The 288,358-nt window shown below is 34.3% G+C and overlaps 7 protein-coding genes across 10 annotated transcripts; 5 read left to right on the forward strand and 2 right to left on the reverse strand.

Annotated features, from left to right (window-relative positions):
- The first annotated feature begins 3,347 nt into the window (after positions 1 to 3,347).
- Positions 3,348 to 7,481, forward strand: LOC123694429 (low-density lipoprotein receptor-related protein 2-like). Its single transcript, XM_045639865.1, has 4 exons — positions 3,348 to 3,741; positions 4,256 to 4,443; positions 4,965 to 5,219; positions 5,573 to 7,481. The coding sequence occupies exons 1-4, from the start codon at positions 3,630 to 3,632 to the stop codon at positions 7,076 to 7,078; spliced, it is 2,061 nt and encodes a 686-aa protein (XP_045495821.1). The 5' UTR covers positions 3,348 to 3,629; the 3' UTR covers positions 7,079 to 7,481.
- Positions 7,482 to 7,619: 138 nt separating this feature from the next.
- LOC123694199 (protein virilizer) lies at positions 7,620 to 21,383 on the reverse strand. Its single transcript, XM_045639557.1, has 9 exons — positions 21,214 to 21,383; positions 20,787 to 21,078; positions 15,173 to 19,896; positions 14,702 to 14,956; positions 12,112 to 12,265; positions 10,422 to 10,581; positions 8,565 to 8,633; positions 7,999 to 8,072; positions 7,620 to 7,684 (listed from the first exon to the last, which is right to left on the reverse strand). The coding sequence occupies exons 1-9, from the start codon at positions 21,271 to 21,273 to the stop codon at positions 7,620 to 7,622; spliced, it is 5,853 nt and encodes a 1,950-aa protein (XP_045495513.1). The 5' UTR covers positions 21,274 to 21,383.
- Positions 21,384 to 24,230: 2,847 nt separating this feature from the next.
- Positions 24,231 to 164,239, forward strand: LOC123694342 (low-density lipoprotein receptor-related protein 2). 2 transcript variants are annotated; one of them, XM_045639751.1, is made up of 27 exons: positions 24,231 to 24,428; positions 124,648 to 124,767; positions 135,340 to 135,471; positions 139,370 to 139,481; positions 139,955 to 140,121; positions 140,542 to 140,796; positions 141,180 to 141,356; positions 142,021 to 142,244; positions 142,621 to 142,884; positions 143,326 to 144,931; positions 145,152 to 145,411; positions 148,303 to 148,455; positions 148,825 to 148,975; positions 149,417 to 149,603; positions 149,916 to 150,019; positions 150,143 to 151,324; positions 151,413 to 151,517; positions 151,605 to 151,950; positions 152,034 to 157,973; positions 158,061 to 158,219; positions 158,365 to 158,591; positions 158,834 to 159,056; positions 159,283 to 160,124; positions 160,427 to 160,591; positions 161,363 to 161,606; positions 162,002 to 162,231; positions 162,667 to 164,239. In XM_045639751.1, the coding sequence occupies exons 1-27, from the start codon at positions 24,353 to 24,355 to the stop codon at positions 162,837 to 162,839; spliced, it is 13,824 nt and encodes a 4,607-aa protein (XP_045495707.1). In that variant the 5' UTR covers positions 24,231 to 24,352; the 3' UTR covers positions 162,840 to 164,239. The 2 variants fall into 2 exon arrangements, with proteins under 2 accessions (XP_045495707.1, XP_045495708.1); XM_045639752.1 differs by lacking the exon at positions 24,231 to 24,428 and adding an exon at positions 114,300 to 114,371.
- Positions 164,240 to 166,856: 2,617 nt separating this feature from the next.
- Positions 166,857 to 185,070, forward strand: LOC123694412 (alanine aminotransferase 1). 2 transcript variants are annotated; one of them, XM_045639839.1, is made up of 12 exons: positions 166,857 to 167,134; positions 167,472 to 167,712; positions 173,463 to 173,552; positions 173,941 to 174,035; positions 175,343 to 175,533; positions 177,128 to 177,330; positions 180,173 to 180,301; positions 180,945 to 181,010; positions 181,444 to 181,584; positions 182,488 to 182,631; positions 183,124 to 183,238; positions 183,848 to 185,070. In XM_045639839.1, the coding sequence occupies exons 2-12, from the start codon at positions 167,473 to 167,475 to the stop codon at positions 183,994 to 183,996; spliced, it is 1,563 nt and encodes a 520-aa protein (XP_045495795.1). In that variant the 5' UTR covers positions 166,857 to 167,134; position 167,472; the 3' UTR covers positions 183,997 to 185,070. The 2 variants fall into 2 exon arrangements, with proteins under 2 accessions (XP_045495795.1, XP_045495797.1); XM_045639841.1 differs by lacking the exon at positions 166,857 to 167,134 and adding an exon at positions 167,152 to 167,303.
- Positions 185,071 to 186,896: 1,826 nt separating this feature from the next.
- Positions 186,897 to 191,620, forward strand: LOC123694515. 2 transcript variants are annotated; one of them, XM_045639971.1, is made up of 2 exons: positions 186,897 to 188,578; positions 191,468 to 191,620. In XM_045639971.1, the coding sequence occupies exons 1-2, from the start codon at positions 186,977 to 186,979 to the stop codon at positions 191,480 to 191,482; spliced, it is 1,617 nt and encodes a 538-aa protein (XP_045495927.1). In that variant the 5' UTR covers positions 186,897 to 186,976; the 3' UTR covers positions 191,483 to 191,620. The 2 variants fall into 2 exon arrangements, 1 of the variants encoding a protein (XP_045495927.1); XR_006751819.1 differs by lacking the exon at positions 186,897 to 188,578 and adding an exon at positions 189,659 to 189,815.
- A 3,900-nt stretch (positions 191,621 to 195,520) lies between these two features.
- LOC123694448 (alanine aminotransferase 1-like) lies at positions 195,521 to 217,981 on the forward strand. Its single transcript, XM_045639889.1, has 10 exons — positions 195,521 to 195,710; positions 207,176 to 207,265; positions 207,480 to 207,574; positions 211,336 to 211,526; positions 212,056 to 212,258; positions 215,597 to 215,719; positions 215,986 to 216,192; positions 216,652 to 216,795; positions 217,233 to 217,347; positions 217,649 to 217,981. Exons 1-10 carry the CDS (start codon positions 195,591 to 195,593, stop codon positions 217,795 to 217,797), a joined length of 1,437 nt encoding a protein of 478 aa, XP_045495845.1. The 5' UTR covers positions 195,521 to 195,590; the 3' UTR covers positions 217,798 to 217,981.
- Positions 217,982 to 218,683: 702 nt separating this feature from the next.
- LOC123694592 lies at positions 218,684 to 220,166 on the reverse strand. Its single transcript, XM_045640062.1, has 3 exons — positions 219,863 to 220,166; positions 219,313 to 219,440; positions 218,684 to 218,975 (listed from the first exon to the last, which is right to left on the reverse strand). The coding sequence occupies exons 1-3, from the start codon at positions 220,151 to 220,153 to the stop codon at positions 218,684 to 218,686; spliced, it is 711 nt and encodes a 236-aa protein (XP_045496018.1). The 5' UTR covers positions 220,154 to 220,166.
- Between the last annotated feature and the right edge of the window lie 68,192 nt (positions 220,167 to 288,358).

A 288,358-nucleotide genomic window follows, 5' to 3' on the forward strand; every position in this document is an offset into this window, starting at 1 on the left:
GGAAAATAATGTTTGACATTCATGCGTTCAAAAATGTATTATGTGTAAAATAATTAAAAAGTAAAAAGGGTGAATTAATATTGTTTGTATTTATTTTAAAATCAATTATTAAATTTTAAAAAGTGCAATAAAAGCAGATACATAAAAATTCCTCAAATGTTTGTGTTTACGCGTGTTTTCAGAAATTTATAAGGTATTTTTGGTGGGGAAACTAACCAAGAAGGTTGGTTCGATTAATTATTGAAAAAATTCTATAAAAATGTAAAAATTCTGACAATTATATTTTGATGCGATTTCGTCGACTGCGTCAACAATATAAACAAGCTAAATTGCGTTTTGAAGATTGCAACCATTTATGCGATGCAATTAGCACAGAAGAAGATGCAGAAAATGTTGGTCTATTGATTATTTTACCGGCGACATACACAGGCAGCCCAAGTGAATATGCGCAAGATGCAATGACATCATAATATGTTCGTCATTATGGTCGGCCAGATTTATTCATTACATTTAGGTATATGTAATCCGAAATGGATGGAAATTGTTCAACTGCTGCTTCCCGGACAAATATCAAGTGATCGGCACGACATCACCACACGTGTTTTCAAGCAAAAAATCCGATCACTGATGAGTTACATTAATGAAACACATCTTTGGGATTATTCAATGCTGGATGTATTCAATCGAATGACAACAATCTGGCTTGCAGCATGCACATAATTTGATTAGTCGAAAGGATTCGGGCAGATAAAATATATGAGTGTGCGGGGATTGATAATCCTGAAACCGATCCAGACCGACATGACGTTGTTATCATGGACCGTGTGAAACAATCAACCACCAAACACCATGCATGGTTGACAGCGAGTGTACCTAAAGGTATCCACGAAAATTGATGGCAGAGACCATCACAGCCAACGATGGTTACCCACTGTATCAGGGTCGATCGCCCAATGATAATGGTAGAATTATGACAACTAAAGTGAAACGAAACGATGGTGTGGTCGACAACAGTTAAAGAATGAAAAGAGTTAATCCATGCTGCACAACTTATTAAAATTAAATCATTTTTCTCTGAGACGTGTTTGAAGTAATAAAATAAAATACTATTACCTATCAACCCATATAAATATTTATTTTGTATCATTGTATTACGTTCATCAAAGCCTTAATTAGTTCAGCTAAAAGGTAACACAACATTCATTGACAGGGCGATACAAAGTTCGCCGGGACAGCTAGTATCAAATAAAAAGGAGTCACAGTCAGGGATCGATAATCGATTTATTTGGTGACAGATCTACCATTCTGAGCACAGAGCTATTATTTAAGTAACAAAACTGTTATTATAAGAACGAAGTTTATATTCATGTAATGCAATATAATTTTATTGGTTATCGATCTCTTATTTTACACATATATTAACATTAATTTGATAATTCATACCTGGGAACAATTTTTGTTTATCTGAGAACGAAAATATTTCGTGGTGATAGATCTATTTATTAGGTGATACAACTTGATGACAAATATAAATTTTGGTGATAGAAAATATAGTTCCCCTTCATAAACCCCTACAATATATCTGGAAACACACCTACGAAAATTGCTGTAGAATATTGTTTATAGTTCTTATCTTATGTTCATGAAACGATTTATTGTATTCTGAATATAAAAGCCAGATACCTAAATATTAACTGCTGAAACTATTTTAACAAAACTAACTTCTACAATATTATGAACTAAATGTATTGAACAAATAAGAGGTACGTAATTTCTGTTTCAAAAATAAAGGAGCCAGCTTTCCAGTTCCTTCAGTGCCGATAAAAATAGTAAGTAACAGAAATTAACGAAAGGATTTCAATTTTAAAACATATTTCAGAGATGTATTTACTAATAATTTATAATGAAAAAAAATGCAATTAAGACTTAAAATATGAAATCGCATTTTAAAAACATCGTATGAATTGGATAGATTATTAGCACGAATACGTAGATGGAATTTTCATTAAACATATTTTTTCTAATAACAGGAGATCGAACCCTAGACTTATTGGTATAAATGCTCTTAAAAACTGTACCGAAAGCTTACTTAAACTCAAACTCAATCATTTATTTATTCAATTAGACTACTTTTAGTTTAGTAGCACTTTCGAATCATCATTACATAAGTATTTTTAACATTTACCACCGATTCAGAAAGCAGTATCTATGGAGAAGAACCTTCTTTAATTAAACCTTATTGCACGCCTCATAAGCGAAGCGTTGAGGTGGGTACTACTGTCCCGTCCGATTAGGGCCCTTCTGGCCTCCTCCACTCAAGCGACAGCTCAAGCCGAGGTTCGTGGTCCCCGTCAAGGGGGGACGCCCTTGTGCATGTCGCTACCAGGGTGAACCTTCAGTTCACCCCCGCGTCCGCGTTAAAATGTAGAAGCCCTTCTGGCTAACATTGAGAAACACCACACAAAAAAAAAAAAAAAAAAAAAAAAAAAGGGTACTACTGTCACTTCGCGCAAAACATCTGATTTTTCCGATTTTTCAAACTTAAAATGTCTTTATGTATCATACATTGCACTTGTAAGATAATACATACACACACATATTAAGAAAAAACACTATTTTTAACATTCATGATATTTTTGATGTCATTTTTGTTATTTAAACTAGTTAAAAAACAGTTTAAAAAAGTTCTGTCTTGGACGTCCGTGTGTCTGTATGTGCGGAGGATTTTCTTGTTAACACGATAGCGACCGAAGTACTTTACTAATCGAGTCTTTTTTTTTCTCTTACGCTTGAGTATGCTCAGGAATAGAACCCTTTCATTTTTCAGGGTCTGATTCGATGTGGTTTAATTGTTATTAAATAAACAAAAAAAAATATCTACTGTTCTCCATAATTTTAGTATATCTATATATATTCTTTATTTTATTTTTTTTTTATATTTATAGTGTACTCAAAATTCACCATTATAAACTCGATTCTTTATACTATAAGCCAAGGTTTAAAAAAATAAGTTGGTAGTCAGTCCCTTAAACGGTACCGCTTTCTTTACTTTTCCAACTGTTTTATTTTATTTCTTTTTTATATTTATAGTGTACTCTTTATAAATAATCAATTTTATTGTAAAGGATGAGATTATGAGGCGTGCACTTTTGGATTTTCCAAACTATTTAACTAGTTAAGTCGATAAGGAAAAAACATAATATTATTATGTGTAATTAATAATAAAGCATCACTCTCCTTTATAGGTACTTATAGTAGGAACAGGTTTCATCTCAGAGCTTTAAAGTCACATTTTTCCTCAAACAAAAACATCTTATTTTCGCTTAGTATCACTTGATAGAAACGACTCTACTTACCTATTTACAGAAGGATTAAAACAAAAAATACATTTGATACAGAATTTCTGCTTTTAAATTCAGTGAAAATATGTGAATTTAACAAATACTTTATTCATTTTTCTCAGTCTATATACATTTGTATGTAAACTAAATAACCTTTGTTTAAGGAAAATCATGTGAAATATGATTCTGAACTAGTAATTTATACAAAGCTCGATTGTGCTACACAAGTACAGCTACAGTCGTGTAAAGTATAAGTGATATAAAAAAGATAAGTACATAATATCTTAAATGAGAAATAGTGTGAAAATGATTAAAATGATGTTGTTTTATTGGTTAACAAGCTGTGTGTTGATTATAGTCGGAGCAGATGACACAAGTAATGTCACGACAGAGAGTGGAGGTAAAACCTAAACTACATAATGTAACATACATTTATTTAATTAATATTACAATTGTGAAAGTAACTCTGTCTCTACCTTCACGCCTCTACCATTGAACCGATTTGGATGAATCCATCCATGAAAATGAATGGACATAGGATAGGTTTTCTCCCGGTAATACCAAGGGAACTATACCGGTTTTTCTTTGACTTGAAAAGCATTACATTACATTATTACATATATACATTCGATAAATAATGCTGAACAAAAAATATTACATAAATAGATTTAAGTACTAGCGCTGTAAATTTTAATTGATTATGAGACAATCAAATCACATACCTGGGTGTCATAGAATTTAGTACATAATTTCTACATTTATTCTTATGAATTTATTAACAGACAGGTTTTGTACAAATTATTAATTTGCCATAAGTTTTCCTGAACGATTATGAATTGGCTAAATTGTATAATATATAAAAATAACAAAAAGTTATATGAAAAGAAACCACTTTAAAAAATTAACGTTCGTAGCTTCTACGGATCTCAACAACAGTCAGTTAAAAGACGCCCCGCTGCTTCTCCTTGCTCAGAGGAATGGTGTAGTTCTTGTGGATGGAGACACTTTTCAGAACATAACCTTCGCCACCACCGCCGCTGGGGTCGACTACCATTATCGAAAGAATCTGTTGTTCTGGTCCGATGATTATTATACTTATAAGGTACGAGAACATTGAAATAACATAGAAATAACTTTTCGAAGTGAAACCTCTTTAGTAGTGTAGGCTGTATTTGCAAGGTCGCGTCATAGCAATACCGTTTCGTCATGGAGTAAGTCAGCGATCTTGCCAAAAAAGTTTCACTTCTGACACGTGTGCTAGTCGGCACACTCTTTTTTAATACATGATTACATTTTACTCTTACTATACAATACTAATAATTTGTTTGTTTGTTTGAACGCGCTTATTCAGGAAATACTGAACCGTTTACAAAAAATATTTTACCGTTGGATACGCAGGTACATGATCCCCATGACTTGCTCATGGGGATCATGTACCTGCGATCTGCGATCTTCATACCATTTTATTTAATAATAAATGCATTAATATATCAAATAAATAATAATTTTTACATCGACAATTTAAATTATAAATAATAATTTTTAAATAATTTAAGTACATATGCATAAAGTCACTCGCAAATGAAAAAGTGCAAAAACCAAAAAAAAATCTTTTATTTAAAGGTATACGTTCAGCTATTAAACGAGTCGACAATCATCAGAAACCTTACAGTTTCTGGCGGGTGGGGGCCAGTCGCCCTAGCGGTGGACTGGGTTGGAGACAAACTATATGTTGTTGACCAGCTCGGAAATAAGGTTCATGTCTTTGAGTTAGATGGAAGCTGGCAGAACGTTATCTTGGACACTAACTTGACGAATCCTACCGATATCGCCTTGGATCCACTACGAGGGCTTATGTTTGTGGCGGATGATAAAAAGGTAAACTAATTCAATAAATAAAATAACAAAACGTAGGGAATAGATTTTATAATTTATTTATTTACATCGGTGGGGCGTTTGTTTCTTTTGGATCTTAGAATACATATAGATATAGTTATAACAGAGGTAGGAGGTTTCTCTCTTTTCAGCTAATGGTTCTATCATTTTCTAACGCGAACAGCTTTAACTGCTAGTTTGTTTGCGTATACCGTATCTACGTCAGTTTATAAGTTTCGGATTGGTAAGACAATCTTATTCCTATTTTCATACTACGACCTGAAGTAATTTTTAGAAGTAAAACAAATATTCACTAAAAAAATTCATTTGTTCATGTGTTCATTCATGTATTTCAGATAATTCGAGCAAATATGGATGGCACAGATGTGAAAACAATAGTTTCAGAATTTAGTGCAGGCTACCATTTGTTTGGTGTCGCCGTAGACACGCAGAAGAAAAGGCTATATTACTGTATTGCAGCACTGGATTTTATTGAAAGCGTCGATTATAATGGCGAGAATAAACTTCCAATTGTTAAAGTCGAATCAAATTTGTATTATCCAGTTAGATTAGCCACTTATAAAAATAAAGTATTCTGGTCTGATAGTCTCAATCAAACGGTTTTTTCAGTAGATGAATACGAAGGATCTGCCAGTATACGAGATGTTTATAAAACAGATGCCAATAAAGAATACCTACAACCTAAAAGTTTAGCAATTTTGCATCCCCTTAAACAAACCTCAGTCGACAATCCATGTGGAAATGATAATGGTGGGTGCTCACAAATGTGCATCGTAACAAATTTGCCCAGCGAGGAAATAGGTTTTAGCTGCGTATGTCACGCGGGCTATATCTTGAATTATGACTTAAAATCGTGTATGCCAGCGAAAGAATTTCTCGTATACACTCGTAAGACAATTGTTCAGGGTAAAGTTATCGATCCATCAATCAAGGACACACATGACACTCTATATGTAGATGTTTCCGATAACACCAGATTTGTTGGACTGGACTTTGATTCGCGGAATGGTCAGATTTATTATTCAGATATTATCGATGACGTTATGTACAGTATAAATAAAAATGGGACGGACAAGGAAAAGGTATCAGACCTACAAAATGTGGGAGAAGGGTTGGCTTTCGACTGGATGTCGCAGAACTTATACTACACAACTGCATATAATGGGTCTGTGAATGTTTTGTGTACGCTAAACGGAGCACATAAGAGCAATCTTATTAGTGGTCTAGCCAAACCTAGGGCGATAGTAGTTTACCCAAGAAAAGGTTTAATTTTCATATCTGATTGGGGCCCGGATAGGGCAAAAGTTATTAGAGCAAATTCAGATGGCAATGGCATGTTTATATTCAAAAATATAAAATTTGTGTGGCCGAACGGTCTATCTATAGATTTCGAAGAGGATAGGTTATACTGGGCCGATGGAGAATTAAAACACATCCAACACTCCACATTAGACGGAAAAGATGTGAAAACTATAAATTCTGATTACATAAAGCATCCTTTCTCAATTGTAGTACACAAGCAATACCTTTATTTTACCGATTGGAAACAGAATGCTATTATCCGATTGCATAAACTCAATGGTAAAGAAGAGGAAGTAATAAGTAAAGTTCCAAGCAATGATAGATCTTATGGCATTAAATATTACAGCGAAGATGATCAGCGAATGGTTTCAAACCATCCGTGTTATGGGAACTATAACAAATGTCAAAAATTATGTTTTGCGATCGAAAATAATAATACTCAAGAGTTGTTTGCGAGATGTGCGTGTCCGGACAAAGAAGTACTTGATATAGATGGCTACAGATGTGTGTTGAAAGATTTAGTACAAACAAATAAGTGAGGCCTGTGTGAATAAAATATGACATTTTCAATAATTTGTTTTTTATAAGAGATAGCTAATAGAGATAGGATGATATTTCACGTGCGTCTTGTTTCAAAGCATACATAACTACTTATTTATATTGACACAAAGTTAATTTAAGATACACAATTTATTCGTTACACAAAAAACTATTTCCCGCTTGTATGGTTAGTGCTGAAGGAAATTATCTGCAATGTCTGTCTTAATAAATTATTATTGTTTGGGAAATGAGAATGAACTGAAATAGCGATGTTGACATAAGAATGTACTTACTATTTTTCATTTCAAAAGTAGTTAAGAATTGTAATGTTTATTTGACTACTTGTAAATTATAACTGTTACTATTTTGGTGATGGCTTAAGATTAAATTATGTATGGAATTCATAATTTGTTTTATTTTAACACCTTACAATTCATTCAACAATAATGTACAGTTTGGAATTTATTTAATTTGTGCAGTTATTTGAAGGAAATCAATAAATAAAACACATAAATTCATGAAATGCAATATATTTGATATCTATCGCATAAAGGATCGATGTCTGGGCCCACGCTGCATCCTTGCGCCACCCCAACCCATCCCACCTGAAAAAAATGTAAATATTATTTTCAATATACATTTAAGTAGTTAGTGTTTGTAGAAACAGTTCATAATCAGGGGATGGATTTTGTCTGATAAAATTAAAATTGCTACAAATTATAAATAGTTACTATTGAAGTGAATCTTCTTTAGGTGCATTGAGAGTAAAATTTTAAGTTCGCGTCATGGCAATATCGTCACGTCATAAAGTAAGGCGACGATTTTGGTATCTTTGAATGTTGCCAAAGAAGTTTTACTTCTGACACGTGTGCTCGACACACGCTCTTTTTTATGATATTTGCATAAATACAATACGAACCCATCATGTAAGGCGAAGTGGGAGGAAAGTGCCCCACGTGTTGTGCTCCCATCTCCCACGCACCACGACCGCGACTGGAAACAAATACCTATATTATATCTATGATAAAAATACTATTATTATAATATGTCACCATAAGATTATAAATACTGTATTTTAGTGTAAGCAATAATTTGTGTTGTGCGTACTGCAATAAGTTACGAAAAAGGAGAATAGTTGATGCGACCAATCAGGGACGGACAGAATGTGTGTTTTTGTATGTGTGCGTGCTTATATGTGTATGCTAGTGTGTGTGTTCCTTGCATAAACGTGTGTGCGTACTCTTGCGTAAGTATATCTTCTATGCGTGTTGCGTGCGGGTGCGTGTGTGCATGTTTTTGTGCGAATTGCTTGCAGTTGCGTGTGTGTGTGTGTTGTGTGTGTGCGTTTGTGTGAATTGCGTGCGGGTGCGTGTGTGTGTTTGTGCGTGTTGCGTGCATGTGTGTGTGTGTGTGTGTGTGTGTGATATTGTGTTATAAGTTATTGTATTTGTTTACAAATGAGTTAGGTTAGGTTAGTTTACTTACAGCTGTCGATAGTGCGGATGCGGGCCGGCGAAGCGACCACGCTCTGAAGCCGCGCCACGACGACCACCTCTGGAATAACAAAATAATACAATCGTTTCAAATTTATACTCATTAAACTAATCATTAAATTGGCTTAGAGAAGCAAAAAATAAGGTTTTTCTTATTTCGAAGTAGGGGGGAGTGGGGGGAGCAATGGGCACACTTACCGGCCGCCCTTGGGCGCGTACACGTGGTGCAGCGCGGTGAAGTCGTCCACGTGCAGCGAGGGCGGGCGCGAGGTGTTGGGGGGCCGCGAGCGGAACGCGTCCGGCTGAGGGGAAGTAGGGGGGAGTGGGGGGAGCAATGGGCACACTTACCGGCCGCCCTTGGGCGCGTACACGTGGTGCAGCGCGGTGAAGTCGTCCACGTGCAGCGAGGGCGGGCGCGAGGTGTTGGGGGGCCGCGAGCGGAACGCGTCCGGCTGAGGGGAAGTAGGGGGGAGTGGGGGGAGCAATGGGCACACTTACCGGCCGCCCTTGGGCGCGTACACGTGGTGCAGCGCGGTGAAGTCGTCCACGTGCAGCGAGGGCGGGCGCGAGGTGTTGGGGGGCCGCGAGCGGAACGCGTCCGGCTGAGGGGAAGTAGGGGGGGGGGGGGGGAGCAATGGGCACACTTACCGGCCGCCCTTGGGCGCGTACACGTGGTGCAGCGCGGTGAAGTCGTCCACGTGCAGCGAGGGCGGGCGCGAGGTGTTGGGGGGCCGCGAGCGGAACGCGTCCGGCTGAGGGGAAGTAGGGGGGAGTGGGGGGAGCAATGGGCACACTTACCGGCCGCCCTTGGGCGCGTACACGTGGTGCAGCGCGGTGAAGTCGTCCACGTGCAGCGAGGGCGGGCGCGAGGTGTTGGGGGGCCGCGAGCGGAACGCGTCCGGCTGAGGGGAAGTAGGGGGGAGTGGGGGGAGCAATGGGCACACTTACCGGCCGCCCTTGGGCGCGTACACGTGGTGCAGCGCGGTGAAGTCGTCCACGTGCAGCGAGGGCGGGCGCGAGGTGTTGGGGGGCCGCGAGCGGAACGCGTCCGGCTGAGGGGAAGTAGGGGGGAGTGGGGGGAGCAATGGGCACACTTACCGGCCGCCCTTGGGCGCGTACACGTGGTGCAGCGCGGTGAAGTCGTCCACGTGCAGCGAGGGCGGGCGCGAGGTGTTGGGGGGCCGCGAGCGGAACGCGTCCGGCTGAGGGGAAGTAGGGGGGAGTGGGGGGGAGCAATGGGCACACTTACCGGCCGCCCTTGGGCGCGTACACGTGGTGCAGCGCGGTGAAGTCGTCCACGTGCAGCGAGGGCGGGCGCGAGGTGTTGGGGGGCCGCGAGCGGAACGCGTCCGGCTGAGGGGAAGTAGGGGGGAGTGGGGGGAGCAATGGGCACACTTACCGGCCGCCCTTGGGCGCGTACACGTGGTGCAGCGCGGTGAAGTCGTCCACGTGCAGCGAGGGCGGGCGCGAGGTGTTGGGGGGCCGCGAGCGGAACGCGTCCGGCTGAGGGGAAGTAGGGGGGAGTGGGGGGAGCAATGGGCACACTTACCGGCCGCCCTTGGGCGCGTACACGTGGTGCAGCGCGGTGAAGTCGTCCACGTGCAGCGAGGGCGGGCGCGAGGTGTTGGGGGGCCGCGAGCGGAACGCGTCCGGCTGAGGGGAAGTAGGGGGGAGTGGGGGGAGCAATGGGCACACTTACCGGCCGCCCTTGGGCGCGTACACGTGGTGCAGCGCGGTGAAGTCGTCCACGTGCAGCGAGGGCGGGCGCGAGGTGTTGGGGGGCCGCGAGCGGAACGCGTCCGGCTGAGGGGAAGTAGGGGGGAGTGGGGGGAGCAATGGGCACACTTACCGGCCGCCCTTGGGCGCGTACACGTGGTGCAGCGCGGTGAAGTCGTCCACGTGCAGCGAGGGCGGGCGCGAGGTGTTGGGGGGCCGCGAGCGGAACGCGTCCGCGCCCGCGCCCGCCGCGCCCGCAGCGCCCGCCTCGCCGCGCACGCGGGACAGCGCCACTGGCAATGACAACATTACATGTAGTTAATGCAATAAAAAAAAGCATGTGTGTACTTATGTACACGCGTTAGAAGTTATACTTCTTTGGCGTATGGAAAAAAATACTAGAATATACAACTTGAACATAGTTATCAATTTTCATACCGCCTAGAACTAACTTCATGCTGTTAAATTTAGGTGTCGGTGTGCGCGCGCATCGTAAAAATTCACTCTCATCATTTATCCATCGCATCGCGCCAAAAGAAGTATAACTTCAATAATTACAAAAAAACGTTTAAACTCATGAAATTAATTTAATAAACATATACAGAGTGTCCCACTTTCAGTATACTCGAAGGAGATAGCTTTGCATACGCTGAGTACGTAAAAAATACTTATAAAATTCCAGACGTATTTTTTTTCTGATAAATGAATTATTAAAACTCTATGTGTACACCCCTAACAAGCAACACGCCCAAATTTGCCACCCGCACGTGAGATATCGTTTAAGATTATATTTTTATAGACAAAATGCTCACGAGAAGCGGTAAATGCCGGTTGCGCGATGCTAGAATAGAAAACAAGGATTTTAAGGAAAAATTTAGCAAAATAATTTTGACGTTATTTTGTTGTTTAAGTATTTTTTACGTGATCAGTGTATGCAAAACTACAAAGCCCTTCGCGCTTAGTATACCGATAGTGGGACATCCTGTAGATAGCATGTAAAAAAATTACGATGATGTTATACATACTTAAGTGCACAAAGTTTCAATTAGATCTGTCCGTGGAAATTTGGTTCAACAACTGTTCGGTACAAATCAACTCTAAGGGAGTCAGTTACACACTAAACAAGCATAAAAATATACAGATGAAGGTAATCAGTGTGTTAAAATAGGCAAGACAAAGTTGAAGTTCTTTAAATTGTCTACATTTTTCCTTTTACTTCTGCAAGACTTGTAGTTTTGCATATTGTGTGATATTATGTAGCGTGTGATATGTAGCGTCAAGCGTGTGATATACTATCATGTGTGCAGTGTGATGTATTATGTTATGCGTCTTGTGACGAGTGATGTATTATGTTACGCGGTATGTGACGTGTGATGTATTATGTTACGCGTCATGTGACGAGTGATGTATTGTGTTATGCGTCATGTGACGTGTGATGTATTATGTTATGCGTCATGTGACGTGAGATGTATTATGTGATGTGATGTATTGTGTTATGCGTCATGTGACGTGTGATGTATTATGTTACGCGTCATGTGACGTGTGATGTATTATGTTACGCGTCATGTGACGTGTGATGTATTATGTTATGCGTCATGTGACGTGTGATGTATTGTGTTATGTGTCATGTGTCATGTGACGTGTGATGTATTATGTTACGCGTCATGTGACGTGTGATGTATTATGTTACGCGTCATGGGACGTGTGATGTATGCGTGTGATGCTGTTAAATACTTTTTTTTTACTGACACACATGATGTATGATGTAGTATGCGTGATACGTGATCTGCTGTCTGTGTATTTCAATTATCTTGCCAACTCACCAGCAGGCCGCTTATCGTCGCACGGCAGGGCTTCAGGGCGCGTATCAAGGCACCCCGCAAGGCGGCGCACGGCAGCGAGTAGGGCTTCGCCCCCACACGCTCCGCCGGAAACAGACAGGTGCACGTTCGCTATCTCCATTATGTCGCAGGATACCTGGATGAGCGAATTAATTTAATTTAGCTAAAAATATAAAAATGACATTGACGCATGTACGCACTTATGGATATTGTGTATAAACAAACATTTTAAAACTACATTGAACAAAATGTTACATAACTTGGAAATAAATTATTCAAAACCTGCTTACTCAGTGCCGGATTAGCCACGTAGCAAGAGTAGCAAATGCTACGGGCCCCGCGACTCGGGGGGCCCCGCGGTCTAATACCTGTCTGACCGTAAAAAAATATCAATTTATAATACACGTACCGTAAAAAAAAAATACACGTACCTACCACGAGAAAAGTTGGTATAAAAAAACTACAACAATAATTTAAAATTTTACCACGTTTCTACAATTGAGCGCTGGCTACACCAAAAGTTGTGTTGTACTGCTCGCACTGCGCTACACGCAAGTTAAAACGCACGGCAAAACTAACAGGGGAGCCCAATGGATGAAGCAAGCGTCAAAGCGCTACTTCGACAAGGCTAAAAACCACCCTAACCCATTGGTGACAAAGGCCATCGCATACGTCGCGAAACCCGATCCCACTCATCGTCGTAGGCGGCCGAGACACGTCTTGGACGACTCCGACGATGATATTACCAAAGCTAACGCACGGCTAGACTCGGCGATTGAAGCCCAACGTCGAACAAACCGCGACACCGCACACACCACAGCAGAAAGCGTACACCGTCTTCGCCGGCGAAGACGAGGTCCCTTGTTCCGCGTTCCCGCGCCCACCCGGGTGAGCGCCCGTCCGATTAGGGCCCTTCTGGCCTCCTCCACTCAAGCGACAGCTCAAGCCGAGGTTCGTGGTCCCCGTCAAGGGGGGACGCCCTTGTGCATGTCGCTACCAGGGTGAACCTTCAGTTCACCCCCGCGTCCGCGTTAAAATGTAGAAGCCCTTCTGGCTAACATTGAGAAACACCACAAAAAAAAAAAAAAAAAAAAAAAAAAAAAAACTAACAGGGGAATCTCCTGATATTGTCATCGAACGAGCTAGTCGTAACAACCCGATCAAATAAAATGGGATTCTATCGACTATCAAACCTTAGATTACAAAATAAAAGGCAGATGGAGCATGACAATCATCCATCGCCCTTGTCAAAGAAAATACGAAATCAAAAACGAATACGAACCTCCGCCAGTGCTATAGCGATTATAGTGTCATGCAATACGTCAAAAGGGGTTTGCTATTTTAGTAAAAAAATGCTGTCTTGTGATATTAAAAAGCTGTAAAATTTGTTCCCGAAAACAAACAAAAAGATAAAACATCGTTTTACAGGTTCTCTGTAGATTATTTGGCTTATTTAATTTTGTATACAAATAATAATTTTACATATTATACGAATAACGAAGGAATACAAAACTTCAACGTATGCTGCCAGTATTTTGAAAATGAATTTGCCATTTTTATGGGTAAAACGGTAAAATGGTTAAAAGATCTTCGAGGTAGTGCTGTTGGATTTTTCGATCGTGAATGTGATTATTTGTATAGTGCAATAAAGGTTCATGATCATTATAAGATAATTTTAATAAGCATAATACTTTTTTTTGTTACTTTTATATAGCTTAATAACGTCAGAGTCGTTTTCGTCCGCGATTTAATTCATTTGAACTCCGTGATGGATATGACAAAATTATTATTATTCAGGAATTATATTTATTTATTATTCAGTAATGCAGCTGACAATGTGGATGTCGTAAGGTGTCACTGAAAATCAGTGTTAAGGTATTATGCCTCAGGTATCCTTTTTTAGTCAGGCTTCCTTTTTTAGCGCAAGCAACCATACATAAATTTATGTTTTCTATTACCTATTATTCATAATTATTATAATTATATTCATAATTATAATAATTTATATAATTATTATATTAATTATTCATAATTTACAATGCTATTGTTGAGTGTTTGTGTGTATTGGAATAAATGGTTTCTTCCTTCTTTCTTTCTAAAAATAAAATGTCCCGTGTTCTAGTCTAAAAACTACCGCTATCCGCATTCATATATTTTGAAAATAAAAAATAATATAGGTAATCATTGTAATTTTGAAATGTTTTATTTATGTAATTTATTTAATTAAAAATTTATCGTTTATGTAACAAAAGAATTTTTACAATATTATAAAAAATTATCATATACAAATATTTATATTAAAATTAAAATTAAACCCTGACAGCCAATTTATGTAGAACGTCACTAACACCACTACCATAATAATTCAGATGATTGCAATGTCACCTCATAAATCAAAATCAGTTCAGCGGTTTATACCTACTGCAGGGCGGTCTTGAGAAACTATAGCAAACGAAGGGCCTCTTGACAGAATTTGCTACAGGCCCCGCGCTGGCTTAATCCGGCACTGTGCTTACTGATTTGCCATTTGCCATAAATATTACCCTTTTTTACAAAAAAATTATAGACTCACCAGCTCAGCATCATTAACATCATCGTCTCCGCTCGCAGCGGGCACATTCAGCCAGTAGCTACTCGTCAATCTTTCATCGTTCGAGTCTCCAATAGTGTACACCTGCCGGGAAGCGAACTGTGTCACCAGCGGTTCGGGCGCCGGCAGCACTGAGTCAATGCTCTCAGCTTGTATGGGCTCCTCAGATTTTAGTTTCTGCAGATTCGTGAAGAGAAAACTTGCGTTGGATACGGTTTCCTCGTCTGCGTTTCTCTCCTGGAACGTGTAAATAGGTTATGTTATGCATAAATTAAATAAAAATTTGCATTATAAATGGTTGTTTTATTTGAAAATATCACTTTCTCATTCATCATGATAGAATCATCACATCATTTTATTTAATCTCGCATTGCTACAATTATGGGAGCATAAAAATAATCTTTATATTTCAAGAAAATAGCGGAGTTAAATGTAAAACTATAAGACTCTAACCTTAAGCACTTTCTCCAATGAGATAACAGGATGATCTTCACAATCCGCAGTATAAGCGACCATATCGGCCATTTCATTCAATGTCAGCACTCCCTTCCTCCCGAGAGGCCCCACGCCCTCCTCACTCCTCAGTACTTTAATCAGATCGATATATAGATTTAAGCATTCCACTTTATCATCCCCTGTGCCTTCGACAACCCATTTAAAGAACTTTCCCAAAGACTCCCGTCGTTTCGTCACAAACTTCCTGAACTGCTGGAACCCATAGTCATGTTCTGTCATCACGTAATAAGCGCGTAGTACTGACGATGCTACCGCACAAGTTCTAGTAGCAGAGCCTAGACAATCTGCAGTCGCTTCTAATAAAGCCATCAATGCTTCTTTATTTGGCAATGAATTCGCTAAAATGACGTCTGTAGCTGCATTCAGAGGTGTTAATGTAACTTCCGCGTCGCAAAGAGCGGCGAGTGCGTGTGCAGCGAATTCCTGCGCAGCTGCGTGTTCGTTTGAAGCATTTGACAAACTGAAAATTCCACATAATGCTGTTTGAACTTCATTCGCTTTAGGACCGTTGCTCATAGCGTGTATAACTGCACATTTTACAGGTGCGTGCGAAACTAAGCAAGCTAGGAAACTAAGCACTCTAGCCATGCTCGATGTAGCTGGTTCGCCATCTTTTATTTCACGTGTGACAGCTCCTACTGCTGCTTTGGCTACAGTAGCAGCCGTATTAGGCGCTAAATCCGCGATTTGTATGCAAACTCTTCGCAACATATGCACCACTGGTCGATACGTTGACATACAAATGACTTGAATCATATCTGTTAAGTCATTCGACAGTGCGTGCAGATGTGCGGACCAAAGTCGCCTCTCGTTTGATGCATCAGCCAACTCGCGGTCAGATGGAGCAGTTTTTGTTTGAAGTGGCAGTGGTAACGGAAGTAATTCCGAGAAAATAAGTAAACCGGGAACGAATGTGTATGGTGCCGTCATAGTATACGATATAACTTCTGAGCATAATGACGTCCAAGGACCACGACGTATAGAATCACCGTCGTTGGCATCATCTGCTATAGGCTGGGCATATGCAAGCAAAGCTCTTACTGACGCTTCAGCCGCTTTTGCCGCCGTTCTGTATCCGATACATCCAACCGGGAATGCTTTAGCGAGTCCATATGTTTTCAACAAAATAGGTGCGGCTGTCAAATCTCTGAATCGAGGTCCTCTACACCGCACGACTCTAGCTAACATCTCATCCAGCAATCGCAAGCAGGGAACCAATATCTGAGCTAATTGCAAGCCCTTAACGGATGTGAAGAAAGATGTATGCATGCTCGGCTGGTCGAAATGTGTCGCCAATCTATCAAGGATTCCGGCCAAATGCGCAACACCATCCAATGAGAATAATTGTAGCACATTATATTTATACTTCAACTCAATATACTCTTCAGTTGGAGTTTCACAAATTATATTCCCTTTCGAGTCGTAATCAGAGATACAGAAATGGCGAAGTATCCTCAAACACGTCATAAGCTCACCGGGCAAATCGGCCGAATGTTCTAGGCTGCTCTTTAATATTTCGACGCATTCCGCCAAGTCCTCACCAGCAATGACTGTTGGTTTTTCAACTGGTTTCAAATAGGGTATCACTTCTTGTAAAACACTGGACACACTAGGCTCAAATCTGTCATGTTCTTTAGATACATTTATGAGTCTCTGGCCGTACTTCTTTAAAAACGGCACATTTGCTGAGTACCTTACAGCGGAAACTATAAGTTCTATAGCGTATCCCTTGGCCGGTGATTTATGTTTTGACGGCGACTCATTTTTAGCTTTGCCCTTCAAACTATGTTCAAAAATAGTCATGAGGCAATCTGCATTATCCCCCATGATTATAACGTCTGGGACAGCGGTTTTTCCGACGTTACCAAAACTAAGGCAATACAAATTCTGTAGTCGATCGATTAACTCATTTTCATCTCCCTTTCCAGCTTGCACGTCAGATATCGATTCGAGATAATACATAGCTTTCAGTCGATAAGCCAGTTCGAGACCTAAAATTTGCAGTTCACTGTAATTACTCAAATTACTATCATGGGGGTAGTGTGTTTCTTCTGTATTGGGCTGGCCATCTGGCTGAGCTAACATCTTGAAGAAAATCTCACTTGACGCCATGTTTTTATATAAATACATTAGTCCATTGTGTGAATGGACCAATTCATACAGAACGTCGTGTATACGACTAGTAATAACTAGGTTATTACACGTCGAAGGACACGTTAGTAAGAAAAGACAAGTTTCCAAAAAGCGATGAGTATTAAAAAATTCTAGGAGTGTTTCGTTAGAGCATTCTTTATTGATTTCAAACTGAGCAGACACAGGTAAGAATCTTTTGGGCTGTGAAAGATGGAAACATTGGGATCTATACATGTATAGAATTTCTTCAAAGGAGTGCACTATGAAATCAATATCATTTTCAGATAAATCATTTTCATCGCTTTCTCCTTTACCGCCAGATTTTGAGTTAAGTTTTAATATCAGTTCGTGCAATTTTCCCAACACTTCATATACATTTAATTTTTTTATCAAAGCACTCAGCGAAAATTTAGCTCTTGCGAGCGGATTGCACTCCATTATAGATATAAGAGCTTGATAACCATTCATTGGTTTTCTATTATGATCGCTCGCATTTTTGTCGAATTTAGGATAGACTGCTTCTTGCATGAAATGATCCACGGATACTTTTGACGACAAACACGCATTCAGCGCTTTCAAAATCATGAGACGTATACTGAGAGCCATGTATTCTTTTGAGTACATGTCCAACAGTAGCATTGGTATGTCAATACCTGTGTTTAAAAGTAATCTCATGACTTGGCCGTTATGTCTATGAGACATCAAAGCTTCCGCGAGTCGAATCCCGCATTTCATATGCCTTATCTTGTATGTAGGCTGCTGCTGTGATAATGCTAGTTCAAAATTCAAACCAATTTTGCAAAATGTCACTAGTAAATTGTAAATATCAATGAATTCGTCTGATGGTTCAGATCTGCTGTAAGATCGAAAAACACGTAAAATGATATCTGTATTCTTGCACAAATTCGTGAGCGAAACAAAAAGTTGTTCACATAGATGTACCCAGTCTTCCCTAGACGAGTTATCAATATCTTGGAATGTGCTCGAAAAGAATTTTTGTTCCCTTTTCTTTGTTGATCTCGTAATCTCCAATATTTTAAACAAATCGGCGCTAACATCACATAGTTCTTCGAAACTAGCCGACATTACGTCTTTCAATTCCGGCTTTTTCACATCAGCTAGCATATAAATTCTATTCACATGCTCATATTTATTCCATTCGTCTTTGAAAGGATTATAATACTTAATAATGTCATCTACTCCTTCATATTCATTTACATCATAATCTACTTCCATATAAGAAGGTCCTTCTAAATCATCGCAAATATCTTCATCTGATAGGATTGGCTCAAATTGCTCAGCATCCATTGATTTATCTTCTTGAGTAGGAACCGGTGAATCAACAACTTTACTTGTAGTTGCAGTGTCCACAATTGGTACAGTAACAAGACTCGAATGTTGTGGCTCGACAAATGTATTATCGCCTTCCTGAGAGGGGCTTCTGATAGAACTCTTATGCCTATAGCTCTGATGATAAAAGTCGACACGCGGAATTTGCTTTCCACTTCTATCAAAATCACCATCTTCTGATCTTAATGAATTGATAGGACTTGTAGCGTCACCTTCTCGAGGTGATAGCGGTCTTCTTTCTCCAGGTGGAGTTCTAGGCCGTTTTCTCGGATCATCGCGACTTGGAGATCGACTCCCATAGCTTGAACCACGCATGCGCGTGTAAGGCGAATGTCTTTTTCTATCGTAGGGGGATGGCGCTCTACGTTCATAAGAAGAGCTCCTTTTATCATATGGAGACATTCTCTTTTCATACGGTCCGGCTTTGTCATATGGTACTTTTCGTTCATATGATGTAGCTCGCTTATCGTAAGGCGAACGTTCGTAGGAACCACCGCGCGATCTATCATATGACGGACCACGACGCCTGTAGTCCTCTTTTTTATATGAGCCTCTGTCCCAATCGCGATCAATACTACGAGATCTCGACCGACTCATACGATATTCGCCTTTGGCAACGTAGTCCCTGTCGCGACTTCTCGATCGAGATGGGAGTCTCTCCATTCTATCGATCTCACGACTATGATCTCTATGTCTAGAGGATTCGCGACTCCTGCCCCTATCTAAGGAACGTCTCCTACTACGACCATCCCGCCGCTCTCGATCCATTTCCATAGAGCGAGGGCTGTGTCTTAACCGATCTGGGTCTCTTTCGCAGCTCAGATCGCGCCGCTCTTTTTCCCACTCATTTTCTTCCAAATGGTGATAAGTTCTAGGATCTTTTCTTGCCTCATTATCGTAATATTCATTTCTGTATATTGGATTGTCATAATTTTCTGGATATGTCGGTTGTTCGTATGGCTCTGGGTTGGCTGTAGCAACATTGCCGGTGTATGATGGGATCGGATTGGATGCATCTTGATTCCAGTCAGATGATTGTGGAACATTTGGTGGAAGTGCTGCTACTTCTCGAGTAATTGGCCGCTGTATGGTTGGTGGAGCGTTTACAGTAGCTGGAGTTTCTGGCAAGATTTGTGTTAAGCTGCCGTACACTGCTAACGTTATGGTGGTGTAGCAACCTGAAAATTATATTTTAAATTTAATTTAAATGTAAAACTAGCTATCACTGCAATTACAACTACTCATCCTTATCTGTTTTTGAATTAATTCATATCAAATAAATATAAAATCAAATCCTTCCAATTTATAATTAATTTACACAGATAGAATATTGCTGTATAATAATAACATTAAGCTTTATATTAGTGAGATTTTTTCACCATTTTAAACATAGTAATTTAAATCTGATTTGATTAGTTTATACATCATCATAAACTTAAAATCTCCCAGGATTGTATTCCATGAGCTACTTATCACAATTTTTCAATTGCTTGCAATCTAGCAAATCCTACTAATATTATAAATGCAAAAGTTTGTGACAATGGATGGAAGGATGTTTCTTACTCTTCCACACAAAAACTACTGAACTTTGATTACAATGAAATTTGATATGTAGGTAGCTGAATACCCAGAATAAGTTACAGACTGATTTTTATCCCAGAAATCCCACAGGAATAAGAACCATGTAGGTTTTTCTTTGAAAATGTGGGTGAAGCCACGGCTGGAAATCTAGTTAGATATAATCTAACAATGTTGACAATCAGTTCATTTAGTTTTGGAATTCTACAAAATATAATTTTAATTCCAACTGCTTAGAAACTTCCATTTGACTTCATAATATCTGAATGATAATAATAGACAGCTCTCTTTTGTGTTAATCAACATACACAATGAAGCATGAATTCTACCGCTATCATAGCTATAAAATCTTATTTAAGCAATGGGTCCGTAATTTGTAGAACTACAAGGTTCTCATTCATAAATTGCTTCACAACATACTATCACAAATTCAGTCCATATATTATTCTTAATTAAATATCCTATATGATGATAAAAATATACAACTTACCTCTCAAAACCAATCCATCTGTGGGTATTCTAGGTTGCTCTGCATCCGAACTGCACTCCATATGTATCTGTCCATTCTGGCAGTAATCTAAACTTCCAAGAGCTTCGAATGTACATGCTCCCGGCTTACTTAAGTCATTAACAAAGAAGTCAATATGAAACTTGGTTGGGTTTGTAGCACCAAGGCGAACACCACCAGGGAAATCACCTTCTACACGAGCTCCGAGCGGTATTATCCTTATTTCTGTCACAAACACCGATTTGGGAAACTGGACAAGGTCTAAGTTCAAATCCTGGAATCAATTTCACTAAAACTGTTATCTAGCAAGTACTTAACGATGAAAAGTAAGGTTATTTAACAAATATGTAACAAAGAAGTAAGTTGTGTTAGTAAAGAGTATTTATTACAAATAGAAAACAGTATTTACCTCACTAGCATCATGAGAAAATGTATCGAAGAATAAAAGATCGGCCTTCTCGGTGGCCATATTGGTTTTGTTGTAAGACGCCGATCGCCAAATAACACAATTTTAACTTGCTAAATACATCTTTTTAATATTTAACTATCACTACTATTTTGTTTTTATTAACAACTGAGTTAAAACTTAAAATTCGTATAATAGGTAGGTAATTACAAAGTGATAAACGCATAAATTAATGACAATTTCTCACTGACATTAATTGTGATTTGACTTTTGGGTGCTCAAGACAATGTCAATGTCAATTTTTATTTTTTCTGAAACAAAAATTACGCTTCGTTTCAAACTGAGTAAAGAATTTTACAAATTAAAATCTTATGAATAGTTAGGTGTAAAACACGAATATTTTTCTTAATAATATTATTAAATTATTAATACCTATTTACAAAAAGAATAAAACATTTTGTTTGCTTTACTGAGTTCCGCATTCTCAAAGGAAAAGCCTTAGGAAAAGCATCGAAATCGATCAAGTACAAGAGTACCTATATAGATTTTAGTTATTTTACGTGATGATGATATTGAAAGAAATATAAAGCCCTCTTCTATGATTATATTTTACTCTATAAAATAATAGGACAACCAATATCAGTTTGAAAACAATTAACCGTAGGTATTTTATATAGGTTTTTAGACTTTAGTAATGCTAAAATATCAGATTTTATATAACTAATTTTTTAAAGTAAAACTTCAAGGTCTAATTATGGTAATACCGTCACGTCATGGAATTAGGCGACGATTTTGATATCTTTGAATCTTGCCATTAAGAAGTTTCACTTTTGAAACACACGCTCTTCTTTGTTCTTTATTAATTTGTTGAAGCATTTTTGTCCCAAAAAACCTCAGCAAAAAACGATGTCAAACGTAATACTTAGATTCTAGTTGATAGTTTGCTAAACTCAGGTAGGTATACGGTATACCCATGTTATCATATTATAATGTTTCCATATTGCACACTGTTTTGAAAATATTTGTACCTAACAATCAATTTTTTGTTTGTTAGTTATTATATACTTAGGTAACATTAGGCAATAGGGTTTTTCCTACATCTCGTGCTCGGCTGTACCACACGCCATTTATAGTAGGAAAAAACACACGTCTTGTTTTTATCCATTTGTTTATGCAGAATCATAAAAAGCTGGCATTCCTTTGAGGTAAATTAAAATTAAACACTGCCAATAAAAATTCATAACAAAATTGTTTTTAAATTTTATGATTTTATTGCATTTTATCCATAAAAATCTAAGTGATTGCGATTGATTTATTACCTACCAGCAGATGGAGACAATATAAAATAAATATTTTGGGCACGAGTTGCGTCCTGCGGTTTTACTGTCCATAAGTTTTAATATAAGTTCCTGAGTGTGTGTGCTGTTCTGCGGAAAATAAATAGGTATTAGGTACCTATTACGTTTTCAGAACTTTGAATTTTGATATGTACTTAGCTTCTCTTAAGTTCGGCTATAAAACTACTTACTTACTATACATGTTACTACTTACTAGTAGGTATCCCTGTATCCCATTTCAAAAATAGGTGAAATATTCAAATATAATTCATTAGTAGAAGTTGCCAACATATTTAGTTAAATATTTGTTATTTAGTAGCCTAGGTAATTCGTTTCATAAAATTAAATACTGAAATACTTACCATATTTAGACAATAATTAATAGATAAGTAATAAATTAATAAGTACCTAATTAAGTCTATTATACATGTAGGTATATAAAATGTAGCACTAATTTATTTTAAGCGTCTAGGTAAGTACATAAGATTTTTTATTCAAATATCGAACATAGGCACGAAAAGATAATAAAACAAAAAAAATGAAGAAAGCAAGAATCATAGATAATATACCTAGCTACCTATACGTTACAGAATAATTAATTTATTAAATTATTAAACTATGGATGGCATATTTTACAACAAAAATAACATTTTCGGAACATTGTTTCGGAATAGGTATTTTATCATTATTCAAATTGGACTTTAGCTCTGAAACAAGAGAAAACGCTTCGTCATTTATAAAACAAAAGAGATAAATTATTATCGTACTTCTAAACGTTTCATTTAAATACATATTTCCTTTGTGAAGGACTAAATTTTCCCGTGACGTTTTTATGTTCTAAAGTTGGACAAAAAGTTTTCGTAAAAAAATGGTTTGCGAGTCGCGAACGCAAACAGTTGGAGGGGGAGGGGGGAAATATTTACTTGTCTCTTGCTAACGCTAGAATACCTGACTGTTGTGCCGACCACCTGTGTGAGTCGGTGATGCCAGTTGCGGAATAATTGCCCATAAGTGGGGAAATATTTCACTACGATATTCATTGAATTCGCGTATTTTGCTAGACATCTACTGTAAAGTCAATAGTACATTACATACATATAGAATATACTTTATTTTAATCCTTTATTGTTATTTATGTTCTTAAACCCAAAATACTTTGTATAATATGTTTACCTATTTTGTACATTTTCAATGTGTTAGTATTGCCTTATTTTTGCTCACCCACATCATATTGTTAAATTTCCTCTGATTTTTGGGTTACCTGGTAGAGATCGCTGCCTAGCGATAAGGCCGCCCTTTGCTGTTTCTTGTCTTTGTTATATTATGTATTTAATATTTATGTATTTTCAATGCAATAAAGAATAATAAATAAATAAATAAATACTTATTAATCGTTATTTCAAGTCGTTATTATACTCGTATAAATTTATTGTAAAAAGTTACCTAGATAATTGAACTTCCTCTAAAAATAACTAAGCAAATGTGTCATGTTCGATTGTTCCTGTAATTTATTTTATGAATTATATTTACACGTAGATTTATCTTCAAACATTGTTTAAATTACATGTAGAAAACCATAATATTCAAAATAAAACAAAAAACTGTAAATGCAAAATAAATTTTCTCAACACGCCACCCTTTTGCCGGCCGGCGAAGCGCGTTCCGCACCAGTCAGTTCCTGACGCCCGAGCGAGATAGACGTGTAGCAAGCGGGCGATCGTGTCACACGTCATCACTTTCCAAACTTGAAAACTTGCCGCAAGTGTGTTGTGTGTGCTGTGTTGATGTGATTAGTGTGTGTGAGCATGAGGGGCGCCTGGGTGGCGTGCTGGCTGCTGGCAGCGCTGGCGGCCGTAGAGGCAGACATGAGACATTTAGCAGGTAAGCGCCTACATGTGCGGCAGAGGCTTCGACGCGTAACTCAAGTTTAACTCCTTTCCATACTACGTTGAAGTTCTCATTTCAAATTTCAACTTTTTAAACTTTTGTTTAAGACGTCTGTAATTTTATCATTGTCTATAATCTTACCAGATTAGTTGGAAAGTTGTTTTGAGTCGTGTATGATGCGACAATAGTGTTTTATCTCGAAAACACGAAATGAAAGATGCCATTGATGTCCATAAATGTATGGTTATTGGTTACTCGCAGTTTGAACTGCGTTCGTGACTGGCGGTAGAAAGTTGACCTCACATTATTTAATGTTCCTGGTATATCACGAAAATTGCGTCCATTATTTTATATTTAAGTATTAAAATAGTGTCAAACAACAATAAGACTAGCTATAAGTCAGTGAAAGTAGGGTAGCACAAGTGAAATGCCGGTGTAAAAATGACTTTCCAAAATAAGTTGCCGGTTGTTGGTCTTAAGATCGCTTTTTCTGTATCTTTAATTGATGATATTCGCGGAATAGCCGTTATCAAGGTTATTTTAAAATTTTATTTGATTCGGTAAAAGAACATTCTTTATTCCGTACTTTATTAATGGTTCGTAACAGATTTAGGTACCTATTTCTAACAGATTTAGGTATTTATATTAAGTTTGTTCTGGTGGGAAATATTGACATTTAATAACACTTTTTTCGTTGTAGATGTAAAAAAATGAGAAATAAACCTACCTAGGTATGTATTTATTATAAGAGTTTTGCTTACGCTATTAATACTGGATAAAAAGTAATTAATATTCCTAACTGTTGATTACAGATACTTTTTATATGCACGTTTTTTGTGCGTAGTTTTTATTTGTAACAAGTTACGATGTATGAAACAGTATCTACATGTTTAATTGGATGAGAAATAACGTCTGACATTTCACAGCAACATGATTTACAAAAACCTCTTACTACCTATATAACATGCTATAATATATAAGTATAATATATAACGTATGAAGGGCTTCTATAAATGATTTATTAACTTATTCGTGAATAATTGTTTACAGCTAAAATCGCGCGGTTACGTTTCTTTGAAAAGATTTCAACGCGCGCATTTACTGTTAATCCTACCTTCTACTAATATTAGAAATGCGAAAGTTTTGATGGGTTGATGTTTGGTACTTAATTATGGCCATATGCTGAAGAAATTAATTTATGTAATTAATGAAATTTGGCATAGAGATAAATGATACTTTATATAGAAAATAAAGAATTAATAAATATAAGAAAGCCCATTGTACCGAGATGAAACTGAAAAGGTACGAAAAAAAGTTAATTTGGCACGTAAATAACAATAGGTACCTACGCGTTATACCTATATTGTTGAAAGGTAAGAGTCTTTTCTTCAGCTAGGTACCTATATTAAATAGATGTTCTTTCCGAATCGACCCAGTTGCAACAGGAATAAAATGAATATATCTAAATTAGAAGTAGTAACGTAGAAATAACAATTATACAGCAAAAAAAAATCATACCTAATCGGTTCTCAAGTTTTCAAACAAAAAAAAAATCTTTTTTCTCTGCAATATTAATATAGACTGTAGATAAACAATTCGTTGCATTATCATAATACCAACCTGAATAAAAAAATGTAAAAAAAATGATTGCCAAAAAATAATCAACCCCAACTTTTATAAGAGCTACCAGTAGATCACCCCAAAGTCACAGATTGAACATTGGCATGTGACAGTGTCCCTAATGCTGAAGTACCGTAAGGGTCGATGACCTGTGACGTCACGCGCCTAGCCTTCCGCTGTTACGAGCTTTTGAGGCATAATAAATAATAATATGAATTTAGCTAAATTGATTCTGATATTTTTTACGAAATTTGTGTAGTAAACTTTTTTAATCAATCTTGAAAATTTTATAAGACGTCAATAGTCAATACTTAAATATCCAAGTAAACCGCAAAATATTTAATTATTCAAATTTCAATACATTTCTTCAAGTTTGTTCCGTCCAAGGTGTTCAACCGTGCATAATTGACTTCTATCGCGTATGCTTAGATACTTAGCAACATAGCGGCTATACATAGCCTAGTTATGTGCTTAACGGGGTCATTGGCACCGAGCGTATTATTTACTTGACGTCAGAACAGTATAACTTGCTTACAAATGGGTCGTGGGTTCGATCTCCGGAAAGTTAAATTCTAAGTTAATTTGGAAAAAAAATGTTACGAAAGTAAAGCGATTTTAGTTCAGAAAGTAGTGTCGCATTTAGTTTCTAAAGTACAAAGTTAGATCTTGTATAGGTTACAGAACTAGGTCAGATTTTACAGTGCACGGCGGCGTTTCAAACTAATTGTAATACTGAATTGTATTCTTTCTTGCAAATAAAACTGTATCTTTGATCTTAATGACCTAACAATTATCGCGGAATTGGTCATAATTATACACTTTTTAGCATATTCTGCCAATTAACCAAAGTAGGCAGTAGGCACTATTAGAAATTTCTGAAAAAAAATTTGAACCTTATTGGTCAATTATTATTAGTAGGTACTTTGTCAAACCCTATTTCCGATAGCAAACAAAATTCACTGACATTGTAATAGTGTGACAAATTAGAGATTTGTGTTAAGGTTGGCACTTTGAACATCGATTTTAGACCCTAAAAACTGTGCATAGAGTTTAAATTGCTTTGCCTTAAGCAGATTGGGACAGGAAACCGTTCATTGGTTACGTCGAGACGTTCCAGCTTCCGCCGGTCAATGTCGAAGATGAGACTAAAATCTGTTACACTGTACCCATCCATCTATATCCATAATAGTGTAAATTACTGTCTGTCTTTAACGAAACAGCTGTACTGATATTGATGAAACTTCTGTGATAAGTAGATTTGTTTGCGCGTCGTGATATTAGCCACACATTGGTTAATTTGTGACGCCTATGACGATTACATATTTAATTTCAATTTTCAACACAATAGATATACTATGTACAGTTTACCTGTTTAAAAGAAAGTAAAAGCAGATGAATTTGCGAAATGAATAATATAACAAACATAACCTTTAAACTACTCATAACTCTAGAGATGTAATGTGCCGACGACAGATAATTTCGCGGGAACAATAGGTATCAAAGAATTTAATGAGCAGGAGGGAAATAAAAGTTTAAACTCTAGAGAAAGTTTCTAATTACCTACTTTATTCACGTTTGGAAAATCCCGTTTATAACAAAAACGATCTATCCATTCAAAATATGTCATACATACGTAGGTACATAGTTTAGTAATATGTTTCTGGGTTTGATTTCACACAGCAAGTAATTGTATGACAAAATCTATACGCTATACATGCAGTTAATAACCTCAAAGCTCTTGTTTTTACTCGTGAAATCAGGTCTTAGATGTCTACACTACCAGTTTCATTACATTTTTTGCAAAACATACCACGATCGGTGATGCGAATGTAGTCCCGCTATCTCTAAAACATTTAAACAAACAAAAAAATTTGTATCACTTCACAATTAGCACTAAAATATGTGAAAAAGAAAACGAAAATTTCCAGAAACCTCGCAGTGGTTTGACGATTATCTGTCCCTGTCTGTTACATACGGTGTGAGAGAGATGGGTGTTACTATACCGGCGCGCGCGCGCGGTCGCAGAGTTGTTGTAGGCTTTTGCGATGATATATTTTTATATTATAAATCCTAAGTATGAAGAACAACCTCAATTATAAACCTTCATTTATGCTTATCTCAGATTTCGTTATAAAATGATAATTTTATAATAGTTTGAATGAATGAGGAAGAAGAATACAAAACTATAATTGCGCCTATTTAAAAAGACTTGCATCATTTCACTATACTTACCGACATAAAATAATATAATAAGATCATTAACGTATATTTATTACTAGCTGCTCCGCGCGGTTTTACCCCCGTGGCTCCATCCCTGTTTGTCGTAGCGTGATGATATATAGCCTATAACCTTCCTCGATAAATGGGCTATCTAACACCGAAAGAATTTTTCAAATCGGACCAGTAGTTCCCGAATTAGCGCGTTCAAACAAACAAACTCTTCAGGTTTATAATATTAGTATAGATATTATGTATCCGGATGCACTCTGTAATATATATATTTTATATTATTACATATAAAATATTCTTATATTTCTTGTAAAAATACTAAATTTCTGACCCTGACCGATCTTCGCCGCAAGATAATACTTAAGTAGCTGAATTCTTTTTCCTTGTATAAAGACTATTCATCAATGTTGCCTCATAAAAGTGGCTTAGTACGAAGGTACATAGTGGTAAATGGTAATAGTATTTCATGGAATAATCATTGAGATATACATAATATGTAGACGACACCGCCTACATCACTTATGTTCCGCTCAACATACGCCATATGGCGTAAATGCACGCTCATTTTTTATTTGTTTTAAAGTGAAACGCATCAAATATGCCTTCGTGTGTGTTACGATATTGCACAAATAATACAAATAATACGGAAAAGTGCAAAGGAATAACTTTCATCGATTTTTAAAACTTAGAGCAAAAAAATGGCGCACAGATTTTGTTCGTGGTGTCTCCTCCATACGTAGTACTATTATCTCAATGTGAATAATTGTATTATTTGTTTTAATAAATATTATTAAGATATAATTGGATTTGGAACTATACTACTTAGTTACATTGTTATTTGAATGCTGCTATAAAAAAAAATCTTTGTTGATTAAAAAATTCCCAGTAACCTAGCTAGGGAAACATTGTCTTGTATAAATTGTTTTAGTAGCCTTTTTATTTATATACTTTTACATGAATATTAATTGTATATTGTAATTGTAATTGTATGTATGTATGATTAATAATAAATAAATTTGAAATTTGAATTTGAAATTTGATTATACTTTTAATTAGGTATGTCTAGCTTGAGGAAGTTTCGGTACAAATACATTATTTACATCTAGCTTAAAACAGGCAGATTAAAAAATATTGCGCAATTCAGGTACAAGGATGTAAACAAGATAATATTTTATGCTCCATATATGTATAGATAATCAATTATTGTATTCTTATATCTTATAGCATACATTTATTCTACAACCTTATAATCTCTATTTTATAGCTTTGAAATTTAACAATTCTAAAGATTATTTTATGCTTCGAAGGAGTTTCTAGAAGAACCTATATTTTGTGCATAGGTACCTACATAATATTTCACAACAAAAACACTATGTAAATTGCGCATCGTTGTAACTTCCCGGTTTCACTGCATCGCGTGAGAATCGAACTGGCAACGCTTTTTAATCGATTACATTAGACATCACTTCCCGGTTGCGTAATGTAACAATGGACGGACATAATCGTCTATTATTAAAACTATAACATGCTTAAATAAGTGACGATCAAATTGTTTTAACTTCCCAAAAAGTTTACATTCAAACGACGGGTTCAAAATCAGTTAATTCTTCTTTATTCTGGACTAGCTGCACTCCGCGGTTTCACCCGCGTGGCTCTACTCCTGTCCTGTTGGTCTTAGCGTGATGATATATAAGCCTTTCTCGATGAATGGCCTATCTAACACCGAAAGAAAGATTTTTTCAAATCGGACCAGTTATTCCTGAGATTAGCGCGTTCAAACAAACAAACAAACTCTTCAGCTTTATAATATTAGTACCTATAGAGTATAGATATCACGCGATGGAAGCAGTGGCTCAAACCTAATATTTTTAGGCAGTCACAACCATCATATAAACTATTTTGCCAAATTAGAGAAGCGGTGAAAATCAATTATTTTCATTATATTTTTTAATCAAACTCATAACAAGCTCATAACAAACTTTATGAGAATTTCTGAGCGCTTTTTTTGTTAATATTCGGTATAAGATCTAAAAATTACCGTTAAAATGTTGAAAATTATCGAGAATCGAATCGGGTCGGCCGACCGGTTAGCCGTGTTACAATTTGAGCTGGTTTTGTGTTTTATATTCTTTAGATATGAATGATAATGCCAATTTAAATTCTTTCGGGAATGAGGTTAATTCGTACAACATACGATATGCCTTATTATTACAATAACCTAATGGTAATTGTCGTAAACCACGCTTGTACTTGATGCAGTCGCGTGACAAACGATCCCTATTTAAGTCTACATCCTCTGGTTTTTGTGTTATTTGTGGTTATTCGTATCCTATTCCCTTTTATAAGGTTAAAATAAATAAAAACTGTATAAAGTGGTTCTGAGTTTTATGGCTCCAGCGAGAAACTAAATGAGATAGACTAACTTTTACGTTGTTATTAGTGTAGGTGCATAGCTAATCTCAAATGGGAAAAGTGATTAAGATGGGTGTAAAGGTTAATCAAGGATATGATTTTATGGCTCGCTAAACATACCTTGTAATTTTGTTGTATCAATAATTGCTGTAATGTGATTTGCAAATATGTATTTCGAACTTGCTGCGGTTGCACCCGCGTGTGATAATATATAGCCTTTCACGATAAATGGGCTATCTAACACCGACGACCGAATTTTACAAATCGGACCAGTAGTTCCTGCGTTCCAGTAATTAGCGCGTTCAAACAAACTCTTCAGCTTTATAATATTAAGTACCTACATATAGAAATCAAGTTTTATCAGATAAACAAAAATTTTAGCTGTTATTTAACTTAAAGCCAATTTAATTAAAGTATTATTGAGATTGAGTTATTGTCGAATACGCGATACGATAGACAGCTCATTTAACTTCTATAGAACTATAAGATAAATGGGATTTTACAAACTTATACCATCTTGATTTTATTACTTACCGAGTAATTAATTACCATCGGTATCAACAGCTTTTGTAATATTAAATCCTGTGGTTTTATTTATAGTTTATAGTAGAAAATACACATTACCTAAATGGTTCTAATCCAGATTATAATATATCTCTGTACCAAATCTCATTCAGACGCGATCAGTAGATATTACGTAGAAAAGTAACTTTTTTCACAAACTTTCGTGTTTATAGAAGTACCTCGTAGAATGAACTTTATTACCTCTGTTTCTAGCGTTTTGGCGAGATTTTGCGCTTGAATTTACAGGCTTGGGATATATATTGTATACAGTTTTTATGAAATAGTGTATGTATCTTAACGTTCAATAAACTCGGAATGAAATAAAACTATGATTCAAACATTAATTGCTACTTGTAAAATGTTTATTTATATGTACTTATAAGTATTTATTTCAAGTATTTTTGATCCATTAAATAGCTAGCAAATTAATGAATTTAATACCTACACATTTCCAATAATGTACAGTCCATTATACTAAATACTAATACATACTAATATTGTGAAATTTAATACAAAAACTAGTTTATTTTGCGTCGTTTGAAACTCAAACGTGTCTCGCTTCCACGTGTTTGTCTCACTGTACTGTATTGTTTTGTTTTTGAGACAAAAAGTTTCCTGTCTTCTTCAAGGTCTTATCTGTAGGAAAGAATTCATCGTTATCGGTTCAATACTTTGTGTTAATATGTATTAGCAAAACATATTTGGCTACAAAATTCAAGTAAATTTTCTTCTGAAGTTCTGAACCGCCCTAAGAAATATTGTCCATACTTCAATGAAAATTAGTATTGCTATTTGCTTTAGTTTTCATAGGGCATTGACGCGATGCAGTTTCGGTCATATTTTTTCATATTATAATCAAGTGTATTTTTGGGAACAAGCAGGTAGGTACCTCTACCTAGTTCATATTATAACCATCTGATTTTTATTTGTCCTATTCCGATTTATATTTTCCACTGTATCAAGGTCAATAAGAAAAAAAATATTTTTCTTAGAATACCGGTAAAACGACATATTTCTTTTATCTGATGAGAGATTTTTATAAGCAGTTCTTAGTTCCATAGCACGATTGTTAATTCAAGTTGTGTGCCATACAACTACTAGCTACGCTTGTGTGTGTAGGCTCGCGCGTGTGTGCGTGCGCCGTACCAAGCCGTGCCATGCGCGCGCTGTGTAAGCTGGACCGATGTTTTTAACGTTTATAAATGGAAAATAGAAACCGTCTTGAGTTTTTGTGGACGTAGGTCAGGTAAGTGGTTGTGTGTAATGACAATGCTGTTGAATTTAGGTGTAATAAGTCAGATGACGATTGCATGGCGTGTTAGATTCTAGATAATTACCTATGTTCTGAATTAATGCTAAGCCTTATAAGCGCAAGTGAATTGTGTTTTTTTTTTATCCAACCGAAACCAAAGAATTGAGTTTGCTCACGACGTATCTATTTAATACGAAGATTATATTGTGTTTGCGTGAAACTATTGATAGGGTTATTACGCTGGATCGCGGCCCTGCGTCGTTTCGCGGCCTTTTAGAGCACCAACCACATTAATATTGAAAAAATAATAATTCTGTCTCTCTCTTCATAACGTGTTTGAGCTCTTTAGAAAGTAGGATAGTTGCAAAACGTTATGACTATTAAAATTGGTCGGTTATCTTTATCCACGTGCTAGAAATAATTTGTCCATTTTGTCGCCCGCGCTGTCAGCGCAAACACGTACGCAAAACTGTGCAAAAAATTAGCGCATATGTCCGGCTTCAAAAGTAAGTATTTCAAGTTTGGGTTAACATTTTAATATTGAGATTGTTTAGAAAGTGGCTAGATTGTTCAATTTACTTTATTTTGCATTTATTTGAAGAGTTTATAACATAAATGCCAATTTTATTTGCCGGCCGCGAACTAACACATTTATTTTTTAGTTGAGCTGGTTTACGGCCAGGTGGCCGCGGCACTAACTCATTATATGAAATAATTTTGCTGTCTTTCTTAATATAAATATAAATTAAGTTTCATATTGTGCTACATTTTTTATTATTGGTGTTGGTTCTAATGCTATGGTTAGTTTGCGGCCGCCAAAATATAAATATTTGACGTTTTATATCTATAACATGGCCGCAAACTAATGCATGCTAACAAAGACATTCTGGTTTGCGGCCGTCTCTAAATTATATGGAAAAAAAGACGGCCGCACTCTGATTTTTGACACAAGAGGTTTTAGTTTACGGCCACTTTTTTGACACGAGACTATCTATTTCGTTAGTGTCAAGATATTTCTGTTATTTACAGATGTCTACCAATAAACCCGCCAAAAAAACTGTCAAGTATGCTCGAGAATCCCTTCAGCAGGCCTTAAAAGAAATACGAGATGGGCAAATTTCAATCCGGGAAGCAGCTCGGAAATTCACTATTCCGAGATGTACGATCCAAGATAGATTAAGTGGTAGGAGGACAGACGAATTAAAAAAACAGGGCCCTGAGCCAGTGCTGGGGAAACAAGGGGAAGAAAAAGTCGTAAAGTGGCTAATAAATATAGCGAAGTGTGGGTTCCCAGTCAAAAAGCAGGAACTACTGGATACTGTGCAAAAAATATTAAAAGATTTGAAAATGCCGAACCCTTTTAAAGATGATCGTCCTGGTCAGACATGGTATTTGAACTTTCTAAAACGACACCCAGAAATTTCTGTTCGATCAGCAGAAGGCATCAACAAAGCTCGGGCAAGGGTAACCGAAGAATCAATACGACTGTGGTTCCGCGAACTTGAGATATTTCTTGAGCAGGAGGGACACTCGGACATACTTGAAGATCCCAACAGAATGTTTAATGGAGACGAAAGTGGATTTTCACTTTGTCCAAAATCAGGGAAAGTTCTTGGGCCGAAAGGTTATCGGAATCTGTACCAAATTAAAGCAGGAAACGAAAAAGATAATCTGACAGTGCTAGTGACATTTAACGCTAGTGGTGAGATATGCCCTCCGTTGATAGTTTTTCCATACATTAGACCACCAAAAAGTGTAACAGACAGCATGCCAAAAGACTGGACCCTCGGCAGAAGTGAATCTGGTTGGATGAATGGAGATGTATTCTTCGAATATATAGTTAATGATTTTAACAAATGGATCACCGAAAAGAACATTAAGAAACCCGTTTTACTGCTAGTCGATGGACATAAGTCGCATATGTCGTTAGCGTTAAGCTCTGTCTGTGAAGAACTTGGAATTATTTTATATGCACTTCCCCGAACACCACGCATATGCTGCAACCCGCCGATGTCAGCGTGTTTGCTCCATTAAAAGCTCAGTGGAAAAGTCATGTCAAAAAATTTCTTGCTAAGCCTGAAAATTTAAACAACGCTGTGACAAAAACAAATTTCTGTCTGCTTTTTAAAGACATAATCGAAAATCCGCAAATGAAAACCAATGTCATCAATGGATTTCGACGATGTGGTCTTCACCCATACGATCCGAACGCGGTCGACTATACAAAATGTGTCCAGAACACATTGGAACAATTTAGTAGACCGGCTGATTTGCGTGAGAACTCGGGAATAACCAATGAAGACCTCATCGCTACCCGCAAAGTGATTCGACATTTGAGACCGGTCCTAAAACAAAAAAAGATTGACACAAAATTTATCCTAAAAGCAATCAAAAAGTTAAGAAGCAGAGAACCCAGAGAACCTCAATATATTACCGGATCTGAGGACAACACAAACTCGACACTCGACGCTTCGAGCGTTCCCGGCCTTTTATCAAATGATTCGGCTCATACATCTGCAACTGCGAATGCTTCCAATGTTCCCCCGCCGCATTTTTTGAATTCTCACTCTCCGCATGTTTCCGATGTTACCTCAGCAAATTTTGCCGGCCACGCCTCATCCCATACTCATGATCCTGCCTTGTTAACTCTTTTAATTCCTGCAGAAGATCCCGATCGTACTTCTGATAGTGTTCCGGACCATGGCTTGTTGAATTCGGATACGCCGCAGGTTTCCCAAGTTATCTCAGCAAATGTTGCTGGTCTTGCTTCATCGCATATTCACGATCCTGTCCAACTATCTCTTATAACTCCTGCTGAAGTTCCGGATCGCACTTTTGACAGTGTTCCGGATCATGGCTTGTCAAATTTAGTTTCATCTAATTTTAGTGGTCTAGAGCTGGGAACAGTGGTTTCACTGGACGATATTACGATCATACCGTTTCAAACTAGTACCCCCAAGAACCGAGACCAAAGCCCGAAATCTCTGATTCCTGAAGAAAAGAAGAAGTGCACGGATTTTATTGGACTGACTTACGAAGATGTTAAAAATAAGCCATTCAAATGTAACACGTGCATTATTGATAATGTATAGATTTTAACCATAATCGTTGTTTAAGTTGATTATTTTGAACTAGTACCAATTAGGTACTAACATAAAAAGAATATTTGCGATAAGTCCATTATTCATTTTTGTAGTTAGACATAATATATTACTAAGATAGTAAGAAACATACTTATTATTCGTTACGGAAATTGTATAAGACTGATTTCTAATAGTCACTGTTAATAAGCTAATATTATGTATAGTTTTGTAAAGAAAATGTAGACTTTTTAAAACACTAGTCTCATATGCTCAAAAGAAGTATTACTAAAGTTATAATAAGAAAAATAATAAGGCTTACTAAAGTTACTTTCTTGAAATATAATTTGATTACCGAATATTGTATACTTTTATTTCATTTCATTTTTTAAAGCGATTGTAGGTGATGGCCGCGAACTGACGATAGAGCGACCGCGAACCGAAAAAAGTGGCCGCCAACTGGCATTTTCACCAAGATTCATGTGATTATTTATTTAAAAAAAAACTGTTGCAATATTAATTTAATACTTATTTTGAAAAATAAGTTGATTATATCTGCTACGCCTACACAAATAATTTAAACATGAATTATGGATGTATCATATCAATTTCAAGGAGCAAAGTTGACAAGGCAACTAAAAGGCCGCCAACCGGCTCAATGACCCTACTTAGGAATAACATTAACAATAAGCAGAGTTTATCACTATTTTATTATGTATACGTATACGTATATACAATATTTTATATTACAGACATCGGAAGGATGGCTCAATAACTGCAATTCGAAATCGAAATATTGGATTAACCTACATGAAACAATGTTAGAAAACGGATTGAAAACCTAATTTATTAGTTCCTTTACCCTTTTGTCTAAAATGGTCTAGGTACTTTATATTTTTAGTAGTTTTTTTTGATATTCTTAACAACTCTCCATGACAGAAACCTCTGAGATATCTTTCTTGTTATTAAGTACGTAATATATAGTTCAAGTAGGTAAATATTATCGTAGAAACATAAGGAACTAATCATTTTCAAATTCAATATGTTTGCCATATTGAATTTGAATTGGCTATTGTGAGAAAATGTTTAATTCACGTCCGAACCCGCGACCTAAAAGCTAGTGCTAATATCAGCTGGTTTAACATTATCCTACACTTGTCCAAACAAGGTTTTAATTAGTCGAACTAATGACTCACATGTGAATTTGAAATATTAAATAATACTTGTTTATATAATATTTTATTACTCGAATGCATATATACAAAAGGTATAAACCTGTACATTTGTTGCGTAACTTCTAAATTAGTAACCTATAAGAAGCCGCAAAAATACAAGTACCTAGTAACTATTTTTAATAATCTGTGACATAACTTTTAGTAATAATATCGATGTTAATAAGATCTGTTTTTCTGTTATTATAAATTATAGTTTGGACCTTGAACTTATTAAAAGTACATGGTCAACAAAATATTAAAATTTTTGTCATTATAATTTTGACACAGATATAAAATACGTTTCAGCACTTTATTATAGTGGAAAGTATTATTATTGTAGGAAATTGTTTGCGTTGCTAATAAATGTGTGTCAATCGTATGATTCTACTTATATATGATAATATATGAAATGAGATCTTTAAACCTTTTCAATTAGCTTTAATAATAGGTATATTTTGCGTAAAACATATTGTTTTATTCCATCGTACCTATTTAGGTTCTTAAAATCTAAATTATTGTCCATTTTAATTGTATTATAAGGTATCACATGAACTACCGTAATTATAGAAATAATAGGATTTATTGCATTTCTTTTAAATTTTAGCTTGTAACAAGTAAAGATTAACGTAGTTTACATTATAGTTTAACTAGCTTTCCGCCCGCGGCTTCGCCCGCGTTTTCAGAGAAAACCTCGCATAGTTCCCTTTCCCCTGGGATTTCCGGGATAAAACCTATCCTATCTCTCAAGTTGGATCGAACTGCACAGGAGTCCATTGAGGACAAACATTGTGACACGAGATTTATATATATTAAGATGTTGTGCTGCGCAATCTTTCTTCAATAGTGGGAACTTTATACAATAGATGAATATTCACAGGACATAATCAACATTTAAAGTTACAACAAGGTTACAACCCACTGTTTAGTTTTACTCTAATTTATATGTTTTAATCCAAATGACGAACGAGTATATTTATTTGTGTATGTTAGATTATTTTGGAGATTGTATATTCGAAACGAATATACCGATTGAAGTGTTAAAGTTTCCAATCGAAATATCTTTAGAGATATCTTCAGAGTTGGTTTTTTAAAAGTCATAAAAATGAGGTGTCAATTCAATAGCATTTTTTGATTTCTTTTTTATCTTAACTCTGCCACGACTATGTTTTCAACAAACAGTTATGTTTACAATACAATTGAATTCAGAACATCTTAATTTTTTAAACCTGATAAAAACCCATATTTACAGACACTTTCAAAAGTTACTGAAATGTATCTTTGTAGTTTCTTGTGAGGGAAAGTTAAAAGTATTGAAAGCAAGCAACGTAACGCGCTAAAGCTAGCTAGTATCTGTGCCGGCAACAGTGTCAGAATATTTTAAGGACACAATCGGAGGCCCTTTGACACGTTGTGAATAGAAATTTCACGTTTGCAGATATGATATGAAGTACATATTTTATCTAGTGGAAAATCTGCCGCGACAGAATTGCGGGATTATATATTTAAAAATAACAACATGTGTTCGCTTTGCTGCTAAGAAATATGTATCTATTAACATCCATACTAATATTATAAATGCGAAAGTAACTCTGTCTGTCTGTCTGTTACTCAATCACGCCAAAACTACTGAACCAATTTTCATGAAATTTGGTATGGATATATTTTGATACACGAGAAAGGACATAGGTTTCTTTTTACCCCGGGAAATAGGATAGGTTTTATCCAGGAAATTCCACGGGAACGGGAACTATTCAGGTTTTTCTTTGACTGCGCGGGCGAAGCTGCGGGTGGAAAGCTAGTTAGTAATATTTATATCTATTACGAGTTTGTTAACGAATGGCTGTAATGTTATTTTATTATAATGTTATTTTTTATAATATATATATACGTAAATTATTAAAACACAATTTTTATTCTTTTTATTACGTAGCAAACATTCGTATTTTTACTAGGTACATGTATTGTAACGCTGTAATCCCTAACCCCCAAGTGGGAATTAGGTTACGCTTTAAATTAAACTAAACCTGTGGTTTAAACTATGGTATTGTCAGTATGGACACATTATGCATGCATGACAGTTTCACAGGAATACTGCAAAAGCTTCGTTAGTCCCCGTTTTTTCACATAACAAATACAATATTCCCTTTCACGATACGATAGTTTTTTTTTTAATTTAAACGAACTGCCAAGTAAATTCCCTGTATTCCTTGTATTTGCCTGCAGGTCACTAGAGAATATATTTATCAGTTTAATAAATATGGCTTCGAAAGAATTGGATAAATGAGATATATTTGTATAAGATAAATTTATTCAAATCCGTAGGTGCATCAGTTTTATCTATGAAAAAATATGATTCTTTACTGAAGGAGCATACCTGTTAGTTATGCATATTATGTGTACATATATGTATTACATATAATTAATTATTTTACATGGATATCCCCACTTAAATCTGATCCAGGCATTATGCAAATCGTGACAATTACTACTCGTTACAATAACGTGATCATGCAGATGATCGTATCTGCATATCATAATATCTAATGCTTTACAATAATAGTCATGTAATATTATACCCCATGTAAGTCTTATAGATTATATATTATATACTATAAGAATGAGACCACCACTGCTCGTGGTGTTTATGAAAACTACTAGCTTTCCACCCGTAGCTTCGCCCGCGCAGTCAAAGAAAAACCCGCATATTTCACATATTATATAAAACCTATCCTATTTCCCGGGGTAAAATTAATATGCCTATGTCCTTTCTCGGGTATCAAAATATCTCTATACCAAATTTCATGCCAATTGGTTAAGTAGTTAAGGCGTGATTGAGTAACAGACAGACAGACAGAGTTACTTTCGCATTTATAATATTAGTATGGATTCGACAACGCTTCATGAATAATATTTTTATGTATGAGCTTCTGATGATACCTTATTTTCACTTCTAACACGTACTTACAATAATAAAATATTGCAAGTTTTTTAAATATTGGTACCTATATACTATATGTATAATTGTATATAGGCATGAAAGAAGGAATTTCAAGCACTGAAAAGATTTCAACAAACGAAAACGTGTGTTAAAATTTTTCCACCATTAATTATTATCTTCTTATAATGTTCTCAAACTGTAATTGAAACTAAAATTGTATCTAATGGAACAAATAAAGCTTTATTTATTTATTTTATTTATTTCATTATTATCACATATTATAAATTATAATAATACAATTAGTAGGTACCATAAATGGCGTTGAAACAATGCAATATTAGATGCAAAATCTCATATGGCGAGGATCGTGTGGCACTGCGCAGGTAACAGCGGATTTTCCCTGATTACATATTCATATAAGTGTTACGGTTTAATCGCATTCTAATCAATTAATAGCTATAAAATAATAATTATTCTTAGGAAACTGTGATTTTATAATAGTTAGGTATATGTTGGAGTATTGCACAGTATTTGCACAATTGTTTTTTTTTTAAACTTCAATACACGTGGTACTTCGTAACAATCACTTCAGTTCTATTTGTTTGTTTGTTTGAACGCGCTAATCTCGGGAACTTCTTGTCCGATTTGAAAAATTATTTCGGTATTAAATAGCCCATTTATCGAGGAAGGCTTATAGGCTTTATAATATTATCACGCTCAGACTGACAGGAGCGGAGCCAAGCGGGTGAAACCTCGGAGCGCAGCTAGTAATATATATATATACCTATTAAAAGCCACTAATCGGTGTTGTAAAAATTGTACTAATAATTGTATGATAATAAAATAATAACTACTTATTCATAAATACATGCTAATGCTTATATGAATAAAAAAATGTTTGAGATTGAGTTCAATCGGCTGATGAATTGTAAATTATAATTGAATTATGAAGCCTATAATTATTTATAATTTACTAGCTTTCCACCCGCGGCTTCGCCCGCGCAGTCAAAGAAAAACCCGCATAGTTCCCGTTCCCGTGGGATTTCCGGGATAAAACCTATCTTATGTCCCGGGGTAAAAAGTAGCCTATGTCTTTTCTCGGGTATCAAAATATCTCTTTACCAAATTTCATGCAAATTGGTGTGATTGAGTAACAGACAGACAGACAGAGTTACTTTCGCATTTATAATATTAGTATGGATTTTGATGATTATTATATCCCTCTAATTACGATTTCTACTAACAGCTTAGCAATGCAAAGGTTTTACTTGATAGCAAGTAAATTAAAATACAAACGTAATTTTCCTCAACGTTGAGATAAATAGCCCTTGTTACACGTTTTATGGAAGCCTTGATACAGCCTCTTCCCTGTTTCAGTCACATCATACGGAAGCGACATCTTCCGTCAACTTACAAACATATTACTTTGCTTTGTGCGTTTTCCTGTGTGCCTCTTGAAGATATTTGCCGCTATGTGGTAAAGATGTTAAATTAAAAGCAAATGTTGCTGTGTTATCTTTGAGTTTATAATCAATTAGATATCTGTTTATAATTACTTTTTGGTAAGCGTTCATAAAAGTTGACATGAATAAAAGAAGTTAGTAACATTTGGCAGTGAAATTTTAAATAATCAAGTTATTTATATAGTATCTCGTCTATATATCGTCAATAGTCGTATCGTCAATAGTAGAAGAATTTAAAGATCAATTCAAAAGTTACAGAGATTATAACTGCGACAAACTCACAAATTCACAAACTTAATACTTTACCTCGTTATAATGAAGTTAGATAACTTTGTCTAAACTCTAAACATTAGGGGAGATATCATATTGTGAAGGTCATAGCTAATGTTTCTTCTTACAAAGCGCATTGTTTGTCTGTTTGTCACCGTTTAGCACGTGACTGTTGTTACATCTAGCAATATTTATCGAGCTAAAAGGACAAAGGATTCCGAGATAATAAAACTTTTTATATGAATAAAACATTATTGATAATGATGAGAAATGGTGGTGATATACTGTACATATTATTATTATATTATGTATCAGCAACAACTAAAATATGTCATACACATCTTATAGAAGTTTTATTTATAAAAAAAAAACTTTCCGCTTGCAGCTTTGTTCGGCAAACGTACAGACATAATTTCGCATTCAATTCAATAGATACATATTAGGTTTTAAAGATGTGTTGTATGAATAGGAATATTTTTTATAAGTAAATGAAATAGTAAGTACCTATATGAAAGTATAAGGTACATATTTGTAACTCGATCATGCCAAAACAGCTAAATATATAATAACGAAATTTAGCACAAGGATACGTTATATTCTATAAAAGCAGATAAACTACTAATTTTTACCAGTTTCCTCAACATTTAACTAAAAATCGGTCACCTTACCATAATTACATGACAAAGTAATAATAAATGGCTGAAACGTGATTAACTTGTAAATAATATATTCGTTAGGAATACAACACGAACATACGATAGTGTTGGTAATTAAACAAAATAATTATTTGTTTTTCTGCATAATTTTTTATTAAATACGGCAGTAATCAGTAGTGAGTCATTACTGTTTTTCAGGCAGGTATGTCAAAGAAAATTAAAATGATGAAGTGCACTGTATGTATTTGTAAACGAAACAAGAAAATAAGAAAGTTTCAAAGAAGTTCATATCACCTAGTTTTTATTTAATTCCTCACATTAGGTAGGTACCTAGAGGCTAAACCATTTGAAGATTCATAACAAAATATTAATACTTCGCTCCGGCCTCAAAATACATGTTTTTTTTTTTAAGTTATTATGACTAAAGTTATAAAAATTGATAACATTATCGTCACTTTTAACATTTCACGAATTTATTCCTTAATTAAAAATTCCTCTGAAATAGGTACACTACCGTTATCAATTTTATTTCAACCGGTTCGACTGACCTTGATTTATTATATTTTCTCGAAGGTCAAATTAAATCATTGTTCCTTGCATGTTATTGAAGCGGTGTTTTTACCTCTACCGATTTAATAAATAAACATATAGGTAGAAAAAGATAAATACATATATAGATGATTTTATCTTGTCCTGATTTGCTAAGTGGATAATGATGTTAAATTTAAAGACACCGGTTTAAGTTACAAATTTTTCCATTATGAAATGAAACAGGCTTTTTGTTATGATAATTTAAAAGTATGAATTTATTAATGTTATTTGTGAATCCTTTAGACATAATATGTAACAATCGTATATAACAATATGTAAAATCTACACAAGGATTTGTTTTGTATGGAATGTGAAATTTTGTGTCTCATCGAGGAAGGCATGATATATTATGTTATCATTACGCTAAGACCAATAGGAACGGAGCAATGCAAGTAAAATCGCGGGGCACAGCTTGATATGAATGATGAAGCATTATATAAAACAAAGACATTGAACAGTATGTACCCATAGGAATGAGAATACATTGGTAGATTCACAATAACCATGGGTGCCGTTAGATATCGCCATGGCCGTGCCCGTGCCCGCATGTCATGAATATTGCATGCTATGCGTTGTAATGTCAAGTTTACGAGTGCATTGTAAAAGTATGTAAAGGTCTGTATAGTTTCGATAGATTTATTGTTTTTGGTGTTTAAAATAAGTATAAAATACATTCAAGAAGAACTATTAGAGGATAAATTGCTAAAAAGTCCTATCTATTTGGTTCACAATATTTCGTTGGCTACGTGATTATTTTAAATATACGTATAGGTACATACTTAGGTTTCACTGACTATTTTTGGGAATATGTATAGGTTATTAAGTTTCGCTCACGCATGATTCACCATGCTAGAAGACAGTTAAGTATATCTTTTAAAACTAGCAAGCTATATTTGTAAAATTATCTCATAAGGTTGTCGTTATCTTCCTTATCTTCTATTCTGACCATTGGAGTCTTTTAACAGGAACTACAGTTTCTTCCTGGCTCTTTTCTGTAGAAACTGCTTCCCAAACCAGTAGTATCCAGTTTAATGTAGATAATACCGATTCAAATTTCTTTCGAGTCTAGTTGAATTTATACTTCTTTGACTTTAAATTTTGGTCTTATCAACCCAGCTATATCCAGCTCTCTATTCACATAATCTTGCCTATATATTTAGATGTGAATTACAAAATCTCAGGCTAGCACACGACATGTATGGATGATAAGCGATAGGAAACACATTCCTCAGTAATACGTAATGTAACGAGTAATTGCGTGTACTAAGTGCGGAGACGATATCTCCGCGTGGTACTGTTTATGTTTTGAACGGTTTTCGTTTGTGTACACGGTACCTAATATTATTATATTAGATGTGGGTTGTGGGATTAGGGATTTAGGTAATGTAGGTATAGGTTACATACTAATTATTTATATATTTATGGTTATGGCGAAGTTATACCCACTTGTAGGGTTTAAGAAATAATACTAGAGAAGACGGCAAATGTATATTGTTGTTTTAAAAATGTTCACGATCTATTCTCAGTATGTACCTACTTGCTGAATACTTTATTATACATACATATACAATTTTATTGTAAGTATATTACAATTAATTTAGATACATTTATTAATTAAAATTTATCTTTTTTCAGGTAATTTATTCAAAACATGTTCAAATTAAAAAGTGGATATACAGCTAATCACATGAATTTGCATTAAGACGGTCTGTATGTATAGTTCAGGATACATCGCCCATTTTTGTAAGTGACTACTATCACATGTGAGTAGAAAGACGGAACAGAGACTAAGCTTCTTAAGAACGTGCAAAATTGTTACCTATTTTGGTAGGGTTGTCACAATAGGTTAAGACAAATAAAACAAAACATTTGTTAAATAGTTTTATAATTACACACATTAGTTTTATAATTACACATCATTACATACATACTTACAAATGCTAAACTTATAATAATAATGAAAGGTAAAAACACACCGTGTACAATTCTCTTCTTATTCAAAATGGACCTAATAAAATAAACGCAAGTAGGTACTTACTTGAAAAAGTAATAATCAAAATATTTACTCACCTATTGTACTCCCTGGGATAGTTGAAGTATGATATATTTTTAGATTTTCTAGTGTTATTCATACACACAGTACAATAAACAACCATTTTTAACAATAAAATATTACGTTTTATATTAAAATATTCAAACTTGCAAGTTGCAACTAATAAATCAAACAACATGCGTCGTATCAACCCTGAGACTGTCCTCAGCCTGTGCAAGCGCAAACCGGTTTTTTCCAGAATCGCTGCGTACGCGACAAGCGGCCTGTGGTCACACACACATGCCCCGCGTACTTGTAGTAGTGCAATCGATTCGCGCGGTTGTTTGAAGCTTAGTCTCTGTTCCGTCTTTCTACTCATGTGCTACTATCAAGCTAATTTTCCGTTTGTAGCTTTATTTTGATGAGACGCCCAATAATTTCGTGTACGAAAGTCTCGATTGTGGTAGCTAACAGAGATAACAAGGATAAAATTTTTTGATTTGATGGTTCTCAAATATTTATTACTAACTGAATTTTTTTTTTCTGTTCAATCTCAAGATAATTACCTAAATTATTCGAAAAAATATTTGTCCTACAAAATCTATGGTTTATTCAAAGAGTCCCCCTTTCCAAAGTGTATCGATAACGAGATCATCATAAATGATTACTAACAAGCTGATTTTTTTGTTTTCTCTTAGTTAATGTTTATATAATTCAACAGACATATCGTCCTACAAATTGCGTAATAAATATTTGAGAACCATCAAATCAAAAAATTTTATCCTTGTTATCTCTGTTAGCTACCACAATCGAGAGTTTCGTACACGAAATTATTCGGTGTCTCATCAAAATAAAGCTACAAACGGAAAATCAGCTTGATAGTAGTCACTTGCAAAAATGGGCGATGTATCCTGAACTAGTATAATGTTTAAGTTAATTTTAATTACTTATATCTAGATACCTACATATTATATTATGGTAATTGAAAAAATTGTCTACATTTGATTCCTTATGTTATTAGATTTTATCGTTATCATCATTCCATCATTCCTATCGTCTGGCCAGTTTAAAAATCTCACGATCTCCGTAATTTGTAGATCAAGTCTAACCTTAACCTTTAGTGAAAGTTCTTTTGAAATCTAGAATAATTTTCTCTTATTCTTATCTTATTTTTCCAGAGCTCACCGGATAAAAATCTGATTTAACGCGAATTAATTGAAGTCTAGTTAAAATATAACTGTTATTTTTTTATCGTCTAAGAAATAAAAGTTAAAAGCTCAATTTTAGAGGAACTCTTAAACAATTTGTAGGCAGATGTGCTTTATGGCGGCACTCGTTCAGAAACGCTGCAAACATTCCATTCAAAGGGTTATTTATCTCTTAAATGCTGGAAAATTTAAGAAAATATTCCAGAAAATGTATAAAGGACCTTTGAGATGTCATAAGATAATATTTTTATATTTTTTTGCAAATATTTATATTTTTTGTGGCTATCCCTATAATTTAATAAACCCTGGAATTGGAGACTATATTTTTCTCATAGAATTATAGTATTTTAGTAAGATATGTACATATTAGGTGGTCCCTCGTGAGTGGAATATCGACCAAATCGATCCAGCTATTTCGGACATTAACAAGATACACACAGACAGGCAGGTGAACATTAAAGGTACAAGTCCGAGACGGGCCGCAGACCGCAAACTGCAACAGCAAACTGCAAGCGACACCACTTGTTTCTATGAACATCTATGAATCGCTGCGCGTTGCGTCTGCAGGCAGCAGTGTCGCCGCGCTTGGAATCAATTTCATAGATGTTCATAGAAACAAGTGGTGTCGCTTGCAGTTTGCTGTTGCAGTTTGCGGTCTGCGGCCCGTCTCGGACTTGTACCTTTAGGTAAACATTTTCAAATGGCTATAAAAACAAGCTAAAGCTGTAGTCGTAGGCGTAGCTTGTTATTGTAATAAAACAATTCTTTCCTATTTATTATGTTAGTGACATGCAATTATTGATAATACCTACAACATGATTAATGTAACAAGTAAAGTTTCTATAGATTATAAATTGAAAGTATAAACTTACACAAAACTTTAATAAAGTGCGTATTTAACATACAATGGAGGTGAACGACCTGTGACGTCACATATCTCATCCGCCGCTCTGTGACATGAGACCTGTGGTTTAGTGATTAGAGGTTTAGATTCTCGAGGGACTAGGTTCTTATAGTATGACAGTATGTACAGTTTGAATGAAGGTGATTGAGGTTTAGAGCCAAAAAAAGCCTTTTCAACGCACTTACAGGCGTAAGAGTATATTTCATGTGCTGAAAGTAATTTCTATAGCATACAAAAATCTGCAAATGTGTTTTAATTCAATATAGATGCTGTAATTTTTATTAATTTCTTATGAAATATACACAAAAAAAAATAACACGTATTTGCACGGTAGTTATGAAGTACCCTTCGGGCCTTACGTGTTTAAATTTATTTTATCGTTTTCCTTTTGTTTTTTTGTTAATAGCTTCTTTCTTTGAGGAAAACCCACACAAATTCACGGGAATAACGTATATCATTTTCCTTAAACTACACTTACCAGGCGACATATCTTTGTAGATATGTCGCCTGGTAAGTGAAGTTGATACTTGATCTTGTGATCAAACTATGCTAATTTTACATACAAATAAATGCCGTGCTCCAGAGCGAGTGATTGACCCAAAACAATGCGACTCTGTGTTTGAGTAGACGGTTGACGACCTGTGTTGTCGCGAATTAAACACAATTGAATAATGCTTCAAAAATGTACCTGGATTAAGGATTTGTTTAAATCGAGGATTTAAGTATTTTCGTGATAGTAGGTTATAGACTACCTATGTGTGTTTTCGTCTATTTTTGTGTGTTTTTTTGTGTTAAAATTGAAAAAGCGGTTGAAATTAATTTTATTAGGTACTGTAGGTACATAATAATATACATAATTTAATTTAACTTAGAGTAAGCGTATCGGGAATAGCGTGTTAAAAATTTAAAATTATCTACAGGTTAGTGAAAAATATTTCTAATTGACAGGATTTACCTATGAAGTAAGCAAGAAACAACCTATTCGTCTTCTTTTACACCAAAAAATATAAAGATTTCTTTAGTTACATATTACATAAATAAGCAAATATAAACATAAAGCGGTGTTAGCGCTTCACCTAATTTCCATTCGCGAGTCGTCTAATGGATTTAGCAACAAATTAACATTTCAAATTTAGGATTATCCGTCGCAACAAGAAAATGGATTACTGAACTGTATATTTGTGTGTTGGAATGTTTTAACCGTCGGAAATCAGGTGGGTTATAAGGTTTATTAATAAGTATGCAGCTCTCAAAGAAAGGGCATTGAAACTTTCTGGCATATCAAACCCGCCGCCATTTTGATTTTTTTTCAAAATCGCGGCGCACGATTAAAGTGGTATGTATGGATAGAGGACACATAGACAAACAAAAAATGTCTAATAACATAGTACCCTAAAGCGTCACATTACCGAGATATTTGGAGGTAAATAACAGTTTATTGGAAGAAAGTAGGTAGATTCATTACATAAAAACATACATACGTTACATAAAAATGTAAGTAATGTAATGAATACCTACTTTCTTCCTGTAATAATAATAATCTACCTGGGAGTGATTATTTGGAGATAATATCATGCATATAGACACGTAATAAGCCTATTTTTAGTGTTTGTCGTACTCATAAGTGAATATTTACCTCCAAATATCTCGGTAATGTGACGCTTTAGGGTACTATCTTATTAGACATTTTTTGTTCGTCTAGGTGTCCTCTATCCATACATACCACTTAAATCGTGCGCCGCGATTTTGAAAAAAAATCAAAATGGCGGCGGGTCGATATGCCAGCGTCCATACAAAAAGTTTCAAACCCCTTTATATATTTCAATGCATTATCTTTAAATAGATTAATAAGGAATAGAAGTGTTGTCTGGATCTCAGCCGATATAGAATAATAACTAAATTAATTAAAATATTATAAAGCTGAAGAGTTTGTTGGTTTGACCGCGCTAATCTCAGAAACTACTGGTCTGATTTGAAAAATTCTTTCGGTGTTGGATATCCCATTTATCGAGGAAGGCTAAATATAAGCTATATATCATCACGACAAGACCAACAGAAAAGGAGCCACGCGGGTACAACCGCGGGGAACAGCTAGTTCATTGTAAAATAGAAATACAGTGTAAACTCTATATAACGTCACTTAAGGGACCGTGCATTTTTCGACGTTATAGAGAGTGGTCGTTAAATGGAAAGAAAGGGAAAATTGCATGATTGGTCCCGAGACAGGAATATTATTTTGACATTGCCTATGAAACCATTTTATCATCACTTGATCAAGGTCTTCATATTGAGGTTTCTTCAATTTTTTGGCAGATCGTCCATCTTCTTCGGCATGCAGAATTTTTGATTTAACGTGTAACTAACGAAAGCCAAGTAGTTGAGGTGAACATGTGTAAGTTCATTCACACAACAAACAAACGACTGCATTTCTTAGAATCTTCGGTATGTCAATAAAAAAGAATGTACACAACTACATTTTCATTGATTTCGGCAACTTAGTCAGTACTTCCTAGTAATTGGTAATGTCTTATTGTGGTCGTTAATTAGAGTGAGCGTGATGCTATATGGAGTGTATTATTGTATAGACAACAATATAAACCAACCAAAGTCGAGAAATCTTGACGTTATACGGAGTTTGACGTTAAATGGAGTGTCGTTATATAGAGTTTACACTGTAGTTACATCTATTTTTAAAATCGCTCTAACTTATAAAGTTGGCAATTAAGCATTCGACTTCAAGATACTTTAGGTGTTCTTCATAAGACAATTGAAAATCCCTTGCACAAAAAAATCTTTCCTAAAATATTTCTATATCAAATGTCCATAAAATAAACTACCCAAATAACTAAATGACATGTTAATTTCGTTATTTTACAACCAGTTATTTAACCAAAATGTGGTACTGCTCTAACGTGGCCGTCACCTGATAGCTTTGTACAAAAACGTACGCCACAAGTTGACATTCGCTTTTACTGTAATATGTGCATGTGCAGGTCAATTTTGGTAGCTAATATTTTAAAACAAGCGTGTATGTTCCGAATTCTGATAATTGTTTAAATACGTCAGCCAAAAACAAGCTTACAGAATTACATAATTTCTTCTGTATCTAATTTTGTTTTATGCAATTTAATTTGCAAAAGAAACAGATCATATTTTTGGAAAATACGTTTACAAAATCTACTGGAATTTAACTGCATTATTAACGAATCCAGTTGAAAATATCTGTTACACCTACATAGATAAGATGGTGTATCAACGATGATATTTAGTATAGCAACAATTAAATATTATAACAAATAATTTTTAACCATCCGCCTGTTTCTTCTAATTAATCTCCATAACGTCATCAGAATCTTTCCCAATTCCTATAACAGCAATAACTAGTTACTTTTCGCAAAGCAAGTTTTTCTAACTCGAAGGACCAGTGAATCATACACTATTCATACCATACAGTCCAGTTCATCGATCACTCAAGATATACGATAAGAAGGGCCCTCGTAAAGCACAGATGTTCCCTAATCGCTAAGGTCCACCTTAGCGGCTTATTTTGCAGATTGTGCCATCGGGACCTCAGCTAATGGAGACATTTCCGCCCCTTTGATTTGCCTTGAGAGTTCCTAATGACTCTGTATAATTGGCCTTTTAAATGTTAAGATTGAGTACATATTTAAATAAATTGATTCCGTAATAATGCTTTGAAATATGTGCTTAAATGTAAGGATTAAAGTAACATAGAGCAGTATCGTTTAGAATATAAGTGGAAGTGGAATGATTTAAAAACTCGTGAATAAGTCACCTTGATCTTTACTTTTGAGTAGCTATTGACTCAGTGTGCAGTTTTCAATGTAAATACTATTCAAAGTAACCGATTATGATCTTGGTCAAACTCTTGATATATTGCGTTAAGTATCCACTTAAGGGTTTGAATAGAAAGAGTAGAATAAATTCGATTTATGGGGTGATTCCGTGAGAGGCAATGCGGTCAAAGGACAGTAAGGTTACATCGGCTAAGGGTAAAGCGAAAGATTCTAGTTCAAATCCCGCTATATTTTTTCTGATCATTCGTATTTTAACGTAGATCTTTTCCCTATGATTTTTATTTATTTTCGTTACCTAGTTTTTCCACTAATTAAATGAAGAGCTTAAGTGTTTTACATGACACAAGAAGTTTTATGTTTTTCGTATTCATTATATTTCCTAGATACCCTCCGTATGCTTAGATCATTAAGTAAGATCTAAGTCCGTATGTGATAAATCCACACAATTTTCGAGTCCCCAAGGCAATACCGTAAGTTGAATTTCTTGTTTTTCTCGTAATACCAGCGACCACTGACCATACAGCCTGTTGGAAGTCGTCCAGGATGCGGGCAGGCCTCAGCCGGGTAATTTAATGCTAGTGTCGGAACTAATGGTCAACCTGTCGGTATATTGCACCTGAAGCTATTTCAAATTACATAAACGATCCACGTTCGAATGATTTGTTTCTTGTAAATTAGACGAATTTGTGCGGTTTTGGCTATGGTGATTTCGCTTTCGGATCTTTGTGGTAATGGAAACTTTAAATTTTTTAACACATTTTTATATTTAGGATTTCACTGTATTCTGTATTATATGTATGTGAAACGATGTTTCACAATTCTATTAATTGAATTCAATAAACGTAAACAAGGAATATTTTTAATTGGATTGATTTTAAAAATGATGTCGTAAAATTAACAAGTAAATTCTATTTACGTATAATATCTACTCATACTAGCCTGTAGAATGCTGAACAAGAAATTGTTAATTATATAGAAATCATAACTATGTGTTACTTTTTGCATCATTAGTTTGTTATAACTTGTACCTAGATAATAATTGAGTAGTGGTTGTACAATAAGTACATGGTTTTAAAAATTGATTGTTTACCATCATATTGTAAATATTCATGCCCCAATTGCTTATTATTTTATTAAAAATATTATAATTACAGTTACGCAAATGTTCCTAATCCGACAATAAACGTGAATCTCATACCATCTGTCTATCAACAATCAACAATAGTGCATATTTGTTAAACCAAATCTTTCTCATTATAATATGATCATAATGGCCATTCAATTCTTATTTCATTGTTATTCTGTCCCTTTCCCTTCTACCTCCATCGGCTTATGTGAGAAAGAGATTACACTACCTAATTATAAATCTGTCTAATAGATATTGTTCGTTTCTTTCTTTCGCACGTGTGTAGAACTGTGCAGGTGGGAGGAGGACGGTTATATGGCTTTGCGCACCAGACCGTTACCTGCGGTTTGCAAGTCAGGAGTGAAAGCGATATTTTATTGTGAAAAGAAAAGTGCTTTGTTGTTTCAGAAATTTATCTGAAACTACAGTTAGTAAAATAATGAAATGTCTATATACATAAATAATACAGTTCAAAACAATAGACATTTCATTATTTTACTTTTACTATATTATTATGAATATTCTCCTAAATATTTAATTACAATATACCTATTATTTTTGTTTGCCAATGAATATAGACAATATGCATCCTGATTTATCCTCTTTGCACACATATAAAAAGGTTATTTACATATTCTTGAAACTAATAAAATAAAATAAAAATTTATGGCTCGTCAATTATAATCATAATTTAATTCCACGGTTATGTTAAGGCGTGTTCACACACTCGCTTGTACCTTAGCCCATTGTGAATGCACCGTTAGTGATCTGCCGCGTGTTTGTATGGGCTTTGTTACTTTTGTAATAACATCAACTTTAATAGTGCAAAGTAATTGTGGTATATAATGTGAGAAATTGTTTTTTTTTCTTTGTAGTAATAATTGTTGGTTTGGAACTTTTTCGGTATGTAGTTTTAAAAAGACAGTTTGATTTTCCTACCGAGGAATATTTATAAATATTAATACACATTATAAATTGTACGCATAGATAGCCTTATTAAATGTGCATTCGTTAAATTATTCTACAACAATAGGTACGTTTGTCGTGACAAAACCTGCGACCTTGTTATACATTGTTGGTAATAGTTTTACGCAAACCACTGAACTGGGACGGACATAGATCATTCAGTTGTATTTACTTATGTGTGATTTCACACGAGATTTCACATTTAAAAAAATAAAGACTTTAAACGCGATTTACTTGTTTAAATCTTATTTTTCTTAATATTTCAAACTCTTTACAGCGAGGGTGGTCACAACTCACAACAGACAGACAAAGACGACGTTTAATTTATAAATGGATTGTAATTGTTCGCACCCACTAAAAAGAAAATGAACCAAAAGAATAATGTGACCTTTTTCATTATATCTTCTGTGTGATATAGCTCTTATATCGTCACGGCGTGTTATAATCAACGCGTGACGAACGGCCGCTGTCACGCAGTTTAAATCAATTTACTTAAGTATGTTACCTATATTTACTGTAGTTTTATGAGTTTAAAAGGACGATAAGATTAAAGGGAGTATTGATTAAGAAATATGAGCTTTTTGAGAAGCTTTTATTACCTTCACTAGGATGTTTTTGTGTAACTGACATGTTGGTATGTAAAAGACTCCTTTCGATTCGATTGTGAATTTGTGACCCACATTAAACGGACAGATTTAATTCAAATTTTATACACTTAGAACAGGGACCTGTAACATTTAATTTCAATACGAAAACAGTATAAAACGATTAAGTTCGAGAAATTTTCGCCTAATTGCTACCAGCGGGAGAAAGTGTGAAATACGAATTGTACTCGCGTGTTTGGGAGAATTTTTAATGATGATTACCGTGACCGATTGCGTGACGGGTGAATGAAGTTTGTTTGTGAAACAAATCATCATTAGGCGCGTCCACACAGAGCGTGGCTCACCCGAGGAAAATGACATTTTTACCTTTACGAAATTACTTTTTTAGGTTGATTTCAATTTTCATCACTACCTTATCGATAGCTTTTTACTTAGCTGTGTGTGGGGAATTCGGGCAAAACTAGGGTATACGATTATATGGATCTCTCTGCCTTGGAAGAAGAAAACAATGTACCTGTTTTGGGGTTTATCTCACTGTAGAAGTATTAAGGGTTGAATATTCTATTCCGATGATAATGACTAAACTGCACACTACACACTCTTGGTATGACAAAGCGAATATAATGTAAACTTATAAATTCTGCTAAATTTAGAACATAAGAAAATTAAATTATTGAATAAGTTTGAAGTAGGTATCGCCAAATCTTCATATACGTGAGTCACTACTTTGAAACGTACATAAGATGATTTATTTAAATACATGTCGAGTGACGAACAAAAGGTAATAAAGTATTATCTTGTTTACTTGCTTCTGTACACAGCATGCGATGGAAAGCGGTGGTAAGAGCGGCAGCGTTTTGGATGGGTCAGGAAGTAGGTTGTTACTTGTTACTTGTCACAGGGTCATTGATCTTTCTTATACTTACATGATAATATGATTGATTTGAGAAATGCGTAGATATGTAATTCCAGTTATATTTATTAATGAAAAACATAGATATTGGAGACCCAAAATTTTATGTCTAGGATTTTGTATTGGCATCAATTTTATAATTCCAAGAATATTTTACACCCAAAAATGAACGATTATTTATTAGAACACTACAAATTCTAAAATACGTACTACAAGAAAACGCTACAATGCCTTTATTCCTACATAGTGTGAAGTCCCATGTCTCCGTAGTGGGGTAAGGGGCAGATGCATCATGCATACATCTGTTTCACTGATCGATTTTTCTTTAGGGACAATTAGGTGATCAGCCTTCTGTGTCCTAACAGACCGAGACATTTTTTTTTCTTCGTCTCCCCCGGGAATCGAACCCAGGACCCCTCGGTTCTACGCTCACGCGTCCACCACTGTACCAAGGAGGCGGTCCTGTACCAAGGAGGCGGTCAAAGGAGGGTTATTCTTACATACCTACCTACATATTAATCGAATTTACACATTTCAAATGACTCCCATATAATTTTTTATCTGTGCATCAGTGACCGTTAACGCTAATCGTCCGTATCGATTCAAACACCGATTAAAATAAACAGTAATCTAGGATATCGATATAAATCTAATACGGGGTAATAAACAAGTTTCCGAACAATTAATTGAGAAACTACCGTCCGATGCAGTTTCACTAGTTAGTATTGTCCTCCAGTTTGTAATCAACTATAGCGAGTGTTTTAGTTCCAAATTTATATTACGTTATATTTATACCTACTTCTATACGAATATTTTAAAGATGAGATATTTGTAAGCAAGCAATAGGTAAGTGCAAACACTACATGAACATAAAACAAATTTGAAAATGATTTCACCAAAAGCTACCATTATTATACCTGAGTGAATAATCTTATCGTGTTCTTTTCAATCTCAGTTTTTTTATTTATTTATTTATTTATAATTCTTTATTGTGCAAAATATGATCAAACATACAAAAGGAAGTAGTAATACAAAAGCATAAATTGCCCAAAAGGCGGCCTTATTGCTAAACAGCAATCTCTACCAGGCAACCTCAGTTCATAGTAAGGGAAGCTAGCTTTATTAAAAATTATCTTTTATCTGTTTTCTTACATCGTCAATCTCTAATTACTGGATCTATTTTTACGGGACTCGCACTCTTTTACTTCCAAAACACAATGTCGAGTCACGAACTCACGAAGGTGCTATCAAGGTATTAGGTAATCTTTGAACTTTAATAATAGTTATCGCCTCGCTTCCTATAGGTAGAAGGTTCGATGCCCATGTAATCTAGTGTAATCCCAATAGCGGATAGTTAGTGCTTATTGACGCCCGGTACCCGCCCCCGGTCCCCAGTACACGGGTCGGCGGATAACCGGCTTATCCGGGATCATTGGTACATTATGTGCATTAGTTTTAACGTGATGTATAATGATCGTTATGTAAACGATATTAAAAGTTAATTTTGTACGGATATTTTAACTGCATTGTTTTTTTTTAATTTGTTGATTGAATTACTTAAACCATTTGTAAAGTTATTGATTGCTTGTAGGTAAGTTAAAGTTAGCTTACAAATATTCTGACTTAAAATAAGTAAGTTTCTTTAGAATAATATGTAAAATTATCCACAACCACATTTTATAATATTATAATAAACTGGACGAGATCAACTTTAAATGAGTTATTATTACTTATTAAATATTTCACCCCTAATTTAAATTGGGGATAAAACCTTTAGACCTTTATACGGACTAATGTAATTGGTACGTTATAGGGTCTCTTCACATATAACCTTACGATATTTAGAAAATAAATGACATTGGTACTTATACATCAAAGTAGACCATAGGCGCATCCTGTCGTTTTAACTTTTATGTATATCGTGAAATGCACGTAAAAAGGTTGATCGAAAGCTATTTCAGTAGATATATCCACCTATGAATAAAGAGTACGTCTAAATTAAAAATTCCAGTCCATGATCTTCGCAAAATTGTATCATTATAACATTTATAAATCCGATAAGATGTAGCTAGTCCCTCCTAACATTGAAAACGTAAGCTCGGGGGATTATCGACGAGGAATCGCAAACGAATAACATGTGAAACAGCCGTGAAATTAAAACCAACTTCTAATATCATCAAAACATATTACAATGTTTGGATAAGAGGCTAATGTAGCGTAACGTGTATCATTTTTGAAAAGAATAAAAGTATTATTTGTTCATTCTTGTTTTTATAAGATTTTTTGGATTCTTGATACGTGGACGTCCTTAAACTACCTCTTAAATCTATACTAATATTATAAAGCTGAAGAGTTTGTTTGTTTGTTTGTTTGTTTGAACGCGCTAATATCGGGAACTACTGGTCCGATTTGAAAAATTCTTTCGGTGTTAGATAGCCCATTTATCGAGGAAGGTTATAGGCTATATATCATCACGCCACGACCACCAGGAGTGGAGCCACGGGGGTGAAACCGCGCGGAGCAGCTAGTCTAGAATATTTTCACAACCGTCTGGTTGAGCAAGTAGACAAATATCTTTGAAATTTTTAATCATTTCTATTCTTACATCTCTTTCCATAAAACCACATCATTATTAAATAGATATTAATGTCTTCACCATTTAAAATTCAATGTAAATATCAGTAAAAAAATTGTAAAAATAGAAAAAACAAGTGCAGCACGATTTCGTTCTCTTAATAATAATTAACCTGAACGCCATCTAGCGGTGATTGCACTCATTTACTTGCATTGCTGTCGCGTAAATTCCACTTTTCTTTTAACTTACTGCTAACTAGGTTCTTAGTTCTTAGTAACGCAACGGGGCAATGAGGCTAAATAAATTCTAAATTACGTTGTCTCGCCCTGGGAAATGTGTGAAGTCGATTGTTTGTTAAACATGTTTGTACATTGATATAGCTATTGAAAAATTCTTAATCGATAATACGAATCACATGTCAGACTGATGGTGTGTTTGCCTTATAAACTGCCTAATTCAGAATTGTTTTTAATAGATGCATGGTCTGCATGAATGGAAAAGAACCTACCCACTGACAACGTTAAATAACTCAAAAGGTAATTGACATCACACAACAAATCTAACCATCGTATGCCTCTAGATAAAATTTAAATAGCTTCTATAATCTATACTAATATAACGAAACTAAAGACTTTATTTAGTTGACTTTGTTTATTTGCATTAACAGGAACAATTGAACCGATTTATTCCAGTGTTAGCTCATTTATCGAAAAGGCTATAGGATCACCCTGAGACTAATAGGAGCGGAGCAATGCGAGTAGAACGCGGTGTACAGCTAATTAATACGAATAAAACAATTTAAAATCTCAAATACGAGTAGTACCACGGGTAAAACTAGTGCAAAAATAAAGTTGCAGTGAGCGCAACACGCAGCACACGTCTCGAAAACCATCCCAAGTTTGCGATTTGTTGAAAACTTTAAGTAAAAAGTAACGAAGGCTTGTGATTTTGTTTCTATCCGCTCTAGTTTTGCGCTGGGACCGGTGATACAATAGTTATTTATTTCTGATATAGAGAAAGGAGATTAATATTATTTGTCCCAAAAGTAAAATAATCTGATACAAACATTTACGTTGTTCTTGTATTTGTTGATAAGAATAATTAAAAGTAGGTGTACAAAATGATATTCATAAACATATCGCACAGGAATGAAACATAAAAATGAAGAATATGTATTTGATAAAGTGATTTATTTGATTTCTTATATTAATACTTCATTGCTCAAAACACAACGAAACTTAACCTAATAAATGAAAACAATTGGTCTTATCGCTGTAGCGTTTTCTTCCAGACAACAACAAGTTCAGGGAGAAAAAGTTAAAGGATTCATTCAAGATATCTGAGGCATATTCTATCAGCATGTACCTATTCAATAAAATTCGCTAAAGACTAGTTACTTTATTCAATTTCGAATTTATCCAGACTATTGTAGAAAAGTTGGTGACGCTGAACGACGCGGGTCGCATACGTCCTGGCCATTGTCATTTAATACGATTACGAAGGGATGAGCCTGCAAAAGCATATTATGCATAACTAAGGATTTACGTATTTTCATATCATTTAAATGTATGTTATTCTTCGAATTATTGCAATTATCCTACGAATATTCATATTTTCACGCTTCGTTTTTGACGTAAAACTTCTGCTCCAAAGTTACGGCTTTTATAATTCGCCAATTATAATTTCTAGAACAGCCTCCAATGACATATTTCTATATCACGAATAAAAATAATCATTTAGGAAGCAAAAAATAATAGCACGTTCGCGTCAAAGCATAAAATAAATTACAGCATAAACAAACGTTATTAATATTTAATGTACTTTAGCAATATCAAACAGGCGAGTTTACATTTTGATAGGAGACCTAGAATCGGTACATTGTTATATTTCACACAAAACACAACCTTATTGCGACGCAATAAGATCGAATGTGTTCAGATAGCGGTGTTTAATAAACATATTAGGTTGTAAAGACAACAAACGCAAGGAAAAGTGATTAAATTTCTCTTTTACGTGAACAAGCATTTAATTACTTCTTAGCAGCTAATTTAAATTTATTGCTGTTTCATAAACCATGTATTCTGGGAAGAAATGGCAGAAGCGTATATTTCGTAAGTTTTTAATCCCTTATATAGGTTTTGAGGCTTGTTTCCAAACCCGATGTTACTGAGAAAAACCAATGATATATTCATTATTAAAACGATGGTTTACGCCTTACGGGCTAGTGATCCAATCAAATATATTCTAAAACCTATTGAAGGTATCATTCTCAAATAATCTTTTAGTGTACAAGGTGCACATATATTCAAATTCGAATCTTTCTGTATTTACAAAATTTTATAAGCAGTTTTGAATCGTGACGTAGATACTGCCTTATAAAATTCTTACCGAATTGTTATTTATTTTGATGAGTCAAAAATGTGAAGCAACCTTTGATTTTGAGTAAAAAATTACCCCAGGAGACACGTGTTTCCAAACAAAATGTATATCTAGATTTAAAGGTTACCAATAAAAGGGTCCGATAGGAAAGTTCCGAACAACCGCCAACCAAAAACTAATTTGGCCCTAGTTCTGAAGGTCGGGCCAAAAGTTACGGACACCTGGTGACTTTGTTAATGCAATTTTAAAGTAAGTTTGTGTTTGGGTAAACATTGGTATAATTACGGGTTTCTGATGGTTTATAAAGAGGTGTGAGAATGGGAATTTTGGAACTACTTATACCATGTTGTTTTGCTTATTTCGTTTTTAATTAAACGATTCGATTACCCATATTCAAACTTAGGGTCGAAAAATAAAATTCTATGTGATGGGTAGATATTTACTAAAACGTGGAAGATTTTTATCAAATTATTGATATTGTAAATATTCTTTCGTGTGAGAGAAAAAGCCAAAATGAAATTAAGTCAATACTTTTTGTATGACAAATCAACAAATAGCTTCAATCAAGCCTTTCCATTTATCATGTTGTTTAGATAAGTTACGATTTATAATTGATTTAAATCACGTCAAACTTCAAGTTATTGATGAATTTCCAAAGGAGGCAGACACAATTAAAACTAATCAAGCAATCAACAGTTAGTCTGCTTTCAAAGAGTTTCGCGATTAATGTTTTCATTTATTCGCCTTTCAATCCGGGCCCAGACATGAGAACACGGCCAAAACAAAAAGTCGTTCATACAGTCGGTTGTCGTCGGAAGTGGCGCAGTTTCAATTAATCCGGGTTATAGCGGGTTATAGCCCGCAGCGCCTTTACAGAACAAATCTATTTACGGAAAGGCTTTTTAAATTGAAATAGGTATAGGGTTTTTTGTTGATGTTTTTTTGTGTTGCGCCTGGGTTTTCGAAACGAGCTGTATTTTTAGCGCGTCTCGTTTCAGTGAGCCTTAATCTGGGTTTTCAGGGAGTTTTATATGTTTTACAGGCTCTAAATTGTTTAGGGAATTTGTATATCTTGCCGTGAATATGTTTTTAGTCATAACTGGGTTACAATGAAAGATTCACAGGAATTATCATTATGAAATGATTAGTTGGTATTTACTATTTATTCATTATTCTCTAAATGTAAAAACGTACATACAAGGCCACTTCATTTATCTTTCTTCCATATAATTAAAATTATTATACTTAGTGTGATAACGAATTAATTAGTTTGTACTTTTTAATTTTAAATGTTACTTTTAAGTATTTTTCAATAAAAATTTTTCAAACAATAACCTAATGTACCTTTAAATAGTGACTTTTAAAAACTAAAACGTCACAGATGACCCGATTTCACCAATATTTTCTAAATCAGAGATTTATTAATCGAGCTTCAAAATAAACATGTATTTTAACATCGTTGTCAACTCTTCAGGTCCCAAGAAGGAAATCTAAGAGCCGATTATCAAATCGGCCTTTAACTGAGCGACTCACGAATCATTCATTCGTATTTTAAACCGCCCGAAACAAAATGTTATAGTTGACAATGCCATAGTTTAGCACGTTGGGGCTATTTGTTCTAGTTGTATAATAACTGTCATGTTTGGTAATTCGACTAAATTAAAATGTTCTAATACAGTATAAAATTTAATAATCATGTAGTAACTTTTACGTTTCCTGGTTTATATGTCAAACGATTTGGTCGTTACCATGGTTACAAATGTTTGATGTTATTTGGAGATTGTTTTGTTGTGATTTTTCTTGTGTTATTTTAATTTTATTTTGAGTTGAATAAATATAATAATGTTGAAGAAAAATTGCGGTTCAATTTCACTTGGTAGAAGGTAAACTGGATCTGGTTGAAATTACGAAAAAAAATTCGGAGTCCGAAGGAAAGTGGAGAGATCTCATACTAGAAGAGCAATTAACAAGAAAAATAGAGACAAAGATAAAAGAAAGCAGTAAATTAATAGTAAATTCTTGTTCGTAATAACCTAGTATCTAGTTGTTATAACCAATTTATTGAATGATGTTGATAGGTACAATCTAAGGGTACAATAAAAATGTTTTATAAAAACACAAGTTTTATTTATTTATTTAGGTAACATGAAAAATAACATATTTCTATAACAATGTCACATTTAAATTAAATTAGGATCATCATCATCGTCAGCCCATATACGTTCTCACTGCTGGGACATGGGATTGGTAGTGCTAACTTAAACTTAAACACGGTAACGGATCAGGTCATTATCCACCACGCTATCTTATGATATGTCGGTTAACGGTTTCCTCACAATGTTTTTCACCACTGAGCCATCACTGCGACACTGCACTGCACTACAATAAGCAGTTGGTCTGTAGGTGAAACTGATTGATTCCTAAAACAGAATTTAAAATTAAGATAAATACATTTCATAATCATGAGGAGGCCTGAGCCTTACCTGAGTAGTGGTGAAGTTTACATTTTAAGTACCTATATTGGTATTCAATACTAGATTTGACATGACTCACAGGATTATTATGGTTTAATTGAAAATAATACAGTATGTAGGAAGGAACCTTTTATGCACATAAATATAAATATTACCTCACGAGATAGCTGTTATACTTACAGATCCGACGGTTATTCGAGTTTATCTTCAATTAATTGCAATACTTCCAAAACCGATTGTTTTGATAAACGAAATCTTGTACTAAAATCAACATCATCATATTCTACGAAACAATGACGACGTCTTTATAAATTCTGGGCCGTCGCGGTCGCACTATATAATCCAAATTAGTCCAAATTATACAAATCATCCAACACATCTTCATTTTCAAAAATAAAATAGTATGCAGAGTCCATCTTGACAGCAAGAAAACATCAAATCATTTTTTCTAATCGCTTGTTAAAAATTTAAAGAGCCTCTATGCCAGTAATTAAATATGATGCCGTGTTAAGGAAACTAAACCTCGATTAGGTCATGGTGGGACACTCCCTTACATTGATGTCCCGTTAAAAGAGTTAACAGCGTGTTAAACCAGGGCTCGGAACCGGTTTGAAAAGAGCGGTTAATTTAGATTATATACCGGTAAATATATCGTTCCTTCATTTACCGGTTAAACAAGTGAACTGTTTATAAGTAACCCAAATGATTAAGGTTACCGGTTACTTCTGCACAAACGGTTTTGACACCCAAATTAACCGGTTAATTCCTTTATTATTTTTGCCTCATTTTTTAACTTGCCACAAGATATAGTGAATCTAATATCTATACATATAATAAATCTGTAGAAGGGTCAATTCTGTACATTGAAAATATTGAAAAAATAAATACCAGGGGGTGTTACTGGATCGATACCAAACCCAAATATGTGATTAAAAAAATTTTTGTCTGTCTGTATGTTCAGGCATCACGTGAAAACTAACGGTTCGATTTCGATGAAACTTGGTATAATAATTATACCTTATTATCCTGGGCATAAAATAGGATACTTTTTATCCCGGAAAAATACGTAGAAAAAAATAAATCTTAATTTTTCCGCGCGGACGGAGTCGCGGGCGGAAGCTAGTATCTAATATATCTAATATATTCTATTCTAAAATATAGTTTGTAAGTATAGATGTATGGATGTATGGATGTTTAACACATATAGAGGGTAACTTGGATTAACACATAGGATAGTTTTTATCCCGGAAATCCCACGGGAACGGGAACTATGCGGGTTTTCCTTTGCAAACGCGAGCGAAGCCGCGGGCGGAAATCTAGTTATCAAATTCAAATCTATACATATAATAAATCTGTAGAAGGGTCAATTCTGTACATTGAAAATATTGAAAAAATAACTAGCAGGGGGTGTAACTGGATCGACACCAAACCCAAATATGTGATTAAAAAAATTTTTGTCTGTCTGTCTGTCTGTATGTGAAGACATCACATGAAAACTACCGGTTCGATTTCGATGAAACTTGGTATAATTATACCTTATTATCCTGGGCGTAAAATAGGATACTTTTTATCCTGGAAAAATACGTAGAAAAAAAATTAATCTCAATTTTTCAGTTATCCATAGACGTTGTTCTGTAGTAGGTACCGCGAACACACGTTGCGTATTATTATAGACCTAGCCGTATTTGGGTCCAATAGATATTTATAAGATGTCATTGTCCGAGTTACTCAAAATGGAGAAATAAACCATCCACGCAAAGACCGACATCCGCGCGGACGGAGTCGCGGGCGGAAGCTAGTTTCAAATATAAACTAAAATTGCGAACTTGAGTGCGATTAAGAATTTTGTAACTAAATGACTTCGCAACGTCCAGGCCCGTCGAGCGAGGGTAGCGGGGGCCGAGGATCCTTATGTAACTTGGTTTTAACCGGTTAATTTTCACCACCAAAACCAATATTAATGAAAAACCGGTATTTCGCATAAACCGGTAAAAACCGGTAAAGTGCAACCTTTAACCTAAATCAATTTCGGTTTGGGGTCAATGACCGAAACCGGTTAAGAATTTAAACCGGTTTCCGAGCCCTGTGTTAAACTAACTAACAGAGCTTGGTGAAACTGGGCCTAAACACTTTACATAAGGCACATAACATTAGTATACATTACAGTATCGGTACGCCATTTCTCTCACACGGGCTCCACTTTAGCAGCGATGTATATCGTATAGCGAGTAATGCGTATTCGATGCTTGCTCGGGGCAGTGCATAAATATTGAATTACATTGAAGGTTTTATTTCCGATTTAGTTTTGATATTTTATTTAAGAAATTTTAAATTGTATTATTTTTGGTTGATTTATACGAGTATCAATACTAGAAATTCAGAACTTTCCTACTGATTTTATTTTTATTCCCTATTGTTTTAAAATATTTATAGATTATGTACTAAATTGATCTTTTCTTTTCCAGGTAAAAAGTAACTTTCATTTGCAACGAGAAAAATGTGGTAAATAATGAAGAATTAGTAAGTAAGAAACGGTTTATTTAATAAACATTTCACACCATATTTTAGTACAGATATCGCATAAAACTCATTTTATGAGACACAGTCTGAACCACGAGTGATAAAAATGAAAAGAAAATAATAAATACATACAAATAACAGATGTTTTACCCAGCTGGCATTATTGAAACAATTAATTAAGCATTGCATACTAAACCACTATGAAATTAAATGCATTCTTCATTTATTATAGAAGTAATACCTTTAACTCAAGTCTAGGAGTTTTAATCGAAGTAGGTCGTAGAGCTAAGCTCTAACAGGTCAATGGGGTCTTATCAGAATTGCAGTTTGATTATAGATTAGCTTATGTTTAAGTACTTATACACTTTAAATGCCTTATTCAATCGTGGTTATGTTCATAGGCCGAGAGGTCACGGTTTTAAGAAGATAATTACATATTATAAGAATGTTTTGATTTTGTAATCTCTTTGTAGCTTCCTGGAGTATGTTCTGATGAAAAAAACTTTTTATGCTGTATCTTTGATAAGTTTTTATTGATGTTGATTTTCCTGGTCAAAGATGTGAGGAGGATTTAATAGTATTATTAGGATTCCATCGTATTTGTGTACAGTTTCTTTTGTATGAGGTAACCTCTTATAAACATTGGTGTTTTTGTCAGTCAAGTAGACTTTCAAGAATGAATGTCAGTAGGTACAGTAGAGTATTTTATTAAAAAACTATTTTCACTGTAGGTACAACTTACAAGTGATGTTATGAATATGTATGACTTATTATCAGTAAAGGTTTCCTTTATACTTGCATTGGCAATATTAAAACTGTTGTAACGTTATAAACTAAGGTGGTTATTAAGAAAATAGAATATTATGTAAATATGCAGTTAAAATAAATATAAACAAATTGTATTTACATTACGTCAGCGCCTGCATGTTAATTTAAGTTATTATTTCCTTAATTAAGATTATTGTTTAATATTTCTTTTTAACTTAATGTTTTATTTATGATATAAATGCGGATAGATTGTCTAAAATAAAATACAATATAATAACATCAATGTTCCTTTCTTACTTATTTTTATCCGGTTCTTGTAAACTGTAAACACATAAGAGGAAAGCGACGAATGATACAATATGTTATAAACTCAACTGCTCAAATATATTAAGGTTTTCTGGCGCGATAACTGTGGATAAAGCCGTAGTCACACACTCATGTTTATGTGTAGGTACGTATAGTATAGTTATAAGTTCAATCAATTATAGTAGGTACATCTGTTTTTGTGTGTTTATAAGGAGAGTGGGTTAAGTTGGCTATTTGTCTAACCCGTCTAATATTGACATCTCAACTAAATTACGGCAAAAAACGGCTTACGGTTCTGCTGTTGTCGCCATTTTTTATCAAATCTCGCTTTTTTATTCTTAGGCATTTTTCAAAAATTGAATAGGTAATCTAATTGCACATATTATTAAATTTATATTTGTGATAAATAAAAATCATACATTGAAGATTTTTGGATCTCAGATCTGTATGAACGTGCCCTAATAGTACGAGATCCGGCTGCAGGATTAGTGCGTTCATCGGTTTTTTGCTGAAAACCGAATTTTTATGTATATTTATAATTAGGAGAATATATATCGACTAGGTTGCCAGTCAAAATTTGGCCGCAAGCATGTTTAATTAAAATTTTTCTAATCGACTTTTGGGAAAAAAATTCGTTCACTTGTTTTTTGAATAAAATGTAGTCTACATCACGGCAAATGATATAAAGATTCAAAAAAATCACGGTTGCCGCTTTTCACCTGGCCGCAACATCTTGGCAGCCTGGTGCAAACAGGTATGATTTCGATTCATTTTTACGTTCATAACGTACATTTATGAATCAAATATCAAATTAAAGCTAATTTTTTTCTATTTATTATCATATATGGTTGCCTAATTAAATCCGGCCGCAAATAAGGGTTGCCGGCTGTTAAAAATTATAAATATTTACGCCTATTAGTACACCGACGCATTCGCGTGCGGCAGCGAAAGAACGAGAAAAAGAGAGGATCGGCTGTTAATTATATTAAATCAATATTACTTTTTAAATTTGTCATTTTGAAAAGGACGACATATTTTCTTTCACTCAACCTTAAATATTCAACATCTTTAACAGCCGGCAACCCTTATTTGCGGCCGGATTTAATTAGGCAACCATATATGATAATAAATAGAAAAAAATTAGCTTTAATTTGATATATGATTCATAAATGTACGTTATGAACGTAAAAATGAATCGAAATTATACCTGTTTGCACCAGGCTGCCAAGATGTTGCGGCCAGGTGAAAAGCGGCAACCGTGATTTTTTAGAATCTTTATATCATTTGCCGTGATGTAGACTACATTTTATTCAAAAAACAAGTGAACGAATTTTTTTCCCAAAAATCGATTAGAAAAATTTTAATTAAACATGCTTGCGGCCAAATTTTGACTGGCAACCTAGTCGATACATATTCTCCTAATTATAAATATACATAAAAAGAATGCGTCGGTGTACTAATAGGCGTAAATATATATAATTTTTAACAGCCGGCAACCCTTATTTGCGGCCGGATTTAATTAGGCAACCATATATGATAATAAATAGAAAAAAATTAGCTTTAATTTGATATATGATTCATAAATGTACGTTATGAACGTAAAAATGAATCGAAATCATACCTGTCTGCACCAGGCTGCCAAGATGTTGCGGCCAGGTGAAAAGCGGCAACCGTGATTTTTTTGAATCTTTATATCATTTGCCGTGATGTAGACTACATTTTATTCAAAAAAACAAGTGAACGAATTTTTTTCCCAAAAATCGATTAGAAAAATTTTAATTAAACATGCTTGCGGCCAAATTTTGACTGGCAACCTAGTCGATATATATTCTCCTAATTATAAATATACATAAAAATTCGGTTTTCAGCAAAAAACCGATGAGCGCACTAATCCTGCAGCCGGATCTTAGACTATAATAGCCACTCGTTTAAAGGCATTAGTATAATGGGACATTTCTTACAAAAATTCAACTAAGTTTAATATTATCTCACACTATTATCAGTTGCCTTGCGTTGTTGGTAATTTAATATTTAAAAGTATAATTATTAACGTATTTTTAAATGTGTAGTACCTACTTAGTTCTCATTTAGTTATTTTAAGAGAATTTTTAAAGTATAAATGTTAGACGACAATTTTTTTGTATGTTTTTTTTAATGACTATAAAGCAGATGAATGATAAATCGTCAATGCTTTAAAACATACTGCAAAATTTCTAAATTAAAGCAGTTTGTGATTTGCTCAAATGTCGATCAAACATGTATGTTTTTTTTTAGATTATAGCAAATAAATCTATTTTGTATGACACGAATAATAAGTTTAAAGTGATAAATTAATTGTAAGGTAATGCAGCTAATTATCGGATTACTTCGTAATTGAGCGATCGGCTTACAAAATGTGAGCCCTGATTGACATGGCCTAAAAGTGGCTTACCGTTGGTTCTCTGTTAACCATTTGGAGCATTTTAAACCGTAAATATAGGGCATAGAGTATTAATTTAAGTAACAGATATAGTGCTATGTGTTATTTTTAATTTTCACTTCACAACGCTTTTGTAATGTAATATTTACGACCGTATTAAAGAAAATTATAATGTGGGAGGTTTTGATGGGTCACAACTCACAATTAAACAATTAGTACATTCTAAGATTAAATTTGTAAATTTGTAATCCAAATTGGAACTAGATTCGATCTAACGATTATCACCTGTGTTCCACTGCACGTGTTGCAATCAAACACACATTTAACACATACGTATGCATTCTAATTTCTAATGCGAAAATGACTGCCAGAGAAGGAAGGAGACGTACTTGCTTATTACTGCATAAATGTGCAAATATTATGTATTTCAGTACCTAATGATATTTCTGTCCAAAACAAGTTATCTAAGAAGATAGCTTATAGTGTCTCTATAGTAGATACCAGTCAACCAAATAAAGCCAATAATAATGTACAGAAAGAACTTCAGCAAAACGTGGTCATACTAAACCTATAACCTCCTTCACATACCTACTGTGTTATATATCTAAATATTATGAAAACAAACAAATGCCAAACGTTTCGAAGCCAATTGAGCCGTGAGAATACTTTCTCTGCCTTTCATGTAACATAGTTTCTTATAATCTACCTCGTTTGTAATCACTAGGAAAACGTAAATATAGTTTATGTCTAGTAGTCTGTTCTGACATCGTTCTTGTAATTTTTAACTTTAAAATATTGTATTTTGTTTAATTTTATTACTTAGATCGTTGTTTTTTATGAAAACATTTATTTTGTATTGAATTCGTTTAAATTATTTAGGATTTAATTTAATTTATTTCACGTTTTCCCCTCAAAAGGTTTGTAATTATTTTCAGAAGCATTTGTCCTCGTTGTTAGATTAAAACATTCTAATACAAAAACAGCATTTACATACCTACAAAGCTTTTGACATTTAAAATAATTAATAAATATAAAACGAGATCAAACATGATGAATGTGGATTAATCTTCAGTTGCGAAACAATCGATTTGCGTCAACTAGTTGCCCAACAAGTTGAGCGATGAGTTGACAATTTGGACGATTTGGAACGGTCTGCAAATGAACTCAATGCCGCAATTGTAGCATTTGGAGCTAAATTATATTGTTGGGATTATCCTAGCTTATAAAATTGTTACTGAAATGTGAAGGATGCTGTGTTTATTTGTTAAAATGGAGCTCCTTTCTCTATGGTTTGTTATTCTTTGTATTAACTGAAACACGGACTCCGGAGTCCGGACGGACGGACTTATGCTCCTAAACTAGCTGTCAACCATCATTGGACTGACCGCACTATACCATGCTTAAGCATGGTTACCTGTGGATAGTTCTGGGTTCATTGAAATTACTATATAGTATGAGGAGACATGTTCGTTTATTGTGTTTTATTATATTAAGTTGACTATTTATTTTCGCCTACAGCTTTTCTCCTGCAGATAGGAATTGCCCTATATGCATTCATCCTTACAAGCTTTCGTGTACTGTAATCAAAATTTATGAACAAAATATATTCCGTTCCGTTCTTCTTATACATATTGTTTTCTATTCATTCTGTGTTTTGAAATAAAACTATAAATATTAATGAAATCAAAATTCCATTGACACACGCGAGATTGATCATCTACTGACTACTTGATATTTGTTTTGCATTTAAAATCAATCGCGTCAGGTGATTTAGGATAAATAACAAGTTAGGTGTCTTAGTATTTTAAAGATTGTAAAGAAAATAGTATATTTATACTGATATAATAAACAACGTTTTTTGAGGTTCTATTAAAACATTAACAAATCTCAAAACACATGTCAGAACACTCTTATACTAGGTACGTTTAGACTAGGTACCCCTTTATTTTGATGTCGGTTAAAAACAAAAAATACCCATATTCTGTTATGTACCTATTGTGAAAAAACAAAAGAATTTAATTTTCCACCTACTCTTGACATTGAAATGTCCGGTCGATCACATCAAAATTAGCATATCACTTTATGGTTAATGCACGTGCGTGTCTTACTGATTTATAGGTATATTTATTTATGTTCCTTTAGTAGGTGTGACCTCGCGGCTTTGTCTATTTTACTTATTTCTTTATCTCTGTTACGAATTCCATCCAAATTCGATCATCCGATTTTACGTAGGATGTGTAGGAAGTCAAGAAACCATCTTGAATTAAAATTGTAACTGTTTTGTTCATGTTTTGTCTTTAAATAATAATCTGGGACATTATAGTTGTAGTATTTTTCTAGATTTCTTCTTAGTCGAACTATTTCATATAAATATAGAAAAAAAAAACAACACGTCGAGAGAATGGTAAATTATTGTATTCACCAAAAGTTAAAAAATAAAAATACTTGTAAAAGTTAGGCAAGAAAAGGGAAATTCTCAAAGAAAAGATCCCTCAAAGGGTTTCTATTTAAAGTTACGTGGGAATTCACGAAATACCAATGAAAATATTCAAAATTCGCAACATATTATGTTGGTACCCATGTGTTATTTCCTTATTGCAATTTTGAACCGTAAATTGTATGTTCTAGGGTTGTTTTTAATAATGGTAAAATAGGCTTAAATGTTTATAGAATTCACCGTGAATTGCTTATTATTAAATTAATCTTGAGGTGAGATAGCATAATTACAGGAAAATGTGCAAAAAACAAACAAAATAAGTTTAATACAACCGTAAAACATGAAAAGAACGTTAATTTTATAATGGGACTCTATTTTTTTTTTTTTTAATTTGACGCCTTCAAAGTGCAGATCCAAATAAAAATATATTTTTAATTACCGTCTGGGATGACCTTTGCCTTACAAGACCTGAGAAGGAAGTCGTGATGAGGAATAAATATGAATAAATTAATGATTTGGATCACGTGGTATCTCGGTGCCGGGTACTGCGCGAGTGGCCTTGGAAATTGCACTAAAATCTTATGCAATACGCATATGTGATCGGATTGCTAATGTGTCTGTATATGGGATAATTATGATCCTTCGAGAACCTTTTATTGTTAGTTAATTGAGTGAATTTGTAAGTTTTTCAGATTTATGTGTGGTGAAATAACAATGCTACTATAGTATGGTGCTTCAATTATTCTTAATAATCTTTGCTTGCTAAATAGGATATTTCGTTTATAAATTTTATAATTAAGCAAAGGCAAGACTTCTTTTGATTCGCTGTGATGAAAAAACTAGAAGCAACTTATATATTTCTTCTTTGTAGGCGAACCCGTGGGCAAAATAAAGTGTTGCTCATGTGTTTGATACAAAATACAAATCCTCCCATAGTTTTTTCGCGACACACATCCAACCATCCTCACGATATTTCGCATTAATTTGTAGGACTTATATTTTGAAACTTTTACACGCAACCAGATAAATATTTATTTTTAGATAAAACAAATTAAGAACCAACAAAAATTTAAACAATTGTCGCCTCACGCGTATTATAGCAAAAGGGATCGTATAATTAAAACGTCAAACACATTTTCTGAATATTAACAGCTATAAATAGAGGATAATCGATGTTTGGGATAGGATCAATGGTTAATTTTGTTTCATTAAATATATATATTTGGGCTCGGAACTTGTGATTAAAAGTTAAATGACAATCATTCAAATATTAGATACTTTAATTATTCTACATGCGTTAATCTCAGAACGATAGAAGTCCGAATTGAAAAATTATTTCGCTGTTAGATATTCTATTTGTCGAGGTAGGCTGGCTGAGATCAATAACAGGGGAGCAATGAGGGTAAAACCGCGCGGCGGGGCAGAGCTAATATACAAAAACATTTTATGAAATGTGGAATATAATGCTATTTAAATCGTTAGCTAATTATAAATAAAAATGAATAACTAATTGTCGTTAAACGTTCGTGTCTCATTCTAATTATAATATGAATTTCAGTACAAATTATAATAATGACAATAGCATGTTGTTTATCGTTTAAGAATAAATACATCTCTTTGGTTTAATAATAAAGTCTCAATGCCATCCAGTACCGAGCCGAAATTAGTTAGATACATTGCTCCATAAATATGGATATTGAAACTTATTTAAAATTTCTTCCTAACTTACACAGCAATGTATATGGCTCAATCTTTATTTATCCCGTAGCGTGTGGTTCTTAAATAAAATGCTGTACATTACTCCGTCGATATCAAAGTTAGTTCTATATAGGTTTTTAGATTCGAACAACAGCAGCAATGTAGATGAACCATGGCGAAGTTGCAGTCCACTTCTTAATAACTTGTAAATGTATGTAAATTGTACCGAGACCATTAATTCGCGAAGCATTCTTGTAATTCGAGTGAATTTTCAACGCGTCATGATGAAAAATTAAAGGAATTTTAAAACCGTGGAAATGAGTTGCGCTGAATAATTTAGCAAGGCGAATTTTTTAAGTTTAAATCGTCTGCGTTTAAAGATAATTATCATTATAAACAAGTCGGTACAATATAAAGTAATAAGTAAAATATATCTTTATCCTATCTCACAATATTTTTACATTTTTTCGCCTATTTGAAATATTTATAAAATGCTATCGAAATAATAAAATAAAAATTAGTATGCAAGCGTAACCTACTCCAATATTTATGATCTAGCAACACTAGCATAACCAAGAAATATATTTTTGGGAGTTTTTATCTCCCAGGTCAATATACAATTTAATTTTTCCTAGAATTACACTTTTCCTTACCCATTGAATCCAACATTTATTTCACAATAAAAAATACTACAACAGCATTAAATCTCAACTTATATCTATACCATGTTAACATCAGTTCGAACCCGCGACCCGAGTGAAAGTTCTGGGCAAATATTAGACGTGGCCCTTTGCGGGTCACAGATCAAACACGAGACGAGTTATAAAATGCAGCGGGTATCAAACAGAGGCTTAAATTGTATCTAATGTCCTTATATCTTCTGGATATTATGTTCTGTTTAACTTATCTTCTGTCTGTCAGTTTAAATGATAGATAATGTAGGCTATTATAGACACTAACTGCAAGTGGTGAAACTGGTCCTACGTCCTTTAATTGTTATTTATTTCTGTAAAATAAAGCATAATATAATTGTACATTGCAAACTTGCTTGTATTCGAATTATATTTGCTGATTATATTTTTAGCGATATTATAATAAAGACAGTTTTTGAACTCAACCAAATATCACTAGCAAAATAGCGTAGCGCTGTGAGCGCTGTAGAAACATTAATAGCGCTTCTCAAATCCTAAGACATCTGCCAATATATAATTTTATTGCATCACTTTTGGAATGGAAGATATCATTCTATCATTGTCCATTTAAAAGAACGCTAATACTCGATTTTTGCGCCAATTTTTCCCCTCATTACGCCCGCCTCTGTCTCGTGAGAAACACGGCGATTGTAAACCAAAAGTTATATCTATTTGATGCCGTCTGTGGACACAGACGGTTAGGGTTACTGGTTAGCTAATAGACAAATATCATTAACAACGCTATACATATTCTTTATTAATGTTCCTAGTTACTGGATTTCTACAGTACTGATCTATCTAAACAGAAACAGGATCTGCTATATAAAACCTTTTTCCGAGTATGGGATTCTTGGTTATTTCAATATGAGCGCATTAGATTAGCAAGTATTCTTTATAAACATATTTGGCATCAGTTCGTCTCGAGTCTCGACCCAGTCAAATAATTTGTCATTGGATAAGATTGTCCAACAAGCTTGGTTAGGTCTACATATTATTGAGATATATTTCTGCCGCGTTGGGTTCTTCCAACCGTCCGCGTCGCTTTGATCACGGGTCGCTAGTTCATAATATAAATGTTCCAAGCATCTGTCTTAATACCAGGGCCATTGGGAAGCGGCGGAGACGGCGGAAATTAAATCAATCCCCGATATCCGCAGCTCAGCGTCTCACACTAACTCACATAGTGACTAATTCACTAGACCAAATTGAAAATATTATAACCTGCTAAATTTATGACGATGTAACGAGATCAAATTTCTAAAATTTTCAGAACCATGGGTCCCCGCCAACGACTATTTCAGCTAGCAGACTTCACTACGCTTGTGTTAAAAATATTCATGTCACTGTATTGTTATTTGCCCTGAATTACAAAATGTCAAATGAGTCGAGTAATAAGGCTGGCAAAAATTACGTGATAAATCATATTTTTATATTTTAAAGATTCTTACTTAATCGTAAATGTAACTTTGGGGCTGTCTAAAAAGATAATTAATTCCAATACTAAAGTTTTCTATTGAAAACTCACGACTAATGTACACAAATTTATACTGTGTATTTTTAGAAGTTTGTTGAGAACGGAAAGTTTGCGCTAAAAGCAATATATAACTAAGGGATCAGTAGTAAACAATAAATATTATTTGTATGAAAACAATTAAACTCGACTGCTAATTTGTGCAGTTACCACAATTCTGGTAATTACCTACAAGTTACAACGACACCTCATAAGTCAAAATCGGCCCAGTGCGTGGTTTGGGCTGTAGGGCGCGCAAAACAAATATAGGTACATACATACTTGAAAAACATAACCCTCCTTCTTTCGCTATCAGATAACATCTCATCTATGGAGAAAGTTAATAGCTACAAATGATGTAAAACAGGACAGTACTGGATCGGATAGCGTTGTCGAAGTAGAAGTACGAACAATTGATGACAATGGTTTTATAGCGGATGTGGTTTATTCTCTAAAGTGTTAAAGGGATAGGTACTTAATCAAAGTTTGAAAATTTTGAAGATTTGATATCTTTGTAGACGTCCAGTGGCAGTGGACGTCCCACGGCTGAAACGACGAAGGACCCCGGGAGTCAGGATGTTTGAGTTTCGCAGATATAATATCGTATATTTTAAAAGAATTTGGCAAATTTTTGTTTGAATATTCTTTGAAATAGCAATTAACCAATTTCCTTTATTCTTCTATCGCATAACAAAATTTCGATATGGTAGACAACGACTAGGGATTCTAATTTGGATACATAAGTTTGTGGATTTTAGTATGCGGCGTTTAGATAATAGTGGTGTATTATCCAGAGGTCTTACTTCTTCTGAGAATATAAATATTTTTATCTCAAAGGCAAATAAGACACCTTTAGTACAGCAAACAGTAAAGTAGTTCTAATTATCATCTAGTTTGTATTTAGAATTAACTTAATAGAATTACTGTTATTTCTTAAGAAACATAATATTCCATACATCTAAAATCTGAGTATAATAATATAGTCTAAAGATAACTTGCTTTTCTCAAATATAATTTAATAAATGACATGCAAATAAATGACTGTGAAATCTGATTTAATGTCAAAGTTGGCACCCATTTATGACTTCATATTACATTTCCAAACCTTGTTATAAATGATGTCGTCACCTCGACACGTTAGGATATCGCAATTTAATATGATAATATCGCATATAACTTTGACTCGAGCGTTACATACGGAGAAAATTGTACATTTCTGTTGATATTCTTAGAAAAGCTGCAGGAAATAAGCTGATGGTAAATCTTTTGCTAGTAATGCTAATTGGGAATCATATGAACGGGAAACAGGTTGTGATTTGAAATTTTTTTTTGAATAAGGATTTCATAAGAAGCCCACAACATTCTTATTTTACAATCATTGTGTAAAAGCTATGGGACTTCCACATTTTATAGGAGGTTGAAAAGGCTACAAAATATAAAGGAAAATAACAAATAAGGCATCCTACACACTCACATGTAACGCATGTGACTCTAACCTATTCAACTTCTAATTGTCAACATGACTGTCAAAAATAACGCCACGTCTCATAATTTATGATGATTAATGTAACGCGGTAATTTTGCGATCTGATGAAATGTCACGTCTTCGTATTATTTGATGGATCCCATATTAAATTTATATCACCGTTTTATATAAACGGCAGTATGTTTTAAATGTATTAAATAGAAAGAATTCTTGTTCAGCATGCGTGAAAAATGGCATGCAAGATTGCAAGATGTTTGTTGTTTTATACGATGTTGAGAATTTAAGTACATGATATTTAATTTTCATTTTATTGGTGCTTCTGAAATTGCTTCACTGATGAAGGGTAATAATCCTGATGCTTCGTAATTCACGAGTACGATTTAATTTCACTAATTTGCATGTTGAAGGCTTATAGTACGAGATCCGGCTGCAGGATTAGTGCGTTCATCGGTTTTTTGCTGAAAACCGAATTTTTATGTATATTTATAATTAGGAGAATATATATCGACTAGGTTGCCAGTCAAAATTTGGCCGCAAGCATGTTTAATTAAAATTTTTCTAATCGATTTTTGGGAAAAAAATTCGTTCACTTGTTTTTTGAATAAAATGTAGTCTACATCACGGCAAATGATATAAAGATTCAAAAAAATCACGGTTGCCGCTTTTCACCTGGCCGCAACATCTTGGCAGCCTGGTGCAAACAGGTATGATTTCGATTCATTTTTACGTTCATAACGTACATTTATGAATCATATATAAAATTAAAGCTAATTTTTTTCTATTTATTATCATATATGGTTGCCTAATTAAATCCGGCCGCAAATAAGGGTTGCCGGCTGTTAAAAATTATAAATATTTACGCCTATTAGTACACCGACGCATTCGCGTGCGGCAGCGAAACAACGAGAAAAAGAGAGGATCGGCTGTTAATTATATTAAATCAATATTACTTTTTAAATTTGTCATTTTGAAAAGGACGACATATTTTCTTTCACTCAACCTTAAATATTCAACATCTTTAACAGCCGGCAACCCTTATTTGCGGCCGGATTTAACTAGGCAACCATATATGATAATAAATAGAAAAAAATTAGCTTTAATTTGATATATGATTCATAAATGTACGTTATGAACGTAAAAATGAATCGAAATTATACCTGTTTGCACCAGGCTGCCAAGATGTTGCGGCCAGGTGAAAAGCGGCAACCGTGATTTTTTAGAATCTTTATATCATTTGCCGTGATGTAGACTACATTTTATTCAAAAAACAAGTGAACGAATTTTTTTCCCAAAAATCGATTAGAAAAATTTTAATTAAACATGCTTGCGGCCAAATTTTGACTGGCAACCTAGTCGATATATATTCTCCTAATTATAAATATACATAAAAAGAATGCGTCGGTGTACTAATAGGCGTAAATATATATAATTTTTAATAGCCGGCAACCCTTATTTGCGGCCGGATTTAATTAGGCAACCATATATGATAATAAATAGAAAAAAATTAGCTTTAATTTGATATATGATTCATAAATGTACGTTATGAACGTAAAAATGAATCGAAATCATACCTGTCTGCACCAGGCTGCCAAGATGTTGCGGCCAGGTGAAAAGCGGCAACCGTGATTTTTTTGAATCTTTATATCATTTGCCGTGATGTAGACTACATTTTATTCAAAAAAACAAGTGAACGAATTTTTTTCCCAAAAATCGATTAGAAAAATTTTAATTAAACATGCTTGCGGCCAAATTTTGACTGGCAACCTAGTCGATATATATTCTCCTAATTATAAATATACATAAAAATTCGGTTTTCAGCAAAAAACCGATGAGCGCACTAATCCTGCAGCCGGATCTTAGACTATTAGAAGGTTATGTTTAGGTACTTATCTAAATTTATGATGGATCTAGGTAAAAACGAGTGATAATTATGTTATGTTATGACCAATAATTGATCTTTTAAAGGAGTATTAATGTAATGACCCTTTTCTAGGAGCTTAAATAAGAATATGAATTCAACCACAAGTAAAAAGGGCTCTCCAAATTCTACTACTGAATGTTAAAGTTCTTGTTGATTATTTCCTCTTCTATTACAACTGACAAAATGATATTTAAGAATTTATTTTCACGAAACCTGAAAAATAAACCTTAAATGTGTCCTGACAAAGTGAAGCATCCTACAGAAACCACTAAAGAAAACATCGTTTTATAATTGACATAAAATTCCTAGAAGTCGTAGAAAATGTGAAAAACAATTACGTGAAATACAAGTTGGAACCTCATTTGAGAAGGACTTGAAACTTTGAAACTGTGATAGTGACTGTTTTATTTAATTAGCTACTAGACAGAATCTAGCGAAATTTTTCATATTCAGTTCGGAACTTGTATGATACTTTAACTTTGTTAATTTCAACTTATGTTATAAAAGTTGTTTATGTTCAATTTGTTTCGCCGGCATGCGGTTTAATAAGAAATTTTGGTTGTTTCATCTAGCGTTATGCATGTATGTAAAAATACGAAATTTGATTTTCTGTATATTTTTTTAGGTATATTGGCTTTTATGTATAGATACAGTATGTCTTTTGAACCTAAAATTTCGAGTTTACTTATGATTAAATTTATTGAGTTGTTCTATTTTGTATGAAATTAATCGCTCCCGGATAGAATTGAATCTCTCTATCGATGATAATATATAACCATTATATAACCATATTCACCAACATATCTATAGAGATATGAGTTATAGAACTCATCATCAGCCATTCATCATGTTATTCTGTATAAACATATTAACACTAACTGTACTAAAACAGTTTTTGCTAAACACCAATTTAAAGCTAGGTCCATCTACCTCTATAATCGTCTTAATAATATTTTAGATATACATAGACTTAATCATCGTGATTTTAAAAAAACAGTTATTCAATATTTGAAAACACTTTCCTATGAGGATACTGAGGCGCTTCTACACTACATTTTATAATTTTTAATAGCTCATACATACCCAAACATACACACACACACACGCACACACACACACACAAACACACACACAAACACACACACACGCACACACACACACACACACACACACATACACACACACACACATACACACACACTCACTCACAGACATACATCTGCACACGTATTATGTTTGTAAACTCTAGTTAAGGAAGAGCGGGTCCTCCTGACACAGGTTTTTGTAAACTTACTAGGAGGACTCATCCATTTTCTATATATGAAAACTGTGTGTATGAGAAATAAATATATTTTCATTTTCATTTTCATAACACTTATTAAATAACGTGTATACTAGAGAAGAAGCAGATCTCTAATTTCCCGTATTATCTTTCTCATTGCGATATCCATTTGCAAGGCCATACCATCGCGGCGATCGTCGCTCGGGGATCATTCACTCGAATAAGGTTCAGATTGTTCAATGGTTAATAGGCTTTATGTATGAGTAGATTTTTTTTTCGTTGTATTTTATATTGCAACTTTGAAATTTTTGATCAGTATTTTTATGTTCGTTGACAGATATTATTTTCGATAGATTACAATTTACAACGGCTTTCTAAAACTGACTAAGCAATAAAAAAAATGCTGATCATACATTAACATAAATTAATATAAAAGATAAGGTAAAGTCCAAGCAGAGCCGCGGTAAGTTATCTAGTTCACAATAAAATGCCACATATTCAACATACCTAACTACGTTTGATACGATTTAAATTGCTTTTATTGAAACTTTCCCTTTCTGAATGCAATTTGAACTTTGGCGTGAACTGAGATTGTTATTAGCGTTGTTTCGTTTTAGCTTTTGTTTCGTTTACATTTTTTTGTTCTTTTGAATTATTTGTAAGTATCTGCACTGTACCTTACCTATTAGCAAATTACTTAAAACACGGTTATTTTCATTTATAGCGGCTATAAATACATTCTATTCGTCTCTATATTTTTACATTTTTTGTATGCATGTTTTTCCACCATTTTATCAAAACCGTTAATCCGATTTTGAATATTTTGTTGTCAGAATAAATCATCCTTACTAATTATGACCATATTTTAAGAATATTTAATTTTACTCAGTGTTTTTATTAAGTGTAAACAAAAAAAAATGTTTTTGCCATAGGTAGTGATAGTGATATCGATGTTTTTGCTGACCGTACACAGTGACGTGTACAAATGGCGCGACTGTAGCACCTGTTGCTTGGCGACGCGACGTGATCCGCCGCAAATTACTGACAAGCCCGAGATTATTTGCTGAAAGTCGAACTTGAATTATTGGAATTTCTTTGTTCTGTCTAATTATTTTATAACTCTATAACTTATAATTAGTTGTGATTATTTCTTTGCTTTACAAAATATTTTTATTTTGACAAGTGTCGGCATATCTATGGTGAGTCTTTGATATAATTTTATAACTATATTTGTCGGGCTTTAATTCCTAGGAGAAACAAATAATCTAGGTATATTAATATTTTGACTTTTGCAATATTTATTATTTTCCATAGAGAAGCGGAGAATAATAAAATATATAGTTACCTTTTTCTATGTTTATCAATATTACTTTCTTATTTATACGTGTTGTCAATTTGATTTACGGTACATCTCGGTACATGTTTAAAATCCGAAATTATATAAAATAAATAAACTTATCATTAGAAAAAATTACTCGTGCAGATCGGTCACTCACTCGCTCGATATAGTGTTCGAATTTGGTTATGCAAAGTAATTAAAAATCCTGTTTTATACCGTATACTTAATTTTGTTTCAAATCTAAATATGTATAACTTAAGCAATCATGATATTCTAATCAAATAAAAATGTACCTACAGGCTGAAATGAGAACGTACTCCTTTATTTGAAGTCGATTAAAAATTAACCCACAACATATAAAAAAATTAAATTATACTTATGTATAAAATAACTAAGATATTAGTATAATTTGCAGTACACCTACAAATCCAGAATTACATTAGTATAACACACATAATATAAATGATCCATACGTCGTTGCTGACGGTACCTCGTGACGGGTACAAATAGTGAGATATTACCTGTGCCTAATGACAATGGGTCCGTCCTGAAAATTATTCCATCCAGCATTACTTGTTGATTGCCTCTAATTATTACAACCAACTTACATTAATATGTAGGTACGTGATAATTTTGTCCTGTTATTTTATTTTTCTATACTATGCTTTGCATTGGACTGCCTATAATCTAAGTAAATATGTCAATTTGAATATCGAATGATTTAAATTATTTCTAGTCAAAACTATAAATATAGGTAATCCTGGTTATAAAATCAGTATGAAACCTCTCCTACTCGTTTCCCTTGTTTTACTCTTTTCCTGTCTGTACAAACTGCAGCACCACCATGAACATAATGATATTATCCCTGCTTTTCCAACTTATATCTACTTACCCAATAACAAGAACTAATTATCCTGAGTACGTAACACTTTCGCCGTGCAATGAGATTAAAACTTGCGTCGTTCCCGTGCGGCTAAAATAATTGCATTTGCAATTTAAAACTACCCTCCAATATACATTGTGCGCTGTGTTTGTTTAGTGGCTCGGCGAGAGAAATATAAGCGGGAACATAACCCATTTACTAGACAAATATGATAAATATCCTATTTTATAATTTCTAATATACCCGGTCTAGCGAGTTTTTGAAGTCTTTGTTGTTAGAAAAATATACACGGATCATACCATAAACCCGCTCTTTTAATATTGAATAAAAACATTATAAAAACAAGCTCATTTCACAAAAGCACCTATGATATTACTCTGAAAATCGCTGGTTATGTTCAAATACCGCAAATTGCGATTCGTCGCTTGTACCTCGTTGTTTCTCTCTCGCTCTTGTTGAAGTATGTATGTCTGTCTCTTTCGCACGTTATTATTTTTTATCGGCACTTGAGTTGCATCCGCGCGGGAGCTCGTTATCCGCACCGATGTCAGGATACGTGTAGTTTTAATAAGATTACAAAGCTTGTTACAAGAATCTTGGCTTTTAAGCTAGTTTTATCAAAGTTGGTAAGGAGTTTTTTACACTCGTTATGTGCAGGGAATAATGACCCGCAAGGATGGTAGGAATAAAAAAGTTTTAATAGTTGTTTCGTTAGCAAGCGAAGAAAATTAAAAATACCTGCATTTATTTACATAAAATTATACATTTAGGTTTGATAAACTGTACAATAAAGTGATTTGTGCGATATCTGATATGCATTTTTTGTTACTTATTTAAGTTATTGTTGTGTGAAAATAACTATGCGTCAGTCTGATTATTACGAAAACAACGCTTACTAAAACAGAGCTCGGAAAATTAAACTATCATGCACCTCAAGTGCAGTAAAAGTAATTTATATAATAAATTTATCTTATATAAACAAAAACATCAAAATAAGTTAAGCAACTCAATTAAGCTAGTTACACACAGTTCCACGTGTCCAGAGACGTGTTCCCTAAGCAGTACAAGGGATTAGACTGTATGCGTACTGCCCTGTGTAGATGTACCTTTAGAATACTTCGAACATTGTATATAAGCCATAAGGAAAATAGTGAAGATTTCCAATAGAGATTACAGGTAAATATGTATAATTTGCTATGTTTTTTTATATTTCGGTAAGTAATACTTTACATATAATATTTTTTGAAAACTAATAAAGATTTCCAATACACAAGACGGAAAATTTTATCAATAGAATTTATTGGAACTTGTAGATTTTGTGAATAAAATAGGCAACAATAATATTATAGCAACGCGCTTCAGGTGATTGCTGATTGGTCTCTGAAGTTCAGAATTATATTTATTTTTCTTGTTTTCAAATAAATAACAATGAAATAATTTAAGAAAGGTTAAATATATTTTTTCTGACTCTACATTTAATTATTATGTAGAGTCAGAAAAAATATATTTATTTTCAAAAGCATTTTTCTAAAATCTTCAATCTAAAATTGATAACAACTAAGTTATTAATTTAGGATACGGCGAAAGATCTACAGTATTAGGAAAAGATAAAATGTGGTCTTGTTTACAAAGCTGACAGCTTTTCATAGCAAGAGGTTCATGTTACAACTTACAGGTGAACAACAAAACAATTTTATTTTTATTTTTTTATGTATAAGCTGGTAAACGAGCTTGCGCGTCACCATACAAAAAGCGATGATTGGCGCCGCCCAAGAACAACTACAGACTCTGGAGTATAATTGTGGGTGCGTTGCCGGCCTTTGAGGAAGGAGTACGCTCTCTTCTAAGTATTCCAAGTCATAGTTTTTAACTTCTTAGGAAATGCCGAAAAATAATGAGATATTTTACTGTAGTAAAGTTAGATAGTAATTATAAATGCATGAGAATTAAATATATCTAATTAAAAATAAATTAAGCTCCCATTACTGCCTTTCATAAGAAACACAATTGCTTTATTAGATCATTTACATATTACATTATTCTACACGTCATCTCAATTTAAATTAATATTTTCTTCTATAAGTTTCTTCCTTGTACCACACAGAGCATTATCACGGGTTCAACGACCGCGCTTATCTAATCCTGACCCTGACCTCAACAGCCTACCTACAATTACCTTGCTCACTGATTTACTTATTCTTATATAATAGACCATTTTCAAGGTGTAAGGTGTTTCAATACAATTTAAGAGATTGATTTAATCTAACATATATTATAAAGGCGAAAGTTTGTATGGATGTTTGTTACTCTTTCACGTAAAAACTACTGAATGGATTTGAATGAAATTTAGCACACATATAGAGGGTAATTTGGATTAACACATAGGATAGGTTTCATCCCGGAAATCCCACGGGAACGGGAACTATGCGGGTTTTTCTTTGAAAACGCGGGCGAAGCCGCTGGCGGAAAGCTAGTAATATATACTATAGCTTTAGATGATTATAACGTTTTATTATTCTATTATAAACGATCATTATTAATAATAATCAGATCGATTGCTAGGTTTCTTATATATTATATGTGTTATTATAGTGTATATCTGTTTATTTCTGCCATCTAAACGTGAAAAGGACTCGGCGGTTTTTGACGCCTTTCGGCTTTCTCTAACAGTTCGCTAATAAAGAGAGATTTAAGGCCGGTTTCACAGCTTCCTGATAATATGTTCCGTTTAGCTTATCAGGCAGTTAAAGTGACATTATATAACATTTACCATAGACAGCTACATTATTCCTGAGCTACGGACGACATTTTATATTTGTTTTATTTCAAGCGAATTCGGGATGAACGGCTAGTTACATACAAGATATTAGCGTGGAGGATCTTTCAACACATTTTGCAAGTTGGTCAAAAGTGGATGTTGCGCCACGCTGGGTCCATTAAAGAGCAGTTTCCCACGCACCAAGGGTCAACGACCGTTGCTTGGCAACCGTCTTGTTATTATCTATGCGTTATGCTCACCTTTGATTTGTTCGCAACATAATATACAGCCTTGTAGCTTTCAGGTGTGCTTATGTAGTCTGTGGACGAAAATGCGCGGGAAATTGTAAGGACGGTCAAGTGGGAGTCGGGAAGAATGAAAGTATTTTTCTTGTTCAAAGGAATATGTGAAGGTTATTACTTATTCAATCTATACTAGCAATAACATCCATGAAGTTGATAATTGATATGTGAAATGCTACCGCCTAATTCCCACAGGAGACATGCGCCTTTCTATGCAAATAATGAATGCGTTATATATACGTTCATCGTTATCAAAACATCGAACATAAGTCAGTACAAAAGGAATTAAAATCAAAATATTCCTTGTAATTAGTGTCAAATTGTAGCTCCAACCTGTCCAAATTTCTATAGCGCTGCAGCTATTCAAACTGAATTCACCAATTCAGCGCAAAGCGGACAAAAGCGCTTGACGAGCGCTAATTTTATATTCTTAAACTGTTTAATAGAGTAGTGGGGGCCAGAGCGCGCGGCTCGCTCAGAACAAACTTCATTAGTATGGAAACAAAAGTGTCAACACTCTGTCCGCTAGGTGCTCTGTGTTTGGACTTTGGACATATTTTAATAAGGAAAGTTTTGTTAATTTCCAACGTCAACTTTGCTAGATTCAATTGGATAACATTTTTTCGTTTGTTCAAGTCTTATGAAATATTAATATGATTAATATAAGTGAAATATTGACATAGATTCAAATATTATTAATCCCACCAAAAACATTTTCATGTAAAATGTTGCCAAGACGAGCCCATATGACTCGCACTGTCAAAAAGTTATCAGATCTCATGTAGAGCCAAGCTTCTAACACTACACGCCCTAACTCTACAAGGCCTATCTTCACAAACTCTACACCTTAGTCAAAATATGTGGCTTGGCCATTTCGCTACATTTACATCGGCGCTGGCGTAAGGTGAAAAATTAATTCACTGTTCATTTCTTTTGTGTTATACAATAGTTCCTGTAGTAACGAACGGCCAAGCCACATATTTTGACTAACCACAGATTTGCCACGATTTGAACGGCCAAGCCACAGATTTGTTAGTCACATTATTTATACCTTTTAACTTTTTAATCCTTGTCGCGAATCCGTGTCCTTTCCCATAAATTATAGCCCTGTCTAATTTCAGGCTTATAGTCTGGGAGATTTCGAGATTTCGTAATAAGTTAGTGAGGAAGCGAGTATCCTTTCACTTTTAAAACTAAATTATTGTAGGTATACTGACATTCGTACTACTAGAAATATATACAAACAGATTTGTTCTGTTCATCCTTTTTGTAAAGTGGGTATGTAATAAAATATATTTTTACACGTAGGTATAATTATAAAACTGTACAAGTAAAGCCTATAAAATATAACTTCATAAAATGAAACCCACATCACAAATATAAACACGCTACACCACACACAATAATATTGAAATATATCTCTCAATACAAAAATAAATACAAATTTATTAATAAAGCTCACATACTTCTATATGAAAGCTCATAATTGAATTCATTGCTTTTCCGTACGCACACATACACAACATTGCCGTTACTTCGCACACCACACATCTCTAGCACTATTTACATATCAATAAATCACTTGAAAACGATCTCTTATACGACGTATCAAAGCCTCTTTTTCAATGTCCATTATCCAAGACGTCAGATCGATCTTAATTAAGTTGTCAAATTAAAATAAATCTTTTTCTATTGGAATAAAGTATAAATTCAATTGGAAGCGTGTTGTGAATTGATAGGGCCCTGCGTCGTGAGATGTAGGGCAAATTGAGACCTTAAGGGCAAGGGTTAGAGTTGAGACTGGGCTGGCAGGTGGTGGCGTGTTTGTACCACGCCGTGCCAGGCGCTGCGCCGGAGTACAGTTACGAATTTCTATGTAGGTATATCGATTGTGTTTAGATTTCTTCGTTTTGTTTGCATGTTTCCTTGATTCTTTTGAAACTACTATTGCGTTTAATTTTTGTATGTACCTAGTTATTTTTTATCGCTTTATAAGCTTTCAGGCTCTTTATAGTACAATATTCCAATTATCCTAAATCGTTCGTGATAAAGACGGTATTAAGGTATAAGATGATATTGTTTTTATCATGTTTTACATATGAAACATGGATGTGACCATGGATGTTGAAAATGGCCGACCTAAATAACGTATCTACACCAAAAACTTTCTCATTTGCATGCGAAAGCCAGTGAAGACATTTCGGAAACGAGCCTCTAAAAACCAAGTCGCTAAAAATGCTCCTTCTAAAGTTTCTTTATCCTAATTTGTCTTCTATTAATTGTCTCTAATACCTGAATATCTGTTTTTAGTACAATATAAAGCACTTAACTGAAATTGAAACTCGATTGACGTGGGTTCCGTCCCGTGTCAATCCTGTGTTCGCAATTATGGATTAAATCATAATTAACGAATGGGCCTTCATTAGGAGTTAAATTTTATGACTAGGTATGTTTGTTTATTTGACAAAAAATATGGGTTACGAGAGAATTGTACGATTGTTAACCTCTATCGAAGCTGACGTAACTTAAAAATATTTATATTTTTGATACAGCGTGTTCCATTTTAGGCTATAAGTATCGCTTCCTTATCGACCAGTAAAAAAAATATATAATTAGAATAATATAATAGTGATTGCACTTAGGTAGGTATATTTACACACATATTTATTAAAATTTTATCTTCTGCACAATTGTCTAATCTTGGACGAGTTTTGCCAACGTATAGGTTAATCAAATTATCAACTGAAGTGGACTTCGCAATTTAGATTGCATATTATATTCGAAATAATAATAAAGGAAACAACGTTGTCTAGTCACATTATTGATTATCTGGAACGTGAGAAATGGAAATTAACCTACAGATAAAAATATTTATGCATTTAAAATATGTATATATATTTTGCAGCCTCACCCTTATGCACACTAATCAGAATTCGAAAGTCTGATTCAAAATAATTAATGTTACCCGTGGTTTTGTTCACGAGTGTAACCTACCTATTCGACCTGTATTATTTATTCACAATTGAAACTAAACATAAAGCAAACAACCAAATGTCTCCATAGGTGTATGTTTGTCCACAAATAGCGCATAAATTAACGAACCGCGTTTAATTAAATTGTCCTGAACAATTTGGGACAGACATCACAATTAATACACCTGTTTGGTTTGGGTCTTTGAACCTATTTAAGATTAAAATTTTCGTGCAAGAATTGCACAAGACAGACTAATAAGGGTACTAGAAAGTAGAAAATGATTTCAAGATTAATTTACATGTTTTTATGATAATAATAAAATATGGTATCCTTATTTATAAAAAAGTAATACATTAATTCACTAGTCATCATCTTAAATCATTAGTGAACGTTATTAGCTTTGCTAGATCATATAGATCTATCTGAACTATAAGATGAAACCAAAAGGTCATCTAAACAAGTTACTTCTTAAGGGTTTGGTCTAGTAGTGAAAACAAATGCATCCTGTCATCCTATATGTAAATAATACAAATGTACTAAGGGAAAGTTGCTCCACTTAATTTTTAAAAATTAAATCATTCGTATGCATAATTTAATATTCGTAATAAGTACCTAAAATGACAATTTGAAACAATTTTCGTGAAAATTACACCGGGTGATTCTTTTTATCAGTACACAAAATTTGCGAATACGTTCTATCAAATTTTGTATATCATAAAAAAAAATGTAATGTTTGTGTAAAAAATTATAAAATAGAAAAATGCGCAAATGAAAACAAAAGATATTTATTTTTGACTAGCTTCCGCCCGCGACTCCGTCCGCGTGGATGTCGGTGTTCGCGTGGATGGTTTATTTCTCCATTTTGAACTGGGAAGACGTTTCTCACTAAATTAATATTAGACGATTATGATTCACTCCAGTCCAAACAGCAAATAAGCAGGCTTCTGCTTCTGCAACGTTTAGTTGTCCCTGAATTTGGAAAAAATAGTCATGTTTCTTATCTATGACAAAAGTGTTATTTTTTTGCATTGTATTTCAAATATTAAATTTTTTATTTTTAACCGCATCTTCCGCATTCATGTATTTGGCCGGAATTAGACATTTAACTTCTACTTACTAGTCCCATTTTCCCTTCTTGATATGGGAATGTATAAAGTAATTTTTTTAGATATTTCTCGTTATACTTTTAAAAAGTTATAATTGTCATTTTGCTCATTAGGTAAAGTAATTTCGATATCAGTTTTAAGTTTTTTTAAAACCTGCAATAATAACGTCATAATCGCCTGCATATACTTATCGATTACACCCTGTATACAATCCAACATCCACATTCATAATGTTTTCCTGTCCTCCTCTCCTTTACATTTTAAATGAGTAAATCTGCTACCACTGAAGGATGTTTCATTGTGATCAGCAAATTTTCACCACTGTTGTCGATTATTTGTTTTTCATTTTTAATCAGCAATTGGGAATCATCAGTTTTATTTTTTGCAGATTGGTGATGTACCCTAACAATACGTCGAAAAGGGAAAGCATCAACGAATTATCGTTTTCGTCCTCTTTTTTTATTCTTCGCGTCTCTGTTACTTGTGTTTGTTTAGTTCTCAACACCTATTGAATTTTCTATGTTATTGTGATCTTCCATTACATCTGAGTTTTGATGATGTGATGATAATCCATTCGTTTTAATATTGGTACTTAGAGGTCTAAACTAGAAATGGTAGACTAAATTTGTCAGCGCGTCTGTAAGATCAGAATATAAAACCAACATCCTGTATTTAAGTTACAAAATTAATAATCAAATAACATGCCGCTACGTTCAAAATGACTAGAAGAAAAAATTAAAACACCTCGACATATTTGGAATTTTGGAGTAAACAAATCATTTTTCCCGTATGTCCCAAGTTCAAGTTCTCAATACAAGTTTATATTATGTTTCGTATTTCTCAAACGAAAAATAAACATTTTTGGAACTTCAAAAAAAAATTATATTATAAGAAAATTTATGAGCTTACTTTAGTTTTAAAGAAATATACATCCCTTTACTGACACCCCGTAAAATAACGAAATTTTTGCCAATCACCTTTGGTTTCATTAACTTTATGTTCGAAGATAATTTTTTTTCTAGTAGTTACACGCATATTTTTTTCGTTTATTTTCCATATCGAAATCAAATGTTTAAAAATACGAATATTTGCACAAAACTAAGATAAAAATAATCAATTAACAAAAATATTAAATTTAATGAAGTAGAGCAACTTTCACTTCGGTATGAAGGAAAATCGAGCGTAGAGCACACGTCAGAACGCTTCGGCCCAAGGAGCGCGACTAAAGAAATTCGCTAGGATTTTTCCTACTTATTTTAAATATTTTTTTAATATTTAAAGAATTATCAAAATTCAAAAAAAATTTTTTTAAAGGTTTAATACTCATTCAACTCGAATAAATTAATGGAAAAAATAACTTTTAGCAGTATTTATCAATAGTTTTTGTAAGGCAAAAAATGGGAAATTTAATGAATTTATAACGTTCTAATTAGGAAAATCATAAGTTTTTCGGCAATTGTATTCAGCAGATTTTAATAACGACTATATAAGGATAATAATGCGCTGATCAAATTGTATAAATTGTAATCGGTTGCAACGTAGTGAGTGCACAAACTTAGCTCGAAATGTCTTTGGGGGAAAGAGACTTATCTTGAAGGCCTGATTAAGGTAACATAAAGTAACTTTATAAATGTGAAAAAATTCATGCGCATTGCGTATATAACACTAATTGATAAACAAGAAAAAAAAATTCAGTTTATCATTTCAATAGCCGGGAAAAAATTGTCAAATAACTTGTTGAAAACGCAATTTTGCTAGACTGCAGCCTTAATATGGAAGCTGCGCCTTGATTGTGAAAAATCTTGGTCAAGGAATATTTTAAATAAATATTTAATTACGTATCGCATGCTATTTCAATTAAACGCATATACAGGAATATATTTTTATCATTTGTTTATTTATATCTATTTTTATTCAAATGCATGCCTTTAATACAACGTAAAACAATAAAAAATAGAATTGTTATGGTTTTTACATTTCATCCGACAGAAGCTCGTTAAAATTATTTGATCAAGAGAAAATCTGTTAGGTACGTTTTGTAATTTATTAAAATCTAAGCTAAAATAATAACGTTTTAAAACGTTATTATTTTAGCTTAGATTTAAAACGTTTTAAAACGTTATTATTTTAGCTTAGATTTAAAACGTTATTATTTTAGCTTAGATTTTAATAAATTACAAAACGTACCTAACAGATTTTCTCTTGATCAAATAATTTTAACGAGCTTCTGTCGGATGAAATGTAGTTTTGGAATTCAAGGGAAAAAGTATAAATAAATTGATCTATTTGCAAGTTATATTTTATCGAAATCGGTTTATCCGTTAAAAACTAGATTACAATACACAAATATTTGAAGTAGGTAACATTACATTATATTATTATATTGTTTGATTCAAAAATTTGCATATGAATTAAAATACAAAATATAGCTTTCTGTTCATTTCTTCTTAATTATTTTATATATAAATTATGACATACATACATATTACATACTATGTGCCTAACGAGAAATACCTTCAAATATTCGTGGAAAATAATACGCGATGGTGGTCAAATAAGTGCTCATATGCAGGAATGTTATGAGGGTCGGGTCTTCATTAAGTACTCCTTTATTGTTTCAGGTACGTAGGTAGATGGACCTCCAGCCTCCTGTGAGGAATGTGTCTCCATTTTAATAACCTTAAATTTGGGTGGGAAAACAACATAGCATGAAGCCGGTTGCGACTTTGGTAAGCATTCAAAGTATTTAGCTAAATGGAATAATATATATAATCTGTTTATTGATGAATTTGTAAATATTAAGGTTAAACAATCACGAAAAACAATTTGTTGTTGTTTTGTATAACTGGGTACTAAAAAGACTTTCTATTTCTAGTAGATGCTACAAGTCTGAACTTCAGACTATAAGCTGTTAATAAAATAAATAAGTAATTTTAATTTCTGAAAAATAAAATAAAATAAATAAGTAGGTAATCTAAATTTCTGAAAATACTAATTCTGATTTCTGAAACGATAAAAAAATCGTGTGTGCCGAGCAAACGTGTCAGAAGTGAAACTTCTTTGGCAAGATTCAAAGATACCATAATCGTCGTCTTACTCCCTGACGTGACGGTATTGCCATGACGCGACCTTGAATTTTTAGTCTCAACGCGGCTACAGAAGTTTCACTTCAAAAACTATAGGTACAGGAACAAACTGTTAATTGAAATACTCAATTTCAGAATTAACCTCGTCAATAAACGATTTGTATTGATACAAACGTCCTACAATGTCAGAGGTCAAGGTTTAAAAGTAAATGGAACCATTAACGTTGAGAGAAAAGTTTTATTTGCATGTAACTTTGTAAACGATTCATGAAATTTGAAAGTAGCGCTAACATCTCTTTATATACCTATATATTATATAGAATATTTTCAACGATTCCAGAAATAGTTATTTGAAAGGAAAATATAATAAGAGATTGAGATGGAAAGTTGGATGAACTTTCCACGGATTTTTATCTTCAAGCATGTTTGGATTAAAACCTGATTGAAATTGACACACCATCTGAATATTTTTAACGCAAATCCAACTCGGGCGAAACCTAACCGAGCGGCTGGTGCGTAAATAAATGTGATAGGTAATAAAATAGTAAATGTCTTGTTCCCACAGCGTGACGGGCAAGAGTCCTTGAACCTTGACATTGTAGACACAATCTAGACCTAACTTCTACTTTCAAGGACTTTTGCTTTATGATCGACTAGCTCCAGATGGTGGGAAACTTTCGTAAAGATAATTTCACTAATGGAGGAAAGATTTTGCTTTCGTTCATAAATATGAAATAGTCAGTCTAAAAGTTTCGAGTTGTTCACGACTTAGGAATTCGATACTGTAACCGCAAGTACTATTTGTTCTAAGTTGTTACTTGTCATCTATTTTTTTGTCATCAATAATCTTTGTTTTATTTTCCATTCATTTCTGTCGGCGTCCATCATACGAATATCACGTTCTTATTCGGTGTTTGGTTTTCAAACCGTGGAGAAGTTAGAAAACCAAACACTGACTGAGGTAATTAGAGCACCTAACGAGAAAGTTCTAGAACAATCGCTACATACAGAACAAACTTGACTCCTTGTTAATCTAAAGTACTGACTAATCTTCTAAACTAAGTACACGTCTAGGAACATGTAAAACAAAAAAGCTCTGATCGTTTTGGAAGTTTGTTTTGTTAGTTTGTGCTTAATATAATGGAAACCAATTAAATTGTTTCAACTAGTGACAGCATCCTGCCAGACCGAGATTTTTTTTTCATCTTCACGATCAGGATTCGATTTCATCAGGTTCTTCGCTCACGGGCTAACTACTATATAGTGTACACAAGCACAGTAGACGTGGTTCTTTGTTTATTATACCATAAAAAAGAAATAATATTGACGCGTACGAATCAAACCTATAGGCCAGGGATGATTAGAAGATGGTCTCACTACTTTTCAAAAATTAAAGTAGTGAAAGAAATGTATGAAAAACTGTAAATATTTTGCTCCGATGTCCTTGCACGTGACAATGGCTACCGGAACTAATGCCATCCGTTTCGCTGACGAGTATTGTATGAATTAACAATGAAACTACGTCCAACTTATTGTATACAAGTTTATAAAGATATATTTAGAATGTAAACATCGATATCAATAATTAAGTTAAAATCTGTATTTTTTATTTTAATAACATATTCTTCAATAGAAGAAACACCAATAAAGTCCTAATTTATAGTCAATTTATTTATTATTGTTTTTATATTATTGTTTTGACATAATTTTAGAAAATATTAAAATACTAAAACAACCAATCATGCATTATCACTATCTATATTTTCTATATCTAGGGAAATTATTTCACTTAGAAATTGAACCAACAATTCAAAGTAACAAAATAGAGATTTAAAAACTAATCGCCCGTTATACCGTTAACGTTTATACACGGCCGAATGTTCTGAATGAATAAAAACCTTATAAATATTCTAATATCATCGCTAAATGGATTTGAGAGAATATTCCGTCGGAATGGCCGGATCCAATTATTTTTATTGTAAAATAGTTTTATCGGAAAAATGATTAACCGCGGCTTTGCTGTTATTTAGGCATTCTTTTGAAATATTGTGTTGAAAAAATAATTTATTTATGGACGCTAGCCTGTTTTTATTGCTTATCGATGTGATTAGTATATTCACATTTTAAAGAACAAGTGATAACTGCGTTAAAACCAACCGACTTCAAAGTTGCACTTGCAACATTTACAAATACAGACAAAATGCTCATAAAATAAAAACTACTGGGCCTATCCGAATAAAATTTTTATGGGACCAATTCGACACCATCCCGCATCGAACAAAAAAGAATCACGTAAATCGGTTCAGAAACCTCGGAGTAATCGGTGTACATACATAAAAAAAACATACCGGCCGAATTGATAACCTCCTCCTTTTTTTGAAGTCGATTAAAAATTGTGAGTTATTCACGTATAATAATTATCTAACGAGAAATTACACACGTTAATAATACTTGAATAAGCGAACCATAACAGTAGATGTTTATCTGGTTTAGCATAACTTCCGAATTGCTAATCATCATTTGACAAATGATCAAAACTTGAAAACTGCCATGTCACGTTACACTCAATTTAATACGAACTCTAGAGAGCATATTTTAACTTTTTACTGCGCTAATATTAAGAAGTCGGTATATAGTTTTCGTATCTTCACTTATTATGTTAGGTATTAGTTATCAAAAAAATTCTTGTATTTTCTATATCTTTCAAATCTATCTTCAAGCATTAATCCCCAAATCTTGCCAGTTTCTTTGGTTCCCAATCAATCTGTGTTGTAGGTTTCGGTCAGGTCACCGCCACTTTGTTTGCTTAAGCCCCTAAATATATAAGGATTTATACTCGTTTAGAAATAATAGTATTATGTATGTACACACATATTATGAATCGATTTAATCGGATCGAATTGTGGTATGACTATTTAGTACAGGTAGATCTATAAGATAAGTAATTCGAGGTTTTATGTGGTTTTACTAAGATAGTTATCTTCATAATTTTGTGTAAGTAAATGCAAATCTGATCTAAAACTTAATATGTATTTTACAACACTATGAAATAGATTTGTTTCGGTGAAAATACCTCGTGTCTGATGCGATATCTATTTACAAAAATGTTAATTATACTTAATCCAATTTAACAAGCATTGATTGGAGCCCAAAGAAATTAGAGAAACGAAGAAATTTGTTTGCCCAAACTATCATTCAAACTTTCTTCTAGTAAGGCATAGTATTCAATTCCCATTATTGCATTCAAGCTTAATGTACCTATTTCCTTCCTTAAATAGCTTGTGAGTTATGATTTTCTCGCAACAGGCAACAGCGCAATCAGTCGGAATTGTATTTCGCAGCCGTCAAGTGTCACAGTATAAATAATTCTGGAACATTTTCCATGTGCGAGCGCCGCGACCAGTCTCATTCCTGCTGCATTACCGCTGCTCTGTGGCGCTCGAGATATTACATGTACCAGACATGTGACCGCGTCCTATGATCGTAAATCTTTCTTGCTTTTGTATTTTATTCTTTGTAAAGTTCTTATTTCTATTCTTTGTACCTTTTAGTTTGTAAAGTGACTGTTATATGTATTTTCTTGTGTTAATTCAATCTTCATTTTTACTTCGTGAAAATTTTCCTTCTTAATAAGAGTTGAACAGTAAAACCGTCCTATTTATATTTCGGAGGTTAAAATGGAGTTAATATTAACATTCCAGAAGATTCTATTTCTATAGAACAATCCCTGAGATTCCAGGCCGTTCTGTGTTCTGTGAATTGCTTGTTCTCGTAGATTTCATACGTTGGAGGATTTATTAGTGAAATAGAGCGCAGAGTTAGTGAACAGCTGCCTACTGACGAGCCGTGTAAACGCGGCGTTTGTCTGTCACTTGAAATAGATAGAAACGCAAGAACTAAACTTTTGAAGTGTGTATTGATGCGTATGAAGTCGAGAACAAAATATTTGCGGTTTTTGTTTAATTTTCAATGAATAAACCGTCATAATAATCAAGCATCTCTGATTACACTAATTTATAGAAATTTCTTTCCAAATCCGTTTCAAAAGTATGTCTAAACTCTAAAAGATTAAACTTAAAAATTAATTTCGATTGTTTGCAGTATTTACGTCGAAAAAAGACCATTTCCTTTTCCATAACGTCTTCGTGTATAACCAGCTTATATCGAGTGCAAGTGCAGTGAACAGAAAGCTTTGTGCTTAACTATATTAACCGCAATAAAGCCGCGGTAACGATCCGCCATTGTCGAGATAATGACGCGAAGAAACATCGCCTATGATAACAAATGCTACTACACTATAGCACCTTAATTTGTTTCTTTTGAGACGTTTTATTAAGAAGTGTAATTATATTCCCTATTAAAAAAGAGCGTGTGTACCGAGCACACGTGCCAGAAGTAAAACTTCTTTGGCGAGATTCAAAGATACCAAAATCGTCGCCTTACTCCATGACGTGACGGAATTGCCATGACGCGACTTTGAAATTTTACTTTCAACGCGCCAAAGAAGTTTCGAATGTTGTGACTTTATAGGACAGTTCTTTAGTATGATAGAGTTGATTAATTTTAATGCAAAGTTATAAATTAAAATGAACACAAAATGCATTGGTTCTTCCTAGTTTTTTTCTTTTTTATTTAGTAATAATTCATGTAATTTTCAAAATCGCGTTTTTGTTCTGGTCTGAGTTTTTTCAACACTAATATTAATGCGGATTTTGAACGTGTTGAAACAGAGTCCTGTCTTTTACAATGGCTCATACGTTGCTATTACAGCAGACAAATGATCTCTCTATGTTACTATTATATTAAATCTAATGTATCCTTCAATAACTCATAGTTTCGCATCCCTCACGCTCGTCCAGTTATTACAAGTTACTATTATTGCATGCACCAAATATATATTAATTAACGATAGCATTCCGTTTGGTTAGGATACCAATATGATAACATATTGTTTGGGGCGTATTATTCAGTCAATTGGAATATTTTGTTTGGGGTCTGTGATTTTCTTTAATAGTGAAGTTATGCCTGAACTTTGTTGCAGTTTATTTTTTTGACAAGTTACAGGCATTTTTCTACATTGCGAGACCAAGAAATTCCTTATTTGCTGTTTTTAAAACGCTTATAGGTAATAGCTTCACATATACCTGTTTGTATGTAACCGACTGTAAAACACTCCTATAAACTATAGGATCGTCGAAGCAGAGAAAAAAAGCATTACGTAAATGTTAAAAATGACAATCTTAAAATAATAACAATGAAATTGGATTGTTGTTGTATGATCATAATAACGACCTTGTGCGCAGTGCACCGTGACATGTACATAATCGATGTTTACGTGACAATTGTATGGCTAATAAACATTTTTAGGGTTCCTTGAACTGTAGCAGAAACTAGTATAGGTATATTTGTCATAGCCAACAAGCAATCAGTTATTTTATTAAAAGAACAGTGTTTTGCAAATAAAAAATTACAATATGTCAAATTGTGCTGTCTTATAACTGGGAAGATTTAGATTCATTTTCCGAGAAGTATTTGAAAAATAATGAGTTACTGTACTATCGGGAAAACCTATACGAGAAAAACCATGAATCATATTTTATCTGCACTTGTGACATGATTGAGTACAAACCTAATTCTTTGTTACATAATATATGCATCCTTAAAATTTCATATTATTGCATGTCATGCATCACATCTGTATAATGTATTTATTAAGCATCGATAAATATTTATCGATGCTCCAACATCACTAGTGATTAAAAATATTGCATGTTTTCCATCAATGTCAGTGTCTAGTGCGCGTGTTGCGACATTTTTATCGATCAATCAAAATTACTTAGTTCCGGTTTTGTTTAATATCTTTAAAGTTTATATTTTATAAATTATGTTATAAATATTATAAAATTGTTGCAACAATATGACTTATGTATTTTATGATATTTTATTTGTGAAATGTGAGGATGCGTGGATGGCTGTAACTTTTTCATGTAATCGGCTTAAAGGATTTCCATACGTTGTTGATTAAAGTCTAATAATAAATAGATTACTTTATGAGTGTGTCAACATGCGTCTAAACTTTTTCCTTGATGCTTTGCTGCTATTGATTATAGCGTATAGTTTTACAACATAAAGCCTTCCTGTATACATGTCGCCATCATCTGGTTGGATGACTGCGACATATACATATGGAGTATTCACCACAAAACTTATATTTATTTTAAAATAATTTGAACTACCCTCCATTTCTGAGGTAAGGGTGTTCAAACATTCAGCTTTACAATATTAATGCGCATATACCTCAAGACCATTCTAATAGCGTTTACAGGGATACCTGAACATAAATCTAATGTGAAATATTCAGAATAGGGCAATAAATTGGAAATCCTGACGTATGGGCTCGGGGTAATTGTTAATGAACGTTGACTTGTTGCTGTTAACTTGCTATTGATTATTAATAATTTACATTTATTTCAGTGATTCATTAACAAATTAATCATGTATAGTATAATTAATTGAAATGATATAAAGTAGCTAGTGAATTTGTATGAAAAAAAGTACTGATTTGCACTATAATATCTACAACCTTTTTTTGTTCGTTTATCCTACAGGTTTACCATGTTAAATTAAACCTCTTTAGCATACACAATACACATTGTAAGTAGCATAACTATAATTTAACAAAAAAAGTTTCTACGCTTCTGCAAGTTAAAGATCGGTAAAATAAACACCAATAAGCGTCTAAAATATCTTAAGAGCTGTTTGCAAGTCTAACAGACGTGCCCACATTTTAATACAAAATCAATTGTTACATATTTGTATCCAATTACCACAACTTAGGTCTACCACAAATCCGAGACCCCTGTTCCAATACCCGCTGACAGGAGACACGGGTCAAGGCAATCTGGTGGTGGTTATCAAAAGAAAACGCGCGGGCAATGCTCAACGAACCGTGTTATTTTGTATTTCAAGCATAAATGTGAATAGTTTGCTTGTTTGAATGGGTTTTACTTAACCGACCGGACCAGAGCTAAGCAAGACATGAAAGCTACAACAAATATTATGTGTGCTATTCGTAAATTTAGCTGCATTGAATTTGGACGCTTTGAACCGGTACAAAGACATGTATTTTATTTCAACTGAATTCATAACTATATTTGTTTGTGTAAAGTTACATAATGTGACATAATATATCAAACCTATTTCTATTTCCATACTTCTATTTTGTGGAAGATACTGTAATCCTGTCTTAAATTATAATTTCAGGTGCCGATTTTTATTACTTTAGTACTTATTTGTACGTATCAATTTATTTGTTGGATAAATCATTCTTTATAATATTATAAGTTACCATTTTAGGTACAATTGGAGAATACAAAGATTCTTAATCAAAAACTCACACGTTCAATATTATATTACGTTAAGTAGGTACGATCAAGTAAAACCTACTTGAAACGCATTTGCCTGATACAACTACCAAAAATACAGAAAGAATAAGAAAACACAGATGGCAGAACTTAGTTAAATTTGTATGATCAAGAGATAATAATATCATGTAGGTACCTACTTTGCGGAAATAACTAGAAAATCAACAGCCATTTTCATACCTGCGAATTGGAAGACACGTAAACGATGCTACTCGTAAAATTTTAGCAGCTCATCTTATTTTAGAGTCGCGTTATATCGAATATTATTTAGATTGCGTGATGTTTACGCAGAGTGACTATCTACTGATAGGTATAACACAAAAAATAGGCAACAGATTAGTTCCCAATTTGAAGTAGGAGATTTAAATTGAATTAAAATTAGCATATTATCCTCAAGAGGGTAAATGTTGTGTCGCATTTGTTGAAACAGCCAAGCGTTCCAACAGCCGCGTGTGCTCGTCCGCGTATCGCCAGTCTAAATTAAATGATGTGTCGCTTCAGCTTATTCACGAAGCCTTCACAAAGAAAGCCTCCGGATTATCCAAGATATTAAAAATTCTGCCGAAACAAAAACCCTTTGAGCGCCACTTACTCGTAAGCCCTGAGCTCAAATGAGTTTATTTACTGCTTTAATCGGCTTTAAAGCGGTTTTATTGTGTAGGAAAATCCCGGGATGCAATGTACTTATCTACACTGAATACTTACTTATTTTACACAACAAAACGTCGCGTGGAAATTATTTTGGAACGTTTTATATGCATATTTTACTTGAAAATTTGTGTGAAATTCTTAGTGTTCGGAACTAAATTTTTCGCGTTATTTTTAACAGATTCTGTAAGACCTTAAAACTTAATATGTATTGAATATTTTTATGTCAGATTAATAAAAATTTATCCGTCTTTTGTAATTAAATTGATATCCCGATGAAAAAGCACATCGAAGACACATTTATTACTAAAACGAGAGACACTCAAAATATAGCTCATTTCAATATCTTGAATCGCGTATAAAAGATTCATCCCCTTCAAAAGGTATAGGAAATGTACTCGATAATATTTCTCTTGTCAATATATATTCAAAACGCTTATAAAATTCAACATTTTCTTAAAACCCAATACACGTATTGAAACATCTATTTATTCAAGCCGTTAGACTTGAAATTTTGCATGTTATACAATTTTCACCTCTATTACCCTCGCTGAAGATGTATTTTCAGATAACGTATCAACCTAAGCTTCATTTTAGAGCAATGAAATTTGAATCGTATGTTTATAGATTAGAATTTATATTGAATCGTCTGCAGTCGTCTTTTGAATGCATCTTGTGGATATATTACCATTTAGCAGCGCAGAATATACCAGTATAATCTAAGCCAGTACCTATATGATATAATCTGTGATGATCTCCAGCTTTGTGGATAAAAGATCCTAAAATTTTAAGGAACGAAATCTCTAGATATATTATTAGATGAAAAGAAGGAGAGGTCCAAGAAGTACCCTGCGGTACACCCCAAAACGAATGTTCCTATAGCGCTAACGTAAAGTTTATAATATTACTGCCCAATGTTCATGTCACCCTTGTTTTTATTGAACTTAAAACTTTTAAAAAATATTTATCATGTGATATTAATGATGATTACTTTTTTGTTTCAGGTAACGACCGCATACCTATCATTTTATGGACGCAAGCATCAGAATTCATAAGTATTGTCACACTAAAGCTTTATAAAATTGAAGAACATTGTTTATTGATAGCTAAAAAGTAATTTTTATAAATATTAACATAAAAATCAAACTATTTAACAAGTGAAAAAGATACGGGCAACCAGAAAACCATGTAATATAACATTCACTTCGCATTTTCATAACTAGAAAATCAACATATTATCTCTGAACCAATTACTATTATAAAAATTTCCAATGAAGCATCGAAAACTATTTGAATTCTCAAAACTATGTAACTTTAAAAGCTTGATTTAAAATCACACTATCAATTCCACAGTCGCATATAATTCAAACTAGAATTCAATGATCATAAAGTGCATCTAAAACTCCCGTTAGGTAAGGAACATAAACGGACAAACAATGTATTTTCAATCAGCCACACTCAAGTGTCCCTTAGAGACTTATAGCCGATCTTATTAATGGCGTCCCAGTTCACACGTTGTTTGACTTCGAATTAACAATTTCTGTATCGATTTGTTGATGTGTAATTGTTATGGAAATTGAAGTTTTGGGAATATGCAATGCAATAGAATATGTTTATTATTTGCGGTAAAGAGTAGAGGTTTAGAAGTAACTTTATTGTTTTTTATAGGATTAGTGATCTTGCATTTGTTAATTTGGATATCTGGAATATTAAAGTAAAAACGTAGATATAAACAATGTCGTGATTTTGAATATGAAATTAAGCATTTGAATTTAGATTATACAAAATCATCGTAATTGAGAGAGATCATGGCATTTACGCTTGACTCATGAAGATACAGCGTTTTCAGAGAAAACGTGTGTTTGATGAGTTCATTGATCTTTTGTGTTGACAAGCCAGATAACGGATAATCACCATTTAAGATAAGCTTAGACGTCACTAATTAATCCTGCTACTGCTCTAGTCTATACATCTACTAATATTATAAAGCTGACTTTGATAATTTTCGTAAACGAACTGATTTCAGGACCTACTCGTTTGAATCGAATTAAAAAATCAAAGAAGGCTACTGGTTAAAAAATATCAGGTAAAAATTTTGCAGGAACACCAATGAAAAATGTTTCAAAAAAAAAAAAAATATTTCCCTATTGAGAGCAGACGAAGCCGCATGAAGCAGTTAGTATTTAATAAGGCCCAAGCAAGACGTTGAGGGCGCAATAACGACAGTGTTGTATGTAAATGGAGCGCAGTGCGGATTGCAGCTAAATTGGAATTCGTCTCCACTCTATTGATAAACACGTTCCCATTGCACGCTCACCTGGGAATTAATAGATTTTGGATAATTTTTGAAGGCTTACTATTTTTTTTAATGTAATAATTTTAAGAAAAATATGGCTCGCCTTTCTGTCTAGGGAGAGTTTTTGTTGAAATAAACTGTTAATTAATAAATAATCACAGACGATAAAAGAAGAAATTCAGGCGACACCATAACAGAAGCGAAGACATAAATAAAGACAGAAATAAATAAGGGAAAGTTGTAAGATAAATTGAGCGACCTCTTCCAGTCGATTTGATCGGCATGTGAGGGAAAATTTGCACAGAATAAATATTTCTAATACAATAATAATACAGGGGTGTTTTGCGCAAATTGACAACAAAAAGCTATTTTTGTATTGCGAAGCGAAGCGGCTATTTACTGAAATCGGGTTTATTTCAAATATGATAAAAAAAGAAAATTACGTTATTACTGAGTGACATAGGCTATATTTTTTAAACTTAACCACGGTGAGACGAATTTTCGTTAAAAATTCTTGCAAACCCATTTAAATTCTAATTTCTCGTGTCGTGTGGTAATGGAAACGGGCACACAGAATGCAGTGGGCCTCAGAAAGCAAACAACCGCATATATTTTCATATTATCCATTTATAAGAATGGTACAGCAGAAAATCTCACTGATTGCTGCTATTGAAATGAAAAGTTCCTGGTATTTTATATGAAGAATTTTTCTTTAGTTAATTAGCAATGTCGTGTATAAAGCATGTCTTATAATGCTAGTCTCTTGAAAGTTATTTTAACTCATAGCAAATGGGACCTTTATTACCTAAACAATTTTAATGAAAAGTGCATGAACTACTGCATGCGAATTTGGTTATTTCGAATTATAATGAATTAATGGAAAATATTGACACGGATATTGACGTAAAAAATATCGCTGCAGACAAAAACCAAATTATAAACTGACGATATGTCGCATAGGTAGTAAAAAAAAAAAATTAAGCTCACAAATAGTAGAGACTTTAATTTACACAGGTACAAAAAATAATATAAATAAAAATATTATTCGCCCCTCTAATACCGACAATCCTAAAGATATTCTACACAGGCCGCAATCACTGCAAATCAAGGTAAATATTCGAGTTACTAACTTCTGCTAGTTTCCAGAAGTTTCTAGCAAGTTCCAGCTGCAAGTTACCAGTTCGCACTGGTTTCGGCCGGTTACCGAGTATTAAATGTATTCAATTTACAAACGAATGATTTGTCAGCTTTAACTGCTGTAATGTAGTGTAAGCCTTGAATCCTATTAAATTCGGTTTTAAAAATCTATTAATAGGTAATTTTTAGATTATGTAATAAAACAAAATAATTAAATATATTTTTGGCAATAAAAGTTGTACACTTACATGACAATTTTACTTAAATATAATCAAATCACAAATGATATTAAACGTTGTCTATAGATATCGCAATCATCATTCCTCGATATGATAATTAATCCTGCTATATATTCTGATATTGATCAGGGTAACCCGGCCCCTTCCTGTTAAAACAAGTGATAAAGTGATAATATTCCCGCCTTCATTAGAAAAACCCCGAGTTTCCTTAGAGCGGAGTTCACGCAAATTGATCAAAGTACCAATCACCTGACTACCTGGGTATATTTCCTTGTAAAAATCATAATTTTCAATGCTCTTTTATGAAGGGAATCGTTGATTATATGACTCGTTATTTCTTTAGGAATGGTTATTAGAAAAATCCTTATTCTTCTTAACCGACTTCAAAAAAGGGAGGAGGTTATACAATAATTAATAAATAATTAATCTATGTATAGAATTATTTATTTTGGGATAGCAACAAAGTTCGACTAGTAAATACTGATAAATAAATATATTATGTATTTCTTTCTTTCTTTCTAATACTATCTTCTATTATTTTTCTTTGCAATCTTATACAACATCATAAGTTTGAAATAAACCCTCGAGAAGATAGCCTTAACTTCAAACCCTCACATGTTATAGTTATTAACTTGTCTAGTTGTTAACAAACTTCTACGAAACGGCTGCAACAAGTTTAATACAGCTCTCCATGTTCTATAGACGTTAGCAACTTTACTTATGCACTATTGGAATCTATTGTTAACTTTAAAGCTTATGGGGATATAGTTATTTATTACTATTGCAAATGAAAGAGGATATAATAAAAGATAAATTTGATAAAAAACGATTGATAGCATATTTTTTACTTTCAGCAAAAGGATTTAGTTCAATACGTTACAACATAATATCATAAATAATAAATGACAAAAACATCAAAAAACAGTACATCATAGAAAAAAAAATATTACATGCTTATTAAATCTATCATAAATCATAATATACTTTAATTGTAAAATTTATTATTGTGAATATTATAAATTATTCACTCAGAATCACTAGAATCTATATTACACACGAGATAACGTCATTCAACGAAGGTCCTATTTTATCAGAGAAAACTTCGACATCTACGGGTAATACGCAAACTTGAAACTACGTTAAAACTTAAAATAGAACTTCCAATATAAATGCGTATCAGCAAGCAATATAAATAGTGAGCCATCGATCACCCGCGGTCATTGCTACACATTATGTAAATACTTCGATTCCTTCGCATTCGAACCTTACCTTGCCCTACGTCATGATGTACGGACGGCTAAGATATCGTTAGCGATACTATTGGTTAGAAAAACCATGAATAATAAAACGTATTTTGAAAAACTAAAAACACGCTTTCACAATTTAATCTCCGTAAAATCCATCGAAAATAATCATTCTGCTTTTTTGTAGACGAATAATAAATAAATATTTCACAAATCGCATTTTTCACATGGCCGATATTTTAATAAAAATGAATTTACAACATCCCTCGAGCTAAAATCCATTAAAACTGCATTCACGTTAATAAATCCATACTAATATTATAAATGCGAAAGTAACTCTGTCTGTCTGTCTGTCTGTTACTCAATCACGACTAAACCACTTAACCAATTTGCATGAAATTTGGTATGGAGATATTTTGATACCCGAGAAAGGACATAGGCTACCTTTGTTACTGGTACAATTATAACAACTGAACGGTTCAACGGATTTGAAAGATTCAATCGGAATTGTCTGCGGAAATAAATAACTGTTAATAATTTGCAAAAACTTACGTAAAAGTAACCTTTTACCTTTTTTTTAAACTTTTTATCCAGCTAGTTTACTAAACTCTTTTATATACTGCAAATGTACCTAGAAATATTATATATACTTAGTAATAGATTAGGAAGTACACACTTGATACAGATGTTAGCCACCTTCATGTTATTGTTCAAATGGTGAAATCAGCTGAATCTCAACTTCAATACTGTTTCAGTTAGAAGGGCTGATAAGGGCACAAGATTTACTGTTATCGCCAACTTATACAGCCTTTGTTTTGTGGTTACAATGGACCTTTCAGTTAACCTTAATAGTTTCTTAATCAGCGTTTAAGTACCTACCTACTGTTGTATAATTGTCCCTTAAAATTCATTTCTATTGTTTCTTTTAAATATTCTATGAATATAAACCGTTATAATATTTGGTGAACTATGTATGTAGGTACCAGGTAGGCAATAGGCATATTGTTCGTGTCAGTTATTTTTTATATGAACACCAAGCATCTTGATTGAAGTCAAACGTGTAGCACGTTTTCGAGATAACACAGATTTTTGACATTTTTTTACTAACTATTTCCTCAATTATATTTTGTAAGTTTTGCATCGTAACTATTCTACAATAATACTGTTCACTGGTTTGAAATACGAAAAGCAATAATATCGCTTCTAAAACTATTTGTATGTACCTGTACTTCTAATACGTAATAAATCTAAAAAGAAATAAACCTTGAGAATATCTTCGGCTGCTACTGCTAGGCACATCATTCTTTATATTTTTCCATACCTTACAAACTTAATTGCTTAAAAAACTTTACTATAAAAAAGCGTCTCATTATAAGTCAAGTATCCATACTTAAACAAACAAATATTACCTGTCACGCTTGAAGCGATAAAAAATCAAGAGAAGCCATCTCAAAGACTAACGTCGTCATTTTGCACAATGTTCTAGAAAAAACCGCACGATAAGAATATTCATTACATCGTGTCGACGCCGTAAAATCATTTCAAGGGTTTATTGCTACGCTTTTATAAGAATGTATGATAAGTTGCTCAGTACTGGCATATCTACATTTTATGCTCTTCAGTGTTTTATTCAATTACTAGCTATGCCCTTCTGTTTCACTCGCGAACAAAACTATAGACGAAAACTTTTCCCTATTGCATGGTTTAGTCGTGAAAGCCTTACAGACAAACAGACAGGTTTTCATGTTTACCAGTCTTTTTTATATAGGACACAATTTCAGCTTTCGTGAATTGATACCTAATACCTGGTGCTAATAGCCATTTCTTATTGAAACTAGTCAATTTAGTTACTTGATGCTAGGTTTAAAAAGCAACCTGTATTTTATTAATTTTGGTTCAATCTTCGTATGCAGATGGATCTTTGAATTTCATTCAATACATTTTAAAGGGACACCAAAAACATCTTATCCAAACTTTGGATTTGACTAACACAATATGATTCTTAAGTATTCCTATGTTCACAATCTCTGGGCTTCTCACTAGTTTATTTCTATTATTAATTCGTTGGCTACGTCATCCATTTAACACTTTTCTACTGTATATTTTAGATTTAGATATTCTCGTCTTCAACAGTTGTTATAAACCTTCACAATTCGTAACGTGCGAACTTAATGTAAATGATGTATTTGCCTGCGTATTGCGTACGACTGTCTCATTCACCGGTGAGCTGTACATTACGTGCCTCTTTGGAGGTGCCAGAGGGAGGGTTATAATATGTATACTTTAATAGTAAACAGCTTAAGAGTTTGTTTGAACGAGTTCATCGTAGGTATTGGTTCGAAAACATTATTTTGTCAATGTAGGAGAAAAATTCTCTATATTACGACCTGAAGGAACTAAGCGTTTAGAAAAAATATTCCAAAAAAAGGAAAAAGTATTTATTTTGATTACAGATGTCAAAGTTGCGTAAGTCAGCAAATATCTAATTGTGTTATAAACACGAGCAACGAGGCAGTGGATTAGCAGTTCGCACGTTTCTTAGATTTCTCGCAGGTTTACTAAGATTGAATGGGATTAGGTGGGATTGTAGGATATGGAGAAAGAGGGATCAAAATACGTTTGGTACAAACAACTAATTATCAATAGGGAAAACATTTATATATCTACTAATAAAAATATTCTACTTTTTAACATTGAAAATATCATTACATCATGAGGCCCTCTGCATAATTTTAAAACTAGTAGATGTATGTTCCCAATTACGACAAACTAAACTATATAATAAATTTCTTTTTATTTATTATTCTCTTTAAAGATTTAACCATATGTAAAAACGTGTTGTACACAAACTGAATAGGATTTTATAACATTTTGTGGCCAATTGAATGTTTACCGATTTAAGCTACATTTCATTTAGAATCACTGAATTAATTGGAACTTATTAACAATTACAATTTATATATAAAGTAATTGTTAATGCCAGAGCACATTATACTGCTCAATCTCTGGGGAGCCAGCTATAAAGATAGCGCCTGGATGAAAGCAGTAACGAGCGAGAGCGCATTTGCTAGCTTTATTTTACAAGGCGCTAGAAAATCTAGGAAAATTAAGTTAGTTGGGATGTAAATGACGTATTACAAAAACCATTTACAAACTGATGAAATATATTAATTAGGAACCTTTTATGCATATTACTCTTCATTAGTTCATCTGATCCTTTTTTGGACCTACCTGTCTGGCATTACCAACTACCTAGGTAACTTGACTAAGAATTAATCGAACAAACGAAAGCTGTATATAAGTTAGTTATAAGTTGTATAATAACTATAATTTACATCAAACCGATCTTTAATTAAATAAATCTACACCAATAACCGAATTATTTATTCAATTACGCTGTCTGTTCATTAAATTGTAATTTTGCATAACAAGATGAATTTACATAAGCCAGCAAAGGCGATGTTTGACAAAGGGCAAGTGTAGGTTACTTTTAATTTGGCCAATTACATTTCATACCATCTCTATGCTGTCACAGTGAGCGAATTTATGTGAAGTCACGCTTCGAGACACTTACATACCGTTACGGGGCTCTTTCTTGGCTATAAAGGAACATGTTATTGTACATTACGGATGAAACATTTTGAATGTGCCATCTGGAGTTATAGGTCGTTGTGGCAAAGGTTACGTTTTTAAAATAGAGAAAAGATATTAATGTGAATCTGTTAATGGATTAAAATCTATATTGTGCAGATCTAGGAACAGTGAATTATGATTTTTCTTTTTAATTTTACATATTATGTACTTTATACTGGTTGATTCTTTAACTATAGAATAATTGCTTGTCGTAAAGATAAATAATGAATTCACAATGCAAAAAAATGTGGAGATATTATTTTTAACGCGCAAGAACAATTAAAACATTGTTAAGTGGGTAATATATCTAATACTTAACAACAATTAAAATTTTGTAACACTATTTACACACATTGTATCTATGCCGCTAATAAATATGAAAATCACCAAGCTAATAACAAATGTGGCAAACCACCGAAAGTCACGTAGAGCCAATAAAAGTATTCTATTATCGAGAATAAATTAGAGGTCGATAATGAAGGCGAATTCTTCAGAAGCGTGGATGCTGGGGACTGGGGTCAGGTTGTAATTACATTATGCAGATAACCCCGAGCTCGAGACCCCAATCTGTGGGTCCTTAATATAGCACAATGGTAATAAATCTCGTTTACGCACTATACACGTTTGCAGAATTCATTTGATTGCGTGCTCGTTGTTCACACCTCCTAATTTATGATACTAAACAATGTATTGATTGAAATGTATGTTTCGTGTATGCATAGGTATGCTTATGCTTTACAATAATTATGTATAGGTAGTTTTCCAACATTATTAATATCTTCTCCATCCATCTCCATTTAACAAAATATACATATTATAGACACTACGCTCTTCAAAACACAATTCATTCAATTTAAAGTATCAACCAAAACCACACATCATTGTTAGTAATGCAAGCAAAGCTTTGTAACCAATTTAAAAATATACTACGTAACAAATAATACATATACTTATATAGTCCCAAAATGTCCCTAATATTCCTTGCCCGCGGCTACGATTTGAATGTACCATTTCGTGAACAAATCTTTAAAAGCTGAGAGCTAGCAATTTGGGAGGAAATGTTCCGATGTGAGACATCCGACAAGCCGAGTGTTTGAGAATTGTACTCTTATTGAAACGACGTATTTCACACAAATATATAATTGTGGTAAAAGCCACTTTGGCAATGTTTTGTGTTTACTTATATTTTTACATGTACCTATCTACCTACGTAAAAAAAGGACTTGTTGAAAACTTTCTGAAAGATATGTAGATGATGTATATATACATATAGTAGACTATGCAGTTAGATTTTCCTGACACATATTTTTAAAATTTCCAAAGTTTTGAAATACCGACTGTCAGTTTCTTTTCCTTTTTTACGCGTAGCATCCGCTACGTGGCAATGCTCATGAAGTTGCTAGCTTCAGTTAGCTCAAAAGATCTACTTACCTTCCTTAAAAACACACCTATAACTAATTAATACCCTATTACTTTATAATAAAAAACGTAAAGCACAGTGTGTAAGCCGTTATAAATCCATCGCATACAAACCAATAACAGGCGAGCCGGGTCGATGGGACATAAGTGAAATTCCCTCCGCGACAACCTCTGCCCTTTGTTTTCAGATTCACTGTTTACAACACTCTTTATTTCAGTGACACTATTAAAACTTTTGAATGACAATTTAATGAGGTAGTGTTTTAATTGTAATAACTGCAACTAGAATTAACTTGACAAATATTTCACATAAATTTCGTTGCGTGAGTTTTTAAGAACATCTATCATACCGAGAGTATCATAATATTGAAATAGCGAGTTATAAAACAATTAAATACTTCATTTTAATAATAGTATTGATAGTGCTTTTAATTTAAAAAAAATCCCATGAAAACTTCTCTCTGATGTGAAACTTTCTTCTATGAATCCCATACAATCTCATTTTAAAAGAAATAGCACAAATATACCATAATAAAAATGTTATTTTTGCATTTTGCACGCGTTATCAATACAATTACATCGTAAAACGAAACATTAAAGCCAATAACAACGTGTGAAAGACATAACCATAAAAGTGCTATAAAATTGTATTTCCGATCCAGCCTCACCATTGTATTCATTGTATTGTAATTATTATGAAACGCGGATTTAAATAAATAAATCAGGTCAATTGTTATTTGTGAAGTGTGGGACACTTCAGAGCCTACTAGAAAACTTGAAGATCTAACTCGCATATCTAATGTTCTACAATATAGAGCTAAGAAAAATACAGTAGCAGAAAATTACAACAAAATGGAATAAATTAACAGATAAGAATTGCTAAATAACAAAGGATTATATCAATAACTTTAAAAATAACACTATTTAACATAAAACGATTTGATAATTTTTTTGTCGCTTCGTTTGAACTCACACGAGCGAATCTGTATTAAGTAAATATACCCATATATATAGTAGTAATGTTATATCTTATAAACTGAATATAAAGTTGTTTTCACGTTAAAGCGAACAAAATTTAATAGTGTTGACTGTAGACTATAAAAGGTATTTCGGTCATCTATAATGAATTTGTCAATCATATTTTTACTATGATTTCATTATAAGTTTATGCATAACATTTAAATGTAAACAAATTTATCTTTTTCTCTGTCTGATAAAAAATTTTCTTGTTTCAGGTAATAAAAAATGCAATGACGATGCTTGCAGTTAAAAATAGTACCTACAAGGTAATAGCAAAACTTGGAAAAACGTCGGGAGGTTTTGTCATTTTGAAGATTTCATATGTAATTTATTTTTAGTTATTTAAATATTTGCAGAACATTATTACACCTCGACAAAGATGTACAAATACGTATAGTACAATTAGATGGTCGTATCTCTATACAGTTGTTCCTTCCAGGCAAGCTATTTGGATTAAATCATATCCAAACACTTTTATGCACCAAATAATCAATAAGAAAAGCATTTCCAACCTTTACCACAAATAAGAAACATGTTGTTTGAATTACAAAGACGAGATTGCTGAAACGAAACAAATGACAACACTCATTACCCGTTCCCTTCAAAATAATGCGGTTTGGGACCTCCTGTGAAATATTATGCTATAATAACTCCATTACTTTAACTATTTCCCTTTATATTACATTGTTTTATCCCTCGCCTGTCGTTAGTTGTGTTTTCTCATACTACATCATAAGATTTAACTGTATTTTTAACCACAAGCACAGTTAATAATAAAATACGGACGGCATACCTATATCTGTGAATATTGAACATAAATTTTCAAAACTTTTTCAGTATATTGTTTCGTCAATGAAATGCCACCAAGTTCTATTATATAGTACTTTTTCTACTAGTAGTGTTCCTATGTTGTGTGGCTTAGGAAACAACTAGTGCTTCAAGTCCAATAATACAATGTCGACTAACTTGACCATTGTAAGCGCAAGTTGGAATGATGTATTACAGTACATTGAGACTAATCTCTGTAGGTACTCTGTATATACTGTTTAATGTATCGTATCTTCACAAAAGCTTAGTGAACCGACTGTAGTGGTTTTATGCTGTTTAAACTAGTGCGTAAATATTGTAAAAACTGAAAATCTTACATACTACTACTTACATACTAATTAAACACTTAAATTATATAACTATCTAGATTGTAATCGAATCGATACAAAAAATGAAGAAATTCGAAAAATACGTGAGGTATGTCTGCGACCTGGATCTCTACCGTAGCGATGTCGTAGACCACTAGACTATTCAATAAACCACAATAATCATATTTATTCTTGACTTTCCATCATTATAGCGTCTACCTTCGAATATTACAGTTAGATATTTATCAAAGCAATATATTTATGAATCTTCGTATAAAATAAATTACCTTCCATCACAATATCATCACAAAACTTTTCCATTGGAGAAAAATTCGCATAAAGTAGATAACATTATATAGTGTCCTCTCAGCTTAGTATCGCTGCGGCTGCTTACTTACGTAGCTTCCGCTTTACTTCCGATGTTACTTGAAGTATAGCTTAGTCAGGTAAATGCCTGGATTTTTGTGAAATATATCGACATGATTTTTGTTGAGTAGATAATATTTGTAGGATAGATTTGTTCTATGTTTTAAATATTTAAATGATAAAGTAATTTAGTTATTAAGTGATTGGCATAAAAGTAAATCTTGATGATAAATTTTATATAGGTATTGCCTTTAATTCACAATTTGTAAGATTAAAACTATAACATTGTATTTTGTGCCTGCCATTAAGTAAAGCGTCTTTTAACAATCCCCGAATAACGATAAGAGCGAATCCTTGTTGTGGCAATTAAACTCGGTTTATTGTCGACAATTTTAAATTTAAGTTAATGTTCCTATACCTACACCAATCTTAGGATTTTTAAGTTAAAACAGTGAATATGTGAATAATTGTTAAATATTCACTGTTAAATATTTCTGATACATAGAGTCACCTAATATATAAATTATGTCCAAAATGTGTAATTTATTTATTTATTATACTTTATTGCATTGACAATACATAAATACATATATAACAAAGACAAGACTACAGAAACAGCAAAGGGCGGCCTTATCGCTAGGTAGCGATCTCTACCAGGCAACCCAAATTGTAATACTTACTTTTATAAAAATACTGTAATACCTACTGTTTCAAAATTAAGTTTATATCGTATTTCATTACGATGATAGAAAAGATTTTAGATTGCTTGTACCTATACTGAAAATAAATTTAAAAAATTCCCCTTAAGAACGATTAGTGGGCCATAGCTATAGAGAATGTACCTAAAGAGAGTATTACATTCCGTATAGTTTTACTATAATATTGCTAATTGTGTGTGCCTAATCGTAATATTGTGTTTGACCCGACTAGTCTCGTGTACACAGATCATATTAACCTAGAAGCGCAAGTTAGTTTTTATTCAATTCAAATGTTTCACGATTTTAAAGGAAAGAAGAGAAAGTGTTCCAAGTGAATTTAATTTCCGATTATGTAGATTATATTAATTATGTTAAAATTTGATTTCGGGGATATATGTATTTATACGCAAATTTTAATTTGGCTTATGCATTTATTTTCAATCACACATATTTTAGGTCTAAATTTATTGTTAAATTATTAATCGTAATATTATGTAAATTAGAATGCTACATCACTACAAGTTGGATGTATCTTGTATACCTTCGAGTTATCAATTAGGAACAAATAATGAAAATCTTAATAGGGCTCACTATATTTCTTTTTTCGTGCGTCAGCACAGTATTTATTAAATGTGTTTCTTCGCGCTTTATCTATGACACGATTGATAAATACGTTTGGATTATCTAGTTCTTTTGATCTGTGTTTGTCTCGGATCATCAAACATTCACTTCTTCAGCGAAACGTTGGTTTTAAGCTTAGATGACATTTATTGTACATTAGCATTATGTAAAGCTTTAAATTGATAGCGAAGTCTAAGCTAACTTAGCAAAGCTACGTCTTAAGTGTTGCTTAGCTAACTTGATATTAAAATTTTGTTACGAAATGTGGGATTGTATTGACAATATGAAGATACGTTGAAATGATGTATGGTGATTGATGATGTTTTCGCAACGAAATATGGGGAGGAGTGTCATTTAAAAACGATTATGTATAAGAGTATTATTATGTTATTCTATTTGCTATGCTGTGGATTTGAACCTGTCATATAATTATATCCTTAGCACGTTAGCTGCACGTAGTATAAAGAAGAGTTTTTTTTTTAATTAAACACAATTAATTAAATTAGTCTATTGCAGATAGACTATAGCCTATGCCTAGCCTAGCCTAATCACTCGTGTTTATAAGTTTTTGAAAAGCGATTTCTATAACTTATGTTAAGTTGTAGAATTAGCTTAAATTATACATATATTTATTATGTTGTTACTTGTTAGTCTAAACTGCATACACGGCTTAACCGATTCGAAGTAATCGGTGATTGCAATAGACTCTAAGACAAGCATTTGGAGCACCTTCCCAATTAGACTGATTGCTCTGAAGTCTCTCTGCATTTCATTGACACGAATTGCTTGCAAAGCGATCTAGAATATATGATTCGGTTTGTGTCTTCGGGAAATTTCGGATCGAACTGGTAGATACCTTTTTTAATATTATCCAAATTCTATGTTAAAAACTTTAGAAGGAAGAAGAACTACGAAAAGTATGAAAATGAAAATAATCTTACTTAGATATAAGTTAAATGTTTTTTTTTAAATTATGGTCATTTCTTTTTCATTACGTTGAAAGTAGGACGAGGTATTTTTACTAAAATAATCCGTCTATAGACCGATATTCTTAAAACATTTGACGAAATATTTGTAACAATATCTACACGTCATATTAAGAAAATTACTGTATCCTGTCCTACTGGAGGAGAACAGGATACATACCTATTCTCTAGTGTCTAGATGGAATAATAATTATTAACACCATTACAAAATAATTATATTTTTCAGGACGTACAGGGCGCATGAAGCCTCGTCTACCGAAAATGAAAGCGAATTTAAAAAAGTATCGTTTCAAAGGTACGTCGTAGAGGGCGCTACTGTAGTGGGATACAGTAGATGTTGGCAATAGAATCTTTTGTGATTATTTAATAATATAAAAAATGAATGAATTGAAAGGATATACATAAACCAAAGTCAGTGGCAAGAGATAATTCTATTGAAAGTAGAGTCAAATTCTTATTTAATTTTTCGTAAATAATTTAAAAGATTGAAAGAGAGCAAATAACGTATGATAAAAATGTATGTATAGAAATTGCATTTGTTCGATTGATCTGTTTCAAAATAATGATCAAAATATTTTGATTTTATTGCCAACTCTACTGTCGTTGAGTGTGTTGACCTTTCGTACCTACAGTAGCTAGATTATGTGTGTGATTCTATCCCCTGGTACTTCTTCTTTACTGAAATAATTAAAAAATTGCTACTTTACGTCTGTGTTAAAATAAAAACATTTTTTGGCAACTAATTCGACAAAAATATTTGACAAAATCCAAATACTTTTTCTTCTTTAATTGGGGATTGACTAATAAAAACAGAAAAATATATTATATATATTGTTTACAGCAAATACCGACAAATAATACCTAAACCGACGGCTTATTATTGAGACAATTTATTCTGTAATGTTTAACACTGCACGTAAGGATATTCTCTAATTCAGTCACTATATTTTCGGGACGTTTTCTATGTATATTTAAATAATCTGTAATCAAATAATATTATCTTTCTAACATGTTCTATTTTCTGTGTGTTTGTTTCTTAGTGTTGACTGGTAAGTATTTTTTTATTTACTGTAATGCTTCATTTTTTTAATATTGTATTATACAATAAAATATTGCTACAATTCAAAAACTTAGTTTATTGGTCAGATATATTTACAAACTTTAATTTACTATTATTGTTTAATAATTAAACTTCTACAAAAATAAAACACACTTCTGACCATTTGGTTCTCTCAAAAAGAATTAACTATAATGTTTTGACTTGAATTATCTATGTTTATTTCTGTATTCCTTTATAAAAATATACGATTCTTAAAGGATTAAATGAATTGCGGCAACTTTCGGTACATTTCATCGCGCAAGAATAATAAATATAAAATACGCTTTTAATTAACCAGTATATAAATTGTATTTATAAAACTTCTGCATTTTCTCTTCACGTATGCTGGAGGTAATTAAATCCGATGTTTTATATTGCATTCATAACATTTATATTCGATTAAATTTTCGAATAAATATATTATATGTTTATCTATTTAAATTCATTTTATCGCTACGATCCAGAGCGATTATCGGCTAATTTAAACTAAGCTTTTACCAAAATGTTCGAAGATATGTGACATTAATTACAAATCAGCACTTGACCTGCGCGATTATAACAATATGTTATATTATATATATGTATATATTATGACATTATCAATAAGTTGCAAACATACCACCTTGTAGTAACGAACACAATTCAAATAATAGAATCCCCTTAGCTCCCCTCTAAAAAGAAAAGAATTCAATTCCAAGCCACAATTCGCTCAGCATATTTATACAGGTCCGAGATTAATTGCAATTTAAATTATTTTATGGGATACTTATGTGCCACTGGGGCCGGGTATCCGCTGGGAACTGTTAAATTATTGGCCGTTATCAATTCCGACCCTTCACTCGGTATCGCCGATAAATATTTCAGATTTATCCGCACTTTTATTCAGGAAATTGTTTAACTTCACCTATTTTATGAGTCCTATCTTATTATAGGAACCAGTGTTATCATGATATGGTTCGAAAGAAAAGTAAGAAATATCCGACATAATCTGACCACTATACTAGCAAAAATCACAACGTAGATGCTTTAATTTCGAACTGTTCATTCATTTAATAATGTGCACAATAAACGAATTACCAATATGACAATGCATTTTATTATCATTAAGCGGAACGCATTAAAATATAATCCAATAAATGGCAAATGCGATAATTCCCCACACTTATGTACGAAGTTCGCAACACTGATCCGCGGGTAACCGGCTTTAAAACGTCATTACGATTTATTGCCGTCCCGAGTCATCACGGATAACTGTCCCCGGCGTATAATATCACATAACGGGTAATTTCCATATTCCCGGAAATATAAAACTCCCGGGATAACGTTATCCGAGTCGATTCGAGAAAGTTCGGGTCCCTTTTTAAATTCTTCGCAAATTATGCATGTCAAAATGTGCTGTCTAAGTTTGTGGATTTGCGGAATTTAAAAGTTGTGAAATAATTTTATTGCCTCGTGAAGGCCGTGACGGTTCTGTGGGGTGCTCATAGCGTGCATTTTACTTAAAACGGATTTTTATAACGATAACTGTTGCTATGGGAGCTTTGTCTTAATAATTTGGGAGGGATAACTTTTTATGGACGATTCGGATGAGGAAGCAAATGGAACAAGTTCAACAGTTTGACAGAGACATTATCTTCACCAACACCTTCACAGTTACACACATAAATTACATTGAATATATGCGCTTTGATTGTTCAGCCGTTTAATTTATATTTAATTTTAAAGTAAATGCTGGATACATTTACTTAGGTGTTGATAATTGAAATATTGGTTAGGAAATGGTATGTAGGTGCTAATAAAAATCGATAGACTTGACTTTTGTTTTATTTGGGTGTTAAAAGGCATATGTGTGCTTAAATCTTAGGCTTAAATAAAAATAATTTATAAATCATCATTCGATGTTTAAATAACAAAGAGTTTGGTACCCAGAAATTCGTTATTTACCTAAACAACAAAAATCACAGTTACTCAGAAAAGTCAAAGCGATTATAACATTTCGATAACCTTTTCACACCTAACTTCCGAAACCCAATCTTCAAGGAAGCTTTCTTCAATTACATCTGTCCTTTTTCCGCTGCAGTATTTCCGATATATGTGTCTCATTTCAGCACAATACAGCCTCCGAGTAACGAAATTTAAAAACAATCCCACGAGTCGCGACACAATTTTGTCTGCGAGATTGTTACGCAATTTTTCTTGACGTATTGAGGTTATAGTGATGCTCGATTAGCGATTTCAGTAAATGCATGCAATCGAACATAAACTTTGTAAGTGTAGAGTTAGGTGCAGTTTACCTTATCGGATATATTTTGTTTTGAAATGAAGTTTACCTAAAAGCTGTTCTTTCACACAATATTTAAAATTTATTTTTAAAGAAACCTAGTTGATTGGCCGTACGATACTAACAAAGTTTCTAAACGGCACAACAGATAATACTAAAATTTCAAAACGAGTCACTTGATTGCCACATTCATCTTTTTTTATTTCACTTAGGTAAGTGTTTAAATGCGTGCAGTGTGCACCTCTCCCCCGTCTCATTGAACGAAATCATAAGTTGGAAAACTCAGCACAATTGGAAACATAGATACACTACAATCCTTGTTACTGTTTTACATAACTAGTTTGTACCTATAGCTCTACTAGCTTTTTGCCCGCCGAAATTCCCATTGCAAATTTCTTTTTGCATCTAGATAACTGCTTGCTTTCGACCAGCGGCTTCGCTCGATTTGTCCAAACTTAATTAATGAATGAATATATGATATATAAAAAACCTTTATCGAGAACGACTGCAACTACTATAAACCTCATAAAAATGTTTTAAAAACCTAAGCATACCTATGTATGCTTATAGGTGCGGACAAAGAGCGAAAAGCGACAGTTTTCAACAACGTAAGGATGGTAATGACATTTTCGCCCTGCTAGTTCTGAAAGTATTAGCAATACGAGGTGTAATTGTAACAATTAATTGTTATAAAACTCGATAGTCTACCACAGAGCTGGGGCACTGGGGGCTGGCGATGTGCCAAACGGATATACGCTAAACTTGCGTTCCGCTGGATGATCATATCTCCATCTGTCATGCATTGAACTCAATAAGGAGTGGGATCGATCTATTGTTTACGGTCAATGGATCAGTATTCAGACCTCTTAAATACACATGTCATTATTATAATGAACCTTTTTCTTTCTGATGTATCTACAAGGATCTTTAGGAATAGGCTTCGATCGCAAAATTAAGTTTTTTTTAATAACAAGTAAGTATATTTTAGTGCTGCATCCCCCCTTCCTATCAATCAAATTCATTCTTGAAATGTTTAGTGTACTTATTATTTTGGCAAAATCAATAGACCGACAATAACTTTCTTACAATTCCGTTTCAATTAACAAGAATAAAAGGTATCATATAAATGAACAGACGTATCATTAATCCATATTAGCCATTAACAAAGAAACGACTCCAATTTCGTAGATGCAGCCCGCCCGAAGCGATATGGACTTATAATTCAATTCTACCCTCATTTACTTTCATACACGTACAAATGAAAAACTGCGCTATTTGGATTTGAATATTGGTCGAATTTTCTTAGAATTTAGTTTCTTGCTAGCTTGGTAACTTTGTATTGTAAATTCAATTCATAGGAACTGCATGGATTTAGATCTAATATGATATCTTTAGATTATCTTGTTTTGAAAGGTTACTTATTTTCATATGATATCCGTTTTGTGATGGTATATTATTATATAATGCAGTTAAAAAATTAAAGTTAGTTCAATTCAATTATTAAAAACTATAGGTATAAAAATATTTTTCAAACATAAAATTGCTTCTTAAAATTAATTATTTCTTATCAGAACGCATATTACTATTTTCTAAATAGCTTCACAAACGTAGAATCAGTGAAATTCTTTCAAACATTTAATACGTATGTCGATAAAGCTTAAAATCGCGTAGCAAGAGTAAAAGCTAACGAGGTGGATAACTCGCGAAGACGTCAGGCTTGTTATGGGATAACGAGTTTTATGATATTGTTATGGTCCGGTCGTTGCTATTACTTTAATAAATTATTACATACAAACTGAACAAGTTCATAATTAGGACAGATTTTATGTGTCCATTGTTTGGGAACTCATATTTTTCATATTTTAATTATGAATTTTAAAGTCTATGAAACGAATTTTGTTTCAGATATAGGTTTTTAACACAAGCTTTTAACAATATTCAATATTTGGTAATTATATTAAGAAAAATCATAAGGAGAATATTTTTTAATACATTTTTTTTTGAAATAAGCATAACAGTCGGGTTTATTGATACATCTATACATATAATAAATCTGTAGAAGGGTCAATTCTGTACATTGAAAATATTAAAAAAATAAATAGCAGGGGGTGTTACTGGATCGATACCAAACCCAAATATGTGATTAAAAAAATTTTTGTCTGTCTGTCTGTCTGTATGTGAAGTTATCACGTGAAAACTACCGGTTCGATTTCGATGAAACTTGGTATAATTATACCTTATTATCCTGGGCGTAAAATAGGATACTTTTTATCCTGGAAAAATACGTAGAAAAAAAAATAATCTTAATTTTTCAGTTTTATCCATAGACGTTGTTCCGTAGAACTGCGAACACACGTTGCGTAACATTATAGGCCTAGCCGTATTTGGGTTCAATAGATATTTATAAGATGTCATTGTCAGAGTTATTCAAAATGGAGAAATAAACCATCCACGCGAAGACCGACATCCGCGCGGACGGAGTCGCGGGCGGAAGCTTCTCATAGAAGTTTCTCATAAATCTATACATATAATAAATCTGTATAAGGGTCAATTCTGTACATTGAAAATATTGAAAAAATAAATAGCAGGGGGTGTTACTGGATCGATACCAAACCCAAATATGTGATTAAAAAAATTTTTGTCTGTCTGTCTGTCTGTCTGTCTGTCTGTCTGTATGTGAAGGCATCACGTGAAAACTAACGGTTCGATTTCGATGAAACTTGGTATAATTATACCTTATTATCCTGGGCGTAAAATAGGATACTTTTTATCCTGAAAAAATACGTAGAAAAAAATTAATCTTAATTTTTCAGTTTTATCCATAGACGTTGTTCCGTAGAACCGCGAACACACGTTGCGTATTATTATAGGCCTAGCCGTATTTGGGAATTGGGTCCAATAGATATTTATAAGATTTTATTGTCAGAGGTACCTACACAAAATGGAGAAATAAACCATCCACGCGAAGACCGACATCCGCGCGGACGGAGTCGCGGGCGGAAGCTTCTCATAGAAGTTTCTCATAAATCTATACATATAATAAATCTGTAGAAGGGTCAATTCTGTACATTGAAAATATTGAAAAAATAAATAGCAGGGGGTGTTACTGGATCGATACCAAACCCAAATATGTGATTAAAAAATTTTTTGTCTGTCTGTCTGTCTGTCTGTCTGTCTGTCTGTATGTGAAGGCATCACGTGAAAACTAACGGTTCGATTTCGATGAAACTTGGTATAATTATACCTTATTATCCTGGGCGTAAAATAGGATACTTTTTATCCTGAAAAAATACGTAGAAAAAAATTAATCTTAATTTTTCAGTTTTATCCATAGACGTTGTTCCGTAGAACCGCGAACACACGTTGCGTATTATTATAGGCCTAGCCGTATTTGGGAATTGGGTCCAATAGATATTTATAAGATTTTATTGTCAGAGGTACCTACTCAAAATGGAGAAATAAACCATCCACGCGAAGACCGACATCCGCGCGGACGGAGTCGCGGGCGGAAGCTAGTCTATACATATAATAAATCTGTAGAAGGGTCAATTCTGTACATTGAAAATATTGAAAAAATAAATAGCAGGGGGTGTTACTGGATCGATACCAAACCCAAATATGTGATTAAAAAAATTTTTGTCTGTCTGTCTGTCTGTCTGTCTGTCTGTCTGTCTGTCTGTCTGTATGTGAAGACATCACGTGAAAACTACCGGTTCGATTTCGATGAAACTTGGTATAATTATACCTTATTATCCTGGGCGTAAAATAGGATACTTTTTATCCTGGAAAAATACGTAGAAAAAAAATAATCTTAATTTTTCAGTTATCCATAGACGTTGTTCTGTAGAACCGCGAACACACGTTGCGTATTATTATAGGCCTAGCCGTATTTGGGTCCAATAGATATTTATAAGATGTCATTGCCAGAGTTACTCAAAATGGAGAAATAAACCATCCACGCGAAGACCGACATCCGCGCGGACGGAGTCGCGGGCGGAAGCTAGTCTATAATATAAAAATGAATCGCAAAATGTGTTGGTAAGCGCATAGCTCGAGAACAACTGAACCGACTTCGTTAATTTTTTTATTACATTTCTTGAAGTACGAGGATGGTTCTTATGGAGAGAAAACGTAAAAATGTACCACGGGCGAAGCCGGGGCGGACCGCTAGTTTTTTAATATAAAATTGTCAAGTAATTGTTTGGTACAAAATAACATTTTATTTTTCCGGCTATTTTGTCTATAACCAAAAATTCAGGTAATGCAAGTACAACTATTAAGTGCATTAGTACAAAAATATCGCCGATTAGCGCATAGTTCACTGCGCGTTATATTCGTACAATGGGAGCTCAGCACGCGTCGGAATGCGCAATGTACAACTAACAGGAATTCTACTAATTCGTACGATGCGATGTAGGAAATTTTTGCCCTGCTATTTCTATTTATAATTTTATTTTTACAAACATGTTACAATATAGCATGTTTGTAAAAATAAAATAAAAAGAGGTATAACTATTAACTCACTCAAGCAAATATTTTAATTGAAAAGTGTAATATTTATACTCGTCTAAAAATATTATTGCATAAAGCCTTCACAATTAAAACTCTTTAGTTATCTTGTGTTTTATACTATCCGCTGAAAAATAAAAAATCCTTCATATGTAAACAATAGCACACAATAGTATTTTTATAAATGGACATTCGGCAGCAAACTCAAACTGAAATGTTCTATATTCGTGCTAACTTTTCACCTTTTTTTAAAGCAGGATTTATTTTATATCTTTATAGGAATATCTATAATAATGGCTATATTAAACATGGTTTTCCCTAACCCCTTACCCTTATTCAAACGCGAGCCTGTGGAGGAGTTAACAAAAAAGTAAGATACGTTCCTGGGTAATTTTGGGTCGTAGATTTCAAAAATGCACACAAAAGAGGGGTTAGTGGGGGGGAAGTAACCTTTTTTTGGTGGGAAGTATATATCCCGTCATCTGTTCTCTCTTGTAAAAAGGTTGGAAAGGTGGGAACTATAGCTCCCAGTGTCCTAGTATGACACCAATATTTTCAAACACTAGCTAGTTGCCCTGACTCCACTTGTGAATTAAATATTATCGTAAAAAATTATATAGATCATATTTTTTAATAAAGCAGTTGAAAGTACTCATCAATGCAAGTTTCTTTTACTAAGGGAAGAATTCGGGAATTGAAATTGATTGACTTCAACATAAACAAGGCATTTTTCTAAAACAAAATAAAAGCAATAGGTAAATACTAATATATTGAGATAAGATGTCTAATTATCTGATCAGGAAATAATGAATCATAATAAATAAGTTGCTTAAACCAACTAAAAAAGATTATTTAGACACACGGATTTTATATATAGAATTTTCAAATGTCGTGTGCAGTGAAGAACACTGGGATGATATCTTCCCACTTATAGACTTAATTTCAACCGACTCTACCAAGGTATAAACGAAAGATTCTGGGCATATTTTTACGTTTCACGCAACCGTAATATAGTCTAGTTTACATAGCTAAAACTCAAATCTACTTATCTAATTTTTTTTCAGCACTACACAAAAAACTAAAAAATAACGGTCGTTTTCGGTGGCAAAATCACGTCACCTGACTTTGACGTGTCTTTACCATGACATGTAATAATTCTCTGAAAAGTGTTTCCATGAAAAAAAGTTCTCTGAAATGTTAAGATTGCGTAGATAAATATTACACTGCATTAGGTTTAAGCATATAAAAATAAAACACGATTTACTTCAATCTGAGACGTGGGAAGTATAGCTCCCAGCGTTTTAATAAGGGTTAATAAAACTAAAACGTTAAAAATTAGGTACTACAGGATGTCACCACCTCAACACGGTAACTATAAAATGTTATACTCGTCTATGGGCAGATGCTTTGAATTACTTGTACAATGTATCGGGTTACGTCTACGAGTTTAATTTTGTTTTACAAGGAACTTTATAGGAAAAGCGTTTATGTTTTCCTTTGTGTCTAGTCTTTTCATAAATGTTTTAGCTTCCTGGTATAGAAAATTGACCGTTTGCAAATTATAAGAGCTTAATGAAGTGCATATGAATAATAACAAAATAATTATTGTTAAAATGTTTGTTCCGGTTAATACCTAAAACGACTCGACGGCTATACAAGATATATTAGAATACATGTTTTTACTTTTTTGTTGTGGTATAGGATGGTACGCTTTGGGAATAGTCGGGATAAATAGATATTAATTAATACATAGAAAATATAAGCCACAATCAATCTTATTTCGTATACAACCACCCAAACCCCTTCATTTGTCACGTTATTTTGCCGTCGCATCGTATACACATTTGCTGAGCTAAAGTTAAATTAGCTACACTAATTTGTAGCAAGGACTATTGTTTGTTTGTGTGTAACTCGGTACCTCCGTCACCGGGAGTGGCAGGGCGTGTTTGCTTCTGTTATAGTAATTACACGGAATTTGTCTTCTCGTTTAACGTAAGAAGTTATAGCATTTGTTTTACTTATACACTTAAACAGTTTCTTTATAGGATCTTTTTCATAGCTGTATGAAATATCAATCTTTGTAAGTAGTATAAAGATATATATAAAGGCTTCTAAAGTGAGTCTTTGGATAAATAAATGTTCAACTTTGAGTGTATTTATGGCTTTTTTATTATTGTAATCTCACACAGACCTTTTTCTATAACTTATTCTACTATTATTTAGGCAATAAAAGTATCACAGATACAATGATAGCCAACATTTATTTACTCTTGATAGACTCGCTACGAATCTTACCTTATGTTTTATTCAATAGAAATCAGAATGAAAAATGATTGGTACTGTAAGTCTTCAATGTTGAATACTGTTGAATATTATCTAAAATATTTAAGTGCTATAAACCATGACAGCTTTTTGTAGTTTTATTTGGAGCTTAGAAAAATACTTTTGTGCTTTATAGAATAACAATCAAACTTTAAGTTACGCATATTTTGTGCTACCAAGACATGTGTATATGTACTTTACTATTGTTATGTAATTAATACAGTCAGTATGTTTGTACTCTTTCGGGTGTGTTTACTAAAAAATTACCCATTATTTTATGTGTATCTATAATTATTATCTTTTCGTGTGTGAATAATATACCTTAAACTATTCATTAATTAATTGTTATTTTGTCCACAGGCGACACAATATGCCCAAACGGAATGTTCCGATGTTCAGACGGCAAGTGCATCCCCGCGCTTTGGGTGTGCAACTACCAACAGGACTGCGAGAGGGGGGAGGACGAGCTGCAGTCTTGCCGTGAGTACCTAGCTTTATTTTTTATTTTTTTGTGTTCTGATGCAAATGAACATTTGTATGTTACGTCTCTGTAAAGGGAGTTAATTGCGAACATTCTTAGAGTGAGTTCTATTATTAAGAAATTAAGAATTTTTAAACGCGATTTATTCATTATAATATTACCAAACAAGAAAATACTATTAACTTATTCTGTGTGCACTTCAGACCCGGTTTCTTCTGGATTCTAAGTAAATGTCACGAGAAGAATTATCTTTATTTTCCATATTACCTATCTCCTTCGTCTTTTTTCTTGGATTTCGAAATATATTGCACTTTATATTATGTTATGTCGTGTATGTTTTCGAAAATCTTGTAGCAATAATCCAAATTAGACGAACAATTAACAGATTATTAAATCGAAAATTGAATCGAAATTGAAATTATGATTTCATTTAGAGAATTCTTCTACCCTAATCCTTTTTAGTAACAATGGGAAACGTATGCTCGACCAAAAACTAATCCTCTGACATTTATATACGACTTCCCAGTCTGTCTGTCCGTCACAGATGTCCACTGCGATGCAAGGACGAAAATTCGAAAAATCACGCAAACTGAAGCTCTTTATTCCCGCGCTTTTGTTGCGCGTGACAGCTGACAGTCGTTTTGACGCGTTTTCGCGCCATCAGAAAAAATGTATGACAGCTGAAATAGAGCGATGTCAAATATACGTCTACATCAAGGTCTACATCAAGGTCTACATTGATAGGACAGGGAATCTCAATGTTTAATTTGTGCACAAAATACACCTGTAGACAATAACTTTTTAGTAAAATATGTTGAATGTACTAATGTTTCCTGAAGAAGAAAAAATGACTATACCTACATGGAGTAAAATATCTTGTCATACTACAAAACTGGGATTCATTGAATCAAGCATTGAATAAGTGTTTTACTTTGACTATATTGCTAAATGGTAAAGGTAATATCTTAGGGTAATGAAATTGAACCTAAACTGTGATTCACATTTGCCTTGTGAGTATTAGGAAAAAATTAAGTTTGCTCCATTCCTGATCGTTTGATATTTCCTTACTTAGATTTCCTTATATGACGAATAGGTACGGCTGGGTGAGAATATAAAGATGGCGCAAATGTCAATCATGAATCATGATCTGTCAACCCTTTGTCGTTTAGGTAATATATTATCTATGTTCTACGCTAAACGATTTTTTCGCATTCCCTTTGATGATATGACCTTACATCTTTTTTGTCAACCTCCCTATTAGTTATTACTAATTACACAATTTAAACATATTTAGAAATATTCAATGGAAAACGTTTTTAAAATCGGTTGTTAAAGCTGCTGTAAGACACATATGCAAGCTACATTCCCTAACGTCGGTTGCCTTTTAATTAAGAAATCAACGGATCATGAACAATTCAACAAAACATTTGTAATCTTCTTAAAAAAACTGTGCAAATAATACCTAAAATCTAATAGTTCTAATAATATTATCGTTCAATTTTAAATAAAATTTACACTGAAAAAGATTTCACTTACCCTGCATTTATATCAAATATTTCCTTTCACCGGCATTTATCATCCGATTCAGCGGGGATTGTTTAGCTTTAGCAAAACAACGTTGAAACAATTATTTTGAACACGGACAGGGCATTGAGTGATTAAACAATAACCCGATCCAATCATTTAACCCGTCGAGCGTGAATTCAATCACGGCTGATAAGAGCCCTACACCTGTAGGGTTGTAAAAACCCGACCATGTACTGTACGTATTGCCGCAGCCACACATTCGACGAGTGGTATGGGAAGTATAATAGAGAAGTGAAATTAACCGTCTATTTACACTCAACGATTCGACTAGTCCATCGCTCACCAATGCACTAGTTGAATTCAACGGCTAAACAGTCTTATTGATAAGAATAAATTCTTTTCTTTGAAGTTTAAAAAAAATATTTTTGGTTTACAAGACTAATTTTGAATTTTAACTATAAAAATAAATGATAATATGTTTTTTAGTAATACTTTTTTAGGGAGTATAACTTTTGTAAGAAAGCATAAACATTTATTAATTGTTTTATTGAGATTAGAATTTGTTTTAAGAATTTATTTAATAATAGTTATTTATTTTAATGATAACACTAAATTATTATATCTAAATTACTAGATTTCCGCCCGCGGCTTCGCCCGCGTTTTCAAAGGAAAACCCGCATAGTTCCCGTTCCCGTGGGATTTCCGGGATAAAACCTACCCTATGTGTTTATCCAAGTTACCTTCAATATACGTGTGCTAAATTTCATTGTTATCGGTTCAGTAGTATTTGCGTGAATGAGTAACAAACACACATACACACACACATCCTCACAAACTTTCGTATTTATAATATTAGTAGGATTAAAACTGCTTTTTATCTCTCTGATAATTTTTTTTAATTTATGTATCAAATTAAATACTTAATTAAATAAATAATAATATTACCTTCAGAATCGCCTAACAACGATTTAGAGAAATGCATACCATGTTTAAATATAAATTTATAGTTAAATCGTTTCTATCGCCTTAAATACGTATTTTATCATAATTTATCTATAATATTATTTTTTATTGACTTATCTAAATTTTCCTGACTTATAGAAATTTTCCCCACAAAGAGAAATTTTCCTGACGTATAGAAATTCTCTTGTCTTATCGAAATTTTCCCGACTTATGGATTTTTCCTGACTTATAGAAATTTTTGCGGCAAAGAGAAATTTTCCTGGCGTATATAATTTTCCTGACTTATACAAATTTTCCTGACGTATAAAAATTTTCCTGGCTTATAGAATTTTTCCTGACGTATAGAAATTTTCCGGACTTATGGAATTTTTCCTGACGTATAGAAATTTTCCGGACTTATGGAAATTTTCCTTTCTTACAGAAATTTTCCCGACTTATGGAATTTTTCCTGACGTATAGAAATTTTCCTGACGTATATAAATTTTCCTGGCGTATAGAAATTTTTCTGACGTATAGAAATTTTCCTGGCTTATAGAAATTTTCCTCACGTATAGAAATTTTCCTTGTTTATGGAAATTTTCCTGACGTAAAGAAATTTTCCTGGCGTATATAATTTTTCCTGACTTATACAAATTTTTCCGACGCATAGAAATTTTGCTGGCTTAAAGAAATTTTCCCGACGCATGGAATTTTTCCTGACGTATAGAATTTTTCCGGACTTCTGGAAATTTTCCTTTCTTATATAAATTTTCCCGACTTATGGAATTTTTCCTGGTGTATAGAAATTTTTCTATCTTATCGAAATTTTCCTGGCTTATAGAAATTTTCCTCACGTATAGAAATTTTGCTGGCGTATAGAAATTTTCCTGGCGTATAGAAATTTTCCGGACTTATGGAAATTTTCCCGACTTATGGAATTTTTCCTGACGTATAGAAATTTTCCGGACTTATGGAAATTTTCCTTTCTTATAGAATTTTTCCCGACTGATGGATTTTTCCTGGGGCGTATAGAAATTTTCCTGACGTATATAAATTTTCCTTGTTTATAGAAATTTTCTTGGCGTATAGAAATTTTCCTGGCGTATAGAAATTTTCCTGACGTATAGAAACTTTCCTGGCTTATAGAAATTTTCCTAGCGTATAGAAATTTTCCTTGTTTATGGAAATTTTCCTGACGTATGGAAATTTTCGTAACTTATGGAAATTTTCCCGACTTATGGAATTTTTCCTTTCTTATAGAATTTTTCCCGACTTATGGATTTTTCCTGGCGTATATTAATTTCCCTGGCGTATATTAATTTCCCTGGCGTATAGAAATTTTCCTGACGTATAGAAATTTTCCTTGTTTATGGAAATTTTCCTGACGTATAGAATTTTTCCGGACTTTTGGAAATTTTCCCGACTTATGGAATTTTTCCTGACGTATAGAAATTTTCCGGACTTATGAAAATTTTCCTTTCTTATAGAATTTTTCCCGACTTATGGATTTTTCCTGACGTATATAAATTTTCCTGGCATATAGAAATTTTCCTGGCGTATAGAAATTTTTCTGGCGTATAGAAATTTTCCTGACGTATAAAAACTTTCCAGGCTTATAGAAATTTTCCTGTCGTATAGAAATTTTCCTCACGTATAGAAATTTTCCTTGTTTATGGAAATTTTCCTGACGTAAAGAAATTTTCCTGGCGTATATAATTTTTCCTGACTAATACAAATTTTTCCGACGCATAGAAATTTTGCTGGCTTAAAGAAATTTTCCCGACGCATGGAATTTTTCCTTACGTATAGAATTTTTCCGGACTTCTGGAAATTTTCCTTTCTTATATAAATTTTCCCGACTTATGGAATTTTTCCTGGTGTATAGAAAATTTTCTATCTTATCGAATTTTTCCCGACTTATGGATTTTTCCTGACGTATATAAATTTTCCTAGCGCATAGAAATTTTCCTGACGTATAGAAACTTTCCTGGCTTATAGAAATTTTCCGGACTTATGGAAATTTTCCTTTCTTATAGAATTTTTCCCGACTTATGGATTTTTCCTGGGGCGTATAGAAATTTTCCTGACGTATATAAATTTTCCTTGTTTATAGAAATTTTCCTGGCGTATAGAAATTTTCCTGACGTATAGAAACTTTCCTGGCTTTTGGAATTTTTCCTTTCTTATAGAATTTTTCCCGACTTATGGATTTTTCCTGGCGTATATAAATTTCCCTGGCGTATAGAAATTTTCCTGACGTATAGAAATTTTCCTTGTTTATGGAAATTTTCCTGACGTATAGAAATTTTCCGGACTTATGGAAATTTTCCCGACTTATGGAATTTTTCCTGACGTATAGAAATTTTCCTGACGTATAGAAATTTTCCTGACGTATAGAAACTTTCCTGGCTTATGGAATTTTTCCTTTCTTATAGAATTTTTCCCGACTTATGGATTTTTCCTGGCGTATATAAATTTCCCTGGCGTATAGAAATTTTCCTGACGTATTGAAATTTTCCTTGTTTATGGAAATTTTCCTGACGTATAGAAATTTTCCGGACTTATGGAATCCTTTCTCATAGAAATTTTCCTGACTTATGGAATTTTTCCTGACGTTTAGAAATTTTCTGGTCTTATGGAAATTTTCCTTTTTTATAGAATTTTTCCCGACTTATGGATTTTTCCTGGCGTATATAAATTTCCCTGGCATATAGAAATTTTCCTGGCGTATAGAAATTTTCCTGGCGTATAGAAATTTTCCTTGTTTATAGAAATTTTCCTGGCATATAGAAATTTTCCTGGCGTATAGAAATTTTCCTGACGTATAGAAACTTTCCTGGCTTATAGAAATTTTCCTAGCGTATAGAAATTTTCCTTGTTTATGGAAATTTCCCTGATGTATAGAAATTTTCCGAACTTATGGAAATTTTCCTTTCTCATAGAAATTTTCCTGACTTATGGAATTTTTCCTGACGTATAGAAATTTTCCGGACTTATGGAAATTTTCCTTTCTTATAGAATTTTTCCCGACTTATGGATTTTTCCTCACGTATAAAAATTTTCCTGGCTAATAGAAATTTTCCTGACTTATGGAATTTTTCCTGACGTATAGAAATTTTCTGGTCTTATGGAAATTTTCCTTTTTTATAGAATTTTTCCCGACTTATGGATTTTTCCTGGCGTATATAAATTTTCCTGACGTATAGAAATTTTCCGGACTTATGGAATTTTTCCCGACTTATGGATTTTTCCTCACGTATAAAAATTTTCCTGGCTAATAGAATTTTTCCTGGCGTATAGAAATTTTCCTGACGTATAGAAATTTCCGGACTTATAGAAATTTTGCTGGCTTATAGAAATTTTCCCGACGCATACAAATTTTCCTGACGTATAGAAACTTTCCTGGCTTATGGAATTTTTCCTTTCTTATAGAATTTTTCCCGACTTATGGATTTTTCCTGTCGTATATAAATTTCCCTGGCGTATAGAAATTTTCCTGACGTATAGAAATTTTCCTTGTTTATGGAAATTTTCCTGACGTATAGAAATTTTCCGGACTTATGGAAATTTTCCTTTCTCATAGAAATTTTCCTGACTTATGGAATTTTTCCTGACGTATAGAAATTTTCTGGTCTTATGGAAATTTTCCTTTTTATAGAATTTTTCCCGACTTATGGATTTTTCCTTGCGTATATAAATTTCCCTGGCGTATATAAATTTCCCTGGCGTATAGAAATTTTCCTGACGTATTGAAATTTTCCTTGTTTATGGAAATTTTCCTGACGTATAGAAATTTTCCGGACTTATGGAAATTTTCCTTTCTCATAGAAATTTTCCTGACTTATGGAATTTTTCCTGACGTATAGAAATTTTCTGGTCTTATGGAAATTTTCCTTTTTTATAGAATTTTTCCCGACTTATGGATTTTTCCTGGCGTATATAAATTTCCCTGGCGTATAGAAATTTTCCTGGCGTATAGAAATTTTCCGGACTTATGGAAATTTTCCTTTCTTATAGAATTTTTCCTGACTTACGGATTTTTCCAGACGTATATAAATTTTCCTTGTTAATAGAAATTTTCCTGGCGTATAGAAATTTTCCGGACTTATGGAAATTTTCCTTTCTTATAGAATTTTTCCTGACTTACGGATTTTTCCTGACGTATATAAATTTTACTTGTTTATAGAAATTTTCCTGGCATATAGAAATTTTCCTGGCGTATAGAAATTTTCCTTGTTTATAGAAATTTTCCTGGCATATAGAAATTTTCCTGGCGTATAGAAATTTTCCTGACGTATAGAAACTTTCCTGGCTTATAGAAATTTTCCTAGCGTATAGAAATTTTCCTTGTTTATGGAAATTTCCCTGATGTATAGAAATTTTCCGAACTTATGGAAATTTTCCTTTCTCATAGAAATTTTCCTGACTTATGGAATTTTTCCTGACGTATAGAAATTTTCCGGACTTATGGAAATTTTCCTTTCTTATAGAATTTTTCCCGACTTATGGATTTTTCCTCACGTATAAAAATTTTCCTGGCTAATAGAATTTTTCCTGGCGTATAGAAATTTTCCTGACGTATAGAAATTTCCGGACTTATAGAAATTTTGCTGGCTTATAGAAATTTTCCCGACGCATACAAATTTTCCTGACGTATAGAAATTTTCCTGACTTATAGAATTTTTCCTGACGGATGGAAATTTTCCTGGCTTATAGAAATTTTCCTCACGTATAGAAATTTTCCTTGTTTATAAAATTTTTTCCTGGCTTATCGTCATTTTTCCGTCAATCGAAATTTCCCTAACTATTGTTAAAATCTGTTGTTAAAATTGGAAATTTTTACTTTAATTAAAGTACTACCAACCACCTTCCTATTCCCACCCACATCCCGTACGCTATGCTCTCTATCCACAGGTCGCGCGTGCGCAGAATGGCTCAGTATCTGCATAGCTAGCGAACGTATAAACTCGCCCGGTCGTTGGGCGCTTTCACCAGGGCCCTGGAATTATGGAATTATTATTAATTTCATGAACAATATCATCATCATCATTTTGATTGAAAACAATTTTCATATATTTTTCTTTGCCCGCGGATTCCCCTGATGTTAAATTCTCATTAGTATGAGTCGTTTCACCGCTGTCAAAAGTCATCCATGGCCATGTCACATTAAAACGAATAAACACACTTTCGCATTTATAATATTACTAGAGGTCCGCCCCGGCTTCGCCCGTGGTACATATTTCGCAATAAAAGGTAGCCTATGTCCTTTCTCGGGTATCAAAATATCTCCATACCAAATTTTATGCAAATTGGTTCAGTAGTTTAGGCGTGATTGAGTAACAGACAGACAGACAAAGTTACTTTTGCATTTATAATATTAGTATGGATATTATTGGTATTTTTAGTTTTTAACTGTTGAATTTGAATTTTGTTTGTTTTTAGTTTGTGTGTAATTACGCGCGCGTATCGGTCGACCATATCAATCGTTGTCAATTCGTTTCAGTTTACACATGGACTAGTCGAAGATTTTAACTAGTTGAACGACTAGTTGATGAACGACATTTAACGATCTAGTCTCGTTGATAAAAAATACGTCGACGACCCATCCCTAGTGAAGAGCGTCGCGATTAATCGCGCGAGTAGAGCAGTGTGTGGCTGTGGTGTGTGGCCAGAGGGCAATGTCACCGCGAATAACGGCAGCGCGATGAGCAGGACGAGAAGCAGGACAGGAGCATAGTGTGGCTGTGGTATATAAATTATATACTACGTGTGTAGGCAACCCTTATTGACGTGTCTTGAGAAAGTTTCAAGGGATGAAATTAGATTTATTTTCGATTTTAGTTGTAATGATTGTAGGGTTCTCGTGTTTGATTTTATGGGGGTATATAATATATAATACATGTATAATATTATGTACGTACATAAAAAAATAAACGGGCCTAAAATTTAACCATTTAATTATATTATTGAAGTTGTTGTTTCACAAAGGGGCGCTCTACTACTGATGCTGGAATAGCTCTTTTGTCACATATATATAAAGCATGGGAAAATTCAAAGAATGCTTTAGGGATATTCTGTGACCTTTCTAAGGCTTTTGACAGTGTAGAACATACCACTCTATTACGGAAACTAAATTTTTATGGTATTAAAGGTTTATCTCAGGACCTCATAGCTTCATATCTTCAGAACAGGGTACAAACCGTTGTTGTTAATGGAGAGAAATCTCGCGGTGCGCCGATTAACATAGGTGTTCCGCAGGGATCTATCTTAGGACCGTTTTTGTTCTTAGTATATATTAATGACCTACCTTATTATTTGCAGGATATGTGTGAAATAGTACTGTTTGCAGATGATACCTCATTAATATTTAATGTGGATAGACATGACTCAAACGTTGACGAAGTAAACTCTGCTCTTTTACGCATATCCAATTGGTTCACTGCTAATAATTTATTATTAAATGCAAAAAAAACAAATTGTGTAGAATTTATCCTTCCAAATGTAAAAAAGGTAAAAAGGGATATTATTTTAAACGGGGAGGTATTATACCCTGTGGATTCTACTGTTTTTCTTGGATTGACACTAGATGAGAAGTTACAATGGGGGGCCCATGTTGCCGCCACCGCTGCTAAGCTTAGTTCAGCTGCATATGCAGTTCGAAGAATAAGGCATCTCACCGATGTAGACACGGCTAGATTGGTTTATTTTAGCTACTTTCATAGAATTATGTCCTATGGAATTCTTCTATGGGGCAGGGCTGCAGATATTGAAACTATATTTATATTACAGAAAAGAGCCATACGCTCTATATATAATTTACGTGCTAGGGACTCACTAAGAGATCTCTTTAAGAATACTGGTATCCTCACTGTACCATCACAGTATATATTTAATAATATTTTATATGTACACAAAAACGCAGACTTACACACAAGAGTAGGAGATAGACACTGTTATGGCACAAGGAACAGAAATAAAATTGAAATGCCATTTTACCGGTTAGCTAAAGTTAAAAATTCATTTATGGGTCAAGGTATACTTTTTTACAACAAAATTCCTCATAGTATTAAAGAGTTTAGTAGTGCTAAATTTAAGAATTATGTAAAAAACGTCTTAGTTCAGAGAGCCTATTACAGCATTAAGGAATATATGGAAGATAAAAACCCATGGAGGGTTGTCGCGTGAGAACCGCAGGACAGTTCTTTGGCATATTATGATAATATATACGTACGGTTACTTACATATTTTGTAAAATTAAATTGTAATACTGAAATGATTTAAAAGAGCAACTATGGAGTTTCTTGCCGATTCTTATCCATAGATACTGCTTTCCGAATCGGTGGTAAATGATAAAAATATGTATTGACGTTTCAAAAGTGCTTCTCGAAGAAGTCTAATTGAATAAATAAATGTTTGAGTTTGAGTTTGAGTTTGAGTTTGACGTTTCGATATAATGATGTCAAGGTCGTTTACAAAGATGAAATTCGGATAATAATTCGGGATATAATCAATCAGTTCAGGAAGATGCTACAATTGGGGAATGGAAAATTCAACGTTATAATTAATTTAGTATGAAATAATAATACCTACGTATTAATATTCTGTTTACCTATAAAGTTAATAAAACAATATTAACATAACTAAAATAGTATCGATTTTTCATTAGGACACCTACAGATCCTAGATTCAATCCTCACGTGTAACCACAGAACACATTCAACCTTAAAACAATATGCTAATAGTACCCTCACAAGTTTTGCATTCTCTCCATGCTCCCCTCCCCCCACTTGATTGATGGCTGACACTGATTGCAGGGCGACCTTTGTCCTAATGACGGTGTGCGATTGATACAGCCTCCGCTCTGAATATTTATTGAGTGCCAATGTACCGCCGTTACGTACGCGTTTTTATTTATTTCTTTGGCTTTTACCTGAGCGTTTATTGGTAATGTTGTTCTATTTCTGTGTTTGTAATTTACTCTGTTATGCGAATGCTTATGTTTGTACATCTGATTCACTGAATAGATTCTCACACATTCAAAAATCAAACAAAAGAAATATATTAATAATTAATTAGTAATTGTTGACAATCATCGTTTCCAGAGCCCCCGGAGTGCGAAGCGGGTCAGCTGACGTGTGGACAGTACGTGTGGAACAAGACATACTGCATCCCGCCGCACTACCGCTGTGACATGTACGTTGACTGCGTTGACGGCACCGACGAGGCGGATTGCAGTGAGTATACACCCTTATATGTGTGAGCGACGTGCGGATAGTATGTGTGAACAAGGCACAGTGTACCTCATCCAATGTTCATCAAAATCCACAGTTGACTAAAACATCCACTTTTTAATAGAACAAGAGAAAACGTTGAAAAAAGCAACCATGCCCATAAACGTTCATATCCGAAAATGTCACAGTAAACCTTTTATATAGTGTGTCGATAAAAAAAAACATTTAAATGAACCCCTTTGGTATCTTTAACAAGTACCTATCGTTTGCGGGAACGCACTGATTGAAACGTGCAATGTACGCTTCTTTGTTTGTGTGACACAAGGCAATATTAAAAACTGTATTAAACTAATCACTCTTGGTATGTCACATATTTAAAAGTGACATCAATTCAGTTAAATTGTTAATATTTAATAGTCAATTATTGAATTTACATAACTATATTTGAAATTAAGGCTAAAATTCTTCTACTCAAAAATAAATTATGATAGCTGTACTATAATATCGTATCAATATTAGTATTATGTGTAATAAATCAAATAGGTTATGAAAAATACATTGAAAATATCGGATTGTAAGAGCATGATTACTAATTGTAATCACCGTCGCTGGCTCAGTATAAAGCTCCCGTCACACGTCAAACGCACTGATTGCGTTACTGCGTCTTACATTGTGTGTAAGCGCCTTAATCATTTGCTGAATATGTTATTACATGATTGAATAATTTCCGGGTAATAGAAATTTGAAATATGTATCGGTATATGTTGCTATTTTGAGAAACATGGGAACTTTAATAACATACTTCTCATTTATTTTGAACATCGACAATTAACAAAGAATAATAAACTTAGTATCTATGTATTTATAAAAATGATATATAGGTTATAGGAGTTAAATACATAACGACTATTTTGTTTTTCCTAGCCTGTGTTTCAATAATTACGTAACAACAAAAACTTAATTTAAAATCCCAAAAACCAATTACTATAATTAGCAAAACTAACTATTATGATTAAAATTAAAGATAATTACGTCTGTGGTCAGTCGCAATACATTAAAATAAATTTAATAAGTCATATCAAGAAGCAGACGACTGCAAGTGACGGCTCTTCAGATGTCCCAAGTTTTAATTGCAAGGAAATTGAACTTTTATGCGCAGACTCCAATCCAAGCGCTTATTAATTAAGGGGGGTTAGGCGGTCAGCGAAAATTCAGCTATTCGGGCCTGAGGTAAGCGGTGAGGGGGTCTGCGTTTAGTATGGAATCAACGTGCTCGAAACTAAAAATCGTAAGCGCCATTCACATTTTTATCAAAAAGTGAATGAAAATATTTAGTATTTTCAAAATCTAAAACAGTCACGAAATCGACAAGGTAAATACCTATGTATTTGTGATTTTATACGAATTATTATCGTAAAATACGGTTGTAATGAGCATTTATATGATATTTTAGAGATAACTTCAGGATTTTTTTTTATCGAGCAAAATTTTTCCAATCGTGTTTTGGAAACAGTCATCCCATCACACATACGTTCTGTAATACATATTAGAAATTCCAGTGCGAAAAAACTTCAATATTTTCAATTATAGCTCATAGAAAACAGTCCATTTTGCCGTGTTCACCTACTAAGGGCCCTTAATTTTGTTTGTTTTGGACATATTCGAGCAGAATTGGGATTGGCACACTAGCTTCTATAAAAGTAGTGAAAAGTTGGTTAAATAGTAACAGTAAATAATTATTTTAAAAGTGCATGTTTGATTGTTTGACCACTATCATACATGATTAAAGTAAGAACTTATCGTATAATTTAAAAAAAAAAAGAAAATTTCTTCACAATTTTTCCTTTAACAGATGTTTTATCAAAATATTATGTGATTACATCTATACTAATATTATAAAGCTGAAGAGTTTGTTTGTTTGTTTGAACGCGCTAATTTCAGGATCTACTAGTCCGATTTTAAAAAAATATTTCGGTGTTAGATAGCCAATTTATCGAGGAAGGGCAGTAAGTTGTTAAATATGCATCGATTTAGTACCCACTTCGACAATTATTTATATCTATTTTTCTCGTTTCACATTCATCATAATGTTCCAGAATGAAGCGAAAATTTTTTGGTAAAACTCATTCAATTGAGCTATTTTTGGCGCAAAATTATTATATAATAAAATGTCATATTTCACGAGTACGCAGACAATGGACGGATTTCAATGTCGATATTTCTACTGAAGTCGTTTGATTTATTGTCAAGTATTTGATCGTCGTTTAAACTGTTGGAAATGGAAATAACCTTTCATTATTTTATTTTGGCAATTGGATGTAGAGTTATTGAATACGATAGTAAATAATTATTATAAAAAGGATAACTTCATAAGAACCTCAAAATTGGTTTTAAAATTTATAGACCGTATGTAACTAAATATTATGTAGAGTAAATATTAGATACATTAAATAATGAACATAAATCCTAACTCCTAACTATGACACACAAAAATATTCACGTCCATAAATCACGAAGCTATCTAACCCCTAGGTAAAAAAAAACTTAATTTTTTAGCTTCCCCAGTTTTGGGTACACTGTTTAAAAATATAAAATAATTGTAAACAAAAAGCAGCGCAGCAAAAAGTAAAACTAAAAGCAATTAAGTAAAAGCCGTTGACAAGACGTCGGCACTCCAGACCCTCGCAGTTGACCCGGAAACGTGGAAAGGTGAGCGTCGATAGCACATGTCATGCATAGTGTTGTTTTCATGCATAGGTGTACGAAAAGTTTAGTAGACGAAGTAATGTGGCTATAGAAAAGTGATTAAATAATGTGTTGCTACTAACTATCATGCGTAGTTACTATTTCTTTGTTCTTGACTGGACTCACTTTTGCACAACACAATCTATACGGTATATAACTGCGACGACTCAAATAAATTCAAAGGAAAACGACATAATATGTATTGAGAAAGTAAAAATTTTGTTACTGCACATAAAGTAACAGATTTGAAAACACAACTTTATTTAACAATTGTAACAGAAAGTTATGCGAGTAAGACATCATGGGATGACGAATGGACGTGCACCTTTATATTAAAGTTTGCAACGAGATTAGATGGGTTCATTTCCCAGTTCCAATTCGCTTGATTTCGACACAGAATTATGTACTTACTTTCCTTAATTGATATTTCTACATACCTATACCTACTTCAATATAATATGTATACTTGACTTGTTTATAATTATAAATATAAACGTATGAATTATAAATTATACCATAAATATTCGTAGTAGTAAGAAAAAATATTTAAGAATACGGATAACTTTTTGTTTTTCTTATATTATTGATGTTAATTACTCAAACATGTTTTGTCTTTATGACCATGTTCCCTGTTGTCACCTTCTAATTTTTAAATCTGTAAATAAATACATAACAATGAGGAAAAGTGAACTAAAAGTATCATATTTTATAAGCGTCGCGGGATTTATTAAATCCACTCAAAGTATAAAACATGTCGTAATGAATATTCTTTCGTAGAAGCAAGGATACACATGCACTCACTTTTACGAGACTGTTTGAAAGCCTTGAGATAATACGATTTTCATCACATTTTCATATAGTTATGTAAAGTCTCTTTCAGCGGCTGAAGTGCTTCAAGACGCCAGCGCTGTTTATAAAAGAGTTCCTTTGTGTCGCTTTAATACTCTTTTTGTGCTGGATGTTTGTTATAATGATTGCGTTTTATAAATTCTATCGCGCCTCGGGTATACTTTGTTGCAACGAAAATGAAGACATACATTTTAAAGCTAGAATAGATAAGTTGGCTTGCGAATTTCGTCTCTATTCCGATATCCTAATAAATATTAAGATCAATAGTTTTCTATACAAATTTAATTATTTTAATTGTGTTTTACAGCATACCGCAAGTGTCAAATTGATGACTTTCAATGCGGGGTGGAGAATGCCGGCTACAGTAAAATATCCACGACACAGGGACCTTGCATACCAAAAGAGAAGAAATGCGACGGGTTATTATTATTTTTTTATTAAACACTTTATAGTTGTTAGTTACGAGATATATGTATTATAAAGAGTCTATGATAAATGTTTGTTTATTTAATTATTATGCACAAAACTACAGATTAGTAAAGTGAACGAAATTAACACTTGAGACTGTTGTTAAAATCAGGATATTATCACAGTATTACAATATTATTGTGCAACATTATTTGAAAACATTTTGTTATTGTCTTTTACCATTAAAGATGATTCAAGGACAGAAAGTCTATGACCATAACCGGTTTTTATTATTTTTTGAAATATTTCTTCGGATTGTGATATTTGTAAAGATATTTATATTTCCTTTGTTGTTTGTTAGTTAGTTACTGTTTATTCGATAATCATATCGCTATAATTTTTCATTTTCTTTTCTTCTGTGTTGGTAAATATTGGATATTTTATTATAAAATTGTTAATAAAAATATCAATTATAATATTACAGCTATGTAGACTGCAGAACGGGTAAAGACGAACAGGATTGTCCGGGCAGCCCACTCAGCTGCCGGCTCGACCAATTTCGATGTGCCTCTGGTGATAAATGCGTGGATTCGAGCGCCAAGTGTGACCATAAGGATGATTGTGGGGATAACTCAGATGAAGCACAGTGTAGTAAGTTATTTAAAAATTAAACCTTCATAGAGATAATTTCTTACGAAAATTTTTAAATTCGACAAGAGTTATTGAACGCATTGTTGAACTTATTATTATTTTATGAATATTATAGATAATAGATATAGAATAATAAACTGGTCAAAATGATGTGCAAAACTATTGTCACTGATCACATATTCATATACAATTTTATACACAAATAAGAGTTAATAATACATACATTTAATCTGGTTCAATTAACCAGACTATTGATATCTGGTTAATTTTCTACAAGAGTATCTCAATTTATGTTAATATTGAAACGAATAGAAAATTTATCATAATTGTATGATGACTAATATTCACAACTATCCATAACAATCATTCTAGAACTCTATATATAACATATATCTCTATACATCGTTTAAAATCTTCCAGATTTCCCCCCCTGCCACATAGGGCAGTTCCGCTGCAGCAACGAGCTGTGCATCCCGGTGACGTACCACTGCGACGGTTACAAGGACTGCGCGGACGGCTCGGACGAGGCCAACTGCACGGCCATCACGTGCCCCGACAACAAGTACCTGTGCCCCAGGGGCGGGCCCGGGGGCACGCACAAGTGCATCGCCCGGTCGCAGCTGTGCAACGGACACAAGGATTGTGACGATAACGCTGATGAAGAGGCCGCTTGTTGTGAGTATTTTTAAGTATTTAATAATGTCGCGTGATTGCGTCCACCGGTTATTGTAACTGCGTAATGATGAATTTAGATGATTAATATAAAAATGGTCTGGTTTATGCTCTTTATTGCACCTGGCGATAAGCAGGATAAAAATATATAATATAGTCTATTTTAGAATTCTAATAACTTTGCCTCTTTGTAATTTTATTCCACTCATATAATAAGTAGTTTATTATATGAGTGGAATAAAGCAAGAGCGGCTGTCCTCAGTCCGATTGGATACGGATATACATAACTGTTAACAATTTGGAAAACTAATAATAACTAAGTAATACATAGAATTATTTTGAGTAATTTAATTGTATTTTCATAACATGCACGATAACATTTGCAGCGACGGCGTCGTGCCCCGCGCTGGAGTGCGAGCAGCTGTGCGTGGCGTCCCCGCTGGGCGGCGCGTGCGCGTGCGGCGCGGGGCTGGCGCTGGCGGCCGACAACCGCGCCTGCCGCGACCGCGACGAGTGCGCCGAGTGGGGCCCGTGCCACCAGCTCTGCGTCAACACGCCCGGCTGTGAGTGTCTGCGCGCTTGTAAAGTTTTTTTTTTATCCGAGTGGGCAAAAGTGTGGAGCGCCTGATCGTACGCGAGTTCACCGCCCATATTCATCTACAGGGGCTTCTGCAAATGCGTTGCCGACTTTTTAAGATCTCTTCTTTAAGACCCTCTACTTGTAGCCATCAAGTAGCCTTCGTGTTTAGAAAGGTGGCATTTCCACATCGAAATACAACACAGAAATCAGTCGACTGATCCTGAATCAATTAGCTTAATTCGACTAGCCGGTAAGGCTTAGGTGATAAAACTTTACACTTCAGCCAGAGGAAGGTGTGGAGCACTAGAAATGAGTTTTGATAAGTATGTTCTTTCTCGCGATTCGAAGGAAATAGGAACTGCGTCGTTGGCGATAATGCTGTAAGTACATAGAAGTAACAAAACGGGTTTTTCTCTGGAAAAGCCCAAACTAGATAAGACCGTTATTATAACCATGGTCTTCACTTCTACAATTTTCCAATAATAAATCCTGATACCATCTTCTTTACTGTATAAACAAAATGTTATCGTATGATTTGATCTTTTGATTTTTTTTTTCAATTGAAATTAATTGACCTGACCATTTAATTTCAATTGAAAAAAAAATCCAGTACGATTTTAATTACAAATGTGTTTATATGTCTGCAGCCTACAAATGCGCATGTGCCCCGGGCTACACGCTGACGGGCAACAGCAGCTGCAAGGCGAACGCGGAGCCGCCCACGCTGGTGCTGGCGCACGACAAGGGGCTGCTGAAGCTCGATCTGGACAAGCGCTTGCCCACGATACTGGCCAATGCCTCGTCTGCTGCCGGACTCGACTACCATTATAGAAGGAATATGCTGTTCTGGTCAGATCTTAAAACTAGAAAGGTTAGTTTAGCTCTTACTTTTATACTATCTATTTTGTCACGTTTGCAGTGCTATATTTTGTTATAAATTTATTGATAAAACTAGATGATCCTTTAATTTTCTTGCTTTTTTATTTTCTTGTACAAGAACGATAAATTTTCATCTGTATAGATCGAATGACAGATAAGTTACATGTATACAATTTTCTTTAACACTATAGATATAGATATTCAACAATTTTGCATATACATATTATAGCTTAATATAATGCACAACAATTTAACGTTCTTTTATGTTTAGCAGTCGCCCATTTACAACATATGATATGACTATTTAAAAAAACAATCTTGTAAATGATTAGGGACACTGGTTCATTGGGCTTGTTGTCGTGTTGCAGATCCACGCGCAGCACCTGAGCCCGGGCAGCAGCGCGCACAGCACGAGCGACATCTCGGTGCTGGGCTCGTGGGCGCCGGTCGCGCTGGCGGTGGACTGGGTCGGCGACAAGCTGTACGTGGCGGACGCGCTGGGGCAGAAGGTGGACGTGTTCGAGCTGGACGGGCGCGGCCACGCCGTCGTGCTCGGCTCCAACCTCACCAGCCCCGCCGACATCGCGCTCGACCCCACGCTCGGCCTCATGTTCGTCGCGGACAGCAGTCAGGTACGCGTAGCAGCCCTGTATTAAACATTTTTTTTATCTCCTACCTTCCTACACACAACACTTGACATGATAACACACGAAACTTGGCATCACTTACGACATTCCACGACGAGACTTCACACACGTGACACGACCCATGACATCACACGCGATACTTGATATCACACGCGACACTTGACATCACACGCGACACTTGACATCACACGCGACACTTGACGTCACACGCGACACTTGATATCCCACATGACACATCACACACGACACTTGACATCACACGTGACACTTGACATCACACATGACACATCACACACGACGCTTGACATCACACGCGACACTTGAAATCACACGCGATACTTAACATCACACATGACACATCACACGACACTTGAAATTACTTTACTATTTATGTAATTTATTAAAAATAATTTATGCATGTTTTAGATCATTCGCGCAAACATGGATGGAACCCACTCCAGGTCGATAGTATCGGAAGCGACATATAAGGCGTCCGGTATTGCTGTGGATACGATAGCAAGGCGGATATTCTGGTGCGACTCTCTCCTGGACTACATCGAAACAGTCGACTATGATGGAAATTACAGGTTCTTAGTGCTGCGAGGCCAGCAAGTCCCCAGCCCGTCGAGGCTGGCTCTGTTCGAAGATAAAGTTTTCTGGTCCGATAGCACTAAGCAAGGAATCAGTTCTGTCAACAAATATCTCGGCTCGTCCAGCATAGAAGCTATTTATAAAATTAAAGACATAAGGGAGCCGAAAGCGTTGACCGTAATACACTCTTTAAAACAAACGTCCGTAAATAATCCCTGTGGGAATAATAACGGCGGCTGCTCACAGATGTGCATCGTGACGGCGCTGCCCAACGGAGGGCTCGGCTACCGCTGCGCCTGCAACATTGGATATAGGTTAGAGACTGACTTAAGAAACTGTGATTTAGTTAAGGAATTCCTCATGTATTCACAACAGAGATTTATTAAAGGCAAAGTTTTGAACCCCGTTATAGAGGGCTTCAACGACGCCATCTTGCCCGTTGTTTCGAGGCGTGCTCGATTTGTCGGATTAGATTTCGATTCGCGGGACGAGTACATTTATTATTCAGACGTCCTGCAAGATGTAATTTACAGAGTACACAGAAACGGAACGACAAGGGAAATCGTCCTGGCGTCACAAAATGAAGGAGTGGAAGGATTAGCTGTAGATTGGGCGTCCAAAAACTTGTATTATATAGATTCTAGGAAGGGTACATTAAATGTTCTCTCGACGAGAAACGTTTCATACAAGAGAACTCTATTAAAAGACTTAAAGAGACCGCGTGCTATAGTCGTCCATCCGAACAAAGGCTACATATTCTTCTCTGAATGGGACCGACCAGCTAACATTAGCAGAGCGAACACGGACGGTAGTGGCTTATTGGTGTTCGAAAATGTTACTCTAGGTTGGCCAAACGGCTTATCGATAGATTTCGACGCAGACCGAGTTTACTGGTGCGATGCTCTATTAGACCACGTGCAACACGCCAGACTAGATGGAACAGACGTACAAACTGTTAATTCCAGATTGATCAGACATCCTTTCTCGATAGTGATCTACAAGGACTTCATGTATATAACCGATTGGAGATTAGATGCTATTGTACGCTTACACAAACTGACCGGTGAACAAGAAGACATCATGGTTAGGGAACCGCAAACGAACAGGCTATACGGTGTTAAAGTATATAGCGAAGAAGTTCAAAGAATAGATCCTAACCAACCGTGTTCCGTCAACAACGGAAACTGTCAGAAGTTCTGCTTCGCCATACCACGAAATACCACAGAATTGCTCACTGTTAAGTGTGGATGTCCATACGGTGAAAAACTGGCTAAAGATGGCACGAGTTGTGTGCCAGACCCAACATTCGAGCCGCCGCTACAGGCCTGCCCCAACACCTGGGACTTCACCTGCAACAACCAGCGCTGCATTCCGAAGAGCTGGGTGTGTGATGGTGATGACGACTGCTTGGATAACAGTGACGAAGAACAAAATTGTACAAGTGAGTTTATGATCTTTTCCCATATTTTTTTATTAGGATTTGTTCTAATTATACCTATATCGCCCAACCACTGTTGAAATGTAACTTGGTGAATTAAGAAGATTTGCCTCTTAGTTAACTTCTTTTTCAACTTTGCCTTATTCAAATAGAGAATGGATAATAATCTGACTTGTTTCATTGCAACGCCAGACAATGTTTTTTTAACTTATTTTTTTTTTAGAAACAACATGCAACGCATCAGAATTCATGTGCAAATCGGGTCGCTGCATCCCCGCGACATTCAAGTGCGACTCGGAGAACGACTGCGGCGACTTCTCCGACGAGACCGGCTGCGTCAACGTCACCTGCAGCTCCTCGCAGTTCCAGTGCGATAACGGCCGCTGTGTGCCCAACACTTGGAAGTGTGACTCGGAGAATGATTGTGGAGATGGCTCGGATGAAGGGTCGCATTGTGCGGAGAAGACCTGCGCTTACTTCCAGGTAAGGTTTTTGCATTCTTATGTATGTATTTGACAGTTAGCGATTTCAAAACACGAAATTCATTGTAATTAGTTATTTATTTATTTATTTATTTATTTATTCTTTCTTGTACATTAGGTTTAATCTTATTTTATAATATCTTAATGGATTTAAATGTACAAAAGGCGGCCTTATGGCTTTAAGCCATCTCTGCCAGGCAACCTTCAGGTAAAGGACAGAGCATAATAATATACCAAAGGCTAGGAAGCCAAATAACTAATAAATTTAAAATAATTAATTCGAAGAAGAAAAAAAATATATATATATTATATAATAAATAAAAATAAAGCACAACGTCACACATAATTTATAAATACAACATAAAATAATATATAAAAATTACTTCTATTTATATACATATAGAATGCATAAACATAATTATACATAAGATTACAATAATATATACTATAAATACATAACATACATACTATATATACATTCTATACAAAATATACAATATACATAATATGATATACAATATACCTACATACAATATTTATATAGATAGATAGTAGTCTTTAAGCATTTTTTTAAAAGATCTTATCGTCTGGGCGCCACGAATCGTTTCAGGAAGGGCATTCCATAAACGGATACCCGATACAGTAAACGATGAACCGTATAATTTAGTACCATGCACAGGAAAACGGAGGAGAAGGTTATTAGATGATCGGAGAGTATAGGAGTCAGAAGCAAGGTAATGGAAATTGGATTTCAAGTAGCAAGGAGTACTGGGATGAAAAAGAATGGAATAGAGGAGATGGAGAGTGTGAGCATTCCGACGCAGGCGTATAGGTAACCACTTGAGCTTCTTGCGAAATTCCGACACGTGATCAAATTTACGTAGACCATATATAAATCTGATGCCGAAATTTTGCAATCGTTCAAGTTTATTGAGCTGATCTTCGCCGAGGTTCGTGTAACAAGAGTCCGCGTAGTCTAAAATGGGAAGGAGAAGGGATTGAGCTAGCATAACTTTGGTGGGTATAGGCAAGAAGCGACTCAAGCGCTTCAAAGAGTGTGCGGCAGCAAATACTCTTTTACTAACTGCTTTGACTTGAGGCACCCATGATAACACCTCGTCGAAAGTTATGCCTAGATTTTTTACTTCAGAACTATATGGTATGACAATTCCATCCAAGTGCACAGGGGGTAAATCGGCCCAGCTTATTTTTGAGCGAATTTGTGGACTTCCAATTATAATAACTTGGCTTTTACGTGGGTTGATCTGAATTCCATAAAGTGTACTCCACTTACTGATGGAAGCTAAATCAGTGTTGGTCGCTCTAATAGCCTCCGGCAGGGACCCTGTGTCTGAGTGGGTGTAAATTTGAAGATCATCTGCATACATATGGTAGAGAGACGTTATATGAGGAGTCAAAGAATTAATGAAAATGGCAAAGAGGAGTGGAGACAACACGCCACCCTGAGGTACACCGGCAACGAGATTACACCACGATGAATATTGATCACCATTCATAATACGCTGCCGACGACCAATCAGGTAACTACGAAACCAATCAATTGCCGGAGGAGAGATATTAATAGATTTTAGCAAACTCAACAGGATTTCAAAGTCAACGGAGTTAAAAGCTTGACTGAAGTCTAACAAAGTTAGAACTGTGAGATGCTGCTTGTCCATACTTAAACGAATGTCATCAGCGACTTTGACTAGGGCAGTTACCGTGCTATGACCAGGGCGGAAACCGGACTGGTAAGGACTAAGGATGTTGTGACTGTACAGGAACTGACTCAACTGTTTATGAATTAAGCGTTCCAGTACTTTAGATAGAAAAGGTAGGATAGAAATAGGACGATACTCATTGAAGGATGTCGGATTGTTTTTTTTAGGTAGGGGGATAACATGAGCATCTTTCCAAATGGAGGGGAAGCTGTGGGACGTAATGGAAAAGTTCAGGATGTGAGTAATGATGGGAACAATTATATCAAGGATTGGGATGATCATGTTACGGCAAATACGGTCAGTGCCAACGGCTTTCGAAGTTATGGACAAGATAATCTTCTTAACATCACCAACGGCAAATTGAGTAAAAGTAAACGGGGGATAGGTAGGAGTTGGAAGGCTAGAAATCTGATTTATGCAAGTTTGGCTACTAAAATTAGGAATAGGACTGTATGAACAGAAGAAGTTATTAAGATTATTAAGATTGAGGTCGGATGGAAATTGATGATTATTATTTTTCCCAACTCCTAATGATTTAAGAAATTTCCAAATATTTTGGGGGTCGCCGTTTTCGACCGAATCGTGGATATGGCGTCGTTGTGCATCCCTACACATAGTGTTGCAGTGATTTCGTATATTCTTGTATTTTTCACGTTTATCATCAGACTTACAGGATCTCAGTTTAGCTTTTGCACGATTTTTCTTCTTTATCAAAAGTCGGATTTCGGGAGTTAGCCAAGGTGAAGGAGCTTGCTTTAATTTTACTGGCCTAAGTGGTGCATACCTATCGTATAACTGGGTTATTAGGTGATTAAAGTTCTGAACCTTGTCGTCAATCGATTCAGCGTTTAAGACAGGCATCCAATTAATATTGCAGGCATCATCACAAAGTCGCTCCTTATCCACACCACCAAAGTTACGACGCAGGACAGTTAATTTTTTAGCACTACTATTAACCTCGTTATAGAACAGTTACTATTAACCTCGTTATATTTACTAAATAACCTGCCTTTTATCTTTATTATTACTATGGTATGTATACACACGATGATTATGTAATTCTTTATTGGAATCCTATTTCATGCAAAAATCAAGTTTCAAAAAATGTATATGTTACTGTTTGTCATATGTCATTTAACAATTTACATAAACAAGTGTTATGTTATTGCAGTTCACGTGTCCGCGCACGGGGCACTGCATCCCCGCGTCGTGGGTGTGCGACGGCGACGACGACTGCTTCGACAAGCAGGACGAGGCCGACTGCCCGCCCGTGTCCTGCCTCGCCAGCCAGTTCAAGTGCGCTGACCTCAAGCAGTGCGTGCAGGTATGGATCTTGTTCCAATGTAATAAGGTCGATTGTTGTTTGATGTAAGTTATTTTCGTATACGAGATGTTATTGGTCCTTCGTACGGCGTACCGGATCTATTCAAATTATGTGACAAAAATTTATATTGGGAATGTGCATTTATGATAACATATTATCACTTAGTTACATGAATTTAGATGTAAAGCCACCAACTTATGGAAATGAAGATACCTTTGTCCATATGTGGATGATATTGTATTATACCGAGTTATTTAGAAAATTTTAATTTAATTGTGTTTTGAATCATCAATTGACACTGTTATTTATGCTAATAACTTCATTCAACTTTCCCCTCGTTTTTGTATTATAATACACATTTGAACACAGGAAGCATACAAGTGCGACGGCATCCCGGACTGCAACGACGGGTCGGACGAGGCGGGCTGCCCGTCGCTGGCGCCGCACCAGTGCGCGCCCGACAAGCAGTTCCAGTGCACCACCTCCGGCATCTGCATACCGCACACCTGGTACTGCGACGGTGAGTCTGTTTGTACTATTGTACTATTGCACTATGAATATAATATATTTTTTTTTGTAAGCAATATCTTTATAAACTTGTGTTTAAGATTTGCTTATGCGTGGTTTGCTTTTTTTTGTTGAATTAGATTTTGATAAAGAATAAGTTAAATTATATTTACTGTTATATATTTACTGAACAGATCCTGTAATTTTTAGCGTATACCATGATTGTTTTTAGTTATATTGAATTAGAATTTTTGGTGAATGTTTGGTGTATTTCATAACTTAAAAAGTGTATGCACAGAATATATATTATGATAGATAAAAAACAAACTCTCAAAATATGTGCCCTTTTAATAACGTATTAAGTATATAATATACAAATTATGTGAATACTACAAGTAAAATAACATTTACTATTTGCACCATGGGCAGTTTACTAACATAAACGTTCCCGCAGGCACGCCGGACTGCGAGGACCTGTCGGACGAGCCGGCCGCGTGCGGTGCGGCGGCGTGCCCCGCGGGACACTTCCGCTGCGCCAACGGGCGCTGCGTGTTCCGCGCGTACGTGTGCGACGGGAGGGACGACTGCGGGGACGGCTCGGACGAGGGCATGGAGCATGCGTGCAAGGCGCCCGCGTTCAGGTGCGGAGCCAATAACGACACTTAACACATATAGAAAACAAACAAAGAAAAGATTCTTGCGATATAAAAATCTTCCTGTGTTTTATGTTAATTTTTGTGTGTAAAATATTGTGTGTAAAATATAGAAATAATCAATCAATCCTATCGAACAACCAACACAATCTTATATGTTAATAATCTAATTTTATCCAGTCACAAAGATAAGCTAACTATCAAATGTAGGAAAGTTTTGAAAAATCAATAGTTTTTATTGTTTATGGTGCTAAATAAAAATAAAAATTTATCGTTAAACATAAATTTATTTTATTTCAGATGTCCAGCGAACCAATGGCAATGTCCCGGTGTCACAAATCGTTGCGTCAATATCACACAAGTTTGTGACGCGAATTTAGATTGTCCTAATGGTGCTGATGAAGGTAAAAAATATTATACATATTATATACGTTTTGTATTGAAATATGTATAACAATAGTATGTATTGTATGTAACAATAGTATGTAGGTCAATAAATAGTTATCAATTATTTTTTTTTATTATAGGTGAGGGTTGCGATTTTGCTGAATGTGAGCATCGTTCTGGATTATGTTCCAACGAATGTAAACAAACTCCAACCGGCCCACTGTGTCTCTGTCCCAGTGGAGAAGAGCTTGAAAGTGATGGTTTCACCTGCAAGGACATCGACGAATGCAACCCGCCCGGCTTGTGCTCACAAATCTGCACAAACACTAAACGATCTTACTTCTGCAGTTGTGTGGATGGATACCAACTCGCTGCCGACAAACATTCCTGCAAAGCCAACAACCATTCTAGCGCTTTCTTGATCATATCTAATAGACATTCCATCTTAGTTGCCGATCTCAATGAGCAAGGCTTAGAACGAGTACCGATTAATGTAGAAAATGTAGTCGCAACCGCGTCTAACATGCATACGGGCACGATATTCTGGTCCGATATGAAGCTCAAGATTATTTCCCGACTCGACAGAGGTAGTGAGCCGCAAATTCTCGTATCGACTGGCCTTGATTTAGTTGAAGGATTAGCTTACGATTGGGTCGGAGGAAATATTTATTGGCTGGACAGCAAACTGAACACGATTGAAGTATCCAAAGAGGATGGTACTTTCAGAACAGCGCTGGTCAGCGGCAACATCACGCAGCCGAGAGGCATGTGCTTAGACCCAGCTCCCAACGCGAGATGGCTGTTCTGGACCGATTGGGGAGAAAATCCTCGTATCGAAAGAGTTGGTATGGACGGTACACAACGTATGGCGATCATTACCACAAAAATTTACTGGCCGAACGGTTTAACACTCGATACGGCGACACAGAGAGTATATTTCGCGGATTCTAAACTAGATTTTATTGATTTCTGTTACTATAACGGTTCCGGAAGACAGCAAGTGTTAGCGGGAAGTCATTACCTTCTTCACCCGCATTCGCTCACGTTGTTTGAAGACACGTTGTACTGGACTGATCGTCAGTTGAACCGAGTTTTATCTGCGCACAAGTTCAGAGGCACGAACCAAACGGTAGTATCGCACCTGATATCGCAGCCGCTGTCCATCCACGTGCACCACCCGTCCCTCCAGCCGCCCTACGTGTCTCCGTGCAAACCGGATACGTGTCAACATCTTTGCCTTTTGAGTCCGAACAAAACGACAGGATACACTTGTATGTGTAAGCCAGGATTTAAATTATTACCGGACGGAAAATGTATCGAAGGTAATACTTATTTATATCGTTAAATCTTTATCTTCTCATTTAATTTTAAGTACGAATGTACCTAATGATAAATTGTTACGAATTTCAGAGGAATCTCCGTATCTAATGGTTCTCAAGGGATCACAAATAATAGATTTGTCGCCCGATGGATCTGGCAGAGCTGGACAATTACCTCCAGTGGTTGGAATTCAAGGTATAAAATCTCTCCTTCATAATACAATTTTATGGTTTACTATCTATACATATACTATTATTTTAATAAATTTAAAATCATTTACAGGAGGAGTTCAATTGGATTACGATCGACAAGGACATATGTTATACTGGCTTCAATCAATATCTGGTGACAGTGAAGATGACGAGAACTGTACCGTTTACAGCATGCCTTATGGAGGAGGAAATAAGGTCGAATTCCTGGGTCAGGACAATGGAATAGTTGGAGCGCCGTCAGCTATAGCCTTTGATTGGCTCGGACGAAATCTATACATGTCAAATAGAGTCGCTAGTAACATCGAACTTATACGAGTAGATGGTAAAGTAAAATACAGATCTATTGTATTCGCTAATGACGGAAGTAGAAACTCAATTGCTAAACCAAGAGGAATATGCCTTGATCCTACTGAAGGGTGAGTAAATGCATAAGAACTGCGCACATGCTTAATTGTAATAAATCAGAAACTGTAAGCTAATGAATACAATTTATTTTCAGAAAAATATACTGGGCTGATGAAGGTGGCTATGGTGTACCAGCAAAGATCGGAAAAGTAAACATGGACGGTACATATCCAGTCATATTAGTTGATTCTATAGAAAGACCTGAAGCCGTTACTGTGGATATTGAAAAGAAAATAATTTACTTCAGCACCCAATATCCTGCTAGCATTGTCAGTGTGAACACAGAAGGAAATGACAGAAAAACAATCCTGACAGAAGCTAATGCTATATCGTATCCCAAAGTTATTTCAGTTCTCGATTCACGATTGTACGTATTGGATCAACGCCACGAAAAGATTTTCAAAGCTGATCTTCCAAACGGCGATAATATCAAGGTCATACTCGATAATGAAAGTGATCTCAAATCTATGACGATATTCCAAAAAAGAAAAATGATGCATCATCCATGTTCGCAAAACAATGGCGGATGTGAACAAATATGTATTCCGAGTGAAGGTGGTTCCAGAGTATGTGCATGCTCAGTCGGCTATAGGAAGGAGAATGAAATAAACTGCGTTCCTTATAAGACATTTGCAGTTGTTTCTCAACTGGATCTAATTCGTGGCTACAGTCTAGAAGGAAGCGCAGAAGCAATGGTCCCAGTTACTGGCGTTGGTCACCATATCTTGCACGTTGATGTTCACTTCGCAGATAACTACATTTACTGGGTGGAATTCAACCGTGGACAGTGGAACGGTATTTTCCGTGTCAGACCTAACGGCACAGAGCTGCAACACATTGTAAAGGACGGTATTGGTAGTAATGGAATCAGAGGCTTAGCCGTTGACTGGGTTGCTGGCAATTTATATTTCACTAATGTCTTCCCACATGAAAATTACGTAGAAATGTCTTGGCTCGATGGATCGAATAGAAAAGTTATTGTTAAGACCACTATGGATGCTCCACGAGAACTAGCAGTTAATCCTATAAAGAGATTATTATATTGGATTGACTATGGTCAATATCCAAGAATTGGAAAGGCTTATCTCGACGGAAGCAACTGGCAAACGCTTGTCACATCTGGAATATCAAATCCTAGAGATTTAACGATAGATATGCTCACTCATGACGTTTATTGGGTAGATTCTAAGCTCGACCAAATACAGAAAATTTCATACAGCGGTGGAAACAGACAACTAATACGATCAAACCTTCCTAATCCAATGGGTATTGCAATACACACAGGAAATGTTTACTGGGTGGATAGAAACTTGCAAACAATTTACAAGGCCTCCAAGTTACCCGGTAACATGTCGATGCCAGAAAAATTACGAACGAACCTTCCAAAATTGAGAGACATTGTTATTTTCGATATAAACAATCAACCCACAGATGAAAACAATCCTTGCAGAAAACTTGGAAACGGTGGTTGTGATCAGCTTTGTTTCAGTTATCCACCTGATGCGAACAAAGGCTATACACACAGATGTGATTGTGCCACTGGTCAAATATCTGCTAATAATCCTAAAAAGTGTGATGTTGTCGACGAATACTTAGTGTTCACTACAAGGACTGAAATTCGCGCTATCAACTTAGACCCTAAATCGACTGGTGTACCTTTCAAACCCATTGGAAACTTGACTAACGTCGTTGGAGTAGAATTCGATTATGCAGATAATAAATTATTCTTCACACAAATAAGACCATGGGCAAGAATCGCTTGGATGTCTGCGAACAACCCAGATATATCCGGAATACAAAACATTATCAACAAAAATATAAATCCCGAAGGTATCTCATACGATTGGACGCAAAAGAAAATCTATTGGACTGATAGTTCAAATAATTCTATTTACGCTATGAATTTAGATGGCACCGAATTAGTAATGATTGCAAGAGTCGAACGTCCAAGAGCCATTGTTGTGGATCCATGCAATGGAACATTGTATTATACTGATTGGGGACGATTTGGCACATCAGGAAAAATTTATAGAACAACTATGGCTGGTTCATTAAAGAAAGCTATTATCGACAAAGATTTATCGCAACCCAGCGGTCTAACAATAGATTTCGAAGAAGACATGCTTTATTGGACAGATGCTGTACGTGAAAAGATTGAACGCTCGAAACTGGATGGCTCGGATAGAGAAGTTTTAATTTCCGCTACAATTTATCCATTCGCAATAACAGTCTTTAGAAATTATATTTATTGGACTGATTTACAATTGCGTGGTGTATACCGAGCGGAAAAACACACTGGTGCTAATATGATCGAAATGGTCAAACGTTTAGAGGATTCTCCACGTGACATCCACATTTACAGTACTAGCCGACAAAAATGTCAAACGAACCCTTGTAAAATTAATAACGGTGGCTGTGCTCATAGTTGTCATCCTGCGCCAAACAATTCAGTAGAATGTAAATGTGATGACAATACAAAGCTTGTGAATGAAGGCCGTATGTGTGTCTCAAAAAACATCACCTGTGATCCTAGCAAGTTCTTCTGCGCTAATGGCAAATGTATCAGCAGAATGTGGTCTTGTGATGGAGATGATGACTGTGGAGATAATTCAGATGAAGACATTAATTACTGTGCTTACCATTCTTGCTCGCCGAATGAGTTCCGATGCAACAACGGTCGCTGCATTTTTAAATCATGGAAATGTGACCATGAGAACGATTGCAAGGACGGTTCAGATGAAGAAGGCTGTGTTTACCCACCTTGCGCACCCGGAGAATTTACTTGTCTTAACTCTCGCTGTATTCCAATGTCTCAAGTCTGCAACGGCATTAATGATTGTAAAGACAATATTACTTCTGATGAAACACACGAGAGATGCCCAAGGAATACAACCTGTCCAGCAAATCATTTGAAATGTGAAAAAACTAACATCTGTGTTGAACCTTACTGGCTGTGCGATGGTGATAATGATTGTGGTGACAATTCTGATGAGGATCCGCTACATTGCGCACAAAGAACCTGTCCACAAAATAGTTTCCGTTGTCCTAACCACCGATGCATTCCTGCTACTTGGTACTGTGATGGTGACGACGATTGTGGTGATGGAGCTGATGAACCACCAGAGTACTGTCGTTCAGAAGGTCGCACATGCTTTGGTGATTTGTTCACTTGTGATAATGGAAACTGTATACCGAGAATTTACATTTGCGATGGAGATAATGACTGTTTGGATAATAGTGACGAAGATTCAAGGCATCAATGTAATGAACGAAAATGTGATCCTGAAACAGAATACACCTGCGAGGAAAACAGATTTTGGAATAGAGCTCAATGTATTCCTAAGAAATGGTTATGTGACGGTGATCCTGATTGTATTGATGGAGCAGATGAAAATTCAACCATACATCACTGTTCAACTCCGACACCGTGTACAGAAGATCAATTCCAATGTAACAATGGCCGATGCATTAATGAAGGGTGGGTTTGTGATCACGATAATGACTGTGGAGATGGGTCTGACGAAGGCAAGCAATGTAACACGCAATACAAGAGCTGCACAGACCAGGAATTCCGGTGCCAGAATTTCAAATGTATCAGGAACCATTTCAGATGTGATGGTGAAGATGATTGCGGTGATCATTCAGATGAAGTAGGATGTGTTAAAGAAAATAAGACATGCCCCACTGGTCAATTCAAATGTAATAACGACCAATGCATTGACAATAGATTAGTTTGCAATAAAGTGTCTGACTGTACAGATGATTCAGATGAGCCAGCGCATTGTAATGTCGATGAGTGTGCTAAATTAGAAATACATCAATGTGGCCATAAATGTATTGATACTCTAACTGGATACTATTGCGATTGTAATCAAGGTTATAAACTATTAGCTGATGGAAAAGCCTGTGCAGATATCGATGAATGTATAGAGACGCCAGGTGTATGTTCGCAATATTGTTCCAACACTCCAGGATCTTACTATTGTAAGTGTAATGACCAATACTATGAAAGGGAAGCCGATGAACATACATGCAAGAGAAAAGATAACACAACCGCATGGGTCATATTTACAAATAAATACTATGTAAGAAATATGTCGACGGATGCATCATTGTATAATTTAGTTCACCAAGACCTTATGAACGTAGTTGCCATAGATTTTGACGTCAAAGAACAACAAATTTATTTCGCAGATGTATCTGCTAAAACTATATACAGATCAGATTATTCCGATCCCAATCCCAATAAAGAAGTCGTAATAAGGCACGATTCTCATGGCCTGGAAGGTATAGCTGTCGACTGGATAGGAAGGAAGTTGTACTGGCTAGATAGACATTCAAAGAATTTAGATGTCGCAGAATTGGACGGTACTAGAAGAAAAACTTTGAGAACTGGAATTGCTGATCCTAGAGCTATTGTTGTCCACCCAGGTACTGGTTACTTATATTTCACATCGTGGCATTTACAGGCATACATAGGAAAATTGGGTATGGATGGATCCAACTTTACTGCTATCTTAAACTGGGAAGACGATATCGCATGGCCTAATGCGTTAACGGTTGATTATTTCACTGACAGAATATATTGGGCCGACGCTCACTTAGATTATATCGGATCTGCTGATTTAGAAGGTCGTCACAGACATGTTGTATTATCCGGTACCAAAGTGCCACATGTGTTTGCATTAAGTCTCTTCGACGACGAAATCTATTGGACTGATTGGAACCTGAAAGCAATTAGCAAAGCGAATAAGCACTCTGGTGAAAACTTAGTAACGCTTAGAAACACGACTCATCGACCATACGATATTCACGTTGTACATCCATTAAGACAGCTTCCTTACACGAATCCTTGCGGTACCAACAACGGAGGATGTTCGCATCTGTGCTTATTAGCCCCACCCCACGAATCTAGCTATTTGAACATTGAAGGGTATGGTGAAGAAGGTGCAACGACTTATAAATGCGCTTGTCCGAACCAGTTCTACTTATCGAGAGACATGAAAACATGTATAGCTAACTGTACAGATGGCCAACATAGGTGTAATGGTCGCGATGAAAAATGCATACCATGGTTCTGGAAGTGCGATGGCGAGAAAGACTGTATGGACGGATCCGACGAACCAGATACCTGTCCTGTTAGACATTGCAGAGCTGGTTCCTTCCAATGTAAGAATACTAACTGCACTCCGGCTGCTACTATTTGTGATGGTACAGATGATTGTGGAGATGGCAGTGACGAAGCACAGTGCGCACATGAATGTCCACAACTTGAATTCAAGTGTAAAAGCAGTGGAAGATGTATATTAGAAAGTTGGAAATGTGATGGAGACACTGACTGTAAAGATAACAGTGATGAAGACCCAGCTATGTGTCACAACCGGCCGTGTAATCCAGATACTGAATTCTCTTGCAAGAATGGACGTTGTATACCTAAATTATGGATGTGCGATTTCGATAATGATTGTGGCGATGATTCTGACGAGCCAGCATACATGTGCCGACAGAAGAACTGTACTACTGGATGGAGAAGATGTCCTGGCCACTCTAATTATAGGTGCATACCGAAATGGTTGTTCTGTGATGGTAAAGATGATTGCAGAGACGGTTCCGATGAGTTGCCAGAAAATTGTCCATCGTGCGTAGGTAAAACTGACTTCACGTGTGAAAACAAGCGGTGTATTCCAAAACAATGGCTATGTGACTTCACCGATGACTGTGGAGATGGTAGTGATGAAGCAGAATCTGTCTGTCAGCATAATTACAGAGAATGTTCGGAATCTGAATTCAAATGTGGTAATGGCAAGTGTATATCGTCAAGATGGCGCTGTGATCATGAAGACGACTGCGGAGACAACACTGATGAAATGGAATGCGGAGGGTTCAAATGCAAGAACGGAACATTCCAATGTAAATCCGGACATTGTATTGCCGCATACTTCCGTTGCGATGGCGACAGGGATTGTAGAGATTTATCTGATGAAATTGGATGTCCACCAAGATTCCCTGGCGGCCGATACTGTCCTGAGAGCAGGTAAATATTGTATTTTTAATGAATAACAACAGACGATAAATAGCTGAAAATTGTTTCAGTTTAATAAATCCTATTTTTGATATTTAGATTCCAGTGTGGCAATAACCTGTGCGTGTCGCAGTCAGATTTATGTGACGGAACAGACGATTGTGGCGATGGATCAGACGAAGCTCCGAGCATTTGTACCAACTTCAATTGCGATACACTCAGACGCTTCCATTGCGATAATCACCGTTGTGTAGCAAGGTAAACTATTATTCATCTGTACATTTATTTCTTTATACATGTAATTCAATGATATCTTTAACCACAATGACTAACAAATAACATCGTCTTCTTTCTTCTTCGTTCTTCTTTCTTGTGATAATTTATTTTTATGTTCATGTAACAGGTATCAAGTATGCGACGGAATAGACAATTGTGGAGATGGTTCGGACGAGAATAACATGACATTGTGCGCTGCTCGAGCGAGACCCTGTGATCCGATAACGCAGTTCCAGTGCGCCAACAAGAACTGCGTGCCGCGCACTGTTATGTGTGACCATAACGATAATTGTGGTGATGCGTCTGACGAGCGAGGTTGCCACTTCGCTTCTGGCTGCTCAGTGCAAGACAAAGGTGCGTTTTTTTGTGTAATATGCGTCGTATTAGATTTTTATTTTCTTTTCTATGATTGTTACACGTTGTTGTAAAACCTACATCTAATTTAATAAATTCAACTATAATTTTTTTTCTCACAACTTTCAAGCATCCAGTAAGTTTTGACATAACTCGAATCTTGACAAGAATTTTTTTTGATACCGTTGATTACCATCATAATATTATAATGCAATTTCTAACAACGTTGTTAATATTTGCAGGCGGTTGCGAGCACCTATGCACGAACCTAACAGCCGTCGAGGGTTCGGAAGGTCTGTGGGCGGGCGGCTACATCTGCACGTGCTTCCCGGGCTGGATCATCTCGCCGGCGGACAGCAAGCGCTGCGTCGACGTGGACGAGTGCGCCAACGGCTCGCACCACTGCTCGCATATCTGTACCAACCTTAATGGTAGTTATTCGTGCTCTTGCCGCGATGGTTTTAGGTGAGAGTTAAATCTTTTAAGTGATTGTCGCATTTGTACTATATTTATTGTTACTCAATCTTTCTTTGTTACCAAAAAAATAATATTAATTTATGCCTGAGATAAAATGTCTTTATGAACTTCTTTATAATAATCTATTGTAGTAAAAATTATGAATTACTCAATGTATTGCTATGCTTTTGTATTATGTTCTTTCAACTGTATAAGTGTGATTGTTTTATTCTAGATTGGCCGATAACCTATCCGGAGTTTGTAAAGCATTGGAAGATGAATTGGTGTTGATGTTTGCAAACGGTCCGGAGATCCGCGCTTTCGTACAAGACAAGAATGAAGAATTTGATATCATCACGTCTGAAAAGAGAATAGAAGCCATCGACTACGATCCTAAACAAGAGATGGTGTTCTGGGCGGACAGCTACGATAGAACCATCAAACGGTCATACATGATTAATGCTCTGAACGGACAAGTAAAGAGCGGTTTTGCTCAAGATTTGAAGGGTAAAGGAAACGCTAAACCGACAGGAATAGCTGTGGACTATGTTGGAGGAAACCTCTACTGGACTGAAACAGATAGAACTGGATCGAAACCTAAAGGCAGAGTGATGGTAGCAAGGAATGATGGCCGTTATAGACGCGCTCTTGTATCTGCTGGCATTGAAAACCCGACATCGTTAGTACTAGACCCACAAATGGGTAAAATGTTCTGGGCCGATGCTGGTTCCGCACCTAAAATAGAAACAGCGTGGATGGATGGTTCGAAACGACGACCAGTTGTTACTGAAAACATAAGACATCCTACCGGTTTAGCTATCGATTATGCGATGGACCACACTATTTACTGGGCGGATACAAAACTAAATACAATAGAAATGATGAGACACGATGGTACGAACAGAAAGGTGGTTTTGAAGGGAGACTTCCTGAAACATCCTTTGTCTTTGGATGTATTTGAATCATCGCTATATTGGGTCACCAGGGACACGGGAGAACTTGTCCGACAGGATAAGTTTGGAAGAGGAGTGCCATTCGTTATATCCAAAGATCTAGTCAATCCATCAGCTGTTAAAGGTAATTTGTGACATTATTATTATTTTAATAATTAAATATAGAATAAGTTTTTGAGTTTATTTTTGACTTTAATATAATTTCTACGCAGTAAACTAGATTACCTAAGAGAACCTTTCTATTTTTTTTTTTCAAAATTAATGTGTTTTACTTAATGCCTGCTTTTTTATCGATGATGACTATAGGTTATAAACTAACAAGTGGGAAAAACTATAAACCATGATTTATTTGTTTTTTTATCTTTTTATGGCGTCAAATAAACGTATAAATCTTTGGTAAATCTGTAACGTGTCTGCCTGGCGCAGTGTACCACCGGCAACGCTACAACACATCACTAGCGGGCCGCGCGGACTGCAGCCGCGCGCCGTGCTCGCACCTGTGCCTGGCCGTGCCCGCCGGCCACCGCTGCGCCTGCCCCGACCAGCAGTACGCGCCCAAGCGGGCCAGCCCCGACGTGCCCTGCGATGCTGGTACGTTACATTTTACTTGTACAAATATAAGACATACTTATCACATTACAAATGACTTTTAGTCAATTGACAATGGGCATTTTTTTAAGAAATAATTTTTAATTCAAGTTATAAAGTTGTGTAGATTTAAATAAAAAAAGCTTCTATATCTTATGTTCATGATATCGAAATGTTAAGATGAAATACTATAAGTTGCAATTTTAAAGTCACATGCTCATATTTGGATGACATTTACATTATAATAATAATTAATTAACCAATACCACAGCCAATACATACATAGATAATAACAAAATTTTACGTATAAATAAATTTAATAGAAAAAAAAGACGGGTTGCACTCCGGGAGTGCCGGCAGAAGTGAAAACGCGCGTAGTAGAGAGGGGATAGCTGTCTACTCTCCATCCGTCTTACGCTTTTTCGATGGTCACGTGTCCTGACGCGAGTGACGCGAGTTTAAGATTTTATACCCATTACAGAAAAAGTGCTCAACGCCGCTAAAGAAGTTTTCACTTCAAAAAGAACTATGTCATTTTTATCTTTTTCATAATTTGAAGTGACATTTTGTTGGGCGTGTTAAGTAAAATTTCAAGGTCACATTATGGCAATACCGTCACGTTATGGAGTAAGGCTACGATTTTGGTATCTTTAAATCTTGCCTAAAAAGTTTCACTTTTGATGCGTGTACACACGCACTTTTTAGTGAGACTAATGTATTACGACAATACGTTGTTACACTTCAAAAAACTAATCATATTATTTTATGGTCTAGCGGTAGAGCAAGAGCGCGCGCTACCGCTCGCGTGCCCGTGCCAGAACGGCGGCACGTGCCGCGAGACGTCGACCGGCGACGTGGAGTGCGTGTGCCGCGCGGGGCAGCTGGCGCCGCACTGCGCCAGCGCGCAGCCCGCCGGCGGCGCCCGCACCGCGCCCGCGCTGCTCGTGCCGCTGCTGCTGGTGCTGCTGCTGGCCATCGCGGGGGCCGCCGCCTGGTTCGTTATTAGGAAGCGCCCGTTGTGAGTATTGTTTGTATTGTATTTAGAAAAAATATCGAATGAAACTTTCAAAAACAAAATCGCATATTTTTATTGAAGTATGCATTTTATGACTACTAGTAGTAACTTTAATTTGGTTATTGATTGAATGATTTATTTAACTAACGCTTCGTTCGTATAAGTATTCTACAATTTTCTTGCAACAAAATAATATTCTGAACAAAATGAGGATAATTTGGAAATGAAACATTTCAATTGATCATATTATTCACCTAAAGATATTGTGTGTTTTATTCTGAAAGATCAACATTCAAAGGTCACTGGTTACAAATTACTATTAGATCGTCTTCTTAGTTTCTGCTATAATAATATGCGTGTTTGTAAACGATAAATAAACAAATCCTTTCCAATTCCAGCGGCAAAGTGAGCGGCCTTAGCAGCCTAGCGTCCTCCCAGAGCGTGTCCTTCCGTCCCGGCTCCAACGTGGAGCTCGGCGGGGTGGGGGCAGTCGCGGGAGCAGGGGGCACTGGCGCGGGGGCAGCGGGGGCAGATGCCTACTCGCTGGAGCCGCGCAAGGGCAGGGACTTTACCAACCCGATGTATGACGCGGTGACGCGGGCTGCGCTGCCCGAGCCGGAACCGTTACGTGAGTATAGTTGTAAAGTTTTTCAATGTATTGTTTTTATGGTATCAGCACAATCAAGTTTTAAAAAAAATAAATACATATTATATCTATACAATAGAATACAATATACATATTAATATAATATATTGTAAATATATTAATACAATGTATTGTATTGTTATATGATCTATTGACTCGATTATAACACTATAGCTTTTGGCCGTTTCTTTTCTGTTGGAACTGCTTTAAATTGTTTAGTTAACTAACTCTATAGTTATTAACTACTAATATCTTGATATGCAACAAAACAAGTTTTGATTAACAAAAAAGTGCCTGCTGAACTAAAATTAATGAATACTTTATATAATGAAAGAATGAACAGTTAAGATACGTGACTTTCGGTCTACATTCTTTATCATCATTTTTATCATATTAATATTTTTTCTTGTTTTTCAGCGGGCATATACGAGGTACCTGAGGAACTGAAGGAAAAGGTTGTGTCGGCGGTTATCTCGCCCTCATCGACGGAGACGCGCGGGGGCCCCGGCAAGAGGCCCCGCGCGCTGGACCCGGCCGCCGACACGGGCGCCGACACGCAGCAGCTTGTACGTGAGGACAAAGACTGCTAGCGGGGGGCGGCGCGCGGGGCCTCCCCCCGGCGGGGGCCCCGCGCCGCCCGAGCGCTCCTACTGAAGCTGCGCAACTGGAGGCCCCGCCGCCAACGCGCACACACCGTATTTTACTGAGACATCTTAAAAAGATTCACTGACAAAAACATTTTATAATATATTTTGAATAAATATTTTGTGTGACTGAATTCATATCGACAGTGGATAATGTTTTAAACGTTAATTTTTGTCGGTGAAATCAAATATTGTTTCAGATTCATTAACAGAATATTTGTTTTTATGATCGGCTCTTATTTATTTTTTTTCAAAAATTTCCATGAAATAGCTGATTTAAAGACGCTCATTTTGTTGATGAGTCTGAAGTGCGTCCTAGCTCCACTATTAATTTGTAAACTTAAGTAAATGGTGTTAGCTAGATTCTTAGTGTTGTAATATTTGACGATATTTTGCGAATCGCATCGTTTCACTCGTTTCGGAGATGCGAATAGTGGACCTAGTGAAGTATTGACCGCTAATGGAGTCGATCGTTGAATCGACTGAATATACAAAGTATGAAAACTTACTTATACCTTTGTTGTAACTTTCCATATATTTTATTGACTGTTTTTATTCTTTCTTCCCTTCTGTTATCGCGTTTCTTTCCTGATCAACGAGGCCGTACTTACGTGTCATTCCTTCTATGTGAAATAAATCATATCAACGAGTGATAATTGCTAGGTGTACTTTATTATTAGTGTATAACGTTCTAACATTCCAAAATCAGTATAGACTTAATAATTCCTAACGTATGTATAAATGAAAGGTATATATTATAAGTAAATGTTTTTAGTACATAAAGTTCAGTTGGATATCGGCCCGACTCGGGCTCGGATTCGTTTGACAATAAGACGTAACTATTTAGAAAATTATTTATTTATTTCGTTTTAAGACTATGTAAAATATAGCAATGTTGTGTTTTATAATTGTCTATTGAATGTAAAGTTTTGTGGGATCACTGAGGGTTGCCATACAAAGTGTGAGATATTTCTGTTGTTGTAATTTTTAAACTTTATGTCAATTTTTTTAGAAAGGCTATAAATTGTAAATATGCATACAGTGTTGTGATGTACATTATAAATGAACGAAATTTTTATCACCTGTTTATGATGTATAAATATGTACTATTACTTGTAGGCAGATAATGATGAAACATCACAATTTTATTATGTTAGAAGCGACCACAGGACACAATAAAAATAAAATATTATTATACATAAATGTAAAAAGTTACAAATCTGTCAATATAATATTTAAGGAGATGAAATATTTTTGTATTGGGATTATTATTATATAGATTATACTTAGATGTCATTGACTATAGTCGAGTTGTGTAAAAATTAAATTAAATGAAATGAATTTTATTTCTGATGTTTTATTTCATCTTACTTTCCTTTAACTATTATAATTCTAAACCCAGTAAGCACGTTGTTCAGTTATTTTATGTTTATAAAACTTAGGTGTACTTGAAGTATGATAACAAATTCCGACAATGTACCTATTTGATAAACATCCAAAATATGTCGAATTTTTTTAAATAAAGCTTTTGTAAAGATTTTTTAATTTTTTGAGAAAGAAAACCCAGTCCAGTTTCTAAAAACACAAGTTAGGGGGGCCCCGTATCATTAATACGGCTGTAGATTCGCCCCTGTATTTACCGAATACTAATCATGTGGCTACATACCTATAAAATATACAGGATGTCCTGCCGTCGATGTAGTGTACTATGCTCAATAGAAAAACGACAAGAAAAAAATACTCATATAAAATTTCAAAACAAATACGTCATAAGTGAAGGATATTATATCGCGTCCGGCTAGTGAAAAAAAAATCCTTTTTTAATAGATTTGAAAAATTAAGTACTACCACAGAACACAATAGTACTAGGTACTTCGAAAAATTTTATCGACTTCATGCCGAATTCTACGCAAAGAAAGAAAAAATTACTGACACACGATTTTTATACTGATACGAATTTGTTATGAATTTTCATTGATCATTTTTTGTTATGTACCTACCTATTCAGTATTGATGTAATATACAGGGCTTAGATTAAGGATTGGTCTCCGCGCGCTACGACCGCGCGACCGACCAATCCTTAATCTAAGATACAGGGTGTAATCGTTAAGTGTGCACAGACGATTATTCCGTAACTATTTCAGATATCAAAAAACTTTAAACTCATATCGAAAGCCCTTTACATAATGAGTGAAATGACAATAATAACTTTTTAAAAATAAAACGGGAACTATCCAAAAATTTTACACCAAACATCCATTTAAGTATGAGATATTATGACTATCCTAAACCAAAAAAAGAACCAAAATTTTTCATATCATATATGAAAAATTTTGGTTCTTTTTTTGAATTTATTTTAATAAAAATTCATTTAGTAACTTTAAATTATAGTGCTCGATGTGGAATACAACGGTATTCCAAAACGAGAACGCTTCGAACATTTGCTTTGAACACAAAATGTATGGAAAATTCAATGTATGGGTTCAGTATTACAATAGTATGGGCATTGGGCGTGTTATGTAACTTTTTTGGATATTTCCCGTTTTATTTTTAAAAAGTTATTATTGTTATTTTACTCATTAGTTAAAGGGCTTTCGAAATTAGTTTAAAGACGTTTTTTGATATCTGCAATAGTTACGGAAAAATCGCCTGTGCAAGATTACACCCAAATTGCCAAAATATCACTTCAATGATAACATAATGTTGGTGGTATATTTGACGAGCTTAAATTCTTGTGCGTCTAATACTTTGAATAACTGAGATAGCAAAGCTGTTAGCTGCACGGATGAAAGGTCAATGAAATAGCTGTTGTACCTACGTCACGTCTACGTGGCTACGTCACTGAATTATTGTAGTACCTAGTGCGTAAAATTGTTCAAGACACTGTGTCACTGTACGCATAGGTACGCACGTACGCTCCTATTAAAATAATTATTTATTATCTGCCAACATCTATGTGTTGGAAAGCGTAAAACTCGAGAATTTTTTTTTGTAAGGTGTAAACCTTATATTCCTTGAAGTACGAGGATGGTTCTTATGGAGAGAAAATGTAAACATGTGTGCCGGGGCGGACCGCTAGTAATTTAATAAAAGGATAAAACCTGTTTATAATTTGAAGGATTTCAGTAAACAAAATAAAAACCGAGAATATTTTTTTACTGTTGCAGTCCTCTGTAAATACGGCGTTGCATGTGGTTTCACTATATTTGACTCTTGAGTGTGACGCCGGAACTTTACTAGGTAAATAAATTAGCACAAAAACAAGTTTGGTATTTATGAGTTTGCGCTAAACAAAAGGCGAGGCGCATAGTAATTGAATAATAATTAATGCACGTTTGCGGTTTGACACGTCTCCGATCTTATTATAATTACCTTTTAAATATTATTAACTAGGTTTCTGCCCGCGGCTTCGCACGCACAGTCAAAGAAAAACCCGCATAGTTCCCGTTCCCGTGGGATTTCCGGGATTGCGTCATTTTCCCGGGATAAAAAGTAGCCTATGTCCTTTCTCGGGTATCAAAATATCTCCATACCAAATTTCATTAGAATTGGTTCAGTAGTTTAGGCGTGATTGAGTAACAGACAGACAGAGTTACTTTCGCATTTATAATATTAAGTATGGATTATGGAAATTATCTTTATATTGAACATTTTCATTATGAATTTTCATAATAATGGAATATTTTTAGAAACTCCATCATTAAATTAGGTCATTAGTATTTATTTACAAATAGGCATTTCCAAATAAATAAATTTAATTAAACACTTAATTAAACATTATAAAATTTAAATGTCATAATAAATTTTATAGCTGATAGCCTTAGCTGATAGCTGCTATAGTTTTATAACGTTAAAAAAGGCGCAGTGTGCGCAGAACGCACGACTTGTCGACTTCTACGACTACAGTGTATAAGTACCTTTATTTTGTCAAATTCATTCATAAAAATTTCATCAAAACCCCGCGTAAAAATGTCACAATAATAAAAGTTGCCATGTAGCATGACACTTGTCATTTGAAAAATTATTTTAGTCATTAGTCAATAACAATAAAATTATTTAGTTGCTGTTAGATAATAGATATAGGTATTATGTAACAAGTTTGACTTCTATTTTATTATGTATAACTCCAATTAATAGTACGATATAGTTTTGTGTGCAACATTAAAGATCTCCATCAATAACAAGTTTCATAAACCGGACTATTTGTATCTGTTCCTACTACGATTACATAAAACTATCAGGTAACCTTTTAATATAAGGTCAAAGTCATTTTATCTTTATTATTAAATAGAACAATTCTTATCACTTTACTTAATTGATATCAATACCATCGTGCATACAAGTGAACACTAACATGAACTATTGTTGAACGAAATATCGATTTTCCTAGTAGGGTACGGGCAATCGCAGGTACCTCTTGAAAGAAAACATTGTGCTATTTTATCAAAATTTAATTCAAGAAACAAAATAAATGTAACTAAGCGTTTTAATTTTCGCTAATATTTTAAAGGCCATTTTCAAGCGGTTGTGATAACTATTGTGATAGTGACGTGTTTAGAGGAGTGTCATTGATTACAGCATGTCATCGATGAAGATGATAAGCCGTGTTTCCAGTCGAGTGTTGTCCGGCAAAGGATTATTGTCGGAGCCGGTCGAGTTGTCAATTTTATTGCCGCGAAAGACATACTCAAATCTACGAACCATGGCTTCTAAAGCGATTACTATGGAAAATATCAACCCTAATGTTGTGAAGTTGGAATATGCCGTTCGCGGGCCCCTGGTCATCCGTGCGGCAGAAATAGAGAAAGAATTAGAAAAGGTAAGTGATAATGTTAATTTTATTACAGTTTTATTTCTAATGGAAACTTTGCTAGCAATATTATTGTTTGAATAGTTATACACACAGATAAACAGTTGTTTGTTGTGAGAATAGTAACACAAACAAACTACCTACTATTGAGTATTTTATTTGATTTGATGTGATAGTATTCCATGACAACATATTAGCATTAAATAATTAAAATCTTACTATAACTAAGTAAGTAATAAAATAAGAATTAAAATCCTATATACTTTCACTACTCTACCTGCTTACTTGCTACACAGTTACTACTACTCTACCTGCTAACTAATACCTGCACTACTTTCAAAACCATGACCTTGTTCATTATGATATTAGAATTGTTAATATTATTTGATTCTCTTAGTATTCACTTGGAATTAGAAAATTTTCTTTCTCTACTTGGTATTATATTCTCTATTAGTCTACATTTGTATTGGAATCTTAAAGTTTATAAGACTTTTAAAAACAATGAAGGAAGGATAATCAATTTTGCCCAGATCACTTTATCTGTGAAATATATTGCAATACTCACCTGTTTTCAGATAATGATGCATATCTAAAAATAAGCAAACTGTTAGAAATAACATTGGCATGCGTTGAATGTTTTGCACATATTAACAACTAGCTTTCTGCATGCTGCTTCACCCGCTTTGTCTAAGATGCCACATAATCTATACTATAAAAATGAATCGCAAAATGTGTTGGTAAGTGCATAACTCGAGAACGATTGATCCGATTTCGTTAATTCTTTTTTTATAATATTCCATGAAGTATGAGGATGGTTCTTATGGTGAGAAAACGTAAACATGTACCACGGGCGGAGCCGGGGCGGACCGCTAGTATCTACTAAAACTGTCCATCATAATGTCTGCATGTAAAAATCAAAAGCTACAGCTATAGTTTCAAGATCAAATAAAATAGATGTAGACACATAAATAATTACATTTTTATTATTTGGAAATCAGCATACAGCAAACTTAATCTGATCATAAACTAAATCCATTTATTCCTGAAGCAAAAAAGGCAATATATTTTTACATGTAATTGATCAAGAAACCACATGCAGGTATTGGTTATATAAGCTGTTTGAACATCAAACTATACATCATATTATGTTATATTGATGAGGCAGGCTAATGTCAACCAAGGTCAATTTCATGGAAAAGTTGGGTGATAGTGCTGCTTTTATGAGGTAATAATTATTGTTGCAAACACTATTTCATGAACGGTACTTAGGTTTTGAATTAGTAATATCATGCTAATTAGCACTTATTTACACTTTTCAAACTCAAATTCAAACTCAAACATTCATTTATTCAATTAGACTACTATTTAGTAGCACTTTCGAATCGTCATTACATAATTTTTAACATTTAACACCGATTCGGAAAGCAGTATCTATAGAGAAGAATCGGCAAGAAACCCCATAGTTGCTCTTTTAAAATCATGTCAATATTACATAATATGTAACTTAAATCTAACTACATAATATATCATAATATGTAACTTATGTCTAACTACATAATATATCATAATATGCCAAAGAACTGTCCTGTGGTTTTTACGCGACAACCCTCCATGGGTCTTTATCGTCCATATATTCCTGAATATATGGACGATAAAGACAATTTAATAATTATATAGTCCGTGAGCTACATTTTTGTATATTAGGTATAGGTATTATAGTGCAGTTATTTATACTATCATCTCTATGTCAAAGGAAATTCCTATGGCAATGAGATGTTTTGTTGAGGTACATAAAGTAGTGTATGTCACTCGCTAGCCTTCTAACTGTCTCTAGAGACAAATAATATCATGAAATTGATCTGTTGCGACGTGTTAGAATGACAAACAAATGAATATTATAAATTGTAATAAATAAAAGTACCAGTGACATATCACTTCCTCATAAGGAAGGAATGTTTTGTAAACAAAAGTGTTTATTTACACTTTTCTAAAACTCAACTCAGCATTCTATACTAGTTCATAGTAAACATATCCCCTATATTTGGAATATAAACATACTATGGATTTACATACATAATATATGTTTGGTAATTCAATACATGATCTGTAGCACATAGTTAGTTGCATCTAGTCCCTCTGTGTTCAAATTGAATGATTATCTTAGATCAGATCAATTGTACTAACGCTAGAATGCTAAGCGTTTGTAGCGGGAATAAACAGTGTCATACTAAATTATAATTTCCTGTCATTATCTGTTATAAACGCAAATTCATGGTTTTGATGACATAATAAGTTGTAGGTTTGGTGTGAGTTGCATTTGAGAGTTAAGGAGATAATTCGAAAATGTATAATTGTTTTATGAATGCTTATATATTATTTCAACTAAATGTAATCCAAATATAATAAACCAACTAGCTTATCAATATTGTATGAGTTATATCCACAATGCTTAGTTATTTACTTATTTCACTAAGTATGTAGAGTGCAGTCTTAATGAGATATTTATCTGTTCCAGATAATAATCTTACCATACTATAATGTACCATGATACAATGTAGACTCTTGACAATTTGTTGTGAGCAAAGTTTACCTTATAAATTCACATCTACAATACTATACCTACTTTTATAAGTACTAGCAATGTTGTCATACCAAGGTTACAAACGATTTTGTGAAATGACCTACCGTAACTTTAATTGCATGCGTATTGCCAAATGCTTTTTATTACACTGTTTCAAAATAAAAGGTACAGTATAATAAGAATTTAACTTACTTATCCTAAGAGTATGTATTTTATTGCTTTAAAGTAGATGAGATTATGCCACATTATCAGCCCATAAAGATGTTTACAATGATAATATCAAAATGGCGTTAGTTATCAACTGTTGATTATTAAGATAATAACATCGGGTTATGTAAATTTTGCAATTTCAACGTGTAATTTGCGAGACTGCGACGCTAGAATTCTAATGTACATACCTAGGTACATACTCGTACTATTCATAATGGAGTTAATTTTAGAGTTAAATGAGACTGTCCTTAGTTTTACTAGTTGTACAAGGTCGCTTCGTGATATATTATGTTATAATTATATTGTTAAAATTCAGATACAGAGTACGTTTAACGTTTTTTGTGTTAATTGGCTGACATGTGCTCAGAATTAATTCATTTCCTGACGCTTTTTTCACTTTATAGACATGCCAACAAGAGATTTAAACTTTCAATATTATTAGATCTGACTTCTATTATTTAACTACCTACTCTACGATGTGAGTTTTCCACGCCAAAAGCACGTAGTTTTGGTTGAATGAATCATAGATTGTGAGTTGTGGATGCCCAACTTTAATATTCAAAATCACGCTATGATAACTATCTGAAAAAAAATGTAATAAAAATATTTATTTACATCATGAACCAAACTGTTGTCATTGTCAACTGTGCGTCATTAATTGATCACTGACCCGATATCCCCATGATATCCCTTATCAACAGCTGTTAAAAACACAGTACTGAATAATTAAAAATGTTGAGGGTACCTAGGGTATGACGATTGCGGACAATATGATGTAACACACTTGTGGTTTTTTAACCGACTTCAAAAAAAAGGAGGAGGTTATCAATTCGGCCGGTATATTTTTTTTTTTTTTTTTATGTATGTACACCGATTACTCCGAGGTTTCTGAACCGATTTACGTGATTCTTTTTTTGTTCGATGCGGGATGGTGTCGAATTGGTCCCATAAAAATTTTATTCGGATAGGCCCAGTAGTTTTTATTTTATGAGCATTTTTGTCTGTAGGTATTTGTAAATTTTGCAAGTGAAAGTTTGAAGTCGGTTGTTTTTAACGCAGTTATCACTTGTTCTTTGCTCATATTATATTATGCACGGTAAAGTAGGCTTTGGATACGTAGTTAATATGAAATTACAAAACGAATTTATTGTAACGATCTTTTAATTTCCTCGTGCATGAGCACTTTTAGTTTTTGCAGAGATTTACTCTAATCGTATTAATTATTTCCGATAGGATACGGATAATGATTGTAAAATAAACATAATAATTTAAAAGTAAAAATACGCTTCGAATTGACAAAATTTGTCGTTGGGAAAGTAGCTTAGAACAGTTTTAACTATGACCTCAAACTCAGAGCCAAACTTTTATTCATTTAATATTTTACAAGTGTTTAAAGGTAACCAATTTATATCTTCTTCACTTTTCTGCATAAACATCTCCATAGTAGAACGACAGTATTGTAATTTTCCGCATAAAATGTATTATTTTTGTATACAGGGTGTAATCGTTAAGTGTGCACAGGCGATTATTCCGTAACTATTACAGATATCAAAAAACTTTAAACTGATATCGAAAGAATTTAACCTAATGAGTAAAATGGCCATAATAAATTTTTAAAAATAAAACGAGAAATATCTAAAAAATTAACTTGAAACCCTCCCATACATTTTGTATGAGATACGAATATCCCATGTACATGGGTTGATCCAAAAGTAATGATAATCAATATTAAACAAGGTCATTACAGTTATAATAATTATGTAGTTCTCTAGATAGTCTTTTAACTAGAAAATATACTTCAATATTTTTTTTCCTAAACTGAAAAAAAAAACTTTGACTTCATCCACAAAAACTCCTTCACGCGGCCATCACTTCGCTGTCGTCTTAAAATAATTTATTGCTAAGAAAGTGTTTCTTGTGCCGAGGAAAGAGATAAAAGTAAATAGGAGCTAGATCTAAAAAATAGGGTAGGTGTTCAAGCATTTGGAATGCCGATTTTTTAATGGCAGCCATCGCAACTGACGCTTTGTGATCTGGTGCGTTGTCTTGGTGAAACAGCGTTCAGGTCCGCAGTTTGCCATGTCTCTTTTCCTTACTAACCTACCGCAATCTTTTAATTTGGTCTGTTTAGTAAGAGCCCAATAAAGTGGCTACCTTTTTAAAATATTCCACCATAATTATTCCTTCAGCGTCCCAAAAAACTACCGCTTTAATCTAACCTACCTACTGATTTTCACTTTGAATTTCTTCATCGTCACTTTGGAAGCTCGCATCCAGGACATTGATTGTTTTTTGGTTTCAGCATAAACATGGTGAACTCGGGTAACGTCCATGATCACAAAACATAACACAAAAAATGATCCTCTACATGTCGAATCGTTGTTTCTTCTTTCGTCGGGAAACATTCTGGCACGCACGGTTCACATTCAAATTAATGTAAATAATTGGAAACGTGGCCTGTTGATATGATTTTTTTGTGATTACTAAGTGAATACATGAGCAAGCAAAAAACGTTTATTTTATATTTTTATGTGCACAGGAAATACCCAATTATCATTACTTTTGGATCAAACTAGTACATTTAATATGAAAGATTTTAGCTTTTTCTTTCTTTTTTTGGTTTTCTGCTTTAATTACTTCGCAAATTTGAAGGGAAGTTCATTTAGAAACTGTAAATAGAGCTCCTCATTGTATTGCACAATGAGGACATCACTTCGAAAATCTGCTATGAATACAAAATGTATGGGAAATAAAATGTATGGGAGCGTTTAATGTAACATTTTTGGATATTTCTCGTTTTATTTTTAAAAATTTATTATGGCCATTTTACTCATTAGGTTAAGTACTTTCGATATCAGTTTAAAGTTTTTTGGTATCTGCAATAGTTACGGAATAATCGCTTGTGCACACTTAACGATTACACCCTGTATATAGGGTATGAAATTAATTAGCCTTTTCCATTGTACAGGGCGCAAAGAAGCCGTTCAAGAGAGTAATTCGGGCGAACATTGGTGACGCGCATGCCATGGGACAAGTGCCCATCACATTTATCAGACAAGTGAGTAAATATTCGTTACTAAAGATTGAAATAATTCGATCTTCAGATTTGAACCTGTGCCTTTGTACATACAGCGTCTGGCCAGCGCCATCCCACTTGTAATGATGTTTTATTATTTCCGATAATTATTTTACTTACATCTACGTTACTATTTTGTGAATATTGTTTTTATTGTATCCGAATTTTGGTGTAGGTACTGCTAATAAAACCACATTAATTGAAGCAGGAAGCAACCACTCCAATAAAGAGGCATTTGTTATCTCCGATATCAGTAAATCCCCGAGTCCAGTTGTCAAGATTCACCATTTTACAATACAATTTAGATTATTACTCTAAACGTTGAAATAATTAATTTATCTGCTATTTTAAAATACAATAATGTTTTCAGGTATTATCGTGCATCACAAACCCCAGCATCATAGATAAGATAGATTATCCCGAAGACGTGAAGCAGAGAGCAAGGGATATTCTTGCGGCATGCGGGTATGTTCAATAGTTTATCTTTTTTGAAATTAAAAGTAATAGTGAAATATATTTTCAACCGAATGCGTCAGGTTGGATTTAGTATTTTTAGTATTTACTATAGAAATGGAGTGAGGTAAAAATGCAAAAAATCCTCAATAGTATATTTTTAATACGGGCACATTTTTTTTCGCACAGAATTGTTTCCTGATAAATATGAATAGTGAAAGTTTTACAACAATCATATTAAGATCAATTTTAGTTAAGAGATAATACCTAGTAAGGCTAAATACGTGTGTTCCACTGATCGAATTTCCTTTACGTATTTGTGAGAGCCCACTGCGCCATTACAAGGTTTCGTCGCAGACAAATCAATACCTACCCTGTTTGTGTCAAAGATTTATGTAACAAAAATATTTTCCTTTCCAAAATATAGCGACAATGTTTTAACGGAATAGTGGAAAAAGAAGTACTCAATTCAAATCGTAATTTTTTCGCATTTTTGCTTACTACTTTATAAATGATTTTTGAACTATATTTTCATGAATATTCGCCAATTCGAGTAAGTGTAGTTCAAGCTATGGTCTAGAATCTAGATGGTAGTCACGCGATGATATCGACTGTACAATGTACATAGTTTCACTAGAAACACTGCATTTTAGATCTACGATATTTACTAGCTTTTCTCTTTTCTAAACGTTTTCTATTGACGGTCGAAGTTTTAGACATAAGGTTGATAACCAACTTTAAATTTTTTAATAAAATCATTTTTTTTTCGGATTTGTACCTAAAATAAAACTTTAATTCATAATTAAAAGGAAACAATGTAAACTGAAATAAAGCAATTGCGTCGTCAACCGCTTGCAAGGTCACCAATTATCATAAAATTAAACAAGTTTAACAATCCGTTAATTATTTAGTCAGGTCATACAGCGGTGAAGGTCACCTGATAGGATTAAAGCAGTTTTACGTAATATTTAATAAATAGGTAGTAGTTTAAAATGAAATAAAGTAAAAAAATAAAGAATAAGAAAAATCGATCATGAGATGGAAATCATGATCGAAATTTCGAACCCACATCATTCGCCGTGGTTCGCATGACTTCTTCGGCTTACTATGTATTTACATCAGAAATCGAATTTCTTCTATTCATTTGCTGTTTTAGAGCAGTCTTTGTAGAATATTAATAACCGGGCGTTTTAATGCTTTTTACTTACATGGTGAAACTGTAAAAAAATTGTAACTGAAGGCGAAATACGCGAATCTCGCCAAGTGATCGAATTATTTTCGATTGTTTTTTTTAATTTTGATTTCGTTTTCTATTCCAGTGGGCAATCAGTAGGAGCCTATACAGCATCCCACGGTATAGAGTTAATCCGCCGACACGTGGCAGAGTATATCTCGAAACGCGACGGGCACCCGAGCGACTGGAACAACATCTGCCTTGTGGGCGGCGCGTCCAATGGGATCAAGAACTGTTTGCAGTTGCTGGTCAATAATATTGGCGGGAAGCCTTCTGGTGAGTGCGGTGAAAGCTGTTGAATGTTTGGGGAAAGGTGTAAAAACATACCCTTTGAATAGGCATTTCCACAGAGGCTTTTCTGTGGTACCAGTTTTTAGGCAGGATTGTTGTAAAATGTAAAGAATAAAGGAAAGATAGTGGTTGGTGCCAAGCATATTCTTTTTAAAACAAAATATATACCATAGTAGTATTTATTGGAAATTATCCGCCAACCCGCACTTGGCCAGCGTGGTGGATTACCTGTACCCTCATAGGAGGCCTGTGTCTCAGCAGTAGCAACGTATATGGGCTCATGATGATGATGATCGATTGGAAATTTAAAAACAGAATAGCAACTCTTATTTATTAGTCTGTATTTGTCGTATTAAAATGGAGTACAAAATTTTAGATAAAAACGGTATAATAATGCCTCTTGTCTCGATTTTATTGTATCGGTAATCAAATTCTTATCGATATTATAAAATCTAACTGTATTGCGTTGGGATCATCGGCCACAGATAAGATAAATCATTTATTTGTATTATATTGAAGTTTTAAATTGTTTTTTTGTTTATTGCAACGGTCGTTAACTTATTGCCTGTCGAAATTATTCAATTAATAAGTATTTAGGGATACATTTACATATTAGATGACACATAGTCTTTTATTAAAATGTATCAATTGTCGTGAATAAGTTGCTAAAATTATATAAAATCTCTGTGTTACACCTATTCATAACTTATAAATAACAATCAGACGATGGGTACTTTAGCACTCAAAAATGAATCTATAAATAGTCAAAATAGTATGTATTCCAAGGAAATTTTGCACATAATAATAACTGACTACATATATCTTTATGGTCCAATCAATTATCTATTGAATAATAAAGTCTATAAATGCTATCTAAAAGTTACGTAATATGCATGCCGAGAACAAACGTGGCGTGTTCAATATTATCACATTTAATGGGAAATAAATTATCTGACCTAATGTACTGTGATGAAATATATGTCTTGTTCGATGTTTAGGTTATCGGAGAAATTATGTCTGTTTACTATTTTGTGTGTTAATTTCTATGTTTATGTATTATGTAATATTTACTTTCTAGAATTAAAGGAAGATTCCAAATTTCGGGAAGTTTTGTTAGTTTATCTGTAACACATGAAACAGACACAAAAAATAATTACCGACTTTGATTCTTTGAGGTAAATGGGAGATAATGTGTTCTTGTAAAAACAGGTATCTCCTGAGATACTGGAAATGGATCCTTAATTTATCTCAACATTTCAGGGACAAAACAAACATAATCATTATACCTATACTTTAAAAACACATCTTGCACACTTTTGAAGTGAAACTTCTTTATCGGGGTTGGAAAAAAATAGTGTAACATTTTTTCGTTACGCGTGACATTTTTCCGTTACGCGCCATCTTTTTCTTATCTCTACCACGCGTGATTCGATGTATTTCTGTAAAGTTGCATATAGTAAATTATTTTTTGAAAAATAAGGTCATAAAGAAGTTTCACTTACGTGTGCACACTAGTACACGCAAACATTTTTTTTTACTTAAAAAATTTCTTGAAATAAAGGAATTTTCCCCATTGCAGGTGTAATGATCCCCATCCCCCAGTACCCGCTGTACTCCGCGTCCCTAGCAGAGTACGGTCTGACCCAAGTGGGCTACTACTTGGACGAATCAGCTCAGTGGGGACTCGACCCTAAGGAGTTAGAGCGCTCTAGAGAGGAGGCCCTCAAGCATTGCAACGTTAGGGCCATCGTGGTCATTAACCCTGGCAACCCTACGGGACAGGTGCGTTCTTTAAGAAAGAAGGAAATCATTTATTCTAATACCACGCTATCGTATATGAACTTAAGTCACTAGTCAATAAAAAAAATCGTGCTAAGGCTTTATTAAAGGCAAATAATTCTCCAGCTAGTCGCGAAAGATACAGAACGATTCGCAACCGCTGTAGTACAATGTGCAGGGACGCGCAACAACGACACATTCATGGCTCAATTGAAAACGGAGACCCCAGCAAAGTGTGGAAATTTTTAAAGTCTCTCGGTGTTGGCAAACCTTCTCCTTCTTCAATCCCTTCTAACGTTAATATTGATTTACTTAACACTTTTTTTTGCTCTTCTCCTTTACTTGATCCGAATTTAAAAAAACGTACTCTTGACCTTCTTTCTAATACTTCTCTTCCTAATTCTCCTCCTTTTTGCTTCAGTCCATTTGCTGTGAGTAGCGTTAGAAATGCTATCTTATCCATTGCCTCTAAATCTGTTGGTTGTGACAATATTGGCCGTAATATGATCATTCCTATCCTCGACACCTTAACTCCCACTTTAACTCACATCCTAAATTTCTCCATTACGTCCTGTCAATTCCCAACATCATGGAAAGATGCCCATATTATCCCACTTCCTAAAAAAAGCAATCCTTCCGCATTGTCTGATTTCCGTCCAATATCCATTCTTCCTTTCCTATCCAAAGTTCTCGAACGTCTTGTCCATAACCAGTTAACGACCTTTATAAACTCCCATAGTCTTTTCGATCCTTTCCAATCCGGTTTCCGTCCTGGTCATAGTACGGCCACTGCCTTAGTTAAGATCACCGACGATATCCGAATGGCAATGGATAACAAGCAACTTACTCTCCTCACATTAATTGATTTTAGCAATGCGTTTAATTCTGTAGATCATGATATTCTCTTAAAATTACTTTCTTCTCTTAATATTTCCGATACTGTAATTAGCTGGATGTACGACTATCTACGAGGACGCCGTCAACGTATCTACAGTAATGACTGTTATTCATCTTGGTGTGATGTCGTTGCCGGTGTTCCTCAAGGCGGCGTACTGTCTCCTCTTTTGTTTTCTCTATTTATTAATTCCATCACTCACAACATTTCCTCTTTATATCACATGTACGCAGATGATCTGCAAATATATACTCACTCATCATACGAGAATTTGCCTAATGCAGTACGTCAAATCAATAAGGACCTTGAATCAATAATAAAATGGAGCAAAGCGCACGGAGTGAATATAAATCCAGATAAGACACAATCAATCATAGTCGGAAGTCGACACTTCGTAAATAAAATTGACTGGGTCACCATTCCCAAGGTTATTGTAGATGGTGTTATTATCCCTTACAGCTCCAGTGTCAGAAATCTAGGAATATACTTCGATCAGACTCTTTCATGGACACAGCAGCTTCAAGAAGTGCGAAAAAAAATGTTTAGTTCTTACGGTTCCCTCAGACGTTTACGTAACCTTCTTCCCATCCCCACTAAAATTGAGTTAGTACAAGCTTTACTTCATCCAATCCTCGATTATTGTGACTGTGCCTATCCCGATCTTAATGAAAACCAATTAGATGCTCTCGAACGCCTTCAGAACCTCGGTATAAGGTACATATTCGGTTTGCGAAAATATGACCACGTATCCCACTTCCGTACGAAACTCAAATGGTTGCCAATACGTTCTCGACGGAATGCTCGCATGCTTCATCTTCTTTACGGCATATTGTTCGACGCTAGAACACCGAACTATCATCTTAAGGAAAGATTTATATTTCGTCACTCCAACAGCTTGGTATTGAGATCTCCTTACTCCCTTTCTCTTCTAATTCCATCTCACCACTCTAACTTTTACCATCACTCTTTTACTATGAACGCCATTAATCTTTGGAATTCGTTGCCAGATTCAATCAAACATGCACAAACCATATCTACGTTCGATAGTTTGGTAAAAAAATATTATCTTTCGTTATAAATTTATCTATTATATTTTAAATTTTTTGAATACTATTTAACATTGTATGTATTATTATTACATAATATGTAGGTATATATATTGGTGTACTATATATAATATATGTATGTTATTTTATTTATTTATTTATTTTAAATATTAAGTGCTCTTTTGCTCACACCTCCATAAATGTATTCTTCCAGCATTTTCCAATATCACAGGTTGTCTGGTAGAAATCACTTGTAAGTGATAAGACCGCCTTTTGTACATTGTTTCTATGTGCTGTTTTTTACTCTGTTATTTTACTTGGTGTGCAATAAAGAATTTATTATTATTATTATTATTATGTATAAAACTTATTGAATAGCAACATTGTACTGACACGGAGATTCCTCAGAATTTTCTGTACATATTTGAAAAATTGACAAAGCGCTGATTTTCAGTAAACCCGTCTTTCAAGTGCCACTTGGCAGTTAGATTTTTGGACTATTACTTGACTCACAATTGGCTATTAAAAGACCGTCGAAAATGACCGATTACCGTTGTATAAAACATTCATTGAAACTAACACCTTATTTCGTGGCAGTAATGTTCAAAGTCTGTTCTATCGCTTATAAGAAAACTGCCTGATACACGCATATTCATAGTTTTATAAAGATTCAAAAGCACTTCGTAGATAAATCTAGTGCAATAAATGCATGACTAAGTGACCTACAACATAAATAATTTTTATTACCCAGTTTAGACACCAGCCTCACACTTAATTCTTCATACAGAAGTGTGTAAACTTGTTTTAAGTAATTAACAGATGTGAGAAAATAAAGTCTTCTTTATTTTTTATTGATTTATTTTTTGTAAGTAATATTGTTTTACTAAAAAGAAAAACTTTGTAGGTGCTAACCCGCGAGAACATCGAAGCAATTATCCGTTTCGCGAACAAGCACAATCTGTTCATATTCGCGGACGAGGTATACCAGGACAACGTGTATGCAGAGGGCAGCAAGTTCTTTTCCTTCAAAAAAGTAAGGGATAACAAGTAAATTAAAATTACTATTAGTTTCTTGCCGATTCTTCTCCATAGATACTGCTTTCCGAATCGGTGGTAAATGTTAAAAATATGTAATGACGTTTCAAAAGTGCTTCTCGAAGAAGCCTAATTGAATAAATAAATGTTTGAGTTTGAGTTTACAATATGGATAAAGTGAAACTTACGTACTTATTTTCATTGGTTCAACAAACTTGAAAAAAAAAATAGGATCTTCAGCTATGTGATTTTTAATTTGTAATCTCGTAGTAGACAAGATATTGTTTTTGTTTTTTTAACCGACTTCAAAAAAAAGGAGGAGGTTATCAATTCGGCCGGTATTTTTTTTTTTTTTTTTTTTTTATGTATGTACACCGATTACTCCGAGGTTTCTGAACCGATTTACGTGATTCTTTTTTTGTTCGATGCGGGATGGTGTCGAATTGGTCCCATAAAAATTTTATTCGGATAGGCCTAGTAGTTTTTATTTTATGAGCATTTTTGTCTGTAGGTATTTGTAAATTTTGCAAGTGCAAGTTTGAAGTCGGTTGTTTTTAACGCAGTTATCACTTGTTTTTCAAAGTAATTGTACAGAAAATACAAATATTATTTTTTAAGGGTTATTTTTTGTATGTTTTCAGGTGATGACAGAGATGGGCGAGCCTTTCAATAAGATAGAATTGGCCTCCTTCATGTCTATCAGTAAGGTATGTTTTGAGTTTTATTTTATCATCGGTCTCTCAAAACTTTTTGTATATCTGTACGGATCTAAAATGTAAGAACAAAATAATGAAGATCGTAAGTTAGCCGATTGTAAATAATCACTATTCAATCAATAATATAAATCTTGTATTGAAGAAAAGCGACGTCTCATTGTCATCTAAAAAACACTGTTTTCCTTATTATGTGCCAATTCAGTTTGATTTCAAAATTAATTTTGTATGTATTTTCAGTAGCACATATAGCCTGCACATACAGACAGACAGACATACAAAAAATTTTTTAATCACATATTTGGGTTTGGTATCGATCCAGTAACACCCCCTGCTATTTATTTTTTCAATATTTTCAATGTACAGAATTGACCCTTCTACAGATTTATTATATGTATAGATTGTTAAATATAATGTGTCCCCTTAGGGTTACATGGGCGAGTGTGGTCTCCGCGGCGGGTGGATGGAGCTGGCCAACTTGGAGCCGCAAGTGCAAGCCAATCTGTACAAGGCCATCTCCGCCATGCTGTGCCCGAGCTCGCTGGGACAGGCCGCCGTTGATACTGTCGTGAGTTTACATTTGTTATTTTTTTAAATAAATAAATCATTTTTGACGTGACAACGTCTTAAATTAGGTTGCGGCTGGGAGTCACTTATGAAAAAGTGTAACGCTCGGTAACGTTACGATGAGTCACCGAAAGAGGCACGCGGGCATGGTTAGCCCGCCTAAGAGCGAGAGAGACAGACATAAAAAGTCGTTGTCACGTAAAACTTTCGCCCGTATACCGACTTTACAGGCAACCAATTTTTTTTAAGCTATTGCATAGCTTCTATCGCGGGCCTTGAGCGCGGGGACCGAATCCAGAAATTCCGTAACGAAAAAACCTCACGCTCCCCACTCCGACGGGCGGAGGTGTGGCTTGAAGGCATAGCATACAATAGCTTTACCGCGGCAGTCCCCGAGTGACACACGTCGTTTTATGATGTGATATAAAAGCAAGTTGCTACTTGTAATACTTTGTGAACGTGAAAGAGATGCGTCTATTAGCTCGTTTAAAGATTATTTTTATTACAAGTAATGCATATTTAATGCACTGTATTTATATTTCAAAAAAAGCGAAAAGATCAAAATCTGGTTGTGACGTACGATTTGTCGTCAGGATTTTTCACCAATTTAAAAATACCTAATTGAATTACAGTTCCAATATAATTAAAACTATGTCTAATATCAAAGCAAACACTTTATTATCAACTAGCTGTTGCCCGCAGCTTCGCGTGCGCGGAAAAAACATGATACAAATTTTCATCCCCTATTTTATCCCCTTGGGGGTAGAATTGATCAAAATCCTTTCTTAAAGGACGCCTCCAAATTTCAGCCCGATCCGTCCAGTGGTTTGGGCTATGCGTTGATAGATCACTATATCAGTCACCTTTGAGTTTTATATATTTAGATTTCATTATAAATTCCCAGGCCAAACCCCCCGCCCCCGGTGAACCCTCCTACGATCTCTGGATCAAGGAAAAGACAGACGTGTTACAGTCTCTCAATAAACGCGCCAAAATGATCGCAGACACCTTCAATGCTATGGAGGGCTTCAGCTGTAATGTTGTGCAAGTGAGTGACACACATACATAAGCGGAGATATATTACACATACACTAGTATAGACACAAATACACATACAAGCGAAAAGATTCAGTTTACCAACACGCGAATAAACTCTCACACACTCATAGACACGCGAGTACACACACACACACGCATACACGTCACGCAGACATAAGCACACGCGCATTTACACGCGTATACACACACACACACGTATAAGTTTATAAATTTTAAATTATTTAAGATTTTTTTAACTGTACTGCATATTGTCTAAAGTAAATAGTAATTTAAAATAAATAGCCTTGCTCGATAATACGAGCGTGTAAGCTTCACTGATGAAATTTTCTTATTGATGTTTTTTATCTTTTTTCACATTCTAGTTATTTATTTTTAATTTTTTGGCTTTATGTTTATAACCAGAAAGGTTTCTAATTATTTTTTCTATTTCTTGGTTTTGTATAATCAGATTGTTTTCTAAGTAATATATAATTGTTGTTAGGGAGCAATGTACGCGTTCCCGCAATTCAAACTATCGCCGAAAGCGATCGAAGCCGCGAAGAAGGAGGGCAAAGCGCCCGACGTGTACTACGCGTTCAAACTGCTCGAGCAAACCGGTGAGATAATACCTTGTATATAATCTTAATATATATAAATCTCGTGTCACAATGTTTGTCCTTAATGGACTCCTAAACCACTTAACCGATTATTATAAAATTCGCACACCATGTGCAGTTCGATCCAACTTGAGAGATAGGATAGTTTTTATGAAAAAAAAAACGTAAACATGTAGGTACCACGGGCGAAGCCGGGGCGAACCGCTAGTTAATTTATAGTTATTATAATGGTTAACTAGCAGTGTCCCGTGGTTTTACCCGCATAGATACGCTACTATTGTTAGCGTGATGATAAATATAAAGTATATAAATATTAAAATCATGGTTGGGTAGAAACTAGAAGCGTCTTTGTAACTTCGGGATAAATCTGTATTACATTAAGTTTTCACTGTATTTATCGATTTATTAAATGACAAGTAAATTCAAATATAAATTAGCAATGCGCACACATTAAAATATTATCTTTTCTTTAGCCTTTTTTGTAAAATTTCAAAAAAAAGGCTAAAGAAAAAAATAAAATTTTTACTCTATTGAAAATTCATTTTTGCAACTATAAAATATTCGTAAATATAGTAGGTAACTTTATTGACAATGATTTATTTGTTCTAGGTATCTGCATAGTGCCAGGCTCCGGTTTCGGCCAAAAGCCCGGAACGTACCATTTCCGCACGACCATCTTGCCGCAGACGGACCTCTTGCAGGAAATGTTGGACATCTTCCGGAAATTCCACGAGAAATTCACCAAGGAACACGCGTAATTAGGAAATGGAAATGCGGAAATGTGATTTTTAATTTTCTTTTGTTATAAGCTCGCTGAGGGGGGTAAACGGGAAATAAATTTGGAGGACTTCGTGCCTTGAATTATGACGTGAATTAGATAATTTGTTTGTACAATTAGGTATTAGTTAATAATACCTATATAACAATAATTCAATAATTTTATTATCCAAAATAATATGTGTATGTTAATGTTTGTTTTATCAAATCCAATATTATTTTCATATTTTCATCTATTATTCTTAAAATTATATAATTACACTAAGTTAATAGAATTACGTACATGATAAGTATGTAATTATTCTGAATGTCGGTTTATTCCCCTTGACAGCGTTTATTTTAATTATTATTTTACAAAGTTTACCAACAGGTATAGTGATATGATATTAATTTTTAATTAATTATTTGTCGAAAATATAAATACTATGATATTATGTGCTTAACAACGTACACCAATTGCTGTGAGTTTTATGTTATTTTAGTAAGAACAGATAAATTTAATAATATATTTAATTATTTTTGCTCATTGAAAGAAAATCGTAAAATGTAACAAGGAATGTTGTGGTTGTTTCAATACGAATTCGTATTGTTAAAATATTGTTTTTGTTAATAATTGTGATTTTTTGTATCGTCAAAACTAAGTAACCTTCTAAAGGTTTTGTGCTTTTCAAAATATATTTTTATTGATATTATTTATAAATTATTTCGTATTTCGATGACGGCAACTGATTTTTCTCATTTTATATTTTAGCGGTAAAATTCCACAGGAACGTTAGTTATGAAGTTTAGACTAGTCCAGTCGTGCCATTTTATTGAAACTAATGTTGCACAAAAAAACCTGCATTTTTATAATTTCTAAAACAGTTCCTAAAAAGTGAAAAACAAGTATTAATTTAAAAATGTAACTGCTATAATATACAGTCGAAATATAACATTGCATTTGAAAGTGTGTTTAATACTTATTGAAATAGAGTCGAAAATAGTGATGAGTGAAGTGCGACATTCCCGCTGTACCATTGAGATTGTTATATTGTTAATAAACGTATGTATTGATATTTGGTGTTTTATTTTGAACCTTATATTACAAGAATTAGAAATGATTTACCTGTGAACAATAGATCACTTCGTACTTGGACACAGACATATTTATGTTAGCGAAAAATCCCAGGGCCGATTGGGTAGTGTTAGTATGTGCTACCATCGTACGTTTACCCGCTAGCTTGGCTAAATAGCCATTTTTAAGGTATCAAGTGACCAAGGAACATAAAAAACATTACTTACTTACTATATGTACACAATTACATAAAATCTTTTGTAATTACAAAATTAAAAATATGCATACACCCACTCCACACACATGCAAAAATATATCTTTATACACAAATTCGCTTTCGTAGTAATTAACTTACCTTTTCGTAACTATTGTTATTTTCTAGCTTTTACCTTAGGGTGCCTTATATAAAATAGAATAGGTCTCGCTTCGCAAAAAAAAATAATGGGCTGAAATACTATGAAAATATAAATAAAAATAAGAATGCGATACCTAACTATGTCTGATAAAACGGGGAAGCGGGTGAAATGCTAGTAATACATTATCCCATCAAAAACATAAATGTAAAATTTGGAGCCGAGTTCAATCGTTGACTTAATTTGCCAAAAAAAGAAATGAGATCTAAATGTGTGCCAAGTTCTGCAGACAGTCCAGAAATTTATTTACAAAGATGTATTAAGTTCTTAGGTTGACTGAAAACTCAATTGTTTTATTTTCCCTTAGAGAACAATGTTTATTCCAAAATATAACTTTTTTTAATTTGAATAATATAATTATTTTCACAAAGCAAACAACAAATGACCTATTGAACCCCATAATTTGATGAGGCTAGTTTTACATACTGTTTATATTTTGTGAGGTTCTAAAAACTAGCCTCATCAAATTATGGGGTTCAATAGGTCATTTGTTGTTTGCTTTGTGAAAATAATTATATTATTCAAATTAAAAAAAGTTATATTTTGGAATAAACATTGTTCTCTAAGGGAAAATAAAACAATTGAGTTTTCAGTCAACCTAAGAACTTAATACATCTTTGTAAATAAATTTCTGGACTGTCTGCAGAACTTGGCACACATTTAGATCTCATTTCTTTTTTTGGCAAATTAAGTCAACGATTGAACTCGGCTCCAAATTTTACATTTATGTTTTTGATGGGATATCATTACTTTTTGTACAGAAAATTACTCTGCAAATTTGATTTACTTTATGAATATTATAATACTTTTTATATAGGTACGATTTTTTTTTCTTGCGGTTTCTCTGTATGGTTTGTTTAGTATTATTTTCTATATTTTCTTATATGTTATGAATGTCAGCGCACATTGCCCCGTCATTATCTGCAATTTTTTAAACTCGTTTTCTGTTTAAAAGATTACATGATTTTCTAAACATCCAGCGTGAATTTGTACACACACTATTACCAAGATGCAAAGATCGTTGTAGAAGAATCGTCGCCTTACTCCATGACGTTACGGTATTGCCATGACGCGATCTTGAAATTTTACTCTAAACGCGCCTAAAGATGTTTAACTCATATTAATATTACGCAAATTAAATCATTTCGACCTTTTATTAACTATTTATGGTAATTATTTTTGCATACTTGTATTGGCTGAACATGTTTGTGCTTTATTAATATAATTGTATCACCATTGAATACCATGTTTAAAGCAAAATAAAGTGTAACGGACGTGACGTCGCCTGTCACCCCCGTCAAGCCAAGCCGCCATGTTGACCTCCCCTCCAACCAGCCGCCATGCCTACCAGCCAGCCACGCGGAGGGGATCAGTCTATATATAGCCTAGCCATAATTAAAACGTTGATTTTTTTTGTGAAAACTTGAACAATAAAGAAGTGTGTAGTTAAGCTGCAAATTTTATTTTCACCATTTGTTCACAATCAGAAGTGGTATGAAACGACATCGACCACAAGTTTGTCGACCTCCTGACGAATCAATGTCGGAGGAAGATGAGGGTACTTCTTCACCGCCTGCACGGAAGCTGCTCAAGAATCTGCTGGAAAAAGAAGTAGTAAAGGCTTTACGCAACCTGGAAGATGACCCCCAAGCTCCAAATAAGTCAAAAGTCCATCGTGCTGCATCTTTAATCCCGGAATTTGACCCTGATAGTGAGGAATGCACGGTACAAGCATGGATTCGTAAAATTGACCAAATTGGGGAAATAAATGGATGGGACGATACAACTAAATCATTTTACCTACAAGATAAGCTGCGAGGTCAAGCAAAGAAGTGGTACAATCGTCTAGAGAACTACGATTACACGTGGGAACAATGGAAGGATATGCTATTGCGAGCATTTCCTCGATATCGCGATTATGGAAACATGCTTGAAGAATTACTACAAAGGAAGAAGCAACCTACAGAGACGATGACAAAATACTATCAAGATAAAATCGCCATGTGCTTCCGGTGCAAGTTATCCGATAGCGCCAGCGTTTCCTGTATCATTCGTGGTCTGCCACTACCGCTACAACCTAACGCTCGAGCCTTCCAATGCCAAACGCCAGGAGAGCTTTACGAAGGATTTTTATGTGCACTTGACGACTACCGTACTTTACCTATCGAAACAAGGTTTCACAAAAATTTGGTGAGTAGGCCATCTCACCCGGATAAAAAGTTAATGCCGCCCAATGTCGAAACAGACCCGTGTCCGAGATGCAAGAAGACTGGTCATTTACTGCGTGATTGCTCCCTACCTGACACACGTACATGTTATAAATGTGGAAATAGGGGACACATTGCTTCACGTTGTTCTACAATTGCCACGGACAATAGAAGATCTATCTCAACCGACAACATAAAAGAAGTAAATGTACTACGCCCTTATAATGAAATATACAAAAAGGTCGTTAAAGTGAATGGCATCCACGTGAAAGCATACATTGATACCGGCAGTCAAGTTAACGTTTTAAACGATCAAGTATCGAACGCATTGTCATTGGATGTCAAACCAACAAGTGTCACTTTAAAAGGATTCTCCGGTGGACTCTCAACGAGTCGTGGAGAAGTCGAATTTCAATTAGAAATTGACGGTATAACCATGAAATGCCACGCCTACTTGTCTAGCATCAAAATGGCCGATGTTAATCTTTTAATCGGCCAGCCTGTCATCAACAGCGAAGGTATGACATTGACAGTTAGCAAAGGCCTTGTCGAATTTAATCGTACTCAAGATCCCATATGTGATATTGAGGCTATCGAAGACCATGATCGCTTTAAAGTCGTCACAGTTAACGAAGAGAGACTTCCACCTGGCTCTTCCATCATTCAAGTGCGGGTTCTCGGAAATAAGGTCGGCAACGATGTGGTTACACCACCTCGGCATCATGAGCTGCAGGGAGTGGCCTACTCTCTCCCATCCACCCTGCTCACTGGTGAAGACGGGTACATCAAAGTCATCAACATGGGCTGCGAGGTTATCGTGTGGCCGCCGGGAGAGGTCCTAACCAGGGCTGAAAGCTGCCAGGAGTCTCCACTACAGCCAAATAGCCAGGTACTTACCCTTGCTTGCCATAGATTTGCCGATTATAATGCTAATAATGTAGGTCAATCCTCAACTACTGACTTATGTATAGGAGGTGTAAAATTAAACGACATAAAAATAGGTCCGTTAAATAATAAGCAACATTCAGATCTTATCAGTTTATTAATACAATATAAACATTGTTTTGCTAATGGTACAAAAGATCTAGGGTGCACAGATTTAGTGCAAATGAAAATAAAGCTTACTAGTGATCAGCCTATTTACCGCCAGCCTTATCGATTATCGCATAGCGAACAAGCAGTAGTTCAGTCTAAAGTAAGTGAATTATTAGATGCCGGCATTATCAAAGAGTCTGAATCTAGTTATGCATCTCCGGTCATTTTAGTCAAAAAGAAAAACGGTGACAGTAGGATGTGTGTTGATTACCGTGCCTTAAATGCTATTACCGTAAAAGATAGATTTCCATTGCCAAACATAGACGATCAGGTTTCGAAATTAGCGGGCCACAAATATTTTACGAGTTTAGATATGGCTCAAGGCTATCATCAATTACGTGTTAGTAATGAAGATACACACAAAACTGCATTCATAACACCTCAGGGTCATTTCGAGTACACTCGTATTCCATTCGGTTTAGCAAACGCGCCATCTGTTTTTATGCGGTTGATAAATAAAATAGTTGAATCTGTAGGTAGAACTGAAAATAATAATGTTAAAAACAAACATGGTAAACGTGAAATTTTGGCATTTCTGGACGATTTACTCTTACCCTCGAATGACGTTATGTCAGGCTTAGATATTTTGCAAGCGGTACTTGTCAAACTTGAAGTAGAAAATTTAAAATTAAACATGAGTAAGTGTTCATTCTTGCAAAGTGAAATAACGTATTTAGGTCATAAAATATCGGCTAAGGGTATTCAACCGGGCGATTCAAAGTTATTAGCGGTGTCTCGTTTTCCAACACCGACCAATGTTCATAGTGTGCGTCAATTTATCGGGTTGTGTAGTTATTTTCGTAAGTTTATTTACAATTTTGCCGTCATTGCCCGCCCTTTAACCGATTTAACTAAAAAGAAAGCTTCATGGATATGGAGTAGTGATCAAAACAATAGTTTCGAACAATTAAAAAAGTGTTTGTGTTCCGAGCCTGTGTTAGCTTTGTACGATCCTGTGCTTTCTACGGAAATACATACTGACGCGTGTAAATTAGGAATAGCCGGTATACTTCTACAAAAACAGATTGATGGTACGTTGCGACCCGTTTTATATTTTAGTAGGGTGACAAGTAAAGAGGAAAGCATGTATCATAGTTATGAACTGGAAACTCTTGCCGTTGTAGAATCTTTGCGTCGTTTTCGCGTATATATAGTAGGAAAAAAGGTTAAGATCGTTACTGATTGTACAGCAGTCCGCGCTACGCTTACTAAACGTGACATTATACCACGAATCGCAAGGTGGTGGCTTTCTATACAAGATTACGATATAAGCGTAGAGTATAGGCCGGGGGAACGAATGAAACATGTAGATGCCTTAAGTAGACATCCGGTAGACACTATGAACGTGAATCGTCTCGAAGTAGCGGATTGGTTTTATACGGTGCAATGTCAGGATGATAAGTTGAGCGCGATCGTTAGTCAATTAAAAAATAACACCGGTGGAGCAGAAATAAAAAATAATTACGAAATTATTGATAATAGGCTTTATCGTAAAACTTTGAACGGCAATAGGCTAGTGGTTCCGAATTCAGCTAGGTGGAAGATAATGCAAATGCATCATGATAACATCGGTCACGTAGGATTAAAACGCGCTACCGAATTAATTAAAAATGAATTTTGGTTTCCTAAAATGACGCGATTTATCAAAAAATATGTGAATGCATGTCTTCATTGTGCATACGGCAAAGGCGGTTACGGCAAAATAGAAGGTAAACTCCATCCAATTCCTAAGCCCTCTGAACCTATGAGGATGGTACATATTGATCACATAGGCCCTTTTACTAGGACAAAGAAGGGATATCAATATATGCTCGTTATGACAGACGGTTTTTCTAAGTTCGTAATAGCTGAGCCTACGCGTACAGTCAACTCGATCGAAACTATAAGGATTCTGCGAAAAATATTTAGTTTGTTTTCCTTCCCTGATCACATAGTCACCGATCACGGAAAAGCGTTCACAAGTAGAAACTTTAAGAAATTTTCGAACGATAAACAATTTAGACATACTCTTAATGCTATTGCTTGTCCACGCGCTAACGGTCAGGTGGAACGTACAAATAGGACAATATTAGATGCATTACGCGCCACAGACCCCAGCGAAGCCTCTATTAACTGGGCCAATTCTTTGCCCGATATAATTTGGGGAATTAACAACACAGTTAATAACACAACCGGTTATAAGCCTTATGATTTGATGTTCGCTCGGGCAGGTAGACCAGTATGTGACGTTTCGGTACCTGGGCGTGTTTCTGAACCAATAGAGTCGCGTCGTAAGAAAGCAACAGATAGGATACTAAAAGCGAGCGCTAGAATGAAACGTAACTTCGATAGGAAACGAAAACCCGCTCACATATATAAGAAGGGTGATTTTGTGCTATGGCGTCAAGCACCCACTTGTTCAGCATCCAAAGTTAACACTAAACTTGACGACTTGTATTCCGGTCCTTATGTAATAACGAAAGTATTGGGCAATGATAGGTACCAAATTAGAAGTATAAAGGGTTTACGTGGGTATAAGAGTTTTAGTGGGTTAGTAGCTGCGGATTCGTTGAGGCCGTATAAAAGTATTGTTACAGTTTCTGATAGTGCTAGCAGTTCGGATGAGCAAATGGAAACTGAAGATCTTATTGATTTATTAGAGAGCTAATTATTTTTGTTGTTCCCGTGGGAACAACTGTTTCAGGATGGCCGAGTGTAACGGACGTGACGTCGCCTGTCACCCCCGTCAAGCCAAGCCGCCATGTTGACCTCCCCTCCAACCAGCCGCCATGCCTACCAGCCAGCCACGCGGAGGGGATCAGTCTATATATAGCCTAGCCATAATTAAAACGTTGATTTTTTTTGTGAAAACTTGAACAATAAAGAAGTGTGTAGTTAAGCTGCAAATTTTATTTTCACCATTTGTTCACAAAAGATTTTATTTATTTATTTATTTACACTGAAATTAAAACTAAACTAAACACTCATAAATAAAGAATAATTAAATGTGAATATGTAAAATTATATATTATTTTTAACTGTATGAGCAATATTTTTATTACAATTTTCTTTTATTTTACGTTTAATAACACTTTTGAATAAAGAAATCATGCAATCGAAGTGATCAGCCCTAGCGATACTAGCGCGAGTGAGTGTGATGTCAGAGGCGCTTCGAATCTACAGATGTTTCGTCCTAAAATATGTAAACTTCAATAATCTATATCTCAGTCATTTATTGATGGATTTCAAAATTTTTTTCGGCCACTGATTAGTTTTGATCTATTTTTAAAGACTAGTAAGGTGAATATACTATTTTCTATTTTTTTAAACTTTTCCATTTTTCCATACAAACAAAATTAATGTCATTGAAAAAAAAATTAAATACAAATAAATTCAGTATTTTCTGATTTTTTCCTTTGTACACTCACTATTACCTAGTTGATTACAAAATTTGAACTTTCTAGGTCATCTGGAAGTGGGTTAGGTTTTGTATATGTCTATAAGTCAGTCAGTCTTAAAAATTGCGATTTTTGGATATTAATATCTACGCAACTGTTTAATCTGTATTTATGAAATTTAAGGTTCTTGTTTATCTTGAGGTCCTCTTGATATGTACCAAATTTGGTTTATTTAACTCAAATAGTTTTCGAGTTATAAGGGGGTGAAAAGTGGCTCGAAATGGTTCGTGTAAATATACACACGGCTGCTGCTCGCCAGTTCTCTTCGCTTGAACTCGGCTTGACACGCTGCCGCGTGTCTAGATACTTTCGAAATGCTAGCACCTATTTCTTATTGATTCCATACCGCTGGCAACGGCTGTTTGAACTTGTCGTAAATCTGCGGCAACAAGAATAAAAACTATTAAAACGATTCATTTTATAATAAAGACTTCCAGTGTTTCTTTCAAGTAGGTAAAAGAGTAGGTACATCTTGTATTCATAGATATCTAAATCTCTATTAAGAATACGTGGTGACATAACTATTTATCTCAATAAACATTAAGAACCCATAGCTCGCACCGGCACCGCTCTTTCCTAGAGTAGGGTTATTTTTGTATCTTTTTCAAAATTTTGAGAGTTAAGTATCATCCATCCTAAACATATACATATATATAAATCCAAAAATCATTAAAATCCGTTCAGTTGTTCTTGAGTTTAGTGTTTATATGTATGATAAGTAGTAGAGGCCGTGTCCGCACTGCGGACATTTTCCGCGCGAATAAAATCCGCACGATTTTTATTCCACGGTCAAAATTACACCTATACGCACTGCGGATAAAATTCCGCGCGGAATTTGTAAGTTCGATGCAGTTCGCCGTACAAAACGAACGAATAAAATGGATAACCGATCAATAATTTTGATTTACTTGCTACTACGGCTGCGACGTAACAGACTTATCAAAAGAAGCCATGAGTACTGGATTCACCCGTTTACGGCTTTGAGACCAATGAAAGGAATTTTCTACATAAAATATCAAGAGCTAAACAAACAAAACCCGCGGATTTTATTCCGCAGTGCGAACATAGTCATACTACTCTATACTGCACAAAATATCCGCGCGGAAAAAAATCGCGCGAAATCTGCACCAAATCACAGATTTGTGACTTCTAATTCGCGAATTATTTTCCGCGTGGATTTTATTCCGCCAATGCGGATACTCTCATTGTATTCAATGTGTTACAGAATTGCGGATAAAAATACGTGCGGAAATTATCCGCAGTGTGGACACAGCCTAATAGATAATATTATAAGAGTGTGGTTAAAGCCAAAAGTGCAATCAGAGCAGTACATAATATTATGGTCTTTGCCCTTAACGGGTGAGTCCCTACTATTGCAGGCTGGTGAAGTACCGGGCTATAAGGAAACTCTTCTTAAATATATCTTCATAGGGTTATCGTTCATTGTATCTCGTAATTACCTACTTCATAATCTGCAATTGTTTCTATTATTGTATTGTTATTTGTTTATGCACTTAGAAGTAGGTACCTAGTTTAGAATTTATAGGTGATTAATTTAGTTGAATGAAGATATGGATGCTAAATACGAACAATTGCTATGTTATGTTTTATACTAAACTATGTTTATAGTATACGAATTCTAGATTTCATAGCGTAGCTATAGGTAATTTAATATCGTGCCTAACTTTTTAAAACAGATGAATATTTTGATACTTTAATATACTTAATTTTCACTTTGATATAACTACATAAGTACATAAAACATAAAAAATACTTATATTTAGGTTTGCCAATAAAAGATACGAGATGATAATTCATATGTAATGGAAATAATATTTGCCCGGCCCATATTCGGCGAACGGTTGTTTCAAATAAATAATGAATTAATTATCTTTAGATAATAGAATCCATGTTAATCGGAACCTTATTTCTAATATTTCATGTCCCTTCATAATTATATTACTCGCACAGCACACTGAAAACAAAAAATAACCCAACAATGCCAACCCTAAACGCATACATTTTCGACACAAGGAAAAGCGTCGCAGATCGATTGAAAGCCAATTCCGTGACACGACAATCCCCCTTATTACCAACTAATACATGCCGTTTTCCGATACACGCGCGTGTCGCGTACAATTTTCGGTAATTTCCTAAATTTCCTGTTCATGAAACGGATAAGCACCGTTATGGGATATCAGATGAAATATTTGCGTGCGAAAGTGTTTTTTCTTGCGGCTTTTTGTTTCTGAATTTGTTGGGAAAATTCAATAGAAGTTCCTTCTATATGGGAAGTTCCATTATTGTAGATTTATGGTTACTTTACTTGTTTTCTTTGACGTCGTAAAAGTGGTTGTAGTTATTTATATTTATGTATCTAGTTCTATCGTTACAAGGGAAAGTGTGTCTGTCTCCACGGTAAAACGACTGAATCGATTTTGATTAATTTTCTGCTGCTGTCACCGCAGATTTTACCCACGTTGCTGCGCTCCTATTGGTCTTAGCGCGATAATATAGCCTTCCTCGATAAAAGGGCTATTTAATACCGGATTTTTTTTAAATCGGACCAGTATTTCCTGAGATTAGCGCATTCAAACAAACAAATAAACTCTTCAGCTTTATAATATTAAGTATAGATGTAAAATTCTCCTGTCTTGGTATTTGAAGTTAACGTTATACGTAGATACCAAAATATATATAATTTATGTATATTTGGAAATAGAGAATGGTATTTCTTACAATATTTTCTTGGATCTGATATTGTAGAGATATTTAACTGGTACTATGTAATTAAATTATTATGTACTTATTTTAGTGCACGAAGATTTTTCACTTTCACGATTTAAAATATAAATTGTATGCACAATGCATTGTCTGCTAAAAACATTACAAATACTTTTTAAGGTTCCGTAGCCAAAGGGTTTTTAAGGCTTTATCGCAATGCAACCTTTTACTAAGATGTCGTTGTCCGTTTGTCTCTCACCGGGTATGGCTGTCGTGTATCTCATGAACCGTACAAGTAAGTTTGTTGAAATTTTAAGACATAATGCAAGTATTCCTGTTGCCACTCTAACAACAAATAATAAAAAACCTAGGTAACAGTGGTGACAGTTTTTTTGCAGTTGCTCTTTACCTAATTTTTGTGGAACTCCAACGTCCAGCTCGCACTTGACCGATATTTTATTACCCGCTAACTCATTTCCAATAAGATAATTACATAAGAGTCAATACATCGACTGTAAATACGAGAATGTAAGTATCTATATCAACGAGGTAAACCTGAGATGGGAATCACCGCTGCTCAAAATATAAACACTGATTCCTGCAATTTACGCGCAGTTTAGATTTGTAAGTTAAATAGAGAAAAAGATGAAGTTAGAAAAGTGTTTAACTGGTGATAATATTAATAAGAATTTGTTGAACATTCGCTATGCGGTGCGAGGGCCCATTGTGGACAGGGCTCAGCAGATAGAACGGGAGTTGGAAAAGGTTTGATATTCCAAATTATTCTTGTTTTATAGCTCTATTATATCAATACTAGATTTCCGCCCGCGGCTTCGCCCGCGTTTGTAAAGGAAAACCCGCATAGTTCCCGTTCCCGTGGGATTTCCGGGATAAAAACTATCCTATGTGTTTGAGTTTGAGTTTGAATTAATCCAAGTTACCCTCTATATATGTGCTAAATTTCATTGTAATCGGTTCAGTAGTTTTTACGTGAAAGAGTAACAAACATCCATACATCCATACATCCATACAAACTTTCGCATTTTTAGTATTAGTAGGATTAAACTGAAGGTGGATACGGGGGGAAGCAGGAAGCTTTTCTATGTAATACGTTAATGAAAGGACGGACACATTTTTAATTTTATTATTGTAATTTATAAAGAATAGAAAAATGCCGCGTCTTTCGCTTTACCGTGCTGACCTCTCAGCTACCCGTGATCCCATCTCGGCAATCAAATTTATTTTACTCTTTCGCTTTTATGTTCCTAAGGGACTGTCTTTAAAATTATCTCATTTTAAAACATAGTGCAATATTGTGGCTTTTGGTGTAATTTAGAAGACTTGATTAATTGCCGCTGTTTTGATCCTCTTACTACCTCAAACCTAACTAGATGTCCAACAGTACATTTATTAAATATGTATTATTTGCTATGCGTTACCCTTGCGTTACCGATCTCTTTCGGAAAAATGTCAAAAAATTCATAAAATATTTAAACTGTTTATAAAATCGATTAGGTACTGAATATCATCATAATTTCATATTTGAGCCAGAATATCATTAATAAGCAAATGATTTTCTAACCAGTATAATAAAGATAAAAGAAAACAACATAATTATTGATAAAAAGATTGATAAACATTAAACACGCATTACATTGACCAATAAATAACCACAAAGAATTATAGCTAGTGGGCCTTTTAGAGACGGAGGGTAAAGATGGAGCGTATGGCCTGTCCTCTCTGAGGTCTACTGCTATAAATTTGTTGTCTTTATTTCCTTTGAATTATATTGTAAGGCTTTAGTTCAGCTACTAGCATTGTTTATTATTGTTTATCAAAGGAACAAATTATGAAGGTTTATTCGTAGGGTCAGAATTATAACAGTCGTAAGATAGTGTAGACTGTATTATTTCAGTATACAATATACATAGATAAATTATAGGTACTAAATAGGTTTCGCTGATAATGCTAGAGAGTACCTAAAACGTCTCTATTTATTTTTATTTTTAATGTTAAGTTCTACATAGCTTTATATTATTAGCATATTTGAACTTTAGGAAATTATTACAATGAGTATGATATTATAATATCATAAAGTTCACGCCATCGAAGCTTGCACTATTTATTTATGTAACGGCTTGCATAACCGATTTCTCGCAAACTTAGAAATTCTTCCAAACAACAATATGTATTACAATTAAAACTATTCTCTATTTCTCTATAGGTATGCATCTATACAATATACACGCGTCACGGAACAATAAAAGCAGACATTTGGGAGACGCGGACTCGTCTCACAAGATTTATCTCGATGTTTGCGCCGCCAGCGGTACGTTATCACGATACATGCCTTTGTTCAAAACTCCGCTTATTTAATCCATATCTCTCTTACATACGCGTTTATGTAATTTACGAATGTGTTGGGAATGTTTCGGTTATTGTTCAGATCGTATATTATTCTATTGTCCTTATTTTTTTTGGTTATGATGATTGATGGGTGATGGACATTATAATATAGGATGCTCATCATCATCATCAGCCCATATACGTTCCCACTGCTGGGACACGGGCCTCCTATGAGGGTACAGGCCATAATCCACCACGCTGGCCAAGTGCGTGTTGGCGGATGACACATGTCGTCGAACTTTTTAATTCTTCGACATGTCGGTTTCCTCACGATGTTTTCCTTCACCGTTCGAGCAGTGGTGATGTTACAACATGCGCAGATAAATTGAATAATCAATTTATTTCCTGCGCGCTCGCCTGGTCTCGAACCCCGGACTTATCGATTCGAAGTTCGAGGTCTCACCACTGAGCCACCACTGCGCTATAGGATGCTCATTGAAGAATATTATGTTCCTTATTAATAATAAATATAAAAAAATGTTTGTGTATTGATGTATGCATTATTTATATCTTTATTATATTTAAGGATTAGATGAAAATTTTCAGAGGTTCATGAATGTTTCAGCCTGTTTGATTAGTTTGTACACTAGATGGCGCTACATGTAGGTATGATTCTAGGTCGAGAACAAAATGATTCGGTAGTTCTTTTGGGATTGTATTTTTTATATTGATATTAATTTATCTATTTTTACATTCAAAGTCGAAGGAATTAATCATAAAAATATGTTAGACGAAAATTTATTTTCTGTATAATCTACACACAAAAAAAAGGAAAATAATTATAAATGTTAAAAAAATGTCGGCAATATGAATTATATTGAACATATCAAAACACTTCTCAAGCATTCCATTATCCTACCAATCAATTTACCACAACTAAAAGAATATCATCCAATATCTGCAATTCGTTGCAACAGAACAAACTACATGTATTGTATACGTAGACACGTATAGTACATGCCGCCAAACTACATGTACCTATTGTAGTACATAGCGGCATGTACTAGCATCGCCGCAGCCGCCACCGGCAGATGTAACCCATTGTGCTCGGCCCTGGCACATTTCTTCCCTTACCTTTGACCGAAAACATCAATTTCGAATGGAGCTGAATATTCAATGGGCCTCGTATTCCCCGAATATTCTGTGGACCGAACTTTTTTGTTTGCCGACTAAACGGTGTTCCGGAAGCTAGCTAGTCAATGACTTTTTCAATATCGAAAAACGTTATTTCTCTAAAATTGCTGTCGCGGTTTTGGATTGAAAATTTTCGTTGATCCTTTTGAAATAAGAGATTTTAATAAATGTAAAGTAATTTATAGTGTTTTCATTACTTATAATCTGTACTTAATATTGTACTTGATATTTTCTGTTTGAACGCGCTAATTTCAGGAACTACTTGTGCCACTGGTCCGATTTGAAAAATTATTTCGGTGTTAGATGGCCCATTTATCAAGGAAGGCTATACATATATCATCACGCTAAGAGCAACAGGAGCGGAGCAATGCGGGTGAAACCGCAGAGCACAGCAGCTAGTATTTAATATTTTCATTTTCATAATAAAATAAAATGCTTGTTAGTGCATCAACAATAAATATTATAATACATCACGTTACGGTAAAGTTGTAGCATGAAATGAATGCTAGTTAAAAAAAATACCGATTTTACAAAAGCCTACGTCATCCGCAGATATTCACATATTATTTGCGAAAAATAAAATGTAATTGCATTCAGATAGAAGTAGAAAAACACGATGTAATCCGAAACGAACTGACAAAAGAAGAGTCAGCAAAACCGAAGTCTTTTGTTGACAATTTTATTTCAGTCTACAAAAAGCTGATTGTACTCCAGGCAATATATTACGGAGTTGGCGGGAACCCATCGCATAGGTCAGTTCCTACATCCTACATATCCTAAGGCTGGCTGTATACGGAGCAGGTTTAGGTAGATAAAGAAAAAAATAAATGTTATTGGTTAATGGTCGAAACTCAATTTCCTCATTAGTAGTATATTATCTCGTTCTAATAATATGTCGCACAATGAAACATACCTTCACTTTGCATTATTAAAGAGATATTAAATGTATCATTGCGACGTACAATATAACACTCGAAAATAGGTAAGTAAAAGAAGATACCACTGTACATGAAGCGTTTTTTTATGATTTAAACTTTGTATACCTCACATAATATTATGTAAAGTCCGTAAAATATAATGCTCTACTATTGCTTTGTTCACAATAAGTCGTCTAAATTCATAATATTAAAATAATAATTATTATACTTATCACTATATCACTACATACAGGGACAGGGACAAAGAAGCGACTTTGTTCAATAATAAACAAAGTCGCTTTTTTGTCCCTCTCCCTGTCTGAAAGCTAGTTGATTTAATAAAACATTTCGCACCACCACGCAGCACTGTCTCATTTCAACCTTTAGATATATATGTAATCCAATGTTCCGCCTGGTCGGAGGCCGAGCAGGACGCTTCAGCGACCGGCCGCAAATTCTATTATCATCACAAATAATATAAATCATAATACTTTATTTAATATTTCTGGGAATTTGATCACTTAAGCCTGGTGGATCCTGTTAATGGAATCGTCGGTTATTAAACTTAACTTTGCTATTAGTGCAATATTTTGGTAAATACTTATCATTACCAAATCCATATATGAAGCTTTTCTACCTACAATTTCTTTCTATTAAAACGTTCGCGCTTTCTCAACTTCACCTAGAAAAATTATGTTATATGTAGATAATATTAGAGACAACGCTTTTGAAACGTTCATGCATAAATCGCCTAACAGTGCAATCGATTTAAATACATCTCAAGAATGAGGCTTCAGCAGGTTCCCAAGAACGCGCTTGGCCGGCGGCCAGCGGCTCGCGCTAATCGATCTTAACTTCATTACGTAACTCCACTCGACTCATCAGGACAGTCCTGACCGACGATTTATCGACACGTCTTTATCTTGCGTTAGTGATTTTTACCAATTGGGTTTTATTGAAACGGATTAGAAGTTTAAACTCTGGAGTTTAAACGGTTAATACTAGAAATTGACTCTACCAGATTTTGTAGAGCTTTGCATGAGAACGCGAAGTCCTTGTTTTTTTACATAATATAAAAGGCAAAGGCATTTGGTTGTATTTTTATATCAACACTCTTGTTGATATTAGATTTTCCTCGATTTATTAATTTAAGATTAAGTGTCATGCTATTGTTAAAATATGACGATCCCACGTTTTCAGCTACTCGTAAAAAAATTAATTTGTAAATGTAGATATTGTTATTCCTAAACTGTTACTTTTATGATGTTTACTTTGTAACAACTGAAAATTGTAAAATTTACAGTGTAATAACATAAAATTTTATGCACGATGTTTATAGATTGCATTTTTAGGGTTCCGTAGCCAAAATGGCAAAAACGGAACCCTTATAGTTTCGTCATGTCCGTCTGTCCGTCTGTCCGTCTGTCCGTCTGTCACAGCCGATTTACTCGGAAACTATAAGTACTACAGTGATGAAATTTGATGGGAATATGTGTTGTATGAACCGCTACAAAAATATGACACTAAATAGTAAAAAAAAGAATTGGGGGTGGGGCCCCCCATACATGTAACTGAGGGATGAAATTTTTTTTTTCGATGTACATACCCGTGTGGGGTATCAATGGAAAGGTCTTTTAAAATGATATAAAGTTTTCTAAAAAACATTTTTCTTAAAGTGAACGGTTTTTGAGATATCAGCTCTCAAAGTCGTAAAAAGTATGTCCCCCCCCCTCTATTTTTATAACTACGGGGTATAAAATTCTAAAAAAAATAGAGGTGATGCATGCTAATTAACTCTTTCAACGATTTTTGGTTTGATCAAAGTATCTCTTATAGTTTTTGAGATAGGTTGATTTAACTGTAATTTATTATATTTGCTGCTACGGAACCCTTTGTGCGCGAGCCCGACTCGCACTTGGCCGGTTTTTTTATGATACATTTAGGTATAAGTTAATTTGATCTCCAAGTCGTAACCCTATTCTATTTAAACAATGAGGAAGAAAAATAAAACGTGTATAGGTGTCAGTAGTCAGTACACCGTACATAGTACCTAGGTGTGTTAAACATGGAATTTAATTATAAAACATTATGCTGAGTTATAATATAATAGAAATTAATTATTGTTAGCGTATTTATTTTAAGATATAAAGAATGTAAGATGATCTGAGTATCTTTTGGCGTGTACATAATTCTATTATTACATAATAACCTACACATTAAACATTATTATAGCTTTATCGTTAGATTAATAGAACAACATAAAACGGTATAATTTACGCATTGACCCGGCTAATGTAATAACGCGATTTTTATATTTGGCCGGCGACTCCGTCCCATTTATCGTTGTTGGCCCCAAAATTATGCCCTTTACGACTTTGTAATCCCTTATTACCTTTTATAGCCGACGCCGATCTTTACTGCCGACGTAATGACTCTAAATACAAATGGCCGATAGATTTTTTAATGGATTCTGTCCGAAACGTTGGAGATTTGAGTTGGCTTTATTTTTATTGCGAATTCTTGGAAAATTTTGTTAGAAATAATTACTTTCTTTTGTAAAAACAACAAAATAAAAAAACAATAGAGCAACATTATAGCATAAATATCTATCTAGCTATTTTCAATAAAATACGATATCAAAAAGTAAGTTTAGCTAGAAATGGCCCCGTAAACACGTTTTCGGATAGATTTTCGAGTGAGCATTTCAATCAGCGATTGCCCGCGGCGCTGCGTCGAATGCAACCGCCTGCTCTCTCTGACTGACTGACAGACAGCTTAAAACTATATAATATATGCACGGTTTTAGAGTTTACCCGTTAGGCTAGCCGCACACACGCAATAATATTGTCAATAATTTACGTATTGTCAATAATATTGATCGTTTGCTATCCATATTGATGTATTGATCAATATTATAGTGGATTTCCGGAAATCTTGAAATATTTTCGTCAATATCGGGGGGAGGCAGGGAAATTGACAATAATATTGTCGTGTGCAGAGTGTGCGTCAATATTTTAGTTGAGATTAAGTTTTCAGGGCAGACGGACACTAGAAAATACTCAAGGAAGTATAAGGTAAACGCAGCTATCAACGACCCATCGAAAATCTGAAGGTATTACCGACCTATAAAAGTAATTCGAAATTTAAACGTTTCCAGAACTATTCTAGCTATAGGTAGGCAAAGTTATACACGAATGTATTACTTGAGTATCGTATACTTTAACGTTAGAGTGAGTAACTGAGCAAAAAAGAGTTAAAATGCGTAAGTTGCTGCGGGGTAGCGTGGAAGCAGGACGTGTCGTACTGTTCCGTTGTTCCTTCGGGTAAGTACTGTGAGTATCTTTTTAAGACATTTACAAACAAATAACATCTATACTTTAATTTATTTTACTTAATGTCAATGCATTTAAGTGTCAACTTTTCATTTCTTACAACATTTTATTAATAAAAAGTAATTTGAAACGATAAAACTTAAAATTAGAATGGGACGGTGTTAGGTTCACCAGTTTAAGCCGCGGCAGGTATCAACGACCCGTAAGTCGGCAATGGCAGCAACGTAACTTTTTGTTTTATTTTCTTTTATGTTATTATATCACACTAACACAAGTGGTTTTATGGACCAGTTTAAATCTAAGCTATGAGTCTTCATAAAAATCTATTAGCGACTAAACTTTTTTGTCTAGTGTTGTGTCTTTTAGCGTTGTCAATTTATACAAAGTTATGATATTTTCGAGGATCCCTATCGAATAGTTACAGAAGTAAATCATTGTTTTTTTTTTGTTTAAACAATATGCATTTGTTCATATTTTGTATGACATTAATCAATTATAATCTATTTTATAGTCTGATGGTCAAATGAATTAAAATAACCATTTTTTTATGGGTCGGTAATACAATTTAGGTTTATACTTACATACTTTAATACCGACCCATGTGGGTCGGCAATAGCAACTATAGGAAGCTATTACCGATCGAATATAGATTGTTTAGTTTCTCATCTACAAATTCAAATTCAAATTGCTTTATTTGCAGAATGTAGAATAAAGATGTTTGTATATACAGATAATATTGATCCTAAACATTCTGCTCGTAATTGAGCGTGCAAATATATTTTTATTACTTTTATGACATAATAGGTGCCTATTAAAAATTATATTTTTAGGTTAAATTTAAAAAATTAAAAAAAAATATATTTTTAGGTTTTTAGGTTAAATTAACATAAAACATATAATTAGGTATATTTTTTCCAGAAATATGGAGCCACGAAAGCGGCGAAAAGTATTCAATAAAACACAACTCGCCGAAGCAATCAATCAAATAGCATAACGAAATATCCTAGAGTTTGAAATCCTTAATTTAATATATGTACATATATTAATAGTATTATGTTGATTAATTTAAAAGTTTATAATTATTTAGTTCATTACTAAAAAGTACTCATTTGTTTTATTAAAAATAACTACAATTAAAAAATACGAATATATTTGCATTTTTATTTCATTTTATTAAGATCGGTAATCATCATCATCACTAGCTTCTATACATTCCATTGCTGGAAAAAGGCTTCCTCTCACATACGATCGGGAATAGCTGCATAAAAATCGTTAATAGCTTCACAGCCGTTTTTATGGGTCGGTAATAGCAACAATCGACTAAGTCACATTGTAAATTATTTTTTACAAGATAATCCTTTATTAGAATGTATTTGCTTCAATAAATACATTTTTTATACATAACACTAGCATATAAAATGAAATTATAAATCTTTAGAAGAACCAGTATACTTAAAAAATATGGTTGATTTTGAAATTGCCTTAGAGGGGTCGTTAATACCTGCGTTTACCCTAGCTGCCAATGAAAAAGAACATTTATGACATTTAAATGGTTTAGTTGAGGTTTTTTCATCATCCACTTTTGTATCCATCTTTTTTTTTTTTTGAATGCCTCGTTTTACTGAATAAAGTCAATAAAACAATCAATGCAATAGCCTTTTTCTTTTTATCCATTTTGAAAACAGTGCACACTGATCGAGATGCTGCGGATGAATGAGTCGTTTTCAATTACGAAAAATTGGCAATAATATTGTATAATGTGCGGTACCATTATATTGTTCAATATAGTCAACAATAATATTGATCAATAATATTGCGTGTGTGCGGCTAGCCTTAGGCTTTATAGTATTTACTTTGCTCCTGATTTTCTCTGTAGGATATCTGATATTTGGATAAAATTTTTAGGACAAAGGGTAAAGTCAAACGTTGCTCTATCATAGATTTAAATATTGTATTAATAAAATTCATCTTTATTATAATCTTGATCTAAACGTCATTAATTTTCTACATCTATACATATAATAAATCTGTAGAAGGGTCAATTCTGTACATTGAAAATATTGAAAAAATAAATAGCAGGGGGTGTTACTGGATCGATACCAAGCCCAAATATGTGATTAAATTTTTTTTTGTCTATCTGTCTGTCTGTCTGTATGTTCAGGCATCACGTGAAAACTAACGGTTCGATTTCGATGAAACTTGGTATAATTATACCTTATTATCCTGGGCATAAAATAGGATACTTTTTATCCCGGAAAAATACGTAGAAAAAAAATAAATCTTAATTTTTCTTATTTTTTCCGCGCGGACGGAGTCGCGGGCGGAAGCTAGTTTTATAATAATAATACAAGCGAAATTGCAATTTTCACAAGTAGGTACAGTATAATATTATAGTCTTTGTGAATCAAAAATATATTCCGTGCATTTGAATAATGAATTGAAATAAAATATCTTACTTATTGAAATAGGTACTCATTATATTTCATTGTAAATTCACATGGAAAATAATAGGTACATCTTTTCAATTTCCAAAAATCAAATTTCCAAAGCAAAATTCGGATACTTTAACATTTCATGTCACCTACGACACCATTTGATTTTCGCTGTAAAAATGACGTTTGCGAATTTCATTTTACAAATTTTATAACAAAAGTTCCGGTCGGATGTTCGTTCGTTTCCATTCTTTGTTCATATCTTTACTATTATTCATAGTCATAATATCATAAATGCGTAAGTTAATCTGTCTGTATGCTTCGAATTCAAGACTAAAATAGCTGAAAGCGTAGGCTAGAAAAATCAAAGGATATTATTCTCGTAAGTTAATGCGTGCGTCTGTAGAACATAGATTATTTTCGCTGAATCTCTATACTTTTCCAAGCTTAAAATTTACAATCGAAAATTTATTTTTCATTTTGCCGAGGGAAGCCGAGCTATTAAATAGGAGACTATAATAATACGTAATGACGTTTTAAAAAGCGTACGGTTAATTTCGAAATTGCAAAACATTATACAATATCCCGTTTAAAACTACATTCTGCAGTCAAACGGGGAAGTTTAAAACGAACGTTACCTACCTCGTTGGTGTAGGTTTAACTATCTTTACTGTAATACACGCTTACACTAGCTCGTGTGGTTCTAGTTCGATTCACCGGTTGGGTAATGAACGAATAAATACTTTTAGACTTCCCAAACAAACGCCTATTCAAAGTAATTTCAATTTAATTTCATGATTACATTGGGACAACTGACTAACTGCGACTGAAAATATGTTGATGAAACATACATTATTTTACTTGTAATCATTTTCATCATTCTTTCACATTTTCACTTCAAAATACATCAATATAATATCACAATTTTCCTACTTCCACACATATTGCAACGAATAACTTCTAGCGTAATATTAATGAGGGTCCTTAAGTACCTGCATACGTAGATATACCTAGGTACATTAGCGTTTCAACAGCGGCGTAAAAACCGCTCATGCACGATACTTATGCCTCCAATTAACTGTGCGCGTTTAATTCATATTTCTGTTTGTTTGTAATTAATTTCCAATTTATTGCCGTGACTCGTTGTGGCTATGTGTCGTATATACAGTAGTGTATCCGTACGTTCGTTGTTTATTCAGCAGTATTGTGTATCAGATGAGTCAAATATCGGAATTTTAATTATTTCTCGAAATTTATTGCGATATTTATATTTGATTTGTAAAATAATTATTACTCACTTCTATGAAATAAAGGTCCGTTCGATTCCAGATAAGTGAAACATATAATATACAATATACCATGTAAACATAGGTACTATAAGTAATTAGGACTATAACCTAGAGTTTAAGCTTTACATCTGAAAAAAAGTAACATAATAGTGAATAGCAATGTGGTAAAATTCCGGGAACGAAGCATTTTCCAAAGCTTACAAATTACAAAATAAACAATTCGCTAATGCACTTTAAATGCACAGCATGTATTGCATTGTTTTGGAATTTGATGAAGAATTCCTTAACTGGTTAATGTTATCTTATTTGTACGTTGTCAGTTGTGTTAAGTTTGTTTTCGCTTCAAAGCTCAAAGTTCTGCATCGATTGAGCTCGTTGACACGATCTCTCGCTCCAAATATGGTTTTTATCTATTTTTCCTTATTTCTCGTCCATGCAACCATAATGTGTCACAGTGAAGCGTAGCAGGGTACAGATATTATAAGAATAAACTGATGTTTATTATTACTATTATATAAAGAGGGATGAAAGATTAATAATGGATTCAATCAATACCTATATTATTACACACGGCTCAAATCGTCATGATTTATGGTTTGTGACTTTACTTTATGGAGAGCTACTGAGTGTTAAAAAAAACTTAATCACTATATATTTTTATTTGTTTGTTAATTAGTTACATAATATTATTTACTCTATTATTTCCTATTTTTGTCTAAGGGTGTCTCGAAGCCATTCTCACGCGTGGTCCGCGCCAATATCGGCGACTGCCAAGCGCTTGGTCAGAAACCCTTCACCTTCGTCAGACAGGTAACTTTATTATTTTATCTACATACATTTTATTATATTTTAGCAAATAGTTGAGAAACACAATTAAAAGAGCTTTATACGCAGTGGCAGATGACGATCCTATGTCTCCTTTTCATCACAAAGCATTTAAGCAAACTTATAAACGCCAAGTTATATTACAATTAGTAGTCCGAGAAGACCAGGATTTTAATTATTTTAAATATCATTTTTCCAGGTTTTGGCTTTAGCAGCATGTCCTGGATTGATAAATTCACCAGATATACCTGACGATGTAAAGGAAAGAGTTAAAGAAATATTGGATGATTGCACGTGAGTTCAGAATAACGAGTGTCATTGTTTGAATACTATATGCTTTATAATAGTATACGTAAATAATAAATCATTCAGCTAAGCTTATCAAAAGCATTGTGTATCATCAATTAATTAAACAACACAAAGGTACAACCGGTTACGGCAGGTAATAGTGATAGGAGCGTGGAACGGTATGTATTATGTATTAAATTAATAAATGTTTGGTTAAATAAAAAAGCAAGCACTTGGCTTGGCTTTCAAATATTATGTTTTCCAACAAATATTGTGACAACACGCAAAACGAACACTTCTTTGGCACTAAAAAGAAGCGAATATCCAATTTTCTTTACACAATTTCAAAACCTTAAACTCAATATGAGTACCTAAATTGTTTCACGTCGCAAAAACAGCAATGTATTTCCGCGCCGCTGCATGTCGGCCTTTCAATGAGTTATAAAGGCAATCTTTTCAAATTTTTACACCGACGTTTTGCTTGTGCGGGTTTATATGTTTTATCACAAAAAGTCAAAGCGTTGCACCATTTCGTGTGCCGCTCGCTGCAGATCGTATCTTCGCTGGATAAAATGAACTCCATGTTTTATCTGTGTGTTTTAAATAGTTTTTTAACAAATCCCCCGCCGTGATACTTTTTATTAGTGGCAGTGCAATCTTGCGTGTGATGTATTTATTTATTTTGATAACGCTCAGTAATTTCATGTAATGTTTTTGTGTTTTATGTTGACCTAAACCGCGGGGATTGCATATGAATGAAGCGTTTCCCAATTTGGTCATTTAAATGCATATAATGTATTTCGTTGTTAGTACCTACGGTTAAATTAAACTTGTTTATATACTAAATTCATACTTACACATTTATTTTAATTACATTTTATGAATACTAAATTCATTTAGATTTGTTTTGCAAACTCAAACTCAAACATTTATTTATTCAATTAGAGAACTTTCGAATCGTCATTACATATTTTTAACATTAATTATATATGCAATATATTATGTACGTGCACTAAATGTGCAATAATCCTAATGCTTCAGCTTAGACCTAACAATCTAACATGTATAGGATCATAATAATTCTTGATGTTTACTGTATGTATGCCCATGCCCCATATCTCTCTATATTTCAAGTCACTACAAATCCTGATTCAGTAATCTAATAACTCTGTTCAGATATAACTCGATGTAGCCCAGTAAGCGTTTTTCCCAATGTAAATGTAAATACAGTGTAAGTCGGCACGCTAGTCACGTAGCACTGCCCTAATTATGCTGCTTGCTCTGAGATTAACGACGCGTCTCTCGTCTGTTGCCTGTCGCTAATGTCGGGATGGCATCGCGATATATTTGGGATTATACCTACCTGAGTCATAAATGGATGATATATAAATAGATTTTTTCAATGCAGATTTCTGAGAATAAAGTTTACCAATTCGTAGGTGTGGCATTTTTCCGGAAATAGATTATATGAATACAACATGAAATATTTTTAATGATTCGAAATTATTCTGAAACCATGTCAGGCACACGTTTACGTTTAAAACTTTTAAAAGTGTTTTCACAGAATACCTACAAGTAATTAGATTATTCATAGTGAGCTTTTTATTGTAGCATAAGTGCTTACATAGAAAGATTATAATACAACCCAACGTATAGAACGATATCACGTATTATTTCAAGCCGACAGATATCCAATAAACATAAAACAGAAGAACATTCGACCTAAATCATCCAATCGAAAGTCCGATCGTTTGTTCACAAATAGCGCATTGTTCTACCCAAATAATTCGTGCCAATTAATAGAATTGATTAACATCGCATGTGACTGACGTCCGTGTCATGCAAATTGCGAAATCCCTTATATTCATATGCTAAATTCGCATTAGCATACAGTTTTTAATGGAATACAGCTAATTGAATTAATTTCGCTGTAATGTTTGGCGTTTTGATATTTAAATACGCGATTGTGTGTATAATTGCATTACAATTCTGGTTTGTAATTAGCTAATATCGTATAAATTGTTCTATACTGAATGAAAACATTATTTGTTTTCACGCTGCAAATGTACTAGGTATACCTATTATGTGAATGGAAAGTTATAATTCTTAGAATCGAAACTATGGGTAGAATATTTTATCCCCAGTCTGTCTGTTCATCTTCATATTGTGAATCACTATAACTCGTCAGTGTACCAAAAAAAAAAAATTAAAAAAAACTACTGTCATTTCACCTAGTAAGTACACTTAAAAATCGTCAACATATCGCTGATTCAAAGCATAATGTTCCTTTCATCAAGTTCTTACCCCTACGTTAATTTAACGTAGTTGAAAATTTTAATATTAATTCTAAGGTCATTTGAATTTATAGCAGCATTAACTTTATATTCCGCTTCCCCCGGCGCTGACCAATTAAAAGAAACGACCCTGACCTTAATAGCGTCCATACTTGTGAAATAACGTATAAAAATAATATTCCGTTTTAGAAGTTCAATTATTAATTCACTATAATTGCGAGTTCAAAGTAGAAATTCGAAGCTGTATGTAGTGTCCAATGTTGTCTTAAATGTCTATGATAATTATTATTATCGATACTTTATCAAGCAATATCCTACAAAGTTCTAATGCTTTTGTTTTAAATTCTTCTGAATTGTAATGCCTTCTTTTTTAATTGTTAATTTTAAAATCTTTATGCACAAACCTAATTATAATAGTCTGTTTAATCTCCAAAAGTAACCAACACACGAGAGATAAGTAATCATTTATCATCGTTACAATTCTTGTTTTTGTATAATCTTGTGTCTTTTAACGATCTTCTAACCTGATTTTCATAAAAGGGCTTGCCAAGGGTGGGTTTATATGGGTTGTATAAACACGCATCACATTACAGTTTTCTTATAAGGACGCAGATGGATGTGGCTTGTTTTCTTGTGGCTTGCTAGTTGTCTTTAGCTCTTTCAAGACTATAATTGTGTTCTAAGTAATTGACATTTGATCAATTGGATGCTCTCACCGCTGCGCGCTGGGCTAACGAGCCATAAGTATTATTATTATTTAATCACGATTAAAAGATGAAATGGTTCGTATTTTTTTAACAATAACGGAATTTTATAAACCTATGGGATATTGCCTGTAAACGTAAATAAGTTTAGAAAAGTAAATTCTCTTGAGGTTTTACACGTTTATTTGTACTCGCTAAAATCTATTGACATTAACGATCTCCAACTATTTTTGGATGACATTTTAAATAATACGCCAACAAAATCCTTTTAATCATTGACGATTCTGTAAACACGTAAAGATGTAACATAAATAAAAGCAGAGCACCCACTCGAGTTAAAAATAGTTTCCATCATGTAAGAGTGGGACATCATGTAGGGAAGATGTAGGATATAAATGAATAAGTAATGTACAGCTATCAGAGGGACAAGAACAATGGATTTGGGTAAATAATTCAGGGGACTAATCGACGTCTCTCAGAAGATGGGTTTAGTGATATCTTTGTGTTATCAATCGATTGGATTTCTGATTCAATCAAATTGCTTTAGTCGTGTAAATGTTTCAGATAAGAAATTAGTAAGTAGCTATTCCTTTTTGTCCCAGGGGAATGATGTAAAGTTTCATAAAAATAATTCATGTAGTCATTTTTAAGTTTATCCAGAACTTGTACACACATGATACATAAGAGGTAATGAACTACTATTGTTTTCTGTATTGTATTTCAACATTTTTCTCATACAATAATTTGTACCTTTAACCTTTTCACGCAGAGAAAGCTCAGTAGGCTCATACTCGCCATCTGCTGGTTTGAACATAGTTCGTCGCCGCGTGGCGGAGTACCTCACAGCGAGGGACGGAGTGCCGGCCTCCAGTGACGACATACACCTGGGGTCTGGCGCCTCTGATGTTATTAAGTCTGTGCTCACTCTCTTCGTTGAGGATGTGGATGGAAAGCCACCAGGTAAGCGGGGAACAGTTCGTTGAGATATCAGTGAAATTCTGGAGATGTATGATGTTCGAGGATTGCAAATAGAAAGTCATGTCACCCGATAGCGATACAAAATATTGAAAGTCTTTTTTAATAAAGCTCCTGCTTTAAAAAATATAATACTAGAAATTTAAAAATGAGCAGATATTATTGCAATGTATCGTGTTCTTAAAATATCTTTATCCGTAGCAAGTTAAGTTATTATCCATATATAGGGATACAGGATAGGGAATAAATTATTCACATTTCTATTTATTAAAATTGTAGGTGCTGTGCAGACGCAGGATTTTCGGCCGCGTCGCACAGTCACATAGCGTCGCCCCTCAGTTGTCCCATAGCTCGCGCCACCGACCCACGTTTTGTAGTTAGTGAATATAAATAATATACTTTTGTGTAATTTAGAAGAAATATAAAATTTAATTGGCCGCTATCTTTAATTTCATCTCCCTACACACAGCTACACCAAAAATTAATAGTTTTCTTAAAATCTCTATATTTCCAGCGGTAATGATCCCCATCCCGCAATACCCGCTCTTCTCGGGTACCCTCTCTGAACTGGGTCTGGTCCAGGTGCCTTACTACCTCGACGAGGAGGCGGGCTGGGCGCTGCAGGTGGCCGAGCTCGAGCGCAGCTGGAGCCAGGCCAGCGTCAACAGCTGCGTCAGGGCACTCGTGGTCATCAACCCTGGGAACCCTACAGGACAGGTTAAAGAAAGAAAGAAAGAAAGGAAAAAATAAAGTTGCTAAAAAACGTTCCAAAATTTCTTTTAAAATTTAAGCCTCAGCAAAATGCTGCACAAAATCAGCGCTGACTTACAGACTATACTGTCTATTGAGGTTCCTCTTAATATTATAAAAAATGAATTAATGTACTTAAAATACATAACATATTAGATTATAAAGCCATTTTCAAGAGCCATTTTGTACTTTGATCACAATTAAAATACATAGGTACGTCAAATTAAATAAGGGATGGATTTTCAACTAATCGGGACTGACTAATATCATCCTTTCGCTACTTCTTGGTCAGGTGGTATCATAAATGTATTAGTCAGTGAAAATTATAAAAAAGTTTAAAGTTTTTGCAACTCTAGAATCCGCCCATATTAACTAGTTTACGGGAATAATCACATAAATAAACATTCAGACTAGATTAAGAAAACATTTATTGCAATAGCGTTTTATCCGCAATAATTCTGACGCAATAGTATAAATATCGAAGTTTCTCGCATTTATAATATTAGTATGGATAAAAAGGATAAGGTTGTTTGTAGTTTTCTATTTATTTAAGCGAGCCGTGATTATTGCTCCGAGTAAAGCGTTAGAGGCGTCGGTGTGAATAGTAATGAAGGTTTTGCGTTTGAAAACTCTTTCAGGATCTCGATTTAAATTCTCCTCGTAATATTGTACAAAGTTTAACTTCGAGATAAAATTTTTATGTTTAATTTGTGTCCAGCTTTATAAATCCATATCTAAAAGCCCTTATAAAAATAGCTTATATTACCCAAACCGGTAATACAAATCCAATTTTTTGGGATAATAACTCAAACGGGAACGTGAAGGTGTAGAGTTTTGAAAGATTAAGCAGTACGATGGTAAGCTGAATAAAATGGCATGTCCGGCATTTCGTTTATTGAAAATAAGTACGTATATTTTAGGAAGAACCCACACAAAAATGTATCTTCCCTAAAAGTGACGAAATAATATTTCAATAGCAAGAATATCCCGTAATATACCAAATACTTGAGTTACATTGTAGCATCGTATCAATAAATCGTAGCGGGATAGGAGCGTGACGAGGAAAATGATTATCGCGGAAAGTTGCAACGTCAGCCCGCGCTAATCTCACGAGATGATGAATCTATGAGCCGATGTGTTCCATACGCTCGCATACAGCCTCCATAGATATTTGAATTGTTGAATGAATCAATTATCTATAGGTACATATAATAAAATCGTAGGAAAGTCAAAACTGTACATTGATTTTTTGTAAAGAATATTTGTGATCTTTAATCGATATCGAAGCCAAAAATATAGTTTTAGAATTTTTGTCTGTTTGCATGGATTTACACTAACAAGTCGGGTCAACATAATATAGGCTCATAGATACTGGCCATAGGCATATCATCACACAAAGACCAATAGGAGCGGAGCAATGCGGGAAAAACTGCGGGCACAGCTAGTTGCTCTATATTGACAAGAATAGAAAGACAGGAAGAGAAAAGTATTATTGTCCCACTTAAGAAATTCTGAGTAAACGTTACAATTAGCAGCACTCTATAAATGTCCTGTTTTCTCTTGTTATTCAATTTATTGTGAAATTTATAATTAATTGATAATTAAATGTATTTTTCAATTAATGGCCAAAGTTTGAACCAATTTTTCGGGAAAAGCGTTGTGTCTTTGTCCTTTTGACAACCAAAAGTTTAGCTGATTCATCATTTGATTTATTTTAGGTTATTATTTATGATTTCTATTTTTAGAATGTTGAATTGGATAGATTTGAGAAGTTTTAATTAAAATATCAAACCTCGGCATCGCAATAATTTATATAATATCAAAAGAAATTATTTTGTTTTAAGTCGACATAATTATATGTTCTTAATTATAACTTAATTAATGTACTCACTATAATATTATTATCTCTAAACAACTATGTCATCAATTTAATTATAGGTTTTAGTGTATATTCAAATATATAATTACTTATCGTCTTGTATATGTAATACATATGAATAATTTAATTAATTAAAACAAAATATATAAAATTGATCTATTACCGCTCTTTTAGCATACTATCGAAATATTGTTTAAATCTCAGTTAATGAAGTAAACGTTTGAACAACTTTTTAATTTTATATTTTCGAAGGAATTTTAATAAAAATGATTTTTCTTTCCATTTAATTACTATCTATAATAAATATCTAAATATACACTGTTAATATAGATACACCAAAAAAACCTAACGATTCCAGCAACGTAAAATCCAATATACAACATTGAAAGGTCATCACACGCTATGATAATGTAACTACGATTTCAAAGAAAAGTCTCCACGTGTCCACAAAATAAGACCATATTTTCCGTTATCCTTTAGTATTCAACGTTTTCTTAGCAAAATCGCCTTTGTATGATAAAAATATCGCTCAATTTTATATCCGATCGCACTCAAACGACTGTGGACTAGTTTTCAGTCCTCTACTGCAAGGATTCCACATAATTCGATCTGAATTATTTATCCTTCTAGGAAAGTGGTCGTAAAATTAAAGAGCAGTCTTTGAGATAGTGTCAGGAAATTAAACGGTCGTACGCGATAATGTTTCTTACTGCACTAGAATAGAGACGGTATTGGTGTGAAGGTAATAATGAGTTTATGAGGTTTATGTTCCACGATGTCACATCCTGTTTATTGCTAGATGCATATTAACTGACGTAATGTAAGTGATCCTAGAGCCGGTTGAGTGAACATCACTGTCGTATAAAACAACTGAAAGGCAGAAATTCTGCTTTGGTATTTTTACTTTTCAGATTAAATCTTTGATCTTTATAATTCGACACGTTTATTCTTATTAAACTTTCAATGATTTACAACTTAATGGTTTATTGATAGAAATTCTATTTAAATTCAACCTTGAACTATTTAACTTTCGCAAAATTATGGTATTAGATAGAAAGTTTAAAATTAATTTAAACTTGTTTGTATTGAATTGAGAGAACAATTAAGTAATCTTATTAGAAGCGACCAACAACGCGGGTAAAAGTTAGTGACACTTTTCAGTTTGTAACTTTGAGTTTGGAGTTGTTGAGATTTATATTTGTGTATTATATTATTTCATACATTTAGTTTTGCACTTTTATTTATTTAGGTATATTTTTAGATTATAATATTATTATAAATCAATAATCTACGTTATAAATTCCATTCTTAGTGAGGTTTATTGATTACTTATAGAACTTAATTCCTTTGTAGATTATAAAATCTCGCATCCTTAAAATTCGGATTTCTCCTATTATAAAAGTTTTATTATCATTTTAATTGGCAGGTTCTGTCGCGAGAGAACATAGAAGAAATAATAAAGTTCGCACACAAACACGAGCTGTTCATCCTGGCAGACGAGGTTTATCAGGAGAACATTATTAGCAAACCGTTTCATTCTTTTAAGAAGGTAGAGTATATTAAAACGCATGTTTTTAGCAATAGGTTTAACTTACTTTACCTTACATGTTTGTTGATAATAGTAAAATCATAAATAAAATTACCATTTAAAAGTGCTTATTATGATTAGTATGATTATGAATAGTTTTTTGTTATCTGTAAATTTTTTAGATTGTCATATTTACAGCACAACATCGCAAACTAGCAGCACTTTTACAGCCTTATAATAAACCTTTTTTATGTAAATTTTATCATGAATTTTTCCCTTATCTCCAGGTGATGCACCAAATGGGGTCTCCCTACAGCAACATGGAGCTAGCCAGCTTCGTAACGAGCTCGAAGGGCTGGGCGGCAGAGTGCGGTCTGCGCGCGGGCTTCGTGGAGCTGCTGCGGGTGGCCGCGCCCGTGCTCAGCGCCTTCCGCGCGGCCAGGGCGGTGATGCAGTGCCCGAATGTGCTGGGACAGTGTGTTTTGGATTGTGTTGTATGTTTTATTTGTTTATTTTTGTAATATTATTTATAGTATTGTCTTAAATAGCCCTTTTTTTCTTGATATTTAATAAAAAGGTGTTTTCAACAAGTTTACATAAATGTAGTACCTAATGAGAAAAGATAGAGTCATGGCCCATATTGTATAAATTATTACCTATTAGTTTTCAATATCACTTAGTGGTCATTATTTTAACTTTAACTAATATACAGACAATAAAACGTATTCATTACACGTATCGTGATCAGTGACTTTGACAAATTATTTGAAAACAGCGGTATCTATGTAAATAAATGGTAAAATAATTGTGTCTTCGTAATTTATAAAGTAAATAATAAGTAGAGGGAAAGATAGATAGATACCACAAGAGAATTCAACACCCTTGCACCCTGACAGGATCTTCTATAAAATCAATTAAAACAAATATTTTTATAAATTTTCGTTCTAAAACAGATGCGTCCCCCCCGTCCCGGCGAGGAGTCCTACACCCGCTGGGCCGCCGAGCGCGCGCGCGTGGCCCGCGTGCTGCGCGAGCGGGCGACCACCGCACTCCGCACTTTTAATGCCATCCCGGGGTACAGCTGTAATGTTATCGATGTGAGTGATATTGTGTGTAATGTGCATCAAATTATATGAAATAGTGCGTTTAGATAAGTATGTAAATAAATAAATAAATAAATAAAATAAATGTTTGTCGAAGTACAGGTGTTACATTGTTTTTCCAATTCAAAGCTAAGTTCTTGTAAATTAATGCTTTTAAAATAATCTTTATGTTAATGTTAAATCAAATATACAGCGGAAATTATTGTAATTGCTTGACTGTAAATAAATGCAGACGATTAATTTTATTCACTTCTCACGTAGTAATTTATTAAATGGTTATCATTATAATATGTAATGTACATAATTAGTGGCAACACCAAATTGTGGTGCAAAATCAGATCACTTTTATTATTAACTTTTTAATTTGAATTTGAATTATAGCTTTTATTCAATTTACTCATAACAATATTAATTCTTCTTTCTTCCCGCAGGGCTCTATGTTCGCATTTCCGCGTGTAGAGATACCTGCGCGCGCGCAGGATAAGGCAGCACAGATGAATTTAGCTCCAGATGAGTTCTACTGCTTACGACTATTGGAAGAAACAGGTAATAAGCTACTAATATTATAGATGCGAAAGTTTGTGAGGATGGATGTATGTGTGTCTGTGTATGTTTGTTACTCTTTTACGCAAATACTACTGAACCGATTACAATGAAATTTAGCACACATATTATACACATAATTAACATGGATTGAAGGTATTATCCCGGAAATCACACGAGAACGGGAACTAGGTATGCGCGTTTTCATTGCGCGTGCGTAGCCGCGGGCGGAAAGCTAGTGATTTCTAAAGCATAGTGTATCTTTGTTGTATTCGAAATTATGACTAATATATTAAATTTCTAGGTGTGTGCGTGGTCCCCGGCACAGGTTTTGGCCAGAAGTCCGGAACATTCCACTTCCGTACCACGATCCTGCATCCGCGCGATGAGTTCCAATACATGATGGAGAGCATCCAGCGGTTTCATAAGAACTTTCTGCAAATGTATTCTTAATTTATGACTTTGCTAGTAATTGGATGTTTAAGTATTTTATACGGAGAAGTATTCATACAAAATGACTGTTTTTTGGGTTACACAAAATATCGATGGTTCTAATTATTAATGGTGTTTTTATGTTTGGTTGTATTTATATGTGTTATGTTTTATTAAATTATTGAAATAAAAGTATTTTCTGCAACACGATGTTTTTTTTTCAACTCTATACACAAAGTTATACTAGGTGGTATCCTGCGGTTATCATTGTTTAAAAAAATATAAAAATGATTATTACCTGTACTTGTATATACATAAATTATAATATATAATTTATAGTCAAATACACAAAAAATAAGAAAAAAAATAGGTTATTTACATTGTTATTCAAGAAAATTCTTTGTTGTTTCCAAATAAGTAATAATTAATATTATAGTACTGTTTCGATCTCTTCCGCTTGTGTAGTCTTCTGGAGGCTTAATGTATTCAAATATTATTAAATTATGCTTGGTGTTCTTCGTGAAAGTCTAGCTACTACAAGCGATTTTTTTTATTGGAAATAACTTAAGCAAATACATAAATGATTGTGAATGATGCGATAGGGCCTCGTTCTTAATGTAACATATAGACTAATTAAAAAAAATGATTCCAAATAAAGCAGATAATATTATAATAAAGCAGATGCTCTTATAGATATTATAATCTTAGGGCGTATATTATGATTTTATTTTCCGTTTGCTCTTCTCTACACTTATTATGTGTATTTTTTCAAGTTAATCTATACGCATAGCCTCAGGTAAATTTAAAGAAGTTTTAAAGTTTTGGAGCAAGTAAACACGATCGAGACATATTATAGAATTTGGTATAAATTTATTTTCAAAAACCACAATAACTTTAATATATTGTCCTATATAAGTTCATTGTAACACATCTGAAAGTCATCGCAGAGTCTGTCCAGTAGATTCAATCGTGTCTTGGAAAGTTCCCTCTTAGCCAGTTGGTCTAACTTCTGTTTCGCAAGCGAGTCATCAGCTCGACTCTTGGTACGAAGGAACTCATCTACGCAGAGCAGACCAGCTCGTTCCAGGGTCTTCTGCGAGTGTTCTAGAAGCTTCTGCCATACCTCCTTGATTTGTTCTTGGTTGTCACACGGGTCGGCTGCGCGGTTGTACATTGGTACTGTAGTGTTGTAGAACTGTCTGGAAGGTGTTTGTATACTTTTTAAAAATGGTCGCGAAAATCGATCCATAAATTGTTATTTAAATACTGAATTTCTGTGTAAGAGGTATAGTGTTCCTATAAAAATTTAAAATGACTATCAAAATATATTTCAAATGCAGTAGGTATTAAACACTGTGTTTCTACACAAATAGTAAATTTGTTGTTGTTTATTGGTTTCACATATTTTTATCATTGTCAATATAAATTAGAATTTGTCTTTTAATTGGTTGTCGTTTCTTTAAAGGAATATAAAAAATTGCATTTCTTGAAAGAATTACTTTTAATAAAGGAAACAACGAAGTATTTGTTAATAACCTGAATTCGTCGGACATTTGCGTAAAGGCCTTTTCAAAGAAGCTGGAATCCAGTTTGTTGACGACGCGGAACCGGGTCGGGTCACGCCGAGACTCTTCTCTTATGACATCTTGCGCTCGGACGAAAATCTGGGAAAAATCTTTTGAGAATTTAGGCATACTAAATGTAGGTAAAATTAACGAGCCACAATATAAAGCAAACTTTTATCATTGACTAACATTTTCTTTTAAACATTGTTTATAGGTAACTAGTGGTCCGCCCCGGCTTCGCCCGTGGTACATATCTCGCAATAAAAGGTAGCCTATGTCCTTTCTCGGGTATCAAAATATCTCCATACCAAATTTCATGCAAATGGTTCAGTAGTTTAGGCGTGATTGAGTAACAGACAGACAGACAGAGTTACTTTCGCATTTATAATATTAGTATGGATTGTTAATATATAATATGTATCCCATAAACCATAATATCATATAGGTACTCGGTATTTCTTTTTAAATTAAAATCGTTTTTATAATAATGGCAATATTATATACTTTAATCTTTATTTTACCTTCGTCAATTGGTTCATCATATCACTCAGAACAGCGTCGAACTGCTCTTTTTCCGGATACTGATACACACACTCCATCATCGCCGGGGCCGTAACTCTTAACTCATTCGCTCTTATAATTCCTTCAACTTTATTTTCATTATCCGATACATTTTCATCCGTATATTCCCCATCTGAACTGTTTCCCTTGCCACCGATATCTATTACCGTTTTAAAGGTATCCTTAACTTTATCCACGTTTAATATCCGTATATCGAAAGACAATTCGCCAGTAACTTCCACATCTGCCATCACATCACCAATAAAAAATACAGTTGAAATGAATTTGAAAATATTCATGGCTGCGTCATATCGACACGTTTTCATTTCCTTGTGTCGAATAAAATAGAAATAAGCGATAAAAATTGGGTATTAAAGAGCGAGCGATAACGGGTTTAGTGAGGAATAAATTTTTATTAGTGTCGTATAGAATGAGCAGAGCTGCCCCCGGGGGCCTGAATGTTTCAGCGCAAGAGGGGCAGATATATTGAGCTTTCGTGTTCAATTACATATTGAAACAATTGTTGCCTGAATCAATTATTTCTTGCTATTTCTTATTCTTATATTAATTTATAGATTTTGATAGAGGAAGAAACGGGTGATAGAATTGGCACGTGGCACGTAACGTACGTGGACGTAAAATATTCGTTTGAATGTTTTGAAACTATCGATATATTCATAGAGTCAGTCAGTGCTCATTTTACTATGAAAATGGAATAAACTGTAAATTGTTGACGTGAATTGAATACAAAAGGTCCACAATTTGTATTGGATCTTTTATTTTATTTTCCCTAAACTTATTTCTCTTAGATACAAATCCATACTAATATTATAAATGCGAAAGTAACTCTGTCTGTCTGTCTGTTGCTCAATCACGCCTAAATTACTGAACTAATTTGCATGAAATTTGGTATGGAGATATTTTAATACCCGAGAAAGGACATAGGCTACCTTTTATTGTGAAATATTATGTACCACGGGCAAAGCCGGGGCGGACCACTAGTATATAATACATATATAAGATACCATTCAGAAATTCCAACACACAAAAAAAGATTTACACATCGTAGAAGTTCGTAATGTAACGTGGAAGCAAATAAATAATAAATTAGTTACAGCTTGATCTGAACCGTATTATTCTGTTCGTAATGCCTTGTTATGTTTCCATTTTATTACACGTAAGATTGCGTGAAAGGGCACTGATATTATTTATTGTAATACTTTTGTTATATCCATTATTGTTTGTGGAGTATTTACAATGTGTTAAAGTTGGATTGGTGTACAATGCTGATAAATGCTAGCTAGACGAATTGCATAAAAAGATAAATAAAGGCAAATCGGGTTTTAAATAGTAATAGGTACAAAGCGCATGAATTAAAATAAGTTTGAAGGTTTTAGAAAATTATGAAAATTGGATATTAAAATACTTCCAATTTAGCAATTATCAACAACTTTATACAATGATGTAACGGATCGGCACAGTTTTTTTGAGGTCTAAATCTCATTTTAACTAGAACTATCAAAATTATTGTAGATATTTAAGAATAAATTTATCTTATTTTACATTGCTTCTGAATTATCCTGAATTTCGACGTACTATTCGGTTAAAAAGCTTCAATCGTTACCAAAGTCACACAGCGTAAACTCGGAACGGAATTGAGATCTAATGAAACTTTTAGGTCTAAGACGGTAAGTATAATTATAAACCCCTTGGTTTGGGGCGATGTAATTTATGCCCCGTCTGCAAGCGGCGGCGACGCAGAACGCATTTCCCGAGTCTTGTGAAGTTTACAAGTCGGGAAAGATTGGAGACGATAACACGAAAACTTGCATACTTTTATCATAATTAATTCATATAATGTATTAAACATTGTCTTAAAGTTCGTTGTGTTCTTTGAAGGACTGAAAGTTTCGTGGAATTCAAATAAGTCTGCAGTTTTAGTTATGTAATCTTCAACTCAGATAAAGCGGTGGAAGAACAAACCGACGAATATAATTAAGTTGCGTTAATACATTTTACTTATTACTAATTCATGTGTATATTTGTCGTTATACTTTTGCTTGACAGCCTTTAAAATAAGCCGGTAGAAAATAATTGGCTATCATAAACCCCGGGTTTTGCCGGAATTCCCAAAAGAAAAATAAACAGCAAGTCAGATCATTACAGCTTATTAAGGCGGGGTGTGAGTCTGCTTTCATTCAATTTGCAAATCTTGTTTTCTGTGACGCCACGAGGTGCTCTGACTGTAGCCACACCACAGATGGTATTATAATACTATAGCCAAGGCGTAGAGATAAGGCTGGCCTAGTGGTATCGTGAATATTTTGGAATTTTCTCAGGAAATGCAAATTGCGTTCTACTTATTCTGTCCTAGTAGTTGCTTATCTTTGGGTATTACGTGATGGTTTTAATATAAAAGTAAGATTTTTATATTTGCGTATGATAGACATGTGTATTTCATATTATTAGTTATACATCATAAAATTAAGTCATTAGTTATACATCATATTTATCACATCATAAAAATCTAGAATGAATCAATCGAAAGACTTTCTTTTGTAAATTCGAACAAGAGTTAAAATAAAAGGCCCAATTCGAACGCAGATATTTATATTCATAAAATGGACGTATTCCCAGTATTCATAAAGAATAAATCAACATCAAATTCATGAAAATCTCTAGACTGAATAAAAGATTAGCGAAGTCGAAAGCCTATATTAAAATTAAAAAGTAAGCCGTATTTTTGTTGAACTCCGAAGTTTTTTAAATAGCTGAAACGATCGTGGCGTATAAATCGTTCAAGGCCGCGGATTATCATCACTCCGCGGCGCACAGAAGAGGCTTTCACAAACCTCCACCACGCTCCCTATACACAGCTTCACTACTAATATTTTTCTAACCCTTCGATATACATCGCTGTGTCAGTTCCACTCTAAATTTCAAACCTCCTCACCCACGAAGCGATGTACTATGTTCGACCAATATCGAGCGACTTGAATTTTTGTGAAAAATATAAAAGTACTTAGGTTTCGTTTGCTCCTGAATTGAAGTGTATTTAACTGTATTGATTCTAGAACGTGGAATAAAATCTGTATTACACAGAAATATCTGGAGGGTCTCAAGCAATGCTTTGATTTATATTTTTGCGATTTGGGCCGACGCGAGGGTCGGATGAAAAGAGTTTCGAAGTATTTTACTATTTTATCGTAATAATAAATCGTAACGTAGAAATAAGTTAAAATAAATGTTATTACAGTATTACTTAACATTTACATCATAAAAAATTTGGAAACTTCTTGCTTCTTGTTGATGGTTACCGACATGATTATCAGAATATCGTTTCAAAGGATAGCTTATCGTGTGTGTGCTGTGTGATATGTGATAGCCATCATTTTTTTTTATCTCCGGCCCAAAGGCTTGTTTAATATGTAATTAGATAGAAAGAAAAAGAGTAGAGTAGATAGTAATATATAAACATAAGCTAGCGTTCGTGCAAGATAATCAGTTGAGGAGTTGATGCTGCTGTCGTTTATCATTAGAGTGGACTGCACTTCGCCCCATGCTGGGAAATATTCACTTATTTAATTAACTTTAATTCATTGCACTCTTATAAATAGCCCATTTTTGCTAGGGTCCAGCCAATTGAAAAACGTGCATGTTGTGTAGTTGTGGAGAGAAATAAACGATTTACTATTAGTAACTAATGGCAGCAGTTTACTAAATGCGCGCAAACATAAATGCATTCCCTACGTCATAATATTATTGTTTGATGATCCGATTAGACTAGATTTTACGTGCCTTAAATACATGCTACAGCTTCCTGACAGTGGCGTTTTATTGAACATTGATAAAATCTTCTCCCGTCTTTGAACCTTTGACATCGTTTCAATCAGTAATACATCATTATGTTATACAAAATAAGTATATTATAAATTATATAGCAGGCGACTTTATCGATTAATAGTGTTAATGTGTCAGTGATTAAAATAATTAATCAAAAGATAAATTAAATTTCCTTTCTCATCTGTGATGGAATTCAGCAATCGTTGTGTTTTGTACGCAAACATTTTATGAATATTATAAATAAACTAGCTTTCCGCCTAGGGCCTCGCCTGCGCTTTTAAAGAAAAACCCGCATAGTTCCCGTTCCCGTAGTAGTTCCGGGATAAAACCTAGCCTATGTTGCTCAGTGAAGATGCAGCTTTCTAATGGTGAAAGAATTTTTGAAATCGGTCCAGTAGTTTTTGCGTGAAAACCATACATACATACATAATTACAAACCTTTCCTCTTTATAATATTAGTATAGATTAATAAATTTGGAATTAAAGCTGTATGGATGTTTGTTATTCAATCAAGTCAAAAGTAAGTTTCATTCACCTACATAACAGTTAACGAGATAGTGACCGACGCTCTACTTTTACATTCAGATATAATTAAAAATAATAGTAATAAGTAGAGTATGTTTCAACGTTTATTATTCTCAATTATTTTCACGGCTATAGGTTACCATTACACATAATGCGTGGTATTACAAACATTTGGAAACTTGCGAATTTTCATCCGATGTAGTCTAAAATTACTGCACGGTGATTCCGGAGCTAAATCAAATTAACATAACACAAAACAGTCGTTGTCAACTTTAGGTACATATTTTATAATAAAAGTTTTTTAAATTTTACAGTCACCCATAACCTCTTTCCACTTATCCAAATATGTATAAATAACCCTTCTATGAATTGACTATTGTAATATTACCGATCAATAAGTCATTCAGCTTTATTTCCAAATACATTATTTTAACTTTTCGATTAATTAACATATGGACACCTCTATCTACGAAATGTTATGCGAATAAATTAAAAAGCCTGGTACTACCAAAGGTTGGCAAGCGCTGGCGTGTAGAATGTATTTGGTGTGTGTAATGCGTAATGAGCCGCAACACGACGCTAATTACTCAATAATTAGCGAATACGACCTTCGCTCCTGGCTCCAACACAACTCCTATCAGAATTCAGAAGATACCTACAATGTTTTTAAACTTTGCCCTTTAGGGAATATATTTTATGTAGAGTGTTGTACTTGCTGTTTTACGGTTTACCAATTATTTTAGAGTTTTTAAGTTAATTAAGCGAGAACTTTGCGTTTTTAACTTATGGAGTGTTTGAAGTTAACAAAAATAATGTTGGTATAATATATTAAGAATTAAGAATTTATAACAAAACAATATAAGTATGAACAGAAATAAATATAAAAACAAAAAAAAAAGTCATTCTGTCTTTTCTACTTTAGAAAAGATTGCGTAAGTAAGGAATGAAATGTGCAAGTTTGAAAGTTTTATAATGTTATGTTAAAGATTCTCTAAACTTTAATATCTTAAAGCACAAAGTTTTAAAGGATTTCAAAATGTTAGCTATTCTTTCACCTACTGCTGCACGGATTTTGCTGATTATTTATTTAACGAAATAACACTTCATCATTGTAAGAATGAAACTGCAAATATGTTTTAATATAATTATTTATTGAACTATGAATGTTAAATCAATGAAACATAACATAAATAATTGAAGTTTACAAAAACACAAATGTAACATAAACAAAACACAACAATGAATGTCACAGAACAAACACACATTAGTAGCACTGGTTCCGTACGTGTTGGCTTGTTAGTGCGCTAATTGCCCGATAATTAGCAGCCCTTGTGTGCGACCTGACGACCTGCGAGTATGTAATTGATTAGTTACAGCATTTACATACATTTGCCTTTCTAATTATAGGGACTGATTGGTTGTACTGGTAGACATAGTTCGATGTATTGAACATTGGTTTTGTGAAATTAATTTTTTATTAAATATTGCGAATCGTTTAATTCTAATCGATTTGAATATATTTTATCATGATGGTGCATGAGCTTTGTTCATTTTTTCTTATACAGACATAATATAATATGTTTTTGGTGTATAATATTTTGTTTTTTTTTTTCTTTAAATTTTTATATAGAATTTAATTTTTAAATATCAGGTTTATTTCATAACCACAGAATACTTTGAAAAATTAAATCTGCGGAAAGTGGTATTAGTGTTAAATCTGGCACAGTGTAACATTGTAGAGCACTAGATATTCGCAGTTAGCGAGTGGCCCTCGTTGCTGTTAAGGCTCTTCACACCGCTCTATCTAAAAATAATTAAAACATTAAATTACATTTGGGATTAAAGGGATGTCCATAATGTTACAATTTTGATGGCGGAGATAGTATAGTGTAAAGCTAATATTTACTAGGATGAAGGATCCGATGGTCAAAATTGGATAGGAAATATATAGTATATCCGAAAAATCTTCATAAGTAACATCACTTTAAAGTACATAATATGTACTAGATAACAATTTATTAATAGTCCTGTACTGCCTTGCTCATCAAAATGCTTATTTATAGGGACAGTAAAATATATGAATGACATTAATGAAGTCCGTTAAAAAGAGTATGTAATTATATATGGATATATACTTATATAGTGGAGGTAAAAGACAGTCATTTCTCTGACTCTATCTCTATTTATTTTCAGCAAATCTTCTACTGTGTTGTATGAAAACTAATGATAAAATCGCGTGTGTAGGAACGACATAACACTATTCTATTCATGGGCGAGTCGGCATCGGCTACATGCATTTAGATTGAGGATTACCTCCCACCTCTACTTGCGTTTTTCAAAATTTACCAACGTTTGTCCGCGGCATGCGGTTAACGCGCAGTTTGTATTGTGCCTTGTAATTGCTTGTGGTTTTGTTATGAGTATGTCGATTTTATCGTACAACGAAATAATGGATTTTTTGCCCTGCATGTTGTAAACGTAATAGTATACGTATATATAATAGCTATTGCCTATGACATAAATTTCACTCCAAAATTAGGATTTCCCGCAAAATCCCAAAGTTTAAATGACGCTTCTATTTATTTACATTTGTAAGAAATGCTTAATGTAGGTAGTAAAAAACTAAACGACGATATTAACTTGACGTTTTCCTCGTCAACAAGAACTGTAAAACATTCTCACATGTCCCCACCCCACAAGGGGGCACGAGTTCCCCCTATTTTGTCAACAACATGTTCCCATCTTACACGTCTGACGTCACGGCAAGAAAAACTGCTGCTATATTTCGGCGCTAAGCTCCAACTCGAGAAGGATTCCACTTTCAACTAGTTTAAATAGCTTAAATGTTTTTAACTTCCCGCAGCTTACACCCGCTAACGATTTAAATAGTGATGAATGAAGCGAGTTGGAGAAAGAACGTTTTAAAGTTCAGAGCTGTGTACTCTCGTTTTTGTTTATGTGTCAGGAAATAAGGAAATATTAATGAACAATATTGTGTTTTGTAATTTCTGGCTCAAATGTATGTTGATTGTTATCAGTTTAAGCCATGTATATTGTTGTTGGTATATGAGTAAGTTTGTGTCTCTATTTAAAATTTTTTGGAAAAGATTTAAGTAATTTTATTCCATTCCTTCTTGGCCGAAGTGTCAAAAATACTCACTTAACTTTGGTTGAAAATTGAATTTTCACGGAAATGTCCAAAAAATATCAGCATAATAATAAACGGTAATTAAGCGACACAACCAGAGGCCATTTGTCATGTTCCAGGAAGGAAAATATCGTTAAAATATTTATTTACATTTCACTCAAAAGACTTCCCAAGAATCTCGGCACAGACCGGCCAGCGGCAGCTTCCATTGAATACAAGAAACTTTATCTCCGAACTGGGAAATTATACTAATGTAGGTACTTGTTTTAAATTTGTAAAACTGACACAAAAGTTTTGAAGAAATAAATCTTTTTGATGTAACAACATTGCAAAAAACTGCATCATTTATTTATTTTTCATATTCTGTAAATTGTACCATCGATTAAATTAGGTAAATAAATTAAGAGACAACTAAAAAGGGACGGTATGAGGTTATTTGATTATTGACAAAATACATTCGAAGTTTTTCAATACCTTTTGAACTTTGGTCAATAACGTACCACAGAAAGGCAGTTGCTAAAAGTTTTCCTGCGATATTAATCGACTCGATTATTACATATAGGTAGGTAATTTTAGATTTAACTAGAAAAATTAAAATAAAAAATCATTCAATTACGTCTCACAAATTCCGCTCTCAATAGCAGAGGATTTAAAATAAATATAAACACACATGAACGTTCAATTAACACTGAATAAAACTGCAGCAAAAAGCATAAAACCAGACATTTTAAATGTAGAAACTGTTTATTATACATCCAAATTAGAGAGCAAGCTGTCTTTTTCAAAATTCGGTAAAATACATGGCATTTTTTCCTTTTGAAACGACTCTTTAAAGCGAACGTATATTCATGAGCGATCATGAAGTTGGAATTCTCGGCAAAATTCACAATCATTCGTGAAACTGGAACACAAATAAAATGCGACAACAATTTTCGAATTATAAATGCTGATAAAAATTAAAGCTGCACATTTTGTAATAAGGGAATTAAGTTGGAATAATTAATTTTGGACATGTACCGTAAATAAAGTGTTTATTTTATGAATGTTGTTTGAAGATAAGTTTTATATTGATATTATTAATATGCGATAAATAAATTTGTTAGTAAAATTTGTAAAATTAGAAAGATTCTTTAACCAACATGAACATTCTACATTGAACCAAATCAAATTAGTTCACAAAATCTAGTACACAAAAAGTAACAACTAGTTTCCCGAGCGCAAGCAGGTCAGACGACTAATCACTTCAGCTGCAGAAATACACTGTTTATAAATGAAGCTTTTTCATTCCATTCAGTCTTCAATCTCGCATTCATTCCCATACAATGCTATTGGTATTCCAATTGAACAAAGCTGTGCTGGATACACTAGGCTCATTGTACCGGCATTGCCTGTAATCCTATTAAACTGCAAGTAAATCATCCGCGGTATTTGCACCTTATTGTGTTAGGGAATAATCCTTGAGCCTGTGGTCTGTTGCCGAGCATTGTTGGACGTTGTCTGTATCTATATTATTGATTATTACGCATAACAATAACATTTTTGTAAGCAGCTTTAATCTATGTGTATATCAATCGAATAAGGCAAATTATAATGGTATTTAAAAGCAATCGTTTAGCATTCTCGGAACTCCTAGTGATGCTGTCGGGAAAAAGAAAAAGCAAACGTGTAAAGTACGCTATACGAGTTTAGATACATTGAGTGTGTTTGCATTCCTTTTTTGGATCGAATACATTTACGTCTCATTTTACGTCATATTTTTTTAATAAATAACTGTGTTTTGTAGCGCGTAACAAATGATAATTCTTATTTATAGCAATAATATGTATACAAATACAAATTCTGTACATTGAAGATATCTGTTTCTATGAAAATTTCGGACGGCACTCTAAAATACAGAAAAGCCTAATCTGCACTTCATACATTTTTGCCTGTTCGTATCTTAAAAAAGTCACACCGAAATGTGGCATATGATTTGACTCTACTAGGCGAGGCAAGGCGCTGGTTACAGCTTAATAAATATAAGTAAATATTATGAGAATGTGTTTAATATAAGATTATTACTAGATACTTAATATATTGACCATAAATAAAGTAGTACGAGTAGTTAATAATGTAAATAGCCATAATCTTTCACGAAATTCTTTTGATAACGAAGAAATTTGCATAAGAAGCGGACGGGAGATGCAAATGTCGGATCAAAGAGAGTTCCAACAATTTGTCCGCGCTGTTCGGTGCCCGAGACTTCGTCAATATTAAACTCCAAATATGATAAAATTAAAGTTTTCACCCGACTGCGTCAGAAGGAAGGCAATATTCATGTGTTTTAATAATCGTTGTAAATTTTCATATAATAGGATCTTCAAATATAAAAATACTAGCTTACCGCCCGCGGCTTTGCCCGCTTTGTCTAAAATCTAATTAATGATATATTTAAACCTTCCTCTTGAATTACTCTATCTATTTAAAAAAAAAAACCGCATCAAAATCCGTTGCGTAGTTATAAAGATTTAAGTATACAAAGGGACATAGGGAAGAAAAAGCGACTTTGTTTATTGACTATGTAGTGATGTTATGGTGTTATAAAAACATAGATGGTAAAATTTTTTGGTAGAATAGGTAACAACACCAAATAATTATAAGTCAAAAGGCGGGTACACATGGATCGGCAGAAGAGAATGACTGCACACGTTATTCTCAGTAAAAGCACCTCCACACTGATATTGGATATTCACTCAGCAATTCCTTCAAGCGGCTGCTCGCTCTGTGTGGTCCCGCTTAACATAAAGCGCTAAGCGTCATTCTCATTACTCCTTCAGTTAAACCCGACCTTGGGTGATTAATGTATAAACTACTAGCTGTTACTAGCGTCGCTGGAAACAATTAGTAGTGCAGCTTATCACCCTGATCCCCCATTCATTTCTCTTAACTTAACACTAATTTTCATAAAGATTTTCGCATCACGAAGATTAGTTTTTTTTTTCTTTTAGCTAAAGCCTTGACAGATTGTAAGAATTGTCTTTTTAAGTATTTTTATAAATTTTTGCTATAAAAAAAAAGGACAACATACAATTATAGTACTACTACTACTAATAAATTAATCAATAAATGTCTACTTTAGCGGGTCATTTATACGCAAAATATGATTCCACCTAAAATGTTTAAATAAAATAAAACGATAGAGCTCCAATAGCATCCGCAAATTCCGTTTTACGGCCGCTAGAACTATTCCGATCGCTTCGGGCTTTACATTCAAATCGGATAAGCAACCTTTGTCCCGCCTCACGGGTTCACCTGATCGATAACACGTTCTGATTACGATTTTAATGCTTTCAACGTCTTCAATGTTTCTGTATTGCTTCGTATCCATTTGATTGTGAGCATTGTATAGTAATCTATAGGTATGCATATACTCTGTGAGTGTTATGTAGTTTGCGATAGACGCTTGTCGTGTTGTATAGGTTAAGCTCAGTATATATCAAGGTATTATTCTAGTGTACTGAGAGATCTAGTGTATCTAAATCGAGTTTACAGCGGGATAATACAATATCCAAAGTACATTGTATGTTTCAAAGTAATTAATTGGATTATAAAGGGCACAATTTACATTACTTTGTATTTGTTTTTCCAGTAAACATCGAAGAATGATCCCCATTTTATTTATCAAATCTATGGAGATTTTATAAAATATTTTAAGCTTTTACTCCCTAGTGACCATTCCCCAGTTTTCTCTTTTCGGTCCCATTAAAACATAAAGACCGGACGAAATAAAGTGACCTTTACCCGACGTGTACTCACGATTTTATACAAAAAATTAAATTTACCTTCACCGCGCCGTGTCAAACACATGCGCATGCTAAAGTAAACTTTGATGAGTTGTGACAAAGTTTAGTTTGCTCTGATAGATATTGTTCAATGTAGCGCAAGTTATGAAGGTTGAGACAACATGGTGAAATGTCAGTGGAGCGAGATATCTGCGCTGTGGGCTTCATTACGGGACCGCTGTGGACACTGCCTCATATCGATTATATAGATACTAGATTATTTTTAAACCAAACATTTTTATCCCTTCTTAATAAAGCTTGAATTGTGTGGGAATTTCCTCCATATTTTTGGCAAATTACTTACCCTTTATTTTTTCATTATTGTGGTAGAGGTCAAAAATGTGATAATTTGGATAGAGTATTGAAATATAGAATTACGATATTTCTCATGCTTTTACTTATTTATTAATCATGCAATATTTATACATGACACGAACTCATACACTCATCACAATTTCGAAAGTCTCTACATTCTGTTTTTCAGTAATATGAAAAAGCGAGGTAATATATAAAATAACTTACAAAATAGTTCGGTGTGAGTTTAAATGAATTTAATGCAGTTACGTGGCCGTGTTAGTAAGAACAATTGCTTTAATTACAATTTATTTTTGTTACACGACCCCCGGGACTGTGCTCAGTTTATATTCTACACTTCTCTATAATTTAGTTCATTTACTGAGGACTATTTTTTGTGTAAGAACATAAATAAGTTAAAATTGTATGCATTTCAAAGTTATTATTTTATTTAAGTTTTAAGTATTTTTAGTTTATTTAAGAATTAAATTACAACAATAGAAAAGCTTCTTGAATTTCGTCGAAAAATTTTTTTCCTGAAGAGCTATTAGATAGGTTAAGGATTATTGTATTTTAAAAATACAAATTGGAGATTATTCTCTAGTATTAGGAGTCTCTAGTATTTTCATATCAGTTATTATCAATCACAGTTACCCGTGTACTGCAATCAAAAGTGTATCCTACAATTAATATCGTGACAAAAGTCCATCATCAAAAATCACATATTAAACTCAAATAACACGATATTTGTACAAAGTAACAAACGTTTGAATAATGTTATCGGACCAACACGCTAGGTTAATATTAGCCAGGGTGAAAAATGTTGGAGCTCAGAGAACAATCTTCAAGGAAACCCGCGGATTTGTGTCAAGGACGCGCTTTTACTTGTTTTTCTTGAATTATTTCATTCCAGTCTTACTTTTATTTGCTTACAGAGTAGGTTACATTCCAGTTGAACAAGATGATATTATGAAATATTCTTTGGAAAGAAATACAATATAGAGATTTTAGTATGTGCACAGATCAGACGAATTTATTTTTTCTCAAAACTATAATAATTGTAATGCAGCACCACCTTATATGTTATTCTTTTTTACCGGATTGCTTAGGAGCGATCGCTTATAGCAATAAGATGGGTCTCTAAAATAGTTTTTCATTCATTCATTAAATTATTTATAGGCATTTATAGGTAATCAAATAAATTATTATCTGTTGTGACAAGTAGAGAATCGTCATCAGATAGATTTTTATTAAAACGTGTATGTACAACAAAATTGCACTTGTTATTGGGCAAAGGACAAAGCTTCTTTTCTTAAAAAAGTATGTTTTCGAATAAGTAATATATTTTTTTTATATGTTACCAATACTTTCCCATACAAGGCAGCTACACAAGCACTCGGACTAAGAAATATACGAAGCTTGAAGACAAATGCGCGCCCATAAGTTGAGAAGTTAGGTGCGGTGTGCGAGCTTTATGGCCGTGAGCTGGCCCGAGCTTAACGACGGACAAGATGCATGTGCAGATTTCTCTGCCCCTCACTATACATGGCTGCGAGATTCTTACCTGAGTTTTTTTATGCAATTGTGAATTACAATAACTAGCCTGTAATGGGAAATTATGTGTTCCTTTCGCAGACGCTCTATATTTTCATTTAATTATACTTTTTATAGCTGCAGTTGTATGTTTTGAGGCAAATTTTGTAACAATAGGTGAACAATAATTATTTCTATTATATTTCTATACATATATTTACTTATTAATAAAAATATCGTACTCATAGAATTTCATATCAAGCTTTTTATTCATTCATTTACTTACACATTAGTTGAACAAAAAAAAAAGTTCAAAATAAGATCCTACTCGGTTTATGAAATGAATATTGTTGTGTGCGGAAACAGAGAATGTATGACCGTGTTTATCGCGGCGTAGGCGCAGTACGATCTTGCTCGTATGCAGGTCACGCGATATATTGTGCACGGCCGATACACAACGTATGTATCTATCTCCGCTGAGTGAACGCCTTCGAACGCTGGTTCACGCTCACTCCCGACGCTTCTGCTAGCGCCAGTGAAAACGTAGTAGGTGCCAATACAACCCTCTACTCGTATATGAGGAACGCGTATTTCGCGGTGCAAAGCACACGGGCTTCGCAATAACGTATAACGGCGAAATAAAACAGCAGCAATTCTTCCTTAAGTAGCTTTCGAGGGCTGGTGATAGTCGCGTAGGTTACTTGTGCTCCGTACCGTTGACTCCCGAGAACTCATTTTGCCTACGCTCGGCGCGAGGCTTATATCTGCGTGCCTTTACCGCACGGAGAGCCCGTATGCCATGCTCAAACCGTGCGCCCAATTTATTATCAACCAGCCCTTTACTTGCACATATCTTTATTAATTTCCAATGTACAAAAATAACAATTATTTCACATAAATGCCATACAAAATACCTTTAAAATAATATACAATTTATAGTACAATAAAATAGTCTACATATACAATTCCGTAGTTTTATAGTGAACTCGCAAACATTTCGTACATAACTTTAATTAAAATTGAACTCAATACTTTTCTTTTCGTACTATAAACCTTGGCAATAATTGAAATAGACACAAAACAATAATCTTAATTTCCAAATACAATAAACTTTTTCCTAATTTTTACAGAACATTAAGCAAATTGCTTTCAAAGTCGTACCCATAGTACATAATATCGTGCATTTACAAACATGTTATAAACCTCATATAGTTCTACAATTCTACAATTTCAAGAAAATTTTAATATAAACAAAACAACGAAAATACAATATCTATAATTAAAAAATAACATTAGCGAGTTATACGAATCATCACCAAATAGGTGAGCGGTTTCCCATTTTATATGAGTTCAGCATAATATTTATAAAAATTAAAATATACTATTATGCGTATCTAAATTATTCATGTACATATTTACAACGTGTTATGTCGATCGCTAACATCCTCCCCCTCGTGCATAGCACTAATATCTGTGATTAGCGATCGAGCCTGTTTCATAAACGCTTTCCAGTAGCGTGTATCCCATCAGGACCAATTTTTCTATATTTCCAATCTATGTATCGTGTGGGAAACCATTTTACTCGATTAATCCTTTCACCATAGTGAACATTCGGCCTTTGTTCGATATAATATCGTGAGAACACTTTGTCTCTAAATGTATTTGTAGGAGACACATTAGAAACATTTTTGTAACTTGTATATCGGCCCTTTCTCGTCACGTGTTCATGTTTATCAATAAATTTCAACGAGCAAGTTTTAATATGCGTTGTAAGTGCATAATCTTTCACTTGTAGGTCACGTGGGCTTTTTAGGCTTTGTTTTATAACATTAGGCATTGTATTGCCTGCACTTGCATAAAAACATGTATTTACAACGTTAACTGACCTTGTCGTATTTGTAGTATCAACTCCATGAAGCACCCATCCAAGCGCTGTACGTGATGCCACTGGTTGTCCCGCTTTTCCTTTTCTCATTTGTTTAGACGCTAATAATTGCCAATTATCTTGTCCGATAAGTAATAAAGGCTCTTTAGCCTCGTAGTACAGTTGAGTAGTAAACTCACGTAGATGACGGAACTGTTGCATTCGTTGTTTGTCTAAGAACTGCGGGGCTAGTTTTAAATTGTCTACTGTATGCACTTGATTTAATCTTTGCACTTTTTTGTTATGCATACCTTTCACTTTTAACTTTATTACTTGCGGGTCACTATTCACGATATTTCCTCCACCCACAGTTTGTATTACGAGTTTTGTTTTCGAACCACTAGCACCAACACGATTTGCCACAGCTGAGTCCAACAAGGTAACTGTAGATCCTTCATCTAACAGAGCAATTATTTTTTCCGAGCCCTTTGGCCCAAATACTTCAACTTCGAGCATTTTTAAATAAGCACGTGACGTCTTAGGTGCACACACATTATTCACTGTATTCGTCATTACAGGCTCTTGATGCACACTATCGCTGTCTGGCTTTTGCACGGCGTATTCAACATGCAAAAGCGAGTGATGCCACCGTTTACAATATTTGCATGGCGATTTGCGACAGTTATCTTTACGATGTTTTCCCTTTAAGCAATTAAAACATACGCGATGCTTTTTAACAATATCCCAACGTTCTTGAATTGTTAATTTCATGAATTGCGGGCACTCACCAAGCACGTGGTCTTTTTTACAGTGAAAGCACAATATGTTGATACTCTCACTCGTACTATAATATGACGTATGTTCGTATTTATCGTCATTAATATCATTGTAGTATACATTTTTACTATTCATTTTCCCATTATTTGTTCTATCAAGACTCACGTGTGATCCACAGCGATCTGCTTCCCGATTAAGCCATTGGGAAACACGTGTTATATCAGAAACACCGTGTTCCTCGTCGCCGATAAAATCATACCACCGGTATAAAAATGATTGTGGTAGTTTATCCAATATCGTTTTAACAATATGCGGCGCTTGTAGGTATTCGGGTCTCTTCAAACCTTTGATAGCCGCCACGCTGTTATTAATTTGACTCGCGAACATACACACATCGCGAGGATCGTCTGTTATTTTTCTTAATGCTTGTAGTTTGTCCAATTCAGCTAGAACCAAAGCATCTGTTCTACCGTAGCGGCGTCTTAGCGAGTCGATGACGTCATTCGGCTTAGCGGCTGAATAAAGCAAACTTTTTATTGCTTCACGTGCACGACCCTTTATTGCTCTGCGTAATCGCGCCATGTTTTGTACATCATTAAACAATGGGGCTGTATCGTCATAAACTGTTTTGAATGCTATCCATTCATCACTAATCCCGTCAAAGTGCGGCAACTCGTTTATATAATTCGGTTGCGCCGCCGTGTTATTTTTTGTGCATATAATTTCCTTTAATGCATCCGCCAATGTTTGCACTTCAATAGTCGGATTTTTGCATTCTTCCTTAGCTGGCTTTTGTATAGACGGTTTATTGCACTGTTCATTGTTATCGGCGTAATTTGTTTCAGCGATCCAATTTTCTACTTGTTCCGATTTTAAATCAGTTTCATCACTATCGGACTCTAACAGCTCATTTTCACATTCCGCGAGTTCCATTTTAACGCGTGCTAATCGCGCTGCTGCTTGAGCTGCTTCCAATTCGCGTTGAAGCAATTCTTGTTTTGCTTCTAATATACGTTTTCGTACACCAGCCTGTGCCGAGCGAACTGACATCGCTTTATGGCCTTCTGTAGCCGATATAAGAGTATCTTTTGATCCAAAATCCTTACTCTTCGACTCGTGGGTGCCCATTTCAGCCATCATGTGAGTGGCGTGGGTCTCTGTGGCTGGCGGAGTTCTCGGTAATGTTGATACAACATCAACATCTGTCGTCGTAGCGTCGTGACTCATCGGCGTTAGTTCTAGCCGGCTTTCATCATCTTGTCTTGACGTACGACGATCAATCGGAGTTTTCTTATGCGACCTCGTGATAGGCATCTTCAATTCTTCGTACGTTTTCTTCTTATAAACGAAGGACCAGGCTCCAATGAACCCAAAAATGTTCTATGCAGAATCCGGCTCGAAGAACCAAAAATGTTGTGTGCGGAAACAGAGAATGTATGACCGTGTTTATCGCGGCGTAGGCGCAGTACGATCTTGCTCGTATGCAGGTCACGCGATATATTGTGCACGGCCGATACACAACGTATGTATCTATCTCCGCTGAGTGAACGCCTTCGAACGCTGGTTCACGCTCACTCCCGACGCTTCTGCTAGCGCCAGTGAAAACGTAGTAGGTGCCAATACAACCCTCTACTCGTATATGAGGAACGCGTATTTCGCGGTGCAAAGCACACGGGCTTCGCAATAACGTATAACGGCGAAATAAAACAGCAGCAATTCTTCCTTAAGTAGCTTTCGAGGGCTGGTGATAGTCGCGTAGGTTACTTGTGCTCCGTACCGTTGACTCCCGAGAACTCATTTTGCCTACGCTCGGCGCGAGGCTTATATCTGCGTGCCTTTACCGCACGGAGAGCCCGTATGCCATGCTCAAACCGTGCGCCCAATTTATTATCAACCAGCCCTTTACTTGCACATATCTTTATTAATTTCCAATGTACAAAAATAACAATTATTTCACATAAATGCCATACAAAATACCTTTAAAATAATATACAATTTATAGTACAATAAAATAGTCTACATATACAATTCCGTAGTTTTATAGTGAACTCGCAAACATTTCGTACATAACTTTAATTAAAATTGAACTCAATACTTTTCTTTTCGTACTATAAACCTTGGCAATAATTGAAATAGACACAAAACAATAATCTTAATTTCCAAATACAATAAACTTTTTCCTAATTTTTACAGAACATTAAGCAAATTGCTTTCAAAGTCGTACCCATAGTACATAATATCGTGCATTTACAAACATGTTATAAACCTCATATAGTTCTACAATTCTACAATTTCAAGAAAATTTTAATATAAACAAAACAACGAAAATACAATATCTATAATTAAAAAATAACATTAGCGAGTTATACGAATCATCACCAAATAGGTGAGCGGTTTCCCATTTTATATGAGTTCAGCATAATATTTATAAAAATTAAAATATACTATTATGCGTATCTAAATTATTCATGTACATATTTACAACGTGTTATGTCGATCGCTAACAAATATCCTTTTAATACATGTACGTATTTGAAATAAAAACTGATTTCTGAGTGTAATATTGATAGGTTATATTTTTATAAAGATTCTTTTAGAGAATATACATAGATATGTAGATTATATATGAAGATGTGCTTTTATACTAAGCTGGGATTTATTTTTTCGATGTATTTTAAATTTAAATCCACTCGTATTTAACAAAACCTCTTTCCTTCCTTTACGATAACCCATTACAGTGTGGTATTCCTATAAGCAATATAATATTACTGAACACACGAGCATCTGCGATGGCTCGTATAACCGAATCACATACCGATACGGCAATTACAATTTTATCGCAGAGCTGCATTTAGCGAAATAGCTTTCTAGAAAATCGGTTGAAATCTAGCGCGCTGCGCGGTTTTTAATCTGTTAATTACCTTTTTTAGATAGGATTAATATCTGGTTAAAGGATAGAAGCCATTATAATATGTTAGGCCATTTTTGCTCCTTCTGATGACTATCATTTCTTTTCTTATTAGTCAGTTCAGTGGCCAGCCACATATAAAACTGAATAAGTTGCCCAATGCCTTTGACCTGGTTAAACTGTAAGCAGTAATCACTCCAGTGTGGAAAAATTACAGAGCTATATACAGCATGAGACGCACGACCTGTCTATAGCGCTCTTACTGGAAATATTACTGCTTTAATCTCAAAGCAGTATTATTTCTCTGTGTCTAAATTTAATTCTTAACTGTAGCTAAATAGAAAAGTGCTCATGTAAAATATACTTATATCTCGTCTGTTAAAATTTTACACGATAAAAAGTAACGGTAGTAACTCCTGAATAAGTCTAAATATTAATAACATAACCTCTGGGCTTGAGCATCCTCTCGGTAGCTGATCGACAAGTTTGGCTCCGAGCTAAGTTCCCAACTTGATATTAACGCTAAAGTCAACCCAAGTAACAACTTTTCGTACTTCATGTTTGTTGTCTGTTAAATTATACGTACGAACTGTTTACAATTTTAGAAAGATTGCTTGATAACTACACTGTAGAATCTTATGCATAATTAAAGAAAATACATAAAAGATATCGCCTTATTACATAGTAAAAAAAGTTATTTAATCGCAGTTATACAATTTTCTGCATCTACCTATTTTTACATATTATCATTTTATTCCAACAGAAATGAACTTTCACCCTTAACCCAAATATATTTCTATTGTTCTATTCACGTTGCAATAAAAACGTACAGAGCACGAAATACTTGCATAAAAACTTTTCTTTTATCAGGAAACCTAAATATTCTCATTCCGCCTCGCGCCGTGCGCCGAGCGCCGCCGCGGGACTCCACTATATTTCAACATTTAGCGAAACTTTAACAGATATTTATGCAAATTTAATACCCACTATTATGCTTTTTTGCTGCTGTTTTAGCTCTGAGAGGAATTTATAACTGGGAATAAATTTCCGGGAGACTTTAATGTTTTCATATTACTACGAGAATTTAGACGAAGCCCATATAATAATATGATAGCTATATTACTTACTGCTTTAATCAAGAAATTTATATTTTTATATCTATAACAGTTGAAAATTAATGCGTCGTCATCCATACTAATATTATAAATGCGAAAGTAACTCTGTCTGTCTGTCTGTCTATTACTCAATCACGCCTAAACTACTGAACCAATTTGCGTGAAATTTGGTATGGATATATTTTGATACCCGAGAAAGGACATAGGCTACCTTTTATTGCGAAATATGTACCTCAGGCGAAGCCGGGGCGGACCGCTAGTTACCTATATAATTGGCCTAAAAGTGAGTTACCCTTAAATTAGAATTTTAAAAAGCACTTCCAGATCATTAGGTTAGTAACATCTTTTTTAAATAAATTTCTTTAAAAATAAAAATGTGCATTCAAATTAGTTAACAATGTTTATTGTATCTGACACCTCACACTTCACAGTAACCTTGCCATTAAAACATTTACCCTCTGTTGAAATCGTACATTTTATCAACAATCCTTATTTTTCTGGTCAATTCGTGTTTCCCGAGTCAATGGGAATATTCAAATGAAAAAAAAAAGAAAATACAAAGGCGAGGCCCTGGCGTGCAACTTGAGATAGGGTTGTCTATATTTTATTGAATAAAGTTATTTAAAATGTATGTTAACAATGTAACACATTCTCAGAAAATTGTTTATTGAGCCAGAAATATTCAATTAATTATTTGCTCCCAACCGTCTTTTTGTGGACATTTGGAAAAAGTAAATCCTCGGCATATTACAAAATGCCGTTTGTAAACGTCGAAATAATACAATTTTCCAGTGACATTATATGCATTTGTAAGCAAGGAAACGTATAGAGTAGTAATAAAGTTGAATACTTTGAGAAAGTGACTTGATTAATTGTTTAATGTAAGAATACAATTAATTTACACCAGTTAAAATTACAAGCCAACTCCTACACTAATTTAAGCTACATTTGCGTGGACGCTGCGACGTACGTGACTGAAATTCCTACGCCAGCACCTACTACTGTAAAGGAAAATTTGCTAATTGCTTTATTTTGGGTTCTTTGAAGACATTCTATCCAGCATACGCCTACGCATTCATAACTTAAAATTATCTTTTATGTAGGTATCTCCATGTTACATCAATCTTTATGTCTTACTAAAATTACGCAAAATTTTTCAGGATTAACATAATTTGTGTATAAATATCGAGTGGCAGCCCTAGCGGGCGGTACCCGTGTCAGTGAATAATGGAGGGAAGCACTCCCGCAGGAATCCATTGCAAATGCATTGGAACAACGATGCAACCTTTTTGTAATTGAATTAAACATTTCTTCCAACGATTTGCTCTATTAGTGAGCTCTTCTAAGTGATTGGGAAAATAATCAATTGCTCTCTTGTTACATTATGTAATATGTATTTTTATAGTATTTACAATAATATACTTCTCAAATGGAGAGACATTCAATATATAAATTAAATTGTTATATTTCAATATTATTTTTAATAAGTAATTTCGTTATTGAATATAATATCATTGAACAATGAATATAATATTACTGCAGCAAATCGATAACTATGTAGAGGTATAATAATATTATCATGTTTAATACATATTTTCTTTAGAATACGAGAAACATTTTTGTGACACAAAATATGATATCGCAAAAAAAAAAAAAAAATTCAACCACATGTCATAAAGACTGGCCATTTTATGACCTGTGGGTTTTGAGGATAATGTTCGGGCGTATTTTGCTGTCTTTGTATTACGGTGGAGAATAATCTGTATAGGTTATTCTATATTTTCAACTAAGAGAAAATACAAGTATGACATTAAGTATACGTTTTTTGTTTGTAATGCGAAATTGCCGAACCCGACACTATGAATTTTATTACCCTTTAAAAAAACTAACAACAAAAATGGAGCTATGTTCACCCACGGTGCAAAATATGCGCTGCATCAGTATTTATAGCAATCCATCGGTTACATGCTCCGCCGAGCCGATACTTGCCGATTGAACGCGCTGCAAAAATAGCGAATTGACGTCACGCTGCAACACGCCGTGTCGCGGCACGTCACGGCACGGCGAGGCGCGGCACGTCACGTCATATTGTTGTGCAAAAACCGGGAATACTTTAGAGCTGTCACGTGCACGCTTTGATAGACGTGCTTTCAAATATTTCGCTTTGAGTAATTCAAGCTTGAGCTTAGCGACGTCAAGTGCAGAGCCTTGCTAATTACGTCTATGAGAATTCATTTCGTTAGACTTTCTCGCTGTAATTTATGTAAAAGCATATAAAATTACCTGTATGAATCAAAGTTAGCTCTTAGTTTTAAAGCCAAAATGGGAACTCCAATAATAGTGTTTGTAATGGAATTCATATAAAAGATAATATTTGCTTACTCTACTTTACTCTATTTATACCTTTTGTATTATTTTATTAATACATTGATTATTATAATTGCATAAAGTATTAAGTCCGTATGTATAAGGGAAATAAATGATTAAAATATATATCTATACTAATATTATAAAGCTGAAGAGTTTGTTTGTTTGTTTGAACGCGCTAATCACAGGAACTACTGGTCCGATTTGAAAAATTATTTCAGTGTTAGATAGCCGAGGATCATCTATATAATATCATCACGCTAAGATCAACAAGAGCGGAGCAACCGCGGAGCCCAGCTAGTATTTATATATTTAATCCTTAATTTAAAGAAAACTGTGTCCGAATATTAAACATAAATTTTTATGCAACTTGCTAAAACACCATAAAATGGAAAAGAACTGATATAACACTATATAAGCATAATTTTAAATATTAATCAATGGAATTGAAAATAAAGTTTTGTTTATTCAATATCACACGTTCATGGATATTTTAAAATAAAAACAAAAGTCCGCAGCGCCCGAGCCGCCACTATAGAATTATAGTCAACATTGAGCGTAAATAGTTTTTTAATTAAATACAGTTTTCATTTAAGTTTTACTATGTATTAAGATAAAACATAAGTTTTTATGAAATGGTTCTTCAATATTGGTTCGGTATTTTTGTAGAATTACTCTTTAATTAATTTTGTATGCTAATGTTTGTTACTAATTTGTAAGAAGCAATCAGTGGCTATGTGATGGCAATATACTGCTAGCTACCTTTGGCAGGGGAAAATTTATTTAAAAATAAACATCATTCGTAATTATCTTTTATTTCCATTTAAAATACCTACCTAGTTGGAAAATAAAAAAATGCATCTTGCTCTAGAAATTTTAATTTCTTGTAGTTTTCAATTATTCATTTTCTCTGTATTTTCGCGCAATCTTCAGCCAAACCTGAATATTAGAACACACACGCCTGCAGCCTCCTCGGCCCCGCAGTGTCGAGATGTAACTGGCAAGTAACAAATGGAGAGGTTGGATGCAGCGGCGCCGCGACGGGTCATCAATCTTGCCGATAACGTGGCTCGTCGTAAGGGATCTATTTCAAAACCTTTTTGGGGCATTTGGCATGCTTATCAACGCGTATGGATTTTCCGGGCCATCGGCTTATTTTTTATTATGCACCATTTTTCATTGGTGAATGGTGTCATGCTGTGTGACGTATATGTATTATAACGATTAGACGTTAATAGATGTGTTTTGGCAAAGGGTAGAAACATTTCCCGTTTGTTAAACCTTTATTTAAACGATACAGTATTTTGTATAGTTTTTTTAATTATTGGTTTTTATCATGGGTGGTTTTTATGTTGGTTTTCAAAAGTTAATGTTTATTTTTATCAATGTTAGTAGGTACCTATGGAATAATATTTCCTTATGGTTTATACTAATTTTCAGAATTAAACAATAATATAGATAATAATTAACTTACAAAAGTAAAAACACAAAATATCATATCTTTCGCATGTTTAAAATAAACAAGTTCGTTATTGCTGAAACAAATAATTAGTAGAATTTTATATTATAACGGGTGTTGTTCTAATTTCCCGGGTCCAGGGTCCACACATTACAGAAGTTTGTCCAATTATGATAACAGGGTCATAAAGTGAAGGGCTACGACCCAAATATAAAGTGATTACTGTGTATCTATTTATCACTACAACTACAAATAGATGTATTAATTATATAAACCCAAGCATTTACTTTTTAATTAGAATTTAATTCAAATTGTCATAATAATAACACCACTTAAAACTTTAAAGTAAAAATAGTACGATTTTACTCCGCTTCATTGGTTTCGTGGAACGAATTTTGTTATTTTTCTATCGATCTCGAATTTCCTCAAACCGTTTTGATCTTCCTTACATCGTGTCGTATTTTGCTCCAAAGCGGTCTTAAAATCTATCGAAAAATATTATACACTGTGAAAAAGCCTACAAAGTGAAGAAAATATTATATAAATGTTGATTTCTAATAATTTGAATTCAAATTTAAAAATATATATTATTAATGTTACTAATTGTTATCTTAAAGTTTGTGCAAAATCATTATCATAGACCACTAAGAAAATATTGTTTTTATTCTATGTTATGTATAGTAGCGTCAGGTCTTCGCCCAAAAAGTATTTAGCATTCATTCCATTCCAGTAATTACCGCGTAACGACTTTCTTAAGAGCCACAATTTGCTCATAAACCCAAATTGCTTTTAATTGCCAAGGGGTAACGAAAAAATTCCAAAAGGAGTCACCATATACCATCATATAATATTATACTTCATGATTGTCAATTACTATTTCATCTCTATGTAAAACCGCAACGAACAGCTACGTTTTGTAACATAATAATATATAATATAATTCAAGAAAACTCCACGTTTAAACAAATTGTTTGACAACAGAAGCAAATAATTATATAGGGCACAATAATTGTTTTGTTTTTGACACATGAGACCCGGGCAAAGACGGGGTGGGTAATAAATGTATGTTATAATTAAAATTATTTATGTGTATTCTACGCCTGTATTTTAACAGGCGTAGATAAAATTTAAGGTTAGATTTTTTGTACAAAAAATAAGTAATTTCATTATGTCCATTTGAAATTTACATTTATATTTGAAATGAATTCTTTTGCATTTAAATTTATTATAACCACAGTAATTTCTTGGCATTTTGATAGTAGTGAGAAAACTTCAACACTAAGCTTTACAATAGGTTTCTGTAAAAAAACACAACAAATTCTTCATAAATAACGTAAGAATCAGCATTAAATATTATGCAAAATTCATCTAAGCCGCAACAGCATAAAATTTAAATATTGTTAATTAAAATATTACACCAATTAGAATTTGTAAGGCAGTTGAGCGCGGATTATTCCTCTCGTAATAAAAACTAATTAAGTTCTTATTGTACGCTGAGAACCTAATTACGTCTTAGAAAGTTGTGAAAAATTAGAAATAATGAAATTTGACGCCTCGTCGCGAGCTCCGGCCCTTAATTGGAAGACAGTTGCCGAATTTTAATGAATGCTAAGTTAATATTTTGCTACAATTGTGATTCACAAGCTTTGCGTCCCAATTAATACGAGAGCCTTAATAGCCATATTGTTCCACATTTTTGAGCTCATTTTGAAACAGCGCTGAATTCTCTGCTCACATTATATAATTTATAATAAGCTGTATAATAATAATATTATGAACATTTTACGTAATTCACAAATTAATTATATATAGAAGTAATATCGAAAATGATTCATAATTAAATAAGTAAGTACAATAAATAGCTTTACATTTAATTCAGATTAATTTTATTAAAATATAAAATATAATATAGTTTGAGACATTAATGGATCATGTCATTCTATAATTTTATAAACATAATAATACGTCAGTGTTTATTATAAAGAGATTTTTTAATTACTGTTTGAATTAAACTCAAACATTTATTTATTCAATTAGACTTCTTTTAGAAGCACCTTCGAATCGTCATTACATATTTTTAACCAGTATCTATATTTTTCATAACATACCTAACCATAATATTTAAAATATAATAAGATTTTAACAAATTAATGGCCTTTATATTCTGTTAGGATTAATAAAAATGGTTTTCAGTTTGCTCAAGGTGTAAGTATAATGGACAAAGTATGTTTCTTTATGCATTTTCATAAGTACAGCCTTAAGATTACGCATTAGGCAGGGTGGGGCAAATTATAGGCACGCGACACACTGGGGACTAATGTGGCCCAACGTGGCTGACCCCTAATGAGACCCGCCTCTAATGCATTACTATGTTTATTTTAGAGATTAAACTTAATATTATGGCTATTGCTATGAACAACATAATATTATAGGCTAATAAATTGGTAATGGTTGATTACCTATATTTTTTGTAATTTTTGATCCTTATACAAAGATAATAAAGTGGTATTTTAGATAATATGTGCTTTATTACAAAACGAAGCGTAAATAATTTCAAATATTCCTTCATATAATGAGTTACTACAAGATAAAAGAATATCCTGTGTGAAATAATTACAATCTAGTGTAAAATGTAAAATGAACGCTTAGAGTATTTTGTGTCTACGTAAGAATCAGATATATAAATTACATGAAGATATTCATAACTAAAACAAATCGCAATTTTAATTCGCTTGTAACTTTTACAAATATTTTCCCGGCACATGTTTAAAACGAAAAATACAAAAGCCTACATTTTGATTGCACTGTCCATGCCATCAAACGAACAACCGTCTAGAAATTCCATCTCGAATGCATGCGAGAGAGGCCAGCGCGTGGCGGCGTGGTGCTGACAGCGTTCATCGGCCAATCAGCCAATTGACATTCAGATTGCAACCACTGGTCACTGCGGAGATAGGATGAACGGAGTCAACGGCTAGCTTGATGTGACTGAGTTATACAATATGTTAGTTTGTGCTGTGTGAATGATGACAGACTATAGAACCGTCCGAAAAGTTAAGCGTTTGTTAAATGTTTAAGGAAATTACATGGTAATAGTAATAGCGTTCTCTTATTTATTACATATACAATTCTTATGTATGTACAGTATTTTTTTATAAACTTGTTTGTAATTTTGAAATAAATCAGTCCGTTATTATAAATTTGGTGCCATTTATATTTCGTTATTATTGCTGCTATTTAGTTGCAATTTATACACGAATTATACATACATTGGTCAGTTTTCTCACTATAAACTGAAACAATGTTATAACACTAGCAACCTGTAACCACACGGAGCTGACACTATTCAGATAGCTTCCATTCAAATATGAAAGCTCGTTAAAACTTAATTAATTACTACTTTTAATCTCTTACTCTTCTCTACTCTTAATTAATACTGTCTCTCTATAATTAATCAATTGTTATCATTTATTATTTAAATTTTAAAAGCTGCTCACTCACTTTTCGATTTAAGCTGTATTAAAAACATAAAGCTTTCACACTTTCAACTTTAAACTAAAAATTAAAACAATCGCTCATAAAAGAAATACGTCATGATTTAAAACCAATAAATATTGATATCGTGACTGACTTAATATCCTTTATTATTTGAATGTGCATATAATGTATCATAAAACTTTACTTCATGTTACCCTTTTATAACGTACATTCTCAAGTTAAATAGCAGCTAACAAATATTGATCAACAGATAGACAAATAAAACGAGCAGAGGTTTAGAACATGCGGTAAATGTAACATCGCTAACACATGTAGTGGGCTGGCGCCTGGCGCGGAACTCGTCCTAAATACATTCAAACTTAAAGTCTAAATGCGTTGCTAAACTTTTTGGCTTATGAATTGTATGGCTTCTAGTTTCTGTACGGTTCTGAATGCTTTCAATGTATGTAGTTAATTACGTTCTGTTAGTTGTGCGGCTTCGTAGATAGATATATGTAATACAATTTGTAAATTCTTATTTCAGACTAGCTTCCGCCCGCGACTCCGTCCTCGCGGATGTCGGTCTTCGCGTGGATGGTTATTTCTCCATTTTGAGTACCTCTGTCAATAACATCTTATAAATATCTATTGGACCCAATTCCCAAATACGACTAGGCCTATAATAATACGCAACGTGTGTTCGCGGTTCTACGGAACAACGTCTATGGATAAAACTGAAAAATTAAGATTAATTTTTTTCTACGTATTTTTCCAGGATAAAAAGTATCCTATTTTACGCCCAGGATAATAAGGTATAATTATACCAAGTTTCATCGAAATCGAACCGCTAGTTTTCACGTGATGCCTTCACATACAGACAGACAGACAGACAGACAGACAGACAAACAGACAGACAGACAGACAGACAAAAAATTTTTTAATCACATATTTGGGTTTGGTATCGATCCAGTAACACCCCCTGGTATTTATTTTTTCAATATTTTCAATGTACAGAATTGACCCTTCTACAGATTTATTATATGTATAGATTTAAATTAAAAATTTCATATTGTAGCCAAAATTGACGAAGTTTCATAAAAAGTTGCGATTAATAATTCAGCCCCTTAGAAATGGAATTTCAATTTTCGCTCAATAGTTTCCTATCATTAAATAAAGTTCGATCATTAATATACAGCATCAAATATTTCAAAATGAATTTACATTCCCCTACGCTCCACTAATCAATCAGATCAGAAACCCAAAACACGAATAATGGACACTTTATAGATAATCAGATCCCTAATGAATCAGCGCATCGAGCGACATAATGTGCGCGAAATATTCATGCAGCATCCCATGAATATGTGAACGAGTTGTAAAACTGTACGTTTGTTTGTCGCATGTGATGTATGTGCTGCGGCGAACGGTACGTTCCAAACATTGCACTGTTTTTTAAACCATTTAGTTTTGTGCAGTGGTAGGCTTGAGTTGTTTAAATTTTACAACAGATTCCAATTCACAGCAAATTACCTCTCAATACGTGAGTATGAGGACGCTCATTCTCACGTATTGAGAGGTAATTTGCTTTTGTTATTAACTTTGTGCTTTCCTGTAAATTTAGGAACGATTGTAAAATATTTCACGCATGCGTAAATCAGTTTTTATCTTACGTTTAAAATTTGAAATTATTAAGAGTAATAAAGTATTAGTATAGAGAGAGCACTGCTGTGGTTTTAAGCTGTAATAAAAAATGCATTAAGAACTTTAGAGCTCTCTTTATTCGTATAATGGGTTGTATCAACATCATGTGAGTAAGCAGTGACGTGATAACTGTCGTTGTAGTACACATCAGCTCGGAATAATAATCTTAAATTATTTAAATAGTACTCCGTTAAACTTATAGACATTATGAAACTGAAACATATTTTAATCAAATATTATAATTAATTGTATCTGAACGTAAGTCATATTTATCTATAAAGATAATAAGCACAATGCAAGCCTAAAAACTAGTACAACACGCCATTGCTCTATAATAATTGTCCTACATCGTGAAGGAATACTCCATAAGTCCTGGCACAGGAATAGTTCACACAAACAACGAGCGAAGTTGGGCGCTACTCGCTAACGAAGCGACGCCCGCGGCTAACGCTACGAAATGGGCGCGCTACGTAGCTGCTACGGAATGCCGTAGCATGGACTTACTACGAAATCTTGTTACATAGACGATATTATATTGTGGACTTGATATAATATGAACATCAACATAAAATCATTTGACTGATATAACTCATTTATAAAACTTGATTTGTATTTATTTATCACTCTGTTTTTCTTTCACTCAAAAGGCAAAAATAAACCAACATTACGTTTAACTATATGATTAACAGCAAAGCTGTAGGCTGTAGTAGACGAAACATCAGCATGTTTTATTAAAATGTCGATCAATTCCTATAAATATCTTAATCAAACTGTACAAAGCTCTTCGTTATTTATAAGTTTATTGAAACACTCAGCAATGACCTATATTAATATTCAATCAGCCCATTTAGATATTTTAGATAAACCTCTATTCCTTCTTCTTAATTCTAATACCCTATTTCCCGATACCAATAAATGGAAAATATTTGAAGCGTATTTTAAAATTTATTAGAAACCGTAATTTATGATCGGAAAATTTAAAGAACATTCAGCTGAAATGGTCGTAACTCGTAAATAATAAAATTCGTCCTGAAATCGTTTCAAATTCGGTTTTATAAATACGAGATCATTCTTCCCGTCTAATCAGGCAGCTTTACTGGATAGAAATTCTTATTACATGTGAGATAGACGTCAGTTTGGCTTGAGATGAGCTCTCATGCATAATGTACCAGCCATTCGGTTGACGAGCCGCATCAACCCGCACCCAGCGCCAGTCTCAGCACTAAGCATGCTATATAAATGTAATGCTTTGTAAATCTTCGCATTTCAGCTGCTTATATGAACGATTACCTCAGACCTTCTAAACGGACTGAGATGTTTTGGAAAATTTCAGAATGATACAGTTTAATATTGTCTCAAATCTCATACGATATATTATATTTTTATTTCATTGCAAGTTTTAACAGTTGGTTAGGTTATTGCTTTGCGCTATTGTACATTACAATATATTTAAATTGTGGTTTATTACAAAATCCTTTTTGTAGACTTTCTTGAGATTCAATAACTAAAATAATAGTTAAGTAAAGTTAATTAAATTTAATAGCTAGTATATTTAACTACAATAGTTCAACAACTACATCATATCGTGTTCAGATAAATCATTCTAAACAATTAAGTATTAAAATAACAGGACCAAGAAAGTTCGCAAACATCTAAAATTTGCATCGCGTAAATCTTGTTGAAAGTGAAATTCCAAAAGACAAAACGTGTAAATACCAAAATATTATCTTAATAATATCTCCCGCAAGCCCTTACAAGTTTCCGAGTCATTACGACGAGAAAACCAGTGTTCCGTCATCAAAGGCTCAGTAATTATACGCAGCTCCATGCGAGTGTGGCCTCGATACAACAATACGCCCTTTGTCGCGCCAATCTGCACCTTAGCTAATTAGCGCAAGGGTCGGAGTCGCCTGTCGCCGCTCCGCCTCGAAAGGTGAAGGAAAGGTCAAAGGGAATGAAGGAATATTGTAATAAATTGGAGCCGAGTTGCGCCATGGCCGCGCCTTCCCCAAATTAACAATATATCGGTGTACCCACGTTGATTTTATGGTAAAAAGGTAATTTACTGAACTCAAGGATACAGGAGTTTCTCATTTCGAGCATTCGTCGAAATTTCATCAAATAATTAATAAAGTCATAAAGTAAATAATGTTGTGTTGAGGATATTGACGCTATGAAACGTTTTTTAGAAGTTGTTTGATATTAAGAAACAATTATTATACTTACTCGAAATTCAAAGTTAGAAAAGGTTTTTTAACTTGTACTTAACATTACCAATTAATTTTGATTTGTATGTAAGTGCAGCCTGCAAATGTTAGCAGCACTGTAAAAATAAATAGAATTATCTATGTACAAAAAATCAGGCATTAAAATTATATAAAAAAGCTTTTATTGTCTCAAGCTGTAGAGCGCCCAAGCTGAAAGACAAATTCTCATTTACCAATCATGGTCTCCAAGATATTTTATAAGGATCAATGAAATTGTTTAAAATGAACCTTCACAGAAAATATTTCAGACTAGCTTCCGCCCGCGACTCCGTCAGCGCGGAAAAATTAAGAAAAATTACGATTTTTTTTCTACGTATTTTTCCGGGATAAAAAGTATCCTATTTTATGCCCAGGATATTAAGGTATAATTATACCAAGTTTCATCGAAATCGAACCTTTAGTTTTCACGTGATGCCTGAACATACAGACAGACAGACAGACAAAATTTTTTTTAATCACATATTTGGGCTTGGTATCGATCCACTAACACCCTCTGCTATTTATTTTTTCAATATTTTCAATGTACAGAATTGACCCTTCTATAGATTTATTATATGCATAGATGTAGGTAATTCTTATTAGGTATCATAAAAACAATTTTATTCATGAATACAACTTAAAGGTTATCAATTATTATTGGTTTTTATTACCTAACATAAGTCTATAAAAATAAAACCTAACCGAAACAGTACGCCATCTTTTAAAAGAGTAAATGTTCCCGTGTAACAAACGGCGCGTAGACAGTACAACGTTTACATGCAAACGAAATTTATTATATGCGCGTGTATTTTATTTTCCTTCAGCGAAATAATAAAATGTATTTAATCTCACTGAACATATTTATCGCGAATCGTGTCGTACTGGCGTGCGCGCGCTTTTTCGATATTGTTTGCAGAAGCCATTCGTTCCGTTGCGTCCCTTATTATTCCGGCTCCGTGCTCGCCTCGCGCGGAATACATAAGTTCGTTTCGCCGACCGAATCATGCGGACCACTTTACACAAAAGCTTTTACGCGTTTGTTTTCCATCGACGCTCAGGTAACCAATAGCATTCTGATATTACATTCGAACCTGTCGATGTAACAGATACATGTTCTTTTTTCCTGGATACATGTGGGCAGAAAGTGATCCTATATTACGAGATAGGTAGGACTTTCTTCTTGTATTCATCCTCCGCTAAACTATTTAATACCCTGTTCCACCCTCGATTACACAATATAGAGTTTAGTGGTGGAGAGGGTATTACAATGTAAGTATATTTATCGGAACTTGGGATTCGATATACGGGAAATAAGTTTTATTTTCGTCTTGAAGACATTCTTATTCCTTTAGTAACAAGGGTAGATACAATATGTTTCGTCCAAAAGGGTAGCTTTTACTTTCAGACGTACAATGTACATATTTCACAATTTTATTGATATAACTTTAAATTGTGATAATATTAATACATTCGATTGCTCTGGCGCGGGCTGGATCACAGGTGGCTGAGAGGTAAATTTTTGCTATTCTTTATAAAAATCTCATTAAATTATGTTATTTATTATACATATATTGATGAATACATTATACCTTCACATAGAATTGCATGGCATGTGACATGGTTTTTACAGCAAAGCTATAATTCACAAGTAATTACTAAAACAAATACAACAAGTTCATCGACTCCACTGTGAGAGCATCTAAAACTATTTGTTCGTATCTGTCTTGATTTATATTTTGCAACAGTGGATGTATAATGGAAGTTGCAATTTATTGCAGAGATTACAATCGAAATCTCTCGACGTTGCCAGCGCGGGAATCTTACGGATTTTTTGGCAGAGAGCTCGAGAATGCGCCGAGCTATTAACGACCTTGTTTTGTGGTGGTAGAGTTGGGAATACTTTGGATAATGAATGAACTAAGTAAGGCTCGCAATTAACGAAATATTGTATAGTTTTATTTGATGTTCAACATTTTACGTGTTTAGGAAATATCATTATGAAGAAAATAAAAATTTAATTTATTTTAACTAGACCGTTTATAAGCGTCATTTTAATAATACATTATACACCAGAATTTCATTTCATTCATTCATGACTTTTAAATGCTGTCAAATAGCTTGCAATAAATAAATGAGCTATGATGCCATAAGTAAATTCTTCACTTTTTCTTTCTATGATCAGTCAGCATCTCAGAAGCATTTAAAACATATAATACTCTGATAAAAACGTGAATATATTTCTCAAAGTTACACTATTATCATCAGTTAAATTGTTACCTTGTTTCTTTACCACCCTTTTTTGTTCACGTTCATGTGTCACGCCATGCATATTCCGCAAGTTCTTTGTTAAAACCGCGGCGTTCGACCCGCCACGTGCGTGAGTGGCCTGACCTCACGGCGCTGTCAGCTGCGGCCTGCACGTCCAAGGATCCTCGCACGTAACACAGCGGACCCAATTTATTATCCCTTTATTCTCATACTTATGTTTCTATTTCGTGCCTTATTTATCAAAGGACCTAACAGAGTTACGTGCTCTTTTTGGGAAAAGATTTAGGGATTCTAGGTCGGGTACAGACATGTGTGCTGTTGCGTTCAATCTCGGTTCTTTGATAACTTCATTATACGATATATTTACTTTGTGGAATAAGACGTAATACAATACGTTTCGATATATTAAAATAAAATAAAATTGGAGAAAATATATGGGTTATAATTATAACCATTATTTTTACTGATTCACACTAAAGTTTTAGAATGGATTGATTATAATGTTATTAGTTATATATAGCGGATTAATTGAAAAGGGAAGTAATTTTTTCGGATTTAAGCTAATTTATTGTTTTAGTTTTTATTCCGGATTAACACAAGGGGAGCCGTAGCTATCAATTTGACTATATATTGAACAATATAATACATATTTGAACCATCGATGTGAACACATAAAAGCCAATATTGAAGTGTGGTGATCGTTTAATCACAACCCCTGTAAAGCCCCCTGTAACGTTCGGTGACAGCGGCTATCAGGGTAAAGACATGTCGTATAGCCTCAATAGACTTTAATAAATGTAATTTCCACGCAACTTTGTTTTATTTTATAAGCGCCTTCTTCTAACAATAACAAAACAACAAAAAAGAAATAGGGCAATCGGTCCAGCCCTTCACGCGTGTAACTAAGGGAAAAAGAGGGTTTCGTTTCATATAATGTAGTCCTAGATTTTTTATTATAATTATAGCTTTTAACGTTATGTATCGTCATAACAACACAATTGTCACAATCGAAAATAACATACAGCATACATATATATAATATAAATAAGCCACAAATTGAAAATCGGTTTATTCTGAAGGTAATTAAGCCATTACTCATTTATTTATACGCGTAAATGAAAATAAGAGTCGACAAACAATCCGACTGCTGTCGGTCTGGCGAGCCCCGTGCGGCCCCGGCGGGCGGCGGGCGGCACTATCGCGTTTGGGACGGAAATAAATCAGTAAACATTAACAATTGATTGATAAGCGCTTGTTTGCGAAGGACCATTAAAATAAATTGAATTTATCTGACGTTCAGTTAATTTCACGTCGCATTCGTGTCTCGCTCGCAGTGATTACGCGATTCCGATATTTGTTGTTACATGTGTTTCGTAATGTATTAATGAGCTACGATACAGGAAATCGTTTTGATTTAAAATGTTTTTTTTTGAATTTAAATGGCATAGCAATAGTAAGTAAATGGTTGTTTTTATAAAGCTTAAAAACTAAACACGGATGCTGTAATTTCTAAGTTAAATCATAAGGTTCTCTAAAGATAAAATTATCTGTGGTTAAAGTGAAACATAGGAAGAAAAAGATCGTCAAGAACCCACTTAGTCTATTCAAAAGCATTTCTCCTAAAACCGGTCGGTTATACTTCCTCAAAAGATAATTTAGACGTGCCTAATGTTAAGCGGAATTCAGTCCAGTGTACAGTTTTATCCGTTAGTTTTTCAGGAAGTTCCATTTAAAAACAGGGCATTTCTAAAGCGATTCATATCTCCTAAATGGTAAATGTCCCAGATCTGTAATATGGTGAATACTAACTGACTCACTTTTGCATGCGAGCGTACGAATTGTATGAGCGTATAATATAATATAATCCTTGAAGTACACTCGCGTTCAGTTTGTAAATAGTAATATAACTCAGTAAGTGTACTCAATACTGTGTTATATTAATTTATATTCAGGCATAATTATAAATCCATACACATATTGATCCAAAAAAATGGCGACTATGTTTTTAACATCTACGTACACTCATATATTTTGCATTATATACAACAAAACATATTAATATGTACATAATATAATCCATACTAATATTATAAATGCGATAGTAACTCTGTCTGTCTGTCTGTCTGTTACTCAATCACGCCTAAACTACTGAACCAATTTGCATGAAATTTGGTATGGAGATATTTTGATACCCGAGAAAGGACATAGGCTACCTTTTATTGCGAAATATGTACCACGGGCGAAGCCGGGGCGGACCTCTAGTATTATATAAAGGGTATATTAGCTAAATAAGACCATTCATAGGCATTGAAAATATGTTGAAAATTGATTGTCACCTTTGTTGGGAATCATATTATTATTCCAACAGATCACCTCAAGCTCGCTTTCAGTCTTAGACCACTTTCCGAGAAAGGTTGTCGCTAGCATCATACATCAAAATGTAATCTTTTCCCTGTTAATACACGCGCGACACTAGCCACTTTGCACTCTCCCGGCTCATATCACTCACACGAAACGGAAGGTCCATCAATCATCATCAAACGCGATGCTGGTCCAGGCGTCGATATACATTGCTCTCCGCTGAAAGTAACAGAACTATGTCTTCGACAACGAACAGCAATGTATACAACTCAGCGATTGTAACGCTCATGTTGTAATACATTGATAGTTTTACGCATGATGTGATGAAACAAGCCCATTTATTGACATCAATGTAAAAATACAAATTGTATACGTTTTCTCAATACACTCCGTTGCGTACACGTAATGTAGCAGTTTACTATTTTAAAACCATGGGACGTGACAGTCACGACTGGAAAATAAATATAAAATCGTCCGAGTGTCGGATCGTGTTAGAGGCTTTGATGCCTGCAATAAACTTGTATTATTTGTGCTTTGTGGGGAAATAAAACTTAGTAACGGCATAATCTATACGTATAATAAAATCTAGCAGTAACGCTTGGCTGACGCATACATCACTAAATAGATTTGGATAACAGTATAAAAAAAAATTAGGTAACATTGAAATAAAACGAAAACCTGCCTCTTAAACGAAATGAATTAGGTCATGGAAATTGTCAAAAATAAGCAGCAAAGTTTTTTAGTAATAGCGACATTTGAGACGAAACGTTACTAATTTATGTATTGGTTAATACTTAATATTGAATACTACCTAATACCTATTGCTGCCGTAAATAATATTAGTTTACCTCAGGGAATACCCTTCCAAAAATTGTTAGTCCTTACCTAAATCCTATAGGAAAGTTTTCGGGTAACATTATTTTGTAAGTTATGCGGCGCGTGGTTTCAGCTGCTTGTAATATATCAGGGATTTATAGATTATGCGTATAATATATTATAAGTGATTATCGGCTAATTGCCTAGCGGCTTTGGTTTATAACATTCTGGCATAGACGGATCGCCTGCCAATTTACGTTCAATTTCTCATTTTCATTTTCATATTCATTAATTATAATTTATGAGATGTTTCATTTAGGGCTTAAATTGAAGAGAAATAATAGAAAGATAATACTCTTATTGCCAGACACTTCAGTTGCTATACTACGTTTTTTCTAAAAGTTTATATTATGTTTATCAATTTATTGTGTTTATGTTTTATTTATTTTCCCATTGTCATGGTATAAAATAAAAAGATGCCTTCGTCCGTGTTTTTGTTGTGAACAATTACGTTACAATTACTGATTTTGACTAAATGTGATAAACATAATAATATATTATGTAGGTAACTTATGTAATATCTACACGAAGCCATAGACCAATACGTCTGTGAATATTAATAATATTATATTCTGTATTCATTATTTATAAAAAGAATTTCAAAGACTCAATTCAATATATTATGAGGAAATTATAATATTCAAGAGTAAGTTGAACACAAAGAGGCTCTTTATTTACAGATAAAAGCAGCGTCGTAACTATTTCCTTTTACATTTACCTTTTAAAATGATATTTGTATATATGTTTGTACGTTTTAACTTACATTTTATATTAACTCGTTTGAAGCCGAGGTTAACAAGGTATTCGTTAGAAATGCCAATAATGTTATGTTTCTTCTTTCTTTCTTTCAAATTAATAATAAAAATAAATTAAAAATAAAATTATAATGAATATTTTTCAAGTGAATTGAAAGTAGAAATCAAAAAATAGGTATAAATACGAATTCCGAATTAATCAATGTTTTATTTAAAAATATTTTGTATTTAAAATATTTTTATTGTAACTACTTACAGATTTTGACGATTTCAGCAATTCGAGTCTGCCTATCAGTTAATAGACACTGAATGAAATATTTTGTGCGAAGTTTTTCTATCTTTCATAGAAAACGTTTAGGTACCTACTAAGATATCGATCAATTATTGATATGCAAATAGAATAATAGCAGTATAATATGAAAATAGAATGTTAAAATATAATGAATAGTTACCCGATATAACGGTAAGAGGAATGCTCGTGTAGACTTCCGAGAATTCATTAATTTGATTAAGCCCTAATTGATTGGGTTGAGTTACCAAACATCGGGAGATCGGAAGCGAATCGTGTGATTTTCATTGACGCAAAACTGTTTCATAATATTATGTTTGTTAACATTATTGAAATTGTACCAACAAAAAACAAAAACACTTATTGAAATAAAATGTAAATATTAACTGAAAAATTTAAACTTCGGTTTTATAATATTATTATTACTCGACCTACTGAATAAACCATAATAAGTAATTAAAAACATGCTAATTAATATTATATTTTTTCTGATAAATGAACAGACACTTTGATACTACTAAAATTATTTGAAATAGGTACTTTTTAAACCACTGTTTAAGGCGACTACACCACCGAAACTAGCGCCCCCCCAACATTTTATTTTTTTACTCCTAAACCAGATCAAATTTAAAAAATCTAGCTCGGTACTTTGCTAGTATATTACTTGTAGTATTTTTGGTATTACTTTTCATTATTTTGCATTCGGTAAATTAGGAGAACTTTTGATTACCGCCAAAAGTGGCCACTTTTGGCGGTAATCAAAAGTTCTCTAGAATAATGAACAGTTAGAATAGTGAAAAGTAATACCAAAAATACTACAAGTAATATACTAGCAAAGTACCGAGCTAGATTTTTTAAATTTGATCTGGTTATGGAGTAAAAAAATAAAATGTTCGGTGGCGCTAGTTTCGGTGGTGTAGGCCTCTTAAAATAATAAATTTTAAAGTGTAACAGTACCATTCAGAAGTAGCTCATAAATGCTTTCATACGTGAAATTATACAAAGTAGTCGTAATAATGACTTCCCAAGGGTCAGAACAAAGCAGGCGAATATATTTGAATGCAAATATTTTTATAATTGTCGAGTAATTACGTTACTGAGCACTAGAAGCCCCTCGGTATTCACGTGTTGTGTGGCGCGATCGTTTGTCCCTGACCTTTCGTATTTTTCTGGGTAAATATACGAAGGTCACTGAAATACGGTTTAATAATATATCTGCTAACTCAATATTCACTGTTCAGCGTGGCTTCGTATTGGATTAACCTAGATTTGAGTCAAAAATAGATGTTATATTAAAATTTAAAGCTAGCTTGATTGTCGTATTAGAGGCGGGTAGAAATATGTTAGGTATTATGGTGACGGGTTCTTAGAACTCTGTTGTAATCCATTGCATAATTTGTATTCTACTACAGTTTAAATCTTCTTATATAGCCTTTTAGAAACCATAGTCCTAATACAAATGAGAGACGCGCTATAGGCACTTACGTTTCATTTGTCACAAACTTGTATTGTACTTGGAAGAGCTTTTCATCATAACTGTTGTTTTATGTACAGTTATTACAGGCCGAACGTGGTCCATATCCAGATTAACTTATATTTTATCATTCATATGACACAAACGCTCCACAGGCGATAATACTCATAATATAATAACTAATCATAAAACTGAAGCACACCAATAAGTTCGGAGAACTACTCGATAGAGGTTATTCTACCAAGTTATGATGGTCACGTCGGCGGGATCAGGTGCGGCGGCCGGGGTAGGAGGGGAGGGGACTGCCACTGGGCAGGGGCGGAGGGGGTTCCTTAAGCCTTCTTCGATGAGTTGCGACTTGAGAGTAATCGATCGCTGTAATTAGAGACAGGTGAAGTTTGTTCCGAACTACCCACATTTTTCTTTTATTAGCTTTTCATTAGCGGTCCAAAGTTTGAGGTCAATTTGAAATGAGATTTTGATGTAATTATATTCTTTTGATATTAATTATGAAAGCGAAATTAGTTTAAAACTACATGAAAATTATGATGGTATCATTTGAATTTAATTACAAAACTTACAGAAAGTAGATATTCATAAATATGTTTTGCATTTCGAGTACTTACCTAATTATTGTATAAAGTAAGATTATTGTGACATTATTTTACCGTGTTAATATTTTACTAGACATCTTAGTTTTCACTTAAAAATCAAAATATCAATTACCCATCGAGATATATTATGTACTACGCAATTACCTATGAGAATTTCTTTATCAAAATTTGAATATTGCAAGTTCTGTAGAGGCATGTAGAGCATTTGAAAAAGCTCATAACAAAAAGATATTTGAACGCTTGTGAGTGCTTGTGATCCGTCAGTTGGTTTGTATTCGATCATACAATTTGTTCACAACCGGTCGTAATTCAGTTTGTGCGAGCGACCGGCGACCGGCCAATCAAAGACATAAGTGATGTTTGCGTTTCAAAACTTTGAAAAGGTTAATTTAACAATGTACTATTTGTATAATATTAGATGCAATGTATTTAGATATTATGTTTTCGATATCGCTGTATCTTCTACTTATGTTAAGAAGTTTCTCCACTAAAGGTATTTGGATTCATTTCTCTTTCCTCGATTGTTTCGTTTGTCTCTTGTTATTATTTCTTTATGATTATTCAAAAGCACTTACTTGTTCTGGACGTTAATACACCTAGTTTAGTCAATTTAGAGTTTATTTGTTTCCGTTCTGTCTTCGTTAATTAAACAAAATTCACCTCAAACTGCAGTCTTAATGTGATAGAATAGACATTATATTTTGTAGTAGATTTGCTATCAAGTGATATGAGGTGGTTCATATTCGGCAAATGATAAACGTCGGGACGCAGCGCAGGTGCGACTTGCTCTCGACGCGTAATCACTGCGGTAATATCAGTGTACATACTCGTAAGTAGTTTATGTGTTTGGGATTTATATATTATTTAATTATATATTTAATATATTTTATTTTAAAAGACAACAGTCAAGTCAAACTGCAGTCGCGAGTGAAGGTACTTATAAAACTGTCAGTTTTATGATTTAATGTGTTTGCTTAACTCTCTAAAATCAGGCTTTTCAAAGAAATTGAGGGGCTATTAAGTGGATACAAATTGTATTAACAGAGATTTTCAAAAATTCTACAGTTTATAGGTAGTAGCTTATAGAATGAAGACTAAAGAATGAGAGTTATTTAGTGAACTAAAGATCTTAAATTTCCATTTGCATGGTAAGAAATAGAGATAAAAAGCCCTGTCTATTTATTTACAAGGCCTCTTGGGGACTATAACACGCCATGCATACGAAGGTCACTAATGTCCCACACGGGCAGATACATATTTCGTCCCTCCCCCTCCCCCAGTGTCCTGTCACCCCCCCTCCCCCTCCCACGACCGCTAAGTTAAATTAAGCCAGACCAACAACTGTTAATTGAAATGACGCTTCAGAGAGTAATGTTGAGTCGCGGGTGACGCACGAATGTATTGCGTTATTAAAAACTTTTAATGGATTAGAAGTTGGGCTGTTCTCGTGAACTGCCGTGATTATAATTCAATTATTATGTTTATTTACTGCTTCCTAACTATGTCACGAGATCACTTGATAATGTGATCGTCAACATGGTTGACTTTCGAGACTTTTTAATTGAAAAACAAGTAAATAATATTTCATAATTTGCATATAACTACACGATTAAAATTTTGAAAATTAATATAGTTCAAATATTACGTGTAAAGGAACGGTATTTCATGTAGTCGCCGTAAAAATCATAAAACATGGACCACAATGTTCAAAGTAGAGCACACGAAGAATGCAAAAACGTTGTTTATTTAGTAAAGGTAAACGTAACTCAAAGACATTTGCTAACGAGCTGCAGCTCCGTCCAGCTCGCACCGGCTTTACACCGAAAATGTTCATTGTTAATTTGTTGAATGTGTGTTAAAAATACAAATACTTACATTAAAATTCACAACACAAGCAAACCTAACGTTTCGTATAAATCCTGTACACTGGTTCTGAATAAAGAATTGTTTAATTATTTCTATGAGAGAATATAATATTATGCCAAATTTGGAAGATATTACATTACATGGGTATATGGGTATAACTGTATGTTTGTATAAAGCGGCATAATATATGATTTTAGCAATCATATAGGAATACAACTGTTTTTAAGATAACTTTAATGTATAGATAGGGTTTTTTTGTGTAACCACCTGGAAAAGGGTGCGGTCAAAAATATATTATGTAAAATGTATATAGTATTCCACATTTTCGTAGGAAGTACGGTTGGCTATAGTGACCCCGTTGCAAGTTGTCGCCCCGGGACCGGAGCAAGGTGCGAACTTTGGGAAAGGTCGGGACGCCATTTTATTGGGTGAAAACTTTTACCCGTATAATCTAGTTTTAGACGAGATTGTAGTAAATTTTTAGTTCGACTTCTCACCTAGAATCTTAGTTTCAATTTCGAAAATTTCAGGATTTAATGTAGCAAACATTCGTGTTACAAATAAATTATTTATCATCAAATTTCATATGCGAATAAATCTTGTAGAAAGAATGTGACAAAGTACATTTACAAATGTACATATTATTAGTAATTCGAAGCCCGACGTTCGCTAATTATTCTATTCAAATTGTAAAGTTGTTGCCTCATTAACACGACTTCAGATGTGTTGCTAAATGTTACACTTCCTCACGTATATAAATGTTAATTGTAATTACCACAGTAACTAGTTTACAGTTTGTTAATATCGATCGTTTTATTTTAAACATGGCTGCTTTATGCTATACAAATAGCTGAGTGTAAAATTATTAATAATTAATGTCTCTGTGTTGTTGATTTTGTTGATGAACCAATCTTAACTACGATAGTTATTATCAACTTTTGTTGACAAGGCAATCAATAATCATAAACATAAACATTGTTGACATAGAGTCTGTGAAAGCGTATTCACATCTAGCGGTATGGTATGTAGAGCAACCTTTTCTCATGTTTTTAACAAATGAATATGTTACTGATGTAGTCAATTTTCTATTATAATTTAAATCACAAACATTCTCAATTTAAACGAAAATGACATCCCACCGAGGTCGCAAACCGATTACTCACGAGCATAACTTCATAAATAAGCTCCAACTAAATAGTAAATTGTGCGTTGAATTGGAAAATAGATACGTGCGAGTCGCTTAACTTTATAAAAGGGGAAAGTTGGCAATACGCTGCACGCTGCACGCTCACAGTCTTGTTATAAGTTGTCTGTCGCGGCTCCGGCTGCAGCACGGCGCCGGCGGCTTTGAGGTAACTTTGTCATTTTCCTTGAAGCCGTGCTTTGACTTTACGATGTGATAACGTTTGTGCTAGCTGCATTCATTTTGCTCATGTGGCTAATGAGATGTCTGCTAAATGATAGCTTGTAATGTAAGATTAGCTTACTTTGTTATAAGGTAGAATATTAAAGCGTAGTTGGGTAACGTAATGTTGTTTGAGATCTATTTTCTTGACAGGTACGATCAAAGGTCTGCACATTCCTGAGGCAAATTGCATAGAGTTTCTGAAAAATAAAATTGTAATCTAGTGATTGAAATATCAAAACATGTAAAGTCATTTGATTTTTCAAATGGGCGTTGTTTAATGTTTATGCCTTTTTAAGCTTATGTCTATCGACTATCGTGTAATATTATCTGTGCTAATGCTTAATAACATGTCCGATACATAAGAAGCGACATAATCGTGTTACAACTAAGCTCATTTAATAAAGATTAAACGAGAACTACATAAGTATTTATTTTATAATAATCCATTAGTATTACTTCACTTTCTTGAAGGTATCAAATTTAATATCCAAAGTTAAGCCTCTACTCTATGAGATTACATAGGGAGTAGTATTCTTGAAAATAGTATTCATTTACAAATATTCCTTCTAGAACGTTCTGAGAACATCAGTATAAACAAGGCTAAGGTTGGAGTGTCGCCCGCATCAGTGTAGTGTAATTAACACTCAGAGGGGAATGGCGACAAACCAGACGATTAGAAGCTACGCGCCGCTAACTTCGGTGGCCTTGATATATATTATACTTGTTGCTCTTGTCAATGCATAAATAATGCTAATGAATGTTGTTTCACTTGTTAGAATGTATTGGATAGGATGGATTATCATTATAATTTTCGTAATTAAATATTATTTATGGCTAGGCAAGTATTTCTTTAGCTTATGCGGTATTTTGGTACATTAGCTACAGCACTGCCTAGTATAATCAAAATCATTTCAATGACATTTGTATCGCAAAGAAATGAACATACAAGTAATCATCAATACAATGAAATTTATCACGTTTATACAAAAAATTGGTCGGATAAAACACGTGGCGCGACATTAACCTTGAGCTTAAAACCTAGCTAGCAGCGGCTTCTGAAGTACCTACGTAGGTAACATACTATGTACACGTAATACGTAGATTTTTACAAAATCCTTCAATCTCAAACGTTACAATTATGAAAAAATCTAATCTATAGTCTACAAATATGAGGTAATTAAAATCATTTCACATCTATTGGCTCTAACGGTATTGAAATTAAATTTAAAAGTGTAAACTGTAAATAGTGACTCGGTTTAAATGATGTAAAAGAGAGTTCTGCTAGTTGCGGGCTCTAGTGGGTTCGTTTAATCACCATTCAAAAGTTTCAATGCCTTTTTAGTTGATGAAATATGAGTCAGAGTTTGAGCATCGTATTTAACTAAAGTAAACTAAAGCCAACTCTGTACACAGTGCAGCGAATTTCATAGAAGCGAATAAAACAACTAGACAGTCTTGTTACAGGGTTTTCACCGTACATTGAAATGTACAGGCTCTATATTACTAAGGTTGAAAGCTTAAATATTGTAACTAGAGTATGTCTGTGTTTGTGGTGTAATAATGGGTAGAAACTGTGACTACATAGGTACCTATTTAATATTTTGATACTCGAGTTACAGTATTTAAATTTAATTACATTCTACATACTTACTTTATTTTTCTTAACATGTTTTGCGCTGAATGCATTAGTTTTACAAAGAGGATTTAAATTTAAATGTCTGTTTAGTACCCCATTTATAAGACATAAATATTTTTCATTTTAACAAGATTTTTATGACGATGTGTTTTCGTTCTAAAATTGCTTTTACAACCTAATTTTATATCCCAAGTCTAGACGAATGATTATAACTTTGCTCGCTATGACCAAAGCAATACGCTTTGGATTGCAAATTTTCTGCATCGCATAAAACGACTTCACTATCGATTTTGAGCTGCGAAACAACCTCTCATAAATATACGATACACAAGCAGAGTGCACGGATATAAACGAATAAACGCAGATAAAATATTATAAACTTATTGTAATTATTTCTTTGTTATTTGATATCCAAAATTTGTTTCTTCTGTACATTTACTAACATTGTATTAATAAGCTTATAATGTGTTTTTTTTAACATTTTTTATTCACTTTAAAAAGTAAATCAGTCAGTCAATTTATCAAAGTCAGAGTATGATTTATAACTAAAACTTTACTATACTTCTTAGTTCTTATATAATATTATTATAGTATGATGTTATCATTCGATTTTTTGGTTGAGTCGTCAAAGTAAACTGGGTGAGGCTCGCCCCTACCTCCGAGATAATTAAACCGCGTCTCGTCTCACTTAATGCCATATATTTCAGCGCAAAGCCTCTTCCCTCCCAACGTACGAGGTGTTAAAGCTAATACATACATTATTGTATTAATTGAGCCTGGATTTAGGTTACTAGTGGTTCGTGGTTGCTGCAGTACATGCATTGTCACTGTTTATTCTGTGAGGCAAAGGTATAATCATATAATGCATTGAGGGATAAATTGTGAGTGAACATTGTTTATTATCTTGAGAACATAAATTTATTTTTAAATGCTGGTATCTAGGCGACATAACGAATTGAGAGCCTTTCAAAACTTAATATTGTCGAATGAATGATTGACTATGAAATAATTAATTTTTTGTTTACTGCGTAAGTAAAATGAAAATAAACACTATTGAATAGACTTTGTTTGACTTGAATGAACGAAAAGAAAAAATATTTTAATATAAATTTACATTTTTTTAGTTACAATAATAATTTATTTGAGATTTGAGTTTTATATTCAGTATGTACATCTAAAGCCTTGATATTAAGATATTTTATTTATTTGTAGTAAAACTATTTTTCATGTTTATTTACATAAGTACCTACGTATTGAAAATTAAAATGTAAAACGTGAATCAAAATAAAATCAAGGTCAATCATAAAAGCGCTCAAAATGTTGGTTTTATAAAAGCAACGAATATGAATAAATCTCTTTTTAAATCCGATGTAAAGCTTTAAATGTCTAAAAAAACTGTAATGTATAAATAGAAATGTGTTTGTGCTGAAAATGTCATTTGAAAGCAGCTGAATCTCAAGAGATAACTTGTATTTCCGCGGCTCGTATACATTCCAGGTGCGGCGGACTGCGGCCCACCGACCCACGGCCCGTCACTCTTGCTTAAGTATTAATAAAACACTTTCTTTCGAGGTACTGTTTCAAGTAAAATTGTAAATGGCTCTGTCTGTGTATTTAAGATGATAAAAACACTGGTATTCCCTTGCCTTTTTATATGAGGCAAGGGAATACCGTATTATTTTTTTTTCACAGACAATTTATATTCTACTGCGACTTTATTATGAAAAAATTCGGATTCTTTTGCCCACATAATGTTTATTTTAAAAGGTTACTAGGTCAGTGAAGTGATCAACAAATGTGATTATATATTTCGATTGATAGCCCTGAATACCTCTAAATTAATTTCTGAATCTATTTAATTATTTTAACCCCGTTTGTTCAACTTGTGCTATTGTAAATATATTATGTTTTATATTTATATTTAACATAGCCACAATGAAAGTTGTAGCAGAAGTATTTTATAGGATAACAACTATGTTTAACACATTCTTTAGTGAATAAAGCGAAGCAAGGCGGGTCGCTAGTTCGTACAATCGGTGGAGGTCGGCCGTCGCCCGCTTTCTACTCATGTGCCGCTAGTCTGTCAGACCCGTACAGTGAGTAGGTACACGGTATAACAATAGGATTTCGTCATCTGAATAGCTTTAAAGGACTGGGCTCTTCATGTCTAGATTTTTCTCCTTGCGTGTTATTTGTGTTTTTGTTATTGTGCTATTTATAAAAGCACACAGACATAAGAGCAAACATTTTGTTAATACATTCAAAGTAGAAAACAGTTTATTACAAATAAATAAAATTATGTTTTCTGTTAATTTGCTTGTAAGGATAACTATTTTTTTTAATTGGCTTGAGTAAGAATTAGGTACAACAGAATGCAAATAGCACGCATAGATAGTCAAGCAAGCTGATACAGCATTATATTTTTGCTATGAACAATTATTATTTTCTCTTGCAGAATTTGAACTGATTTCAATGGAAAATAGAGAAATAGGCAATGTGGGACGCGGTCGTATTTTAGTATCATCTATTTTTTGTTAACTCGGTCAGTGCGTTTAACGCCAACAAAGAATATTTGCACAGTATCTGATGTACATATCTGCCCGGGGGTTTAGTGGGGTATAGTTGTGGAGGGGGGAGGTAAGAGGGGGGGGGGTTGCAATGAGCGCGGTTGAGCGTGATTAGATGATGACGAGCGTGGCTGCGGTGAGCGGGCCCGCGTGCACCGCAGTGACGCGGATATTTCCAAATGCCATATGATACGATAATTTTAGACGCAATTGGAATACGTCGAACGCTAATTTGAAGGAGCAGAGTCTAGCTGTGGGACTGTAGCCGTTTGTAGATCCTTATCGTTCAAAAATTGCATTTAATAATTGTATCGCTCAACCTTATGTGTCATAACTTGGCGATAGTGTAACACCGATGCTGAACGTTGCTGACACCGTTGCTTATTAATAACCAGCCCTGTCACGCTTCGCTGTGACACATTATTGCATGGATGAGAAATGAGGAAAAATAGAAAAAATCCATATCTGAAGCGTGTTGTATATCGTGTCAGAATTTGAGCTGAATCTGTGTAGAAGTATTAGATAACATATACAAAATGTTACCAAGGCAGAATTAAAAATATTACACTAACAACCTACTTAAAAAGATGCTACATTAAAAAAAAATAAGCGAATGTTCTACATAATGAGGCCGCGATCTTCAGCGCGAACAAAACAAAGCCATAAATAGCACAATGTAATTATTATATCAGATTCGCGTGCATTCTCTTTTGTAAAGCAGCTCCCAAGTGGTGTGTGGAGACTTTACAAAAAGTAGGGCACGACCGGAGCAGTTAACTAGTTGCTGATAATCTCGTAAGCCGCGGATCACGGCCGATCGCTTATTCGCAGACACGTTGTAACGAACTCTGCCGTTTGTTTGGCGCCTCAACTGACGAATAACTCACACTAGCACGGATGTACGACACTTTGATAAGCTTCGATTAGCTGATGATATTGGTCTTTCGTTTCCACTGCGATGAGAACTTTGACATTTGTGATAGTTAAAATTTATCGCAGATATATGTGCACACTTTGATTTAGAATGTATTGTGGAATTACTCGGACTCTATGTTAAATAAAAAAAAATAAGCTTAGCAAGATAGTATTTTATCTATAACAATGTAGCCTTCGATTGAAACTGAAACTTCCCTCTATAAATTCTGCCGATATCCTTTATATTAGTAATGTTCATAGTGGGAAAGGCAGAGCATCAAATTCGATGTCATTCATTTCAAAATCAGAAAGCATTTTAGAACTTGTCGCTATCATTAACAAAACGTGCGCATCAGACAGAAAAGAATAATGAGCAGAGGCATAACGACATAACAGGCCTGTGTCATAAAATAACCCAGATTCGCGGCACTTAAAAGTAAAACAAATAAGTCACGAGTGTCGTTTGTCGCATCGGCCTCGTTCCGATAGCTCGCAGTTCTGCCAAGCCTCCCCAATTTGCTCTGCTTTGAACAATGTAATGCATTTATTTCACATTTTACTGCAGAGATATAGCTTTATTGTTATTGTTGTCAGGAGTTTCATTGAAATTTTATTGTTTCTTTTATCGACGCTGCCGTTGCGAGTCGCATTACGACGATATGTTCGCGACAAATTAGTAGCATTGTAAACTATACGATGTAATAATAATGTCTTGCTATAGAATAATAATAGTCGATAGATTTTCTTGATTTTAGAATTATATTCAACTTTTACTGCAGCAATAAACACATTAAGTGGTAATATTTTACTTGTGATATCAATTTATAGTTTGAAAGAGTTGTATGAAAATGCATTGTAGAGACTCCGAAGTTTAAAACTTGTACGTGTAAAATTCGTTGTTAGGGTCGATAGAAACGTTTAACTTTGCACAACTTTGCCAAAACACGACGTGTCGTAAGTTTTCACTATATTGTATGTAAGATAATAATTAAAACAAACCTCGCAAAGCTATAGTTAAGATCTGAGTAAGAACTTCTAAATCTAAAGTAACAAATATAAACATCACTGAAATAACTGTATCGTAGAAATTATTTTAGTAGCTGGTGTTCGCGACCACGCGACACGATTTGACACTAACAAGTGTTAAATCTTTTCTAATGATTAGTCAACGCACATTTTTACGCATTGTATTCTTGTTTTGTGTTATACTCTCAAAGTCAATCCTGTGCTGTGGTCTGGAATGTCATCATTTTGGATCATCACTAAGATACAATAACGTTTGAACTAAATAATCCATTTTTAAAAGCGTAAAAAAAAATCTAGCGTAACACTAATTAAGCTGTTAATATATTCACAGTACATAGTTACATACACTCTTTAATCTTTTATTGGTATAGGTATACTAGCTTTCCGCCCGCAGCGAGCACGCAAAACACGAAAACTACTACTCACATCGAATTATTCCAAACTTCTGTACAGGCAATACCTTTATTAAAGTGAAATTGATGTACAACTTTAAAATAGTAAGGATATATCGACACGACGACAGATTTCCACATGATAATTTTGTGAAGCGAATTTCCATAACCAAATGAAATTGTCACGTGGAAGTGACAATGATTGCGTGACTCCAACGTGTCAGCACGCAGTACATCCAGTACATCTCACAAAGCGAACTTTCGTGTGTTACAGATACTATAGTTTTAAAATGAAATATATTAATTTTATTTTTTATAAAATATAATGTTGAATCACATTTTTGTAAATTGATAATTTTTATGCCATTTACAACATTCATTATAATTTTAGCAAGCATTTCCATTTTAAACGCTCGTTTTATTAACCCATCCAACACCTTATGTTGTAACAAATTTGATCAGCAACATGAATGGGGTCTTATTAGAATATCGGTAATCAAATGAATGTCTCTCACAGCTCAGTGGCGCGGGTCCGGGGCCCCGGGGCCCCGGGGCCCGGATCCCGGCAAGCGGCAATACATTTACACTTGTATAGAATGTGGAGCGTCTTCATAACTTAATTTTAGCTCCCGCTGCTCAGAACACACGTCGAGATAACGGATTAGTACAAGATACGGTTTACCATTTATCTTGTGATATGGTATAACATTAAATTAATAATTGTAGCAGCAACAGTCTTAAAGCATTTTACTTTTTATTCATTTTAATTACTAATTTATATAGATCAACTTATTACATTCCACCAATCCTTTCCAAAGATTTTTTTGTTGATATCACGACACATTCTATATGTAAATATCTGAGTAATACTTACACCGCAGTAATTATATATATTACTAACCATAATTACTAGACAAAATAAAACTAACAAATATGTCGCGTAATATTTTATTTAATAAGTTATCAAAAATTTACAGTTTTCAATTATAAATCAGTGCATTCTAAAATAAGAAACTTATACTATTTCAGCCGCCGTCTCCCGGTCCAGTCGCGAGCTGAGCGGTACACGTAACCATTATAAACACGTTCTTTTGTTAATATCAAGTTTATTAAAATGTGGCTATTGTGCTTGTGGTTGCAGCTCGTGTTCCGGAGAATTAGGCGGTACATTTCGCGGATTTGGGTTATGAGCTCATTTCCCACCATGAGTGTCTTGTATGAATTTTCCGGCTCTTTGTAACAATGTAAAATAATCAAGTTGAAGGTTCCATAATATTGTTGTCTTTTATTTAGAAATGTATACAAACATTAAATTCAATCTTGTAAGAAGATGTATATTTTTATGAAACTCTTTTAAGAATAATTCATTCTTATTTTATGTTTTATTTCTTAATATTTTGCGCTACTATAGTGTATTTTGTATCAAACAATGAAAAGTTAAAATTTTCGAAATAAACTTATTTTATCTGTAAAATTCTTAGATCATTAAGTAAGTAAAATTGGAATAAGTTATCAAACTAAATAGAAGCTAGCAAGGCGGCGTGTTCAATTTACTTAATTTTTATTGTGAATAGGGAAGAGAATTTACGGTAAAGATCTATATTATATTATGTGCAAAATATTCTATCCACATTTTACATCATTATAATGTAAAAGTGAATTTGAGATCCAAGTTTTAATGAATTCGTGAAGCCTGCGTCACGCAGTCGGCACGCCTCCGCCCAGATAAGGCCCTTTGTCGAGATCCTATCGCCTGCGCACATTTTACAAGTTATTTCAACTAAGTTTTTTGATGTTTATCTCGGTGCAAATTATTCTCCAAATTGCGATTATTTTCGCTTGGGTTTACCTGCGATAGAAAAAAAAAGTTCATTTAGAGCGATAGCTTAGGACAGTTGTTATCTCATATTATGATATTAGTAGTATTTATTAAGATGTTACATAGGTACATACTTACTTAATATGTATTTTGTAAAATTAAATTGTAAAACTGACATGATTTAAAAGAGCAACTATGGAGTTTCTGCGGGTTCTTCTCCGTAGATACTGCTTTCCGAATCGGTGGTAAATGTTGAAAATATGTAATGACGTTTCAAAAGTGCTTCTATAAGAAGTCTAATTGAATAAATAAATGTTTGAGTTTGAGTTTAGTTTTTATAGGTAGTTACTTCATATTTACTTTAACTTGCACTTGCAAACTTATTATAGTATCTTCAATTTTGACGTAGAGCTAAGGCCATATTTTGCACTATACCTGTTGGTTTGCCCTATTTTCAGGTCCATCGTCGCTAAAGTACAATCTCAAAGCGGCTACGTTGTACGCAGTGTGTACACTGCACGTGCATCTTATCCTCGAGGCAGCTTGGAGCTAGGACCTACGTACACAAGGCGCCGGGTAAACCAGCCAATTATCTCGGCAAACACAGTTACGGCGCCCGCCTCCCGCCGCACCGCACCACCCGCGCCCTCAGCCAACTCCAATTAATAATTTAGCCCGCAGTCGTGATATCCGACGTGATCCTGACTAGTTTTCACTCCATCCGCGTCACGTCGTGTTTCAAAAAAGTTGTTTCAGAGCGACGGGCAAGCGACCTGCACTGTAGATGATTAATTAAAATCTATTGTTGGATACATTTTTTTTAAAGATAGAGCTAATTGATACTTCTAGAATGATTTTACGATGGATAACTGAATAAATATTGAAGTTCATATTAACGATCCTAAACTCAAACTCAAACTCAAACTCAAACATTCATTTATTCAATTAGACTACTATTTAGTAGCACTTTCGAATCGTCATTACATAATTATTTTAACATTTACCACCGATTCGGAAAGCGCAGTGATCTATGGCGAAGAACCGGCAAGAAACTCCATAGTTGCTCTTTTAAAATCATGTCGATATTACATAATATGTAACTTATATCTAAATACATAATATATCATAATATACCAAAGAACTGTCCTGTGGTTTTTACGCGACAACCCTCCATGGGTTTTTATCGTCCATATATTCCTGAATACTGTAGTACGCTCTCTGAACTACTTAGTACATTTTTTATATAAGTTTTAAATTTAGAACTACTAAACTCTATAATATTATGAGGAATTTTATTGTAAAAGCGTATACCTTGACCCATAAATGAATTTTTAACTTTAGCTAATCGGAAAAATGGCATTTCAATTCTATTTCTGTTCCTTGTGCAATAACAGTGTCTATCTCCTACTCTTGTGTGTAAGTCGGCGTTTTTGTGTACATGCAAAATATTATTAAATATATACTGTGGTGGTACAGTAAGTATACCAGTATTCTTAAAGAGATCTCCTAATACCAGTTAGTACAAGTAGAGTAATAGTTTTGTTTAATTTATAAAAGATAAATGTGTTTAATTTGTAAAAGAAGAGAATATGTATAAATGATCAAACTTATAATTTTCTTTAAAGAAATTTAAGCAAGTTATCTAGTTAATTTCTCATGAATGTACATTTAGGAGGCAAAGGGTTGGAAAAAGTCATCGCAGTAAACACCGACCGCGTGCAAACTATTCTATAAACATGGCAGTAAACACGACGACCCGCTGCCGCCCGGAGCCGCGCGTATAACATAACGAGAGGTGTTCCGACCGCAAGCGCATTAGCCGCTAATAGGGTTTAGCAATGAGGTCAGCGGCTAAGCCAATTTCGTAACACTTATGAGCCATTGATGGAATTTACTCGCTTTTTCTGCCTGCGTACCTTGATTTATTCGAGTGTGACTTTTTTAGCCGATGCAAATAGTCAGTAGAGACATATTCTCTATTTTGACACTATCCTCATTAGCTGGATGAAATATTACCAAACAATATATATTTTCATAAACTTTCTATACACAGGGATGTATCTTGAATAATTCACCACAATTGATTAAGTAGTTTAGACATACATAAGATACAGAACATAATTCGTATGAAGACAATAAGAGTTCATAAATGTAGTCAGTTTATATTAAACTTTATTTCATCAACTTGTTGAAGGAATATCTTGAAAATTGTTGAGAGTTATTTTTGTGAGACAGCTAAAATAAAGTTCGTTGCAAGTTCGTCGCTGAAACCTGTCGCTCCGAGCCCGTGCCGCGCGAGCCGCTCGCAGTAATCCGACTTCAAATTGCGTTACCATTTTAATCTCGGTTTGTTTCAGTATTCATTATACTAAATTGCTGAATGCATGGCGGCAAACACATACTCAAAGGAGTACCTATCATCTATGGATAAGAGTAGCTTATAAAACACGTTCTATTAATATTTGCCTCGTGTTTTGACATGACTAGTATTTGGATAGATTTTTTTTTCGAGGTGGTATTGGTATTATAACGAATAATCTAGCTGTCTCAATATTATCTTATCGATTAAGCTAATTAAAAAACATATTTTCATTGCCTATGTCCCTACACCACTAAAGATGTGGAAATTGTATCCTTAGTCTTAGTACATAATTATTACTACTTTAAATTTCCTCTTATAGTATATTCAGATTGTATTTGCAATCTATTTTTGTTACGAAATATAGTTTCAATTCACAGCGATAGTTCACATTAACACAAGAAACAAGGAAATAAATAATAACGTTGTTCAATCACAAGTGATTACAGTTCCCGTAACAGTCCCGTTGACTGTGACTCGTAATTAGTGACAATTTGCATAGTTGAGACGGCGCTACGTTATTACAGCTCTACGGCGCTACGGAGTAGCGGTGCTACGGCGTAGTGGCGCTACGGCGTAGAGGCATGGTGAGCCGTGAGGCACAATGTTTGCGCGCCGTAACGAAGTTGCGGTTACTGCTCTGTATGTATGAGCTAGTCAACGCTCGATCAAATATACAATGAAGATGTGTTCATGAAACACTAACTTTGAATATCATTTCTATGTAATACCTTCAACTTGGTTGTCAGGCGGACACTAAGAGTAAGTTATTTTGTAATCTAATTAAGGAATCTGGATTGATAACCAAATGGAGGTTGAATTTTCATTAAGTAATTATTTGATTGATATTTACACTTTTATATAGCCAAAGAAAAATATTTAAAGCAATTTTTACCAGCCGATAAATATAAGATATAGCTAAGACAATTCTTACTTTCAACTTATTTATCTAGATCATCGTAAAATTCTCCAGAAAGATAAATATTGTAACATCTTTTAGTTTATATATTTCGCTCAAAAATCCAAAACGATTTGCAAAGTATTTCTTTGAGGGTAGAAATAAAAAACCGTCACGTAGCGCTTAAGCTTGCCGACGAACGCCGACCAGCTCTCACTGCGAGTGTCTGTACGAGCTCCTTAATTACATTTCAATCTCTCCTTTACCGCACCGTTTAATTGCTTTTATACTTTCATTTATGCTATTTCTTACGGATAAAGAACTTTGAGTGACAGTTTAATATCGCGTAAACCATATTCATTATTATACAAAGTGTGTATGGGTTTCTTATTTGCTTAACCCGCTTTAGTAAATATTAAATAAAATCTTAACAGAAGTACAATCGCGTAAACTGTACGCGTAAATAAAGTCATTAGGCTAATTAATGATTAAGTGTATGATGGATTCGAATATTCTATTCTTAAAATATATGACCAGAATAACACGGACAGCCGACAAGAATGTTAATACTTTTTAAAAGTTAGGGATAATTAAAATATAGTAGTGTAGCGTAATAATAATTAAAACATATTTATTTTATATTTATCATACCTGAATGGTATATTCCATTCAATTATATTAGTACTTAAGACAGAAATAGTGCTTGAAGCCAATTTATAAGTTCAGCTCGGGAGTGCACCGGGCTCACGGGCTCACGGGGAGGGTCGGGTATAACCGGGTTAGCGCAAACAACGCAATTAGCCGCACGCCTGTTCTTTCCAACTGGACTTTATTTATAAAGCGACAGTTAACTTTATTTCATTAGTATCTTCCTTGTTCTTTGAGACTAATTTTATTTCAACTACAACTGTTTTGATTTGGCAACGATATTCATTTTCATGCGATTTTCTGTAAGAGTCATTAAACTTTAACAGAACTGTGAATAGTCTACTATGTGTATATTAAATACCTATACATGTATACGAGCATATGTATAAATTTTATTTTGTTCTACAAATAAACGGTTTGATATAAAATATAAATCAATTGTATCAATAAAGCTATTTTTAAAACACAAGAGCGAAATGTTTAACGTTTCGCTGCAATAAAATAAGCAACATTTTTCCGCACTTTACTCCAGAATAACATGTACAATTTGTGAACGAAATGGGAGCAGTAAACAGAGTCAGACAGCGCTAGCAAGCGCTTGAATTTCTCGAAAAGGTTGTGTAATGCAGCGCTGCAGCGCGGAGCGGTCCCGCTTCGGCGCGAAACCTTCGAGCGAGCCTACAGCCCGGCTTAGCCCCAAATCCTAAGATTCGTACCACTTCATATACACAAACAAACTATTGAAACTGTTGACATGATTACTATACATTGCTGTTTATTGGAACTATTTTATATAAATAAATTTTGTTGATTTTGTTTTTCTATAATCTATCAATTATGCTACAAAGGTGCATATGGTTATGTAAAAATCTATGTTCATATTTCGTAATCTGTCTTTGTATAATCTTTTAAATCTCTCTATGGTTATTTTTATGAATGTCTGGATTTTTAATATTACACCTTATAAGTAGATTTAAGCACTTTAATATTAAATAAATAAATATGGCGTACAATATTAATTAGACATCAACGCGAAAATAAAATCATTTGCTACTTATAGTGACGTCAAATCACGGGTGTGTAAAACCAGCAATGTACAGGTAACAAGGCTCTAGCTCCAGGCTGCGGGCGGCGGGAGGCGGCGGGCGGCGGGCAGGTGAGCGGCGCGGCGCGGGGCAGGCATCTCGTGCTTAATCTCCCCGTATCGATAAGTCACCTGCAGGCGCCCTCCAATTACCCGCACCGTCCTGTTTTGTTTCAAAACTGTTAATTTTTATAAATGTCACGCGCCAACTTGTCGCCCCTTTGAGTCCTCTCAACAAATTATTTACATCAGTTTATTGCCGAGATAAATGGCAAAGACTGTGAGGGTTTATCTTTTCGACAAAAAGTCACTATGGGCGAGTAAGGTCTATTTTGCTCGCGAAAGTGAAGCATGTTCGCAATCATACTTTTTGTGAAAGCCGAGATCGTGACGGCCATGAAACTACCTTCACACTACAAACAATCATTAATAAACCGAAGCAAAGAGTAATATTCAAAAATAACACTTAAAGAAATAGGCCATTACATGAGATTACAAAGCTATTGTTTATCAAATAACGTAAAAACTTTTTGTACTTTCTGATTATTTCAGAAATAATAACAAAGATAATGAAGCTAGAAATATCTCCATCGAGGTCCGAGGGCCAAGTCCGTGGGCCAAGTCCGTGGGCGTCAAATTGTAGTTAATAATTAATTCTTTTACTTCGTCGAAGCTGTGGATATTTCTCGACAGAGCCGGCTCTAATTAATACGTCTAATAATAGCCCTAATTGACCCAGATTTTTCGATAAAACAGAGGGTTAGGAAAATAAGGGTTTGTTTATTTTAGACAGTTAATTAATCTATTTATACTTTGCACTTTGGTTAGCGGCAATTTGTTACCGCAAAACATAACAATTTGTGATTATCGTAATAAAATAGAATTCTGCATATTTACGTTGCTCATTACCTGTCTAAAGTAGTTTTCTAATTTAAAATTACGAATAGGTAATTCGTATTTTGAAACATTTATGAGACTTCGTGGAAAGTACAGTAATTAATTATCATTTCGTATAGTAATTAAAAAAACATTTTGAGCATCAAGTGCTCTATCGACTATTACTTAATATTTGAATGTTTCTTTAGCTCTTAGACACGTCGTTAACCTAATCCTGTTAATTAAATTTTCTCAATATCATCTGACCTCAATGTCCCAATGATTGTATCAATAATGTGACGTCATCCAGATCATGTACTGCACCTTACACTTGTATATGCAGTGTGCATTGTGCCGTGTACCGTGTGTATCCCGGAGAGTCGAGACGCAAGAACTTGTAAGATCGTGCCGGCTTATGCAAATGCTGAGTCGGTGCATATTTAATAGTATTGCTTCAGGAAATAACGCAGTACTGGGTACACCGTACAGCACATAACGTCTGTGCTTCGAGTGAACAGTTCGAGCTTATGTTGACTTTAGAAAAATGTATGCTAAGAGAAATTTAATTTTCGATTATGTTATTACAAACTTACAAAGTAAATCTTTAGTTCGAGTGTAAATAGCAAATCTTTTCATTTTGATAAATGCCGATTAAGTGAATGCTAAATTTTAAGAAATAAAATGTAGAGTCACATTTAATATATTATGATGCATATCCACGATATTATATCCACTTTTATTAACTCTATAATTCCCTTGCTAATTATGATACAAATCAATGATTATACATTTATTCAACACAATACGTTCTTTACCACCATATCTAAATCTATTATAACAAATTATTATCTTCTTCTACTACAACTTACTTAGCTGACTTAAATTAAAACTATGTGTACTAGATGTGTTCTAGCCGGTTTTAGCATTCCTACACGTGGCGCAGTGATCTGCAACTATTGCACTGCAGATAATCATACAGCATCATTGTTCATTATTGTGTGCGGAAACCCGCGACTCCTGCTAGCTACTTCATTTACATAGCTGGCATGAGCTTCCAATATGCAAATAGAAATTGATATACGAGTTTTAATTTATTTTGTTTCGATGGAGAACGAAAATTAATTTCGATATAGATAAAATACCTTTTAAAATTTTTCTCTATCTGTCCGTTCGCGATAAATTCAAAAACTGCTGCATCGACATTTATTTTTTTTTCAGCAATGGACAGTCTGGTCCTCGTAGGTTAAGTAAGTAAAGGTAAGTTTTAATATTATATTATACGTTAAGTTGAAGGAAGACACGGTCGAAGCCGGTGCGAAAGATTGTTTAATTCTCTTATTTCTCATGACATCATTATCATCGAGCGACAGCTTTACATGTCGATAGGCATTAATGACGTGTCACTGTGTTTTCCTTCTTGTCTCATTACATTATATTTACAATCTCGTAAAATAAAGATACATTTTACATACCTCCTCTCTTTCCTCATATAAAAATATGTTGAACTTGTACAAGGTAATCAATTAATAGCGGCATATATTATTTTCCAAATAATTATATTCACGAATATTCACATTAAGGTTGGCTTGTAGTTATTTAACGTGGTCCTTATTAAAAGTTTTCAGGAAATAAGTTTCATTTGTACATGGCTGTCATTTTTCACAAAACAATAGTGAGATCTGGCTAAAATCTAAACGAATATTTAAAAGAGGACGTGTTCGCAAGCAGGTTATTTATTTAAGTCAAACTTTACATCGAAATTAATATCATCATCATCATCATCATCATCAGCCCATATTATACGTTCCCACTGCTGGGACACGGGCCTCCTATGAGGGTACAGGCCATAATCCACCACGCTGGCCAAGTGCGTGTTGGCGGATGTCACATGTCGTCGAACTTTTTAATTCTTCGACATGTCGGTTTCCTCACGATGTTTTCCTTCACCGTTCGAGCAGTGGTGATGTTACAACATGCGCAGATAAATTGAAAAATCAATTTATTTCCTGCGCGCTCGCCTGGTCTCGAACCTCGGACTTATCGATTCGAAGGCCGAGGTCTCACCACTGAGCCACCACTGCTGCTATAATTAATTAATATGCGGTGTCAAAATTTTAATTTTATTCATTACGAGTAGTGTTTAACTCGAAATTGGCGTCACTTTAGAGTGAGCGTTGTCACGGGCAGATTGAATTGCAGTTTAATTATATTATAATTTAATTGCTTTATTTTATTGTAATGGCTCAAATATCAAAGAATGAGAATAAAAATATACTAGTAGGTACATGAAAACGATTGTTTTTTTTATCTCAATGTATACAGTATAACACAGTAATGTGGTGTGGACTGTGGTGATTCTTGGCCACTATTAGCGATGACGTACGACGCGCCGCTCAAACTGCAACTTATTGCTATCGGTATTCTATTATCTAGTTTCTAAGTGCTGTAGTTTACTTTAACTGTCGTCGTATATTATATTTGAGCGGAAATTGTACTTTTAAAGAGTTATGGTCTCGGTTCTCTGTAATAAAATACAGTATCTGATATTTTATATTACTGACTCTGGCCGTACGCTTATTATTAATGTATATTCATTCAAAGTAATATAAGCAAGAAGTGGGTTTTAGCATACATGTTTCCAAACAGATCTTATCTAGCTCTCACAATACAAGATTTCTTAATTAATCATTCAAAATGAAAATTCATGACTCAGCGCAACTTGCAGACACGTATCTTTCATACGAATACAGGAACCACCGCATTGCCTAGGTATTACAAATATGTTCACACAGATATAAACCTTTACCGCTTTCGTAATAAGGTTAAAATCGCTTAACGGTGTCGGGCTTGTAAATCCCATATGTGGCTGGTGGTATATATGTATTCAGTATGATTTGCATTTCGCGGCAAGAGTGATGAGCTACTTATAAAGCGCAATATTTCAACAGATCCGTCGGAGGGAGATATTCCCCTCTCCCCTACTTTGGGTATTCATAGTAAATACGTGAACTATTTATATAAAATATTAGGAAATAGTGAGCAACAAAGTTGCATATTCTTTAATAAATTATATTTAATTATAAAATATGCAATATATCCTAAAGAAAAATATATATTTAAGGTACAGGTTGTTTGTCAATCAGCGGGTTGAAAGTTTATAATTCTGCACATGGTATGATTTAAAACAACAATAATAAAAACGACAATGTATCTTTGCATTAAAGTTTTAATTAAAGTGTACCCAATAGAATCACAAAAGAAATTATGGAACAAAACGTCCGTAACATTGGTCCCAAGAGACGCAATAATAACCCAACATCGATTCACTCCTGCTGCAAAATAGAAAAGAAATGAAAACTCATTCACGATTCAAGTTTGTATAGGTCGAGTCGCTCGTGGCATTTACCCCGAACAAAAATCCGCAACAGAGATTGTTTGCCGCCCGCCACTGCCGCCGGCCCGCCGACCGTTAGCAGCCCGCCGGCCCACCGCCCGCCGGCCCGCCGCCCGCCGTCGCCACCACCGTCCACCCGTACTGAGACCTGTTTACTTTCACCAATTGGCGTCTAAATATGAGATGAAGCGAGGGATGCTGCCGACAAACATCTGCCTTTAAATGAATATGGCTACCTTCGTCACTGCAGATGTCGTGGGATTGCATATGTTATCTTGAACATATACACAAGGCTAGTTCTAACTTTCTCAATCAATCAATTAAAAAAATAATTAAAGAGAAAACTTAAAAGATATCATAATATTTATATAATTACGTTTTTACATTCATGGAATATCAAGAAAACACTCGTATGAAAAACTCGAAATATTTTCGTAGCAGTTGTTGTGCGATATGCAATGAATAAAACGCGCTATAAAAGTGTAAAGTACACAAGTGTAGGCGGCGGAACACCGACCGATATTCACTAAAAATACAAGCGTTTACGAGATAAAATGACGTTTTAATATTTAGCATAAATTACGAGCTACAATGGAATGCAATTTCGTCGTTGCGGTCTGTTGCCGCGCGAAACCGAATTGTTTCCGAATATTTATTATTTACCTCAAATGTACAATTCCACACATCCCGCAGCTACGCGTCACCGACACTCGCCACCCCTCACCGACACTAGCCGACACTGGCCGCCACTCGGCTTGCCGACACTTTCATTACTGTAAAAATACAACTACAAAATCATTGAGCATTTTGCAATTCGCTCAATAGAGAGATCGCTTTGAGCGCGAAACATCACATTTCACTTTGCTACGTTTTGTTGTATCCTTTTGTGTGATTCATTTCTTCCTGTTCATTTACTTTACAATCTGTTTTAAATTTTATTACTTAAGATAAATAGCAAGTTAATAACCAGAGTTTTTTTTTTATTCTCTTCAATTGATTAAGGTAAAATAGATTTTCAGTGGTTAAGAATTAGATTTATGTTATCTCCTTTATATTATTATCCAATTAACCAGCTTCCAGTAACTAGCAGAAACAGTAAAACATAATATTTATATTTCGCTGTAGGCTTTATATTAAAATTTAAATGTGGCCTTGTTTAATTCAAATTGACAGTAAATATTTGTTCAGGAATTTGCATACTGTGATAGTTTTAGATTAATTTATTCAATAAAGTAATTATTATTTGCTCAATGTACACTCAGTTTGGAAGCTTTTGTTTAATATTTATGATGTTTTACTGCCGTTTCATACTATCCATCACAATGTTTTACTACGAGGTACGTTTAGAAAGTAAAGTATGCGGAGGACATAATATTAAAGAAAAAAGCACAGGACAAGCAGCCGCCGGCTCCGGCCACGTATTGCGCTATTAGATTAGGCGTGCTAATTAAATGGTCTCTCCCCCCTCAACCCCCCTCAGTCTCCCCTCTAAGTCCCAAACAGACGCAAAATATAAAACAGGCCGCGAGCGCTCAAAGGTTAAAATTAATTAAAGTTGCAAATTAAATTATGAAGAGTGCCGTGAATAGTGGTGAATTATAATTTGTTGTGTAAGCTGGGGACGGCCCCGTATAATTTCGTCGGTCCCTGTGAACCCTCGGAATGTCCTCGAATTGTTAATTCAAATGGAAAATTAAAGAGTATGTTTATGCCGTGTCCTCAGTAATGTGACCCTCTGAGGACGTCGCCCGTCGGCCGTGCGTCGCCCAGTGACGGGGATTAGCGCGAAGCGATGGGATAATGCTGTTTGCTTTCAGGATTAACTTGACTCAATACGTGACACTATTTGATTTCAGCCCGTTACATCGCACTCTTGTTTGAGATTCACAAAACCGTCACCGTATCCGAAATCTTTCTATAATATAATGAAGATAATTTAGCATAATCTCATTATAAACCTGATGTTGCTTCATTTTTATCTTTGAAAATTAAAATGTAATGAAATCTAATAATTTATTTGATTGTAACTGAAAAGGATTACTTTTAAGTTTTAAGTTACAAAAGTTTCGTTAAATTATTATTTAAATAACTGGGTATAGAAATAAATTCAACAACCTTGAAAACAAAATATACATTCTTCTTGTCTGAATAGTCGTACGAAATAGGGAATTCATTCCAAATGCAGTAAATAAAATATAATATTAAAGCACTCACATTTTATGAATATCATAAACAATGCAATGCGAAATGAAAGCGCGTGTAAAGACGAGCTTTCATTTCGCATCTCTACGAGACGCTACGAGCCGAGCTGTTGTGTGTCTACGAGATTGCTACGAGTGCTACAGTGCGTTTTATCCGATCGTGAAGAATGTATATATGTATGCAATTATAATTAATATTTGTACAGTGCTGATTTTATCTGTATACATATATAAAAATGAAACCCGTTTTGCGTTGTCACGGCATCACGTGTGAACGGCTGAACCGATTTCGATAATTTTTTTTTAATGTTTGTGGAAGTCCAAGGATGGTTCTTATGCAGAGAAAGCGTAAATATGTACCACGGGCGAAGCCGGGGCGGACCGCTAGTTTCTAATTTTAATGCAGCTTTATGTAATAAAATCGAAATAAATAATATCGTGCATATCACAAAGTTTACAACTATTTCTATGTATGCAGTTTTTAGTATATTATGTTTAAAATAAAATGTTAAGCATGTTATCATATCTTCTTCTATTCATATTTCAAATGGTGCTAAATTAAAATACCGCAAATAACAAAGCAAAATCCACTAGAGCAAGATACAATACAATAAAAGTACATCTTCGACTGACACAAATGTTTCTCACGCGCGGCATTCTCTCGTGCAATTACATATCTTGTTACGTTCCACTGTTCTCGCTGGATACACTGATTCCCAGCTGACTCGCGACCTATTTGTTCCTGCTCCCCCCCCCCCTCCCGCAACGTGACTCACCCCCAGCGGCGCCCTCCCTAATGACCTCAAGCTCGCCGTCCTGTTTATCGGGTGCAAGTGGTTTGCGAGGCCAGTTCGGCTAATTTAATATCGATGCAGTGTTTTTCTCGATGCCAATAGCCATCTCTCGAGTTATTCGCCCAACGTTGATAGCTTTGCTCGTGTATTTTTTAAATCTTTTTTGCTATTTTTGAATTTAAAATTTATTGTTCATTCAGAACGTGATTTATTTTTCACAACTGTTTGGAACAAAATGATGTGATCCACTAATATTTCAAACACGAAGGTTGGTAAATGGACGTTTTCTGTTACATTTTCACGCAAAAGCAGCTGATCGAACATTATAAAGTTTGCTACAGAAAAAGATAATCGTTTGCTCAAAGGTCACTCTTCATCCGGGTTCCACGCGAAATGAAATCTCGGAATTCAGTTAATATTAAATAATAATTTAACCTAATCTTTTGTATAAGTTAATAATGATTTTTGCATTTTCTACTATGTGTACGATGTAAAGTTTTGATAATATTAAAAAGCTTTTGTAATATATGTGTCATTTTATAAAGTAGGTAGTATACTGCTACTACTACTTTGCGATGAATCTCATTATTAGACTCGAGACTTCTTTACTTATTTGACAACTTTTAAATTAAATAATTATGAAGTCTCTATAATTATGTAATTTATATTGTGACGTCATCAACACACTTTTACAACTTTACACTTTTACAAGTGGGAGTCGAGCATGCTTCGGCACGAATTGGGCCACGCTCGCACCGGGGAAGGTACCACACCCTCACAGAATATCGGCGCCGTAGTGACAGTTTACTGTCGCGTTCCGTACGGTGAGTGAGGGGTCCGGAGGCCCACATCCCTTCCCATCCCCTACCCATCCTCTCCTTCCCTATCCTCATTCCCTCCCATCCTCGCCCCTTCTCCCTAAATCCTTCCAAATCCCTTTGAGGATAGCAACACATCCACTTCCCAGTGGAGTGGATGCTTATGGGCGGCGTGTATCGCTTAACACCAGGCGACGCGTCTGCTCGGTTGCTACCCTATAGCATAAAAAAAAAAAAAAAAAAAAAAAAAAAACTAATCACTACATCATTTTATTCAGTAATTTGCATATTTGTTATACAGCATGAAAGTGTGATTCTTTCATGCTCCTGAACAATTTTCTATTCAGACACATGTATCGCTATAAAAATCAAAGGACACTCATTAAACAACTATTAAGCATCTCACTGGTATATACTCAAATGTAATGTAGTTCAACGAAACATGATACGTTGTTGTTTGTGGAGCGCGGGCGAGCGCCGGCGCCGGCCGTCGGAAGCGCTTTCAGCCGCGCGGAGCCGCCACACACCTGCCGAGCTAAATGTTGTACCCGTTACATTCATGTGCTATTTAGTAAAGCTAGTTTCACTGAATAGTTTGTTAATAACTAAACTAAATTAATTGTCTGTATTCTCATTGTTTTCTGAACTATGCATTATAATTTTTCGTATTATAATTATACACTGAGGTACTTGTTTAACGCTATTTAATTCATATGAACATAAACAAAATTATACCGCGAGTTAACTGCAAATGAAATATTAATTCCAATATTCATTACATCGAAAGAATCTTCGAGCATGTTATTTCAATAGCGCCATTAAACTGGTCGGAATTGCGGAAAATAAAGAAAATGGTATTGCGTTCTTGTGGCGAATTAATTTGTATCGCGGAAGGCTGCAATCGATTCCGCTGCGAAGCGTTAAGCGTTGGGAAAGAATGGAGGCAAATCGCAACTGTAGCGAGCTCCACTGGCCCCGGCCAGCGTGGGCCCCGGCGTCGGGATCGGTGCCAGGTAGACAAATAAATTATTATGTTTACACTGGCAAATATGAAGTGCATCTTAAGCAATCTTGAAAATAGCAGACAACAATACGAGTATATTATCTACATAATTATTAAGAATGAAACTTAACTTTATTTTTATTTTTTTACTTAACTTTATTGACTGACCGGTTGGCTTGGTTGGTTGTGGCCCTGCATTCCAAGCCAGAGGTCGTGGGTTCGATTCCCACCCGGGGCAAATATTTGTGTGATGAACATAGATGTTTGCTCTGTGTCTGGGTGTTAAATAACTATATAAGTATTTATTTAAAATTATGTATGTATGTTTATCAGCTATCTGGTTTCCATAACACAAGCGAAAGCTTATTATGGGATCATATCGTGTCGTGTGTAAAATTGTCCTGAATATTCCTGAATATTTAGCTTTGTGAAACTCATAAAAAGACCTTTGAGTTTAAACACAAGCATAGGTAACTTAGTACTTACACAATCCTGATAGTTATTAAACAATTTGGGTTACATAACATGAATCAAACATATAACTAAATCTTTTGTAGGATTACCTATGTGATTTTCAAAACTATTCAGTGTTAATCTTTATTCCGCACAATATCTGGGGCTACATTACCTGTTCGCTGAGTGCGGCCCGGTCTCGTCTAATCGCTTCTATTGATTCCCGAGTGCTGTTCGTTGTATTTTTCTAAAAGTTCTGTTTATTTTTGTTATGTAAATCTGAACTTAACGACTTTTTAAACCGAAATAAGAATGCATTGTTCTAAAAATATCCATGTATCATAATATAAAATATGCATTGAATAATTTATTTGAACAATGTAAGAAATCCGTACTACAGAACTACTTGTAAAATCCATTATATTAGTACTTAGTATATACTCTTTCAATGGTTGAAGAAAGATAGAATCCCAATTTGGGCCTTCTTATGTTGAATCGTTCATAAGTTATAAGTGTTAGAAATGTACCTATTGGATTCCATGAGATACTGAAATGAAATTACTTCACAACCGTTTTATTTATGCTCTTTTCTAATTTACAAATGAGTATATCTCATCGGTTAGTAAATCAAGATTACAGCAAGGATAAAATCATGACATAAATCCGTGCTTAAAGCGGGTCGCGGGGCGCGGGGCGGCGCGGAACTCGCGTCATCCATCCCCATTACACCGCTACATTTGACTCTCGACCGATTACAGCTTATTAGCTCGTGTCAAAATAACATTAACTACGAGTGTGTTGGAATTACGGCACTGTGGAAGTGTGCCCCTTCCCGCGGCATCGCTTGCGTGCACATCGCAACGAAATAACCGCTCTACCTGTTCATAGCCGCTAATAATTTGACTTTTGTTTCTCTTTCAATGGCAGTTATATTTAACAATTAACTCCGTTTTTTTTAGTTATGTAGTTTAGCGGCGCAACAAATTGGATAATTCGACCAACGAGATAGTCGCATGTTCAATGTTCATGTCATAATATATTATACAGACTATTTATACATATTTGCATGACAACATAATAAAGGAGATTGCCCAAGTGACTATGGCACTTGGTATCGCAATCAAACTTATTGTGTCAAGATGAAATATAGCTCAATTTAAAGCTTGATGTTAGTACTTTTAGAAACGATTAAAGTTTTTATATAAATAAGCCGCAGTTCGCGACAATAAAAATAAAACAATAGTTTTATTCAACACTTCAAAAAAATACTTTATCGAGTTTAAACTAACGATGAACGTTAAGTTTTACATTTATAACATAGGTAATATTTTAATTTACAAGACAAATGTGAAAAGTAAATCGTAATAAACATTACCTATTTCAAAATAAATTACGTCGAACATTGCGTCGAACACATTCATTGAAGATTCATATCAAATAGAAACTATGACATAAGACGCAGGACGCTTGCAAGAGAGATAGATATATGTATGAAAACAAAAACTTTTACTTTTATTTATATTTATTTGGTATAATTACGACTTAATAGAGATAAATATGATCGTTATAAATACAAATAGGAATTAACAATATCACGAACACGTGACACAATTAGTATTTTACCGATTCCATACGTGGTCATACATGTTTCAAAACACAAACTTTTAATATTATTTCAATTTATCCGGTATAATTAAGACTTAATAGTGATACATATGATCATTATAAATACAAATAGGAATTAACAATATCACGAATACGTGGCACAACTCAAATTTTACCGATACCACCCGTGGTCATTCTTCTTTAAGTCCATCTAAAGGTTTTTTTTAAGTTCAAATCAAAGACGCAAATAAAAGTTTTGGATATTAATAATTTCAATTGTGTAAGCCCCTCTACAAAAATGATTTTATATTCTGCACAAAAACTACGTAAGTATATTTTAATTTATTCAAACAGTTGATGAAATCGCAAGACAGTTTATAATTAATTACCTATCATATACCTAAATATCGTTCCTAGAAATTAAATAGCCCAATTCTAGAAACGAATAACATTATAAGTAATATAAATTATTGTGATTTTCCGTTTAGTTAGTTGTCTGTTCTGTCAGTTTCGGAGCAATATATTTTGCGCTCTCACAATATTTACTTAATAATTCAGTACGAGTTACTCTACATAATAGATTTATTTGTTTTATTTTTAGTTCGAAACCGAAAACAAACTAAACAAATATTTTATTCTTTACCAGTGATTGAATGACAGTATGTTCAGAACTGTAAGACAGGTTACACGCTCAGTCTGGCGTCAGTTCAGTCCATCAGTCTGCTCAGAATGACGGGAGAATTATCGTCTAACCGGTTGACTGACGGACTGATGGTTCAGAATATACCGTGTTTTTCATCCATCATTATGGCATCAGTCTAAGCCGGATCAAACTGATGCAGATGGACTGAACTGACGCCAGACTGAGCGTGTAACCTATGAATTAAAGTTTGGTCTCGAATTTTAAAAAGAGTATGAAAACTTTATTTCGTTTTCTTTTCTTATCCTTCGTCGTTTTTATATTTTGTTTATAAATATA

The sequence above is a fragment of the Colias croceus genome, chromosome 9 (assembly GCF_905220415.1).
Source record: "Colias croceus chromosome 9, ilColCroc2.1".
NCBI lineage: Eukaryota > Metazoa > Arthropoda > Insecta > Lepidoptera > Pieridae > Colias > Colias croceus.

Bases quoted from the DNA above. Each gene is read 5' to 3' on its own strand.
- LOC123694515 (XM_045639971.1), top strand. From the start codon at position 186,977: ATGAAACGACATCGACCACAAGTTTGTCGACCTCCTGACGAATCAATG.
- LOC123694448 (XM_045639889.1), top strand. From the start codon at position 195,591: ATGAAGTTAGAAAAGTGTTTAACTGGTGATAATATTAATAAGAATTTG. The intron at 207,575-211,335 runs GTGAGTTCAGAA...CTTTTCACGCAG, and splicing joins GAAATATTGGATGATTGCAC to AGAAAGCTCAGTAGGCTCAT. The intron at 215,720-215,985 runs GTAGAGTATATT...CCTTATCTCCAG, and splicing joins CGTTTCATTCTTTTAAGAAG to GTGATGCACCAAATGGGGTC.
- LOC123694429 (XM_045639865.1), top strand. From the start codon at position 3,630: ATGAGAAATAGTGTGAAAATGATTAAAATGATGTTGTTTTATTGGTTA. The intron at 3,742-4,255 runs GTAAAACCTAAA...TAACGTTCGTAG, and splicing joins TGTCACGACAGAGAGTGGAG to CTTCTACGGATCTCAACAAC. The intron at 4,444-4,964 runs GTACGAGAACAT...TTTTATTTAAAG, and splicing joins ATGATTATTATACTTATAAG to GTATACGTTCAGCTATTAAA.
- LOC123694592 (XM_045640062.1), bottom strand. From the start codon at position 220,153: ATGGCAGATGTGGAAGTTACTGGCGAATTGTCTTTCGATATACGGATA. The intron at 219,441-219,862 runs GTAAAATAAAGA...GATTTTTCCCAG, and splicing joins TGATGAACCAATTGACGAAG to ATTTTCGTCCGAGCGCAAGA. The intron at 218,976-219,312 runs GTTATTAACAAA...AACACCTTCCAG, and splicing joins CAAATGTCCGACGAATTCAG to ACAGTTCTACAACACTACAG.
- LOC123694342 (XM_045639751.1), top strand. From the start codon at position 24,353: ATGAGGGGCGCCTGGGTGGCGTGCTGGCTGCTGGCAGCGCTGGCGGCC. The intron at 135,472-139,369 runs GTGAGTATACAC...TGTGTTTTACAG, and splicing joins CACCGACGAGGCGGATTGCA to CATACCGCAAGTGTCAAATT. The intron at 149,604-149,915 runs GTGCGGAGCCAA...ATTTTATTTCAG, and splicing joins TGCAAGGCGCCCGCGTTCAG to ATGTCCAGCGAACCAATGGC.
- LOC123694199 (XM_045639557.1), bottom strand. From the start codon at position 21,273: ATGGCCACCGAGAAGGCCGATCTTTTATTCTTCGATACATTTTCTCAT. The intron at 12,266-14,701 runs GTGAGTCTATAA...TCGCTCATCCAG, and splicing joins ATGTTAATGATGCTGAGCTG to GTATCCTGCGACATAATGGA. The intron at 8,634-10,421 runs GTAAGTGTGCCC...TTGTTATTCCAG, and splicing joins TACGCGCCCAAGGGCGGCCG to AGGTGGTCGTCGTGGCGCGG.
- LOC123694412 (XM_045639839.1), top strand. From the start codon at position 167,473: ATGTCATCGATGAAGATGATAAGCCGTGTTTCCAGTCGAGTGTTGTCC. The intron at 173,553-173,940 runs GTGAGTAAATAT...TAATGTTTTCAG, and splicing joins CCATCACATTTATCAGACAA to GTATTATCGTGCATCACAAA. The intron at 175,534-177,127 runs GTGAGTGCGGTG...TCCCCATTGCAG, and splicing joins TATTGGCGGGAAGCCTTCTG to GTGTAATGATCCCCATCCCC.